The sequence below is a fragment of the Peromyscus eremicus genome, chromosome 22 (assembly GCF_949786415.1).
Source record: "Peromyscus eremicus chromosome 22, PerEre_H2_v1, whole genome shotgun sequence".
Classification (NCBI taxonomy): domain Eukaryota; kingdom Metazoa; phylum Chordata; class Mammalia; order Rodentia; family Cricetidae; genus Peromyscus; species Peromyscus eremicus.
In genome coordinates, this window is record NC_081437.1 from 22,812,335 (window position 1) to 23,068,874 (window position 256,540).

Consider the following 256,540-nt stretch of genomic DNA (forward strand, 5'->3'; position numbering starts at 1 on the left):
AGTTCAATTCCCAGCAACCACATGGTGGCTCACAACCATCTGTAATTCAATCTGGTGCCCTCTTCTGACATTTAGGCAGAACACTGAATATATAATAAATAAATAAATTAAAAAAAAATATCTAGTTTCTTGAGTTTTTTATATATTTTGGATATTAGTTCTCTAGGATGTGAGTTGGTAAAAAAAAAATCCTTTTCCATTCTGTAGGCTGCCTCTTTGTCCAATTGATGGCGTCCTTTGCCTCCTAGAAGCTTCCATGAGGTCCCGTTTGTTAATTGTTGATCTTAGAGCCTGTGCTAATGGTGTTCTGTTCAGGAAGTCTTCTCCTGTGCCAATTAGTTCAAGGCTACTCCCCATTTTCTCTTCCATCAGGTTCAGTGTATCTGGTTTTATATTAAGGTCTTTGATCCACTTGGACTTGAGGTTTTGTTTTGGTTGTTTTTTTGTTTTGTTTTGTTTTGTTTTGTTTGTTTGGTTGGCTGGTTGGTTGGTTTTTTTGAGACAGGGTTTCTCTGTGTAGCTTTGTGCCTTTCCTGGATCTCACTCTGTAAACCAGGCTGGCCTCGAACTCACAGAGATCCGCCTTCCTCTGCCTCCCAAGTGCTGGGATTAAAGGCGTGCGCCACCACCGCCCGGCTGGACTTGAGTTTTGTGCAGGGTGATAAGTATGGATCTATTTGCATTCTTCTACATGCTGACATACAGTTGGACCAGCACCATTTGTTGAAGATGCAATCTTTTTTCCAGTGTGTTATTTCTGGCTTCTTAATCAAAAATCAGGCGTTCATATGTGTGTGGATTTATGTCAGAGTCTTCAGTTCGATTCCATTGATCAGTGTGTCTGTTTTTATGACAATACCATGAGGTTTTTATTACTATAGCCCTGTACTACAACTTGCAATCAGGGATGGCGAGACCTCCTGAAGTTCTTTAATATTCAGGATTCTATTAGCTATCCTGTTTTATGTGGGGTTTTTTTGTTTGTTTTGGTTTTTGTTGTTGTTTCATATGAAGTTGAGAATTGTCTGTCAAGGTCTGTAAAGAATTGTGCTGGGATTTCTTCTCTTAACATTTATTCTTACCTCTGAGGACCCAAGTTTGACCTCCAGAACCCCATGTAAAACAAACAAACAGGCCGGGCGGTGGTGGCGCACGCCTTTAATCCCAGCACTCGGGAGGCAGAGCCAGGCGGATCTCTGTGAGTTCAAGGCCAGCCTGGGCTACCAAGTGAGTTCCAGGAAAGGCGCAAAGCTACACAGAGAAACCCTGTCTCGAAAAACCAAAAAACAAACAAACAAAAAAAAAAACAAAAAAAAAAAACGAACAAACAAACAAACAAATGAAAGCCAAGTGTGATGGCACAGTGCTGGTGAGACAGAGACTAACATATAATCAGTGAGCCCTGGGTCTCAGTGAGAGATCCTGCCTCAAAAAAACCAGGTGGACAGCTCCTAACTTCCAGCCTACACAGACAGACAGACAGACAGACAGACACACACACACACACACACACATATGCACACATTCACACACACACACACATACGCACACATACACACACACACACACACACATACACAACACACACACATATACACACACACACACACACACACACACACAGGAGAGTAATAGTGCCACAAGCTGGAGATTAAGTGGTCAAAATATAAGCCTGGCCGAGTGGTGGTGGTGGCGGCGGCGGCGGCGGCGCACGCCTTTAATGCCAGCACTCAGGAAGCAGAGACAGGTGGGTCTCTGTGAGTTCGAGGCCAGCCTGGTCTACATTGTAAGTTCCAGGACAGGCTCCAAAGCTACACAGAGAAATCCTGTCTTGGAAAAAAAAAGCCTGTGGAAAAGACTTCATTTTCCAACTATGACATATTTTCAGTTTTGAACAGTGATCTTTCCCCGGGAAAGAAATAGATTGCATGATACTCAGGATGCTGAGTGTCACTCGTGAGCCATCTCTCCTACAGAGACACGTAATCACTGGACAGGCCACTGGTACCCCGCCACACACATCTGCGATGCTTGGTAGGTTAAGTGTATTAACTGCATTTTTCAGGACAGCAAAATGGCTCAGTGGGTAAAGGCACTTGCCATCAAGTCTGACAACCTGAGCTCATTCCTCAGGCCCCAAATGGTAAAAAAAGGGACCACAGTCCACAAGTTGTCCTCTGATTTCCACACACCTACCGTGGCACATGTGTGAATGCATGTGTGGGTGTGCACACCCCCCCCAACACACACACACCAGAATAAATAAATAAAATGTAAAGAAAAAGAGGTGGGACTATGAGGGACCTTTAAGAGGTGACTAGGGGGCTGGGGATATAACCCAGCAGAGTACTTTCCCAGCATACACAAAGCCCTAGGTTCAATCCCTAGCAGCACATAAACCAGGCATGTGGGTGCACTCATGTAAACCAGCATGTGAGAAATGGAAACAGGAGGGTCAGAAGTTCAAGCTCATCCTTGGCTACATAGCAAGTGCTGGGCTAGCCTAAGATACAGGAGCCTCTGGCTCAAAACACCAACTTGCCCCACCCATGCCAACAAAAGAAATCAATTAGAAGGTATGAACGAAGATGTAAAATTCAAAACAAGTGTAAGTGGGGGCTAGAGAGCTGACTTGGTAGTTGAGAGTATATTACCGCTCTCACCACATCAGATGACTCACAGCCACCTATAACTTCAGCTCCAGAGGGATCTGACACCTCTGGCCTCCATGGGTCCCTGCACTCTTCTACACATACCTCATACACAGATACACATACATACATGCTGTGGAGTAATCCTTCTGTTCACTGTGAAAATGTGTTGCTCTCACTGTTAGTAAAAAGCTGGTTGGCCAATAGCTAGGCAGGATTTTCAGGGCAGAGAGAATGCTGGGAAGAAGAAGGGCGGAGTCTGAAGAGTCTCGAGCCAGACTCGGAAGAAGCAACATGGGAAGTTCATAGATGAGGCAAACGAGCCTCTGGGCAGCACGTATTTGAATAGAAATGGATTAATTTAAGTTGTAAGAGCTGGCTGGAGACAAGTCTAAGCTATTGGCCAAACATTTATAATTAATAAGTCTCTGTGTGGTTATTTAGGAGTGACTGCCAGGACACAGAAAAACTCTGCCTACACATACACATAGTTATTCTTTTTTAAAAAAAGAGTGGCTTTTTTAAAATTATGAATATAGAGGCTGATAAACTACATTAGCAAATATAGATCATAAACATGGGAAAAACAAGTTCTTTTTTGTTTTGAGACAGTGTCTCATTATTTAACCCTGACTGGCCTTGAATTCACAGAAATCTGCCTGACTCAGCCTCCTGAATGCTGGGATTAAAGGCATGGACCACCATGCCTGACTTGAAAGCAAGTTCTTACAAAAATTAAACACAGGGTTAATATATGATCTAGGTATTTCTACTCTAGTATACACCTCAAACAACTTGAAAGCAGGAACTCAAACTGTACACCACTAGCATTATTCATAATGGTCCAAAGTATAAATATCCCAAATGACCATTGAAAGGTGAGTAGGTAGGGCTAAGAAGATGGCCCATGAGTAAAGCATTTGCACACAAGTGTGAGAACCACAGTTCAGATCCCAAGACTCTATGTGAATGCTGGCAGGTGTAGTGATCCATCTGCCATCCCAGAGCTCTGGAGATGGAGACAGGAGCTCTCCAAAGCAAGCTGGCTAGCTAGACTAGCCAAACAGGTGAGCTCTAGGCCCACGTGAGAGACCCTGCCTCAAAATACAGGTGGAGAGTGATTGAGGAAGACTCCCTACATCAACCTCTCACCTTCACGTGTACACACACATGCACATACATCTACACATACAAGTGTACCCATACACATGCAAACACACATGCATGCACACTATACATGTGCAAAATTCTTTTTAAATGACTAGACAGACGAAATGTGGTATTAATGGATAAAGAGAGCCAAGCATGATAGTTCATACCTGTAATTATAGCACTTTGGAGGCTGAGGCAGAAATATCATTACAAAAGAGAAGCCATATAGTGAACTGAAGGCCATCCTGGGCCACATCGCAAGACTCTCAAAACTAAACAAAACAAAAAAGATAAAATATGTGTAAGTAGATGTGTGAACACATGACAAGGGAGGAAGGAAGGAAGGAAGGGGGTGGAGAGGGAGAGAGAGAGCTCACATTAGAATGTTATTCAGCCTAGCCTGGTGGTGGTGGTGGTGGTGGTGGTGGTGGTGGTGGTGGTGGTGCACACCTTTAATCCCAGCCAGCCTGGTCTACAGAATGAGTTTCAGGATAGCCAGGGCTATTACACAGAGAAACCTTGTTTTGAAAAACAAACAGGGGCTAGAGAGATGGCTCAGAGGTTAAGAGCACTGGCTGTTCTTCCAGAGGTCCTGAGTTCAATTCCAGTAACCACATGGTGGCTCACAACCATCTATAATGAGATCTGGTGCCCTCTTCTGGAGTGCAGGCAGACATGCAGGCAGAATGCTGTATATATAATAAATAAATACATCTTTCAGAAAAGAAAAACAAACAAATAAATGAAATAAAAAATTTCAACCTTAAAAAAACGAATGAAATTCTCCTGGAGGTATATGTTAAGTGAGATTAGGCAGACACAGAAGGATAAAAAAATTTTTAAAGAATAAGTTGAGCCGGGCGGTGGTGGCGCACGCCTTTAATCCCAGCACTCGGGAGGCAGAGCCAGGCGGATCTCTGTGAGTTCGAGGCCAGCCTGGGCTACCAAGTGAGTTCCAGGAAAGGCGCAAAGCTACACAGAGAAACCCTGTCTCGAAAAACCAAAAAAAAAAAAAAAAAAAAAAAAAAAAAAAGAATAAGTTGAAACTGCAACTGTAGATAATCATAACATTGGAGGTGCTCTCTAGGTAGTTAGAACTTGCTTCTATCTTTCTAAAAATGAGGTTAGAAATGCTAAATAACCCTAGAGTTTATTATTTTTGGTGTGTGCACACCTGTACCGAAGCCAAGAAAGATGTCAGGGGTCCTCCTCTATTGCTCCCTGCCTCATTCCTTTGAGACGGGGTCTCCCCCTGAAGCAGGAGCTCACTATTTTCCAGCTAGACTAGCAGCCAGGAAGCACTAATGATCCTCCCGTCTCTGCCTAGCCCCGGTGCTGGGGATACAGGTCCATGTGACCTCACATGGCTTTTTTTAGGTGGATTCTGGGAATCGGAACTCAAGCCTTTCTCACAGAGCCATCTCCCCAGCCCCCTTTCTGTTTTGAGGCTCATGTACCCCAAGCTGGCTTGAAACTTAGGTGTTTGGCTGAGGGTGACCTTGAACTTCCAATCCTCTTGCTTCCAGCTCCCGAGTGCTAGGATCGCAAACATTTACCAACCACCATGTGGTGCTGAAGATCAAACCCTGGGCTTGAGCATGCTAGGCAAGCACTCCATCAATCCCCAGCCCTTTCTGTTTGTTTGTTGAGAAAGAATCTCATTCTACAGCTTGTGATGGTCTATAATTCACTATATAGCCCAGGCTGGCCTCAAACTCACGATGATCCCCCTGCCTCAGCCTCCCTAGTGCTGGGATTACAGGTGTGAGTTACCATGCCCAGTTTTAGATTTTATGATATTTAGAGTAGGTTTAAATGTCAAGACATTAAGGACAATGACGACCATACAGAAACCCAAAGCTCCAACTGGCAAAGGAAATCGAATGGGGAATTTAGGAAACATCGATCTGCTCCAACAGAAGGCAAGAAATGAGAAGGGAGGAAAAGCAAAAATAAAAACTGTAAGGAGAAAAAACCAGTAAGACGGCAGGAATGGGCTGGAATAGGCCAGTACTCAACACGAACATTAAAACACCCATTTCGCTTCGTAAAAGAAAGAAATTTTCAGTTTGGATTTTCTAAAAGTCCAGTTGCACTCGGATAAAATAACTTCTAAAATATGATTCAGTCTGGTGGTACACACATATAGTCTTAGTCCTCGGCAGGAGGGTCATGAGTTGAGAATCAGCATGGTTCCCGAAACAAACAAATAAAACTGTAGTAATTAAAAATAGGATCCAGTTAAGTTAAAAATACAGCAGCGGCAAGCCAGCCAGGAGACGGGCATCCGCAGCGGTGGTGAGAAAGCCATCTTGGCAGATGGCACAGGATTCCAGCTGACAGCTTTCCTATCACTGCTGTTATTACTTCATACTGAAATAGAGCCAGAGCTGGCACGGTGTCTCAGTGGCGATGAGCACTTTTACCATAAGCCTAGGACCTGAATTCATCCCCTGGAACCCATACCAAAAGCCGGGTACAATCCCAGCACTCCTGTGATGAAATGGAAAGTGGAGACTGGAGGATTGCCTGGAAGGTCAAGACCCTGCCTCATCAAGGTGGCAGAAAGAACAAACCCCTGAAAGTGCTCCCTCACACTAATAATAATACATTAAGTTAAATAAATGTGTAAACCGTAGGGCCATGCTATTGGTTTGTGAGGTCATTTGTTACTGTGACCATGAGCCTCCATTTTAAGATATTTTGTCCTAGTGGTAAGCACAAATAGCAACAGGACTTTTCTAAGAAACACACCATGGACCTGGTCCTCTTGGGTCAGTTCATCAGACTCAGTAAAAGAGTTCTCCATTCTCAGTAGTGAGCGTGGCAAAGGAGTGCTCTTACTAGGGATTTTCATGGGTTCTCCTAAAGAGTGGTAACTGTATCCCCTCTGGATGTTGCGTCTATTCTTGCTCTAGACTACTGCTCTGTCCTGGGCCTTCACATCCCTTCTTCCAAGCTCTTCACATGCCTCATCCCAATGGACATACATTTCTTTCTTTTGTGGGTGGGGTACGAGAGATTGAATTGGGGGGTTGCATATGTTAATCACACACACTCCACCACGGAGCTCCCACCTTCTTACTCTCAAGGATACAACCTTTGTCCCAGCTTCTTCAGTTTAACAAGACACAGCAGCCACTAGAAGTGGCCTCTTGGAGCCGAGCAGTGGTGGCGCACGCCTTTAATCCCAGCACTCGGGAGGCAGAGGCAGGCGGATCTCTGTGAGTTCAAGGCCAGCCTGGTCTACAGAGCGAGATCCAGGAAAGGCACAAAGCTACACAGAGAAACCCTGTCTCGAAAAAACAAAACAAAACAAAACAAAACAAAACAAACAAACAAACAAACAAAAAAGTGGCCTCTTGGATTCCTAATATTGCAGGCTCTCCTCTCCCGACCCCAGCAATCTTCAAACTGTGCCCTACCTTAAAATCCTAATGTCGCCGGGCGGTGGTGGCGCACGCCTTTAATCCCAGCACTCGGGAGGCAGAGCCAGGCGGATCTCTGTGAGTTCAAGGCCAGCCTGGGCTACCAAGCGAGTTCCAGGAAAGGCGCAAAGCTACACAGAGAAACCCTGTCTCGAAAAACCAAAAAAAAAAAAAAAACCTAATGTCAACGGCAGGCAAAGGTATTGAAAGATCTTTCCCTTTTTCTGCTTATTTCCACTCAGGAATGTCTCCAGAAGTGTACTTTTCCTTGGGGGGAAAGAAACCCTCACCTCCCGAAATGCCATATCAGGAGTCTCCATCAATATCCAGAATTTGGAGGATCTGCTTTTAAATGGTACAACCTGTGAGATAGTGGGGGTTCAGGCCTTTCTGGCTTCCTAAATGAAGCATGAGAACGAGGTCCATACCCTCTCAGTGTGGTCCCAGTTTTGTGCTCTCCTATGAGCAAACCCTTGGACAAAACATCCATAGATCACCTAAGAAAAAAATAAGGATTTTACACGATACTTCCATGTCTATTCTTATTTGAGAGGGAGAAAATTATCTTTTCTTCTTTCAGGGGTACAGTCTTGCTACAGTCATCTTTTCTACTATGAATCAATAGAAAAGCCTCAGCATTTCAAGGTAACACATTTGAATTTTGATAAGTGGTCGTTTTATGTTTTCTTTAGGAAAAATGTACCTCCTGCATGAATGTGCAGAGGACCCATTTTAGCAGTGATTGCATTGAGTAAAATCAGACCACATCAAGATGGATGGCTCACCTTCTAGAAACATAAAAATACAACTTTAAATAAAATACCTCTCTGGCTTGAAAGTTTCATGTTGGGAAACTGAGTTTGGTGGCACGTGCTTGTACTTCTTGCACTTGTGAGGCTGAGGCAGGAGGATTCAGAGTTTGAAGCCAGGCTGGGTTACATGACAAGACTATGTCTCAAAAACCAAAACAGGCCAGGGATGGCGGCTTACATTTTTAATCCCAGCCCTTGGGAGATAGGGGCAGGTGTATCTCTGTGAATTTGAAGCTAGCCTGATCTCCATAGTGAGTTCCAGGCTAGCCAGGGCTGCATAGAGACCCTGTCTCAAAAATAAAAAAAGAAACACACACACACACACACACACACACACACACACACACACACAAATGAAAACAAACAAATAGTTTCGCTTTGGGGTATCTGTCCTGTGTTTTTAGGTTGGTAAGCCAGGGGCCCCCATAAGAGACCAGGATGCCCCCATAAGAGACCAGGATGAACGAGGCATGAGCAAACGAAGTCTATACTAAAGGTGGTGTTGCATACTTGTAACCATAGCACTCGGGAGGTACAGGAAGGAGGACCAGGCTTTAAAGGCCAGTCTAAGCTATGTGGTAAGTCCTACAGCAAGGGCTAGATGAGACCTGTAATCAACAACAACAACAAAGAAAAAGAAAGAAAAAATCAGACCATCTTGTACTCACAGGTTCTGGAGAGCGGTCCTTCTTGCCTTGCAGTCTCATGGGGCAAGGAAGTACCCGTTTGGGTCAGGTGAGAGCACTGTCGCAACACAAAGTATAGACCTAAGGCTTTATTGGAGTTCCAGGGGAAAGTCAAGGCAGGCAGGGTTGGTAGGATACACTCTAGCTTCGGGGTGGTCCCTTGGTGCTGGGATGACAATGGAGAAGGACCATTGCCTCCCACCCTGTCAGGAACTGATAGAGGAGGTTCAGCTCCAGATGGGTCAGTCTGTATATGAAAGGGCATGCTCTTGGCTGGGTCCTTTGCTATCTCTAACGACTGGCTAGTCCTGGGTGGGGCTGCCTATCTCAACAGCTTTTGAAGCTGCAGAAACACCATAATATGTGGAAATTTGAAATATATATATATAAACTTATGAGTACAAAGAGGAAGAGAGACCTAGCTCAGAGCCTCAGACACAGACTCTTGCCTTGCTCTTCTAGTAACGTCAAAATTTTGCATTTCTTAGCTCTAAATCTGTCTCTCTGTCTCTGGTCTCTGGCTTTCAGTCTCTCTGTCTCTCTGTCTCTTTGTCTCTCTCTGTCTCTGTCTTTCTCTCTCTGTCTCTCTGTCTCTCTGTCTCTCTGTCTCTCTGTCTCTCTCTCTGTGTGTGTGTGTGTGTGTGTGTGTGTGTGTGTGTGTGTGTGTGTGTGTGTGTTTATGCATGTGGAGGTCAAGGACAACCTCACATGTCATTCTTCAGACACCGAGTAGGCTAGGCCAGCTAGTCAACGAGCCTCCAGGGAATCCGCTCTCTCCACCTCCCTTCCCACCATGGCTGGGATCAGACACTCTCACCACTGTGTCTGGTTTTTATTTATATAGATTCTGTGTATCTGTACTTAGGGCCTGATGCTTGTGAGGCAAGCGCTTTCCTGACTGTTCCCCTCAGGCCCAAATCCTTTTCTGAGACAGGACGGCATGTATTTCAGACTAGACTTGTTGTAGGTAGCTGAGGCGGACCTTAAAGTTCTGGTCACCCCGTTTCCAGCTTCCTAGTGCTGGGGTGGCTGGCCTTCACCACCATGCCCAGGTTTGCTTGCCAAGGCTTCGTACATCTTATGGAGACACACTACTGATAGCTTGTCACTGAGGAGTTCCTCCCTGGATCAGTCTTTCCATTCTATTCACTCTAGGAAGGATCATACTGTCAAAATTGCTATTCTCTCGAGAAGCAGGTATTTTTTTTTTTTTAACTGATCATGTTTAACATGAACAGTGACAGATCATGTGCTTTGCATGTAGAGCCGTCAGTTCAATCCCCAACACTGGAAACATCGTTGCTAGGTTTCCATAGGAACACTTTATGGTACTGTTATGTCTTCAGCCATGAAATACACAAAAAGGGTCAAAAACTAAAATTCTTTGGAGCCCCAAGAGAAGCCTGAAAGATGAAGGGCTGAGAAGACCTGCTTGCCCACGCTCACCGTTTTCCTACTCTGCATTCCCTTAACGTCTTTCCTATTCAAATTATTTTCTCAATCTGTAGTCTGTTGCCTTTTGAAGCTCTTGGATTTCTAAGGCACCTTTAGAATTTTTATGGTTTTGTTTTGTTTTGTTTTGTTTTGTTTTTCTTTCCAAAACAGGGTTTCTCTGTAGCTTTAGAGCCTGTCCTGGAACTCACGCTGTAGACTGCTGGGCTCTGGGTTGTTTTTTTTTTTATATATATATAATATAAAGATTATAGCTAGGCGGTGGTGGCGCACGCCTTTAATCCCAGCACTAGGGAGGCAGAGCCAGGTGGAGCTCTGTGAGTTCGAGGCCAGCCAGGTCTACAGAGTGAGATCCAGGACAGGCACTAAAGCTACATAGGGAAACCCTGTCTTGAAAAACAAAACAAATAACAAACAAACAAACAAAAATTTGGAAAAAAAAAAGGATTAGTTTTCCTTAGTATTCGACCAATCTGGAAAAAAAAAATGCCACAAGTAAATCTAAGCAACCTATTATTATAGGAACTGCCCAGTGCTTCCCCACAGTTATTTTTTCTTTTTCTTTTTTTTTAAATTATATTTATTTGTTTATTTATCTTATGTATATGTGTGTGGGCACAGGTGTGGTGGAGGTGTGAGGAGAGAGCCATTCTCTCCTTTCACAGTGTGAATTCTGGGGTGGAGCATAGTTAGGCTTGACAGCAAGAGCTCTTACACACTGAGCCATGGGGCCAGAGAGAGGGGAAAAACGTGTGGTTTGGATGAGAATGGCCCTCATCGGCTCATATATTTGAATACTTAGTTCCCAGTTGGTGGAACTGTTTGGGAAGCATTAGGAGGGGTGACCTTGTTGGAGGAAGTGTGTCATAGGGGGTGGGCTTTGAGGTTTCAAAAGCCCATGCAATTCCCAATTAGTTCTCTCGGCCTCAAGCTTATGGATCAAGATGTGAATTCTCAACCAGTGCTCTACCCCCATGCCTGCCTGCTGCTATGCTCCCTACCATGATGGTCATGGACTCTAACCCTCTAAAACCAAACTGTAGGCCCTAAATTAACTTTTATAAATTGCCTTGGTCATAGTATCTTATCATAGCAATAAAAAAGTATAAGACAATTATAAATAAGACAATACATTTTGTAGTCCCACAGTTATTTTCTCTTCACAACCACCAAATCCCATGTCTTTATTCTTTGCTGCTCCCCATGTTTTCTTAATCTTTTGCTATTGAACATTTATGCTGTATGCTATCGAGACTACTTTTTTAGGCCAGCCCCTCAAGTCCGCACACTTGAACTGGTTCTATCACTATGTTTGATAAGCCAGGCTTTTGCAGTTTACACTTTAAAAAGCGTGAAAGACGGGGTTGGTGATTCAAGTCAGTGAAACCAGCACTTGGGAAACACAGAAAGAAGGATCAGAAATTCAAGGTCATCCCTGTTCCACAGAGCATTCAAGGACAGCCCAGGAGACGAGAGGCTCTCAAAGCAAAATAGAAATAAAAAACAGTAGGAGTCAAAAGAGAGACTATGAATGTGTAAGCCTAATGTGTTAGTCCTTAGGAGTGTATTATTCTGGTTAGGGAGGAATGGGAATTAGTGATAGGGAACAGATAATATCCTTATTGTCCCCCAGTTTATGAGTGCCCCTTTAGTGTCTCTATATCCTCTCTGTGACTTATTGTCTTCCTGGTGCCTCATTTTTCCTCCCATCATTATTTTATTAGCCACTTTTGTTTTGTCTTTCTCCCATTTTGTTTCAGGCTATCCAATTTTTGTGGGCATAATGCATAATTTAATGGGATTTTTTATTTCATACTTAGCATTTATAGGGATACTTAATAGATGCAGGGGTTTTTTGTTGTTATTGTTAATATTTGTGCAGAGAAGTTGATACATTACTTTTAGGGTTTGGTTTTGGTTTTGAGACAATCTTACTGTGTAGCTCAGGCTTGGTCTGGAACTCTGGAAGTCCTATGTAAGTAACCCAGGCTGGTCTTGCAACCTTTCTACCTCCAATTCTGGGTATATTCAACTTTTCTTATTTTAAAATCATTCTTGAAGATTAAATGTCATGTCTTTCTTACAGCTGAAGAAATCAACCTGAAGAAATAACTTGCAAACAAAATCATAGTACACGACAAAACCATGCTCCTTTGACATGTCTTTGATCTTTTTGTTTTGTGTTTCATTTTTATTATTTTCATACAAGGTCTCATGTAGCCCTGACAAGACTGGAACTTGCTATGTAGCCAAGGATGACCTTGAACTCCTGACCCTCCTGTCTGTCTGTACCTTCCAAGAGCTAGGTATAAGCCACACTGCTCTCTTTACAGTGTGACATTTTAGGGAACAAAACAAAACCTAAGAACAAACAGTAACAGTAACAGCAGAGTAATTTCATTGTTCCCAGTATCCACTTTTCAGAGATCTGAGGGTCATGACAACCTGAAAGCCTCATTCAGAGCTCATGGCCAGAATCTTCACTATTTTTATAAGGAGCTACCACCTTAAATGGAACAGTTTCTCCCCAACTAGTGCACATATCCAAACTGCACCATCTTCTACTGATGCACCTGAGGTCAAAGCTTTGGTGCTAGGTATGAATTCAACAAACACTGAAATTTTTGATTTTTTTCAGACAGGGTTTCTCTGTGCAGCCTTGGTTGTCCTGGAACTCACTCTGGAGACCAGGCTGGCCTAGAACTCACAGAGGTCCGCCTGCCTCTGCCTCCCTGCTGGGATTAAAGGCGTGCGCCACCACTGCCAGGCTACATTGAAATATTATTGAGTATACAGTGTGCTAGGGACAATGGGAACACTGGAAGGATAAATGGGGATCCAAACTAATGCGAGGGATATTAGAGAACCTGAAGAAGTATGCTCTGGCCATGCAGGGTGGGTGGAAAGGTGTATTTTGCGGGTGAAAACACGGGAGGAGAAAGCATGGCTTTGGAGGCCCAAGAAGGCTAAATGCTGAACCACTGAGTTATCGGGGAAATGAAGGCAAGGAGAAACATTCTAGAACGCATTCATGAAAAGAGTTGTGGAGGGGACCAATTCTAGTGACTTCTTTTTTTTTTTTTTTTTTTTTTTTTTTTTTTTTTTAAAGATTTATTTATTTATTAATGTATACAGTGTAATGTCTGTCTGTAAGTCTGCAGGCCAGAAGAGGGCACCAGATCTCATTACAGATGGTTATGGGCCACTATGTGGTTGCTGGGAATTGAACTCAGGACCTCTGGAAGAGCAGCCAGTGCTCTTAACCTCTGAGCCATCTCTCCAGCCCTCTAGTGACTTCTTATGATTAAGGAATTTGGACTGGAGAGCCATAACTAATTCTGGGATTTGCTTATTGAGAGTCTCACTCTGTAGCCCAGGCTGGCCTGAAACCTGGAATTTGTGATCTTTTTGCCGAAGCCGAAGCCTCTCAAGTACTGGGATTACTGGTATGAGCCATCATGCTGGGCTTTTTGTTTTTAATTTAAAATGAATATGTATGTTTTGCCTGAATGTACGTCTGTGCACCACTTACAGGCCGAGTGCCAGAAGAGGGCGTCTGATTCTCTGGAACTGAACCTGGCTAATATGGAAGAACAGCCAGTGCTCTTAACCTCTGAGCCGTCTCTTCAGGCCCCAGTTCTGTGTTTTCAATGAGTTGATTTTTTCCTATGCGTTGGGGGAATTTCTCCTTTCCCTGACCTCCTATCTACCTCCCAGATCTGGATTGTCTTTGCGCCTCTATTCCCACTGCCCGTGCGTGGCCAGCATCCCAGTCCCAGCCCATCACGTTCGGGTTAAGGGCCTTCTAACCAGTCACAGGACCCAGACTCTCCCTGGAGTGTACACTGCACACAGGACCAGACGAACCATGGCAAAAACAGGGTGCACCAGTACAATGACGCCCGCATCACCCCTCTTGACGTCTGTGGCCATGGCTAGATCTGTTCCTATCTTTCTCCCGAGGCCGACCAGCTTCCTCAATTAAGCCTCCCCAGTGTAGCTTACACCGTCCTCAGCCCTCCAGGCTTGTAACCGTTAATTCCCTTCTCCGCGGCTCTACGTCTACCATGGGCGAGCAGCGGCTCCTTCCCGCCTCTTTGCTCGCGTCTCACCCAGCCGACTGCACCAAGCGTTTCCACCCTGTATCAACTCATTTTTTTTTTTTTTGGTCTTTCCCACAGACCGACGTCTCCGTTCTCCTTTGTCAGGACAGGCCCCGCAGAGCCTTGGCCCCATACCGCGGAAGCGCGCCGCACAAACGCTCGTCAACTTTAATTGAACCGAATCCGGCGGGGTTTGTCGGACTCTTGAGGGCGTGTGGAGGGAAGAGAGGGAGGGACGGGGCTGACAACACCGCAGGACACGCACGGAAGCTCCGGGTCCCACACAAAAGAGACTTCGGGGGGGGAAAAAAGAAATGCCGGGGACAGAGGCGCGGAGCTGGGCAGGGTCAGCCAGGAGATGGCCGCGCGTTCCCGCCGCTCCCTCGGGCCGCGGCCGTTGGGGGGCGTGGCGATGAGTCTCGCGGGAGCGGCGGTTGGGCGGGCCGTTGTCCCCGGGGGCGGGGCGAGTTGCTAAGGAAATGACCGCCCGCAGCGGCTCACCGCGCCAGCGGGGCGGGGTCTGGAGCCGCGCGTTTCCGCTTCCGCTCTCTTCCCCGCTCCCGTCCCGTTACCGCCTCCTGGCCGGCCTCGCGCCTTTCGCCGGCACCTTGCGTCGGCTGCGCAGCCGGGCCCGCTCCCTGCCACGCGCGCCCCCGGGGCCCCCGGCTCCGGCGCCGGCAAGGGTCGCGTCCCGCTCGCCTGCCCCACAGGCCGCCGGCCGGCCAGCCAGCCGCCGCCATGGGTGCCTACCTCTCCCAGCCCAACACGGTGAAGTGCTCCGGGGACGGGGTTGGCGCCCCGCGCCTCCCGCTGCCCTACGGCTTCTCCGCCATGCAAGGCTGGCGCGTCTCCATGGAGGTGAGGCGACAGGGCCCCAGAGGCTGGCCGCTGCACGGCCGCAAGAGCCTGACAAGAGAAAGGGAGCGGGGGAGGGGACGGGGTGCTCCCCGGGCAAGGGTCCCTGGCGAGAGCCTGCGGCCGCGGTGCGGGAGGCGGCGGCGAGCGCGGGATCCGGGCGGAGAGGCAGCTGCTTGAGCTCGGGGACCGCGGCGCGATGGCCGGTGGCGCCGAGAGCCCTGCCATGTGGGGAGAGGCACCTTCCGCCCACTGTCCGCGGTCTCTCGGTGCCTTCGCGCCATCCTCGGGTGCCGGCCCAGCCCTCCAGGCTTGCAGGCGGCATGGGGTGTAGTTGTCAGAGCGGAGAGGCAAGATTGGCTGTCTGCTCGCTTCTTGGCGGAATAGATGTGAATGGCTGGTTCGCTTTTTATTCTTCAAATGTGTGATGTGGCAGGCCTCTTGGGGCTGGAAACTTGATGGGAAAAAAGGAGCCCGGGCGAGTAATGTGTTTCCCATGCTTAACCCTTCGTTGCTTTAGCCTTAGACACCTGGTGTTCATTTCAGAGGCTCTGCTTGACCTTCGAGAATTGTTTGTATTCCTTCCGAAACCTTTTACGACCTTTAGGGAAAGAATTGTCTGTCTCTAGGCTTGCTTTAAAAAAATGATGCTTGCAATTTTTTTCCTCACTCGATTTCTTTAAAACTTACTAAGTTGTCATTCTCCTGTGCTTATAATTTAGTCTACTTGATTTTCAGTCATTGCAGCAATTTTTTTTTCGTCACAATCTACGGGTAACTTTTTTTTAAAAAAAGACAAATCCCCTTTGGATGGAAGGGAAAACAACCATGTGGATTAACAGCGTTGAGCAAATGGATGTGAGACGACAATGAACAGGAAAAACTGGGTGGTAGGATGGAAATGGGAAAGGTGGACAATAAATGTCTTTGAGAAATTTTGCGAGCTCTAGGTAGAGGGACTAGGTAAATGCTCTAATTATGTCTGGAATTGAGGGTTTATCCACTTGGTAGGTGGGCTTCAGGTAGCAGCCAAATACTGTCTCCCTTGGGGATTTTTCTCAAATCCCTCGCTCCTCCCTGTGGTTAGCTCTGGAATGACAGTGTGAACTTAAATGATTTGTTCTCAGACTCAAAATTTATTCTCTCAGCAGCCTTTGATAATGGTTCTAGCATTATCTATAGCATCTAGATAAACAGTTTGAGCAAGGAGAGGGTCCTATTCATCCGTCTCATCTGGCTTAGTGCCCATATTTGACAGCTTGGAAATTGAGGCCTAAAAGGTTAGCACACTTGTATCTAGATACAAAGAATCGGTGTGTATTAAGTTGTTGGAGACAGGAGGTACTGTTCTTCTAGGCGTCAGACTGAAGCACAGCTTTCATACTTCTCAGTGGTACTATACAACGAACTGGCTGTAGTTAGAGACACCTGGATAGTTTCCTTTCCTTCAGAAGGAAAGCCTGAGGGATGCCTCAGTGGCTACTGTTCTTGCAGGAGACCAGAGTTTGATTCTCAGCACCCATGTCAAGCAGCTCACAACCACCTGTATCTTCCAGCTCCACAGACCCAGTGTCCTCTTCTGGCCTCTGCTGATAGATACCCCATTCTCTTATTCATTCATTCTCTCAAAATGGGGGGTGGCATTGTGTTAGTCTGGCTGGTGTTTGGGTTAGGCTATCATGTTTTCTTTTAGTGACTGTTTATCTCAGACTTTTCAAGTTTCTCATTCCTTGATTTCCATTGCTGTGGAATGAAATAGTTTTTCCACTTTATGGGGAACTCTTTCTAGATTTTTGTGAATTGAGTTGCTTGAGTGTTTTCAAATCCAGGAATTCTGTGTTTTTACTTACCTGCTAAGCATTTCCCCCCCCCCCTTTTTTTTTTTTTTTGGTTTCTCCATTAGTGATTAGAGAACTACTTCATTTCTAGTTTAGGGTGGTTTTGTGTGAAAATTTTGCTTGACTGTTCTTGGGATCCTAATCTTCATTTTCAGATGCAATCTACTTGAGCATTAAAGCCTTCCTGCAGTGCTATTCCTGAATTTCCTCTTGTTTGAGTTACTTATGCCTTATCTTCTTGGAGTACTAGTTCAGATTTTTTTTTTTTTTTTTCCTGAGACAGGGTTCTCTGTGTAGTTTTGGATCTCACTCTGTAGACCAGGCTGGCCTCGAACTCACAGAGATCCGCCTGGCTCTGCTTCCCGAGTGCTGGGACTAAAAACGTGTGCCATCACTGCCCAGCTAGTTCAGATTCTTTTCTGCTTCATAGATATTTTTCTTTCTAGGTTTGTTTCCTCCCTCCAGGTATTACATAGTGTCTTTGCTATTGTAAGAAAAGAACTAAGATACTATGGTTTCTAGTCTCTTAAATGAATCTTTTCAGAAAATAAGCTCTTGACCTAGGAGTATATATAGCTCAATGGTCCAGAAAGATGGGGAAGGGTTATGGTATATCTTTGTCCCTCTTTTCCTAAGGAACAGGCTTGATTCCACCTTTTAATGAAGCCCGTTTACATTGTTGGCTTGGTTCTAATGACTGAGTTCCAGGTAAGGTTAATTGTCTACCTTATAGGGGTTGCTAAAATTCTGACACATAGATTTTAGCCTTAGAATTGTTTTACTCCCTCTCTTGAAGCAAGGGTGGATGGTGGTCATCAGAAGCTGACATTTTATACTTACTGCCTCTTTCCAACCCTCTTGGTGGGGAACTAGAATTTTCTTTTTTGTGTGGGGGTGGGGAACACCTGCGTCAAAGTACCACAGCAATGTTCCTTTCTTCTTCATGTTTGGAGGGATCCTCGAGCTGGCTGAGCTGTGTGCTGTGGGGTTAAGAGTAGAAGAGGCTCTGAGAAACAGAAAACATTGTGAGGTTTTGGTTGCTGATGAGAAGTCCAGTCCAAAGGCAATGTACTGCTAAAAAGGAGCAGGAATTTTGAGGCTCCTCTGAAAGAAGCAGAACAGTTTTCTGTGGAGAGTTAGGATTTTACAAAATTCAGTAAATATTTTCCCCTTTTTAAAAAGCTGTGTCAATGTCTTAATTTGTTTTACATTTATTTTTTGTGTGGATGTATGCATGTGCCATAACACACATGTGAAGTTCAAAGGACATTTCATCTCTGCTTCTACCTGTAGGTCCTAGGGATTGAGCTCAGGTTGCCAGACTTGGTGGCAAGTGCCTTTACCTACTGTCACCTCTGCAACCTTTTTGGGGAGCTGAGGGGAGAAGACAGGGTCTTTCTATATAGCCCTTTCTGTTCTGGAATTTGCTGGTATCCTCCTGTCTCTGTCTCCTGAATGCTAGGATTACAGGTATGCATTGCCATGTCCTATTTGGTATTGATATGTTTTGAGTCTAATTTTGAGTAGTAGTCATAAAAGATTATCAAAGATCTGAAGAGATTGATAGCTTAGCAGATAAGAGCACTTGATGCTTGTCCAGAGGACCCTGGTTTTGTTCCAAGTACCCATGTGGCGGCCTACAGCTACCTGTAACTCCAGATCCAGAAGATCTAACACCTTCTCCAGGCATCCTGGGGCACCAGGTACACATGTGATGTACAGATAAACATTCAGGCAAAATGCCCATGCACATAAAGTTTTATATATATATATATATATATATATATATATATATATATATATATATAAATAAAGTGATCGGATGTTTTTCTCCCACCTGCCAATTCTCAAGTAACCACTCAGAGGCTTACTATTACTTATAAATGTCCTGCTTGCTTGGTGGCTGACTGGCATCTGACTCTGCCCTTCCTCCTCCCAGAGTCCTTTGTGTCTGCATGTCCCTCCTAAACTTCTTGTCTGGCTGCTGGCCTGTCAGCTTTTTATTAACCAATGAGCTCCAAGTTCTCTTAGGTTTTATGTGGATGTAGTTGTGCCATGTTGGAACACCATATGTAGGCGAAGTTTTCCCATCCTGGGAACCGCTTCCAAGCTACCACACAGAGGCTTATATTAATTGTAAATGTTCAGTTGATAGCTCAGGCTCGTTTCTAGCTAACTCTTACACTTAAATTAACCCATATTTCTATTTATGCTTTGCCACATGGCTTATGCCTTGTTACCTCATGTTTTACATGTCCTGCTTGCTCAGCTCTGGCTGGCATCTTTTAGTTCTGCCCTTCCTTCCTCCTCCCAGAGTCCTCTGTGTCTGCATGTTCCACCTATACTTCCTGTCTGGCTACTGGCCTGTCAGGTTTTTTTGTTTTTTTTTTTTTAAAGATTGATTTATTTTATTATGTATACAGTGTTCTATCTGCATGTATGCCTGCAGGCCAGAAGAGGACGCCAGATCTCATTACAGATGGTTGTGAGCCATGATATGGTTGCTGAGAATTGAACCCAGGACCTCTAGAAAAGTAGTCAGTGCTCTTAACCTCTGAGCTGTCTCTCCAGCCTGGCCTGTCAGCTTTTTTTTAACCAATGAGAGTAATACATATTCACAATGTACAGAAGGATTATTCCACAGCAATATATCTTAAACATTTTTTTTTAGAGAACATCTAGAATTGAATGTAATGCTGAATAGAAAAATCTTAAGAGGCTTGCATGACTGTTTGTTTTAGGATGGCCTCATGTAGGCTCAAACTTTCTGTGTAGCTGAAGATGACCTTGAACCCCTCACAGGTGCTGAGATGATAGTCAAGTGCAACTGTGTAAAGCTTCAGTCTTCTTAATGGGGAAGATATTATAAGATGGGATATCGGATATCACAAGCATGCCATGGGGTTCTGTTTCAGAGAGGGAATCTCCAATTAAGAAGCATTTATTACCTGATCTTCACACGTATTTTAGAGCACGTTCCATTTACTGAACCAGATCAAAATTTCTTTGTCTAAGGCAGTGGTTCTCAACCCTCCTAATGCTACCACAACCATAAAATTGTTTTCATTGCTACTTCATAACTGTAAATTTTGCTAATGTTATGAATTGTAATATTTTTGGAGATAGAAGTTTCTCAAAGGAGTAACGACTCTCAGGTTGTCTAGGACCTAGTCAGACTTTTTTTTTTTTTTTTTTTTTTTGCTTTTTGAGACAGTTTCTTTTTTTTTTTTTTTTTTTTTAATTTATTTATTTATTATGTATACAATGTTCTGCCTGCATGTATATCTGCAGGCCAGAAGAGGGCACCAGATCTCATTACAGATGGTTGTGAGCCACCATGTGGTTGCTGGGAATTGAACTCAGGACCTCTGGAAGAGCAGTCAGTGCTCTTAACCTCTGAGCCATCTCTCCAGCCCCCTTGAGACAGTTTCTTTGTGTAGCCCTGACTGTACTGTAATTTACTCTGTATACCAGGCTGACCATGAACTCAGATCCACTTACCTCTAACTCCCAAATGCTGGGATTGAAGTTGTGCACCACCACTGCCTGAGTTCACCTTATCTTACATTAATTTATATTGTTTCTGTTGGTTTGCCTCTTCTGAACATTTTATGTGAATTGAGTTGACCTTTTTTCTTTGAGTTAATCAGTTTTTATTTTATGTGTATAAGTTTTTTGCTCAAATGCATGTTTGTATACTGTGTATATGCCTGGTGCCCATGGACATCAGAAGAGGGTATCAGATCTTCTGGAACTGGAGTTCCAGATGGTTGTGAGCTACCATGTGAGTGCTGGGTATCATACTGGGGTCCTCTGTAAGAGCAGCAAATGCTTTTAGTCACTGAGCCATCTTTCCAGCCCTGTGAGTTTATCAGTTTTATTTGAAAACGGGACAACTAAGCCCTGTCATCCTAGAATACTGGTGGTGTTGGTCTCTGGCTCAGGGGAATCTGCAAAAGAAGAAAATGCCATTTACCAAGGGAAACAGAGGACTGTGAGTTGGTGGCCAATATGTTACCTTTAGCATCAGGCTGCTTTTACTAAGTGTAACTTTCATGTTTTTTATTACATCTCTTTAATCATGTACATATGTGTCTGCATGCCTGTGCCACAATGCCCGTCTGGACATCAGAGGACATTTGCAGGAAGTGACTCTGTCTTTCCATGATGTTGATCCCAGGGATCAAATTCGGATCGTCAGGCTTGGCCCTAAATGTAATTTTTAAAAAAGATTTCTAAAATTTTTATTTTTATGTGTATGAGTGTTTTGCATATGTATTTGTATGTGCACCATGTGTCTTATCTGGTTCCCATAGAAGTCAGAAGAGGGTGTTGGATATTCTGGAACTGGAGTTACAGTTATGAGCCACCATGTTGGTGCTGGAACCCAAATCTAAGTCTTCTGAACGAACAACAAATGCTCCTAACCAACACCCCCACCCCCGTGTGTGTGTGTGTGTGTGTGTGTGTGTGTGTGTGTGTGTGTGTATGTATTTAAACGATTTATTTCTTATGTACACAGTGTTCTGTCAGCATGTATACCTACAGGCCAGAAGAGGGCACCAGATCTCATTACAGATGGTTGTGAGCCACCATGTGGTTGCTGGGAATTGAACTCAGGACCTCTGGAAGAACAGCCAGTGTTCTTAGCCACTGATCCAGCTCTCCAGCCCCCTAGTCCTTTATTTTTAATAGCTCAATGATATTTCCCTGTAATTTTGTTTCTTTATTGCTGATAGATGTTTAGATTTGCACATTTGCCTATTGTGAATAATGATGCATGTACAACTTTTTGTGTGGAAATATATCTTGGTATATCTAAAAATGGAATTGCTGTGAGTGATATTAGGAAATGTATATTTGCCCTTTGTATCTAGTCATATTAAAATCCTTGGACTCATCAAAGTAGTGTCTTGTATGCTAATGATCTGGGTGACAGCTGATAGCCCCTATGTATCTTTAGGAATGAGGGATTGTCACAAGAAAAACTGAGGTATAGCAGATAGTTGGGGCTTTCAGCACACATCCTTAACTAGAGGGGCTGATAGGTTAATGACCAGTGGCCAATGATTTGATTAATCAGTGCCTGTGTAACACCAAAGGAGTCCAGGGAATTTAAAGTAGCTGAATGTGTGGAGATCACTAGAGGGCATGAAAGCTGAGCCCCTCACTCAGTCTGTTGAGATGGTTCAGCAATGCCCAGTCCTGCACTCACTAAATGTTTCCCAGGATTCTGTGATTTGCACTAGCAAACTAATTGAACCTAGGGAAGGAGTTTTGGAATGTCTCCTGCTTTAGGATTATTTATTTGGTATGTGAGGAAAAACCTTGAGGTCACAGAAGTGTATTGTGAGAATACTACCACTGAGCTCTGTCCCCATCCCTTATAGATAAGCTCTTACTAGGGTAAGGAGGTTTCTTCCTTTCTAATTTGTTTGAGGTTTTTTGTCATGAATGGGCTTTTAAGTTTTGTCAAATAATGTCTTTGTTTGTTTATGTCAGTATGTATGCTGTGTGTGAGCGTGCAGGTGCTCACAAATTCCAGGAGGGGGTGTAAAATTGCTTGGAGGGGGTCTGGAGGGTTCAGTTAAGAACACTGGCTGTTCTTCCAGAGACCCAGGTTCAATTCCCAGCACCCACATAGCAGTTTACAACTGACTGTAGCTCCAGTTCCAGGGGATCTGACACCTTCACACCAGTGCACATAAAATAAAACATTAAATAAATTATTAAAAAAGAAAGAATCACATAGAGGTAAAGTTTCAGGTATTTGTGAACTGCCTAATGTGGGTTCTAGGATTTGAACTCTGGTCCCAATAGGGCAGTAAGTGCTCTTAATGGCTGAGTCATCTCTCCATCCCTATCAACTGCTCAACTGCTTTTTGGGGGGAAGGAGGTGAGACAGGGTTTCTTTGTGTAGCCCTGGCTATCTTGGAACTCACTCTGTAGATCAGGCTAGATTTGAACTCAGAGGTCCTGACTGCTTCTGCCTCCCAAGTGCTGGAATTAAAAGTGTGTGCCGCCATGCCGGGCGGTGGTGGCGCACGCCTTTAATCCCAGCACTCGGGAGGCAGAGCCAGGCGGATCTCTGTGAGTTCGAGGCCAGCTTGGGCTACCAAGTGAGTCCCAGGAAAGGCGCAAAGCTACACAGAGAAACCCTGTCTCGAAAAACCAAAAAAAAAAAAAAAAAAAAAAAAAAAAAAAAAAAAAAAAAGTGTGTGCCGCCACCACCACCACTATCCCCGGCCTATACCAATATTTCTGTTTGGTAGAATTCACCAATGAAGCCATCTTAGGTTGGACTTTTGGTGTAAGAAGTTGTGTTGTTTGTTTGTTTTCAGATCCTTTTGAGACTGTACTCACTGGTTAGCCCAAGTTGGCCTCTACCTCACAGCAGTCCTCATCCCTTCCATATACTGGGATTAAAATAGGTGTATGCCATCACTTCTAGCTAAGTGTTTTCATGTTGTTGTTGTTTTGTTTGTTTTTAGTTTTTAGTTTTTTGAGACAAGGTTTCTCTGTGTAGCCCTGGCAGTCCTGGAACTCACTCCGTAGACCAGACTGGCCTCGAACTCAGTGATCCACCTGCCTCTGCCTCCCAAGTGCTGGGATTAAAGGCACAAGACACCACCACCAGGCTCTGACTAAGTGTTTTAATTGTGTAAAATACACAAGGACATTTACATGTTAACCACTCATGTGTACAATTTAAAGCTAAATGTGATACTGTATGTCTGTAATTCCAGCACTTGAGAAGTCGGGGTAGGAATTCAAGGATTGTCTATGCTACACAAAACCCTATTTCAACAAGAAAAGGAGAATGCATTTTGCAGTATTCAATATATTCACATTGTGTAACTAATTTGCAGAACTCTTTATTTTGGAAAACTGGAACTCTGACTCAGAAGATAATTCCTCAGTCCCTAGAAACCACTATTTTATACTCTGTATGTGTATGACTTTTTTTTTTTTTAAACGGTAGGGAAATTGAGGCATTGTCTCATTATGTAGCCCTGGGTGGCCTCAAATTATCTACTTGTATCAGATTCTTGTACTTGCCATAGTCTTTGTGCCTCTGCCTCCCAAGTGTTAGGATTACAGGTATGTACCACCATGCCTGGTTTAATTTTTATTTTTATCAAATACATGCAGTGTGTGTGTGTGTGTGTGTGTGTGTGTGTGTGTGTGTGTGTGTAATATCTCTCTATTCAATGTGGTTGTGCGCATGGGTGCATGTGTTTGAGTAGCAGCCAGAAATTGGCATCAGATGGTTTCCTGTGTCTCCTTGAATCGCCTTGCCATCTTATTTTTTGAGACGTTGCTCACTGAACCCTGAGATCATCCATTTGACTAGACTGTCGGGCAGGCCCATGAGCTCCAGGGATCTACCTATCTGCCTCCCATCCCCATACACCCAGGGCTGGGGTCACAGACGAGTGTTGCTGCCCAGCTGCTTTATTTTCTGAGACAGGTTCTCACTATGTAGCCCTGTGCTGTCTGGCTTTTATGTGGGTGATGGGAATCAGAACTCAGTTGCATGGTAGCATTTTACCAACTGAGCCATCTTTCCAGGCTGAACACACCTAATTTTTAAAGTTATATGTTATTATGTTATCTTTTAGGGCTGTTTGTTTATTATTAGATTTATTTCGTATTTCTTAATGTGTGTATATGGAGAGCCATGCACATTCCACAGTGTACATGTGAAGGTCCGAGGATAACTTGTGGATGTTAGTTCTCTCCTTCCTCTATATGGGACCCATGAACCGAATATCAGGTCATCCGGCTTGGTGGCAAGCACCTTTTTACCTGCTGAGCCCTCTCAGTGACCTTTTTATTTGAGACAGGATCTGGTATAGTATAGACTGGTCTCAAATTCTTGATCCTCCAGCTTTTACCTCCCATGTGCTGGAATTATAGGCATATACCACCATAACTGGCTCTTAAAATTAGAAGATAATTCCCTTCCTAACTGCCATTGAATCTTTTATCTTGACTTACAAGGATTTAGATAAATGTGTGTGTGTGTGTGTGTGTGTGTGTGTGTGTGTGTGTGTATCTCAGTGGTTATTTAGAGACAGGATAGCTATCAGGAGATTGGAACCAGTGAAGAGAATTAACTAACCCTTTATTAAATGGATGCATACATTGCTTAGAAGGTCAAAAGGGCTGTGGAATATATGACTTAGGAAGACCAAGGCCTAATAGCCTTACTCTCTGGTGACTCACGTTGTGTGTATTCTGAATCATCTCTTCTAGACATCACAATAATACATTTCTGGGTTTCATGTTGCGAGTGAGAGAGAAGATCCGTCCCATCCTACCCTCCCGCCCCCTGCAGGGTTTCTTTGTGTAGCCCTGGCTATTCTGGAACTCATTCTGTAGACTAGGCTGGCCTCCAACTCAGAGATCCAGCTGCTTCTGCCTCCTGAGTAACGGGTGGATGCACCACCAATGCCCATTGAAGCTGTATCCTTTGTAAAGAAAAATTTTAGTTCACAGTTTGGAGGTTCAAACACGGTGCTAGAATCTGTTCCACCCTGGTGAGAACTGTGTGGCAGATGTTAGGAGAACCTGTCGAAGAGATCCTTTGTTGTTAAGACTTAGGAAGCAAGAGACCTGGGATGATTCAGGCTCTCTTCATGGTAAGCAGTCTTGTGGGAGTAATACACTCTACCAGACTTAAATCATTCCTGCAAGCCAACATTACTCTTCCATAAGGCTGGAGCCTCTACCTGATTCTAGGTACCATTACTACCTCAACACTACCACACTGGGGGCCTGGCCTCTATAGAGCATATACATCTCTAGACAGCAAACCATATCTAAACCATAGCACCATCCTATAAGCAGACTTGAAGGATCTGCATTAGACCCCAGAGCAGTAAAGAAATTTAAAACAGGCTTTGCTTTTGCATACTGGTTTAAAATCTGGCTTTGGACATAGGACTCCTTTCTCTCGTGGAACATTGGATGACAGTGTGAGGTAGTGTCTATTCAGTGCCCGATTATTGGTAAAGGCAAGAAATACTGCAAGTTTCTAGCATTGGTATAGTTGGGAAAGGCGTCTTAGAGTCATTGAGATGTGGAGTCTAACAGACAGAGGAATGAGTAAGGGAGGTAGTGTTAGGAAGAAGGCTAGGAGAAAAGACTGAGTACATATGTGCTTTGCTGGGTAGTGGAAGAGTATCTGTGTTAAAAGTGGAGTCGTTGGAGAATGGCATTAGAATTAGGAGATTCAGTTATACACATGGGTAGGGGTGACTGCCTTAAATTAAGCAAGGCAGAAACAATGTGATGAAAGCTACCAAGAATAACTCAGCAGTCCTCTAATAGATGACTAACAGCTAGGAATTTAAGGATGGACCACTATTGGGTGTTGGCTGGGGAAGTAAAAATTCCACAGAAAGAAATAAAACCAAAGAAATAATCTTAGTGATTAAGGGCACTTGTTGCTCTGGCAAAAGACTTGAGTTCGATTCCCAATACCCACATGATTTGCAACCGTCTGTGACTCTCGTTCAGGGGATTAATTCTGACCTCTGAACATCAAGCATACACATGGTGCACATATAAACATGAACACAAAATGCTCACACAAAAAGTAAACTGAGTAAACCTAATAAATACAATATTAAAAAAGATGGAAGACAATTCAATCTTCCTCCCTCCCTCCCTCCCTCCCTTCCTCCCTCGATACAGAGTTTCTCTCTATAACAGCTCTGGCTGTCCTGGAACTTGCTTTGTAGGTCAAGCTGGTCTTAAACTCATAGAGATCTGCCTGCCTCTGCCTCCTGAGTACTAGAGTAAAGGCGTGCGCCACCACCCAGCTTATTATTTTTTAATGGAGACGTCTGTGTTCCTATTGTAAGAGTATTGAAGTGGAACGGACAGCCTCTAAGAACAATCAGTTGAAGGTACAGAAGTATAGCTCTTCACTAAATTCAAGAAACCCTGAAACAGTGACATGGTTTGTACAAGTTAATTCTTCAAAGTACCTGAGAATGAAGCCTGCAAAAAAAAAGTTGTTTGGATTGCTCTCATATTTTTGCTGTAAATAAGATGTTGATAGAGAAGGATTTGAGATTATGACTTAAAGAAGATGTTAGTCTAGGAAGAGAAGAACCAGAGGTAAAGGAAAGTTTAGATAAAGGTAGGGAGAAACAGCAGAGAAAGAGAATAGCACTGAACTTGAACAGTGTGGGAAAGACTTGACTAGCTGTGTACACAGAGTACACACACAAAAACGTTGAATGAAAGTAGTGGCCGCAGTCAGCATGATCTCATACATTTTGTGACCAACAGTACTTAGTGTTTCTGATTTAGGACTGACTAAAGAAAGCAGTTGGCAGTTATACAAGGTTGGATGAGTTTTTCTAGATTGTAAGAGATGATGTTGAAATACTTGGCTGTGGCTCAGAAAAGAACAAAAACTCCAAAGGTAAAGGTTCTGAGTAAAGATGTAAGTGAAATTAAAGCTCTTAGAGAAGGTGGAACGATTCCAGATAATATCGTAGGTCTATAATCTCACCAAAAAGTGGAAGAGTAATGTGGGATCGTTCTAGGAACTGAGACCTGGATGTGAGATGAATCTATTGTGGGCATTTCTCTTTAAGAAGGATAGACGAGAAAAGTGTGAACCAAGTGCCAGATTTCAGAGCAGAATATCTATGTAGCAAATGGCAGTTTACAGTTTTGTGTCGTCCTGGTGACTGTCCTCTGATAAAATGGTTAAACTATTGTTATTCCATATTATAAAAGAGGGTAAAATTGACACAAGGTTGTGGCCAGAAGATCATTTAGTGCAGTCCACCCTTTCCTCTATATCAGCTAATCCTGCCAACTGCATATCAGAAATATTTGGAAAAGGCTAACTATAGTGACTCATCCTATTATCCAGCACTTTCAGGGATGAGACAGGAGAATCATGAGTTTGAGGATAGTTGTAGTGGAACTCTGTCTCAAAAACAGAACAAAGCTGGCCTTTAATCCCACCACTTGGGTAGCAGAGGCAAGTTGTTGAGTTTGAAGACAGCCAGGGCTATATGGAAAGACAGTGTCTTGAAAAACCAACCAACCAACTACGAAAACAAAACAAAAACCAGAGCAAAACAAAAAACCTGGGGGAAAACATGGCTATGTTGAACATGTATTAACCCTCACCCAATTGAACCCAATATACTTAATTCTTTTTTTTGGGGGGGGGGGGTTTCGAGACAGGGTTTCTCTGTGTAGCTTTGCGCCTTTCCTGGATCTCGCTCTGTAGACCAGGCTGGCCTCGAACTCACAAAGATCCACCTGCCTCTGCCTCCCGAGCGCTGGGATTAAAGGCGTGCGCCACCACCGCCCAGCCTTATACTTACTTCTTGGTGTTATTCTTTAAAGAATACAGCATAGAATTAGAGAAAAACCAAACAAGACAACAAAAAAGTGGGGGGGAAAAGAATGCATATTTTTATAGCATTTACATTGAATTAAATAATGTGAGTAATCTAGAAGTGATTTAAAGTATACAGATAGGACTGGGCATGGTGGTGGCCATATTCTGTAGAAAATTCTGTAGAAATTTAAGTAGATGTTGAAAAACAGAAAAAAAAAACCTCCCCCCCCACACACTTTCAAGTTTAATATATTATCTTCCAGGCGCTAAATACACCTTTAACATTTTTCTTTTTATTCATTTAATATATTGTGAACCCATTTCTTTAACACATATTCATCATTTTTGTGTACACAAACATACCTTTAATATTATTTTATTTACTTTGATCGAGAGAAGGTTTTACTGTGTAGCCCAAGCTAGTCTCAAAGTAATGATCCTCCTGCCTCAGTCTCCTTAGTGCTGCAGTTACAGTTGTAAGCCAAAATGCCTGACTTGGTACTTAGCAATTCTAATTGCTATTTATATTCTATTGGAGAAGTTCCATTTGCAATCATTAGTAGAAGTTTAGGTGGTTGATAGTTAGTTGTTTTTATTTTTTAGGCAGGGTATCACTGTGTAGACTAGGCAGGCCTTCCATGATCTGCCTGCCTCTACCTCCTGAGTGCTGGAATCAAAGGTGTATGCCACCAAACGCAGCTTAAAATTGCTTTTGTTACTCAATAATGCTATAATAAGTTGTTGTGTTTTCTCTTGTGAACTTCTTGCTATGTATCCCTGACTGGCCTCAAGTTCATGGCAAGCCTACCACTTTAGCCTCCCAAGTGCTAGGATTCTAGGCATATACCACCATGCTCAGCATTTAAATATCCTTATACTCATACTTTCTGTATCCTTGTCTAATTACTGTCGTAAAACAAACAATAGTAGGCTGGGCGGTGGTGGCGCATGCATTCGTGAGGCAGAGCCAGGCAGATCTCTGTGAGTTCGAGGCCAGCTTGGTGTACAGAGCGAGATCCAAGACAGGCACCAAAACTACACAGAAACCCTATCTTGAAAAACAAAACAAACAAGCAAACAAAAAGTTGTCAAATTCATAGATCACTTTAGAAAAATGTTTAAAGATTTGTATGTATGTGTGAGTATGTGCATGTGTGTGAATGTACCTATGGAGGCCAGAAATAGGCATTGGATCCCCTGGAGTTGGAGTCACAGGTAATTTTGGATCTTACTTAGCGTGTACTAGGAAGTGAACTCTGGTACTGTGTAAGAGCAGCAAGTGTGCTTTAACTCAGGATCTTTCCAGCCCTCAACTTACAAACTTTGATATATGGTAGCCAGTTGTTCTCCAGGAAACCTAATTTATAACCTGGTGGTTTGGGCTACAAGAATGTGTTTCTGCTTCACTCTTACTGCTACTGTATATTACTACTTTCTAGTTCTAAGTTTGTACAAAAAGAATGTCTCTGCATTAGTGTTTAGACTGACTCCAGTGTCATTAAACTGATTTTAATGTTATTTAAATGTGGACAGACATACCTGGGCATGGTGAGGCACGGCCTTATCCCAGCACTTGGGAGGCAGGGCAAGCAGATCTCTGAGTTAGACGCCAGCTTGGCCTCCAGAGGGAGTTCCAGGATAGCCAGGGCTACACAGAGAAACCCTGTCTCGAAAATAAACAAAACAAATGTGTGTAAACAAATTTTATGGTAACAAAACTACAAATAAAATTAGCAGGATTATAAAGGCAACATTAAAATGATACAATTGTTCTGGTCAAAATTGGACGCTCCTCAGGAATTAGTGGTGACTGCTGAGGTAGAAGCTCTTAGGGGTTAGCATGCATACACTTACCCTGTGTTTATCCCATGTCAGTTCAGTTCTTCTGCTTTTCTATAAGCCAAGCTAATTCTCCTTTGGGGTGTAGAGGATGTGGGACAGGGTCTCACTCTAGTCCAGACTGGTCTTGAACTTACTGCAGTCCTTTTCAGCCTCCCCAAGTGCTGGGTTCCAATACAAGCCATCTTAAGAGGCTATTCCCCCATTTCAATAGTGCTTCCTATGTATTATGTCTCTCACTGGAAAATTTTCATGAATCACTTGACCTAGTCTCCCTTTTGTTTGTTGATTTAGCCCAAGCATATAGAACACACTGACACATAATAGAGTCTCAAATATTTGATTAGTGAATGCATTCTTAGGAACATTGACGTTTGAGATGATGCCGAGCAATAGGCAGTCATAAGTACAAATGAGAATGTTCTTGTGTGGTGGTAAGAGGAGAGGAGAGTAGGTCTAAGAAGAAAAACACTGGCTTAGATGGAAGGAAGGCTAGCTAGTGTGGTCCACAGTGGAGTCGTGGGAGAGGGAGAATGGGACCTTTGGTCTGTGGTACTTAACTCGGGCCTGAAGATGAGACAAAAAAGGCACTGCAGTTGATGATGACCACAGGTATGCTGCCTGTTTTGGGGACACTTTGTATTGGTGACATTGGGGGGGGGTGTCCTTTTTTGATGTCTTTCTTCCCTGCCTTATGTTTCATTTTCTTAGCTAAGAACAATGCCATAGTCTTAGTTCAGCTCCAATAAGAGAATTACTACATTCATATTTTTTCAATATTGATATAAATTTTAAAATGCTGATGCCTTAAAGAGGATGGAGAATTATGATTGAAATTAACTCACCTGCCTGGCAGTGGTGGTGCACACCTTTAATCTCAGCACTCAGAAGGCAGAGGTAGGGGGATCTCTCAGTTCAAGGCCAGCCTCGTCTACAGAGTGAGTTCCAAGGCAGCCAGGGCTACTCAGAGAAACTCTGTCTTGAACACGCCCCCACCAAAAAAAAAAAAAGAAAAAGAAAAAGAAATTAACTCACCCAAGGTAAGTACTGTGCTAATTAGCATTTATCCCTTCTGTCTGAAGAGAGTAGCTGAAGGAAGTTTTGGTTGTTTTCAGGGTATTGTACAATAAGCTGCAACACACTTTTACCACAGACTGACTGACAGCCTTGCTTGAACTTTGCCCTGCCTGGAACATAAGTTTGAGGCAGTAGAAACTTGTTAGAAGAATTTGATCAAGCTTGTCCTTTTAATGAAGAAATGGTAGTGTGGCCAGGGCCTTTTCCAGCTCCACTTCAGATTCAATTCATGAATGGAGTGGTATTTCAATTCCACCTGGGGGTAGGAGATAGGAGCCTGGTGGAGCTGTAAATTCTAATTAGCAAGTACTATACACAGTGTTTTTTAATAACTTAATTTGTTGTAAAGATAATTCCTTTGTAAATCCTTTAAGCTGAGGACAACTTCTTGAGTTAAGCTTTGGGAAGAATTTGTTAAGATACTACAATGCTTCTTTTTTAAAAAGTATGTTAGCACAGTATTATCTGGTGCTGTTACAGTCTTGTGTAGAGTCCCCTGGTTTTCAGGTATGTAAGGTCCTATGGTCTTCTTGCTATTTATTCTCTTCAACATTTTCTTCCTTGAATTTCACTGGTTATTCAGAATGGCTCCACAGGTAACTGTATTTTTAAATCTCACGTATTGTTTAGTTTGGAGGGAGGGTGTTCCTGTGCCATGATAACATGTGTGGTCAGAGGACAACTCCTGGGAATGTGTTCTTTCCTTCCACCATGCATGTGGGTCCTGGTGATCAAACTGAAGTAGACAGGCTTGGCAGCAAGCACCTTTACGATCTGAGCCATCACGTGGGCCCAAAAGTAACTTTAAAGTGCCTGTATTCTGATTCTATAGCTTGGAAGGGTCAGGTCTGATTTACTGAACAGCTAATAACCAAATATTCTTCTCTGGTGGACCAGGATCTCCTAGAGAGGAGGATGCTATATTAGAGAGGTGGAGGTCTGTGTCTGCTCTTCTTACTCCTTTGTGACACCTTCTTTGCCTTCCTCTCCTGTATTCTTTTATCAACTACCTTCCTTTCTCATTTCTAGTCCATGTTTGGCCAGCCAGAGGATGGTGCTATGAAGATATGAAAGTACCTTGTGACCTAAAATACAGGAGAAGTAATGTTTGAACTTGAGACATGCTGATTATGTTCTTTCGTCTTCTAGGATGCTCACAACTGTATTCCTGAGCTGGACAACGAGACAGCCATGTTTTCTGTCTACGATGGACATGGAGGTAACTTTAGCAGATCATATTGGTAACAGTCTGAGACTCCAACTCCAGACTTTAACGGGCAAGTGAAGGGATCCTTTGTTCTTTTACTTTCCAGGGTTGAACTAAGTATAATAGGTAAGAAAAACTCAAGGGATATGTTTCCTCAGAGAAGTGATATTGAAATGTGTTTTCAGAGTCAGACTTTCCCGTTGTTCTACAGCTAGGTCTCAGGTTTGCTAAAGTGTTTATCACCTGTGTCTTTGCATGTGGGAAGCGGTTTTGTTAATAAAACCTTTCTTCTAGGGGAGGAAGTTGCCTTGTATTGTGCCAAATATCTTCCTGATATTATCAAAGATCAGAAGGCCTACAAGGAAGGCAAGCTACAGAAGGTCTGTCTTCCTGCACTGTTATTTCTCCACATTAATTCTTGGAGGGTTCTCCCTCATTTTCCAACCTTTGGCTTCTCTTTGCTCTCTACCTATTGTTTGTCTATGACATTTTTTCTTAAAGAGTCCTATGCCCAAAACAAGCTTCTTCCCATATTCTCAGGGTGCTAAACCATTTTATCTATTTGTTTGTCTTAGTGTGACTCCTGAATCTGCATCCCAACTGTGTGCCTACGATTGTGTATATTAGGCAGTTCATTTGTACCCAGGTGGTCATCTTATACTACTTTGCTTATATTCAGGCTTTAGAAGATGCCTTCTTGGCTATTGATGCCAAGTTGACCACAGAGGAAGTCATTAAGGAACTGGCACAGATTGCAGGGAGACCCACTGAAGATGAGGATGATAAAGAAAAAGTAGCAGATGAAGATGATGGTGAGTGTGGCATCCTATATTAGAAAGAAATGAGCAGTTTGTTGTTATCAGTTCCAAGAAATGATGTCTTCCTAAGGACGTGGGGAATTTTCACATTAAGAACCCTGTATAGTGTTCTACATTATATGTGATTATAACAAAGAGAATTAACTTTTGTCTAGTACAGAGCTCTAAGCATTTTTGCATATATTATGTTTTGATATTTTGATGTGGTTTTCCTGGTACACACACACATATATGTTATATATGTGGTGACTTTTTTTTTTTTCTCCAAGACTGGGGCAGTTATTAGCCTTGATAGTTGGATATTACAACTTAGCCCTTCCTTTAAGCTAGTATTCGGGCTTTGTGGGTCCTCAGTCAGAGTTAAGGTTTCAACTTAATACAAATGAGAGGTACACTGGGGAAGTATAACTGGTGTTCCTTGGACCAAGAAAGACCAGCATGCTATTGAGAACTCGAGGGACTGTTTGTCTGAGAGTTGATTAGTGAGTGGAGCCTTAGACTCGGGAGGTAATGGGGAAGTGCATCCTGAGGTGACAAGAAGTGTTGACTAGTCCTCATAGGGACTGTCCTGTGAGGAGTGGGATGGGGCTCTGATCTGGTCTCTTCCCTGCAGTGGACAATGAGGAGGCTGCACTGCTGCATGAGGAGGCTACCATGACTATTGAAGAGCTGCTGACACGATACGGGCAGAACTGTCAGAAGGGCCCTCCCCACACTAGATCTGGAACTGGGACAGGTGATGAACCAGGGCCTCAGGGCCTCAATGGGGAGGCTGGACCCGAGGACCCAGCTAGGGAAACTCCTTCCCAGGAAAATGGCCCCACAGCCAAAGGCCACACAGGCCTTTCCTCCAACTCGGAACATGGGACTGAGGCAGGCCAAACTGGGGAGCCTGGCACTGCTACTGGTGAGGCTGGACCTTCCTGCTCTTCAGCCTCTGACAAGCTGCCTCGAGTTGCTAAGTCCAAGTTCTTTGAGGACAGTGAGGATGAATCGGATGAGGCGGAGGAGGAAGAGGACGACAGTGAGGTAAGGCTTTGTGAGGCAGGCGGGTACTGAAGTTGCAGTGAGGGCCTGTTTGGGGCCGTCCTGGCTTCCAGCTCTCTTTGAAAGTTTCTATTGTATTTTGTGTGTGTGTGTTTCCATAGCTTGTTTGTTGAGGTCAGAGTGTCTATAACATGCATGAGTCAGTTCTCTACTTCTGTCATGTAAGGCCTGGGGGATAATGTTGATGTTGGTAACAGTTTCAGGTGATCAGGCTTGCCAGCAAGCGCCTAATTTACCCTCTGGGTCTTCTGACCCCTCCCCCAAGACTCACTGCATTCTAAGCTGCCTTTGAGTGCATTGTCTCGTACCTTTAACCCCTTACCGTTTCTTTGTTGATTTTACATCCAGAAGAATAAATTTTAAGATTTAAAAATAAAGCATTTATTTAATTTTGTGTTGTGTACATGTGTGTACCGAGTGCGAGCATATGCTTGTGGAGGTTAGAGAACAACTTGAGAAGGTTGGCCTTCTCCTTCCACCCTGGGAGTTCTGAGCAGTGAACCTAGGTCACCAGGCTTTACCCAGAGCCAGCTCTCTGGTACAGTAGAGTGGTTTAGTTCTGACCTTTCAGGATCTGTCTCTCTCTCTCTTTTTTTTTTTTTTTAACTTATTATGTATACAGCGTTCTGTTTGCATGTATCCCTGCAGGACAGAAGAGGGCGCCAGATCTCGTTACAGATGGTTGTGAGCCACCATATGGGTGCTGGGAATTGAACTCAGGGCCTCTGGAAGAACAGCCAGTGTTCTTAACCTCTGAGCCATCTCTCCAGCCCGGGATCTGTCTCTTAGAGAGAGAACAAGAAGGCAGTTTTTATTACTTTGGGTATTCGGGTGTCTCCTTTTTCCAATAATTTATTCTCTAGAAGGTGTTTGACTGGCTGCTTTGACCCTCCCCAGGGCTTCTTTTGCTGATGACATCTGTGCCCAGTTCAGAATGTCAGCTTGTCATGCTCATCCTAGCTTCTCCCCTGCCCCAGATTTCCATGACCTATTGGTTATATCTTTGACTGTTGTCCGGGTTTGTATCTTGAGTCTGTGCTGAAGAAGGTGGGCAAAGGGTGTCCCAGTGCCCCAGTCTCAACGGCTTGGACTCCTCTGGTAGGAATGCAGTGAAGAAGAGGATGGCTACAGCAGTGAGGAGGCAGAGAACGAGGAGGAGGAGGAGGAGGAGGAGGAGGAGGAGGACGACACCGAGGAGGCCGAAGAGGATGATGAAGAAGAAGAAGAAGAAGAGATGATGGTACCTGGAATGGAAGGCAAGGAAGAGGTATGTGGAGAAGGAAATGAGGGATTTTAGAAGGAACAAGAAACAAGTGTAAATCTCCTGATTTTAAGAAATATATCCCTTGATTTTTCAGTCTCTAGTTCATGATCAGGAGTATTAATTCTGCAGTGGGAACTGCCAGGGCAATCTGGCAAGGGAGCATGCCGCCGTCCCCGGACGGCCCCTCCCATCTGTTACGGTTCTCTAGCACAGACGGCGGGCGGGAGTGGTGCCCCGTGCCTGGACGCTCCCGCCAGGCTGGCCCCCTTTGCTCCTCTTCAGCCCGGCTCCGACAGCGGCACAACCGCGGTGGTGGCCCTGATCCGGGGGAAGCAGCTGATCGTGGCCAATGCGGGGGACTCGCGCTGTGTGGTGTCGGAAGCCGGCAAAGCTTTAGACATGTCCTATGACCACAAACCAGAGGACGAGGTAGAGCTGGCGCGCATCAAGAACGCCGGCGGCAAGGTCACCATGGACGGGCGAGTCAACGGAGGCCTCAACCTCTCCAGGGCCATTGGTGAGGACTAAGAAGCTGTAGGGAAGGAAGCCTTGCAGTCTTGTCCTCTGATTATCCCAGATTACCTAGGAGCAAAGGTTAATAGTCTAAGCCCTGTGGCTTTCAGAATAATGTTAAACATCTTTGTGAAATAGTGAAGTTATAGTTCTCACTGTGTCCTGGTTATTAAAAAAAAAAGGCAGATGAACCCTTTGTTCTGATAGCAGATCTGAAACTACAAAAGCTAGAGTTTAGTTCTTCATTCCACTAAGTCATGGGCCTGCCTCTGATAGAGATCTGGGAAGCATTCAAACTGCTGGCCACTCTTACCTTTCAGGAGACCACTTCTACAAGAGGAACAAAAACTTGCCACCCGAGGAACAGATGATTTCTGCCCTTCCTGACATCAAGGTGCTGACTCTCACTGACGACCATGAATTCATGGTCATTGCTTGCGATGGCATCTGGTGAGCACTGGTGAATACCCTGAAATGCCCTTCTGCAACCTTACTTCTGTAAGGCCTGCAGCTACGGTAGGAGTAGCTTCAAGGTTGGCTTCTCGGTGAATTAAAGCCCAAGGCAGAGAGCTGAGGAGCCTTTCTTCAGGAGTTGACATTGGCCTGCATCAATACTGCTGCCTACATGACTCTGCTCTGCCTTGGTGGGACTAAGGATTCTGACTATCATTTTTTGACCCCAGGAATGTGATGAGCAGCCAGGAAGTTGTAGACTTTATTCAATCAAAAATCAGCCAACGTGATGAAAATGGGGAGCTTCGGTTACTGTCGTCCATTGTGGAAGAGGTGAGTCTGAAGCTGGAGGAGGGTACCTAGTCTACACAGCCGCAACCTTCTTCTCTCCACTGGAGCTGAGGCCTGAGGCTGGGAGTAGTATTAGTCACCCCCAGACACACTGGAAGACCCCATTACAGAGTTGCGTCTTTCCTCATGTCCCTGATGTAGCCTTAGGCATCAAAAGTTCCCAAGCGTGGGTTTTGTGATGCCTGCTGCCCATTCCTTCCCTTCTGCAACCCTGTGATAGTTAGCAAGGCCAAGCCTTCTTGTGGAACTCTAGGTTCCCAGGAAGGCGGTCAAACCCCGTGGCTAAACTGCCTCAACCTTTTTGTAGCTGCTGGATCAGTGCCTGGCGCCAGACACTTCTGGGGACGGTACAGGGTGTGACAACATGACGTGCATCATCATTTGCTTCAAGCCCCGAAACACAGTAGCGCTGCAGCCCGAGAGCGGCAAGAGGAAACTCGAGGAGGGGGCGGCGCTCTCGGCCGAGGGGGCTGAGGAGAACGGCGGCGGCGGCGGCAGTGAGCAGAAGAAGGCCAAGCGGGACTAGCAGTCGTCCTGGCCCTGCCCACCTGGACTGTGCTCTGAGCCCTTGGACCCGAGACTGAATTTTGTCTTTTTTCTTTTAGCCTTAGCAGTGGGTGTGAGGTGTGCAGGGGGAGCTGGGTGGCTTTCCTCAGCCCATTCCAAAGAGGACTCTCCCCACGCGGCAGGCAGGCGGGCGGCCTGGGAGCCTCTGCCCCTCTCCGTCTGCTCTTCCTCGGGCTCGTCGACGGGCTCTGTGCCTGTGCTCTGTTGTGTTGGAGGGAAGGACTGGCAGTTCTGATTTTTACTCTGTGAACACTTTATTTAAGGACATTCTTTTTTATTGGCGGCTCTGTGACCCCAGCCGCTTGCACCTGCTCTCTGTTGTACACTTTCGAGCAACACTTTTTCAGACTAAAGGCCAAACAAAACCTAATCGTGCCCACGGTGTCCTTTCTTACTCTCCTACCTTGGCCCCACACGGCCCTACGGGAGCACGTCGGGAGCTGTCTGTCGGGGTGTCCTGCCAGTCAGTCCCGCGCCTTCGGGGGGAGCTAGCAGTGAACTGAGCGGGCCGCCGGTTGGAGGCCATCCTGGCGCCTCTCACTCGGCACGGCTTCCTAGTTCGTAGGCGGAGGGGGCAGGGCGCCTTCCGCCTGGCTGGCCGGCCGCTTTCCTCCGGCAGCCTCCGATTGGTCGGCCAGCCGAGCGGCCCAATCACTTCCCGGTCACGCTGCGGCCGCGCTCCCGTTGTGCGGCCCACAAACTACGCGTCCCGTGCGGCTGTGCGGCGGCGGAAGCGGAAGCGGGTACGGAGGTACCAGCTGGTCTCCGGAGGGGGATAGGGGGCTCCATGAATGGAAGCGGCGGCGGCGACGGGAGCGACCTGAGCTGGGCTCCGGGGCCAGGGCCGGGGGCTGCCCAGGGCCCGCAGCGCTGTATGGGGGCGGCGCGAGGACCCTGAGAGCCAGGGCCGGCGGCGGGGCCGGACTGGGAGGGGCGGGGCCGGGCGGCCTCGGGCCGGAGGCGCGTCGGGCTGGAGCCGGTCACGATGCCCCGGAGGAAGCAAAGCCACCCGCAGCCCGTGAAATGCGAGGGGGTCAAAGGTCAGGGGTCAGGGGCCTTGAGCCGGGAGGAACAGGGGTGGGGTCAGTCCAGTGGGCTCAGGTCAGGGTGGAGGGGTACTCCTGAGGTTTGGGGGCGGGTGATCTGGGCTCTTAGCTACCTACCAAAGTATTAAGGGAACCCGAGAGGGTCATCGAGTACGGGAAGCGCAGTTAGTTCACAATGGCCCGCTCCCTGGTTCGGATTATGGGCACGGCCAGGGAGGGAGATTCCACAAGCACCCTCCTCTCTCTAGTGGATACTGAAGATTCCTTCGACGAAGGACCTGGGGCCCTGGTGTTGGAGAGCGATTTGCTACTAGGCCAAGATCTGGAGTTTGAGGAGGAAGAGGAGGAGGAGGAGGAAGGTGACGGCCACAACGACCAGCTCATGGGTTTTGAGAGAGACTCCGAAGGTGTGTTTAGGGGTCGTGGTTAAGGATCAGTGGCTATTGGTGGTGATTGAGCCTTGTAGAAGTCAGTGCCAGTGACCAAAACACCACTTCCTGCTACAACCTAGGACTGGCTTGGCTTCACACTTGATCACTTGGTTTGCTTAGGGGTCCCTCAGCAGCATCCCTTGGCTGGGGTGGCATGGATACAAAGGTGGGTTGACCGTTTAGTACCCTTGCCCCTAGCCCATTCCTTGTATGTGCACCTCAAGAGGTTCGTGGAAGGGACTTGTGTGAGTAAGTTACCCTCAACTCTCTGACCTGTAGCAGCAGACCCTTTGTGCTGAGAGGTTTCAAGTCTCTTTCTTCCTTGAATATTTGTAAGTCAGGGAGTGAAGCTGAACCCCTTTGCCCCCATGTAAAAGAATCTGCCCTTTCTGTGTTTAGTTGCATTACATTGTTTCCACTTTCTCCAAACTGTGCTTCTTGAGATGGGTTTCATTTTATAATCAGCCTTATACAAAAACTAGTGCTTACTAAAAAGATCTCGGGGTCTTTTGTACTTTTACTTTCCTTATCAAGAATTAACGTTTCACATCAGTCTACACCCCTCTTCAAGCCCTTGATCTTTTCCATTCAGCGGAAATGGTGTAGGTCCGCCCATGTCAGTCATTAGGCGCAGAGAGGTGGACAGAAAGTTCTGAAGTCACTGTAGGGAGACCTAGATTCCTGGGAGAGATCTAAAAGGTTTGGTTTTGTTTTTCAAATGAAGGGTGGGGCTGGTAAGTGGACCAGAAATGAGAATTTGGAACTTGGTCTTGAACCATGGTTTTTTTTCCCCCCTTATTTCTGTCTCACCAGGAGACTCTCAGGGGGCCAGACCTGGACTTCCCTATGGGCTGAGTGACGACGAGTCTGGGGGCGGCCGGGCACTAAGTGCGGAGAGCGAAGTTGAGGAGCCAGCCAGGGGTCCAGGGGAGGCCAGGGGTGAGAGGCCAGGCCCAGCCTGTCAGCTGTGTGGGGGGCCGACAGGTGAGGGGCCGTGTTGTGGGGCAGGAGGGCCGGGTGGGGGGCCCCCGCTGCCCCCACGGCTACTGTACTCGTGCCGCCTCTGCGCCTTCGTGTCCCACTACTCGAGCCACCTGAAGCGGCACATGCAGACACACAGCGGGGAGAAGCCGTTCCGCTGTGGCCGCTGCCCCTACGCCTCGGCCCAGCTCGTCAACCTGACGCGACACACCCGCACCCATACTGGCGAGAAGCCCTACCGCTGTCCCCACTGCCCCTTTGCCTGCAGCAGCCTGGGCAACCTGAGGCGGCATCAGCGCACCCACACAGGGCCTCCCACGCCTCCCTGCCCGACCTGTGGCTTCCGATGCTGTGCTCCACGACCAGCCCGGCCCCCCAGTCCCGCAGAGCAGGAGGGGACGATGCCCCGGCGATCGGAAGGTAAAAGGCAGACCGCCGGGGATCCCGGGACGTGGGTGGGGAGTGAGATACTTGGATTAATAGCCCACGTCTCATTGTTCCCACAGATGCTCTGCTCCTTCCAGACCTGAGCCTCCATGTGCCACCCGGTGGTGCCAGTTTCCTGCCCGACTGTGGGCAGCTGCGGGGTGAAGGGGAGGGTTTGTGTGGAACTGGATCAGAACCACTGCCGGAGCTGCTGTTCCCTTGGACCTGCCGGGGTTGTGGTCAAGAACTGGAGGAGGGTGAGGGTAGCCGGTTGGGAACGGCCATGTGTGGGCGCTGCATGCGAGGAGAGGCTGGAGGGGGTGCCAGCGGGGGACCCCAGGGCCCCAGTGACAAAGGCTTCGCCTGCAGCCTCTGCCCCTTTGCCACTCACTATCCCAACCACCTGGCTCGGCACATGAAGACTCACAGTGGTGAGAAACCCTTCCGCTGTGCCCGCTGTCCGTATGCCTCTGCTCATCTGGATAACCTGAAACGGCACCAGCGTGTCCACACAGGAGAAAAGCCCTACAAGTGCCCCCTCTGTCCGTACGCCTGTGGCAACCTGGCCAACCTCAAGCGTCATGGCCGCATCCACTCTGGTGACAAACCTTTCCGGTGTAGCCTTTGCAACTACAGCTGCAACCAGAGTATGAACCTCAAACGTCATATGCTGCGACACACGGGCGAGAAGCCCTTCCGCTGTGCCACCTGCGCCTACACCACAGGCCACTGGGACAACTACAAGCGCCATCAGAAGGTGCATGGCCACGGGGGCGCAGGAGGGCCTGGTCTCTCTGCCCCCGAGGGCTGGGCCCCACCTCATAGCCCACCCTCGGTTCTGAGCACTCGGGGTCCGGCAGCCCTAGGTGCTACTGGTAGCAGGGCCCTCCATACAGACTCACCTTGAACTAGGTTCTTTTACCTGGGGCCCTAGGAATTAGCCCCGCCTCTCCTGCATTTTATACAGATGGACTAGAAATCACCTTCCCCTTTCTCCCCCGCTGGCCAGGGGCTCCACACAGACTAACCTAGGCACTATATGGACCAGCCTGAATCCCATGGGCAGGGGGCCATATGGACCAGGGGGCTTGGTCTTGGCTCATGTTCTCAATGAGCTCAGTGATCAGGCCCTTGGATTCACCGCCACTGCTCCCGGGGGCCATGGATGAACTGGCTGGGGGACCGCCCAGCCTCTCACCTGTTTAACTTATTTCAGTGCTTTATAATAAAGGAAACACTAACAAAGCCATGTCTGCGCTGGATTGGCAATGGCAACAAGCCTCACCCTGAGCACGGCCCTTGCTGAGATAGGGGCAGTGAGAGGGAACCAGAGGTAGGCAGCAGTCAGGCCGAGTTTAATGATGGGGAGCTGGTCAGACCATCCACAGACCTCTGCCCACCCTTTGCCCATGACCTGGCCCTAAGAGGCCAGAAGCAGCCCATGGGGAGCAACAGTTCCTCCCCAAGGCAGGTAGCCATGGTCCCTTGGACTTTGTGCAAAATACTAAATGCTAATTTGGCATCAAGGACCAGCTCTTGAGAAAGAGACAGTGATCTTTTGTGTAGCCAGCCCAGGAAGGGGAAGGTAGGTTAGGAGGCCCCTGGCCAAGAGGACAAAAAAAAAGGAGAAGTGGGAAGGGACTAGGAAAAGACTCCCCTTAACTTGGGAGCATAGGCACAGGGCGAGTCTGTGTACATCTCCTCTGGGGCAGAGGGCAGACATCCAGGCAGCTGACATTACAGATCCTCATCTCCAATGCCCTCGAAGGCGAAATTGCCGTGGACGGCACTGGCGTCCGTGCTGGGACTGCCGATTCCTCGCAAGCTCACAGCACTCAGCTTACTCTGTAACAGAGGTGGGAGGGGGGTCAGAGAGCGGCATCCTGTGAGCCCCCTGCAGTCAAACCTCACAACCCGGAACTCACGGAGAGTTTGACCATGGACTCCCGGCTGGCATCTGGTGACTCCTGGGAAAAAGGAGGTAGAGCAGTTAGATTTAGGAGCGGAGGGAAGGCAAGGCAGGGCTGGGAGCCAAGGCGCTGCCTGACATGCACTTACGAGCAATGGTGGGGACTTCACTGCTTGCTGGCTGTCTGAACGTCTCAGGGTACCCCCGACTCGCCGCCGCAGCATCTGAGGACAGACCCAAAGTGCTGATAAAGGCTGGAACGCTCTCCTCAGAGCCCAGCCACTTCCCTCCCTCCCGAGAGAAACCTTACTCCCTGAACACAACAGGAGAGCAGAAAACCATGCAGCTGCCTGGTCTCTGGTGCCGTTTACCTTCCTGATACTGCCCCCAGACTTCTTCACCATCAACTCATCCACCATGGACTGTAAGCAGATGCTCATCATAATAGCCTGAGGGGAAGAAGAGAGCTCGCTCAGTCTGATTGGAGACCTCATCCCTAGCCAGATCTCCTGACACAAGGACTCCCACTCACATGGAGTCCTGGCAGCCTAGACCTGGGGACCTACGGGTTCACACCTGTGGGCTGGTGATGGTGACCCACTGTAGACGGTCCTTGCTCATGAGGTATTCAAAAGCCAGTTCCAGGCGCACCTCACCCCGGCCCCGGCTTGGACTGCTCGTGCCTCCACTGGGAAGCGGCACCTGAAAGAGGAACAGGGCTCAAGCTGAGTTCATTTTGGCCAAGTTGTGGATCTCTGCAGCCTGGAATCTCAAGGCTTGCCAGGTCCCATCTCAGAATGTCTCCCCCTCTCATCCCAACTCACAGAAGAAAGCCACGTGTACTCATCCAAGCCCTTGGAAAGCTGAGGCAGGAGGATCATGGATACCTTAGCTACATAGTTCCAGGTCAGTAATAGGAACATGACTAGAAGTTGTCTCAAAAGACTAGAGAACAACTCACAGAGGAGGTGACCCGCCAGCATCGCATGCGGGTGACCCGGAAAGAGCCTTCACGGAGCTGCTGGCCAGGCAGCCGCAGCTGGAGACTGAGCTCACTGTTGCCTGCGCTGACCACCACGGGGCAGTCCTTCTCCGGAAAGTCAGCCACGCAGGCATCAAAGCGCAGGTAGCCATAGTGCCGCAGAGTTTGGGCCAGCCGCAAGAACTGAAAAATGGTCACCAAGTGTGGTCAGTTACAGAGCGGGGAGCTCAGACTCACCCTTGCAGGGAGACAAGGCCAAAAGCTCACCTCCTTCTTGGAGACTTTCTCTTGCAGAGACTTGAGCTGCCGGTGCTGCTCTTTGGTGACCAGGATCCAGCCATGCTCGATATCTGACAGGGTCTACATACAGCGGAGACAGTGAATGGGAGGTCGGGGCTCCCAGTCATCAGTTCAACGATGTGACCACAGTGAGCTCTGTCAGCCTGACCACACTGGGAGGGCCCTCTGCAGTGAGACCTTGACCTCATCAGATTAGCGAGGCCAAGTTGTGCCAGGAGCTCTGATAGAGAGTATTATTCTAGAAACCTCCCCATGAACTGGGAACCAGAGACATGGAAGGAGTTTTCTTGGTTAAGTGGAGTATCACAGTCATTTCAGGGCAAGGGTTCAGAGGCAGCTCCAAGCTCACCTGAGCATAAAGCAGGTTCAGGCCAACCCGGTTCTCCATGACATCGTCATCATAGGCAGAGTCCCAATAACTGTGAGGCCAAGGGACAGAAATGAGTAATGGGGCTAACCTGGGCTAAGGCAAAGGTAGGATGGAAAATGGACAAGCAGAAGCAATTCCAACTATGGGCTAATCAATAGTGGATTAACGGCAGAAGGGTGGGAGCTGTGGGGAAAACATCCAGCATTCCTCCCTTGGCCAGATGAAGCTACCTCAGTGTGTGGCCCAGCAATCCAACCCAGGCCCTCTCCCACTTAGGCCCAGCCCTGACCTCTTTCTGAGCACAATCTTATACTCGTGACTCCGAAGACTAGTGACAGATACGTAAGGCAGCTCAAACTCCTGCAGTTTCCGTACAACTATGGACGAAAGAAGAAAAGTGTGGTCAGACTAAAGAGGAAGGGAAACCAATGGAAGTGCTTGCAGGAAATGTCCCGTCTAGCAAGAGGCAGACGGAACTCATTGGCGGAAGCAGTAAAGGCCAGAGGCACTCACAAGAAAAGGCTCCATCCTCTTTTTCTCGAACAAGGAAGAGACTAAAATACCCGATCAAGTCATCTGGAAGATCCAGCTTTGCAGCCACAGCCTGGGAACAGGAAGTACAGCTTATCCAACCAGCTAGTTCTAGTGCAGGACTTAGTGTCCACTGGGCAGAGGGGCTGTGCCCAACATGCACCTCACCTCCAGGACATCTTCGGTCTGATCGGAAGTCAGCACATTGACCAGAACTTTCTGTCCATTGCTGAGCAGCACTTCCAAGGAAACCTCCTCTGTGGGGACTTGCTGCGTCTCCTGTATGGACAAATAAGGACGGGAGGCACCACCCTGTTATGTAGGTCTAGGGTCCAGCTCAGATGCACCATAACTTCCTAACCCCCTCTGGTATCATTCTGAAGTTCAGGCTGGGCTTCCCTTAACTTCAGTGGTGCAACAGAAGCTTTGTTCCATTAAAAAAACATGCCAGGTAATAACTGTGTAATTAAAATGACACGGTCCCCCATCAGGTCTTTCTCTTAAATATGGGTTACCTGTTGGGCCCGACGTAGAAAACTATTAAAGGTCTCACTACTCCCAAGCAATGGGTCTTGCCGAACTGTGGGATCAAGAGAATGATATTCAAGTAACTTGGGGACTCACTCTTGGCTTCCCGAGTCCTCCTCTTCGCGGGTCCCCCAACCCCATTTCCTGGGCTGATGATGGCCTGCCACAGCCCCCAGCTGGCCTCACCTCACACACTGTTTGCACAAATTCTGCACCTGCCCCACCCTTGGCTGCCATCTAAGTTGAGTCCAGTCTACAGAACTAGGGAAATAACCATGATGTTAAGCTAAAGCATGTCAGATACAGAGTTCTCCCCGCCAATCTAAAGTACTCTTACAACTAGTGTTACCCTAGTATTTCCAGGTTGCTTTACTAGTCTGGAGTTTCAAATCCGTGCTGGCTATTCACTCTGCTAATTAGGTAACATTAGACAGAAGGCTTCCAAACGCTGTTATTACGGGGCATATGACAGAGTCATCTGACTTTCTCTGTCCCCGGGGGTCCTCAAAACAGCCTCGAGTTCATCCATCCACTCACCAGCTTGCATGTATTTCTCTAACTGCTCTCGCCTCTGTTCTACCTCTGCAGGCGTCAGAGAAAAAAGCTTCTTTGGGGGGAATGCAGGAAGCACGTTGGCCCCATACTCCTTCCGAAGCTACGTGGAGAGAGAGAGAGAAAATTCTTCCCGTAAACACAGACACTGAGAGGTGGCAATTGAGACTCACCACATCCTCCTGGGTTCCCTTAACTACTCTAAGTGGTCATCTGAGAAAAAGATGACTTGGGCAGAGTCAGGATCTCATGGATCTTGAGTATAAATTTTATGTATTAATGTGCATAAACACCTTCACATTGTAGGGTGGGTTTTCATAGGGTTCAGGAGCCCTTTGATTTATCTAGCAAGACTGTTCACTGAACCCTCACAGGAAGTAGAGAACATTTATAGGGAACACTCATATGCACAAAAAAAGTCACAATATGCTTAGACAGTGTGTTGAAGGGACTTTGCTGATTAAACAATCTATTTTTCATTTGGAGAAACTGAGACCTGTAGAAATGAGGTAACTTGCTCAGGATCGACAACTAGTTGTCAGTAGAATCAGGGCTCTCTACAAAGTTAAATACAGAGCTCACCATCTGGTGAGGAAGGGAAACACTGTATCACAGATATGTGACTACTGGAGCAGTTCTACACCGAAAGGAGCCAAGAACAAACGAGGAAATCAGTGAATCGTTTGTATGAAGGAGGGAAACGAATTTCTAGGTTGTAGCTTAGGTGACGGAAGGAATGTGCTTGTGGGTTAGCGTTTTTCCATGCAGGGGCAAAGGATGAAAAAGCAGTTAGCTCAGGAAAGAAGGGAAGGTGGACGTGATTATAGGGAGGAGCAGGTACTGTGAGAGACAAGCTGCTGGGGGAGATCCCGAAACGTCACGATAACAAGGCACACCTTCCACTGTGGCAGTGATTAAAGGGGAACGCAATGAAAGGGGATTAATGTCCATGGGTATGGGGGGGTGGGGGGTGAAGCTGCATCTGGAGAGGGGCTTTCCTCCCACCTGCTCGTGCAGCCCCAGGAGCTGGCTGTAGCGCACCCGACAGTGCAGGACTCCATTCACGTGAATGTTATAGGCCTGAGGACACAAAAGCAGGCAAACATCTCAGGGTCCAAGTCCGAACCACCTCTTGCCCCCCAAGAAACCTGGCCGGAAGTTGCTAGACAGATCCGTCCGTGGAACGTGCCGAGACTTCCCGGGATTTCGCCTGTCCCCCCCCCCCCCGCCCGCACACGCCCCCCAGGGCCAAGTTCCAAGCAGAAGGCCCAGTTCAGGGGAAAACTCGGACGCTTGTGCGGCAGTCTCCCTCCCGGAGATGACAGTCACGTCCACCACCGGTCGCGGCCTGGCCGGGGGCAGCCATCGCCCGAAGAACCTATTGGAGCTCGGGATGACTTCTGTACGAAGCTGAGACAGGAGACGGCTTCCAGGGAGGTTCGAAGGGCTGGAGGCCGCTCCGAGGGCTCCGGCCCGTTATCCCCGCCCCGGCCCAGCTCTATCAGCTCCTCACCACGTAGGCGGAGCCGCCGCTGTCCCCGCTGCGGGACTCGGTTTCAGGAATGGAAAAGTGCATGTTCCCCCTAAGGCAGAGCTCCGGCACTACCAGGGCCGTAGCGGCTCTGTTCGCTCGACTCCGCCACTCAGCGCGTCTCCGCAGCCCAGCTCGCCATTTTGGGGGGGGGGGGCCCGGACTCCGAGGTGGGAAGGCTGTAGGACGTCGGCTCGGCGAGCAGCCACCTCGGCATGCCGGGAGCTGTAGTCGAGGGCCAGAGACTCTCCTCATTGGCAACCCAAGGTCCCGTGGTCCTCACCACGATCCGTAGTCCGGGGCGGGCCCCGGTGCACGCCGGAAGTTGTAGTCCGCTGGGGGCTAACTCCGCGGGAGGCGGCAGGGGAACCCTACAGCCCAGGTGGCGCTGCAGTCTGAGTGACCTCGGCGGGAGGAGCCTAGGACCGACAGTCATGGCTGCGGTGGCGGTGGCCGTTCGCGAAGGTGAGTGAAAGGCTGGATGCACCAACTGGTAGAGGAGCAGATGAGCTTCGGTCGCTGGTGCGGAGCCCCGAGCGCCTCTGGGCCTTGCCTCCCGGTTTCTGCGCGTCGCCGGGCTCTGGTTTCCACGATCTAGGGCGCAGCTCGGTGCTGCTTGCCGGGCTGTTCCCAGAAGGGTGACTGACCCTTTTCCTCCCCCCCCCCCCCCCCGCCTCCGCCTGTCCTTTGATCCTGCCGCGCAGTGCGTCCCCACGCGGATCCCGGAGCGCCTCGCGCCCGGTCGCCGAGCTGTGGTCATGCCAACCCAGCAGCCTGCTGCGCGGACGAGTCTCCCCAAGCCCTCCCGGAGCCTCTCTGGTTCACTCTGTGCCCTGTTTTCTGATGCAGAGTCGAGATCCGAGATGAAGGCAGAACTTTCTCCTCGGCCAGGGGTAAGTGAGGGAGACCTCTCAAGTCGCCTGTCAAGCGCTGCGCAGAAAGTTGTGTCACCTTCATTCGGCCCCATCTCCCATCCCCTTTCAGTTCGTTTCTCAGTAGAGCCGGGATTTTTACAGAGCTTAACAGTATGTGACTATGGCTCTCGAAGAAGTTTCTCTCCTTATGAGATGTAGACTTGTAACAGAAGTCAGAGAGGATCAGGGACTTAACCCCGCGGGAACCTAGTACGCATCCAGTAGTGTTGATACGCCTTTCGAATTGCCTGGGGAAGAGCAGTTACGGTGTCTGTGTCCCAGGCAGCGGGGCGGGAGATGACCCAAGAAGAAAAGCTTCAGCTCCGGAAAGAAAAGAAACAGCAGAAGAAGAAACGGAAGGAGGAAAGGGGGGCAGACCAAGACGTTGGCTCTTCTGTATCTGCAGCTCAGTGTCAAGGTGCGCGGAGGTTTTAAAGGACTGGAGTAGGACGCTGGTTGAGGGCTTTCGTGGGGAAGACAGAATAAAGTTGATTTGAACAAGTACAGAAGAGGTTACTTGGGAGACAGAGGCAGAGGCAAACCGGGCCAGCCTGGTCTACACAGTGAATTCCAGGCCAGCCAACTGATACATAGAGACAAAAAATAGTTTAGATAAACTAAAAGGGAAACTTTGGTTGGAACAGAGAGATCACCCTCCTCGGGCCTGGGCACTTCTTCCCTCTGTCTTTAGTAGACCCAACCAGAGAACTCCCAGGACCTGGTAGTCAGTTGGGAGGTCCTGCCGGGGAGAAAGTTCCAGCTGGCCGGAGCAAGGCCGAACTTCGCGCCGAAAGGAGAGCCAAGCAGGAGGCAGAGCGGGCCCTGAAACAGGCGAAAAAGGGGGAACAAGGAGGACCGCCTCCTCAGGCCTGCCCCAGCACAGCTGGAGAAGCCACCGCAGGTATCTTCTCTTCGTGTTAAAACTTCACTTGCTCCAAATTCTTGTACCCACATGGCTTCCCATTCTTTTTTTGTTTTGTTTTTGTTTTGTTTTGTTTTGTTTTTCAAGACAAGGTTTCTCTGTGTAGTTTTGGTGCCTGTCCTGGATCTTGCTCTGTAGACCAGGCTGGCCTCGAATTCATAGAGATTTGCCTGGCTCTGTCTCCCAAGTGCTGGGATTAAAGGCGTGCGCCACCACCGCCTGGCTCCCATTCTTAACCTTGGTAGACAAGAGTTTAAAATTTTCCTGTGGACTCCCACTGCTCCATCTTCCCAACTTCCTAATTTCCTGCTGTCCCCATAATGCACTAAAAACACATGTCGAGACATAGAGCGTCTTGAAAACATCTCATTAACTTTCAGGAGTGAAGCGTCTCCCTGAGCACACCCAGGTCGATGACCCCACACTTCTGAGGAGGCTTATTAGAAAACCAGAGCGACAACAGGTAGGAAGTGGGTTTGGTACTCGGAGAATTGCCCTGGGCCAAGAAAGGTCTAGAACCCCACTGACTAGTGGGGTCAAAGAAGTGAGTTAGTTTGCTTTCTTTCCAGCTTTGTCCCGTTCAAAACTTTCCGTAAGTTTTGAACTCTGAATTATTGATCACATTCCTTTGCTTTGTTAAGGTTCCTACACGAAAGGATTATGGATCCAAAGTCAGTCTCTTCTCCCACCTACCCCAGTACAGCAGACAAAACTCCTTGACCCAGTACATGAGGTAGGATCTTGGGGAAATTGTTCTAACTTCTAAGTCTTGGAGAGTGAGGAACTCAGTGTTAAAAGTGGCTGGAAATTTCAGATGAGATGTGGCGGGTGGGAGGGGAGTAAACTAAAGGCAAAACTGCAGGATGGGGCGGGGGAAGGTCTGTACTAGTGAAAGAAGTTCCTTTTTTTTTTAAAGATTTATTTATTTATTATGTATACAGAAGAGGGTGCCAGATCTTATTACAGATGGTTGTGAGCCACCATGTGGTTGCTGGGAATTGAACTCAGGACCTCTGGAAGAGCAGTCAGTGCTCTTAACCTCTGAGCCATCTCTCCAGCCCAAGAGGTTCCTTTTTATCAGGGGCACGGGGCAAGAGGTACTCAAGTTCCCTTAAAAAGTAATGACACCACAATCCCATCAGCGTCCCATCCTCTGTGATCCACCCAGCCATGGTACGACTCGGTCTGCAGTATTCCCAGGGCCTCATCAGTGGCTCCAATGCCCGGTGTATCGCACTGCTCCGTGCCTTGCAGCAGGTATGTCCTGTATTCTCTGCGACTCTACCCCATTCCGCAAGACTATCCCAGCATGCCTCCCCGCAGAGGCCTCTGGGACGAGGGAGGAATGACTCTCCCACTCCAAACACTTCGCTAATGAAGCTTGCCTCTGTCCCATTTCAGAGACCTTATCTAGGGAGCGTTTTGCTGATCTGATTGTGTATTCCATAGGTGATTCAGGATTACACAACACCTCCCAATGAGGAACTCTCCAGGGATCTTGTAAATAAACTAAAACCCTACATCAGGTGAGCACGGCCCTGCAGGTCCCTTTGCACCTTACTCGGTCCTTTCCTAGGCCCTTCACTCTTTTCCTCCTGCTGCTCTCTCTTTAAGTCCGAACGAGGCGTTGCATCAACACGAGGTATTGTTGTTGCAGCTTCCTGACCCAGTGCCGGCCCCTGTCGGCAAGCATGTGCAACGCCATCAAGTTCCTCAACAAGGAGATCACCGGCATGAGCAGCTCCAAGCGGGAGGAGGAGGTGATGAAGGATTCTGGGAATGGGAAAGGCACCTGCCTGTGGTTAAGATAAGCAGCGCATTCTGAACTCCCGGAAGACATGTGTTGACATGCCTCTCCGGCGTCACTAGTCCCTGCTTGGGGAAGTGACTTGTGCTCTTGGCATTTGGGGCCCTATCCAGGCCCATTGTTATATACTTATTCAAGCATACGGCATGATTTTTTGGGTTTTATTTTATTAATTTATTTATTTTCGAGACAGGGTTTCTCTTTGTAGTTGTGGTGCCTGTCCTGCACTCTGTAGACCAGATCCTGTAGACCAGATCCGCCTGGCTCTGCCTCCCGAGTGCTAGGATTAAAGGCGTGCGCCACCGCTGCCTGGCTGATTTTTTTTTTTTTTTTTTTTGGTTTTTCGAGACAGGGTTTCTCTGTGTAGCTTTACACCTTTCCTGGATCTCACTCTGTAGACCAGGCTAGCCTCGAACTCACTGAGATCCGCCTGCCTCTGCTTCCCAAGTGCTAAGATTAAAGGCGTGCGCCACCACCGCTCGGCCTTTTTTTTTTTTTCTTAACATTTATTTTTCAGTGTTCTGTCTGCATATTTTGCCTGTACGCCAGAAGAGGGCATCAGATGTCATTATAGATGGTTGAGAGCCCCATGTGGTTGCTGGGAATTGAACTCAGGACCTCTGGAAGAGTAGCCAGTGCTCTTAACCACTGAGCCATCTCTCCAGCACAGCTGATGATTTTTGTTTTGAGACAGACTGTGTAGTCTTGATTGTCCTGGAGCTTGCTAGATAGACCAAGTTGGCTCAGACTCAGATCCTCCTGCTTCCTGGGTGCTGGTATCAATGGTGTGCACCACCCTGCCTGGCACATATAGCATGACAACCAGAGTGTGACTTCTATCCATGTTCTCTCAACATTTAGGCCAAGTCAGAACTTAGAGAAGCCATTGATCGGTATGTGCAAGAGAAGATTGTGCTCGCAGCTCAGGCAATCTCACGATTTGCCTCTAAGAAGATCAGTGATGGAGATGTGATCCTGGTGTATGGATGGTATGGTCAACACCTGACTTGAGAAAACTGGGGAGGGGGACGGTCAGGAGAAAAGTCTGCCCTTGCCTTTGCAAACCGGCTGCCAGCAGTTAGTCTCTCTTCTAACATCTCCTCTCCATCCATATCTAGCTCCTCTCTGGTGTCACGGATTCTCCGGGAAGCTTGGGCCGAGGGCAGGCTCTTTCGGGTGGTGGTGGTGGACAGTCGGCCCCGACTGGAGGGAAGGCACATGCTCCGTTCTCTGGTCCGTGCTGGGGTCCCCACCTCCTACCTTCTGATTCCTGCAGCCTCCTATGTGCTCCCAGAGGTGAGGGTGCTCACAAGAAAAAGGGGAAGGGGAAGGGTCTAGTCACACAGGTATAATCTTACCTGCTATTCTGTTGGTTGTGTTACATTTATTTATTCACTGTGGCAGGTGTAGGGGAGTGAGCAGTGTGAGGGGTAGTTGAAGGCAGTGTGCCCTGGCTCCCATGTGGAGTCAGAGAACGCCTTTTGGAAGAGTCAGTTCTTTCTTTCCACGTTTACATCCTGAGGGTGGAACTGATTGTCGAGCTTGGCGGTGATTTCACCCACTGAGTCACCTCAATGGCCCTTTCCTTTTTTTTTTTTTTTTTTTTTTTTAAGATTTATTTATTTATTATGTATACAGTGTTCTGTCTGCATGTACACCTGCAGGCCAGAAGAGGGCACCAGATCTCATTACAGATGGTTGTGAGCCACCATGTGGTTGCTGGGAATTGAACTCAGGACCTTTGGAAGAACAAGCAGTGCTCTTAACCTCTGAGCCATCTCTCCAGCCCCCTTTCCTTTTTTTAATAATAATGATATGTTACTATATTCTTTATAATAATAATAATGATATATTAGTATATTATTAAGAAAAAAATTTTTTTGAGGCAGGGTTTCTCTGTGTAGCCTATTTTTTTATTTTTATTTTTGGGAGAAAGGGTCTCATGTATTCCTGGCTGGCCCGGACTCACAGAGATCTGCTTGCCTTTGCCTCCCCTTTTATCCTGGATAGAAAAAAAGCAACTAGTTTCCCATTAACTTGGCAATCCCAGCACTGAGGAGGCAGAGGCAGGCAGTTCTGTGTTCCAGTCCAGCCTAGTCTACAGAGCGAGTTCCAGGACAGCCAGAACTACACGGTGAAACCATGTCTGGAAAAACAAAAAAACGCCGGGCAGTGGTGGGGCACGCCTTTAATCCCAGCACTCGGGAGGCAGAGCCAGGCGGATCTCTGTGAGTTCGAGGCCAGCCTGGGATACCAAGTGAGTTCCAGGAAAGGCGCAAAGCTACACAGAGAAACCCTGTCTCGAAAAACAAAACAAGGGGGCTGGAGAGATGGCTCAGAGGTTAAGAGCACTGCTTGTTCTTCCAAAGGTCCTGAATTCAATTCCCAGCAACCACATGGTGGCTCACAGCCAGGTGTAATGAGATCTGGTGCCCTCTTCTGGCTTACAGGGATATGTGCAGGCAGAACACGGTATACGTAATAAATAAATGAATCTTAAAAAAAAAAAAAAAAGGTATTTGGAACCAACAGAATTTATTTCAGGAACCCTTCCCCTGTAAAAAAAAAAAAAAAAAAAAAGAAAGAAAGAAAGAAAGAAAAGCAACTGCTACATGTAGTAGCACAGTTTAGTCATTACAAGAAGATTATATTAAAGTATCAGCCACTAAAAGGAACAGGGCAGTTTCCCTGTTCTGAGATGATACAAGATGGCGAGGTGTTTTCTAAGAGCAGTCAACGTGGTGTGTTGCTGAGTGTTGCTGTTCTGGACAGAAGCAGGGGACCTTGTTATCTACTGATAGAACATGACATTTTTTTTTTCTTCCCTTTCCACATTGTCTAAACAAATAGGTTTCTAAGGTGCTGTTGGGAGCCCATGCACTCCTGGCCAACGGATCTGTGATGTCACGGGTAGGAACAGCACAGTTGGCCCTCGTAGCTCGAGCACATAATGTTCCAGTACTGGTCTGCTGTGAAACATACAAGTTCTGCGAACGTGTGCAGACTGATGCCTTTGTCTCTAACGAGCTGGGTAAGCAGAGCAGAACTGAGGCTTCGGGGACCTGGGAAGACTTGACGGGGAAGGGTAATGAAACCACGACTTCTTTTCTAAAAGGATGTCACCGGGCCCACTTGTCATTGCAGATGACCCCGACGATCTGCAGTGTAAGCGGGGAGAGCAGGTGGCCCTGGCTAACTGGCAGGACCACACGTCACTCAGGTTGCTGAATCTGGTCTATGATGTGACTCCCCCTGAACTCGTGGATCTGGTGATCACAGAACTGGGCATGATCCCTTGTAGCTCCGTGCCTGTTGTCCTTCGAGTCAAGAGCAGTGACCAGTGAAAGGGAGCGAGAGGGTCAATAAAAACTTACTCCCTACCCCACAACTCTGCTGCCTTCGTATCTCTTAGAGCATCTCTGCCTCCTCGGTCAGGAACCCACACTCGGCAACCCCCTCATCCCCCACTGTGGAAACCCTTCTTGGGTGGTTAGCTCCAGGCCAGGACTTGGGGGTAAGATGTTTTGTGTAAGCATCAAAGATATTCATAGGCCAGGCGTGGTGGCACTCCCAGAGCTCTCCTTTAATCCCAGCTAGGGTAGCCAGTCTCTGTAAGATTAAAGGCCAGCCTGGGCTACAAGTGAGAGCTAGTGTCAGAAACAACTACTGGGGCAGGAGAGGTAGCTCATTGGCCAATTCCCAGGGCACTTGTGTTCAATTCCCAACACCCATATGTTGGCTCACACCCATCTATAACTCTAATTCCAGAATATTCGTTGCCCTCTTCTGACCTCAGGCACCAGGCACGCATGTGGTGCACATACACACAGACACAATGAACATACACATAAAATAATAGCTGGACATGGTGGCACACACCTGTAATCCCAGCATTCAGGAGGCAGAGACAAGAAGATCTCTGAGTTTGAGACCAGCCTGGTCTACACTGCAAGTTCCAGGGCTACATAGTAGAGAAACCCTGTCTCAAAACTAAATATACTTTTTAAATAATTAAAAAAAAAACTTTTTAAACAATTAAAAAGCTATTCATGTCTTGAGTCAGCACTAATTTTGTGTAGTACCTGAGCTAGGAATGAGGAGGGATATGAATATGTCATAACTAGATATGGTGGGCCCAGGCCTCTAACCCCACTGCTCAGATGAAGAAGCAGAAAGACCAAGTCAAAAAGCCAAGGGCTAGAGAGAGCTATGTAGTCGTAGAACACATGCTTTCCTTGAACAAAGCCTCGGGTCCATCCTCAGCACAAGTCCTAGCCTTAGTAATAAGCTGGCACTTAGTATTTATTTATTTGGATTTTCGAAATGGGTTCTCTCTGTAACAGCCCTGGCTGTCCTTGAACTCAATTCATAAAACAGGCTGGCCTTGAACTCACAGAGATCTGCCTGCCTCTAACTCTGGAGTGATGGATTAAAGGTGTGCACCACCATGCCTGGTCAATTTATTTTCATCTATTTAAGTTTTGGTTTTTTTTTTTTTTAAAGATTTATTTATTTATTATGTACACAGTATTCTGTCTGCAGGCCAGAAGAGGGCACCAGATCTCATTACAAATGGTTGTGAGCCATCATGTGGTTGCTGGGAATTGAACTCAGTACCTCTGGAAGAACAGTCAGTGCTCTTAACCTCTGAGCCATCTCTCCAGCCCCTATTTAAGTTTTGAGACAGGGTCTTCCTATGTACTTAGCCCTGGCTCTCCTGGAACACACTATGTAGACCAGGCTAGCCTGGAATTCACAGAGATCCACTGGTCTTTGCCTCCCAAGTGCTGGGATTAAAGGTGTGACCAACACTCCCAGCTCTAAATTGGCATATTTTGAGTACTTTCTATCTGTCAGAAACAGATCAGCCCTTTATACTGTTAATAGGCCAGTTGTGGTGGTGACCGCTGGTAGGATTTGCTGCAGGAGGTGGAGCTAGAATCATGAGTTCAAGGCCAGCCTGGGCTATACATTTACCTAGCACTGGAGAGGCAGAGGCAGGCTGATCTCTATGAGTTCAAGGCCAGTCTGGTCTACAGAGTAAGTTCCAGGACAGCCAAGGCTATGCAGAGAAACCCTGTCTCTAAAAACAAAACAAAACAAAAGGTTAATACATCTTTATGAACCTTATAGATGAGGAAATGGAGTCATAGAGGGGTTAAGTTACTTAGCCAAGGTGACACAGCTGAGACATGAAGTCATTTACTTAAGATAACACAGTTCGGGGCTGGAGAGGTGGCTCAGAGGTTAAGAGCACTGCTTGCTCTTCCAAAGGTCCCGAGTTCAATTCCCAGCAACCACATGGTGGCTCACAACCATCTGTAATGAGATCTGGTTCCCTCTTCTGGCCTCCAGAGATACGTGCAGACAGAACACTGTATACATAATAAATAAATAAATCTTTAAAAAAAAAAAAAAAAGATAACACAGTTCAGCCAGATGGTGGTGGTGCATGCCTTTAATCCCAGCACTTGAGAGGCAGAAGCAGGCAGATCTCAGTGAGTTCGAGGCCACCCTGGTGGACAAATCCAAGTTCCAGGACAACCAGGACTGTCACACAGAAACCCTGTCTCAAAAAACAAACAAACAAACAAAAAAAAAACAAAACACAGAGTTCATCATGGAGCAGTCTGAACTCAAATCCTTTTAAGATTTTGGCTTTTTAGGCAGGGTTTTATGTAACCTAGGGCTGTGGACAAGGATGACCTTGATTCTGAAGTGACACCTTTAATCCCTTCAATCAGGAAACAGAGGTAGAGCTCTGTGAGTCTGAGGCCAGCCTGGGCTACATAGTCCCCCTGGCTTCACCTTCCCAAGGACTGGGGTTACAGATGTGTACAAACACCAGTTTATGAGGTACTGTGGACTGTCCCAGAGCTTCATGAATGCCAGACAAGCATTCTCCCGACTCAGCCATGTTCCTAGCCTACTGGGGGTTTTTGTTTTCTTTTGAATCGTTGTTGGCCATGATGCTGGGAATGGCGGCTCACAACTATCTACTTCCAGTCTCAGGGGATCTGATGCCCTTGGACCCCCACAGGCACCTGCACACATGTGGGAAAAACAAACTCACTCAAGTATACATACATACACATAGAAGTAATTTTTTTTAAAAAATTGTTGGTTGATTTTTACTCTTTTGGTTTTCTGGGGGGCTTGCCACCAAGCTCCCAAATAAATACACATGGAGTCTTATTATTACTTATAAATGCCTGGCTTTAGCTTGGCTTGTTTCTAGCCAGCTTTTCTTAAATTATCCCGTCTACCTTTCGCTTCTGGGCTTTTTGTAGTATTCTGAACTGCCCCTTGGGGACCCCGCTCAAGGTCCTGAGGTCATCTTATGTAAAGTTCCCTTTAAGAAAAAACTCCTTCCCCTTCAAACTATCCCCCCCCCCTTAATAATAAACTTTCCACTTGGACATGTATTTGAAAGGTGTAACTTTCCACAGCTCCATGTCTCAGCCTGCCAACTCGACTGCATGGCCTGTCTCCCTCACCCACCAGGGCACTTTGGCCCAACCTGCCAAGGCCTCCTGCTCGTCATTTCTTAACACTTTTACCTTTCTCAATTTTTCTTTTTCTTTTTTAAATGTACTTATTTTTATGTGCATTGGTGTTTTGCCTGCATGTATGTCTGTGTGAGGGTGTCAGATCTTGGAGTTACAGACAGTTGTGAGCTGCTATGTGGGTGCTGAGAATTGAACCCAGGTCCTCTGGAAGAGCAGCCAGTGTTCTTAACTGCTGCGCCATCTCTCCAGCCCCTCCTTTCTCTATTTCTGTATTTCTTTTCTTTCCTTCTCATTCCATGTCTGGCTGTGTGGCTGTGTGGCTGTGTGACTGGGCGACTGGCCCCTGGCGTCCTCCTCTCCTTGTTCTCTTCCTCCTTTGTCCTCCTCCTCCTCCCAGATTTCTCTTCCTGTTTTATTCTCTCTGCATGCCAGCCCCGCCTATCCTTTCTCTTACCTCACTATTGGCCACTCAGCTCTTTATTAACCAATCAGGTGTTTTGACAGGCAAAGTAACACAGCTTCACAGAGTTACACAAATGCAGCATAAAAGAATGAAACACATCTTTGCAGCATTAAACATCTTCACATGATTAAACAAATGTTCCATAACATAAACAAATGTAACACGTCTTAATATTCCACAACAAAAAGTGTTGACTTATGCCTCCCAAGTGCTGGGGACTGGCAGGCATGACCCACAATGCCTGCTCTGTCTTTATGGCCTTTGGGTTAATGCGCAGTTTAGAAAGATACACAAACTATCTTCATTGTGAGCTAAAGGCAACACAAACAGGATCCTTGGATGATGTGACTGGGTCTAGCTAGCGTGGTTGTCTTCACTGGGTAACACCTGATGGAGTCCTTGGAAAAGGACTCAGTAAAAGAATCAGGAGGCAGATCAGCAGAGGAAATAGCTTAATGTGAAAAAATGGTTCTTGGGCTGGAGAGATGGCTCAGAGGTTGAGTACTGACTGCTCTTCCAGAGGTCTGGAGTTCAGTTCCCAGCAACCACATGGTGGCTCACAACCATCTATAATGGGATCTGGTGCCCTCTTCTGGCGTGCAGGCATACATGCAGGCAGAATACTGTATATATAATAAATAAATAAGTCTTGATTGAGAGTCAAGCTACCATAAGCTTTGGAATGGAAATCATCTATGTTGTCTGTAAAGGTGTTTGTTTGTTTGTTTGTTTTTGAGACAAGGGTCTCACTATGTAGCTCTGGCTGTCCTGGAATTCACTATGTAGACCAGGCTGGCCTCAAACTCACAGAGATCCACCTGCCTCTGCCTCCCAGAGTTGTGGGACTAATAGTGTGTGTGCCACCATTGCCCAATTGTTTTTTTGTTGTTGTTTTAATTTCCAGATAAACAAAGGAAGAGTGAACCATGTGAGAATACTCATCATTAGATGTAACAGTTATCAAAACTTGCCACTTTTTGTATCCTTCAACACAAGGGCTCACAGCCTTGAACTGTGTAGCTGGTGCTGGCCTTGAACTTCGGCTCCTCCCACTGCCACTTCCCAAGTGCTGAAATATGCCACACTTTTGATTTTATTACGTTTAATTGGGGGGGAGCACACAAGGGTGGCAGTCAGATGAATCTCTCCAGCCCTTCTTACTTTTTCCCTTGCTGAAGTTACTGTGCGGCAAATCCCAGACATTAATCATTTTCATTCTTGCAGATTTCAAGGTGTCTCTTAAAAATACAGAAGTTCAGCCAGGGGTTGGTAGCGAAAGCCTTTAGTACCAGCACTCGGGAGGCAGAGCCAGGTGGACCTCTGTGAGTTTGAGGCTAGCCTGGGCTACAGAGCGAGATCCAGGACAGGCATATTGGAAAAAAAAAATGTTTCTTTCAGAATGACCTCTTTTTTTTTAAAGTAGTGTCACTTCACCCATTTCTCGAAGCCCTGCAATTCCCTATTCACCCTTTTGGCAGCAATACCTAAATGGGTCGGGGTGCTTCACATTGCTTTCTATCAGGAAGCAAACAACGACCTGTAAGTTCCTTTTTAGTGGTGAGTGTGGCCTGACATTTTTAAGGTTCCCTTGAACCTTTCATTTAGTGGTTTTATCCAATTAATGGTTGTGTGAATTTCGCTGGAATATAAAAGTACTTTTCTAACTCTCACTCCTTCCATATTTATTATTTAGTAATGACAATCGTTTTAAAGGGTGTGATGGCGCGGCCTGTAATCCAGCCCAGGGAAGGCTGAGGTCATGAAGTTGTGGACAGCATAGACTACTACATAGGAAGAGAGCCAGAGCATACTCAAAACAGAGAGGGGTTGGGAGTAAGAACCTCACAGCAGTTTCTTTGTCTAAACTCACACTGGAAAGGCTGTTCCCTTGTGCTTTCTCATCTTGGTTTTTCACACAGGGTCTTGTCACATAACCCAGGCTATCCTTAAACCTATCTTGGCCTTCTCAGTGCTAGGACTCCAGGCTTTGGACTACGATACTTGGTGGTGTCTTCTTATTTTTAGGTCATTATGAGCTTGTGGGCTTTTTAGATCGAATGTACCACTCAGTCATTAAATTTAAGCAAATCAACAGGGTCAGCCTCATGCCTAGAAAGGTAACTGTTAAGAAATCAGAGAGGAGGGCCGGGCAGTGGTGGCGCACGCTTTTAATCCCAGCACTCGGGAGGCAGAGCCAGGCGGATCTCTGTGAGTTTGAGGCCAGCCTGGGCTACCGAGTGAGTTCCAGGAAAGGCGCAAAGCTACACAGAGAAACCCTATCTCGAAAAACAAACAAACAAACAAACAAACAAACAAAAGACAAACTGGGCATGGAGGTTTGTGCTTGTAATGAGAGCACTTAGGAGGCTGAAGTAGGTCAGTGATTAGCTCCTAGGGCAAGGGATTGATTGAGAAAGAAAGGAATTTGAGCATAAATACATCAAATGTATTGTATCAACATTGAGAAATGAATTAATTGCCCACGGGGTTAGTGAAGTTTGAAAATAGTCTTCCCTTGATGTCCTTTGTGTTTTGGAATATTATTTCAAGATCTATTACATTTGTTTATGCTGTGGAGCATTCGTTTTAATGATGCAAAGGTGTGCTGCATTCTTTTATGCTGCATTTGTTTCACTCTGTGAAGCTGTGTTACTTTGCCTGCCTAAAACACCTGACTGGTCTAAAAAAAGAGCTGAATGGCTAATAGCAAGGCAGGAGAAAGGATAGGCAGGACTGGCAGGTTGAGAGAATAAATAAGGGGAGAAATCTGGGAGGAGAAGAAGGAGCAAGAAAACAAGGAGAGGAGGAAATCAGGGGCCAGCCACCCATGGAGTAAGGTTGAAAGTAAGATATACAGAAGAGCCGGGCGGTGGTGGCACACGCCTTTAATCCCAGCACTCAGGAGGCAGAGGCAGGCGGATCTCTGTGAGTTCGAGGCCAGCCTGGTCTCCAAAGTGAGTTCCAGGAAAGGCGCAAAGCTACACGGAGAAACCCTGTCTCGAAAAACCAAAAAAAAAAAAAAAAAAAAAAAAAAAAAAAAAAAAAAAAGATATACAGAAGAGAAAGGTAAAAGCCCAGGAGCAAAAGGTAAATAGGATAACTTAAAAGAAAAGCTGGCTAGCAACAAGCCAAGCTAAGGCCAGGCATTCATAAGAAAGACTAGGCCTCCGTGTGTGACTTATTTGGGAGCTAGGTGGTAGGCACCAAAAAAACCCAAACAACCAACTACACGTTCTATCTTGAACTTTGGGCTACAGGGAATCTTTTTCAAAAATAAAGCCATTAATTTTATGATAAAAATCAAAGGGAACTTAATCAGGGACAGGAAGACTTTAAGATATTTTGTTCATTACAGAAGTAAATCTGTGACTCCCTATACAATGTTGAGGAGCCAATACCTAGGAGGAAGGCATCCATTCAAAATGCTGTCTTTGGACATAAGGGATATGACATAAGAGAACTGGTTTTCCCCTTCCTTTCCTCCCATAGGTTTTGACTAAATCTCATACTTTTTTTCTTTTTTAAAGAGTCTGGGTTACCCAAGTAGGGCCTTAAGTCCTGGACTCAAGAGATCTTCCTGCTTCAGCCTTGAGTACTTAAGGACTACTGGAGGGAGCGACACACCCCGCTTTCCCCTTATTTGTTTCTCATTTTTTTCTCAGACGTCTCATATAGTCCAGGCTGCTTCCAACTTCCAAGTAGTCCGGGTTGACCTTGAACTGCTGATCCTCTTACTTCCACTTCCCAAATACTGGGATTTTGAGTGTGCACCTTTATGCCCGACTTCTACACTTTCCCTAAATGTTTAACCAACGGAATTAATGGACAAGACTATTTGGAAAAGGAAAGGCTGGCTTGTTCTACCCTTTCCTGTCCATTTTTTATTCACCCTCCTCCTGGGTATGGGCAGCCCTGTAAAATATATATACGGTTTGAAATGGCTCAGGAAAACTTGCTGCACTTGTTTGCTCCATCACAGGCCACCTCCCTGAGACGGGGTGGCGCGAGGCCTGGCAGTAGGGCTGACGATCTCTCTAGAAGCGCAGCGTACCCACCCAGGCGAGCCTAACCCGCCCCCGCCCCCGCCCCCCCCCCGGTTCTTCCTTCCCTTGGCCTCTTTCCAAGCCCTCCTGGTTATTTTCTTCCCGTCTTTTGCTCATTCAGTAGATCCTCTTGGCGGTGGGCGGCGAGGGTTTGTCTCCTAGCCCGTCGAAGCTCGGGGTTGCAGTTAGGAATCAGTGTGGCCTGGCTCTGATCGCCGCAGCCTGGGTGGCACGGCAGGCCGGAACGTTCGGCGACAAGCAGAGCGCGACAACTGCATCCTCCAAGCTTTAAAGCCAGGCCGCTGGGGAAGCCACGGTGCCGCGCAGGCGCCGACCTCCCCTTCCGGTTGCTGAAATTCCCAGCAGGCCCTGCAGCGTCCTAGGGCCGCGGAAGCCGAGCTCCAGCTCGCGGGCGTCGGAGGGCTCCGCGCCGATCCGCGCCGCGCCGCGCCGCGCTGCATTATGGAACACGGAGTTTAGTAGAAAACTCGGCGGGGAACGCACTCCCGACCAAGCTGGCGTGTACCTTGTGCCGGGGGCGGGGCGAGGAAGAGCCGCTCGAGGTGTCGTCATAAAACCGCGACCCGACAGGCGGCGCCATCTTCGAACTTGGACTTCCGGAAGGACTTTGGCGCGGGTGAGTGTACCGCAACGGGGTGTGCGGGGGACCCAGAATTACTCCTCCCCTTCTTTCGCCGTGGCGCTAAGGCCCTGGGAACCGACTCCCGATTCCGCCCTTACCCCCGCGCAAGGCAGCGCGCCTCCCAGCCTTGGCGCGTCTCCAGAAAGCCGTCGCGCTCTCGCCTCAGTCCCCACTGTGGCCACTGAGCATCCCCCATCTCTGCCAGCCTGTCTTACCCTCTTCCCCCACGCGGTGCGTGTAACGCGGGAGCCGGGGGCCAGGCTTCCGCGCTGTTTGCGTGGCTCCCCGTGGCCTCGGTAACCTGCTGTTGTCCTCAGGCTTAGGGAGATCAGGGCTCGCCTGCCGCACCGGCTAGTGGAGAAAGCTGCCCCCACGGCCAGGATTGGGGAATGGCAGGTGGTGATGTCTAGACTGATCGCGGTCTGTCCTCCTCGTTGTGCTCAGTCCCCTCTTATTGTGTGTCCCAGCCTTTTCCTCCAAGTGGCTCTAACCCCGGGGGTTGTGCCCCGCGCGCTGCAACCCCATTGGCGCAGCCAAGGGCCAGTTATGTTTCCTTGTCTGGTCTTTTTATTCCGCGGCAAGTTGGCCGTCGGCTGGGCACGACAGAGATGGCGACTTCACCCCCCACAGGAGGTAATTCACTTTACTGGAGAGGTTGAGGATATAATCAGATATGTTTGCCCTTGGGGGCATGTTGTTACATAAATTAATCTTTCGCTCACGTTACCTTTTACCGTTATCAACTGTAGTGCCATTTTCTTAATAGTTTTAAGTTCTACTCTTCAAGTTTACACTCCTTCGTCTCTAGCAGTATAAACTGAAAATGTGAGTTGCAGGCTTCTGTGTAAGTTAAAATAAAAATACAGCCAAATGAAAATGTTCATTTTGTACCAGTAAAATTATCTGATACGTCACCAGTTGCATGATAGGAATACTTTCGGGAACAGTGTTAAACCAGTGTGTGTGAAGTAAGCCCATAATTATGATATAGTGTTATCTAATTGTTTTTTTCTTTTGCCCAAGTAGTCAGGTTAGCAGCCTGAAGCAGCAAGGGAATCAAACAGTTTGAGATGTAAAACTCTAATTAGAATTTACTGAACATTTCTTCCTTTACTATCTGTCCAAAATTTGTATCGTAAACTCCTAAGTAGGAATGACACCACTCAGCTGGCATTGGTGGCGCACGCCTTTAGTTCCAGCACTCTGGAGACAAAGGCAGGTGGATATCTGTGAGTTCAAGACCAGCCTGGTCAATAGAGCTAGTTCCAGACAGTCAGGGCCTCACAGAGAAACCCTGTCTGGAAAAACAAAAACAAACAAAAAAGAAATTAAACCACTCACTGCCACTGCCTTTCACTAGAAGTGAATCTTCAAAAGGATTGTGTGTGTGTGTGTGTGTGTGTGTGTGTGTGTGTGTGTGTTGAGTCACTCAGTGAAAAAAGTTATGAGCTAATTGATATATTTACCATGAATCAAATTTGAATACTGTAGTAAGCCAGATAGGCAGGATCTTACAAAGAAGATAGATTTTTGTCTTCACTACAGTCAGAATATTGTTTTGTTGTTGTTTATTTTGCAAGGCCCTTATTTTAGACAGTTTTTTATTCTGGGTTGGCTTTGAACTCCAGATCCTTTAGCTTCAACTCCCAAGGGCTGAGATTACAAGTATTCACCATCGTGGCCAACTGAAACCTTTAAAATTTGAAATTAGAAAGCCAGGTGGCAGTAGCATGCACCTTTAATCCCAGCACTCAGGAGGCAGAGGCAGACAGATCTCTGTGAGTTCGAGGCCAGCCTGGTCTACAGAGCGAGATCCAGGCACTAAAACTACACAGAGAAACCCTGTCTCGAAAAAAACTAGAAAAAAAAAAATCTTTATTTTTCTTTTCCAAATAAGCCATTTATTTATTTATTTATTTATTTATTTATTTATTTATTTATTTATTTTATGTATATGGGTGTTTTGCCTGCATGTATGTCTGTGCACCACTGTAGTTCTGGTTGATTATGAGCCACCATGTGGGTGCTGGGAACCAAATCCAGGTCCTCTGCAGGAGCGGCAAGGCTCCTAACTGCTGAGCCATCTCTCCAGCGATGCCCCCCCAAGCCTTCTTGATCTGTAAATTGAGGTCTTCCTTATTTCAATATTTGGAGGGGGGAGAGTGTGAGAGGAGACAGGGTCTTCCTGTATCCCTGCTGGTCTGGAAATCTCCATCCTCTTGCCTCTGCTACCTTCTACTGCTGGGATTACAGGCACCAACCACCACTCCTCCCTCTCTTCTATTACATTGTTTTGTTTTGTTTAAAACAGGGTCTTAACTATGTTCTAGGCCAGCTGATGTAGACCAAGCTGGCCTTGAACTCACAGAGATTAAAGGCATGTGCCAACACCCCCAAACCTCTTCTACTAAGTTTTTGAAGTTTTGTTTTTTTCTATTCTCATTTCTTCATTATTTGTGAGACAAGATCTCTCATGTTTCGCAGGCTAGTCTTGAACTCCTGATCTCTTCACATCACCTCCCTGGGATTACAAGTGTGTACCACCACACTTGCCTTCTTTTTTAAACCATAAAGTACTTTAACCAGGATGGTGGAGCACACTTTTAATTCCAGCAGAGGCGGGCACATTTCTGCCAGGTCACAGCCAGCCTGGGCAGCGCAGTGAAACCCTGTCTCTAAACAGCAGCAGAGCCCGAGTTGTTAGCCCGCAGCTCCACTTCTCCATCTGTCATTGTTGTCACCAGCTCTTCTCCTCCTTGCAGTCTGTGGCTTCTCCAAACCTGCCCCTTCATCTCACTTTTTAGCAGCGTAGTTTGACTTTGCTGGTTTTCTTCCTGCAGGTTGAATTTCTAAGAATTTATGTTTTTACTTAGTTCCTTTCCCTGTGGCTGCCAGCTTACTCAAACCGCCTTGCCATTGTTTTCTCTTGTTTCCTAGATCCTGTAGTTTTTGTGTTTGCTGAAAATTTTCTTCTGTTTTCTGGAGTAGTTCTTTTGAAAGGTACTTTTCAACTTTTTTTTTCTTCCTGTCTTGTCTGAGCATAGGTCCCACATTGGATCCTTTTTTGCTTGTTACTGCTTTTGAATGGGATACAGGTCCTCTCTTTACCAAAGAGCAGTGGTACCATACACAGTGTCTTTAGCATATGGGGTTGCATTTAGCCTCACCACTTAGTGGGGTAGAGGTTTACTGCTGCCATTTTAATAGAACTAGAGCTACTTACAGGAAGAGAGGTGTATTTCTTTTAGAATTTATATGAGCACACTTTTCCATTGAGCCTGGTGAATTCCTTATCTTTTAGTTAGGTCTCAACCTATGGAGGGTTCCCTCCTGGGAGTTGAACTATTTCTGCCCCTTGTCAAAGGCAAACAGGTTGTCCTGACCAAAATCTGGACCCTTACAGAGTTGTATTTGCTCAAATTTTTGGTTTGTGGTCAGTGTTTTATTTCTGCCAGTGCCCTTCGTCGTGGTTATAGATCTGATTTTTCTGGGTTCATAATGATGTGGGATACTTTAGTCCATTTTTGATATGAGAAAGTTCTCTTAATGTGATAGGATGGTCTTTAATTGTATTGTAGCCAATAGGCACCCCTCTCCCCAATTCAAATGTAACATTGATGGCTAGGTTCTAGAAAACTCTTACTCTTGTTTCAATCCTCCCTCCTTCCCTCCCTCCCTCCCTCCCTCCCTCCCTCCCTCCCTCCCTCCCTCCCTCCCTCCCTTCTTTCTTTTCTTCCCTCTTCTTCCTCCCTCCCTCCCTCCTTTCCTCCCTCCCTCCCTCCCTCCCTTCCTTCCTCCCTCCTTCCCTCCCTCCCTTCTTCTTTCTTTTCTTTCCTCTTCTCCCTCCCTCCCTCCCTCCCTCCCTCCCTCCCTCCCTCCCTCCCTTCCTGATCTCATGTAGTCCAGGCTAGCTTTGAACTCCTGTCTCCACCTCCCAAGTGCTAAGATTTCAAAATGTGCTATCCTACTTAGTTCAGTGCAGCTCTTATTCTTTAGGGAATCTGCTCCTTTACCAACACACACAGAACTGGATGTTGCCTCTGGGTATCCTACTTTAGCTTGGCCTAAGTTTTATAGTATCCGGCAACTCTGTAAATTTAATAGTAAGAGTCTTGCTGTTTTATACCCCAAGCTGGCCCCAAATTCCTGGGCTCAAATTATCCTTTTGCTGCTTCTGTTTCCATAGTAACTAGGACTTTGCCACGGCGCCATCACACCTGCTTGGCAGCTGTCTGGTTTTTAGGAAGTTACAATTCTTCCCCAGAGGTGCACAGTTTTGTCTCCGTTTCCCTTGTGGTGGGGTATCTGAATATGAATCGGCTTACTGTTTTTTAGTAAGAATTAAGTTAATTGCATATTCACGTCCATATCCTTATGATGATATATAAGGTTTAAGTAATATTCATAAAGCATTTAGTGTTATGTTTGGTAGGTAGTAAGCAGTTACTAAACAGTAGCTTATTGTCTGTTTACTTATTTACTGTGCTACATGAGAATGTAAATCTCAAGAAGGTAGCATCTTGCCTGTCTTTTTTTGTTGTTTTTGTTTTCTTTTCTGAAACAGGGGCTTGTGTGTAGCCCAGGCTAGTCTCAAAATCACAGCATCTCTCCTGCCTCAGCTTCCCGGGAGCTGGGATTACAGGTGTGCACTACTATGTCCTGCTCCTTGTTTGTCTTATCATTTACTAGTTCTTGACAGAATAGCGTGTTGTGGGGCGGCGGGGTACAATTTGTAGAAGTTGGTTTTCTCCTTACAGCATGCTATGTGGATCGGGGGATTGAACTCAAGTCACCAGACTTGGCAGCAAGCATCTTAACCTACTAAGCCACGCTACCACCCCAGTAGTTACTTGAATGAATGGTCGATCAGGATGCTTGGGTTTCCGGTTGTGGGATGAAAGGGAAAAGAGAACTCTGAGCCTCTACAAATGGCTTCTGTGTTCCACTCATTGCTGTATCTCTGTATGCAGGGCAGCCATTTTGGGGGGTGCTGATGGATACCTGCGGGGTCGGCTATGTTGCCCTGGGGGAGGCCGACCCCGTGGGGAACATGATTGTGGTAGACTCTCCTGGACAAGAAGAACTGAGCCAGCTGGATGTCAAGGGCTCCTCAGAAAGCTGCAGTGTGGAGGCCCCCATCGAGATGTCGCTGCCTACCCCTTTGCCTGACAAGAGGAGGCTTCCTCCAGAGCAGGAAAGCCTCACCAGGTTGGAGCAGCAAGGTGTGTGCTTTGCCCTCACTCTTCTTGTCTCTCCATGCTTAGCTTGAGATAAAAGAGAGAGCATGTTGAGCTCATGGGTTCTTACAAACTTGGGTACCGTATACTGTACCCCGAAGAACCTTGAGCTCTGATCCCATCTCATAGACCATATTCTTCTCTACAGATCTTTCTTCAGAGATGTCCAAGATCTCAAACCCTAGGGCCTCAAAGCCTCCCGGGAAGAGAGGTGGTAGGACACCAAGAGGCCCTAAAAGGCCTCAGCAACGTAACCCTCCGTCCACCCCTCTGGTTCCTGGTCTCTTAGATCAGGCCAACCCTCTGTCCACCCCTATGCCTAAGAAACGAAGTCAAAAGTCCAAGGGAGACCTGCTACTTCTGAAGTTGTCCAAAGGCCTAGATCAGCCAGAGTCTCCACATCCAAAGAGGCCCCCTGAGGACTTTGAGACCCCTTCTGGGGAACGACCCCGCCGAAGGGCTGCGCAAGTGTAAGGATTGTGGGGCACAGCCTGGTGGAGGGGTGGTGGTAGAGGGGGGAAGGTGGGGCAGATGTTGGAGAGATGGGAAGACTGGTGAGGTATCAGGTAAGTAGGGGTGGTGCCTGGGTGCTGGGTGGGGCAACCCTTTAGCTCTTAAAGCCACTTTTGTGGGTATGTGTTGCTAACTTTTGTATCTAAGTGATTTCTTTCTGTACCTCATACTCCATCACATTTTTTGTTTGTTTTGTTTTTGTTTTGAGACAGGGTGTCGCTGCCTAACCCAGGTTGGCCTCGAACTTGCGATCCTCCCACCTCAGCCTCCCGAGTGCTGGGATTGCAGGCGTGCGCCACCACACCTGGCTCTCCATCACATTTTTCACAGACTTCCCCCAGGTCTTCATTGCTTTTACCACTCAATATATTTCAGTGTTTCTGTGCTTCCCCTTCTCCCCCTGCCCTTGATGTTCTGTGTGCTAGAGTAAGAGTGCATTGGCCTAGAGATAGAAAGCCGGGACTCAGATCCTTGGTAGCTGCCTTGCCTATGCCAGATCACTTAATTCTCCTGGACTTCTGTTTCTGTATCTATTGGAGGGAAGGGGAAACTGGCATCTGCTTCACAGCATTGCTGAGATAGTAAAATAAAAAGTCTGGAAATGTGGGCTCCGTTCAGTGCTTGCGAGCATGGCTCTAACTCCACCCTGTCCTACAGGGCACTTCTGTACCTCCAGGAGCTGGCTGAAGAGCTCTCCACAGCCCTGCCTGCTCCGTTGTCCGGCCCTAAGAGTCCCAAGGTGAGCAGCCCCACCAAGCCGAAGAAGACGCGGCAAGCAGCCTCTCAGGGTGACGAAGATGGGAGCGCTCGGGATGAAGACTTTGTTCTTCAGGTCGAGGGTGAAGATGAGGAGGAAAGTGAGGCCCCGAGTGAGAACTCCTCTGACCCTGAGCCTGTTGCACCCCGAAGCACCCCGCGAGGACCCGCTGCAGGGGTAACTTGAGTTGACGAGAAAGGGTGGGAAGATGGGAATTTTAGGAAGCACCCGAGTACCGAGAAGGATGACTTTGACCTCTCATAGCCAAAACTAGTACCAAAAAAAGGGAAAACTTCAGAAATGTGATGTATTGGGGAGGTTATAGGGGAGGAACACCGTGAATAAAATGGCTCACTCCAGAGTGTTTTCTACTAGAAAACACACGTCTGGACAGAGATCCTGCCTCCACTGAGTGCTACAAAATGACTTCTTCGATTGGTGGAGGGGACTAACTGCTCACATTTTACAGAGGGGTGGCTCCTGAGCTGGGCCTTGAAGGGCAGGTGCAGGTGTCCAGGGTGCTGTGTCCCCAGAGGGTGACTGCAGCGGAGAACAGGGTCTGGGGAGTAGTGTCCATAGGAGGTCAGTAGAGGATGAGAGGACTTACACTGGTCGGCGCTAACACGTGCTGGTTTGTTTGGTTTGTCGTGAATACACATAACACAAGCTTACTGTTTAAAAATGTGCAATTCTGTGGCTTTACTACACCAAAAAAAGGAATCTATACTATTGTGCAGCATTACCATTCATGTCTGGACCTTTTTTCCTTTCTTGTGGTACTGAGGATTAAACCTGAGTCCTCGTGCATGTTAGGAAGTGCTCTTGCTGACCTACATACCCAGCTCTTTTTTTTTTTTTTTTTACATCTTTCACTTTTCTATTTTAAAGTTTGAGACACGGTTTCACAAAGTTTCTAGGATGGCCCTAACCTCACTCTGTAGCCAGGCGGGCCTTGAGCTCACAATCCTTCTGCCTCAGCCTCGTGAGCAGTTAGGATTATCACTGGGCCCCCAGGCCTGACTGTTTTTAACATTCCAGCTAAACCTGCAGAATCTTTTTAAGTCAAAAAAGAACGTGGGTAGGAAGTAGGGCAAGCTTCAGTTGACACTCAGGAGTCAGCTTTCATTTATGCAGATGACAGGTTGAGAGTCCAGTCAGCCGATGAGGAAAGCAGAGGTGAGAGCCCGCCAGGGAGAGCCAGCTGGGGGCATCCTGCCAGTAGGTGTCAGGGACTTCTGATTGGTGGAGTGGGAGGTGCCTGTGGCCATGAACCCACAGTCTAGTTATCTGGTCTCCAGTGTGTGCCTTGAGTGTGCAGTTACGGGAGCACTGAGACCCTCAGTAATCAAGTGATTCTTTGAGATCAGTTTTAGTTTTTGAAAGTAAAAATGCAACAAATCCAAAATATTAAAAAGTGTATATATGTCTGTGTGTATATAATATATCTATTAAGACTGATCCAAATAGTGTCTGGGTACTTGAGTGCTGGAGTGAGTATGGAGGTCAGTAGACAACTCGGGAGTCCGTTCTTCCCACCATTGTGTGGCCCAGGGATCCAGCTGAGGTCGTCAGACTTGGCAACAAGCTCAGCCTGCTCAGCCATCTTGCCAGCCCTAAAACTTTGAATGTTTTTGGACATGTTCTTACTATGCTTCAGGCTGTACTTTAACTCTGAGTAGTTCAGGCTGGTCTCAGACCTGACCCTCCCGCCACAGTTGTGTTAGCACTAGCTTTTCAGGTGTGCACCGCCACAGCCAGCATAGACAGGAGCTTTGTTGGGTAGGTACATGTGTGTGTGTGTGTGTGTGTATGCATGTGTACTTACCCATATGTGTATGTACATGCGTGTGGCGACGTGTACCATGGTGTGGAGGTTAGAGGTAGACCTTGAGTGTCTCCCTCTGTCATTCTCCACTGTATTTTTTTTTTAGATTGGGTCTCTTTCCTCCCCTAAATGCTGGGGTTAGAGGCGTGAGCCACCATACTTTTCTTTCTTTCTTCTTTTTTTATAATGTACTTATTTTTATTTCATGTGCTTTCATTTTTTTGTCTCTGTGAAGGTGTCAGATCCCCTGAAACTGGAGTTACAGGCAGTTATGAGTTCCATGTGGTTGCTGGGAAATGAACCTGGTTCCTCTAGAAGAGCAGCCAATGCTTTTAACTGCTGAGCCATCTCTCTAGCCCCTATTTATTTCTTAATTTAATTGAGTTCTGATTTTTCTTTTTGTCTTAGTCCTTAATATGGCTCTGTAGACCTACAGCTTGTAGAAAAGTTGTGACTGAGCCAAGTTTATAGTGATGTAAGCTTTCGAATTGGGCTTGAAGGTGATAGTCATCCCTGGAATATGAGTGAGATTCCAGGACTGTGTATCTAAAGAATGCCCTCCTTGACCTGTGTGTGTGTGTGTGGGGGGGGGGGGGGGGGGGGCGGCATGTCACTAAAGGAGTGCTGGATGTGTCTGTCCCCCAGGGCAAGAGTTTCAGGAAGTGTATGACAGTCCTCTGAACCAAATATCGTGGAGACTGGAGAAAGACGAACAGAATGCTTTGATAGATAGAGTCATTGTACCACAAGTCTGTTGAGATGCTGATAGGGCAGTTGGGAGGATATGTAAAAACCAAGGAAAGTTAAAAACTGAGAAAGAAAGCTATCTTCTGGGACTTTCTCCAACCTAGATGTTTATATTTTCTTCACTTTGATCCTCAGAAGCAGAAACCTCACTGCCGGGGCATGGCTCCCAATGGCTTACCCAATTACATCATGGCTCCTGTTTGGAAGTGCCTGCACCTCACCAAGGACCTGTGAGTAAGGGCTGAGGGCAGGCGGGGGAGGAGGAGTCTAAGGACCATCCAGAGAGGGGACCCTTGCTTATGTGTGGAGTGCAGTGGTGATGCTCATTAGCTCATTACTGAGGGGCGCTGTTAAGGGCAAGATCTCTCTGCAATTCTTGACCACATTTCAAGTGCTGGTCACTCCCACCCTCACAGAAAATGGGCTTAGACAATGCTGTTATAGAGTTCTCTCCTTTCCATCGATGCTCTTCTGTCTCTAGCCGAGAACAGCAGCATTCATTCTGGGAGTTTGCTGAATGGATTCCAGTAGCCTGGAAGTGGCAGTTGTTATCCGAACTGTAAGTGGAACTGACGTCTCTGAAGCTGATTTACTTTTCTATTGCTGTGATGGAATACTCTGGCAAAAGCAACTTAAAGGAGAGAGCATTTATTTTGGCTCACAGTCGAAGGCGCCAGTGCGTCTTGGTGGGAAGTCCTGGCAGAACCCTGAGGCAACTGGTTGCTCTTTACCTGCAGTTGGGGAGGCGAGATCAGTGGGTGCTGGTGCTCAGCCGGCTTCTATTTTATGTAGTCCGGGACCCAAGCCCATGGGCATCTAGGGTGAATTGTCCCATTTCAATTAACCGAATAAAGAAAGTCGCTCGCCTGGCGGCGGCGGTGCTAATGGTGGTGGCGCACGCCTTTAATCCCAGCACTCAGGAGGCAGAGACAGGTAGATCTCTGTGAGTTCGAGGATAGCCTGGTCTACAGAGCGAGTTCCAGGACAGGCTCCAAAGCTACACAGAGAAACCCTGTCTTGAAAAACCAAAAAAACAAAACAAAATTTGCTCACAAACTTACCCAGAGGCCAACCTATCTAGGTAACCCTTCAGAGTGTGCCCACAAGCTTGCCTAATGGGTGATTCTAGGTCCTGTCAAGTTGACAATGTTAACTACCAAAGAAGCCTTGAAGGAGAGGATAGACAAGTGACAAAGAATTAAGTGTACAGTGGGAATTGTGTGTGGCGAAGCTCTTCCGGGGTCAAGCTGATGTTTTTGCTTCCCACAGTGAAGCAGCTCCCTACCTGCCCCAGGAGGAGAAGTCTCCCCTGTTCTCGGTACACCGTGAAGGGATTCCCGAGGATGGCACGATCTACAGGATAAACAGGTGAAGGAGCCACTCGGCCCTCTTCTCTGATTGTCAAAGAGAGAACTAGGAAGAACGATGGTTGCAGGGGTTAGCGGATTGGCCTGCCCTCCCCTGAGTGCCGGTCTTGGTTGGTTCTGAGGAGAGAGTCTGCTGTAGCAGGCTAGTCCTCTCTAATGGACAGTGTCCAGCTTTCTCTACAAGCCCGGCTAAGAGAAGTTTGGGAGACTTGGGCAGACCAGTCCACAAGATGACATGCATTGAGCATGAACAAACAGCCTCTCATCCTTGAAGATGAGCTGGAGTTCATTTCTGAGAGGGAAGGGAGGGAGATGTGAGTCGTGCCAGAGGCCTGCGTCAGCCATAGACCGATTTTCATACCTGTTCCAGTGAGACCCTCCATCTTGTCCTTACGTTTCCTAATATCTCTGTTGCTCTCTGACCTTTCTCTAGATTTAGCTCGATCACAGCACATCCAGAGCGCTGGGATGTGTCCTTCTTCACAGGAGGACCGCTCTGGGCTCTGGACTGGTGCCCAGTGCCCGAAGGGTCAGCGGCCTCACAGTATGTGGCCCTTTTCTCCAGCCCAGACATGAATGAGACACACCCACTGAGCCAGCTTCATTCAGGCCCTGGGCTGCTGCAGCTCTGGGGCCTTGGGACATTGCAGCAAGAAAGCTGGTGAGGTGGGGCTGGGACACTGCCACAGGCAGGTGGGTGAGGGAGAGACAGGCTGGGCAAGGGCTTGCATTGGGCTGAGACAAGACAGGGAAGTGATGGAGCTCGTTAGTCCTGGGCTCTTCCTACCTACTGTCTCCCATGTTTCTCTCTCCAGTCCTGGCAACAGGGCCCACTTTGTCTATGGGATTGCTTGTGACAGTGGCTGTATCTGGGACCTCAAGTTCTGCCCCAGTGGGGCATGGGAACATCCAGAAACTCCTCGGAAGGTACTTCTAGTGGACTGTGGGCTAGCTCTGGGCCTTCTTAGGGTCGGAGGAAGGAAGGGTAGAGTGTGGTGGGTGGGGTTTCCCAGCATCCCATGCCTCAGGAGTTCTGAGAGGCACCGGAAAGCAGCAGACCTCAGCGCAGATCTGCTCTCACCCTCCAGGCTCCTCTCCTGCCTCGCCTGGGTCTCTTGGCCCTGGCCTGCTCCGATGGGAAGGTGCTGCTGTTCAGTCTGCCGCATCCTGAGGCCCTCCTGGCTCAGCAGCCTCCAGGCAAGTGGTACAGACGCAGTGGTGGGGAGCTCTGAGGCCTGCCTGCCTCCCAGGACCTAGATACAGTCTCGAGCATAAAAGCATAATCAGGCAGGCTTTCGTGACAATGCTGTGACTTCAGTTGTTCATTCTTGAGCTTAAACTCTTTCCAGACTAACTGCCCCCTCCGCATTTTACCATTAACCCCCCCTCTTCATATTCTGTGCCCTCATAAATTGATGGTGTAAAGAGTTGCCAAGGGTTGAGGCTGACAAGTGGGACTCACCTTCTCTAGCCTCCATCTTTCCCTGGTGCTTGTCTCATCCCCTCCCCCTCACCTACGTTTAGACAGGATCTTAGGAAGAGTCAGAAAGGCAGAGCTTGTTTTCCCCCAATGGTATTGAGTATTTCAGGGAATCTGGGGGTAAGCCCTAGGATGTTCTGTGTTTGGTAGTCTGGTAGAGGAGTAGGTTGAGGTGGAAATAAGGAATCAGACATTTAATATTGTGGAACGATGTCATCTACAGAGTTCATTTCCACAGCTGAATTGCCAAGAAATGGAAAGTCTGGTAATGTGTTAAGTAGACTTACAATTTTGTATTGAGCCACATTTTTAGCTATTCTTAGCTGCATGAAGCTTAAAGATTGGTCAAGCCTCACAGATAATTTCTTTAGAAACTTTGGAGATAGATAACTGGGATCTTGGGAGGCAGGCAGGTGGATCTCTGTGAGTTCGAGGCCAGCCTGGTCTAAAGAGTGAGTTCTAGGACAGGTAGGGCTCTATAGAGAGACCTGTCTGAAAAAACATGAAAAAACTAAAAGATTTGGATATAGCCAGGCGGTGGTGGCGCACGCCTTTAATCCCAGCACTGAGAGTCAGAGGCAGGTGGATCTCTGTGAGTTCGAGGCCAGCCTGGGCTACCAAGTGAGTTCCAGGAAAGGCACCAAAGCTACACAGAGAAACCTTGTCTCGAAAAACAAAAACAAACAAACAAAAAGATTTGGATATAAAGGGAGGCAAATAAATGAGGGTGGTGGCTGGTGACCGTGGGCCAAAGGGAGGTTTTGTGTGGTTCTTTTAGTTTGTTTTCGGAAGCAGCGTCTCTCTCTCTCTTGTGGCCCAGGCTGGCCTTGAACTTACCGTGTAGCTGAGGATAATTGAACCTCTCTTCCTCCTCCTTCCACTTACACTTCTGGGATTACAGGTCTACACTACTACACCTGACTTCCCGTGTTAATTAACCCTTCTAGAGGAGACAGTAGAGCACGTTTACATAGAAATGGAGGAACAAGTCAGTAAGGAGAGAGCAAGTGGATAGTGACAAGTCCCAAGCACATGAGCAGAGATCTAGAGACAGAAAGGAGAGGAGACCATGTGGAGGAGTTAGCGGTTCTCAGAGAGGAAAGCTAATGTTGGAGAAGACGGTGGGGCAGGTGGAGAGGTCAGACATTGATGGTGAGAAAGATGAAGGAAGGCATTGCCCAGGCAAGAGCTCCAGCTCACACAGCAAGGCCTGAGGAGGAGCTCAGTCCTGGGGGTCCAGAGCATCAGCTGTTTGTCTTTCTTCTCACACAGATGCTATGAAGCCTGCCATCTACAAGGTGAGTGAGGAACCTGTTCTCTTAGTGGAGGCTTCATCTGCCTAGAGCCTTACTTTACAGATTCCACAGTGAGTCTTTCACTTCTGAAAAGCATCCCTTGTCTGGATTAAGAACTGATCTGGCTGGGCGGTGGTGGCACACACCTTTAATCCTAGCACTCCGGAGGTAGAGGCAGGTGGATCTCTGGGAGTTTGAGATGAGCCTGGTCTACAGAGTGAGTTCCAGGACAGCCAGGGCTACACAGAGAAACCCTGTCTCAAAAAACAAAACAAAAAATAAAATAAAAAGAACTGATTTAGGGAGCTGGAGACAATTTCTCCTCTTGCAGAGGACCTAGGTTTGAATCCTAGCACCTACATGACTAGCACCTACATGGTGGCTCACAACCATCCAAAACTCCGGTTCCATGAGATCTGACCCCGAATCTTCTGAATTCCATGGGACCTGACAGTTATGTGGTACACATGCTTCTACACACACACACACACACACACACCACTTAGACACATAAATCTTAAAATTAAAACTGATTATAGAGTTTTATTTCACACAGTAAGAACACCTAATCCTAATCTTATCTCTTCTGTCCTTACAGGTTCAGTGTTTGGCAACCCTTCAGGTGGGGTCTGTGCAAGCTTCAGACCCCTCTGAGTGTGGTCAGTGCCTTAGCCTGGCTTGGATGCCTACCAGGCCCCACCACCACCTGGCTGCAGGATACTATAATGGTAAAAATCAAGACCTGTTGTTGCTCTTGAAGCTTTTTATATGTGCTTGGGTTTGGATTGTATCCTCCTTTGGTTAAGCATAATACTATAGTTGAAGATATTCAAGCAGAGCTGGAGAGCTGGCTCAGCAGTTACATGCATTTGCTGCTCTTGCAGAGAGAGGACCTGGGTTTGGTTTCTAGCACCCACCTGACAGCTCTCAACTATCTGTAACTCCAGTTCCAGGGGATCCAAAGCCCTCCTCTGGTCTCTGGGCACTAGACACGCACATGGTGCACAGACAAACACGCAAGCAAAGTACTCACATGCATAAAATAAAACAAATCTTAGCCGGGCGGTGGTGGTGCACACCTTTAATCCCAGCACTCGGGAGGCAGAGGCAGGCGGATCTCTGAGGCCAGCCTGGACTACAGAGTGAGTTCCAGGAAAGGCTCAAAGCTACACAGAGAAACCCTGTCTCGGGGGGGGAGGAAGATAACACATCTTCATAAAAATTCAAACATTGTAAAAAAGAATACACAAAGAAGAAATGTCACTATAATTTTTCCACTAAAAAAATTATTAAGAGTGGGGGGATGGGATGCATTTCAGTTGGTAGAATGCTTACTCTGTGTGTCCTAACCCCTTGAGTTCAGTCCCCAGCACTATGTGCCTGTAATCTTAACACTTGGAGGTGGAGGCAGGATGATCGGAAGTTCAGGGTTGGGGGAGCATTTGACTGCAGAAGTTTGAGGTCAGTCTTGAAAATAACTATTTGAGCCAGGCGATGGTGACCCATACCTTTAATCCCAGAACTTGGACAGATGCAGACAGATCTCTGTGAGTTTGAGGCCAGCCTGGTCTACAGAGCAAGTTCCAGGACAGCCAGGGCTACGCAGAGAGACCCTGTCTCAAAACAAACAAACGAAAAAAACTATTTGAGGCCAGCCTGGGCTATTTTGGCCTCATCTCAAAGAAAAGAAAGGAAAGATGTGAACATAATTTAATGTAGTCCTCTATAACTGTTAAAATAATGTCAATTCAGAGTTAAGTGGAGGTGCTGGCTAGTTGGCTCGTCACTGAAGATGCCTGCCCTCAAGCCTGGTGACCTGAGTTTGATCCCTGAGACCCACACGTGGAAGGAGAGAGGCAGTTCCCAGTGGTTGTTCTGACCTCCACACCACATAAAATAAGCAAATACAATGGTTTTTAAATTAATAAAACAAATGAGGGGGTCTGGAGAGATGGCTCCGTTGTTAAGAGGACTTGCTACTCTCCAGAGGACCCATCTTCAGTTCCCAGCACCAAGCAGCTCATCTGTAACTCCAGCTCCAGGATAGCATCAGACATCTTCTGACCTATCAAGGAACACATGACACACATATTTAAAAAAGGTTTTTTAATTACAAGATTTTTAAAAAGAGCTGAACAGCTGAATCAATAGTCCAGAATGTCAAGGTGCTTGCTGCCAAGCCTGACAGCCTGAGTTCGATCCCCAGGACCCACACAGTCAGAGAACTGACTCCTGCAAGATGTCCTTCCACACACATGCTGTGGTACACACATAAAAAAGGAATTAATGTAATTAAAAGAAATCAGGTGGATGAACAAAACTGATATATACATATAATAAACTACTTAGCAATTAAAAAAAATGTTGTCTTCTGTCATATAACATGGATACAGCTCAGAATAACTACCCACAATGCCTGCTGATCACTAGTATGATATGTAGATAGTCACTTTTCTCACTCAAAAGACATACAAAGAGTCATAAGGAATTTTGACATTGATGGAAATATTTGGGTTCTTGTCACTGGTGCTAGTAACTGTTAAACTCATGGAATTGTGTGCTGGAAATGAATGTACTTCACATAAATGTTTCCACTATAAAGTAGAAAAGAGAAAAATTCTCTGATGATACAGGAGTTTATCAAGGGAGTTTAAGAAAGACAACTTTATTGAAATAAGATCACACTATATAAGCTGTTTAATTTAAAGGTGTAGGGGCTGGCTCAGTTAAGAACACTGACTACTCTTCCAGAGGACCTGAGTTCGATTCCCATCATCCACAGGCAGCTCATAGCTGACTTAATTCCAGTGCAAGGGTACCCAGTGTTTGGTGGGCCTGGTGGTACAGGGCTATAATCAGCTACTTCAGAGCCTGAGGTAGGAGGATCAAGTTCAAGTACTGCCCAGGCATTTTAGACCCTATCTCAAAATTAAAAATAGAAAGATTAGCAAGTGCTTGCCTAATATTCATTAGGTCCTGGGTATAATCCCTCAGTTCTTCCAATAAGTGCAATTTAAAGGTTTTTAATTACATAGTTTTTACATTTATTCATTAATTTGAGGTTAGAGGCCACCTTATGGAAGTTGGTTCTCTTTTTCAGCCATGTAGGTAGGTCCCAGAATCAAACTCAGGTTATGGGGTTTGGCAGCAGGTGACCTTACTGCTGAGCCATCTCTCCAGCCCTGTTCTATTTATTGTTTTAAAGTAATACAGGTCAGTAGATTTTCTGTCAGGAAGATAAGGAAGTTAGTGCTTTTTTTAACTTCCTACCTACATCACACTTGTGTCTGTTTTTCTTGGGTGGTATTTTCTTTCTTTTTTAAAAAAATTTATTGATTATGTATACAGTATCCTGCCTACATGTGTCCCTGCAGGCCAGAAGAGGGCACCAGACCTCATTACAGATGGTTGTGAGCCACCATGTGGTTGCTGGGAATTGAACTCGGGACCTTTGGAAGAGCAGTCTGTGCTCTTAACCACTGAGCCATCTCTCCAGCCCTCTTGGGTGATGTTTTCATTGTCAGGATCCGTGTCTCCTGCTTTACTACTGTTGTTACCCCTCGCCCGCCCAGGGCCTGTGATTGAAGTCAGTCCTTGCGTGTGTGAGACAAGTTGCTGTAGCTGGAGTGACCATTGACGGTCTCCCAGGTCTCAGCCCAGGCTCCTGCCTCCTTCGCTGGGTTGTTTTCATTGCTTACCCTCAAATCACCGTATTTGTTTTGTTCTTTGAAAACGGTTCATAAGTGCTGCACTCCCTAAGTTATGTATATAAGGGTTTTAATGCTCTTTATCTTTTATTTTTATCTGAGTTACATTTTTGAGTATCTCCCCTTTGCCAGCCTTGTCTTAAGTCAAGTTGTTTTCTGAATGTACATTTGTTGTCTTTTCCTCTGCATTTTGTAGAGCAGAACTAGAAATTTTTTGTAATGAACCAAACAGTAGTGATTTTAGGTTTTATGAGCTAATTTGCCATTGTTGGTGCTAAATTCTGCTTTTTGGGTATGTAATCAACTCTAGACATTGCATAAATGAATAGGTGTGACGGTGTTTCAGTATAACGTACCAAACAGGCAGCCTAAGCCAAGCACTGTGGCTGATAACTACTGTCCCAACCCATTGGAGACAGAGACAGAAGGATGCTGGGAGTTTGGGGCCAACCTAGGCGGCATGCTATGGAGTGACAGTGGGGTAGAACTCCAGTCCCATGAGGTCCAGCACCTGCCTGGCATGCATGAGAAAAGTTCAGTCCCAAGTACCAAACACAAAAGGCAACGCTGTCTGTCAGGTTGTTGGTTGTCGTTTGCCGCCTGCTCTTTAAAGGGCTTTTAGTTTGGTGAGACCGGCTTTCATGGTGTGTCCTGGGCAGATCATCCTGCCTCAGCCCGAATGTGGAGGTTATGAGCACGTGCTGGCAGCAGATACGCACTATTTTAAAACTTACTTTGAGTCCCAGAAGATGGCTCAGCAGTTAAGAGCAAGTCTTGCAGAGGACTTGAATTCATTTCTTGCACCCACATCACAGCCACCTGTAAATCCTGCTCTAGGAGATCCAAAGCTTTCTTCTGGCATCCATACACTCACACCGGCACATACCCACACACAGACAAATACACATATGCATAATTTAAAAAAAAAACCTTTTATTTAGCAGCCATCAGATACACTCAAACTGAAACTTGAGGTGCAGGCCCAGGACTAAGCTGTCACATTTAGTTGATGTCATGTTGGGTTGAGCTTGGGAGGGAGAACTCTTCTGGTCACATCATCCCTACTCTCTCACTGTAGTTTAGATTTGAGAGGAGGAGACAAAGTCTGGGGTCCCAGAGAAAGAAATGAGAACCCAGAACCAAAAGCCTTCCCGATGCCGCAGCCCTTGAACAGCTCCTCGTGTCATGCTGACCCCAGCCGTACTTACTTTATTGCTACTTCATAGCTGTCATCTTTCTGTAGTTGTGAATCCTAATGCAAATATTTTTGGAGATAGAGGTTTGTCACAGGGGTCAAAACCCATAGGTTGAGAACCACTGCTTCAATGCCTACATATTCTGTCTCTACCTTAGGCATGGTGGTTTTCTGGAATCTTCCCACTAATTCACCCCTCCAACGGATACGTCTCTCTGATGGCTCCTTAAAGCTATACCCCTTCCAGTGTTTCCTAGCCCATGACCAGGCTGTTCGTACAATTCAGTGGTGCAAAGCTAACAGGTACAGAATAAGAGGGCTAGGGACCCATGCTAGGCTGCCTGCATGTGGGTGACAGTTGTGTACCTTGGTCTGTTTGTGAGGCCCCTATCAGTGTGACCAGGATCTGTCCCTGGTATATGAGCTGGCTTTTTGGAACCTATTCCCTATGGTAGGATGCCTGGCTCACCCTTGATGCAGGGTGGGAGGGGGGGGCTTGATATGCCATGCTTTGTTGATTCCCATGGGAGGCCTTACCCTTCTGAGGAGTGGATGGGGGGAGGGTCCAGGAGGAGAGGAGGGAGGGGAAACTGGTTGGTATGTAAAGTAAACGTAAACAAATTTAATTTAAAAAGCGTCTGTGGAGGGAAGACTGCAGCAGGCTGACTCTTCCACACTGGCTCTGATTTGATCTCCCATCTTTGCAGTCATTTCCTGGTTTCTGCGGGGAGTGACCGGAAAATCAAATTCTGGGATCTTCGACGACCTTATGAGCCAATAAACTGCATCAAGCGCTTCTTGAGTACAGAGCTTTCCTGGCTGCTTCCCTACAATGGTGTCACGGTGGCTCAGGACAACTGCTATGCCTCGTACGGCAAGATGAAGATCTGAGTTGTGGGGACAGGCCCTAAGGGTTGGGGCACACGCTGGGGAGGGAGGGTTGGGTTTGTTCTGGGTTATTTTGAATTCTGTAGAAAAAGAACTTAGTCTCAGAAGAAGGATGGTTTATTTTCTCTCTCTCTCTCTCTCTCTTGTAGTTACGGGCTCTGTGGAATTCATTACATCGATGCTGGTTACCTTGGTTTTAAGGCCTACTTTACTGCTCCACGGAAAGGCACCGTCTGGGTGAGCCTCTCCTTCCCTGAGCTTCAGTATGCAGGAGATGCCCGTGTGCTCACTGTGGTAGTCAGGGGCAGACAGCGATTCAGGGCAGAAGGAGGAACAGTGTTTGATAACTATTGTTAGAGACATGAGTTGTTTCTTTGCGTCTCTCCTCGACCTCAGACTGTAAGTCACCATCACAGGAGGGAATGGGTGGATGGATGGGTGAAATGAACAGGCCTCTTCCTATTAGAGTCTTTCAGGGTCAGACTGGCTGGGGACAGTAGCTGCAGGGGACATATCTGGGGAGCTCATCGCAGCCATCCTACCTGACATGGCGTCAAACCCCATCAATGTCAAGAAACCTGCAGAGAGGAGATTTGTAAGTATGGGGACATCCATCCACTAGGTCACACTCTGCTTGCCTTGTCTACTCTTGGTAGGATGCAAACTAGTGCTTGGTCTCCAAGCTCTGATACTGTCCTTGCTGTGGCAAGGAGTTAGGTATAATCTTCTCTACCCTATTGGAAGGAACATGTTTTTTTAAGAATTATTACTATCAGCCGGGCGGTGGTGGCGCACGCCTTTAATCCCAGCACTCGGGAGGCAGAGCCAGGCGGATCTCTGTGAGTTCGAGGCCAGCCTGGGCTACCAAGTGAGTCCCAGGAAAGGCGCAAAGCTACACAGAGAAACCCTGTCTCGAAAAATCCCCCCCCCAAAAAAAAAAAAAAAAAGAATTATTACTATCATTATATTTATTTTGTGTGTGTGTGGGGGGGAGGTGGTGTGCTTGCCACGGTTCATGTGTGGCCAGGGAGCAACTGTTGAGAGTCAGTTCTCTCTCTCTCTCTTCAAACTCAAGGTACCAGGGTTAGCAGCCAGAGCCTTTACCCACAGCCACTGTGCTAGCCCAGGGGTTTTGCTTTGTTTTTTTCTTTTGTTTTTTCAAGAGAGGATTTCTCTGTGACAGCCCTAGCCTGGAACTCACTTTCTAGACCAGGCTGGCCTCAAATTCACAGAGATCCACCTGCCTCTGCCTCTTGAGTGCTGGGGTTAAAGGCATGCGCCACCATGGGCTGACCCCAAGTGTATTTTTAGTCTTACTACTTTTGAGACTTTGTCATAGTAAGCCAGTTTACTTTCTGCTTTTGTGTTCAGCATTTTAAAATCTAATTGCAGGTGGTGGTGCACGCCTTTAATCTTACCACTCAGAAGGCAGGGGCCAGCCTGGTCTGGTCTACAAAGCTAGTTCAAGGACAGCCAGGGCTACACAGAGAAACTCTGCCTTGAAAAACAAAATAAATCTAATCTCAGACTAGAGAGATGGCTCAGTGTATACTCACACACACACACACACACACACACACACACACACACACACACACACACACACACGCTGCTAAGCCTGTGTCCAGAGTTCAGTCCCTGGGACCACTGGATAGAAGAGAAAATGGACTCCCAAGAGTTGTTCTTTGACCTCCCTGTATACCCCCACAGCATGTGTGAATGCTGCAGTTGTAGATAAAAAATAAAAATGTAAGATGCTAAGCTTGTGGTCTTCTCTTAGCCTATATATAAAGCAGATCTGATAGCATACCAGGACAGCCCCGAAGACCAAGACTCCTCGACCTCCCCTGAGACCCCCAATCCTCCCAAAGCGAGAACTTACACTGAGACCATCAATCACCACTACTTGCTCTTTCAAGATACAGATCTGGTAAGTTGTGGTTACAAATCAGTGTGTTATTAGAAAAGAGAACCCTTAGACAGCAGAAGTCCTAAGGAATTCCACTTCTGTTCCCCAGAGTTCCTTCCACAACCTGCTCCGCAGAGAACCCATGCTGCGCATGCAGGAAGGAGAGGGACATTCTCAGCTTTGCCTGGACAGGCTGCAACTTGAAGCTATTCACAAGGTGAGAGCCTTGTCTTGCAGCTTTCCCACCCTCCATCAGCCTGTGACCAGTGGAATGAGCGACTAAGAGTCCGCAGAGATGGCTGGAGGAGAAGCAGCCTTGACAAGCTCTCCTGGGTCCTGGGTCGCAGAGCTCATCCATTGACAGGCTCTCATGCTCCAGTCCTTCTGATAGTGACTTGTTTTTATCTATTTGGTTGGTTGGTTTTTGGGTGTTTTTGAGACAGGGTCTCTCTATGTAGCCCTGGCTATCCTGGAGCTCACTTTGTAGATCAAGTTGGCCTCAAACTCACAGAGATATAGGTATATATCTGCCTCTGCCTTCTGGGTACTGGGGTGTGGTGACCTGTTTTTAAAGCTCACACAGTAGGGGTTATCCTAAGACATAGCCTCTGAGGCTCTTTTTGGTTTCCTGTTCTCTTCACAGGTACGTTTCAGCCCAAACCTGGACTCCTATGGATGGCTGGTATCTGGGGGGCAGTCAGGGCTGGTTCGGATCCATTTTGTCCGTGGCCTCACCTCCCCACTGGCTCACCGTGTGCAGCTGGAAAGCCGAGCCCACTTCGATGCTATGTTCCAAACACCCTTTTCAGTGGAAGGGCCTGGTTTCTCTCCAACCAGCCGTTGCCTTCCCCCCAACCCCTAGTCTGGTCCACACAGACTCTTGGGTGAAGTCTGCCAAGATCAAATTGCTCCCATGCACAGAGCATAGGACCTGGGCCCTTCCTGGACAGTGATGGTGCCAGGCCTAGATCTTTAGGCCTACCTGCCCAGAACTCCTTAAATCCCTCTCCTTCCACAGACTTCTATGGTCACAGCTCCCTGCAGGTAGGGGGGCTCCCCCTCCATAACAATTCCTATGCCTAAAACCGTGGCTCACAAGAAACACTCAGGCCTGACCTAGGCTTGGGAGTCAAATTGCTCATATTGAGCATATTGTGAAGGAGGTAAAAGCTAAGTAAAGGTACTGGGTGTTTTTGAGACCACTTGTGAGTGGGTGTTTGGAGAGTCGGAAAGGATATCTTCATGAAGGCTCCTGTGGATTTCCAGGATTTGATGTTATTGCCTTCCAATCTTCCTCTTTAGAATAACCAACACACAGACCCAATGGGGGGACAGTAATTTATTGGACTGAAGCTGCTCGTAATACTTTAACTGAGGAACACCTTAAACTCCCTACCAGGAGGACAGCGGCCAGCTCTTACTCGCTCCTGCTTATGAAATATTCCCAATCACTGGTCATTTGACACTACTCGAACACTCCTGGATAGTAGTGTTTTTAAAATTTTTGAAGCTGGGTATAATGGTGCACACCTGTAATCCCAGCACTTGGGAGGCCGAGGCAGGAGGTTCACAATTTTGCATTCAGTCTGGGCTATCTCATAAAACCAAAAAGTAAGAAAAAAAAAATCTTCCTTTATATCAAGTCAAGAGTATACCTCTATTAATTTACTAATGGGTGTTAGGAGATCTAGTCATTCTTCCCTGTGAGTGCCCTTTTCAGTACTTAACAGTAGCTATCATGTGTTTCCCAAGTCATTTTTTTCTCTAGATTAAATATCTTTAGTTATTTCAATCATTCTTTTACAAGTCATGATTTTTGATCTTCATGATATGGTCACATTGTTGACGTATTAAACATGTTTAAACTCTGTATAGAAAGTATTTAGAACCCAATAATGTATTGTCATCTGGATAGAGTCCTCTTGTGGATAGCTGCACCTCACGTGACTGATCCTGCCTCCAAAGCACCGGCAGCCTCAGTGATGTGAGATCGCCAGATCACAGCCATGGGACACACAGTACAGGCTGAGGTTTGGGAGGAAGTAGTTAGACCATCTTAGGAAATAGGAAACAAACAGGTCATTGCTTCCTCTTGGAAGGGATGCAGTCTACATTAGTATTGCCTGAAACAAAAATCTAGACTTTAGAGCACTCAAGACTGGTCTGTCATGTCTGGGAACAGCTTTCTGTCTGAGTAGTATAGAAGATTTGTCAAATGCCAGAAAGTCTCTCAGAAGAGCATCAAGTAGTTCAGTCCCCTTCCTGTACAGAAGAGGAAGCAGGCCTGTAGGAAACTCAGGTCCTTAAGCAGCAGCAGGACCACAGCCCGCGTTGGTGGGAAGGAACCAAGTGTTGTACCACTCTGTTGTGATCCAGCTCAGGCTGTCAGGCTTGCTTTTTGAACTAATAAAGAAGTGCCTTCCATTGCAGAGAAGCCTGGCTCATCCTGCAGAGCAACCCCTTGACACAGCACATCCGTGTTTCCTACTTGAGTGGCAGAGAAGGTGGGGCGTGGGCACTAAAGGCTGAGGTGTAGGCTGGTGCTGGGAGCCCTGCTCCGGTGTTAGTCAGCCCTCATCTTGAACTCGGAAGGAAATGTGGACCATGTTTCCTGGCCTGTCCTTTTCTTTCCCGTGAAGTTTTTCTCATTTTCCTTCCTTCCTTCCTTCCCGGTTATCCCACTTTATACCCCTTGTTCCTGCTCTTTCTTCCCTGTGTCTTACTTAGTTTGATGTCTTCTCCAGTTGTCTTTTCCCAGCATCCCTTAAACCCTGTTCATCCTTCACGGTCCCATCTCAGGAGTGGGATTAGAGCTTAGTGGAACAGCGTGCGCTTAGCATGTACAAGTCCCTTGGTTCAGGTCCCACCCCCTTACCCTCTCCCCTCCAAACAAAAAAACAAAAACAGGTCAATTTTCACCAGGGAACTTTTTGCATTTCTCCAATCAGTGTGGGGGGTGGACAAGGACGGGACTCCATGTGCTTCAGAGGAGAAGGCTGGATGGATACATTTGCTCTGTTTTGGGTGCTTTGCATACATACAAACATACATACATAGTCTATGGGGTATAGACTTTTATGTAATCATTAGATTCTGAAAGATTAAGCAGTCTGAATAAGGTCACATAACTACCAAAACTGGCACAGAGATTTGAATCCATACGTTCTTGCTTAAAAACACTTCCAATCTTGCACATTTGGTCTCTTATTACATCTACTGCTGTAAATTCCTTTAGTATGTTCTGTACACAGGAATCTGAATTCCACTCAGTCCTTATTCTCTAGTAGTTAATAGGATCCACCCTCCAGGAATCGTACAGGAAGGAATTGAGTAAATGAGCTGGGAGTAGGCACATAGAGAACAGAAAGGTTGAGCTTTCTCAAGACTTCAGAATAGATACATTCTTAAGGTGTTACAGTTGGAAGGAGACTTAGATTTCCTAAACTGGTTTTCAAACAGTTGTATGCCTCTTTGCTTAAAATAACTCTAGAAACACATTTAAAACAAAAAAACTCCATTGAGTCCCCTCTTGCACATCTCTAGAACTTGGGGGTCCTGAGAGGCACACTTAAGCCCATCATTTTACAAACTCATGACAAAGGCCGTGCAGCCTGTTACATTTGGGCTCTCAAATTCTGCTATGCCGGTGGTTCTTGTGGAAGCCGCCTGCAAGTTAAAAAAGGTATTTCGGACAAAACGTTTTGGTATGGAGCACAAAAATAGACCAAGTCTGAATCCACCATTCAAGTTTCCAAACAGAAGGGAGTCCAGACCTGGCTAGCTCGGGGAGACTGGGCAGTGCAGACCTCTGGCTGACAGCCTGGGAGTCGGGGACCAGACGAGGTGTAGGGAAGCACGGACCAGGTCCCACACGGTCTTTGGTGCAGTCTACGAAAAGGAGGCTGCCCGCTAGGTGGCCGGCTGAGCCACCTTCCACCGGATATCAAGGGTCCCAGTCACATTCCTCCTGGACTACAAGTGTCCAAACGACAGCAGCATGCGGACGGAAGGGGCGGGGCTCGGTACGGAAGTCTCTCGGCCAACTCCTGTCACGTGGGAGAAGGTTCTACGCATTGCTAGCATTCAGGTGAGTGGAGGATTTTGGTCGTCAGTAGTGTGAAGCGCTGAGGGCCATGAGCTCCTGCAGGTCATGTGACCTTCCAGCCCCAGATCGTGGTGTATTTCCGGTGTGGAGTTGCACTCAGAATGCAGTTTAGTTCCAACTGAGTCTGGATTCGGAGACCTATCGTGTTTGCTTGGGGTGAGGGGAGGACCTAGACTGGATGGAAGCTAGAGTAAACCTGACCTCGTGAGTGTCTGGATCGGGTCTGGAGGCCCCAGGCAGCCTTGCTTCAGGACCGGGTTTGGGGTGGCAGAGGCAGCCTCCAGGAATTCTAAGGTTACCTGACTGCCCCTTCTCCAGTTGTCTAAAGAGATCGGGAGGCAGGACGCCGCCCAGTAAGCAGCCTTCCCGAGGCCTCTCACTTGCAGGTTTTGAAAGTGGAGAGAGTTAGCATAGGAAACGGCGGGCGTGTTCTTTACCGTAAGGAGGGGCAGTGGGAGTGACGTGTCCTCTTGTTTGACAGGAGGCATGGCACTCTGGCGGGCATACCAGAGGGCCCTGGCTGCACATCCGTGGAAAGTCCAGGTTCTGACAGCTGGTGAGTCTCTCTGGGATTTGAGGAGGAAGAGGCCCACATTACGGCACTCACTTCCTCCTGGAGGGGTTGACTTCCTCTCACCTCAAATTATTCTGTTTTGGAGGGCGAGGTCCCAAAGCTATTCCTAAAATATATACACTAGGGCGCTAGAGAGATGGCTCAGAAGTTAACAGCACCTCCTGCTCTTGAGGAGGACCCAACTCCCATGTCAGGTGGCTCAGGGCCACCTGGAACTCCAGCTCCAGGGAGATCGGTCACCTCCAGCCACTTGGGGCGCCTACACTCACTTGCACCCACTCCACACACACATAATTTCAAATAATTTGAAAGTGAAAAGAGACACATGGTTCTGTCCAGTAATACTTAAAGTCCTCACAAACCTAAGTAGTCTTGTTTGTTTGTTTGTTTGGTTTGGTTTGGTTTTTCAATACAGGGTTTCTCTGAATAACCCTGGCTGTCCTGGACCTCTGTAGATCAGGCTGGCCTTCAACTTAGAGATCCACTTGCCTCTCCCTCCCAAATATTGGGATTAAAGGGGTGTGCTACCGCTGCCTGGCATAAATAGTCCATTCTTAAAAGCATTGCCCCCAGGAGACTACCCACCTCGAGAAGCTAAATGTTGTCCTCCTGCATTTCATAGTGTGCCCAGCACATTCATACACGTACACTGTGTCATAGGGGCCTCCAAAGGTCTGTTAGTTAGATTACTTGAGTCCACATTAGTCGATCACACACCTAAGTGCTGAAGTAACTTACTCCAGTTTATTTTTCCTTAGTATTTTTTTTATTATGAAATGTGCAAAGCAGTCGTGTATCTGAAGTTTAAATAATAAAACAGTGCTTCTGAGTCAGTACTCAGCTTTAGGACTCTTGGAGTCTCCTCAGTTTATATATTTCACTTCTTTGTTTCATTTTTATTTCAAGACAAGAGTCACACCCTAGCCCAGGCTGACCTGGAATTCACTATGTAGCCAGGCTGGCCTTGAACTTGCAGCAGTCCCGTCTCGGCCTCCTGGATGCTGAAATTCCAAGCATGAGCCACCACAGCTGGCTACATGACCGCTGTGCTGAGCTTGGCCCACGTCATTGTTTCGCTTTTCTTACATGCCTGTCATCAGACAGTGTGCTAACCAGGGCCTTCTTACTCCACACCAGTGATGAAGCAGCCGCGGTTCCCACCTTCACTTTGCTGGTTAGCCAGGACAAGGGGACAGGACAGGGAAGCATCATCAATCCTGACCATCAGAGATCGGGTCACAAACATGCCTTGCCTGTGTTTAGAGAAAGACCCCTGTATTCTAAGGAGGGCTGTGGGCTTCTGTGAGGAAAGGGCGAGGCTAAAGGCCAGCGGAGAGCGGCGGTCTTGTTAGCAGAAGAGCCCTACGTGAGCGTTAGAACCTACACTCACGACATGACTGGCCGGGAGGTGGACCCCTGTGCTCCTCCCGAGCCCCTCGATAGCATCCTGTGCCCATCCACCTCTTGTCCTCAGAGCGTCCGGCCCGCATGACTCACCTGGATGAGTGTGTGGTGACTCATACTGGACCGTGTGGCTGTGATGGGAACTGACACGCTGGGCCCTTTGCCCAGCCTCAGATTCCCTCGGGGCCCCTGGCTGCCAGATAGAAAGGTCCCCCCTTTCGGCCATCAAGAGCGGAGAGGGCAGGACAGTCATGTTTCCCTACCTAGGTGATCCGTAGCCAACAAAGACAGGAACTAGCGTTAGCTTCAAGGGTGCAGGTGCAGAAATGGGGTTAACTGGGCTGCCTGGTGTGTCTGTGGCACGCTCTTTACATGGTCTCATATGTCTGTTTCTCCTGACACCGCCGCATCCTTGTTTGGTCCTGAAGCAACCTGTAGCCTCCTAACATTTCTCCCAGACTTCCTTCCTTGCTGCTCAGGCTCTTGGACCAACCAACAAATAAAGGGTGGGGTGGGCTTAGCTCGCCTTACCATTTTGGACTGTTTTCTGAGCACAGTGGCTCCAGAGGTCCCCTGGGATAGCTCACACCGGGAAACACAACAGAGATTTCAGACTTGGAACTGGAAGGCCAAGATCTGAATCTCAGAGCATAGCACTTAGTAGCTGCCTAATTAGTCCACATCAATAAACCTCTGGGCCTCAGTTTCCTCAATTAGAACTTGAAAGGTCAGTTAGGGGAATTATCTCCGAGAAGCAGCTAAGAAAGTGTCATTTATTTATTTACTCACAGTACTAAAGATGGAAGCTACAGCCTCACACATGCTAGCAAGGACGCTCTCTCTGGACGATATGCCTATCCTCCTGTGCCTTTTATTGTTTTTTTATATTATTTATAGTATGTGTGTTAGAGCACATGGGTTACGTGCATGAAATCAGTTCTCTCCTGGAACGGACTGGAACTTTGTTTGTTTGTTTGTTTTGAGACAGGTTTTCTCTGTAGTTTTGGTGCCTGTCCTGGAACCCACTCTGTAGCCCAGGCTGGCCTCGAACTCACAGAGATCCTCCTGCCCCTGCCTCCCGAGTGCTGGGATTAAAGGTGTATGCCACCGCCCCACCCCCCCCCCCGGCTTGGAACTTTTTTTTTAAAGATTTATTTATTTATTATATATACAGAAGAGGGCACCAGATCTCATTACAGATGGTTGTGAACCACCACGTGGGTGCTGGGAATTGAACTCAGGACCTCTGGAAGAGCAGTCGGTGCTCTTAACCTCTGAGCCATCTCTCCAGCCCGCTTGGAACTTTTTTAATGTACAATAAACTTGAAGGTCAAGGACTTGGCCCTTCCTATGATTATTGGCAACTCGTGTATAGCAGACTCCTCTTTTTATAGAGGGGTTTGAGCTGGGTTTGTTCCATTTCCCCCAAATCTAAACATGGAAAAGTATCTTTTAATTATTTCCCATTTATTTATTTGTTTGTTTGTTTATTTTGAGGCAGGGTCTCACTGTGTAGCCCTGGTTGTCCTGGAACTTACTGTGTAGACCAGGCTGGTCTGGGACTCACAGAGATCCACCTGTCTCTGCCTCCCGAGTGCTGGGATTAAAGGTGTGTACCACTATGCCAGGGCTGGTTATTCATTCATTCATTCATTCATTCATTCATTCATTATACATACATGTATGCCTGCATGTCAGAAGAGGGCACCAGATCTCATTATAGATGGTTGTGAGCCACCATGTGGTTGCTGGGAATTGAACTTATGATCTCCGGAAGAGCTGGGCCATCTCTCCAACCCAAGGCTGGTTATTTTCAATCAGAATCTCACTGTGCAGCTCAGTCTTGCTTTAGACTTACTGTGTTGCTAAGGCTAGCCTTGAACTCATCAGTCCTCCTACTTCAGCCTTTCAAGTGCCAAGATCATAGACGTGCACTATGCCCAGCTTATGGATAATTATCTTAGCCTTGGTCTTCCGAGCAGCAGAGCCTGAAGCTTATGTACAGGTTAGAATGTAATCCCTCCCGAGGGCAAGAGGGAGAGCGGTATGAAGGGTGCATTATTAAATCAGCCGCCCTTCAGGGCTTCTTGGGCTCCATACCTTGGAACTGACTAAAAAGCAAATTGAAATGCCTTATCAGATGAATAGTTATTTCTGGAGAAGAGGCCTTAATTCACTGGCTTCCTTCCCACACTGGCCAGCATTTCACCCCAGGGAACAATCAATTCCTCTACTACCTTTTCACACATGTGTGGTCCCCAAAGGCATTAATGGTGAGACCCTGGGTATGACGGGCTTGAAGGAAGCCGTCTGTTTTAACTGCAGTTGTGGCTAGAGCAGGAGGCAGGGGAATCAAGATCTGCAGTGGTTCAGCGGAAGTGGCCAATACATCACTTTTGGGCCAAGCCAGAGTCACGACCAGGGCAGCCTGGGGGAAAGGTTGACTGTGTGTTCTGCAGTCTGAGTCAGCTTCATCCCTTCCTTTCTGGAGGGCTCTTCCAGTCTCCAGTGGGCCCAGAGCCCAGGGCCCAGTTCCATCCATTGCAGGCCACCCGAGCCGCTAAACTGTAGGCAGATTTCCTTGGGACCTGAATTAAGCCAGAATGTGAGTCTCAGGGACCTTGGTGCTGCAGAAAGGGAAACAGAGGCATAAGCAGGGTATGACGTGTGCTTAGATGTCATACGCACAGTTCTAGACCTGGCATTAGAATCTGGGCACCACTACCTGTCCTTGAACCACTGGGGCCTCAGGACACTGAGTGTCCACCCAGCTGGGTTTAACCGTGAGAAGCCGCAGGACTGGGCATTTTGTCTCATTTTCTTCAACAGGATGCTTGTGGACAGGAGTGAGCTGAGCACTTAGACCCATGCCAGGGAATATGTTTCCCTTCTCAATGGAGCTTCGGCTGCCCCAGGCTCTGGCTCAGGTCAAGCTCCTGCAGCAGCCAGGAGGCCCCTTAGTCAGCAGCACTTCTGGCTCAGTGCCAGGAATAGCTTTCCCCGCAGACCCCACCTCCTATATTTAAAGGGATGCTTCCTCTCCTTTCAGGAAGGCACTTCCTGCCCATCTGCATCTCATCTTCCGTCAACACTTTATTTTCTTGCACATAGGACTCTTTCCAAAAGCAAGTGTAGGAATAAAGGGGAAAGCAGGACTCATGCCTTGGAAGGGGGTGGGCAGGCTGGGGCTTTTCCATTGATGGGCAGGGATGGTCTCAAGTAGATCAGTGTCCAGAGCCAAACATCCCCCGCCCTCCCCCTCCCCCAGTGGGGAGTGACGAATGAGAACTGGCATCTGCCCAGAGGCATGATGTCATACTCAGAACCAGTATCTACTCACTAGGCTCTGTGCCCAGCTTGGCTTTGGGGCACTACTGCCCAGCAACCTCTCACCCTGGCCCACCAGGGCTCTGGACATGATGTGTTTTGAGACTTCCCACTCCCGACTCTCAAGTCCAAGGAGAGAGGAACCAGATCACTAGGCCGTCCTGGTTAACCAGATACCGGAGTGGTTTGGGTGTTTGGGTTCTGGGCTGGAGACAACAGGAAAGGGTTTGGATGTTTGAGTCCTTCCTGAGGAAGGCTCGCTTGGGCCAGGAATGCAGGCCTTGCTCTTGGCGTGGACCAAAGTCTTCGGCCATCCTGGAGTTGTTGCAGGAGTTGTTGGTCCAGTGGCCATAATCTCCTATGAACAGGAGACAAGCTTCAGGATACTGTTATGTCAGAAATGAACAGACCTGGGTGGGCCTACAGAGTCCCTCCTCAGGTCATTGCTCTGAAGATGGCATGTCACCTGGTTCTGCCTCAGACTTGATGGGTGCAGTCTGGGACCCAGACTCAAAGGTTCGGGCTAGGGGATACTCAGACAGTGCTCACCCACGCCAACTTTGCTCCCTACTCTTACTGTGAAAGAAAAAACAGGCACCATACTACGACTGTCTGAGAATCTGTACAGGTCACTTTCACCTCCCCAAAGGAAGTTTATCCAAGTACCCTAAGCAATCAGGAGCTGCAGTCTTCATGCATCATATAATGGACACACTTTAACTAAAGGGTGAGTCCTTCCCCATTCCCCTGCCACCCAGGAATCAGATGGTCTAAGTACAAACACATATGGGCTACTCATCATCAATATGCCAGGGACTCACCCCTCCAAACAAACAACCTATGAGAGGGGACTTCCACTTACTCTCGTGGACACCAAGACACCACAGGTAGTCCTTTTTCAATGGCTGAAGGCTTCCAGGCCCATGGCATCGGTAAACTGGTTTTCATTACAGTTCTGCCTTTACTTTGTATAACTATTGATAAGTCATGAAGAGAGGAAATACGCACATATCAATTTTCTGAGAATATTGCTGCCTGTCTTCCCTATGGATAACGAGGAACAGAGGGGATAGTCTCGGGGTAATACAGCAGTGCATGAGTACATAGTAAGCTTTTTAGTGTTCTTAAGTGTGTATGCACCTACATGAATGTGTGTGCATCACAACTGTGTCTAATGTCCCTAGAGACCAGAAGAGACCAATAGATCACCTGAAACTGGACTTAGAAATGGTCGTGAGCTGCCATGTGGGTGCTGGGAACCAAACCCAGGTCCTCTGCAAGAGCAACAAATGCTAATAACTAACTACTGAGCCGTCTCTCCAGCCCCTGATTTGTTTTTCTATTTTTTATTTGGTTTTGCTTGAGACAAGGTCTCAACACATAGCCCTGTCGGGCCTAGAACTCACCATGTAGATCATGCTCTCTTTGAGCCTGAAACAATCCTCGTGCCTCTGCCTCCCAAGAGCTGAGATTACAGGCATGTGCCACTGTGCCTGCCCAGGGCACTTCTTCCCTATGTGGATCTTTTAGACATTACTTGGATAGGGTAGCCCGTGGTCTCTGAGCCTGCTTCTGCCTATGCTCTGGCCTTGCGCCCCTGGCCTGAGTTGATCCAAACTCTACTCCTTACTAGGTCACTCCATCTTTCAAAGACTCCTTAGTTAGATGGACCTGTGGCTGCCTACTTCCCAGACCTTCTGTGAGGACTAATTGAGTCCTTTGTGAACTGTCACTATCTTATCAAAGTGGACTGTTGTCCCCTCATTTCCCAAGTGCCTTCAGCCTTCCTAGGGTCATTTTTTCCCCTTTATGCATAGTCCAGGAGAGAGTCCTGAAGAGAGCCCCGAGCACACAGCTGATGGCCACACACTGGGAGGCAGTGGGGCTGAGGGAAGTGTAACTGACAGGGAGCACACTCTGGGTTCCCTGACACCCTAACACTCGGTGCCTGACACAATTCTTCAGGTTGAGCTTAGAGTTCTTTGTGCCTTTCCCCCAAGCAATCTGGTTGTTTGGGACTGTAGGTTTTGGTCTGACTATTTTCTGAGCACCTATCAGGGGCTTGGTTATGTGTGGGGACGACAACAAACATGTCTAGGAGTCTACTCTGGCCACCCACCCCCAACCTCCAGGAATTCTGACCTTGCCCTTGGGGAGACCAGGCCTGACTGTTTGGGGGAGATTGGTGGGGGCGGGAAAGGCAGCACGGACTTGATGGGATGCTAAGATGAAGAACTGCCTGATGGCCAGCCACCCGGGTCACCTAGGGTTGCCTATCACCGGCTCTAGCTCCTAGCTTTCCCCAGCTGCCTCTGACTAGGTTGGTCTGAGGAAGTGCTGTAGGAGAGGCTGTGGGGGGAGAACAGAGCTGTATGTGCAGTCAGCATGGACGTCAGAGCCAGCTCCAGACCAAGGAATGGGGTTGAAGGATGTGTTTGCCCAGTGCTAATTGAGGGCATGGGGACAGTGGTGGCTCCGGGGCTAGAGGGGACTCTCATTACTCAGTGAGATGGATGGGCGCGCTGGAGATCATGCGGTCACTCCCAAGCGGACCTGTGACTGTTTGTGAGAAACCATCACGCCATCATGACAAGCTGGAGGCTTTAAATAGTGATGATTCCTATTCTGTCTTGGTTTCTAGGAGTGGGCGTCTATGCAGTTAGGGGAGGGGAAGCAGGGGCAGAGGTCTGAGGGGAAATGGCTCTAAGTCCAATAGCCAACTCAAGGGTGTGAAAGGAGAGTCTGGGCTTGTCTTCCTGTGTGTGTCCTCGGTGGCCAGGACTCTTCCTTGGGGAGGAGGCTCTTATTATCAAAACAAGTCAACATCTTCTCTGGCACTGTTTGAGCACATTTTAGAAAGAGTTATCCATACTGTTATCTATCAATAAAGACTCCTAAGACCAAAGCAAAAGACATTGGCCAGGTCTAGCTTTGAGCTTGCAGGAAGTAGAGACTATTTTTTTATTCTCCTGCACAGAGTCTGTTAGTCTTTGGGGGTCCTCAAAAGAATAGTGTCTAGGAGTCAAGCTACCTGGTTCTCTATTACCAGCTCTATGAAGTCATGGACCTTCATTCCCACACCTAGAATAAGATATATATCTATATATCTATATCTATATCTATATATATATATATCTATATATATATATATATATATATATATATATATATATAAAATAGAATAGATGGAATGCTCTGGGAGGCCCTTTCAATCCTGGTCTCTGCAGTTCTTAGCCATAGACTTTAGATTTCCTTTCTTCTATCTGGGTTTCAGCCCTGGTCCCCTTACAACTTACTGTATGTTCACAGATCCTGGCCTGCTCACCTCCTGTGTTTTTCTGCCCCCACCCCCTTCCTTCATGGTTTGTTTTAAGATGTGGTCTCACTGTGTACCCCTGACTGGCCTGGGACTCCCTGTGTAGCCCAGGCTGGCCTCAAACTCATAACAATCCTACCTCTGCCTCCAAAGTGCTGGGATGCCAGACATGCCCTGCCAGTTTTTGATAGGACACATGAGAGATCTCCTATCCTTGAGCAGAGGGCTTCAAGGCAGCAAGAAAGGACTGGTCATTTGTCAGAACGAAGTCCCAGGTCTCAGAGTGCCGAGCCTCATTTGGTCAACAGACTTACCTTTTGGGAGATGTCCTGATAACACCTGTGTACCCTGCACAGGGTCACTGATGGGCCTAGGTGACATTATCTCACAGCAACTGGTGGAGAGGCGGGGTCTCCAGGAACACCAGACAGGCCGGACCCTGACCATGGTGTGCATGGGCTGTGGCTTTGTGGTAAGTTCTCTTACAGTGGGACTGCAGGGCCTTGGGCAGTGGAAATCATTCTCTGCCACCCTGTAGTGCCCATCGGCCGCTCACACCGAGGCCAGGCTGTGCCCTCTTTTCCTCTTAGAGTCTACCTTCCTCAGGATTTGGTTTCTGCTGTCTTGGGAGGAGCTTTGGTGACAGAGAAACCAAGGGTCCCTCACTGTGCCCTGCTGCCCTGTTTTTTGCTCCTAGGGCCCTGTAGTCGGAGGCTGGTATAGGGTTTTGGACCGCCTTATCCCCGGCACCACCAAGGTGGACGTACTGAAGAAGATGTTGTTAGATCAGGTGAGCTAAGGAAAAGGGAGTCGGGGAGGAGAGCCTGGTTGGGGCTGTGGGCACTCAGCTTTCACTTGATTCCTCTTCCCTAGGGGGCCTTTGCCCCGTGTTTTCTAGGCTGTTTCCTCCCCCTGGTAGGGGTACTCAACGGAATGTCAGCCCAGGACAATTGGGCCAAACTAAAGCGGGTAAGTGGCTCTCTAGCTAGCAGGCTAGCTGCCCCAAGGGAGGAGGCTGGCATAAGTGATGTTAAGGGGAGGCTCAGACTCGGGCGGAAAGGAGCCGAGGGGCATTGGGGCAGGACTGTCTTCTGGGAACGGCGTCTGTGTGTGTGATTTTCATGCAGGGCTGTGGCAGCTACTTCGATATGTGAGTGTTAACTGTTCCCTTCTTTTCAGGACTACCCTGACGCTCTCATCACCAACTACTACGTAAGAGTTGACCCCTCACTAGCTGTTCGGCCTCCTTTAGTCCAGAAGTGCCCTGAGGTTGGGGCCCTCATAGCATAGGAATTCCTCTATTAGGATCACTCTCTCCTTCTCCACATGGGTACCTTGACCAGGGAAACACCCACCTTCAGCCTTTTCTTGTGTGGAGTGGGGCCAGGCTGGACAGGGAGTCTGGGTGTCAGGGAGTGGGCACCCACTGACCTTCATATTTTCTCCTTATAGCTCTGGCCTGCTGTGCAGTTAGCCAACTTCTACCTGGTCCCCCTGCATTACAGGTATGACAGATTCCCTACCCCACCCTTGAAGGGAGATCTCCATTTCCCAGTTGGAGACACAATGATAATCATCTCAATCTTGGCCTACTTCAGGACTGCATCCAGCTCACTGTGTCCTGGTCGGACCTCCTCAGGGTCTCCAGCATTTCATTTAAAACCTTTGATCCTTTACAGAGACCATCTTAGAGTGCCCCTGGCTGACCTGTCAGCTCCCCTGGAAGGCTTTGGTTCCCACAAACCTTTTTCCATCCCACCTGAGGTTCCATGTTTGGTGGCTCGTATGCAGGGACAGTGCCTGGCTGTGGGACACGGAGGCCTGAGTTAGACAGAAAGGTAGAGTCCAAGGCTAAGTAGGAGCCTTATCTGGTTAGTTTGCCTTGGAGATTATTTTGTCCTAGTAATAAAGCTTGTTGCTAAAATGCAATTAAAAAAAAGCCAGATGGTGGTGGTGCACACCTTTAAGGCCAGCGTGGTCTACAGAGCAAGTTCCAGGACAGCCAAGGTTACATAGTGAAACCCTGTCTCAAAGAACCAAAATAATAATGATGATGATGATTATGATGATAATAATAATAGTAATAATAAAAAGAAGTTCTGGAGGGATGTTTCAGTGATTAAGAGAACTTGCTGCTTGTGTTTGTTTTTCGAGACAGGGTTTCTTTGTGTAGTTTTGGTGCCTGCCCTGGATCTTGCTCTGTAGACCATGCTGGTCTCGAACTCACAGAGATCCGCCTGCCTCTGCCTCCCAAGTGCTGGGATTAAAGGCGTGCACCACCATTGCCTGGTGAACTTGTTGCTCTTTCAGAGGACCCAGGTTCAATTCCCAGCACCCACGTGGTGGCTCACAACTGTATGTAACTCTAGTTCCAGAGGACTCTACACCATATTACGGCCTCCATGGCACTGCACACACATACATGTGGATAAAATACCTATAAACATAACATAAAAATAAGTAAATCTAAAATTAAAAAAAATTAAGAGTGGTATTCAAAGGGGGCTGGAAGAATGAGGGGGTCTTCAGAACACAGGAAAATATGAAACTGTTCAGAGGTAATGTGGTTAACAGTTACACAAATAGCTTAACTGAAAAGAATACAGACTTGTGAGCTAAATCCTAAACATCAGTCCTTGGTAGCACTAAAGCAAGGTCATCCGGGTGCACGCCTTTAATCCCAGCACTCTGGAGGCAGAGCCAGGTGGATCTCTGTGAGTTCGAAGGCCAGCCTGGGCTACAGAGTGAGATCCAGGAAAGGCACAAAGCTACTGAGAAACCCCTGTCTTGAAAAACCAAAACAAACAAACAAAAAAACTAAAGCAAGGGTTTTTTTTAAAGTAGATAAAAGAGCCTAGATTTATTCTTATTCATTCCTAGTAAGTTCAGAATTAGTACAAACTGGGTCTATTTATTGCATGAATGAATTAGACTTAATATCTGAGCAAAGATACAGTATAGCACAATTAGGTATATCTACCCTGCTATTTATTTTTATAATGCCTACAAAGTTAACGAATTTTTTTGATGCAAGGTCTCAATAGCCAGGCTAAGCTCAAATGTACAGTCCCACCTCAGTCACCTGAATGATGGTATTACAGACATATCGCCACACTTGAGCAAGGTTATTTTAAAGTAGGCCTATCTAGGCCAGTCATAGTAACTCAGTCAAGTACCTCAGCACTTAGGAAGTAGAAGCAGGAATATTAGGAGTTCAGGACCCTCCTGAGACACACTAGGTCCTGTCTCAAAAAAGTTTTACTTATTTGTATATGAATATCTTGCCTGCATAAGTATATGTGTACCCCATGTACGCCTGGTGCCCAGGAAGGTCAGAAGAGGGCGTCAGATACCCTGGAACTGGATTCACAGACCATTGTGAGCCACCATGTGTGTGCCAAGAACTAAACCCAGGTCCTCTGAAAGAGCGGTAAGTCTCTTGATCAATGAGCCATCTCCCCAGCCCCTCAAAAAACATTTTAAAAACAAAATATATAAATATTTAAATAGATAAAATAGCATAAATTAAAAATAAGTACAATTTTTTTGTTTGTTTGTTTGTTGAGACAAGTTTTCTTTGTTTAGTTTTGGTACCTGTCCTGGATCTCGCTCTGTAGACCAGGCTGGCCTCGAACTGACAGAGATCCGCCTGGCTCTGCCTCTCGAGTGCTGAGATTAAAGGCATGTGCCACCGCCCGGCATAAGTACAAATTTTAAATTTTTTATTTATTTTTTATTTTTTTAAGATTAAAAAAAAAAATTGGGACTGGTCCTGAGTTCAATTTCCAGCACCCACATGGTGGCTCCTAACCATCTACAATGAGATCTGGTTCCCTCTTCCAGTGTGCAGGTATACATGCAAGCAGAACACTGTATACATAATAAATAAATAAATCTTTTAAAAAAAAAGATTAAAAAAAATTTTGCTGGGTGGCACATGCCTTTAGTTCCAGCACTCAGAGGTAAAGACAGTTGGCTTTCTATGAATTCAAGGCCAACCTGATCTGTATAATGAGTTTCCAGGCTAACCAAGGCTACACAGTGAGACCCTGCCTCAAACAAACAAACAAACAAACAAAAAACTACTTTGTTTAATGTGTGTGGCTGCTATATGCATGTGTGTGCAGATTGTACAGACACCAGAAGACAACACTGGACTCCCTGGAGCTGGAGATACAGACCATTGTGAGGTGTCAAGTGTGGGTGTTCAGAACCAGGCTTGAGTCTTCTGTAAAAGGCCAGGCATGGGGCTGGAGAGATGGCTCAGTGGTTATAAGAGTACCAACTGTTCTTCCAGAGGACCCGGGTTCAATTCCCAGCACCCACATGGTAGCTCACAACTGTCTGTAACTCCAAGTTCTGACACTCTCACACAGACATATGCAGACAAAACACCAATGCACATAATTTTTTTTTTAAAAAAGGCCAGGCATGAGGGTGCATACTTATTACCAGAACACTAAAGAGCCAGAGGCGGAAGGATCAGGAGTTCAAGACTGTCTTTGGTTCAAGACTACAAGAGTTCAAGACTAGCCTGGACTATATGAGAGCCTGAGAGTGAATAAATAAATCATATATATATGAATGAATGTGGCTACTTTGTATGACAGGTAGTGCATTATTTTTGGAAGTGAAATCTTGGCTGGTAGAAGGTGTACAGATATATTTGGAAAGGTCTAGCTAGAGCACGGATGACGAGTCATTTGTGGAAGGAGAGTAAGGAGAGTTCTGGTGGGCCGGTGAGATGACTCAGTGGGTAAGAGCCCTTCCCGCCAACCTGATGACCTGAGCTCCTTCCTTGGAACCACATGGTGGAAAGAGAAAACCACCTCCCAAAGTTGTCCTCTGAATCCCATGTGCATGCGTAGACACACATACAGAACTAATAAGTAAAGGGGTGAGCTGGGGGGGGGGGGTATTTAAGCTTTGAGGCCTTCGTCTGAGAGGCAGAGCTCTGAGGTAGAGCAGGACTGGTTGTCCCCTGGTCCAAACCATACAGTCCCTCCTCCATGGGGCTCAAAGGAAGGAGGCCCGAACCTGCAACTTCTAAGTCCTTTTCCATTACTCTTCCTATCCTGCCCCTTCTCCTCTTCATGGTAGTGTCCTGTTCCCTAGGTTGGCCGTTGTCCAGTGTGTGGCTATTGTCTGGAACTCCTACCTATCCTGGAAGGCACATCAGCTCTAAGCCTGCCTGGTTTCATGGCTTGCATCTTGCACTGATGCACCTTCACCCTGGAATGCTTGGACAGTATCCTCAAAGAGAGATCAGGACTGGAGAGGTGGCTCACCTGTTCAGAAGCACGGACTGCTCTGCAGAGGAGCCACACTGGGTGGCTCACAACCACCTGTGACCCAAGCCCCAGGAGATCTGATGTCTTCTTCTGGCCTCTGAAGCATCTGCACTCACACGCACATACACACCAATTACTTACTCACAACTAAGCATAAAATAAAGTCTTTCTTAAAAAAAAAAGTCTATCTCTTTCCATGGTATGGAGTTGCTGATCAGGATAGAATTACCACTCTGAAATGGCACATTTCACTCTAAAAATGTAACTGCTTTTGAAATCACTAAGACCTTTAAAACATTGTCTCTCTCACCATGCAGAGGGCCTAGTCCAGTCCCATGTAGGCTCCACAGCCATTGACCCAACTTTAATGAGTTCCCTCTAGATTGGTTTGGTCGTCCCTGCACGTTTCCCCATCATGATCCTCATGCACTTGCTCATAGAAGCCCTCTTCTCTGTCTTTGAGGGAGGCCCCCTGGTGGTAGGATCAGAATCCATCCCTGGTGTGTGAGCAGGCTTTGTGGGCTATGATGGGACACCTCTTGCAGCCTCGAGGCAAGGGGAAGGGCTTGGACTTGCCTCTACTGAATGTGCCTCCACATGGGAGGCCCTTGCCTTCTTGTGGGAGGGAGTGGGGGATGCGTTGGGGGGTCTGGAGGAGGGAAGAGGGGGATCTTTGGTGTGTAAAATGAATGAAAAAATTTTAATAAAAAACAAAACTAAAAACAAAAAAACATTGTTTCTCACTCTGGCACTTACTGATGGGGACACACTGTGATAATTGTGTCCTTTAGCAATGTTGTCCTTGTGTACACATCATAGAACATACTTAGACAGCAACAGTCAGATGCTTAACATGGCCTCTGAATGCAGTGAGATGCAGAAAATGAGATGTATCTTCCTGCTGCCACTGTAACATGGTATACTGTTCAACAGGGAGCTTTTTTTTTTTTTTTTCATATGTAGAACGTTCTAAAGTAATGATAGATCTGGCAAATTCATACACCAGCAACATTTCATTTATCATTCGGTTGCACCCACTGTACACAATGGCACAAGCTATCCTTCCATGTTCCTGCCAGCATAGACTGTCTCCACCAGCATCATCACAAATACATGAATAATGAACTAAAACGCCATGACGGCTACTGTTGCTAGGTGGTAGGAATGTTTCAGCTCTGTTGTAATCATGTGACACCACCATCGTATGTATAAGTTGTCATCATCATACAGCATGACTATGGGTATTCCTACCACATGGCATATATTCCACAAATACTTGTACGTCCTTGCCAGCTTTACGCCCATAGCCCAACAATGAGCACTCAGCCCCACTTTGTTGTTTGTTTTTCGAAACAGCATTTCTCTATGTAGCCCTGGCTGTCCTGGAACTTCTTCTGTAGACCAAGCTGGCCTCTAAGTCACAGAGATCCACCTGCCTCTGCCTCCAGAGTGCTGGGGTTAAAGGTGTTCTCCACCACTGCCTGGCTCATCCCCACTTACTATAGATACAATTTTCTATCCAATGTTCAGGACTGAACTCAGCCTTCTGCATGCTAGTCAAGTACTCTAACACTGAGCTACATCCCTAGCCTAGAACGTCTGTCATTCTAACTTTTCTGGGTCCTAGTGCCCTTTGAGACCCTCTCAGTGTCTTTTTTTTTTTTTTTTCTCTTTCTTTTTGGGTTTTTCGAGACAGAGTTTCTCTGTGTAGCTTTGTGCCTTTCCTGGAACTCACTCTGTAGACCAGGCTGGCCTCAAACTCACAAAGATCTGCCTGCCTCTGCCTCTCGAGTGCTGGGATTAAAGGTGTGCGCCACCACTGCCCGGTTCCTCTCAGTGTCTTTACAGGCACAGAAATAAATACATTATTATCTGGAGTCTGGAGAGGTCATGGATAAAACCCTTCGGAAGACTACAGACATGTCTATAACTGGAAAGAAGCGGAGTCTGATCAAGCCTGGCCTTCATCTACAAATAGACACCAGCGTCTCCAGAAGGGAGGAACCCGATCACACCATGAGTTGATGGCAAAGCAGGAATTTGGTTCCAAATCTTCTCACTTCCTACCAGTGATCTTAACTGGAAGGTAAAAAAGGTATAATAGCACTATTTCTGTGGCTCCCAGGAAAAAAGCTAACTTTGTCAAACTCAGGATAGATCAGTGCGTGAAGTTCTAACAGCCAAACACCCTTTTCTGTCATACACAATCTGACACCTGTAGATTTTAGATTCTGCCTCTGTAAGATGGTCAAGAATCCTGACAGACCAATTGGGGCAGCGGGCCTTTGGGTGGCACTGTGTTGGTCGAATGCTGGCAGAGCATTCCTGTTCTCAGTTTGGGGACCCGGTAGCCGGCCTGGGGACTGCGTCTAAGCAGCACAGGACTCTCCCCAGAGCTTCTGGCCAGATTCTTGGCTGCGGATAAATTCAGGACCACGGACAGCTCCACGGTCCTGCCCACTTCTGGGTCCTGGAGAAGAGAAAACCCGGGACTAGCCTGGTCTGGAGACACACTCTGTCTATTCTGTGTGGGGGAAGAACTCTGCATCCGGAAAGAGCAATCTAAATTTATGCCTCAGCCGGCTTCTCCCTCCCCTACGCCAGGGTGCTTCCAAAACTAGCTCCAGGGACACGAAACCTATTGTCAGGATGCGCGCCCCTCTGGGGGCTCGAAGCTGCTGGACTCGAAGCTGCCGCTGTCATTGCTTCTACAATCAGTTCATGTTCTTCGCTGACGTCAGTCGGAGCTGTCCTGGTGCTATATAAGGCTGGCGGCGGTCCCGGGACAGACCCCGTGCTCCCCAAGGCGTCTTCAAGCCCGTCCCGGGGGACAGAGACTGGAGCTCCATCTTACCCCGGGCAGACACTCGGACAACCTGTGAGTGGCTCGGAGCAACGATCCAGACTCCCTTAGCACCAAGACTCTGCACTCAGCCCACCCACTGCTACCCGCCGGGAGGGAAGGAGGGAGAGAGGGGTGGAACTGGACTGGTGCAGCGGCTGGGGCTGGTGGGCAGGCTGTGGACACCAGGCAACAGCTGGAGGGTCCCAGCGGGGGGCACTGGGCGTGCGCGAGAAGGGGCTCGTGTCACCTGCGGCTGCTCCAAGCGCACCTCACCCTATGCTGCCCCTGTGTGTCCAGGGCAGGTGTCACCATGAGGCAGAGGGGACGCGCTGCCCTCCTAGTGGCTCTGCTGCTCCTGGCACAGCTGCGCCCCGGGAGCAGCCAGTGGAGCCCGGCGACTGCGGCGGCGGCGGCGGCGGCGACCGGGGTCCAGGATCCGAGTCTCCGATGGAGTCCCGGGGCGCGGAATCAGGGCGGCGGCGCCCGCGCGCTCCTCTTGCTGTTAGCCGAGCGCTTCCCGCGCCGCGCCGGAGGATCGGGGACCGCAGGCGAGCGGCAGCGACGGGGCGACCCTCCGCTGTCCATTGACCTCACCTTCCACCTGCTGAGGACCCTGCTGGAGCTGGCCCGGACACAGAGTCAGCGCGAGCGCGCAGAGCAGAACCGCATCATACTCGACTCGGTGGGCAAGTGATCCGCCCGGTGTGGGGGCCCCCCGAAAGGCTTGACCCTTTCCCCTGCCTACCGCGGGGCTGGAGCGCGAGCGACCGAGGCTGGCTCAGTCCCACGGTGCAGCGCCGCCCAGAGTCACCCTGAGCACTCTGCGTGGCTATTTTTTTAAATAAAACTGCCCAAGAGCTTAGCCTCTATCTTTTGTCGTGGGGGTGGAGGGGCGCACCGGAAACTACAGAAGGGTGGGAAATTTGGGGGGAGTGGGGCTCCCCAGACCAGTAGGAGACACAAGCATGCTAAGTGGGGTGGGAGGGGAAGGCTGTCAGTTAAGTCCCTGGGGGCTCATCGCCCCTCCCCAAGCACGTCCAAATCCCGGAACTCAGAGGTCCTGAGATCCCACCCCGGACACCTTTCGGAGGTCTCGGGCTCAGGGGTCCACCTCTGATGTAAAGGAGTTGCCCACGAGGGGGTTATTATTTCACCTCCTCCCCTTCAAACGATCTCGGGTTGCGAAAGCGCAGGATGGTGGCGAGGTTGATTCTACAGCCGAGACTAGGAGGGGGCCGCGAAAGGAGCCGAGGGACGTGGGACGCAAGAGTCCTTTATTGAGACCCTTCCCGGGGGCGGGACGCCGAGCTGGGTGGCGCGGTGGTCGCCGAGCAGATCCTCAGCTCCCTTGCCTCCCGCTGCAGGCGCGCGCTCTGGATCAGGCTCTGGTCAGTGCAGGCCTGTTCCCGGGAAAGACAGCTCGGTGGGCGGGTGCTCCAGAAGAACAAGCCCCCCAGTCCCCGACGGCCAGCTTTACCCAGGCAGCTGGGGACCCACCGTAGTCCCCAAAGCCCGTGCGGAACCGACCGTGGGAAGAGAGTGCGCTTCTCCGCGCGCGCTAGGGGGCGCGCTTTGGGGCTGAGTGACACTTGGGGAGTGGGGGCTACCAGCAAGTCCTGGGGCCGCCGGGAAAGGCAATCTGCCCAAGACCGGCCAACCATCCTCACTTCTAGTCCTACTCTCACCTTCTGGCCCGTCCAGCCGCTCCTCTTCCAGCCCTGCATTGCTCTCGTCCCCGTCCAAAGCCACCTCGTCATCCTCTTCATCCCCTGCGGCGCCTAGGGGGAAGGCAGGCCTGGTGATGTGGAGCCCTTGCTCCTCTGGCTGGAGCACCCCCCTCATACCCTTTCCGCGGGTCTGAACAGCCCCTCCCTCGGCTCCCTCACCCGGCTGGAAGTCGATGGTCCGCAGCATCTCGGCCACGTGCTCCACGCTCACGGAGAATTGCTCCATGCTCTCATAGCCTGGCTCCGGCCGTCCAGCCAGCTCCACCTTCGACATCGCCCCGACCCTGTGACGGCCACGGGGCTCAGCGGGGGGACTCCTCCGCTCCCCCAAGCCCATCCCCAGATCAGAAGGAAAGAATCCACGGGGTCCCTTCCTTTCCCACCGCGCAGACCACTCACTTGTTGATCAGCTCCTTGGCCTGCTGCAGGGGAGAAAAGGGGGGCGGAGGTGAGCGCTGGGCCAGCCCCGGCAAAGCCCCGTTTCTGATTCTCACCAGTCCTGCGGGGTAGGTGGGGGCGTATATCCCAATTCGTTAAGGAGAGAGAGAGAGCGCGCGCCGGGGTAGAAGGGTGACTTTTCCCAGGTCGTGGTGACAAGAAATGACCGCAGGTAAGACTTGACTCCCCGGGCCCTGATTCCCGCCACCCTGGGCCCCTGCCGCCCTCCCTCTCCGCCCACCTGGAGGTAGAGAGCCATCTGCGGCTCCTCCATGGACTGGATGGCGGACTCCACCAGCTTAGAGGAAACCTCCAGGTGGTCTCCGTACTGACGGATGAGGCCCCGCACACGCTGCAGCTTCTCCTCCTGCTCCCGGGCCAGCGCTTGCAGCAGCTCGCCCTTGCGCTCCTCCAGCACCGCGCACAGGGTCTCGAACCTCTGGTTTAACAGTTGCTTCTGCCTGCGGCTGTTGTCCTGAAAGGTCAGAGCAAGTCTGAAGGAGGTCGTGGCTGAGCATCCCCAGGGCTCCCTCTCCCCCTTTAAACAGAACTCAAGGGGAGCCAAGAAGGTAAGTATAACGAGGGTCACACCTTGAGTTAGGGGCACAGATTTCAGCTCAGATCTTTTCAATTAACAATGGTAACAACATATTTCGAAGTTGCTTCTTTCTGGGAGCTATGTATGTTGCTGGTCCTGGCTTGGCTTGGCTTTACATTATTTGAGTTTTATATTTTTAATTTTTTTCTCTGATATGAAATTAACCCTTATTTCAAAATATAGACCTTGGTTAGAGAGCTGGAGAGCTTGCTCCCTTGCTAGTGTGTCCTGTCCTTGAAGAGGTCCTGGTTTCTGTTCCTGTATTCACCCCTGTAACCCCAAGGGATCCAGCAAGCTCCTCTGGCCTCCGTGGGCACTAGCATTCACGTGCACATGCCCACGCACAGACACACACAAATACACATAATTGAAAATAAAACCATAAATCTAAACTTCTAAAATTAATTGACTGGAAATAGTCTCAATATCCAAATATATTTAGTTTACTATATAATTAGGGCACATAATTATTTATCACATAATTTTTAATTAAATGTATTCATTGACAATTTCATATATATATATATATATATATATATATATATATATATATATATAATGTTGTCTGATTACTCTCACCTCCCAGCCTATTTTATCTCTTAATTTTTAAATTTTGCTTATTTATTTCCACAATTTTGTTTGTTTTTGAGACAGGGTTTATCTGTGTAGTTTTTTGGTGCCTGTCCTGGATATCGCTCTGTACATCAGGCTGGCCTCGAACTCACAGAGATCTGCCTGGCTCTGCCTCTTGAGTGCTGGGATTAAAGGCATGCGCCAACACCGCCTGGCTATTTCCACAATTTTATTTGTATTATTTTCCATTAGGTATATGTACTTGGTGTGTGGGTGCCCATGGAGGTCGGAGAAAGTGAATTCCTCAGGAGCTGGAGTTACAGGCAGTTTGAGCCAGGCAGTGTGGGTGCTGGGAACTGTACTCTGGTCCTCCGAAATAGCAGTACCTTCTCTTAACCTCTGGGCCATCTCTCCAGCCCCACTCATTTATTTTTGAGATGGGTCAAATGGGCCTTAAATGAGAAATCCTCCTGCCTCAGCCTCCAGAGTGCTGGCATGATTGTCTCTGCTTGCTTATTTATTTATTTAGTTTATTTAGAGATGGGCTCTCCATAAATTGCCTAGGCTGGCCTGGAGCTTGGATTATCCTACCTCCACCCCTCTGCTCATCACTGTTTTATATAGTCAAAAAACAAACAAAACCAAAGCAGAGAAGATTCAAGCAGCTTGACCAACATTGCAGAGCTGGTGAGTGCCGGGAGCAACCTGGCTAAAAACAACCCACCATGATCTAGAGTCCAGAAACTTTCTGGGCAGTCTGACCAGAGGTCAAAGAGAAACAGTTCTCTTTGGAAATCAGAGTCTCCAGACAGACTATTGACTATTCTGTCCCTTTGTCCTCCCAGCCCACGCTCACCTCAATGGTCTGGCACACCTCCTCCATCTGCGTGATCACAGCTTGCACACGGTCATTGCCTGCCACCAGCATGGCGATGCCATCGCTCAGCTCGCTCTGTCACACACAGGGGCTAGCTGTTAGAGCTGGAAGCCCCAGACTGCAGCCGATTCCCTCTTATCCCACCGGGACTGTCCCCGCCTCACCCATTCAGGGACATCTACAAAGATCTAGAAGGCTTGGGATAATTCAAAAAGTATGGGAACACATCCTGTAGATTCTGGGAGTCCCCCACCCCCAAATGTGAAGGGAAATGATGTTCTCTAATCACCCACTATGCACCAGACTCGGCATGGGTGATTTATCAGTAGTATAGTCTTCCGTGGATTCTGGAAAATCCTTAGGGCTACCCATTCAGACAGCATTGCTTCCTTCTATTGTGATTCTGGGAGTCAAGCAGGACTTATGTTAGACCTTCCCAGCCTCAACCTCCCTCTCCCCGGTGCATTCTGGGTCTGTTGGCTGTCGGCACTCTTCTGTGTAATTGTTTCTTCTGAGAAATCCATCACTTGACGGTTTTTTCAACAGTTATTAATTTCTAAAAGCTCTGCTTGGTTCTTTGTCGAATCTGTTTCTCAGTCTGGTTTTGGTTTGGTTTTTCTTGGATTGGGCCTTTCTGTATTGTCTAAACTGGCTTTGAACTTGTTACCCTCCAGCCCCAGACTCCCTAGCAGCTGAGATGACAGTGTACACCACCACAGCAGACTGTTGCATGGCCATTTTTCATGTTTTCAGTCCTGAGAATCTACCCAGGGTCTTGTGCTAGGCAAGTGTACTATATCTCCAATCCTACTTTTATTGTTTTATTTCATCTCTGTTTTTCTTTAAAACAGGGTCTCCTTATGTAGCCTAGGCTGGCTTGGAACTCCTTATGTAGCCTAGGCTGGCCTCATACTAGAGATCCTCCTGCCTCAGGAGCCTGCGTGCTAGAAACTGAAGAGTGCTCAGCCATGCCTAGCATCACCCCATCTTCTAAAAACATTTTGTACACAGTGAGCCTCTATCCTTCAATAATTCCAACATCTGAATTCCCCAAGGATCTAAACGGTAATTGTTCCTGCTAACTGCACCCATGGAGTACATGTCTCTGTACATCTTCAGCTGTGGATGACTGTTCCGTTGATATTAATCAAAGGTCAGCCTAAGGGACTACATTGAAGGGATTTTCCTCCGGCTTAGAATTTGAGTTTGTTTCTGTCAAAAGTCAGGTGACACCATTGCCTGCTTTAATATCCTGGGATTCCAACATGAGCCGAGGTTTGGGAGTCTTAGACGCACCCCTACCCACACACCTTCCGCAGGTTTTGTGGTATAGCCGCCCCCTCTAGCCAGCTGCCACTGGTCGTCAGAGAAATGGTATCTAATCTGTTTGCAGAGGCTCTCTGACCCTGTCCTCCTCACCCCTCCCAGGATCCCCCCTTTCTTCTCACGTCCCAACCAATCTAATCTTAAAATGGCAGCGTATGGAGAAGCTATCTGTGTGACTGAAGACCCTCGAGGGTACCCAGCCGTCTGTAGTGAAGCTGCTGCCGCCATGCCTTGTCTGTTACTATGGTGACAGCAGCCACCATCCTCACCTTGTCCGACAGGTGAGGAGAGTCCGGGACAGAGAGGTCAGGTAACTTCCCCAAGGTTGTGTGCGGAGTCAAGAAGGACCCGGGGCTTTGGCCCTGATCTGCTACACCTTACCTAAGTTGAGTGAGAACTGCCTACCCTCAATCCCCTTCCCGAATCCCTCCCCGGCGAGATACCTTCTGGCGTTTGTAAATGGTGGGCAGAGGGGCCACCTCACAGTCCTTGTGGGCACCGAAGACCTTGCAGAGAGAGCAGGTGGGCACCTCGCAGCTCAGGCAGTAGATGTTGATCTTCTCATCCTCGTGTTCCTCACACATGAGGTGCTGTTCGGCCTTGGAGTGCAGTGGCCTGAGGACCATGGACAAGGTAGCAGCAGTCAAGGAGCCAGGCTGTGACTAGTGGTGAGCAACTTACACCGTGTTCTCACTTTCGGGAAGAAGGGATGCTCCAGGGAAGACGGGACCACTCCACGGGGCAAAGCTGTCCCACAGGACTGGAAGTTGGGAGCTGATGAGGTCAAGGACACTGGGGTGGACTTTGGTCGCAGACCAGGAGGAAGGAATAAGAATGAACACTGGCTTCAGAAGCAAAGCCAGGCCTCCCTGGGGAGGAGGCCAATCCCCTCCTCCCTGGGTCCACTCCTTTCCCCATTGTGTGCCCCCCCCCCCCCATAATGGATAATTTTATGTCAACCTGATCTGAGCTAAAGTCATCTGCAAGGAGGGAACCTCACGTTTCCCTGCGTAACAGCTGGGTAAGGTAGTCCAGCGGAGCTTGGTCCTACCTAAATTCGATGTCTGTCCATGCTTTGTTCAAGCATGGATGCCTGCCCCTTCCTGAATGGAGCCGGAGGAGGAGTGGATGGGGAAGGGGGATAGATGAGAGTCAGAGATGGGGAGTAAATGGGGGGTGGGAGAGGGAACAGGAGGAGAGGAGGGAGGGGAAACTGTGGTTAGTATGTAAAACAAATAAAAATGTTAATTAAATAAGATTTAAAAAAAATTTTTTTTAAATAAAATGTTTTCATAAAATGGGGCTGTACGCAAGCCTGTAGGGCATTTTCTTAATTAGTGATTGATAGGGGAGGGCCCAGCCCATGGTGGGTGGTGCCACCCCTGAACTGGTGGTCCTGGGTTCTATAAGAAGGCAGGCTGAGCAAGCCATGTGGAGCAAGCCAGTAAGCAGCTCGCCTCCATGGCCTCTGCATCAGCTCCTGCCTCCAGGTTCCTGCCCTGTGTGAGTTCCTGCCCTGACTTCCTTCAGTAAGAGACTATGATGTGGAAGCGCAAGCCTAATAAACCTTGTTTCTGGTCACGGTGTTTCATCACAGCAACGGTATCCCTGATTAAGACGACCCCTCTAGCCCTGATGGTGCAGGCTCTTCCCTCCAGAGAGGCCGGCAGCCGGGCATCTCACCGGGAGGACTCCTGCTTGTAGATGTCAATAATGTTCTCCACTAGCAGGTTTCTCTGCAGGCCGTAGACCCCATGCCGGTCCAGGACAACCTCATGCCTGCAAGACGGGCAGCGGAAGCGACCTCCCGACGACACGGTTGTGGAGCCCCGGGATTGCCACAGGGGGTTAGAGGCCTGCGCGGACAGGTAACAAGACAACAGAAATTTTTTTTTTCTTTTTTTTGGCGGGGGCGTGGGGATTTTTTTTTTTTAAGATTTATTTATTTATTATGTATACAGTGTTCTGTTTGCATGTATCCCTACAGGCCAGAAGAGGGCGCCAGATCTCATTACAGATGGTTGTGAGCCACCATGTGGGTGGGTGCTGGGAACTGAACTCAGGAGCTCTGGAAGAGCAGCCAGTGTTTTTAACCTCTGCGCCATCTCTCCTGCCCGGAAAACAGAATAGGGAGGCATCAGGGAAGGCAAGTGGTGGACTGGCCACCAGAGTGGTAAGGAGGGGACGCTCGCTCTTCTCTGCATCTGGTGTCCCCAGACAGCAGCCTGACGAATGACTAAGATGGTCCCCTGCCTCATCCCCGACCCAGCTCCCTGAGTGTGCCGCATGCAGAGTCTCACTTTGGCCAAAGCCTGATCAGTATTGGTCCTCGGCGGGGTCCAGCATGGAGCTTTGGCAGGAACGCTGGCACAGGCCGGGGACTGGCGGTATAGCCAGTGTCCTCCAGCGCGGACCCTTATGCGCCACATGTAAGATGGTTTTTTGTGGGTTTGTTGTTGTCGTTGTTGTGTGTTTGTGCCTGTGTGTGCATACGTGTTTGGCAAGATCATGTAAGTTTGTCTCACACTCCACGTGTAATGGAGGATGACCTTGAATTTCTGATCCTCCTGCCTCAACCTCCCAAGTGCTGGGATTATAGGTGTACTTCCCCCATTGCCGTCTTCTCTCTCTCTCTCTCTCTCTCTCTCTCTCTCTCTCTCTCTCTCTCTCTCTCTCTCCAGGGTCCAGACTGGTCTCAAATACTCTGCAAGGACAAAACTGGCCTTGAACATCTATCTACCTGCCTCTGCCTCTCAAATGCTGGGAGAATATACTGGGCCTAGTCCCGGGCAGAGGCACACACACCAAGCGCTGAACAGTGGGACAGAGAAATCACAACCAGGGGATGGGGTGTGGCTCAGTTGGTTGGGCTGGTCTAGGTTTGATCCCCAACACCACACAAACAGGGCAGAGTGGCACACTTGGGAGGTAGAGGCAGGGGGATCTGATCCATCGGAAGCTTGAGCCATGCTCAGCTACACAGGGAGTTTGAAGCCAGCCCGGGATACATGAGGCCTTGTCTAAAAAAGAAAAGAAAAGAAGGGGAAAGGGCCAGGCAGTGGTGGTGACACACGCCTTTAATCCCAGCACTCGGGAGGCAGAGGCAGGTGGATTTCTGTGAGTTCAAGGCCAGCCTGGTCTACCAAGCGAGTTCCAGAAAAGGCACAAAGCTACACAGAGAAACCCTGTCTCGAAAAACCAAAACCAAACAAACAAAAACAATGGGGACAGTAGTCACCAGTGACTGCATATTTGTGAGTCTTTCCTACAGGTGAGCTCCAAGGGATTCTCCTATGCCAACTGGAAGATGGGATTGGAGGGACCCTTGGGGGTAAAGGTAATAGTCCATCACATTCAGAGCACACAAATCCGAGTCGCATTTTTTCCTCTGGTGGCCAGGCAGGAAGCATGGCCCTACTGAGACCAACAGCTTGGCTGGTGGGAGTAGGCAGAGCATTGTCGTAAAGACAGTTTTTCTTGGGATTTCTTGAGAATCACAAAACTGGAATGGCTGGGCTTGAAGTCTGTTCTCCCTAGACTTCCTCTCAGGGTTTTCTGAACACTGTCAGGTTTCGGGAAAGTGTACAAGGTGTGATTGAATGCAGACATGATCTGAAGTTGGGGGGGTGGCGAGAGCCACAACTGTTAAAGAATCTACAAGGCTGATTAACAGGCTGTGAACTTCCATGACTGTGGAGAGCTGGGATGCTGCAATGCTGCAGGTCTGCCCCCGAATTATCTTGGCTGGTTTTAGTTCTCTTGATAGCTGTGCATTATTCACCTGTGTGTTTAGCCTAGCATCCATCCCTTGGCTCCTAGGCAAGTCCCTTCTGAATTGTCCAGACATACCACCAGCTTCCACTACCTCCCCAAATTAAAAATGTCATCTGAAGATACCCGAAGCCTGTGACAGAGATTTCACAGCTTGACTGTAACCACCTTACCTGATGTTTCCACTAAGATTTCTTTTTATTAAAAAAAAAAATTTTTTTTTGAAACATTATCTAACTATGTAGCTCTGTCTGTCCTGGAACTCACTGTGTAGCCCAGGCTGGCCTCCAACTCACAGAGATCCACCTCCCTCTGCCTCCTGAGTGCTGGGACTAAAGCACCGCCCGGCCTCCGCTAAGGTATTTTAATAAGTGCTTTTGATGTATGACTTCCTTTGCTCTGCTACTGTAAGCACTTCATGTGGACCAGAGAGACGGCTCGCACGATGACCGGAGTTCTAGCTGCTAGACCAATATGATGGGAGGAAAACCAGCTCCTACAAGTTCGACCTCTGACCACCACACTGAGCATGCACACACACACTAAATAAGAATATCATCAAATCTTTTTTTTTTTTTGGTTTTTCGAGACAGGTTTCTCTGTGTAGCTTTGCGCCTGTCCTGGAACTCACTTGGTAGCCCAGGCTGGCCTCGAACTCACAGAGATGCACCTGGCTCTGCCTCCCGAGTGCTGGGATTAAAGGCGTGTGCCACCACCGCCCGGCTCAAATCATTTTTTTTTTTAAATAATGAAAGCCTTCTGGAAACTCCTACCATGTTGGAACATATTGGGATGACCTGCATCTGTGTTCCCAAGCATCATCACTCATATTTGGTTCCAGAATAAACTGTCTCATATTCCCTTTTAGGTGAGAGTTGTTTTCTCCCCCCTGCTCAACAACCTACTAATATTTAGGCTAGGAGGTAGTGAGAGAGTTCTAAGCCTGTGCATTCTGGAGGGTGTTAACTCGCTTGACTAAAGCTGGCAATCATGACACGTGGGGTGGTTTGAATGTAACTGGCCCCCAAAAGCTCATAGGGAGTGGCACTATTAGGAGGTGTGGCCTTATTGAAGTGGGTGTGGCCATGTTGAAGTGGGTGTGGCCTTGTTGGAGGAAGTGCATCACTGTGTGGGCGGGCTTTGAGGTCTCCTATGCCTAGTTCAGTTCACTTCCTGTTGCCTATGGATCAAGAACTCTCAGCTACCTCTCCAGCACCATGTCTGCCTGCATGCCACGGTGTCCCATCATGATGATAATGGACTGAACCTCTGAACTGTAAGCCACACAATTAAAGGTTTTCCTTTGTAAGAGTTGCTGTGGTCATGGTGTCTCTTCATAGCAAGAAAAAACCCTAACTAAGACAAAAACATGTTCAGTAAATGCTTGAAGTGGGGAGAGGGGCCTCCCAGCTCACAGCAAAGACAAATGGTAGCCTTTGTCCCTCCTGGTGACTGTGCAAGCCTCAGTGGCCATTGAAGGCCCAGGACTGCAGGGGTCATGCAAAAAAGTTGAGGCGTGGCCCCATGAAGAGAGCCTATGAGAGGCTATTGGTGAAGTGTAGCTCAGCTGCAGGAAGGGACCCCAGCATTTTGGAGATGCTAGTACAGGGGATGACCACCAAGAACAGCAGCAGCAGTGGAGTGGAGCCCTGCCCGTGTCATCTAGGTGCCTAGAAGACAAGCTGTGTGTGCTGCAGAGGGCAGAGCTGGAGAAGCGACCCAAGCCCCTTGGAGGAGCCCAGAAGATCATGAGTGAATCCCAGACATTGGACGGTTGGAATTTTGTTTTGCTTTGATTCCTCTTGGGCCCTAATTTCTCTCCCTCTTAAAGTAAGAAAGTATTTTACTGGAGCCCACAGTGGAGAACCTTGAATTTTAAAAGACTTTGGATTTTTAAAGAGATTGACTTTAAAGGAACTGAAATTTTAATGTGTTTGAATGTGTAATGGCTGTGGGACTTCTAAAGTTTTTTTTAAGATCTTGGGGATGAATAAGAAAGGAAGGGTCGTGGCTTCATAGTGATGTGTTTGTGTGTCAAGTTGACAAGGGGTCAGTTGTGCTGGCTGGTTTTGTGTGTCAACTTGACACAAGCTAGAGCCATCAGAGGAAGGAGCCTCAGCTGAGGAAATGCCTCCTTGAGATCCAGCTGTCAGGCATTTTCTCATTTAGTGATCAATGGGGGAGGGCCCAGCCCATGGTGGGTGGTGCCAACCTGGGCTGCTGGTCCTGGGTTCTATAAGAAAGCAGGCTGAGTAAGCCATGAGGAACAAGCCAGTAAGCAGCACCCTCCATGGCCTCTGCACCAGCTCCTGCCTTCAGGTTCCTGCCCTGCTTGAGTTCCTGTCCCAGCTTCCTTCAGTGATGAACAGTGAGTAATAGGGAATTGTGAGCCAAATAAACCCTTTCCTCCCCAACTTGCTTTTTGGTCATGGTGTTTTGTTGCAGCAATAGAAACCCTAACTAAGACAAGTTGGTACCAGCACAGTGGGGTATTGCTGTGACAGACCTGACCATGTTTTGGGGAGGATTATGGAAGGACTTTGAAACTTTGGACTAAAAGAACCTTTGAGTGTTAAGAGCTCAGTGGGATGTTCTGAGGGAACTTGGAAGATGAGAATGTTGAGAGCAGGGCCGAGGATGGAGGCCTGGCTTGTGAAGTTTCAGAGGGAAGTTTAAAGACTTTACCGGGGCCTTTTGTTATTTTGAATTACGATCCTGTGGTTCTGGTGAACTGGGGCTGAAGAATCAGCTGTGATTAACAAGATACCAGAACTACTAAAGTAAAACTTGTTTTGCTGGGGTACTCGATGCTGGTCAGCTGGAGCTAAGAAATTAGCGATGATTAGGAAGAGACTGGCATCACTGAAGGAAAACCTTCTAGGAAGTGTCTCCTGAGAGCACAGAGCAGCTGTGGTCCAGAGGCAGCCAACAAAAAAGTTTGCTACGACCCCCCTCCCCCAGTGCTCTTCCTCTTCTTGACACTCAAACACAGGAGACTCACTGTTGGCATTCTACCTAGGTTTTGAGGGCCTGTTGTGGTCAAGTACAGGCACTATAGGCTTCCCAGATGTTGAATCTAATCTAATCCTCAAGAGCTTTTTGTAAAGACAGGAGAGAAACCTGGGCGTGTTGCCGCACACCTGACTTGTGAGGCAGGAGGATCAGGAGTTCAAGGTCAGCCTGGACTATAAGAGACCTAAAAAAGGGGTGTATGTGCATGCTCTGAGATAATCCAGTTGGTAAAATGCTTGTCTCACAAGCATGAGGACCTGAGTTTAAAACCCACAAGCTTGTAATCCCAGCAGCGTTCCCCAGGCAACATCAATGCAATCTGGGTGACAGCACTTCCTGCCTTTTTCTCTCCCCCGCCCTCTGTCTCTTCCCTCTCTCTCTCTCTCCCTCCCTCCCCCTTCCTTCCTTCTTTCCCTTCCTCCCTCTGTCTCTATGCCCCCCCCCCCCAGACAGGGTTTCTCTGTGTAGCCCTGGCTGTCCTGGAACTCACTCCGTAGACCAGGCTGGCCTCGAACTCACAGAGATCCACCTGCCTCTGCTTCCAGAGTGCTGGGATGAAAGATGTGCGCCACCACCACTGCCTGCTCGTCTTTTTCTTTCTTTTTTCTCTGAGGTTAAAAGTGTGTGCCACAGCAACTAGTTTTCCTTTTTCTTTTTTCTTTTTTTTTTTTTAAAGACTGAGTAACCCAGACTGGCCTCAAACTCCAGTGTGTAGCTGAAGATGACCCTGAACTCTGATCCTCCTGCCTCCAGCTCCCACGTGCTGGGATTACTGGTGTGCACCACCACGCTCAACTTCTTTATAATAATTTCCGAAGTTCTTACAAGAACTCCGGAGTTTGGAAAAATGGATGGAATGGAACAAAAGGGGGCGCTAGAGTGCCATGATAAAGAAAACCAAGAAAAGGTTTGGGAGGCCAGTAGAGAACTGTCGGTTTACAGGGCCTGATACTGAAGCTGCCACTTGAGAAGGACTGGGAGTCAGGGTAGAGGGAGCCAGGAAGGATTGCTTCTGGGGATGGGAGAGACTGCGGCAGCTTATTTAAAATTGGGAGGCGGCGGCGGCGGGGGCGGCGGCGGCGGGGGCGGGGGCGGCGGCGGGGGCGGGGGCGGGGGCGGGGGCGGGGGCGGGGAGAAGCTGGAAAGGCGGGTCTCATCCTAGAAGGCTTTTGAATCTGAGGATCTAAACTCGATTTTGTAGGCTGGGTTTCTAAACCGGGAGTAGACAGGGGAGTAGATTTGAACTTACAGCGTTAACATGGACGGACAGACAGATGGAAGGGAGAGGCTAAAAGCATAAGTGCCACAATCAATGCCAGGTCACGGGATGCTGGTGGCCACAATTCTGAAAACAGTCATGACCGAGAGGTGGGATTTGGACTGACCAGTGTCTCGGGCATGGGGAGAGGAGAAAGGTGGGGAGATTCTGGGGCTGCAGGCTTGGGTGCCTGGGAAGATGCCGTGTCTCCGGCACAGGAGGACTGACCCGAGGGCCACAGACCCAGCAAGAGCCATGAGGAGAGTTCAGGGAGTCTGAACTCAGATGGGACATGATGGCAGCTTTCCTTTCACTAACCTCTAGCAGAACTGAACGTCTCCCCTAACAATGAAGGCATGCCACAAACCACAGCAGTTTACACAGCACCTGTGGCTTCACCCAAAGCAATCAGCTGTTTTCATATTCACATTACACTTGGGATCACTTCTCATCATGTTATTAAACCCTCTGCTGATCTCATGATTTGTTTGTTTTGGTGATTTTGAGATGGGGTGTCTCTATGTAACCTAGGCTGTCCTGAGACTCACTCTGTAGACCAGGCTGGCCTCAAGCTCACAGATCCACCTGTCTCTGCCACCCCTGTGCTGGGGATCAAAAGTGTAGACCACCTCACCTGACAGAACATTGATTTTAGATGGAACCATAGCTAGTGTGGTGGTGCATGCCTTTAAATCCCAGCATTCAGGAGGCAGAGCCAGGTGGATCTCTGAGTTCAAGGCCAGCCTGGTCTACAAAGCCAGATCTAGGACAGGCACCAAAACTACACAGAGAAACCCTGTCTCGAAAAACCAAAAACAAAAAACAACAAAAAAACCCAAACAGTAAATCCCAGCACTTTGGAGTCAGAGGCAGGAGGATCTCTGTGAGTCTGAGGCCAACCTGGTCTACATAGTGAATTCCAAGCCAAGCAAGGGTACATGATGAGACTCTCTCAAAAACAAACAAAAAATGAAAGCAAAAAACATGAATTGCTTCTTGATCTTTTGTCCAAGATCAAGGACAGAAGGGTTCATGGGCTTTATAGTTGGAACCATAGGACAAAAAAGAAATTACTCTGCCCTGAGTGTAGGCCCCTAAATTTTCTCCTCACAAATAGGAATTTTTAGATTCTAGATATTGGTGGAAACCTTAAGAAGTCTTCAAAACGATGGCAATGTCTATTCTGGGCTAAAGACTTCTTCACCTAATTAATATTCAGTTAGCCAGATGTACTCTTCTGTTTCCCCTGTTACTTCAGGAAGCTGATGGGCTCTGTCATATACCATGACTGTCTTTTTCTTCCCTTAAATGTCGTGCCTGGAGACAGACCCATAAAGCACTACTTTATGTGCCAAGCATGCGACGTGTGGAGGAAATTCCATCGCTCTAGGAAACACCTCGGTGGATGTCCCTGTCCTGTCTCTTGTGTGACTGTGACCTGTACTCAGTGTTCTTCTCTGTATGATAACCACGACACCACTCTACGGAACCATGTTTGTGAAGATGCCAATCCATTATAAAGTTCTACATGAACATGATGGAGACACTTGCGATCTTAATCTGTATGGTAAAGCAAATGACAACATAGAGCCGTGGGGCATGAAGTAACTGTTCTGTTTATACTGTGAAGGTGGAAATGAACAGAGTTGGAGGGGCAGCTCCGAGGTAGACTGGTGATGCTTAGCAAGCTCCGTCCTCAGCACCACAGACAACAAAAAGAATGGAGCACATGGCCTGGGGTGGGGCTCAGTATGGTGATATTTTATTTGTATTAAAATGTTATTTGTATGTTAATAAATAAAGTTGCCCGGGGGTCAGAGCTATTAGCAAGCCATAGGAAAGCAGGGCAGTGGTGGTGTACACTTGTAATCCCAGCACTTGGTAGGCAGAGCTGGGTAAGTCTCTGTGTGTTCAGGGATACAGCCAGTATTGGATACACATGCCTTTAATTTCAATACCAATCATAGAAAACCTGGAGGCCTATACAGACAGGCCGTGGCGAGGCGGTCATGTGGTTGGGTTTACAACCAATGAGAAGGCAGAATAGGAACTTTATCATAGGGGTAGCTCTGGTTTGGAGAGGTAGGACCACCGCAGGAGGAAGGGTAAGGTTTTAGCTCTTAGCTCTGACCTCTTAGCTTTCTTCTTTGCATTGGTTCTGTGTTTCTTATTTAATAAGAAGGTTGGTTACATCTACAGCTCAGTTGCCAGTGTCTGCCTAGCATGCGCAAGGCCCTGGGTTTGGTCTCCAGCATCGTGTGAACTGGGTGTGGTGGTGTGGTGGCAGGTGGGTGCCTGTACCAGCCCTTGGGAGATGGAGGCAAGAGGATGAGATGTTCAAGGTCATCCTCCGCTATATATGGTGTTCAAGGCCATCCAGGAACACAGGAGACCCCGCGTCAGACAAAGAATGGAACAAGTGAAGGGAGTTCAAGTCTAGGCTTTAAGACTTGGTGCAGCTATGCTCAGAACTTGGTCTCAGAACCTCTCTCTAGAGGGCTGCACGATGCCTTCTAGTCCCTCTGTGATCTATCTAGAGAGGCTCTGTAAATGAGGTCACTCTGGCACGTGTGTACGTATCTCAGTGTTTGTCCTCTGCCCTGGCTATCCAGGGAACGTTAATATGGGACATAGGCCCTGGGTGCGAGGCACATCATTGGAGGCTACCACCCCTGACCCGATGGCCTTGGGTTTTGTGAGCCAGACCCTAAGTCACACTGGAGGAAGTACAGGAACACAGTGGGCAGAAGACATCTGATGAAAAGTGGCTCAGCTACGGAAGAATCCAGGTTTTACTGCAAGCTAAAATGCTGGCTGGGAGAGCCTGGGGACCGCTGGGAAACAAGCCCCTCTGTTGAAGCAGGGACGGAGAGGCAGAGAGGAATGGGTCGAGTGAGGACTCTGGTAGTAGAATAGGAAGGCCTTAAAAGTGGTCATCCACACCAAGCATGGTGACTCATACTTGTAATCCAAATTTGGGAGATGAAGGAAGAGTTCAAAGCCAGACTCAGCTACATAGCAAGTTTGAGGCTAGCCTGGGGTACATGAGTGTGTGTGTGTGTGTGTGTGTGTGTGTGTGTGTGAGAGAGAGAGAGAGAGAGAGAGAGAGAGAGAGAGAGAGAGAGAGAGAGGATCATCCATAGTCATTTTAAAAAACATTTGGTGGGGAGTTCAAAACAGAGTTTCTCTTTGTATATCCTCTGCTGTCCTAGAACTTACTCTGTAGACCAGGCTGGCCTTGAACTCAGAGATCCTACCTGGCTCTCCCTCTTGAATGCTGGAATTAAATGTGTGGGCTACCACTGCCCAGCTTATTTTTTTTTTTTTTGAATTTTTGAAAGCAGATTATTAAAATGACAAGTGATGTTCATATTAGTTTAAACAGCCCTTGGGACTAAGGAGCTAAGTCCCCAGATAAATAGCTTGCCGCTCAAGTGCGAGGACATGAGTTCAGATCCTCGGCACCCATGTAAAAGATAGCCATGGTACTGGATATGTAACCCCAGTGCTGGAGAGCCACAGACGGAAGACATCTGATGTCAACCTCTGTGCTCTGTATGAGCATGCATGGGCACACACCAGCCATGCGTGCACGCACACAAACACACACTTTTAATCTAAAGATGTGAGAAAATAGTGAAATGGTGGGAGGCCTCAGGGGTGGGGGGTTCTGTTCCCTGGGGAGTTAAAATCCCAAACCCAAGCAAGTCACTGCAACTCAGCATTTTAACAGATCAGGTTCTCAAAAGGAGACTTGGTCAAGGTGGGCTGGAAAAGCCCTGGTGTCCAGCCGGGGGTTGAGGCACAGCACTTAGGAGGCTGAGGCAGGAGGATTGCAGTGAGTTCTAGACCAGCCTCAGCTATATAGAACATAGCAGGCAAGCCCAGCCAGAAATACAAAGCAAAACACTGCCTCAAAAAACCAAAAATACAGCAGGCTGCTGGGACTTTCAGTGGAGGCCTGTGCTAAACCCGTCTTTCCCAGACTCCTTTTCATTAGAGAAGTCTGTCTGTCTCCTCCTCCCCCTCTCTCCCTCCCTCTTTTCCTCCCTCCCTCTCCCTCTCTCTCCCTCTCTCTCTCTCCCTCTCCCTCTCTCTCCCCCTCTCTCTTTCCCTCTCTCTCTCCTTCCCTCTGTCTCTGAGACACACACACACACAGACTGACATAGCCCAGGCTGGCCTTGAACTCACTTTGTCGAGCTAAGGGTGACTTGTGACATTTCTCATCCCCCTGCCTCCACCTCTCAAGTGCTGGGATTGCAGACACAAACCACCCACCACCATGCCTGGTTTCTGCAATGCGCAGCAGGCGAGCGCTCTCCATCACAGTCCAGAAGGCCTTGCAAGTTTGACAGTTCCTCTGTAAGGCCCTCCCTGGCTGGACTTCCTCCAAGAAGATGGCTCATCCAGCAACCTCCTTCCAGTACCTTCTGGTTTTCTACTAAATGACAACAGGTTGCTTCTCCGAAACAAGTGCCCACAGCAAAGCGGAGGCAGATACAAAAATACACTAAAGGCTTTAAAGTAGCTTGGACGTGAATAGAGTTTACAAATACAGAAAGAAACACATGGGAAGATGTTTATGTCAGATTCCCACACCAACAGCTTTGCTCTCCTCCAAATTTTTGGTAGCTGCGTGGGTGCAAGTGTGGGGAGGGGGGGGATTAGAGGGGCCTAATGTCATATTTTGAAGTTTTCTGTTTCATATCAGAGAAAAAGGATTAGAGCTTTAAATAGAATTATAACAGCAACTAAGTGAAATAATAGGGAGACAAGGGCTTGAAAGTAATCAAGTAACCTGTCAGCATAAACTGGGCATCATGTAAACACCTGTAATCTCAATATGGGGAAACTGAGGCAGAAAAAGTGTCATGAGTTCAAGACCAGCTTCATCTACATAGTGAGTACCAGGCTAGCTAATGCTACTGTAAGATTCTAACACAACAACGATAAATCAGGCAGAAATGATAACTGTTGGGGGAGTCAGGATTAGATTATAGTTTTCTCCAATCCTTAATCTTGATCAATCGTTTCCTTTGAAACAAAACAGAAGTGTCTCATGTAGCCCAGGCTGTCATCCAAACCACTGTGTGGCTGAAAATGACCTTGAACTTCTGACTCTCCTGTGTGTTGGGATTATGGATGTCTACCACCACAGGTGTTTCATGTGGTGTTGGGGATTAAACCTGGGGCTTTGTGTGTGCCAAGTGAGCACTTTATCACCTGAACTGTGGCCCCAGCCTAACAGCACAACCACAGTCCCCCAGCAGACACTGGACAACTGCTGGACGCAGATAAACATTTTAGCAGGTGGATTAAATAAACTGCAGCCTGGTCATAACAATGGACGCCATGATGGTATTTGAAACAGAAAACGCAGCTGGGTATGGTGACTCACACCTGTGATTAGGCACTTGGGAGTCTAAGTTAGGAGGATCTTGAATTCAAGGTCAGCCTGGGCTACAGAGTAAGACCTTGTCTCAAAATGAAACCAGCAGGACCAGAGGGAAAAGACGTTTGCTTCATAACCCTTGCAGCTCTAGTTTGAAGCCCAGAACCTGAGTAAAGGTAGGAGAGAACTGACAATATAAAGAAGTCTTGTCCTCTGACTTCTACACACGTGCTCCACCCAAAATAATACATAACACAAGCTAAAATAACAGCAATAACAAAACAGAAGATATACTGTATCTTCTGTGTGTGAATAAGAAACAAATTAAAAAAAAAAAAAAAAGCTGGGCAGTGGTGGCGCATGCCTTTAATCCCAGCACTAGGGAGGCAGAGGCAGGTGGATCCCTCTGAGTTCGAGACCAGCCTGGTCTGCAGAGCTAGTTCCTGGATAGCCAGTGCTGCACAGAGAAACCCTGTCTCAAAAAAACAAAAAATTGAACAAAGGTGATTGGTCTATTGTAAGTGTAAGTGTGTCTATCCGTGCAAACATGTACCTAAGCATGGAAATTTCTAGAAAGATTCTCAGGGAAGCTGGCAATCGTTTGTATTTGTTAAAGGGAATTAGAAATCTGAAGTTAGTGGCAGATTCATTTTTTCATGCTATAAACTTCTAAGGTGTTTGGAAAAAATGTACACATAGAAATTTAAATGTGGTACACTGTTGTCGTGTTCATAACTGTTAACTTTCTAGGCAATGTTCTGAAGGTTTTCTTCCTTAGTGATTTGAAGATGGAGGAACTAAAAGTCCTATTCTCGTCGCCATACTTAGAAAACAGACACTGTGATTATGCCTGGAGTTGTCAAAATGTGGAGGCAGTGTGTGAAAAGCGAAGTATGCTCATCTTTCAGACGGAGGAGCTGTGATGTATAGACACGGGTGCAGCTGGGTAACTGGGTCAGCCTCCCCCAGGCCTTCCCAAATAAAGCATCGAGGACTGAGTTGTCCACTCTGGTCCCTGAGGAGAGCGGAGGGATATGCACCAGACCTACAGAACCATCTCAGAGCCCTGCCGGTCAGTCATGTTACCTCTCAAGTAATCTACACAGACCTGGGTCTTGTTTGTTTTTGAGACAAGGTCGCTTGTAGCCCAGGCTAGCCTCAAACTGACGATGCCTCCACCTCCTGAGTATGGGATTACAGGTGTGAGAGTCAACTCTGTGAATACCAGGAAGCACTGAGAACATCCCCCACTTCTCACTTTTTAAGACAAGATCTCGGCAGTCTAGCCTGGGCTAGTCTCAAAACTCCTGGGCTCAAGTGGCCCACTCATCTCAGCCTCCTGAGCTGCACCCACAGGTGTGTGCCGCTGAATCTGCTTTTGCACAGGGTTTGTCCCCAAACCTTCCTAGGTCTCTCTGGGCTGAGGTGTATATTCTTGAGTTTCAAGAATTCTGCCTTGAAGAAGGAAGGTCACACACTCACTGTATAGTCTCTCCATATGGCTATTCCGGGTCTCTGTGCTACATACCTTATTGTTTACAAATCAACATTCTCCCATTTGTTTGTCTTTTAGACAGGGCCTCACTATATAGCCTTGGCTGGCCTGGAGCTCACTGTATAGACTAGGCTGGCCTCAAACTCAGGAGAGATCCACCTGACTCCGACTTTTGAGTGTAGGGGTTAAAGGTATGTGCCACCACACTCGGCCCCTGGGCTACTTTTTACCAAATGCTTTCCTTAGCATTCCAAACATTTCTTTGACTTTTTGAGTTCTAATAATGGGATGCCTCAGGGCCAGAGATGGCTCAGTGGGTAAAGTTGCCTGTCAAGCCTGACGTTCAGGTAGTGGACGGAGAAAATCTACTCCACATATGTGCCATGGCATGTGCAGAGAGAGGGAGGGGGGAGGAAGGGACACACACACACACACACACACACACACACACACACACACACACACACAAGAAAGCAGTAGATGTTTCTGTATAAACACATGGGAAAGCTGTCCTTTCTGGATATTTCAGCCTAAAAGGTGTCAGTCTTTCAGAACAGAGGAAAAGCCAAGATGGTGGGAAGGCAGAGTCACTCACACAGAACTATCTGTGTAGCCCAGGCTGGCCTCAAACTCATGACAATCCTGCTGCTTCCAGGATTACAGGAGTGTACCACCACATCTGACAAGAATTTTTGGTTTTATTTGTTGGTTTGAGACTGGATCAGGACAACATGCAGTCTAGGCCCCTAGACAGGGAAATCCGGGTCTCTACAGCCAAATAATGGCAGGTTTGGACACCCAGAATAAAAGGAAATCTGAAGAGGACTCAAGGGGACAATGGCAGCAGAGATTTTGGGGTGCTGGCTATTCAGTGGAGGGAGCAGAAGACAGGGAACGTAGACGTGCTATGATGGCCTAATTTAGCCCATTCATTGCCTTCAAACAGCTGTCTCAAGGTGTTGTGGAAAATTACTTTATGTAAAGATGTATTGCATTTGTTTATGCTACATTTGTTTAACTATGTAAGAGGTGTTGTTTCACCTTGCCTGCCTAAGGCACCTGATTGGTCTAATAAAAAGCTGAACAGAGTCGGGCGGTGGTGGCACACGCCTTTAATCCCAGCACTCGGGAGGCAGAGCCAGGCGGATCTCTGTGAGTTCGAGGCCAGCCTGGGCTACCAAGTGAGTCCCAGGAAAGGCACAAAGCTACACAGAGAAACCCTGTCTCGAAAAATCCAAAAAAAAAAAAAAAAAAAGCTGAACGGCCAATAGCTAGACAGTAGAGGGATAGGTGGGGCTGGTGGGCAGAGAGAATAAGTAGGAGGAATCTAGGCTCCAGAGAGAACGAGGGAGATGCCCGGGGCTAGCCGGCTAGGCAGCTGCCAGCCAGCCAGACATAGAAGCAGCAGGAAAAGTAGGACATACAGAAGGAAAGAAGGTAAGAAGCCCCAAGGCGAAATGTAGATGAAGAGGAACAGGTTAAATTAAGTTATAAGAGCTGGTGGGGCAAGCCTAAGATAAGGCCAGGCATTTATAATTAATAAATATCTGTGTCATGATTTGGGGCAGGCGGTCTGAGAAAGCCTGCTACACTGAGGAGCCTAAAAGCCCATTCTCAATGAAGCTAAAACTGGCTTGTGTCAAGGCTGCAGAGACAGCCCAGCCCTTTCGAACATATGCTCTTTCAGAGCAGCACAGTTTGGTCCTCAGCTCCCACCTCACAAACACTGCAGCTCCAGCTCCAGGGGATCTGACACCCTCTTCTGGCTTCTGTGGGCACCTGTATGCACACACGTGTGCTCACACACACACATTAATAAACAAATATTTTAAAAAATGGCTCGTGTTGGGGCTTTGTGGTGTAGATCAATGGTAGGATGCATGTTTAACACACAATGCCGTGGATTAACCACAGCATCAAGAGCCACGGGGGAAAAGGGGATGTGGAAAATCTCTGCTCATTTCCTTGTAGGCTGTGAAAAATAGAAATAATTCTTTTAATTTTTTAAAGATTTATTTTATGTGCATGTATTTTGCCTGCATGCATGCATGGTGTCCATGCAGGGAGGGTTCAGAAGGAAGCACCAGATCTCCTGGAACTAGAGTTACAGACGGGCGTGAGCTGCCTTGTGGATGCTGGAACTGAACCCGAGTTGTTTGGGAGAGTAACAAGTGCTCTTAGCCACTGAGCCATCTCTCCAGCCTTGGACACTTCTTGTTTTTTTGTTTTTTTGTTTTTTTTTTCTTTTTGAGACAGGGTCTTGCTATATATAGCCCCTGGCTATATTGGTATATTTGTTCCATAGACCAGGCTAGCCTCTAATTTGTGGTTCCATAGACCAGGCTAGCCTCTAGTTTGTGGTTCCATAGACCAGGCTAGCCTCTAGTTTGTGGTGCTCCTCCCAGGTGCTGCAACCACAGACCTGTCGTAGAGCCTGGCTCCTGGTCAGAATCTTATTCCTGATGCTCCTGTCACGGATTTATACACTAAGCCAGCCAGCTCTGATGTATTCAGTTTTACTTCATCTGCGAGGTCTCGTGTGTCCTGTCTCTTCACTCACCCTGACCTCTGATCCAGTACTATAGCCTACTTGAACTTCTATGAATGATACAGCAAGAAAGCGAGCCTATGAATATATAAAGACTTCTGGGACATGCTTTATTTAGTTGGTTAGACAGGGTCTCATATCACCCAAGCCAGCCTTAAACGCTAAACTCATTCTCCTGCTACCACGTCCCAAGGGCTGGGACAGCAGCCATGCATCATGCCCAGCTCTTTTGTTTTTATTTTTGAAATGTGTCGACAGAATAGTATCAGTGACTTCATTTAGCTGCACTCGGCTCATGAGCACAGATACACAGGCGTTTTTGGGAAGCACAATTTTGCTTCAGCTTTCTGTCAGTCTCCTGAATATCAGGCCATGGGCCTCTTTACCAGGTCCGGAAGGCTCACAGCTGTGAAACGGGAGAATTCCTGCTTCCCTGGCCCGTTGTGTCCAACCAGCTCCCTCATGGACAGAGGAGCTCTGTCTCACATAGCTCTGTTGGCATCATAGGCCTTCTCACGGGTTTATCATCAATTTTTTGTTGTTTTTTTCGAGACAGGGTTTCTCTGTGTAGTTTTGGTGCCTGTCCTGGATCTCGCTCTGTAGACCAGGCTGGCCTCGAACTCACAGAGATCCGCCTGGCTCTGCCTCCCGAGTGCTGGAATTAAAGGTGTGCGCCACACCGCCCAGCATCAGTTTTTAATTTTAGATGTTTTTCTTGTTTTCTGTTTGAGAAAGAGTCTTGTTATGTAGCCCAAGTTGGTGCAGAATTCACTCTGTAAACCATTTAGCCTAAAAATGATGACAATTGATCGCCAAGCACAGTAGTGATGTCTCTCTAATCCCAGCACTCAGGAGGCAGAGGCAGGAGGATCTCTGTGAATTCGAGGACAGCCTGGTCTACATAGTGAGCTCCAGGACAGGCAGGACTACATAGACAGACACTGTCTCAAAAACAAAACAAAATAATGACAGTTCTCCCAAGTGCTGGAATTACAGGTGCATACCACCATACCCAGTTATTATTTTAAAGGGGGTGTGTGTGTAAGTGGAGGCTAGAGGTAAACTTTCAGGAGTCCCCTATTTCACCATGTTATGTTTTGGGGATCAAATTTAGGTTGTCAGGTTTGGTAGCAAGTGCCTTCACTAACTGTCTTGCTGGTCCTATCCTTTTCCAGTTCCTCAATATTTCATTGATCTCTTCTAAAAAAAAAAAAATCAAAGCCTCCAAGTCAACAAAACCTAGTACAAGCTCCCACGAGCCCAGGCAAGAGCACTCTTCCATGCCAGCTTCCGCCGGTCCCCCTTGGATCACACTTCCTAGCTGCTGTGGACACGGGCTGTGCTCGCCAGCCTCAGGGCGACTGCTGACTCACGCTTACTCTGGGATCCTCCGACCCCAGCTCTCCGGCCACTCCAGTCACCTCCCACCGTGGGCTCCCCCACAGCGGCCCACTCCTCGACCTAACCCACCGGTCCCCGAGCCCACCCACCTGGAAGACGTCGTTGGCGCACTTGCGGCACAGGTTGTGCTGGCAGGGCAGGATCACCACGGGCTTGGAGAACATCTCCAGGCAGATGGGGCAGATGAGCTGCTTCTCCAGATTGTCCATGTTGTGTGCATCCCCTAGCAGCGGCTTGAAACCCACGGTGAAGTTCATCCCTCGGCGCTCTGGTGCCGGCCTTGGCTGTGGCCCTGTTCCTGGCCTTCTCTCGCTGCCCCCTGCACCCTTCCTTCCTCGTGAACTTCAGGCTGTCTGTGGAGTCTTAGGATCCCTGCTATGGCTCTCTTGAAGGAGTGATGCTTCCTGTCGGTTCCTCTCGCTGCTCCTCTCACCCCTGGCTCTTTCCAGACTCGTCTGTCTGCACTCCTTGCTCAGAACCCTCTCCAGACACTTGAGCTCCCCCTGTGAAATTCTCTCGTTCCCCCAAACCACCCTCTTGTCCACTCGGGCAGTACTGTTTGTCCCTTCCTCCCTGGAGAGATTAATATTACTGTGGGGGTGGGGAGACAAGGGGCATCTGTGTGACATTCCAGTTCCCGATTTAGCTCATGTAAGGCGAGCCACAGCTGTCCCGGACTGAGTGACCCTGACTCACTCAGGAACTGGTGGCTTTCTTGAGCAAGAAGAGCAGGGGGTCACTGCTTTCAGGGGAAGGTGGGTCAGCGAAGGTGTGGGGCTCACTTGTCACTAGGAAGGTCCCTGCGAACCCTGCTCTTCGTGTTCTGGCTTGAGACCTTCTTCCAGATAGTGATACAGTCTCTAAACTAGCGTGTGGGAGAGACACCACACACACGTGGCTCAGGGTGGGAGGGGAGGTCTGGACAGATCTACAGACAGTGTCGTCTCTCCCTCTGTGGCTTAGCAGTGACCCTGGCCCTCCTCCTAGAGACGCAGGATTCAGAAGTGGAACACCAGACCCTAGAGAGAGAACTTCTGGTCCTTTATGTCTGGCCCATATTTGTTCTTGCTCAGCCTTAAAAAAACATTGACTTTAGCAGGGGGTGGATATGATATGGGGCACATGTGGAGGTCACAGGTCAACTGAGAGGTCTTTTTCTCCAGTGTGTGGGTTCCAGAAATCGAACTCAGGTCATTAGACTTGGTCAATGCCTGTACCTACTGAGAAATCTAGCCACACACCTCCCTCTCCCTTGTTAAGGACAGGCCCTCATGTACACTAGGCTAGCCTCAAATTCACTGTCATCAACGGTGACCTTGAACTCCTCTGATGCTCTTGCCTGTACATCCAACGTGCTGGGATTAGGGGAGAACACCACCATTCCAAGTTTATGAGGTGCTGGGGGGTCAACTCAGGGTCTCGTGTGTGCTAAGCTCTGTACTAACTGAACTATGTCACCCTTGGATAGCCCATTATGTCATCCTAGGAGGGCAGCTGAAGAGGCAAGAGGCAAGAGGCGGCTGCTGTGCCGGGCCCAGGCCTGCCTTAGGATTAGGACACGAGAGTGTGTGATTCTGGTCCACGACTACCTTAGTGAAGCCATTTCAAGGATGCTATATTTGGTTAGAAACTGAGACAGGCGTGGACTGGAGAAATCCCAGTGGTGGGACTGGAGTTCAGATCCCAACACTCACAACCATCTGTCAGCCCAACTCCAAGGGAATCAGTGCCCTCTTCCGGCCTCCACAGGCACACATGTGCAGAACATTTACACAGACACATGCATGCAGATGCACACACAAACACAAATAAATAAAAAAGGGAAAAAGTTGTGAGAAACAGATGCGCCTAAAAAGAATCCACATGCCGCAGTAATTTGGAACACCAGCGAACCAGTCTGCAGAGAAATCTTAGGGTAACCGACAAAGTCACCACCACTGGGCATCTTTGACCCCCAACTCCACATGTCAGCCTCACCCCGGATGTGAGCAATAGTAATTGGTCTTTTTCTCTATCCCACACACAACTTGTCTTTTTGGGGTCCAACATACACTGGAATTGGACGGATCTTTTTTATTGATATTCTTTAGCCCTCCTTCCAATGAGGGCTGAAAGGTTTGAGTGTTCCTAGGCCCTGATCCCACATGAGTACAAAAGAAATGGTAGAGAGGATACAGAGAGGATGCCAAGCCCACGACACACCGTGGCTGGAGTCTTCCAAGTACAGTCTGTCCCCAGCACATTTCATGGCCCTGTGTTAAGAACAAATACACGGGGATCGGCCTACGTGAGGTGTCATGAAGAATGGAGGCAGCAGGCACTGGTGGCTGGGCCGCAGCCAGTCCACAGGACCGCGGCTGAGAATGGCCGTGGGGACGGGGCTGAAGTCCCAGGGGAGCCACAAACCTCAAATGCACTCCCACCTTTCCCAAGCTGTCTTATGGATAGGGTGTCAATGCCAATGCCCGAGGTACCAGAAGACGGTGTGACCAGCCTCCCAGAGGTGTACTGCTAAGAAATGAGGCTGGTGCCAGAGGTCCCTGGAACACAAAGTTGCAACAAAGGAGGACTAACTGGTCCACCAGCTCTCGGGACAGGAGCCACCTTGCTTAGTGATCGGGGTCTCGGTAAAGTCAATCAGCAAGGGCTCAGGGACCTCCTTTGGCAAGTACCCAGGCACGCACTGGAAAAAGATTTTAGGAAACGCCTGCCGCCACAGCCTGAGGTCTCATGTGGATAAGAGATGGGAAGGGAGCTAGAGCCAGATAGAACAGTGGAAGGTTCTGTGTGGACAGGCTCAGTTGCATACCCAGGGCAGAGATGCTGCCCTTTCTAGGATGGATGTTGTCATATCGCTTCTGAAGCAGGGATTGTTTTTAAGAACAGGAGTCAAGTCAGGATCAGAGTCAGGACAGGGCTACTTGCTTCTCTCTTCAACATGTCCGGTGGGCTGCGTGGCAGGTGACGGTCACTGTGCTAGCACCTGGTGGTACAAACAGTGGCAGTTGGAACCTTATTAGGAATAACCACCGGTAATTGAAAGCACGCTGCCTCTATGTAAGAGTGTAAGTAGCGTGGTTGATGCTATGAGGAGACTTCCCAATAATGACCCATCTGAAGTACCGTATATGCCTTAAATATATATATATATAACACATGTATATATGTGTGTATGTTATATAATACATATATAACATATCACACATATGCACGTGTGTATATGAGGGTAGGCTCTTGCGCCACGGCATGTGTGCAGAGATCAGAGGACACTCTGTAGGAGTCAGGTCTTTACTTTGCACCACGTGGGTCCCAGAGGTGAAACTCAGGCTTGGTGGCCATCGTCTTTACCGGCTGAGCCATCTCTCCGGCTTCTCTGATCCTGCAACCACTGCTGTTTCTCCATTTACATACCTCACTCGCCTTTACGGGTCCTTACTAATCCTCACTGTCTTCATCTTCCATCTCAATTTTCTGGGGTGCTCCTGGGGTGGAATTATAACACGCTTGCATGTCTATAGCAACAACTGTCTCCATTTCTTTAGTGTACAGATGAGAAAAGTAACCTCGCAGTTCCTCGTTGGCAATCACCAGGTGGCAAGGTGTGAACTTCGGCCAACGTACCATTTTAGACTTTTAACTCTCTGGGGTGGGAACCATCTCAAACAATGTATTCCCCCCCAACCCCCAAGGCTGGAGATGGAATCCAGGGCCTTCCACGTGCTAGGCAAGTGCTCTATCCCTAGCTCATCCTTCTAGTTGCAATAAAACCACATCTGCGAACTTGTCTTCAGCTGTTTCCTTTCCAAGGCCTGTTTCCCCCAGTCCCTGGATCGGAAAAGGCCGGGGCAACACCACAACAGTCAGTCTGTAGTGTCAGGGACACCGGCTGCCTTCTCAGTCTCTCTTGACCCCAATGTGAGACTTGAAACGTTCACATTTCAGGGCTAACCGCCCGCCCGTCTCACGGGCCTTTCTCGCCGGTCCCGCACTCTGCCACACCTTACCCCAATCCCTGCCCCTGCTCCCCACCTGATCTCTTTGGCTGCGAACAGACGTTCGGTTGCTGACAATAGACATTCTGCTGCTGCTTCTTGGTGACTTCCTCGGGGGGTGGACTGAGTGCTCCGCAGCAAAAGCAGCAGCAGCAGCAGCAGCAGCAGCACGTCAGAAGGCAGCAGAGGATGACGAGTGTCTGCAAGACAGGAGAGAGGCCATGGTCTCCCTGTTCCTTTTGTTGTTCCGTGCAGGTCCCCCTCCATCCTCACACCCAGAAAGTGACAACAGAAGCATGTGTCTTGAGAAGAAGGCAGCCCTCCCTTCCTTCCTGTATTGACACAGACAGGATCTTACTGTGTAGCCCAGGCTACCCAGTGCCTCCCAAGGGCTGGGCTCGGAGGTGTGTGCTACCACAGCTGGCTTGTTCTTATTTTATGTGTGGGTGTTCTGTCTTTGTGTATGTCTGTGCATGCCTGGTGCCCGCAGAAGCCAGACAATGGCTCTGGATCCTCTGGGACAGGAGTTATGGAATGTGAGCTACCACATGAGTGCTGAGAATCAAACCCAGGTCCTCTAAAAGAGCATAAAATGCTTCCCACTGTGTTGTGGAATATTATTTTAAGGTGTGCTATATTTGTTTATGCTGTGGAACATTCATTTAGTGATGCAAAGGTGTGTTGCATTCTTTTATGTTGCATTGGCTTAACTCTGTGAAGCTGTCTTTGCCTGTCTAAAACACCTGATTGGTCTAATAAAGAGCTAAATGGCCAATAGCGAGGCAGGAGAAAGGATAGGCAGGGTTGACAGGCAGAGAGAATAAAGAGGACGGAAATGTGGAAGAAGGGATCAAGGAACAAGAAGAGAAGAGAAGGACATCAGGGTCCAGCCACCCAGCCACTCAGCTACAGCCAGCAACAGAGTAAGAAAGTAAGATATACAGAAATAGAAAAAGGTAAAAGGCAGAGGCAAAAGATAGATGGGATAATTTAAGAAAAGCTGGCAAGAAACAAGCCAAGCTAAGGCCGGGCATTTATAAGAAAGAATAAGCCTCCATGTATTTATTTTGAGAGCTGGGTGACGGGCCTCCCAAAAGAGTAAAGAGTAAAAACAACCAAAACACAACTGTGAGCCCTCTCTCTAGCCCCCTCCAACTCCTTCCTTCCTTCCTTCCTTTTTGAGGGAATAGGAAGAATGGTGTACCTTGAACCAACAACTGTTTGCTATAAAATAGTATCTGACGCCTTCTTCACCAAAATGATCAAGCAGGTATATTCCTAGTGAGCCATGCTGGTCGTAGATCTTCTTCTTGGTAGGGTCACTGAGCACAGCATGGGCTGTGTTGATCTCTTTGAAGAACTCTCCTGCTTGAGTGTCCCCTGGATTCTTGTCTGGATGATATTTCAAGGCCAGTTTCCTATCCAGGTAACACCCAAAGGACAGTGGGGAGGGCAGGAGGTGACTGGGGTAAGAGGGTTAGGATGGACGGCAGAGCTAGGTCTTTAGATGACGCAAGGGCTACAGGAGATGAGCTACAAAGGATGGAGGCAAGGTCTACATGTCTTCCAGTGTCAGTGAAGAAGGGGTGGCCTTTTTTGGCCCAAGAAAAGCTTCTTAGGATTTAAAAAAAAAAAAAAAAAAAAAAAAAAAAGAGGGTCCAATAATGGTCAAGGGGCTGGGGGGAAATACCAGGGTTGAATGAAGGTGAGAGTCTGAACCTGTAGGCTCTTTTGATCTCTTCAGGCTGGGCACCTTTCTTCAGCTCTAGCACTGCATAGAGGCTGGTTCCAGTCTGGGATAGCCGCCGGGCTGTGTCATCTGCGTGAGGCATGCTCTGCGCCAAGAGGACAAAGTTACAAAGGCAGTAGTCAGTGGCTCCCGTGACTTGAATCGGAAGAACGCAAACGCGAAGGAGGATACACCTTCCCCTCACATTTCCCGGTGTCCTCCGTGGACCTCACAGTCTAGAGAGGTAGGTCTAAGATAACAAAAAGGCTGATTTTGTCCAAAGCTCCTTTACCTGAAGTAAACAGCCCTGACACCTGCCCAAGCTTGGTGCCTGGGTTTGAAAGACCAGGGTAACCCAGCCAGAACAAAGCCCACCTGTGGGGGTGAGGTGGGTGGGGGGGGTGGGAGAGTGGTCAGGTTCAGGTTCAGGACCCCAGCAGGGCCCGAGGCCAAAGACTTGCTTTCCCCTCAGCCTCCAACCATCTCACCTCTACCCCTCAGAGCCCACACTGGTGAGGACAGGAGGACTCCCTGGACAGAGGGAAGCCTACAAGGAGCTGCTGCAGGGGGTACACTCTGAGTGATCAGGTCCCAAAGGATGGGGCTGAGGCCTGGGGGCCCCAGGAGGAACCAGGGCAACCACATGTGTTGAGACAACCTAGCCTTGTGTCGACTCCTCCACCTGGCTCTTTACGTCAGAATTGGTCTATTAAGCCAGGTAGACCTCACACACGTTTCCTTCGTCCTGGGGGGTGCGAAGCTCCATTTTGCCGCTGGTTCCGTGGCCCAACTGCGCGTGCGCACTTTGTAGGTGCAGGGAGTCGTTTTTTTTTTTTTTTTTTTTGGCACTGCCCAGCAGAACCCTGGGGGGAGAGCTCGGTACCGGGCCTGGGACTTATTTGGCACCAGAAGCCTGACCCTCGGGCCCCGGGCTGGGCAGTTACTTCCAGCCCCCAGGGCAGAGGCACAGCCCTTCCACATCATCCCTTTTCTCCAGGGAGAGTCCATGATCATCCCGATCACCGTCATGGCTCTTCAACTCACTCAGGAAAAAACGGTGGGCTTGGTGACCCGGCGGATGAGAGGTACGGGCAGGGATCGTCCTCACGAGTCGTCACTCGGTCCGTTTTTATTTTCCCCTGACCTCTCGAAGCTTGTCTACAAACGTTGAGACTCACCTCACATGTCAGATGTTGGGGAAAGTCAGTCCTCCGCCCCTCGGGAGGGTCTCATCGAGGCACTTACCCCGGCCAACTGTAACAGATCGTTGGCACCCTCCCTTAAAAAAGACGTTTTTGGGTCCTTTCCGAAAGCGCCTTCGCTACCGTGCTTCCGTAATAAGGAGATAACCACAATGTAATGATATAATCTAGATTGCGTGTGGAGTTGTTACTTGATGGAATATTCACCCTTTTCAGGAAAATGCTCACAGACGGCCTGGAACAGATTTCTGATTTTTTTGTCTAAGGATGGAGTAGTGGAAATGGAGCTATCGAGTCCAACGGAAAGGAAAAAATTTAAACGTTTATGTGGTGTGTGTGTGTGTGTGTGTGTGTGAGAGAGAGAGAGACAGAGAGACAGAGAGACAGAGAGAGACACACACAGAGAGAAAGAGAAACAGAGAGAGAGACAAAGACAGAGAGAGAGACACAGAGAGAGAGAGACACAGAGAGAGACAGAGAGAGAGACAGAGAGACACAGAGAGAGAGACAGAGAGACACAGAGACAGAGAGAGACACAGAGAGACACAGAGAGAGACAGAAAGAGAGAGACAGAGAGAGAGACAGAGAGAGAGAAAGAGAGGCAGAGAGAGAGACAGAGAGAGAGACAGAGAGAGACAGAGAGAGAGACAGAGAGAGAGAGACAGAGACACAGAGAGAGAGAGAGACAGAGACACAGAGAGAGAGAGACAGAGAGAGAGAGGCTTGTGGAGGTCAGAGGACAACTTGTGAGATCAGTTCCCCCCTTCTGTTAGGCAGGTCCCAGGGATTGAACTCAGGTGACCATGCTTGGTGACAGGCACCTTCACCCAGTGAACCATCTAACTGACCCTGAATATACATATTTTTCCACTCCCCTTTTTTTTTTTTTAAAGATTTATTTATTTTGTGTGTATGGGTGCTTTGCCTGCACGTATGTCTGTGTACCTTTACATAGGTTCCAGGATTAAACTCAGCTCATCGGGCTTTTTTTGTAGTAAGTGTTTTGTTTTGTTTTTTAGATTTTTTTTTTTTTTTTGAGACATGGAACTCTCTCTGTAGACCAGGCTGGCCTCGAACCCACAGAGATCCACCTACCTCCGCTTGGATTAAAGGTGTGTGTAACCACTGCCTGGCTGTGGCAAGTGTTCGATCCACTGTGTTATCTTGCTGGCCCCAAACTGACTAATTTTTAGAAGCTCTTAGTCCATATCATTAGCTTTCTTATCTGAGGGGTTCCGAAGGTACCATTTTACACCCCCTCCCCCCCTACAGACATGGGAAGGGACGCTTGTGTCTACCTGGCGGGACTTCTTGTCATCCCTCACAGGAGGCAGTATTTGTGGTGTTGGCTTCGTTTGCTGAGGAGAGAGCTCTCAGTGCCTCCCGGACCATGTCATTGGATGAGCTTTCTTCAATAACCCCTGTCCATCACTCCTTCTACAGCTTTTAGTCTTTAGTATAGCAGTTGCTGCAGTTCACTGTCTCTCCTAGGGTCTAAGCCCTAAGCCAATACTCACCCCTGAAATGTCGGTCACCTAGGCAAACTGAGTCTATATGTAAAAAACCTACTCACCAAGCCCGTGGGATTGGGCCAGAGGAGTTTTGAGGTTACCCAACTCAATGGGAAAGGCTGAAGCTGACCACGTTAGTGTGTGTGTGTTTTTGGTGTGTGTGTGTGTGTGTGTGTGTGTGTGTGTGTGTGTGTGTGTGTGGCGGGGGAGAGGGGGACGACCAGGCACTAGAAGCAGAGTGAACTTACAATGGATTTCTTACCTCAATTTCCCAGGCCAGTCTGGCTCTACCCCTGCCTCTTCCTCCGGTCTCATTGGGAACCATGGTCCTGCTTGCTCTGGGATTTGTTCCCCTTCTTTTCTGTCTCTTCTTTGTGAAGACGCTGTGTTTCCTCTGTCTGGAGGGTTCCCATGCCTGACATCTCATCCTCCAAAGGTCTCAGGTGCACGCTTCCTCAGACAGGCTGTTAAACTGGGTTCTCCTTCTCCCTCCTTACGTCATAACCTTCACCGTAATCAGTGTATTGTCTTAGGGTTTCTATCGCTACAACAAAACACCATGACCAAAAGGCAAGTTGAGGAGGAAAGGCTTTATTAAGGCTTACATGTCAGCATTGCTGTTCATCACTGAAGGAAGGCAGGACAGGAGCTCAAACAGGGCAGGATCCCAGAGGCAGGAGCTGATGCAGAGGCCGGAGCTGATGCAGAGGCCATGGAGGATGCTGCTTACTGGCTTGCTCCTCATGGCTTGCTCAGCCTGCTTTCTTATAGAACCCAGGACCACCAGCCCAGCGATGGAACCACCCACCATGGGCTGGACCCTCCCCCATGGATCACTAATTGAGAGAATGCCTTACAGCTGGATCTCAAGGAGGCATCTCCTCAGCTGAGGTTCCTTCCTCTGATGACTCTAGCTTGTGTCAAGCTGACACACAAAACCAGCCAGGTCATGTATATGTATCATTATTTTCATATTCATTTCCTTAATGTCTGACTTTCTCGGGTGACAGTGCCCACAGGGCAGGAACCTTGTTGGTTTGTATCGCCAGTACCTACAGCTACGCCTGGCTCATAGCTCACAGAGACCCGCCTGGCTCTGCCTCCCGAGTGCTGGGATTAAAGGCGTGCGCCGCCACTACCGCCAGGCTCATTATTTCTGTCTTAGTATTCCTCAGCTCTTAATACAGTTCCTGGGATACTGGACCTGTTCAATGAGTGCCGGCTGGTCAAATGAAAGAGCACTCTGACCTTGGCCACGCCCCTTAGAGATGGCATGATCACATCCCTGCTTTACAGAGGTGAGCCCTGGGAAGGACATCTTGCCAGAGGATCCAGAGTGTTACTTTTTTTTTTTTTTTTTTTTTTTTTTTTTTTTTTTTTTTTTGGAGACAGGGTTTCTCTATGTTGTTTTGGTGCCTGTCCTGGATCTCGCTCTGTAGACCAGGCTGACCTCAAACTTACAGAGCTCTGCCTGGCTCTGCCTCCTGAGTGAGTGCTGGGATTAAAGGCGTGTGCCACCACCGCCCGGCACAGAATACTACTTCTTATCCATCATGCCCTCTGACATTCGAGTTCATCTCCGTTGCCCTTGAAAGAGCCTTTCATTCCTGTGAAGCCCTGCTCTGAATGAGAAGATGCTGCAGATAGGCAGCTGCAGAGCCTTGGGATAGAGCAGGCCAGAGGGCCTGGCATGCTGTGACCTGAGGCTTCTAGGCTCTGCTTTCCAGAAAACACAGCTCTTTTGATGGTTTCTCACGAGCAGGTTTTTTTTTCTCACCCATCACTCTAGTAGGCTGAGCATGCAAGTCAGCCTTTAGATCTCAGAATCTCCATTCTGGCTCTGATTTTAACAAGCTGTGTGAACAGATCCCTTTGCCTCTAAATTTCTTCTTATGCTGCTGTAAAAACCTGAGCTATCCCACAGGACTGATTCCAAAACTTTAATTAAATCTAGTTGCAAAAAAAAAAAAAAAAAAAGAAGAAGAAGAAGAAGAATCCCAGCACCTCGGAGGCAGAGGCAGGCAGATCTCTGAGGCCAGCCTGGTCTACAGAGCAAGTTCCAGAACAGAAACTCTGTCTTGAAATACCTAAATATTAATGATAATAATAATAATAATAATAATAATAATAATAATAGGAAAAGAAACAACAAAATAACCTTGTCAATGAATGATTACAGGTTAAAATTTCTTGAGTTCTTTGTCTTCCCATAATGCCTTGAGTCAATGAGCTCACTGTATCCCCACAGCCATTTGGTCCTTTCTGAAGAAACCGTGAAGCATCCCTTGTTTATCCACAAACAAAAAAACACTAGTCATAGAACTGGAATACACACATACACAAGACAGCAAACACTGACATATTTATACCTAAAATACCATGCTCTGGAACATATGTAATTGCAGACAGAGAGAGATCATAATTTGTCACATCTAACAAGCAGGTTCTAGAATTACAGTTTTAGAGCTGGAAAGGACTATGGAGATTTAACCCCAACCTGTTCATCTCATTTCCTAACTGAAGCAGTTATTTCTGGAAGAGAAGGACTGAGCTGCTGAGGGTCACCCAGTGGTGTCCAAACTCAGTCTCCTGACCCCAAGTTAGGGTCTATGCAATGGCTGCCCGTTATGGTTTCTGCCCTGTGTTAGTCAGGATGCTTTCTCTAGAGGAGTGTGGTGGTGGTGGTGGTGGTAGTGCATGTCTTTAATCCCAGCACTCGGGAGGCAGAGGCAGGTGGATCTCTGTGAGTTTGAGGCCAGCCTGGTCTACAGAGTGAGTTCGAAGCCAGCCAGGGCTGTTATACAGAAACTCTGTCTTGAAAAACAAACAAACAAAGATATTGAAATCTTTGATACCCAGTGCAGTTTGTACTCTCATTTTATACTCCAAAACCACAGGTGGGGTGGCCAAGCAAGCAGGATTTTACAGAGTGGCAGTGATTGGGTTGCTAAGGGCAACGACCCATTCCCATTGTTTCAGCTGTTCCTCCAGGTCATTCTGTTTCAGGTACAGTGAAGCCAGGCTTGATAAATAATAGGTAGTACAAGCAGTGCTGTGAGGGAACCACTGATAAATCAGTATCCAATGATTGGTCTTTTCTACTTTATTCTACTTCACGACGATCCTAACATTGGCTGTCTCGGGATGCAAAGTCTAAGAATCCAGTTGAGTCCACGAGGCTGGATGTCTCAGCTGGTCTTCAGTATACACCAGAATCCCAAAAAAGTAGGTTCTACTGCCAGTGAAGGAATGGACTTGCCAGAGAGAGAGAGGGCAAGCAGATAAAGAGCAAGAGCTTCCTTCTTCCACGTCATTTTATAGCTGCCACTAGAAGGTTTGGTCCAGGGTTAAGAGGATCTTCCCATCTCAAGAGATCCAGATTTAGGGTGGGTCTTTCTCACTTCAAATGATTCAGTCAAGGAAAATTCCTCCTCTGGAAGAAAGTTAAAAATAAGTAAATAAAAACCAAGAAAGAAAAAAAAGAAAAAGAAAAATTCCTCACAGGTGTGCTACCCAGCAGCTTGGGTTTTAGTGAATTCTAAATGTAGTCAAGTTGACAATCGAGAGTAGCCACCACATATCCAATTAAAAACTCTACATCTAGCGGCTAGAGAGACGGCTCAGTGGTTAAGAGTGCTTGCTGCTCTGGGGTTGGAGATTTAGCTCAGTGGTAGAGCGCTTGCCTAGCAAGCGCAAGGCCCTGGGTTCGGTCCTCAGCTCCAGGAGGGGAAAAAAAGAGTGCTTGCTGCTCTTCCAGAGTCCCGAGTTTGGTTCTCGGCAGTTCTGTTGGGAAATTCATGACCCCTTGTAAGTCCAGCTCCACAGAATCTGACGCCCTCTTCTGGCCTCCGTGGCCACCTGCATACATGTGGCGAATACACACATACACATAAATAAAATCTACCTCTAGAGACAGACCAAAGCTGTGGATATTCATGTTCTCTCGTGGGTGATGATGTCTGTCTTCCCCTTCCGACTCCCAGAAGGCATGTGCACTCCAGGGGACAGGAAATCCCATCAGCCCAGCTTTGTCCCTCTGTCCTCCCAAAGCCAGACAGCTCAGGCTAGGAGGCCGAGGGTTTCCAGTCAGAGTGACCGCTTCAAGTCTCTGCGCTCTGTGACCCCAGCCATGGTATATCTGAGGCAAGGGTAACAGCGTGCCTGCTTCATCCAAGGGGACGACAGCTTCTACCTCTTTGGGTTGTTGTTTTGACTGAATTCTTTTTTTTTTTTTTTTCTCCAAGACAGAGTTTCTCTGTGTAGTTTTTGGTGCCTGTCCTGGATCTCGCTCTGTAGATCAGGCTGGCCTCGAACCCACAAGAGATCTGCCTGGCTCTGCCTCCCGAGTGCTGGGACTACAGGCGTGTGCCCCCACTGCCTGGCTTATTTTTATTATTATTGTTGTTACTATCATTGTAATGATTCTGTCCTGTCTCCTTCGGACTTCAAAAACAAAGAAGTTGCTTTCCATCTTAAAGAAAGAAAGAAAGAAAGAAAGAAAGAAAGAAAGAAAGAAAGAAAGAAAGGAAGGAAGGAAGGAAGGAAGAAAGGAAGAAAGAAAGGAAGGAAGGAAGGAAGGAAGGAAGGAAGGAAGGAAGGAAGGAAGGAAGAAAAAAATCAAAGACTCTTCTCTGAGATTTGCTTATTGTCCCTGGTGTCTTTCTACCCCCTTTATGTGTCCTTCTCCCAGGTCCTTAGAACAGAGTGTTTCAGGCTGGCAATGAATTCTGCACCTCAAGACCAGCTTACTCTCTCCAAACTCAGTGTCTTCCATCGCCTTAACATAGTCCCCCAGTCATCTAACAAGTCTCTACCACATTCCAGCTGTTCCTCAGCTGTTTTCTGCTCTTGTTCCATGAATCTCATGAAATCCCTACTTAATTAATTATCATCAATTAGATCCCCAGGAACTGGAGTTAGAGATGGTTGTGAACCGTTACGTGGTGCTGGGAATCAAACCCGGGTCCTCTGCAGGAGTAACAAGTGTTCTTAACCACCGAACCATTCCTCCAGTCCTCCAAATCCTTCTTAATAGATGTTTTTACACGTGTATGGATGCCTGAGGATGCCACAGAGGGCATTGGACCCCTGGAGCTGGAGTTACAGGCAGCTGTGAGCTGCCTGATGTGGGTGCTGGGAACCAAACTCTGGCCTTCTGTAAGAGCTGTAGATGTTCTCAGCAGGGACCATCTCTCCAGTCCCCAAAGTCCTTGTCTCATTGACCAGTCTCAGCCTCGAGAGACACCCATTAGCTCCTGTAACACGTGTTTATTGAGTGCTATTATGTCTGGCTGGTCTAGATGCCAGGGATAAAGACAAAACTCTTAGGGCCCCTCGGGGCGGCTCAGTGGGTTAAGGTGCCTGTTGCCAAGCCCGATGACCTGAGTACAGTTCTGGGCGCCCACACGGAGGAAGGATAGAGCTGACTCCTATACCAACTCTACCCTCGACCTGTGCACAGTGGCACACGTGTGTCCAAATACATACACACAATAAATATACACATTTAACATATGTGTGTATACACATATGCGCTCCAAAGCTCATGTTCTTTTTTGGAGCATTTTGTTTAATTTTTTAAGATTTACTTTTAATCTTTATTCATGTGTATGTGTGTATGCATCTGTGTGGGTATGTGCACATGAGTGAACACAGGTGTCCCAAGAGACCAGAAGAAGGCACCAGACCCACTGGAAATAGAGTTCCAGAAGCTGTGAGCTGTCTGATGTGGGTGCTGGACTGAACTCAGGTCCTCTGGAAGAGCAGCAAGCACTCTTAACCACGGAGCCATCTCCTCTTCATCCCAGCCCCCATTTTTTTTTTTTTTTTGAAACAAGGTCTCACTGTGTAGCCCTAGGCTGGTTTTGAACTTGTAGAGATCCATCTGAGTACTGGGATTAAAGGCAAAAAAGCTTTGGGTTTTTTTTGTTGTTGTTGTTTTGTTTTGTTTTTTAGTTTTAGTTTTGGGGACAGGATCTCACTATATAACCCTGGCTATCCTGGAACTCACTATATAGGCCAGGCTGGTCTCAAACTCACAGAGATCTACTTGTCTCTGCCTCCAGAGTGCTGGTATCAAAGGTGTGTGCCACTGTATCTAGCTAAAAAAAAAAAAAAAACAAAAAAAAACAAACTTCTTTTCTTTTGTTTTGGTTTCTTGAGCTAAAAGCCATTTTTTATGTTTATTTGTTTTGTGTGCATGTGTTTACATGTGTGCGTGTGTTCACATGTGTGCATGCACCTCTGTGTTGGTGTGGAGGTGAGGGGACAACTGGTAGCATTTGGTTTTCTCCTTTGGTCATGTGGGTCAGGGATTGGATTCATGGTGTCAAGTTTGGCGGCAAGTACTTTTAGCAGCTGAGCCAATATTCTGGTCCTGTTTTGTTTTACTTTTAAACGAGACAGGATTGCTATCTGCAGCCCAGTGTGGCCTTGAACACTGTGTAACCCAGGCTGTCCTAAAATTCTTAATTCTCCTGCCTCAGCCTCCTGAGTGCTAAGATTACAAGCAAATGCCACCACATCTAGCTTGGAGCTTACCTTCTGATGGGCAAAAATGGGAAAAAAATAAGTAAAAGGGTGTAGGCTAGTTAGCCGGTCTTGTAGCTCCATAGTGATGGTAGAGTACTTTCCACGCATGCACAGGCCCTGGGTTTAGTCCCTATGGCTGCAATAAAAAGGGATGAGGAAATAGGTCATTGGCCCATCTGACAGAGTCCACTACGGTTAGAGATATGGACAAGTGCAAATGTCCTGTGGCAGGGGTGTGCCTGGCATATTGTAGCCTTGTGGGACTCACATGAGGCCAGAGTTGGGGAAGTGGAGCAGGGGAGTGGTACATGAGGCTGGTGTCGGGCTTGTAGGCCAGCACAAGGATTTCAACCTGTACTTGATCTAAGAGAGAAAATGACTAGTCAGGTGGTGGTGGTGGTGGTGGCGGCGGCGGCGGCGGCGGCGGCGGCGGCGGCGGCGGCGCACGCCTTTAATCCCAGCACTCGGGAGGCAGAGGCAGGTGGATCTCTGTGGGTTCGAGGACAACCTGGTCTACAGAGTGAGTTCAGGACAGCCAGGACTACATGGAGAAACCCTGGGGGTAAAAAAGATTGGGAAGACGAGGAGGAGGCAACAAGAAGAGAGAAGACAGGCAGTCAGCAAAGTAGGAGAGAAAAGAGAATGATGTCCCGGGAGCCAGGTGAAGAATCAGTAGTCCTTTGACAATTACAGTTGGGGGGGGGGGTAGGCAATAAGGAAGAAAAAGTAGCATGCCAGGAGAGTGTTGAGTGTGTGACCTGACCTAGTTAAGAGCCCCGGGAAGACTCCCTGGGGCAGAGGAGACATTTCAGCTTCAGGCTCTCCTGTTCTCTTTATTACCCACTAAAAGCCCGCCTCCTCTGCCCCGCTGCTGTTTGGAATGGCTTAACTGAGAGCCATGTGGCAGCCGCTAGTGGGATGCTGGGGCGCAGCATGCTTAGATTGCAAATTTTGCCTGTGCCCAGCTTTAATCCTGACTTCATTGCCTCCTCTCCCAATGGGAGCTGCTCCAGGGTGGATTTTTAACCTGGATACCCCTGCAGCTTCTTCCAGGCTGTTCTAACAGAAGCCCTCTGAAATCTGGCCCTGAATTGTCCTCCTGGGGACAAGACTTTGGGACTAAGAGGTGACCAGTGAGTCCGTCACCTTAGGGAAGATTGCTAGAGGCAGAGCACGGCCAGGTAGTAGGACATGTGGATGAGTCGATATCGCACTGATTTTGCAAAGGACCATAGAAAAGAACTCTAGAAATCATTAGGAGAGGAGCCTTGTCTATCTCCTTCAGCGCCAATCCCTAGCAAGGGCGGCCGTGGAGAGGGTGGTAGGAGGTGCTGTGTTGAGTAAACTTGACAGTTCCATGAGGGACACCAGCTTAAGACTGGCCTTCCCACATCCTCTCCGGGTGCAGCATGATTCCCCCAGGTCTGTCGTTCATAAGGACCCTGTGCAAAATTGTGGTAGGGCCTCTTGGTGACTCCCGGAGAAGCAGGCACAAACACGGGTTTTACTGGCAACCTTTCCTTACGTAGGTTCCCAAGCGGAGGCAACTGTTGGTCTTCCCACTGCCGGCACTCCGGGCTTCTGGAGGCGGCGCGTTCGGCAGCCAGACACTCAGAGAGGCTGTCATCCATCCTCTCCGACGTTCCTTTCACTTCCAGGCCTGCCGGCTTCCCACCCGGTGGCGGGTCGGGCACGTGCCAATATCCGCGCCCCCTCCTGGGCAGTCGGGGATGCTCTGCACGCTGCGGGCTGCCCAGGAAGGGAAATCCCAGAGGAAGCCATTGTTGTCACGTCCCCTGCTGTCGTCATCGGCCTAGGCGTGCCTAGGAGCCGGTTCCCCCTTCTGGAGCTCGCCCTGGCCACTGGGGGCGACCCCGGTCTCTGGAGTGCAGGATGGCTCTTTGCCCGCCCCCCAGCACCAGCGCAATTGGAATCAGGGGAACCCCAGGGCAGGCAGAGAGTTTAGAAAACCGACGGCCCCGGGTGGCTTAGCTGAACAGGGACATGATTTCCACCCTGGCTCTGACGTGGGCCAGCGAGGTGACCTTGGCCCGGGGCTTCCCCTCGGTTTGTCCTGAGACAAGAACTGAGGCCCTCAAGACTGTAGGGGAGATTGGGAGGCGAGAGCCCCCTTTGGCCCAGGCACGGGTGCAGAGGAAAGTGGCCTCGGGCGCGCGTGGGCGGAGGCCCGCACCAAAGGCATGCAGACCCTTTTCTGCTCCGCTTCGCCACTCACTACCATCCCTTCGCGCATGCCACCCCGCAAACCTGGCGCCAGCCTAGCCGCACTCTCCCCCGCCGGAACAGCCAGCCCGCTGCCCTGCCGGTTTTGCCTAATCCGTTTTAAGCCTCACCTCCTCCGCGAAGCTCTCCCGGGTTAACCCCATCACTTCCAGACACTGGCGTGCTCACGCTTTCTTTGATTTTTCATTTTTGTTTGGTTTGGTTTGCTTTTTTGGAAGTGCACACGCGATCTCATTGTTTGGAACAAGCCTGTTGAGGGCAGGTGTCGATCCCCGGGACCTTGAATTCAGAAGGCTCGCTGTGTTCCAAAGGACGCGGTTGGTGGGTTTACTGCCCGGGCTAAGCACCCCACAGCTGAGAATGCACAACCCAATTCCTCCCCTTTTCATCCCACAGTGGCGGCAGGTGTGTGGAGTAGAGAGCACTGAACGTCTGAGGTTTCGACTCGAGCTTTGGCCGCCGACGGCTGTAAGTCACTCCTTTCTCTGGGCTTAGTCTTCCCCCAAATGAGCACACCAGGCGGTGTTACAGTACGTGGGCAAGCAAGGAGTCACGTGCTGGCAGGCTGACCAAGCAGCCTCCCTCAGTAAACAGTGGCTGGTGACCCTGAGAGGTGACAGTGCACCTCCGGCTGCCCCAGCCTCTGTGAGGGATCGGAACCCACTCTCTTCAGCTGCCAGCCCGGCGGCGGCGTGGTAATCTGATCCCGATGGGAAAAGGATGGGGCATTTGTTCCAGGTCACATGACCTTGCGTGGGTCTAGGACTTAGTTTACGTATCTGGGAAGTGGGGATAATATATGGGTTGAAGGACAGCAGAAAGGTTTTTGTTACCCGAAGTCGCCGTATAAAAATAAATGGTAATTAGCGGTACAGTGCTTGGGAGCAGATTTTGCTCATGAATTCCTATTCCAGAGCCTCCACAGTGGGATTTCTGGCTGGAGTCCTTGGAGTTGTTTGGGAATGTGTCACCGCTCACCCCAGATTCTCTCTGTTTCTCTCCAGATCGATTTGGCACCTGTTTCTGCCTCCGCGTGGGGGCCAGAGCCACAAAGTGATTGGGTGGTGGGACGACGCCCCTAAGCCCTCATGCATAGGGTAGTGTCCCTTCCAAAAGTTTGGTGCCAGAGGGGTCCCTGGGTGAGAAGAGCCAGGCCAGGAACCTGGTGGGCGGGACTCGGGCAAGGGCGGGGCTGGGGAGATGGAGCGCGGGCTAGAACCCCAGTGTCAGGGCACCGTGGTGGTTCCCCCACCCCACCCCACGATTTGGCGCGCGGGGGGGGGGGGGGGGACCCGGTGGATGGGTCTCTGGATTTAGGGGCGGGTCCTGGAGGCGGCGGGTCTTAAGTGTGGGAGAGAGAAAGAGGGAGAGACTCCGGAGCCTGGAGGCGGGGTTTGGGGAGCTCGCCCCACGTGGGGCGGGGCTCCCGCTGCCGCGGGCTCTGCAGTTCGGACTCCGAGCGCCACAGTCGCCGCAGTTCCCTCCACTCTGGTGGCCCCACGGCCCTGCGGGGAGTCCGGGTGGTCCTCGGGCCGCTCGGATTTGGCACAAGGCCGGCCCCGCCTCTCCCCCTCGGTGCGGCCTAGACGGCCGGGGCAGCGGGGACATGGAGCCGTCTCCGGCCACCGGAGGCTCGGAGACCACCCGCCTCGTGAGTGCGGGAGACCGTAGCAGCGCCGGCGGCGGCGGCGGCGGCGGCGGCCTGCGATTGAAGAGGTAGGACAGACTTGGGCTGGCTCCCGGCCCGGGGCCACCGGACTCGTGCCATCGGTCCATTTCGTTGTCTCCCTCAGCGCCGGCCCGGCCCGCCTCCCCAGCGCCCCGGGGTCCCCAGACTTCGCGAGCCGATCGGCCGGCCGCAGCCCGCCCCCGCCCCCGTCCCGCCTCTGTCCGACACCCCATTTTCTCGAGGCCAGGTGCAGCAAGTCCCCTGCCGCGGCGCCCCAAGCCGCCCGACCCCTGCGCCGCCTCCGCCGCGGCCGGCGGGGGCTACGAGCGAGCGAGCGGCCGCCGCTCCGTCGGACCGAGCGGGCCAGCTACGGCGATGTCCGCATTGCCCCTTGAGCCTCGCCTCCCGGCCTCGGAACCCCGGCTTTAGGCCTCGGGCTCGGGGCCCCCCATCCAGCGGCGGCCAGTGGTGGGCACCGGCTCCGGGGATCGGCTCGGGCTCAGCGGGCGGCCGCGAGGAAGCGAGGGGGCGGCGAGGAAGGAGCAGGTGCGGGCTGGGCGGCGGGGGGTATTCCCGGCTCCGCACAGACGGGGCCGGGGGCGGCGAGGTGTGAAATGAGGCGCCGAGCGGCCGGGACAGCGGGCCGGGGGCGGCGGCAGAACCTCCCCCGCACCCTGCGGGCCTCCCGCGCCCGCCGCCCGCCGCCGCCGGCTCCGTCTGCCCTGCCATCTCGGAGCGGCCACGGCGACAGGCCCTCCCTGGCCACCTCCGCTGGCCATTTTGTCTGGCCGTCCGTTTGTCTCTGGAATTTGACAGGGTCTCTGGCTTTCTGTTCTTCCATCTCCCTCCATCTATTTCTCTCCCAGCCCTCTCCTTTTGTCTCCGTTGTGATCTTCTGTGTGTTTCCAGTTCTTTCCTTGGGAGGGGGGCCTTGAACCTGAGTGGGTGGGGGAATGGGGTCAGAACGAAGGAAGGATTCTTTCCGCAGGGGACTGCAGTGGTGGGCAGCTGTGGGGCTCCAGCTGGGGCCCTGGCATCGCTCCCGATACCCTTTGGCTTTGCATCAGCCCCTCTTACTTGCCTAAGGAATACCCCAGGCCTCACTGTTTGCCCCCACGTTATATCGTTTTGTTGTTTGTTGGGGGATTTCAGAAGGCCAGGGAGAGAAACAGCCTCCAGCCCTGGACAAAATGCAGCCACCCTCCGCACCCCAGCAGAGGCCCCTTTAGTGCCCACTTGATACGAAACAAAAGGGCAGCCTGTTGATGGGTGGCTGCAGCCGTGGCTGGTCGTGTTGCGTCTTACAAGCTTGAGGAAGGCGGCTGGCTACAGACTCCGAACTGCCCAGCATCTGTTTCCTCTTCAGATTGCCTCTTCATCCCCTGGACCATTTTCATCCTCATATGACCATTAGTCACCAGATCCTGCGGGATTTTCCGAGGCCCTGCCTGTTTACCTGACCCTCCTCTGATGCTGTGCCTGGCAGAGCATCCGGGCAGACCCATTCTAGACTCTTCTATGCCCTCTTTCCCGCACTCCACCATCAAGGTCATTTCAACCTGAAGATATGTGCACGGTCCACCAGTGGACCCTTCCCTCGAGCGCCTTTCCTCCGCCCTTCTAACACCGCACTTACACTCCAAGCTGCATACCTTGTCATTGTAATTCCACCTGTCAGGAGCATCTTCTAAGGCGTGTGTCTTCCTCTGATGCCCTCTACATCCCCATTAAAGTCAGTCACTCCCTCCCCTGGGCCCCAAAGTGATTTGTTTAGAACCCCCCCCAGCCTCTCCCTGGTAGAAGCCATGTTATGCATTTGTCTCCCACCAGACTGGGGTCCCTTGTGTTGGCTACCGCTTGCCATTCCTCGTGGAACAAACAGGGAGGGTCTCTAAAGCCACCGTCATCGCCCTGCCTGTCTCTTGTGGGGACACCAGAATTATGCACACTCATTCTCAGGCTAGGAAGGGGCTTTTCATTTAAGAAATACACCTGCCTTTCCACTCCTGAGCTTTCCCCATAACCGCTGGATACCCCCAACCTCGGCTCACCCCTTCAGCACTGGTCTCCGCAGTCAGGTGGCTGCCAGTGCCCCTTCCCGTCTCCTGCTGGGATCATTTTCCCACAGGGATAATGTTACTCCTGTATTTCAGGACTGTCTTCTGGGTTGAGGTCCTTTAATCTGTCCTTAACTTGCTGGGGTACCGGAAAGACAGTGGGGGCCGTGAGGATTGGGCTAGAGCAGATCCTAAACACAGTCAGTTGGAGTCCTGCCTGTGGCATCCCTGGGTAAGGCTCCATCCCTATTGTCAAGGGATGTGTGAGCATCCTGGGCTTCAGGTAACATGGGCTGGACTCCAAATCCATTGCTGTCACTACCACCCCAGATGTAGCTGGCAGGAAACCCCCCTCCTGTGACAACCCTGCTTGTTCCCCTGGTCTGTGTTCAGGGCTAACCTTCAACTCTCGATCCTCCTGCCTCAACTTCCCATGTGCTGGGACTGCAGACATGCGTCATCACGCCAGTTTCCACTCCCCTTTCAAAGCACCTCACCTATATCTCCTGGCTTGAGAGGAAAGGATGATAGATAGGATTTGGGGACCGAGGCACTGGGGCAAAGCTAAGAGAGATGCATGAAGTCGGTTTGTGGATACCATGCTCTCATACCAACTTGCTTTCGTGTTCCTCTGGTGCTTTGACTGTCTCTGTCACCCCCCCCCCATTTTCAAGGCCTTTCTCATGTGGTTTCTGTGATCTCCTCACTAGAGCTCATTTGAGAGTGCCAGAATTGCTCCAGCAGCAACATCCGCCTTCTGCTGTGTGCCATCGTGTCTAGTCCGCATTTGTTCCATTCACCAAGAACTCACGTCATTCAGGAAGAGTGGCCGCTGGTTTTCCGTTCCTGGGGTGCCTCTCGTAGTGTAGGATTTGGTCAGTATCTAGTCCCACCTGCTGGCTGTGCGGCTCCCACCGGGGCTCTCCCTTCGGAGCCTTGCATTTCACGTCCATCCGTTAAAACATTAAACTTTACTTTGCAGCTATGGGAGTCTGTGGCCCTGTGTGTGGAAGGAGAGAGAGCCCGGGTTTGAGTGTTCATTTGAGCCCCCACATGCCCGCAAAGCTCCGGGCGTGATTGGGTCTAGCAAAGGGGCAGAGATGGGCCCATCTGCTCAGGCAGGCACCGGGTCTGTCAGCCAGGGATTGACCAGGTCAGTTCTGCGGTCGAGCTCGAGGGTGAACCTGTCTCCCGCCTCAGTCTTTTCACAGAGCCCTCAGAGCCCCTTCCTGAGGAGCCCAAGCTTGAGGGGATGGCCCACCGCCATTGCCATAAGAACGCCCAGGCGCTGTCAGGCCTCTCTCCCGAGAAGCAGCAGGCCCGGAGGCAACTGTATGCTGCCTCTGCTGTGTGCTTAATCTTCATGGCCGGGGAGGTGGTTGGTAAGTGGGGGGACGCCCCTCCAGTCCATATTCTGTACTTCCTAGGCCAGGCAAGCTGGGAGGGGCATGGGGAGGGGCACGGGGGCGGGGAGGGGGGGGGATTCAGGATGAACCAGCATGGCGTTTGTGGACCAGGCTCTGTGTGAACTGGCATTTTAAGAACCCTATTCTCTTGTTATGAAAATCAAATATATTACTATGGAAAGACTAGAAAAAAATTACCTGTAATCAGATGGGTGGTGGCGCACGCCTTTAATCCCAGCACTTGGGAGGCAGAGACAGGTGGATCTCTGTGAGTTCCAGGACAGCCAGGGCTACACCAAGAAACCCTGTCTTGAAAAACTGAAAAACTGAAAAATAAAATAAATCCTTGTAATCTTATCACCCGAGAAAACCCCGGTCTCCTTTTGGTGTGTCCCCACCCCACCCCCCACCCCCCACCCCCCACTTTCTTTTCCACACCTCACATACTGCACATTTCCTAGGTGGGTATTTGGCACACAGCTTGGCCATTATGACCGATGCCGCTCACTTGCTGGCAGATGTAGGCAGCATGGTAGCCAGCCTCTTCTCCCTCTGGCTCTCCTCTCGGCCAGCCACCCGAACCATGACCTTTGGCTGGCACCGCTCCGGTAAAGCCCTGCATGACTCAGTGCCCACCCCGACCCCCCAGCCCTGCCCGTGCCTCAGGGCCCTGACCCGTCTTCCCCCGCAGAGACTCTGGGGGCTTTGGCCTCTGTGATCTCCCTCTGGATGGTCACTGGCGTCCTGCTGTACCTGGCCTTCAACCGCCTGCTGCATAGTGACTACCATATCGAGGCGGGCGCCATGCTGCTGACCGCGAGCATCGCTGTCTGCGCCAATATGCTGTATGTCCCAGTGTGGAGTGGGCACCAAGTGGGGTCTAGAGTGAGAGCAAGGGCCTTCTTCCAGGATAGTAGAGCTTCTCTGGGGGTACCTGGGAGAGAGACAGTCAGCCGGGAGACACTTGCTGAGGGCTTACTGGATACTAGCCCTATTTTTATCAGTGTGGTCTTATCTGAGTCTATCAATCCATAAACACTAGTTTACTTCCCAGTATCCTGTAAGAGATATGCCAGGGGACCAACTGACTATTCACATAGCAGGGCCAGGGCCCGAATCCCCACCTCTGGCCCCATGTCCAGTATCTTTTGCCCCTAATAGCATAACTTCTCTCTGTGAGGTAGTGCTAGCTTTCTGGGATGGGAAATGGGTGGAGGTGGGTGCCGGAGGGGAGGCCAAGAACAGGCCATCATCCGGCTGAACCTCTCTCCTTCTCCTTCAGAATGGCCTTTGTGCTGCACCAGACTGGGCCTTCCCACAACCATGGATCTAGGGGTAGAGGGTATGCACCACTGGAGGAGGGGCAAGAACAGGCCAACATCCGGCTGAACCTCTCTCCTTCTCCTTCAGAATGGCCTTTGTGCTGCACCAGACTGGGCCTTCCCACAGCCATGGATCTAGGGGTAGAGGGTATGCACCACTGGAGGAGGGGCAAGGATACCCCCTGTCCCTGGGAAATACCAGCGTCCGGGCTGCCTTTGTGCATGTACTGGGAGATCTCCTTCAGAGCCTGGGGGTCCTGGTTGCCTCCATCCTCATCTACTTCAAGGTACTGTATGGAGGCTACTCAGTCTCCCCTCCCTATTCTGCATCCCACCTCCCTTTTCCTGGTACCCTCTGACTTATTCACTTCAGCTTCTAGCTTCGCAGAGCCTCTCCCAACTCTGGGTCATGTCTCCTTCCCCCTCCGCGAGAGTCTCAGGATCCCTTCAGGTTGTTTGCCAAGACGGCCCTAGAGCCTTCTCTAAGATGTGTTGCTCTCTCTACAGCCTCAGTACAAGGCGGCTGACCCAATCAGTACTTTCTTCTTCTCTATCTGTGCCCTTGGATCCACAGCCCCTACCCTTCGAGACGTGCTCCGCATCCTCATGGAAGGTGAATTCAACATTGATGCTCCCGCCCCGGGGCTCCCTTGGCATCCACCCCCTTCTCCAAAACTGGGAGAAAGCTGGTTCAGGAGGGCTATTGGGAGAAAGAGGCCTGGGGTCAACAGGGTGGGGGAGAATGGGACTGGGAGAGTGGAGTCTGGGGGGGGGGGGGCTGCTCCTGGACGGGCCCTGGCGGCAACACGGTGGCATTGGTTGCAGGTGCCCCTCCCAGCGTGGGGTTTGAACCTGTAAGGGACACACTGCTGTCAGTGCCGGGAGTCCGAGCGACCCATGATCTCCACCTGTGGGCCCTGACGCTTACTTATCATGTCGCCTCTGCACACCTGGCTATTGGTGAGTCAAGGCTAACCCAGCCCCTCTGCTTCCACCTGTGGCGATAGCCGGGCGTGGCGAGGCATTGTTTGTTCGAGACCAAGTCTCACTATGTAGCCCAGGCTGTCCCTAAGATCCTCCTGCCTCAGCCTCCTGAGTGCTGGGATCTCACGTATGAAATACTCTGCCTGTTTTGGTTTTCTTGATCTCTCTCTGTCTCTCTGACACACATTCGTGTGCATATACTCATGCACACACATACTCTGGAGACAAGGAGGCCTGGGCACTGCAATACCGTTTCTGAAGCCGCATGGGGACCTGGTACCTTTAAAATGTTACCAGTACCTGCAGGACGTAGTTTGGTGATTGTGGCAGGCTCCACACAGCAGGGTATCACATTGCTATTTAAAGTGGTGATTATGAAGCCTGTATGGCAACTAGGGAAAATGTTTGTGGTATAATGCTTGAGGGAAAAAAAGCTGAATATAAATTATATCTACATTATGATTCAACTATTAAAATATATATACAGTGACTCATGAGCTGACAAAGGGTTTTTGAGTCTCTCCCAGATGTGAGAAGCAATCAGAGGCATGCAATTTGGATGCCAAAAATATCATAACTTGTGGGATGTTGGATGGTAACTCGAGAGGGACAGTGGGGCAGAATACTTAACATCTGGCTTGTCCTGGAAAGACGGTGGTGTGGCTGCTGAACTATCAAGCCGCATATTGATGCTCAAAGGCAGAAAGGACTGGGTAACTGGGCACAGTCTGATGTTAGCGCGGCCCATTGGAGTGAGTCTCCCTCACGTTTTCTTTACAATTTTACGCTGTTCATATAATGCAGTGATGCAGGAGGAAAATGAAAAGCCCTATTCAGTCCTTTGGGGTTGTCCTGTGCTCGGGCCCCTTCACTCCTTATCACAGCCCTCGGCTGTGCCCGGCTCCCCAGAGACTGAGCCGCGCCTCTTATCACCCTCCCACAGACTCCACCGCTGACCCTGAAGCTGTCCTGGCGGAAGCCTCATCGCGGCTCTATTCCCGGTTTGGATTCTCCAGCTGCACCCTGCAGGTGGAGCAATACCAGCCTGAGATGGCCCGGTGTTCGCACTGCCGGGAACCCACCCAAGCCTGAGCCTCAGCCCCGCCCTGGCCCCACTGCCAGACCCAGACTCAGCCACCATGGACCCTCAGCACCTGCCTCCCCATCACAGAAGGGACCATCTTCTCTCCACCTTCCACCTGCCAACTGCCCCAGCCCCAGCCCCTGTGGTCAAGACCAAAGTGTGTGTGTATGAGAGGAAGTCGGGGGAGGGGGGGATCAGACTGAATAGTTGTAAACAGTTTAGGGGTGTGGGGTGTGGGAGCCCCACCATCCGCGCTCCACATGGCCTTGGAGAGTCATGCTTTCTGTGAAATTCATGTGTCCTTGTGGCAGGCTGGCTGGCTAGCTGGGGACATCTGCCTGTCTGTGTGCTGTTCGTGTGCCTATGCCTGGGGAGGTCATCGGGGCCCCTCCCCACGTGATCCTTGCTCTGTCTATGCAGGGGCCCCAAAGCCTGCACTTTGTTCCTGTGTCCTACCCTGTGGTTTTGTCTGTTGTGTATGTGTGTTCTTTGGTGCTGTGGCCTTGTGTGTCTTTGTACCTGTGTGGCTGTGCTGGTCTCTGAGTCTGCTCTACCTGTGTATCCATTAAGGGGTCTGTCTGTCCATCCCTCTGTTGGTGCTGTATCCTTGGCTTCCCCCTAGTGGGGGGGAGGACCCCACTGCAGCTCCACCAATAAACTTGTATCTAACTGCATGTCTGGGCTCTGACTCCTCGGAGGTGGGATCCGGAGTGACCGCCCGCAGCCCTCCCGGCCCCTCGAAGCCCCTCAGCTTCTGTCCCTGTCCTCGGATAGAGTCGGATGGAGGCCATCAGCCTCTCCCAGCTTTTCAGCCCCGGCTTTTGACTTGGAAGAGTCCCTTTGTGAGCAGGGCAGGGCTGCAGGAGGCGATCCTGGAGAACATTCACACTTAAGAGCAGGCCAGGTTACTCTCCTGTTAGTTACAGGGCCCGTGTGGGCTTGGCCTTGTGCTGTGTCTGCAGGGCTGGGAAAGACAGCAAGTCCTGTGTCCGGGTGTGGGTGTTTATGAATACCAGGGCTTTTCTTCACTCTTACTCTCCTGTCTTAAAAACCATACATTTCAAAGACTCTTACAAATCTCTCTCTCTTCTCTGTCTCTCTCTTTTTGTTTTTCAAGACAGGGTTTCTCTGTGCAGCCCTGGCTGTCCTGGAACTCATTCTGTAGACCAGGCTGGCCTTGAACTCAGAGATCCACCTGCCTCTGCCTCTTGAGTGCTGGGATTAAAGGCATGGGCTACCTGTCTCATTTTTTAAAACAGTCTCATGTAGTCCAGGCTGGCCTTGAACTCGCTGTGTAGCCAGGTGTAACCTTAAACATGTCTCCACCTCCTGAGCACTAAGATTGCAAGCATGGGCTACTACAAGTTTTGTGAGGTGCTTGCTAGGAGTTAAAACCAGGGCTTCATGTGTGTGAGGCAAGAATTCTATTAACTGAGACAGACAGACAGACAGACACACAGACACACACATACACACACACAACACACACACACACACACACACACACACACACACACACACGCGCGCGCGCGCGCGGCGGGGGGGGGGGTGCGGGTCTCAACTTGAACTCTTAATCCTGTCTCTGCCTCCCAAGTGCTAGGATTATAGTCTTGAGCCACCATATCCTGCTAACTCTTAAAAAAGCAAACTCTCTACACTTTGGTTTTAGAACTGTGCTTTGTAGCAGCAGGAGTTAGCTGGCCCTTCTTCCCTGGGTTGACATAGTTTCAGCCCAAATCCCAGTCCCTGGTCATTTTCTTTCTTTCTTCTTTTTTTTTTTTTTTTTTTTTTTTTTTGGTTTTTCAAGACAGGGTTTCTCTGTGTAGCTTTGCGCCTTTCCTGGAACTCACTTGGTAGTCCAGGCTGGCCTCGAACTCACAGAGATCCGTCTGCCTCTGCCTCCCGAGTGCTAGGATTAAAAGCGTGCGCCACCACCGCCCAGCATCCCTGGTCATTTTCATTGGTCCATTCATGTTTCTGTGAGCCCATAAGGGAAATACTTTATCCTAAAGTTATTTTTTACTGGGGTTCAACTCAGGGGAAGTGTTTTCTGTACTTACTCCCAGGAGTAACTGTTACCTAGCAGTTACCCTTGTGTGCAGACCAATATCTACATAATAACATAAATGGGATCCTTTATAGGCACCATGGTGTCAGCTGCTTTGACATGTGTCCTGGACACATTTTCCTGCAGCAACACACACGGGTTTCATGACATTTTTCAAGATGAGGTTTATGGACATGTTGACAGTAGGCCTCCTCACTGACATCCAGCTGGGAGCCTGGCCCGGCTGGGCACTTAGCGGATGGCACCAATGACTGGTTTGGAATTAGAGCTGGGGGTGGAGGGCTGGGGGTCCACCCACTCAGGCATGCTGCAGGGACTGCCCCAGCTGCTCTCCATGCTTTGCTAGCTCCTGACACTTTCTCATTTTCCGTCTCATTGATTACAGGCCCCAAGTGACAGGGTGGGGGTGGGGAGAATAGGGAAGAGGTCCTAATGATCACCCCGTGAACAGCTTTAATCTGCTGTCGCCTGAGATGCCGGGTACAGGAGAGGGAGCCGAATGCTCAGGACATGAAGAGACCGTGTATCCAGACTGGCTACCAGTTGAGGGTCTGAAAGGACTCACTGAAGTCTTCTGCCTGTGACCTGGGTGATGGTGGGACAGGAACACAGCCCAGCCTCCTGTCCCACCCCAGACTCTTAAAGCGCTGGCCTGTGCTCCAGCCACCTGCTGCCCCTAGACCCTGGGCTCTGGGTCCGCTTCTGCTATCACCTTCTGCAAATCCTGGTCACCTCCCTGCATTTCAGCTTCCCCAGTGGTAACAAGGAGTCCGTGACACTGTGGGTTTAGACATGCCTGGTATGTGAAGGAGGGTATGCACAAAAGGTTAATAGCTTTGGGGTAAAACCCAGGCAGCAGGAATAAGGTGACCTGGCTCCCTGGCAGAGACAGGAACCAGCTGTATTGATTTTGTGCTCTGTGCAGAAGGCTGAAGTAAGTAGTAGTATTTGCATGTTACAGACAGGGAAACTGAGGCTGGTCTCACAACTCAGTGGCCGTCAGAGTTGAGCTTTAAACTTTGCTTTGGCTGCCCGGAGCCGGGGGCCCTATTTCCTCTGCCTCTCTATTCTCCTTCAGTCAACAGCTGGGCCGTGAATAGGGAAGCCAGTCTCCAGACATTCTCAGCTGGGCGGTGTGGCACACACCTTTAATCCCAGTGTGTGTGTGTGGGGGGGGGGGGGGGTTTACCCACCAACCCCACAGTTCCCCAGAGTTTTCTTGAGTGTGAGCAGGAAATATTAGAAGGATTTAGAATAGAAAATACAGGATAGCCTCAAGAGGGCCGGCTACCTATTGCAACGGCCCGACTATCTCTGCCCCAGGGTATTTATAGAGACACCAAGGGGTGGAGCAAAAGACACCCCCCCCCCCCCAGCACAGCCAAGTGAAGACCATCTCAGACACCTGCACTCAAGCTCGTGGTCCTAATCATCCTCTATGCAGACCTGCTGGGTAAAGCCATGAGGAACCCGAGAACGAGCTCCCACATCCCAGCACTCGGGAGGCAGAGGCAGGCAGAGTCCTGTGAGTTTGAGGCCAGCCTGGTCTACAGAGTGAGCTCCAGGGCAGCCAGGGCTACACGGAGGAACCTTGTCTCAAATGGAAGAAAGGAAACCCCCCCAGAGCATTATTTCTCAGTCATCCATTGGCACTCCCTCCCCAGGGAGCCCGGGAAACCCTTATCTGCAGAGCTGCAATTGCCTCTTTTTATTGTTCCAGCCTACTTGCTTATCTGGAAGCCCCTTCCTCTAGGTACCGTCTCTGCTGATAAACTACCCGACGGCTGATGAAAAGGTGAGGTGAGGGGGTGGGTGGGAGAGGCTAGTAAGAACACAGGCTGGAGGAGGGCCTGCCCGTCCATCAGAATCCGGGCGTCCCTGGGCAGCTGAGTGACGGAGGAAGACCTGCCAGCCAGGGAGGGGCGAGGAGAGCTGAAGCCTAGCAGGGGTGAGGGGGACAGGCAGGGAGCCGGGCTTGTCTTGTGACAGTGCGGCTGAAGTCTTCAAAAGAAAGGCTGGAGATGCAGGGCGGGAGGCTGTGGGGTCTGAAAGGCTCGTGTCTCAGGTTGGAGCAGCGCCCCCCTGCGGCTGGTGCTATGGCAGCAGCCGGGTCGCCGGGGTAGAAGGGACTCTCAGGACCAAGTGGGATGGATTGATGGGAGGAGAACCCAAAACGCTGCTGCCCCAGTTCCCAGCAGGTCCGCTTACCTCTCCCGCCTCCGGTGTCACTTCTTAGGAGAGTGACCCTTCGTTCTCAGCTCTCCAGCCTCCCTGTCCCCGCCCGAGCCCCCAGTCCGCCCCATCACCCCGCTTTCCAAAGGGTACTGAGAAAATGCAGGCGGGGCTGGGGCCAAGCCTGGGCTACAGATGTCTTTGTGGTCGCCCAGGATCCCACAGACAAATGGATCCTGTTGACGAGAGGAAGTGTGTGGGGAAGTTACGGGAAGGGAGGGACTTGGGGTACAGCTGAGGGCGCCCGTGCCTCTCCGGTAGACAAACAGCGGTCTGGCTGGGGAATTTCTCTGAGGACCTTCCCAAACAGCCCTAACACTTAGTCCCATTCTGTTTCCTTAAGCCCAACAATTAGGCACCAAATTTAAAAGGGCAGTGGCGCACGCCTTTAATCCCAGCCCTCCTCCCTCAGGAGGAAGAGACAGGCGGATCTCTGAGTTCGAGGCCAGCCTGGTCTACACAGTGAGATCCAGGACAGGCACCAAAACTACATGGAGAAACCCTGTCTCGAAACACCTCCCCCCCAAAAAAAAGAGAAGAAAAAAGAGGGGGGGGGTCGCTGTGGCCCAAAACAGGGAGAAACATACGGGACCAAACCCAGGCAAGAAAGTGCAGCGAAGCTCCCTGAGCAAGCAGCTTTAAAACCCACAGCAGCAAATTGACGTTTCCCTGACAATACAGTGCTGGAGATCGCCCTGCTTCCTCCTCCTCCCCCTACTTCCTGGACCAGGTCTGGACCACTCAAGACTACCGGGAGGTGATGGTGGGGAGGCTGCCCTGTGTGGCACTGCCCTTGAAGGAAGCTCCCAGTCTGGCTCCTAGCAAATACTCAGCAGGACGGCTGGTGAAGGAACGGACAGAAGGAGCCTTTGGCCCATCTCCAGCGGTCAGGATACCCAGCCAATCAGCGTCCCCTTCATCCCCATCTCCCACCGCTGAGCCAATAAGCCACTTTCTTGCATGCTGACCACACCCACACCACTCTCTAGGAGGCAGTCATTTACCTAAGACCCTCCATAGTGGGTGACATGCTTTTCCTTAGGCCTATCCTGGACCCTGCTTCCCCTTGACAGTGGTCTAGTGACTAATAAATCTTGGGTTTACTGCCGTTCTCCCAGCCTTTCTGAGACAATGTGAGGCTGCTGAGGTTCCTATACTTCTTTTATCTTGGTCTAATTAATGTCAGCTTCTAAACCAGGCCCTCAGCAACCAGGTGAGGCTCGGTACCCACCTTCCCACCACAAAACCTGAACTGGCGACAAACAGTTCAGCCCTCACTCCTGGCCTATACCGGGATCTGATGCCATACCGGGATCTGATGCCATACCGGGATCTGATGCCACTTCTTCCCCAGCCACACTGGGGGCCACCTCTTGCAAGGCTTTCTTCTCAGGTATTTTCCCACTCTTTAAGATTCAGACTTTAGCCAGGTGGTGGTGGTGGTGGTGGTGGTGGTGGTGGTGGTGGTGCATGCCTTTAATCCCAGCACTTGGGAGGCAGAGGCAGGAGGATCTCTGTGAGTTCCAGGACAGCCAACGCTACACAGAGAAACCCTGTCTCAAAAAACAAAACCAACAGACTACATGAACTGGGGATTGAACTTGGGTCCTCGTGTTTCAAGACAAGCACTTTTCTGTCTGAGGTATCTTCCCAGCCCCATCCATGCCATTTCTTTAAAAAAAAAATTATTTTTAAGTATGTGTGTGGGGTGTGTGTGTGTGTGTGTGTGTGTGTGTGTGTCTGAATGTGTGGGGGACCCTGGACAATCCCCTGGGGCTGGAATTACAGGCAGTTGTGAACTGCCTTAGATGGGTACTGGGAATCAAACTCTGGTCCTCTGGAAGAGTAATGTATACTCTTAACCACCGAACAATGACCAGCTCCACATGTTTTATTTTAAATTGTGCATATGCATCTGTGCACATAAGTGCAGAATGCCCACAGAGGCCAAAGGCATTGGCTCCACCTGGAGCTGGTGTTACCAGCAGTTGTGAGCCACCCAGCATAAATGCTGGGAACCAAACTGAGGAATCACTGTAAGAGCAGTGGTCTTAACCACTGAGCCACCCCTCCAATGCCACCTGGCCATATCTTTTTTAAACGTTTTTTATTATGCCAGGTATGGTAGCGTACACCTTTAATCACAGCAGTAGGAGGCAGAGGCAGGCGTATCTCTGTAAGTTCTAGGCCAGCTAGAGCTACCATGAGTCCCTGTTGAAAAAAAAAAAAAAATTTTATTTATGTGTACACGGATTTTGCCTGCATGTATGGCTGTGCATCATATGCCTGCAGTGCCTGTGGAGGCCACACACACACACACACACACACACACACACACACACACGCGCGCACACGCACACGCACACACACGCACACGCACGCACACGAGTTAAGAACAGTTGGCTGCCACGATCGAACCCTTTGCAAGGCCACCAGTATTTGTAAGCCGTCTTTCCCAGCCCCTGGTTGTTGTTGTTTTTTTTATTGAGACAGGGTCTCACTATGTAGCCCTGGCTGGCCTGGAACTCCTTATGTAGACCAGGCTGACCTCAGAGAGATCCACTTGCCTGTCTCCCAAGTGCTGGGATTGGAGGTGTGACCATTATACCTGGGGACTTTAGGTGGAACCAAAGGCCTTGAACTCATGATCCTCCTGCCTTCGCTGCTTAGCTAACAGACCAGCCTGTACCACAGCCAGCACCTGCCCAGTTTCTTAACCCAGACCACCTTCGCTTCCCATCTAAGCTTCCTGCAAGCTCCTGACTGATCTCCCTGCCAGTGGGGCCCTGTCTCCATCTCTTCCGGGAGCTGTCACCAGGCTACCCACAAAGCTCAGCTCCTTTGCCTTCACTGTGTCCCCTCCCACCAGCCAATGCCCCTGCCATTTCTGGGACAACGGTACAGGGTCAGATTCCTGCCAGTTCTGTGGGAAACCTCCAACTGCTCTTCACAGCTCTCCGGCACCGACAATGCCTAGTGGTCCGCTGGGGGTGGGATGCAGAGCACCACAGGGCTACTTTCAGGCCATTTTCTGAACTAAAAATTGTGAGGAGTTGGAACTGACAGGTGTCGTCTAAGGGGATGGGTAGATTTGAAGGATTCATCCAAAATACCTAAAGAAACAGCGTCTGCAAAATGCTTAAGTCAGCACCTGATGCAGAAGAGCTGTTACCTGAAGATACAGGTCAAATGCCTTCAGTATTGAGGTCAGGAAATTGACTTCTGGCAGTTGATGAGAACCACGTGGCACACTCAAGGTGGCTTCTCCGTGGATGGAGAAAAGGCCCAGTCAGACATGGCGGGTTTTATTAAAACATTGTCTTCGCTAATAGCTGCTTTCATTTTGTTTCCCAGTATAATAAGAGCTAACTTCTGGCTGTAGGGGAGTTTATTCAATTTAGAGCTGTGTTATGATTAGGAGAGCCAAAGCAAGCAGGGCAGGAACACCTCCCACCACTTAGCAACTGAGGAGAATGTGCATGCCACTTGGCAGCGAGCACTGCTTCCACGCAGGGACGACTCCAAGTTCTGCAAGAATCCGTGGCGGTGTGATGGGTCTCCAGTCTTACACTTGAGCACAGCGAGGTACTGCAGAGGAAAGCTACCCATGCTTTCACTTTGCACCCATCCAGCCCACCCCCAGTTCCAGGGGGGTGGGTTTTTTTTTATTTTTTTATTTTTGTTTTTTTGTTTTTCACAGAGATCCACCTGCCTCTGCCTCGCGAGTGCTGGGATTAAAGGCGTGCACCACCACCGCCCGGTTTAGACCCATTTCTTTCAGAACTGATAGACAAATCTCACAGCATGCTGTGGTATTTCAACTACCACCAGGCAGCAACCCTTTGCCAAGCCTGGCTCACCTCTTCATGGCAGATCGTTTTTTCACAGCTCTGCCAGGCTGTAGCCTACCTAAAGACTTTCACCCAGCTCCAGGCCTGCCCACCAGGCCTTTGTGAGTCTTGATCTCTGCAAACTGGTTCCATCTACTTGATTTATGTGGCCTGTCTCTCCCGGCTTTGGATGTCCTTAATGCCAGAAGTGACCTGCTCCTTTCTAATGGAAAGAGGCATTTGAAATCAAGCAGGCTGTGATCAGTCTCCCCAACTACCCACCAACTTCTCTGAGCCAGTTTGCACATTGGAAAACGTGGCTGCAAGGCTGTTAAGATGAAAGGAAAATATGCATAAAGTTTCTGTTTGCACCACTTTCAAGAGGGTGATTCTTCTCACGTTGCTGCAAAGTGCTAACCACTCTGAGTGAAGACGTTTTCTTGAATGGTGCCTGGGCAGTTTGGACCATTGGGTACTGATGTATGGAAGGTTAACCTATAGAAACCACTGGATGTCTTTTTTCTTTCTTTTTTTTGGCTTTTCGAGACAGGGTTTCTCAGTGTAGCTTTGGTGCCTTTCCTGGATCTCGCTCTGTAGCCCAGGCTGGCCTCGAACTCAGAGATCTGCCTGGCTCTGCCTCCCGAGTGCTGGGATTCAAGGCGTGCGCCACCACCGCCCGGCTCTGGATGTCTTTCTATAACCGAACCTGACACTCTAGGGAAGGCCAGATGTGATGGTATGGGCTTACAGACTGGGGGAGCTGGAGGAGGCAGGCTGCAAACCAGAGGAAAGCTATAAAGCAATCCCAGACATGCCTGGGAGACACAGCAAGGCTTTGGTTCAAAAACGGAGAGCAAATAAATAAGCAGGGCGAGTGATTATCTTCTTCTGTATTCCCAGTGCACACGGCGCTTTGTGTCCAGGGTGTGCCAAGTCTGTTGTTCAAGTTCATGGACCAGAACGGCTGCTCTCAGCCCTCACCTGCACACACAATTGCTATGCCCCCCCCCTTCGCGCCTATTATAGGGGCTCCACGCCAAAGGCTGCTCAGCTCTCCACGGCATTAGGCAGTGGCCCCCATGGAGAGTAAGAGAGGTTCCCCATACTGCTGGCAGCTGGAGAACCCCAGGGCAAGGTACTGGGGATGTGATGGTAACCTGGGCCACTGAAGGACAGCAAAGAGTTAATGCCCGGAGGACACTGAATCTCAGCAGCTCCAACCCGGTGCACAGCCTCCCTTCACCAGGACCTGGGTGTTCTCCCAGAAGGCCAAGCCCCACTGCTCAGGACTTGGACTGCGATTTAGCACAGAGTAGGCTGGACACAAGCCAGAGTCTCTAAGAGAGCTTCGCTGTCAGGGAAACACAATTTGAGAACCGAGTGTCAGCCTGAGCCTTACAGAGCCCATCAGGGGTCTGTGATCCTACCACAGCACTCATGAGGAACCAGGAACTGTTTGGCTATTTATTAGTCAGTAGAAAAGTAACTGTACAGATTTGAGTGTTAAGAACGGAGATGAGGCAGAGGGGCCCCCAGTATCAAAGACTGCACCCCCAAGCCTAAGTACTCTAGTCTGGAGCCTAAAGCACGGTCTCAGTCTGTACATATATATGCTTGGGCTATCTGGATGCCCTGGATGTCGGCTAAGTGAGCTGCCCCCGTGGGGGGCACTGGGATTCCTTGCCCAGCAGCTGGGCCTGAAGAGAGACAAAAGGGAAGGCTGGGCCCTAGAAACGGCCTAGCACGGTGGCAAGCAGGGCCATTCGGATGTACATGCCATTCTCAGCTTGGCGGAAATAGGCTGCCCGGGGGTCGGAGTCCACCTCCACGCTGCAAGAGAAGGAAAACTGTTTGTTACCACACAGCTCCCAAGAGCCTGTCAGACGAAGGTCTCTCTCCACAACCAGCCCAAGGGGAGCCTAGAACAGCGAGCCACATCACCTGATCTCATTGACGCGGGGCATCGGATGCATCACCACCATCTTCTTCTTGGCCCGGGTCATGATGTGGGGAGTGAGGATGAACTGACCAAAACACTGTAAGGTAGGTAGAGGAAGGGTCCCCATTTGACTCAGGACAGAGGTGGCCACAGAGGACACACAATCGGGGCTCCCCACACTCTCACACAGCTGGGGCAGCCAAGGGACCTGGAACTTAATGGTGCAGCTCCAGCCTGATCCCAGCCTCCCCACCCTTTCATACGGATGCCCGACAGCCCAGCCCCGGGCTTCCGCCCTAAGGCGCGGACTCACAGCTTCGTATTCCTGAGCAGAGCCAAATCGTTCTTTCTGGATGCGCGTCATATAGAGCACATCGGTGTCGGGCAGCGCCTCCTCAATGCTCTCAAACTCCTCCTGGAGAGGGGACCCCAGTGAATGCAGTGCTGAGCTCTGGCCGCCCAACCCTTGGCCCCCTGGTACGGGTTGAGCCACCAGGATCTCACCTGTTTGGTGCCTCGGGAAGCCACGAAGTCCCGGACACTGGGTGGCATGCGCAGGCTGGGAGGTGCCACATAGCGTAGGCTCACGCGGTACTGGGTGAGCAGGCAGGCCAGGGAGTGCACCGTGCGCCCATGTTTCAGGTCACCTACCATGGTGATCTAAGGGAGGCAGCAAGTCACCAGACAGATTCACAGTAGGCACCCCTCCTGCTGTCTCAAAAGCTGGGGCCCCGGGACTGGAGACACCACTTCTGAACCGCCTTCCCCTCCGGACCTTCAGTCCCTGGCCCCTCACCGTCATGCCGTTGACGGTCCCCAGCTCTTCTCGGATGGTGAAGATGTCTAGCAGGGCCTGAGTAGGGTGTTCGCCAACTCCATCCCCGGCATTGATCACTGGTCTGCGACAATGCTTGGCCGCCAGCTGTAAAGACAGGAGGCGCTGTGGAGACTCCTGCCTTCTGCAGTTTGGAAAGCTCCCCCTGCCTGCACTCTCCATTTCCTGGGTCCCTTCAACCATCTGGCCCTCTCCATTTCCTGGTCCCTTCAACCATCTGGCCCAACCTAAGCCTCGTGATCACAGGAAATGTGGGCAGGAAGGGACATTATGTTCCTCGGTCCAGCCTTAGCCACCCCATCTCACTGTGCAGGCTGGCCTCACCTCCACGGCTCCAGGCTGAGGGTGCCGGAGGACTACAACATCAGCGTAGCAACTCATGGTCTGCACCGAGTCGGCCAGGGATTCGCCCTTCTGGACGGAGGATGTGGCTTCTGAGAAGCTGAGAACGGCGCCCCCCAGCCGGGCCATGGCTGCTGCGAAGGAGCTACTGGTGCGGGTGCTCACCTCGTAGAACATGGAGGCCATGACCTTCCCCTGGGGAGAGGACAAAGTGGAAGGGGTGTGTGTGTGTGTGTGTGTGTGTGTGTGTGTGTGTGTGTGTGTGTGTGTGTGAGCGCGCCTTGGGAATGCGCACAGGTCAGCGTTCACCTCCCCACTCACACCAGTGTGTGCTGGGAAACCTCCCCTGGGACCTGCCACAGCTTAACATTTCCACACTAGCGTGACTCAGAACTAGAGTCACGCCTGTGTGTATGACCCCGAAGAGAAACTATCACAGGCGTTTCCTGTGACTACCCTCATGCAGACCAGATGACCCCATGCGCAGGGTCAATCGCTGCTGATCAGAAGGACCTTTCAGAGCAGAGTTGGGCTGCAGATGGTACAGTCTGTGTGCACACACAAAGGGACCGGGTAGACCACACGGCCCTCCTGACCTTTAGGATGTCGAGGCTCCGTTCTTTCTGCACCATCATCCGGAGTGTGTGCGCCACGTTGAACAGATGGGACATCTACAAAAGACCGAGTCAGCCCCACGGGTCCTGCCACCCACTCCCCAAGTCCTCAAGCTCTGGGTGTCGCTGCCCTCTCCCCCGCAGGCACCTGATCCTTAGTGAACTGCTTGACGGACAGGATGTGTTGGCCCACTAGCGAGTGCAGCAGGGGTGAAGTTTGGGGGTGCAGCAGGCCAGAAGACCCCAGGTTCTGAGGTGACGCCTGTCTAGGTACTGGTGGTGCAGGGTGGCAGGAGCCTTCAGGGGTTCCCATCAGTTCTACAGTGAGGGGCAGTGCAGAAGACAGGGTCAGAAGGCTCCCCTACTTAGACCAGACTCCAGACGCCCCCAGGTGAGGCCCCCCAGGTGAATGTGCATCGGGGAGGGCTCACCTATCTCCACTATCTTCCTGGGTGGCTTCTCTTTGGGTTCCTCAGCTGCAAATGGCAACAGGACAGAGGTCACCTGGGGGCTGTGCTGTGCTAGGCCCCAATCACAAGGCCCTCTGCTCGCAATGCTTGTGTTAAAGCCACCTCAAATCACAGGCGCTACAGCAGGGTTAGGGGAGAGCAGCTATGGGGAGGGACCCGGGACTCCCTGAGGGGACGTGCTGTATGGGCCAAGTGGTGCCCTCCCAGGGCCTTCCCGGCTGGCATCAGGGATCTGAGGCAGAGGAATGGCCAAGTTCACACCAACCAGCAAGCGGGATTTACCCCATGCTCGGCTGCCCCATGAGATCCCAGCTCCTGGGCGGAGGTGCATAGCTGCCCACAACGAGAAAAGGCCTGTGAGGAAACGCTAGGGCACGCCTGTTTCAAGCTGTAGTAACTACTTTGGTCAGAGCAGGGCACAGCGGCTCAGACCAGGAGCGAGGGAGGGAGAGAGAGGCAGGCGGGGTAGGAACAAAGGAGCCCCGAGAGGAAGAGCCTGAGCCAGTTCCTGGGCGGTTGAGCCCCCAACCCTGGCCCATTACGGATGCTGTGAGGAACAGCATCCATCCCCATACAGGTCAGCAGGCATGAGCCTTCGTCCTGTGCCACGGGAACCCCTCTTACCTGGCAAACCTGGGTCAGAGGCTCGGTGGATTCGGGGTGGCAAGTGGAAGCGGCCATCGGGAAGGCCTGGGATGACTCGTCGAGGTCTCTCGGGTGTCTGCAATGGAGATGGGCCAGCATGTTGGAAGAGTGCCTGACCCCCACTGGCCTACACACAATCCCTTAGAGGCCGGTGGCCCCCTGTGCGCAGAGTCCACCCCACGGCACCTCTGCACCGCTCCAACCGTCTCCCAACATGTTGCCAACAGCTGGCAGACACAGCTGGCCTGTTTGAGGTCTGTGCCAATTTAGCAATGGCCTGGGCAGACACGTTAACTTGTGATTCTCAGCGCTGGCTTCCTGCGCTGAAAGCTAAGTCCGCTCTGCCGTGGACAGGGAGGCAGGTATGTGATTTCATCTATCAAATGTAACACTTTCCACCAATGAAACTGCTGTGTGCCCAGCCCCAGGGCACACCCTTCCGGCCGAGGGCCAGATCCAGCCTCGGGGGCCAGAGTGGTTACCGTGGTTATTTCTGTAGAGGCAGGAGCTGCAGGAGGGGGTTGGGGAACAGCGCCCTGAGGCCACTTCCGTACATCCTGTCCATAGCCTGGAGGTACCAACACCTGCACACAGAAGGCAAGGAACATGAGGGAACGGCAATGTACACAGCGGCTCTTAGAGAAGCGGACACCAGTGAGAACAGGGCACCCGGGACACAGGGCGGTGGGTCCGTAGTGGGCAGGGAACGGAAGAAAAATGCTGCTCAGGAGGTCACTACTGAGACCAGCTGGGGGCCACATACGTACCTGTCCATCGATGTAAGCGACCTCCCCTCGCAAGACCACACGGCGGATGGTCCCCTTGACCTTCTGCCCTTCAAACGGGGTCCAGCGGGCCTTGGAGAAGGGCATGTGGCTAGGGATGGTCCACTCGTGCTCCAGATCCACCTGCCCGGAAGGTCAAGAGTCACCCAAGGGTAAGGTCACACACGGGGCACAGCTTTGAGGGCGGCCATCCCCCCCCCAACTCCAGGTCCTTGTCCCCACACCTCCACATAGGTGTCCTCCTGCGGGGGCAGGTGGAAGATCCGCCTGGGGTTGTGGTGTAAGCGCTGCAGGAGGTCATCCAGACTGAGCCGGCCCTCACTCACAGCCGTCAGCAGCAGTGGCAACATGGTCTCCAGCCCGGGGAAGCCAGGTGGGGGCTTGGGCCCACACTTCTCCTCCAAGGTGTGGGGGGCTGTAAGAAAACAGCTGTCACCTCGTTCCAAGACTTCTAGAGATGGCACTGTCCTTCCTACTAACCCCAGTGGTCAGGTTTTCCCTGTGGCCCTGCCCCGGGGCTCGACCCCTGCACACACATCTCCACTCATGTTCATTCTTTCAGCCCAGTACTTGTCAAGTACCTATCACAGAGCAAGGACTGAGTCCCCGAACTTAGGGAGCCCGGAGTCACGCTGGGGCCCTCTCACCGTGGTCTGAGGCAAAGCAGTCGATGACCGCCATATTCTCCCATAGAGCCTCCATATCCTCTCTGGAACCAAGCTCTGGCCGGACCTCTCCCTTCCCAGGTCCCAGGCGCTCCAAGTCTTCCCGGTTTAGGAAGAGGTGGTGGGGTGCAACCTCACAGGTCACCGGCAGGCCTTGTGCCTTTGCGGTTTTAATCAGCAGGATCTAGAGAGAGAGCAGGGTAATCCACAGAGGCCCCCATCATGCCCTGCCCTACAAGGTCTCTAGGCCTGGCATTCCTTCTCAGAGCACCGAGGGCCAAATGTGTCAAGGGCAGTAGGCTCCCCGACTCCCTTCTGCCTCCAGGGACTTGGGGTGACCTTTGGTCTCACTGGGAAAGTGACAGGCACCAAGACCTTTGCTACACTCTCACCTCTTCCTTCCGAGCCACGTGACAGATGTGCACTGGGCGCTGGCTCAGCTGAGCCACCATGAGAACCGCGGCAACACTCTGCCGCTCCGCATGGGCCACAATGGGCAGGTGGGAAGGCCAGGTTTCAAAATGCTGGGGGCAGAAAGAATTGATAAGAGGAGACGATACGCTTGTTTTTTGTTTTTCGAGACAGGGTTTCTCTGTGTAGCTTTGCGCCTTTCCTGGAACTCACTTGGTAGCCCAGGCTGGCCTCGAACTCACAAAGATCTGCCTGCCTCTGCCTCCCGAGTGCTGGGATTAAAGGCATGCGCCACCACCGCCCGGGGATGATACGCTTTTTTGATTCCCTGTGCTCATCAAGCCCAGCGCCCCGGAAGAACCCGAATCCTCTCTGCTACCAGCCCATGGAGACAAGGCCTCAAGCCGGGAGTTAGCATGTGGTGATATATTCCCTACCTCCATCCATTGGGCCACACTGTCCAGCCGTAGCTCAGAAAAGGTTTCATTGAGGTAGAGCTTCAGCCCTGCTGCAGACCCAGCCACAGCACCCAGAGTCCCTGCGTTCTCAGATGAGGCCCCAAGGAACAGGGCAAAGTCACAGCGGGCACCAGCCTCTGCCAGCTAGGGAAGACACACGTGAGGTAAGGTTCCCTGGCATCCATGCCCACCCATGTCCACAAGGTACCCCTGGTCAGGGTCCCAGGAAGGACGGAGGGAGAGAGGTTCTTAGGGGGTACAGTGGCTCACCTTCTGGGCCAGGGCCAGAGCAGGGGCATCAATGATGGGGGGCCGGGTGTTAGGCATGGCACAGACCATGGTGACACCCCCAGCCAAGGCAGCGGCTGTGCCCGAGGCGAAGTCCTCTTTGTGTGTGCCCCCCGGTTCCCGAAGGTGCACGTGGACGTCGATCAATCCTGGAGAATGTGAGGGGCAAGGTCAGAGCTGGCAGTGGCAGAAAATTCACAGCCACTGACACGAGTTCCTCCGAACAGAGAGATCCCAGGAGGGCCTTCAGCGCCTGTAGAGTCGGAAGCACCCGAGAGACACACTTACCAGGCAAGCGCACCAGCTTCTGGGAGGTCATGCAGTCCACGTGCACTTTCAGAGGAGGGGCTGGACCAATCTGACCTAGGGCCTGCGAGTGGAAGGCACAGGCAGGACAGGTTTATGGGCAGGGTGGCCCTGGGAGGTGAGGCAGAGACCGACTTCCTCTCTCACCTCTCTCCATCCCGCCTCACCGCCTCTGGAGCCACGAAGCTTCACCACCACCCCCTGACCCCCGGAACATGCTCATCACGTCCCCTCCCCCAGTACCCACTCCCCCACCCCCCAGCTCCCGGGGCTGTATCACCTCCACGAAGAGTTTGGTGCACTTGATGTCGATGATGAGAGGCACGGAGAAATCAGCAGCCAGGCGCCGGGTGCGGTAGCCCTTGGTGACGAAGGAGGAGAGCCGACGACCCCCAGCCCCGCGCATCGACAGGTTAATCACCAGCTCGAAGTGATTCTCAGCCAGCTGATCCAAGATGCTCCGCTGGGGTGGGCACTCACCATCCACAGCCTCTTCAAAGTGCCAGTCCACAGCCGTTACCTGCCAGTCCAGAATTGAAGTCAAGACCAACCTAACTGTGTGTCAGGAAGGCCCAGGAGTCCGTGATGGGGAGACTGAGAATCCACAGGCTGGGCACGAGGGACTGACTGCCTGTTTGCTACTTGTATAATTCTCAACAGAAAAAGTATTTATTTCTACTGTGTGCAAGAAGCCAGGTCACCAAGGACAGAATGAGCTCACACACATGTGCACAGGCACAAGACTTGGGAAGTGGAGACACAAGAATGTCAACAGTGCAGGAGAGCCTTCGAGAAACTGCTTTGCTTTCTTCCATACCCTACTTGTTCTACGTTGGGGTAGGGGGGGAAGGAGAGTCCTCTGGGGCCAGAGGGGGAGGGTGGGAGCCACTGCATACCTTGACCCCGTGCTCAGTGTAGAAGTCAGCTGTCCCCAGGCTGGCGTAGAGGCTGTAGCCCAGGCTCTCCAGCAACCGCACAGTCGGGAGCAGCTCACTTTTGTTCTAAAAAACCAAGCAGAGGCAAGTGAGCCCCGGGCCCGGAACGCCGAGGCTGCGTGACTTCCCACCTCCCTGGCTGGCCCTGGTACCTTGTAGCTGCCAATGGTCAACAGGATGTTCTTCTTTGGGATCTTAAAGCCAGTGCTGAGCATAGCTTTGAGGTAGGCCTCACATCGGCTCTCTCCAAAGCCAGCCACCTCTCCGGTACTGGTCATCTCCACGCCCAGCACCACGTCGGCGCCAGCCAAGCGGGAGAAGGAGAACTGAGGCACCTGGGGGAGAAGAGAAGGCACAAAAGGGGCCCTGTCCCCACTGCAGCAGCACAGCAGGGCTGCCCTTCCCTTCCCTCAGCCCTGCAGCTCCCACACTGCCTCCACTCTGGCCGTGTCTTGGCCCCGGACACAGTGCCAAGGAGCCCTGCAAATCCAACAGCCTTACCGTTCTTGGGACTCGCCTCCTACAGTACCACCCCTTCTCCCAAGCTTGCCCAGAGCACTGATTTGGAAAGCATTGCCCGTCTCTAAACTCCTTGTACATTTGGTTTATAACTCAGTTATGTAGGTGTGTACCACAGACTGTTCCATAACAGGCTATTTCGGGACCAAACTTCTTTTGCCTCCTACAGGGTAAGCTCTTAAGGGATGATGACCATCTTATTACCCCATGGTTGGGCAATGAATACCTTGCGTGGGGGAAGAGTTTATCTGCTCATTGAGCTCTCTCCCTTAGCTCAGTGGCAGAGCACTTGTCTCGCATGCCTGAGGCCCTGGGTTCAAGTCTCTGGTACCACCAAAAATATGGATAAATGAAACAAAGCAGCCACGTGTTCCACAGTTTACAGAACCATCCAGTTTTTAACCTGAGCTGTTTGTAACCATTAGGGGACTTGTACACTAGGCTCAAGGGCCCTTGTCCCCCCCTTACCTTTACTCCCACGACTCCAGAGCCCGTCATGAGCCCCACGGGTTCGACCTTCTCTCCCATGATGATCCTGGTGGCCAAGGCCACTAGGTCAACACCTAGTGTCTTCGACACGAAGGGGAAGGAGCGAGAGACGCGCACATTGCATTCAATGACTTTCAGCTGGTCGTCCTGGGGGAAAGACCACCGGATCAGGCCCCGTGAAGCCCAGGCATGAGAACACCGTTCCAGTGAGGGACCAACTGGACGACCGTGACCAGCCCTGACACTAGAAACAGCTTTGCTGCCCGCATGGGTGAGGGTAAGACACAGTGCCCAGCGCCCGGGCAGTGGAGCCAGCAGAGAACATGGAGGAGCCGTAGGCTTTTGTCCCTTCCTGTCGACTTATTACCTTGGCAATGAGCTGCAGATTGAAGGGCCCTGTAACCTGTAGCTCCTGGCCCACAGCATGCACAATGGCTTTGATCCGCTCCAGAGTTTTGGGGGTGATGTCTTGTGGGGGGGTCACCAGCGTGGCATCCCCTGAATGCACACCTGCATTCTCCACATGCTCAGAGATGGCAATGGCTGACACGATGCCGTCACAGGCCACGGCGTCCACATCGATCTCCTGGGGGTAGACACGGGCAGAGGGAGGTAGGACAGGGCCATTCCCTCCTCCTGCTGCCCTCCCCAAGAAGCTCCACTGGTGAAACAGCACCATGCAACCTATCCTTCAAGCCCACTGTGCCTATAACTCAGCAACAACGCAGCCTTCTCTGGGGCTGGGGGGCGGGGGGTGCCTCTCACCTTTGCTTCCTGAATGAATTTGGAGATGACCACAGGGTGCTCCTTGGAGACAGCTGCTGCACTGCTCAGGAAGCGCTCGAGGTCCCCATCAGTGTAGGCAACGTTCATAGCAGCGCCGCTGAGCACGTAGGAGGGGCGCACCACGCAGGGGTACCCCACAGTCTGGCAGAACTGGCGAGCGGACTGTGGGAACAGGGAGCTCAGCAGAGCTGGTCACACTCACCCACAGACAACACCCAGCCCCCAGGCTTCCTGCCAGGCCTACCTCGAGGTCACTGAGCTCACGCCACTGAGGCTGGCTGATGCCGATGGTATCTAGGAGCCGGGAGAACTTGAACCGGTTCTCGGCTGAATCAATGGCTTCAGGGGAGGTGCCCAGGACTCGGCACTGCTGCCGATGCAAGGCCATGGCCATGTTGTTGGGCAGCTGCCCACCCATGGACAGGATCACACCTTCAGGGTTCTCCAGCTCGTAGATGTCCATCACGACCTGCAGTACAGGAAGGGGCCCAAAGGCAACAGAATGGCTCAAGTGGCCGAGCCTTCTCGCTCGCCGCTTCCCTCAGCCTCGGGAGGTACCAAAGAACCCTGGGCGGCCCAGCCTGTCCCATTCATTCCCTGGGGCCCCTCCTCCCTCTCACCTCAAAAGAGATCTCGTCAAAGTAGAGCCGGTCACACATGTCATAGTCAGTGCTGACGGTCTCCGGGTTGTAATTCACCATGATGGTCTTATAACCCATCTGCCGGAGGGAGGGAGGGAGCGAGCGGGGTGTTAGTGATTAAGAGGGAGCACATAGAGAAACCGAGCCACAGGCCCTGCTGCAGCCCGCCAGCCCGCCTGCTTTCCGTGAAACGGCTACACATGGGTACAAGCAGGCAAGATGTGGGGGAGGAGCTTCAGGCAGTGAGAGGCGATGAGATAGCTTAAGGAAGGCCCCCCCAGCCCCAAACCTACGACAGAAGGTGTAGGAATGAAGAGGAAGACCAGGGTCTCGTGGGAGGACAGGCAACCAGCGCCCAGGGAGCAGGAATATGAGGAGCAAAGGACTCGGACCTTGCGCAGCTGCTGGATGCAGCCCACAGCACACCAGTCAAACTCGACACTGGAGCCGATGCGGTAGACGCCGGAGCCCAGCACCAGGACGTGAGGCGTTCGGAAGTCGAGGTCATGGGTGTTGCCCCAGTATGTCAGGTACAGGTAATTGGTCTGCGCTGGCCACTCAGCCGCAACTGTGTCGATCTGTTTCACCGCTGGGCAGATGCCCAGTTCCTGACGTAGCTTCCGAACAGCCAGCTCTGTACTAAAGATAGAAACACAGGCCTTGAGAAGAGAGCACAGACTGACTGACAAGCAAGTGCTAGGGCGGGGCTAGAAAGGAAAACATCCTATGGACAGATGAAGGTGATGGACAGACGAGACCCGCCACGGTGCCCCACCAATGGCCCCCCTGACCCAAGAGCTCCCTCCCCGCACTTCTTGGCCTGAGGCCCTCACCACCATCTCTGACCTCAGGACTGCAAGGGCAATTTGTTTGTCTGAGAAGCCAAGGCACTTGGCCTGGTGCAGCAGGTCTTGGGGCAAAGGCTGTCCACGGTGTTGTTCCAGCAGCTGGGCGTGGGTCACGATGCGCTTCATCCGGTGCAGGAACCAGCAGTCGATGCGCGTGAGCTCGTACAGACGTTCCACAGAGTAGCCGGCCCACAGAGCAGCAGCCACCACAAAGATCCGCTTATCGGTTGGTGTCTCCAACTCCTGTTGGGGAGGAGCACAGACGGACGGACGGATGCAGGACAGTGCAGGGGTGGGACAGCATGTCCGGAGAAGTGAGAAATAGCAAATCACTACGTGACTGCCGCCGTTACTGTCAACAAGCAAGCTCCGGCTGCGGGGCAGAGTAGATGGAGCAGGGCCCACATCAGGGTACTTTTAGAAAAGAGAGCTGCTTACCACATCACTGACTGGCTTCACTGTATGGTCAAAGCCCACACAGTTCTCATCCACCATGCGCAGGGCCTTTTGGAAGGCCTCTTCAAATGAGCGTCCAATGCCCATGACTTCACCTGAAGGATGGAGAGTGGGGTGGGTGGATACGTGTGGCGATGCCCAACATGTTCATGGGCTTTACTTCAATCTTGGCCATGGTGCTGCATCGTTAAGAAACCTAAAAGCTCTCTCTTTTTTCCTACCATTTCCACAGACAAGCACAGACTGTACTAAGTCAATATGGAATTGGTGTGCTAAAAATGGACCTGTGGATCCTGGAACTTGTTAGCTAACAGCAGCAGACCAAACTACTGATGGCTGTCCAGTGATTTGGCTTGATTTAGTCACACCATGATGGCACCATCTGGAACGCTTCATCCTCTAGAACATTAAAAGGTCTGGATAACGGGAAGATGATCCCACTACTACTTGAATCCATCCTCAGCCAATTGCATTTTTCAAAAATGTTTAGGCCGGGCGGTGGTGGTGCACGCCTTTAATCCCAGCACTCGGGAGGCAGAGCCAGGCGGATCTCTGTGAGTTTGAGGCCAACCTGGTCTACAGAGCAAGTTCTAGGACAGGCTCCAAAGCTACAGAGAAACTCTGTCTTGAAAAACCAAACCTAAACAAACAAACAAACAAAACCCACACAAAAGATAGGTGCAGCTTTATAGTCTTAGAACTGGAGATGGAGACAGGCAGCTTCCTGGGGACCACTGGCTGGCCAGCCAGCCTGGCTAGCCAATCGAGAGGAAGGGGGGCGGGGTGACAGCACCTGAGATTGCCCTCTGGCTCCCTTACATACCTGCTCAAACCCACAGCCAGACAAGAGTAAGCTTTTCTTCCAGGACTTTCCCCCTATATATGTTTTATAGCCAATTACAGCATACAGCCTCGGAAATTTCACTTCCTCCTCATCATAAGCGCTTCCCCACACGGCTGCACAGCCCCATAAGCACCACTTCAACTCCTGTATGGCTTCCCATAATTTAACTGCTGCATTAATAAAGGATATTGAGCTTTTAAGTGTTGATGGTTATGAGGCCATGATGCTTTTGTGTTTCAGGTGACTACTTACAAAAAGCTTTCCAGAAGTGCAAGGGCACTAGGCAAGAGTAACTATATAGCCCTTGTTAAGTACCAATTGCATCTCAGAAGTTCCTGTCCTACAATACAAAGTATAAAGTATAGCCAACTCCCTAAGGAGTGAGAATGATCATTTGAGGTGATTTTTGCTAGTCACCTAGCAAAACTACTCAGTATCTCGAAGGCTGAGTGTGGTAGCTCACGCCTGTAATTTCTGCATGTGTGAGGCAGATGCTGGAGGACCACTGTAAGTTGGAGGTCAGACTGTTCCAAGCTAGCTATGGATACAGTGAGACCTTGTCTGGGGGGGGAAAAAAAATCAAGAGACCGAAGCAGGAGGATTGCCAAGAATTTGGGGACAGTGTCTGGGCTGCACAGTGACTATGGGGCCAGCCTCATCTACAGAGTAAACATCTGCATGGCTAGACTCTGTCTCAAAAAGACAAAAACAAAAACACAAAGGAAGTTCTAAGAAGTCAGCGGAAGATGGTGTTTCAAGAAGGTAAGACATTTCAAAGTCTCAGCTGGGAATCAATCTTTGATTGTCCTAGTTCCAATCCACTTATTTTAGCCATAATTTGATTATGGCTCCAGTCCCATGTTTATTATAATTTTCATATAACAGAAATTCATCTCCAGAAGGAACATCTTGGCAGTCTTGTGGGATTTCTAAAAATTCTGAAATAATATCTGAGCTCAGACATACTTGTTTAAAGGCCACTCCACTCATGGAGACTTGGAGCTCGGTGACACGCTTATCCATATCAGGTGGCATCTGAACTAGTGCATGTGCACGCTTATCTGAGACGAGGCAGCCACGGGGACACTACAGAGCACACCCATTGGATTCCAGCCTGTTCTCCCACTGTGTGGGAGGGTCCGTCCCACAATGCTCTAAGACAGTCAGATGGTTTTGGTTTTGGTTTTGCGACAGGGTCGCACCCTTACAGGTCAGACTGGCCCAGAACTTCTATGTAGCCCAGACTGGTCTTGAACTTACAATACTCCTGTGTAATCCTCCTAAGCGCTAAAGCTCTTTGTTAGGTAACTATTGCTGTCTTGGTCTGATCTTAACCCTGTGTTAAAACCAAACCAAACTTCACTGTAGATGCTGGGACTTGCTGCTGCAGTTTATGGCGACACCTTGAATCTCTCTCTGACGGTTGCCCAGTCATTTGGTTTGCTTTATTCATACCATGATGGCACTATTCTGGAATATTTCATCCTTTAGAATAGTAAAAAGTTTGGATAACAGGGAGATGATCCTACTAGCCTTTGAATCCATCCACAGCCAATTACCTTTTTAAAAAGTCGTACAAAGTGCCAGAGGAGGAGATAGGCTAGCACCGCGCTGACTTCGATTTAGAAGGATTCACTAAAAGGAGTTTGCGACCCAGGCCTGGCAACCAGAGTGCAATTCCCGGAACTCACACGAGGGTGGAAGAGAAGAACTGACTCTAAAAATCGTCCTGACTCACACATGCGCACTGTGGCAGCACACTCCACCCTCACAGGTATCGAGCACACAAGCACAGTGATATCAAATTTAAAAAATTACGTAGGATTGGGGCTGGAGAGATGGCTCAGTAGTTAAGAGCATAGTTAAGAGCATTTGTTGCTTTTCCAGAGGACCCGAGTTCAGCTCCCAGCACACACATGGCTCACAGCCATCTTGTTCCAGGGGATCTAATACTTTCTGGTGTTCACACAAATATGCAGGAAAAAGTCATATATAGATAAAATAAAGTAAATACCTAAAAGGACTCAGAGCAAAGCAATAGTAATTCTCTCCTGAATAAATATTTAAACAGTGAATAAAATGTCCCTGGCATTTATCAACTTAATGATGAGGCTGGGAAGACGATGCCATGAGGCTGAAGTGTTGCATTTACGGGAACTGGTCTCAAGGACAGCGGGCTCACAGGATCTGGTTTCTGGTTTGACCCACGGCTCCTCTGTGAGCCTTCAACCAGGTCACTCTCCTCCTGGGGCCCCTCCATTCACTCATTTGTTAAGTAAGAGAGCAGATAACCTGACCCCAGGGACTATATTCCAACACAGGCTTCCAGATGCGTTTGCCCCCTGCTCCTGATGAGGAGGACCATCTAACTTGAAATGTAACCATCAGCTCTGAGACCATTATTTCTAAACTACTATTAATAAGGGAGCAGGGGAAATTCAGGCCACACTGAGTCTAGACCAATGTTTCTCAACCTGTGGGTCATGACCCCTTTGGAGTCATATATCAGACATCCTGCATATCAGATACTTATCTTACAATTTGTAACAGTGGCAGTTACAGTTATAAAGTAGCAATGAAATAATTGTAGGGTTGGGGGTCACCACCACATGAGGAACTGTGTTAAAGGGTCGCAGTATTAGGAAGGTCAAGAGCCATCGGTCTAGCACGTACAATGATGTAATGTCCAGCATCTTGGTTCCAGCTGGACCCGTGAGAGTCCGACACTCACCAACACTCTTCATACAGCTCCCAATCTTCGTACTGACGCGCAGGAACTTGCTGAGGTCCCATCGTGGGATCTTTACCACACAGTAGTCCAGGCTGGGCTCGAAGGCTGCTGTTCCCCCGGTGACAGAGTTCCTGAGCATCAGGAAGTTGGGGCACCAAAAGAGAGAGAGGAACATGCAGGGTGAGCTTCTAGTCCCTCTCACAGTCCCTGCCTTGTGAATGCTTTCAACCGCCCCCTCTCCTTAACACCAGGACTCCCCCCACCTCATACCTGAGTTCTGGCAGGGGAATGCCCAACGCTAGCTTGGCTGCCACATAGGCTAGAGGATACCCTGTGGCCTTACTGGCCAGGGCAGAGCTGCGGGAGAGCCTGGCATTTACTTCAATGATGTAATACTGCAAACGGGGAGAGCAGAGAATACGTCACTGGTACCTGGCCTAGAAAAGCGCTCAAAAATGAGCATAAAGATGACTGTATCCCCAATAGGCCCTCCCCAAGCTCCAACCCTAACCAAGACAATCCTGGCTTCAGTCCAGGATGGGCAGGGCCAAGACACCTCTCAACCTCGAGGCCCAAACACCAAGGTATAAAGGTGCCGTATCAACCTCCCAGGATCACCTGCTCAGACTCCGGGTTCAAGGCATACTGCACGTTGCACTCCCCAACAATCCCCAGGTGCTGGGTGACCTTGATGGCTGTCCGCCGCAGAAGTTGGTATTCTCGGTCGTTCAGGGTCTGGCTGGGAGCCACCACTATGGACTCACCGGTGTGGATGCCCAGTGGGTCTAAGTTCTCCATGTTACATACCTAAGAAGGGGGGGTCGTGGAGGTCACCAACAAGGGAAGTCAAAGAGCCAGGAGGCTACGTCCCCGGGTCCTGCTATGTCTGGGGCTCTACTACGCTAGATCCGAAGGACAGAGAACCTGCAGAGATCTCTGCCCTTCGATCGGATCGACCGTGCTCTCCCAAAAGTTCCGAATGCCCGGGTCACCCTGTGCCCATCACTCACCGTTACACAGTTGCCGTACGCGTCTCTTACTACCTCATATTCAATCTCCTTCCAGCCCTTCAGAGACTTGTCTATCAGCACCTGGCTGGTGTGGGCGAAAGCTGGGGCCACAAGAGCCGAGAGTTCCTCTTTGGTGGAAGCGAAGCCAGAACCAAGACCCCCCAGGGCAAAGGCTGCACGCACCAGCACAGGGTAGCCCAGTCGCTCAGCAGCTGCCTGAGCCTGCAGTGGGCAGAAGACGTGGACCAACAAACCATTGGCTACTGCTCAGAGGCCTCTTGGACCCAGAGGAAATAAGACACGGAGGAAACGACCTCATTCTTCTACCCAGCCACCCCACAAACCTGTTCGAGAGAATTTGCCGCTTCACTGGGGGCTACGTGCTCGCCAATCTCAGCCATCATGGCAGCAAAGGCTCGTCGGTCCTCAGTCAGTTCGATGGTCTCCACAGGTGTCCCCAAGACCCGGACCCCATACCGAGCGAGCACCCCAGCTTTGGTCAGCTCCACACCGCAGTTCAGGGCTGTTTGGCCCCCAAAAGTCAGTAACACACCATCCGGGCGTTCATTACGAATCACCTGAGGCAGGAGGTAGGCAGGCATCCAAAGCATTAAGGGGAGAGTAGAGACAAGCTTAGGACCCCACAGCAACCAGTAAAACCCCCTGGCCCATCAGGAGTCCCCTCCTCCAGCCACCCTGATGTGAGTCATACCTGAGTTACGTAGTGAGGTGTTATGGGAAGGAAATAGACCTTGTCTGCCAGCCCCTGAGAGGTCTGCACTGTGGCAATGTTGGGGTTGATCAGCAACGTCTGGATGTTCTCCTCCTTCAGGGCTTTAATTGCCTAACAGGACAAAAATGGCCCATCAGCCTCTTCTACAGAGGACCGAAGCCTTGGGCCGCCATTTCTCCTCCCGTTCCCTCCTTGTACTTTCAGTCTTTAGTAAGTGACTTCTATCCTTCACTACCTCATCCGCCTGTATGCTCGCAGACCCCCTCCCGCCATCTGTTTCCTCCCTGCCGACAATGCCTGTGCCTTAGTCCCTCTCCTTACGACTCCACAGGTCACACATCCGCATGGGAGGCAATAGCCACGCCTTACCTGGGAACCCGAGTAGTCAAATTCACCAGCTTGGCCAATGGAGAGGCCCCCGGAGCCTAGGATCAGAACCTTCCGCGGTGGTGGAAGCCCAGAACCAGGAATGAGAAGCCCAGGCGGGCAGAGGCGCTGTGCCAACCGCTCTCTGACTGTGGATGCAAATCAAAGTCATGGCATGTCAGAGCGAGGGCGCCTCCGGAAGCCGTCAGCTCGGACCTCTCACTTCCAGAAAAAAAGGACAGAGCGGCTGAGAGAGGACGAAAGGAAGCCCACGACCACTAACTCTGGAGTTCCTTTGGACAGAGCCGCACAAAGGGCTGTGGCTCCTCCTCCCTCCCAAACATAGCTCTTAGAACAAGTCCAACTCAGGCTTGTCCTGGAACCAGTCCTGTTCTTAAGTCTACATCCTGGTTCTACAAAGGGGCTTACCTGTCTGGCCCCCGGGGTTCCCAGCTACGGCCTCTCTCACGGTTTCCAGAAATATATCAAAGAGCAGTTCCATATCTGAAGGGCCAGCTCGGTGCTCTGGGTGGAACTGGACACTGTCGAAGAGATTGAATGACAAAACCCTTTGAGATCACTGCTGCGGCTGCGGCAGCCTCAGAGAGGACCGAGAGCCACGGCTGCGCTTTCTTTTCCCGTCCTCGTGGCTCCTGGTCACCCCACTGCACCCCCGGGCTCACCTGAAAAAGGGCAGGCTGTCGTGCACAATGCCTTCGTTGGAACAGTCATTGGCGTTGGTGAAGAGAGGAACCCAGCCTGCCGGCAGCGAGTCTGCATCCACGGCAAAGCCGTGATTCTGGGACGTCAGAAAACAGCGCCCGGTGCCCACCAGCAAACAGGGCTGGTTGTGGCCACGGTTTCCGTATCTAGAGAATGGAACACTGAGTCACGAGCGTTCACACCATCCCCTTCGAGTATATGAAACCCAGCGATCATTGCTCCCAACAGCTCGATGCCAGTTGCCACGCCAATAATTCCCAACTCCCAAGACAACGCATTCCTCCATGATGTCCCAAGTGTGGGCTCCTTCTGTTCCCCCAAGCCCCACCTCATTTTGTAGGTTTTGGCCCCAATGGCTAAAGCCAACAGCTGGTGTCCGAGGCAGATTCCGAACACAGGTCGGGGATTAGGCTCAGACAAGACGCGACTCAGTGTGGCGACCACACCAGGGTAAGAGGCGGGATCACCAGGTCCGTTACTTAGGAAGAGACCGTCGTATTCTGGAATGGACAGAAGAGGTTGACATAAACAGGATTTCAAAGACACCCAAGGGCTGATGAGATGGCTCAGCAGGTAAAAATACCAACCATGCAAAGTCTGATGTTCAATCCCCGGAACCCACAGGAGACCCTGACTTCCTAAAGTTCTTGTGCCATGGGACACACTCACACCCCCACTACAATAATTAATATAGTATACACACACACACACACACACACACACACACACACACACACACCCCTGACCACAATGGAATCCCTGGTCTCCACCTTCCTTCCTACAACGCATACTGATTATCATCACTTGTTCTGAGGAATAGCTCTCTTCTGCTCAAACCCAGGCTGCTGGTCTGGACTGGCCCCAGATACTCACTCTGACTGTCTAATTCGTGGTCCCAGGGTACCACAGTCACCTCAGCCCCAAGCTGGCAGAGACATCGGATCTGATTATACTTGAGGCCACAGTCCAGAGCGAAGATCCGAGGGGCGCCCCCTGCATTGAACACCCGCGGAGTCTGGGGAACGGGGAGCAAGCGTTGACGGCTGTGATCGGCAAATGTATGCCATGCCCACACCAAAGCCCACCTCTGAAGCCCCTGAGTTCACCCCAAGTCGGGCGCCTCCTCTGTACCTTAATGGAGACCTCTGGTGCCAGGGGCCTGGCATTGGGGTCCACGAAGGGCAGGGTTGAAGGATCTGTGCCACTCTGGACCAGCTTCCCCAAAAGAGACCCTTGTTCCCGCAGCTTCTTGGTCAGCTCCCGAGTGTCCACTCCTATCAAAACAGCGCAGCCTCAGACGACAGTCCCCTAACCCAGTCATCAGTGAGGGCAGACGTCCAGCAACACCCGTACCCCACAGCCCTGAGCCAACACGACTGCTCCGTGAGGACCAGACAAGGCTCATGGAAGCAGGTAAACTTGCCCAAAATATCACATCCAAACTGAACCATGGTCTAGATCCATCTAATTATGGAAAATAACTCCTAGAAGAAAAACGAAGGCGCTCAATGGCACCACAGGAATGAGAACATACGCTGGGCAGAGTGCTGCCGGCCTATAATGGTGGGCACTTGGGAAGGGGCGGGAGGATCAGGCGTTGTTCAAGGTCATCTTGGTCACACAGTGAGTTTTGAGGCAAGCCTGGGCTACATGGTAACCTGTCTCAAAAAGCCCCAAACCAACACTCTTTGGGACAACAAAAAAAGAAACTACACAATTAATTCTCTTAAGGAAAAACCGTCTGCTCTCATGAAATAGTTACAAGACCTGCAGACTGCATTTTATACACATGGTAACAGATACCCATGGACAGAGGATATAGCGGGAGCCTGGCTGCCTTTCAGATACCATTACCCAAATACAATGTAACCACGTAAAAATCCGCTCAGAGTCAGACTTCAATGGGCAAACCAGGGCTGGGTTTGCTTTCTTTAGAATTTTCCCTTCCAAGCAAGAGTTCGGATGCTTCTTTAAACTTGGCACATTTTGCATTTCGACTTTAGACTCGGGAACTAACAGGTTTCGGAAACCTCTCTCTGTGTCTCCCCGTCTGGACGCTGTACTTCCCCAGGCATGGCAGAGCCTGCCGCCGTACCGTACCTTGCAGGCCGGGGATGCCACGCTGTTGCAGCCATTCGTGCAGGGTACAGGTGGCACTCCAGTGGCTGGGCGTGGGGCAGCATTCTCCCACCACCAGTCCCGCCACGTGGATCTCCGAGGATTCGAACCACTACAGATGGAAAGAGGAGACGGTGAAGAAGAGTTGGGGGGGGGGGGAGAGCTATCTCTCTACGGCATGTCTGCCATCGTCTGGCCATTGACCCTCTGCTCAGCCCTGCACCAGTCTCTCGTTCCTAAATACCAAGTCCTCCCGGCTTTCACAGGGAGTCCTCTTTCACTAACTCTGCACCGTCCCAGAAGGAACACTGAACATGGCCGGGTGGTGGCGGCGGCTCACGCCTTTAATCCCAGCGCTTGGGAGGATCTCTGTGAGTTCGAGGCCAGCCTGGTCTACAAAGCGAGTTCCAGGAAAGGCGCAAAGCTACACAGAGAAACCCTGTCTCGAAAAACCAAATAAAAAAGAAAAGAAAAGAAAAGAAACACTGAACATGGGCCCAGGGCGCCTCAGAGAACAGAAAATGGCACTTTCCCTTGTCCAAAAGCGAGCTTACAAGTCTTCTCTGTGAACACCCAACTCCTACATATCCACTGTAAGTTAGTTTCCTTCGAAGACGGAACCTTTTTTCCACATCTTCCTTCTATGTCCAATGTGTCAGGAATATGTACTTTGCATTTGACAGAGACTAAGTCCTCAAGCATCTACTGAGTGCTCACTGGGGCAGGCTTTGTAACAGAGAAAAAGGAGGCAGTGGGCCAGAAAAGGCAAGGTGCCTGTGTTCACAGTGTGAATTTTCAACTCAGGGAGCCAGAAACTAACAAGATAATACACATAAACACAATATTAATTGTATGGTGTGATTAAAAACAAAGTAATAAGATATTCCGCACAGAACATTACGATAGAACAAAGCTTTAAAAAATAATAATAATGCTTTGCCAGGCATGGTGGTGCACGCCTTTAATTGGATCACTGAGTTGGAGGCCAGCCTAGTCTACAGAGTGAGCTCCAGGCCAGCCCTGGGCTACACTGAAAAACCCCGTCTCAAAAGAAAAAAAAAAAAAAAGAAAAAAAAAAAGTTACAAGGTACAATACCAGATAGACATGATTATATCGTTTTTCCCATTTCATCTTAGATGATCATTTAAAAAGAACAAATTTATTACTCAAAGGAAGTACATTGTAGTAAATTAAAAAAGGACACTTTTGTTTGTTTAGAGACAAGCTCTCACCATGTAGCACTGGCTGGCCTGGGCTATGTGGACCAAGCCTGCCCGAGTAAATGCCATCCCTGACTTGGAGTTTTTGTGGCAGGGATTAAATTACATTCATGCCAAGCTGGTGGCATGTGTCTACAATCTCAGGACTGGGCAGGGGGAGGGCCCGAGGCAAAAAATGGCTGATAGTTTGAGGTCAGTATGGCTTAACATAGTTGAGTGCCAGGCTAGGCAGGGAAACACACTGTCTCAAAAAGAAGAGAGAGGGAGACAGGGATGGGCTGGAATGAACAAGCTCTCATAAACTAAGTTATAGTTAAAGGCAGAATATCAACATTTGCAATCCCAGCACTTGCTGAAACAAACATCTGCAAGCTTGAGGCCAGTGTGGGTTACACAGAGAAACCCTGGCTTTAAATAATAATAATAATAATAATAATAATAATAATGTATTCACTGCGCCAGGCAGTGGTGGCCCACGCCTTTAATCCCAGCACTCAGGAGGCAGAGGCGGGCAGATCTCTGTGAGTTCGAGACCAGCCTGGGCTACCAAGTGAGTTCCAGGAAAGGCTCCAAAGCTACACAGAGAAACCTTGTCTCAAAAAGCCCCCCCCAAAAAAGAGGTACTCACTGCACCTGTAATCTCAGCACTGGGGGAAAGCTGAGGCGGGAGAGTCCTGAGTTGGAAGGTCTACCTGAGCTGCAGCCTCCCCAGGCCAGGTGGAGTGATCCACGCACGCAGCTTCAGGCAAAGCAAATGTCTTAGGCTGTAGATCTCAGGGGTCTAAATTTCTGACAACTCACATGTTAACCAAATTCATAAGATATCTGTGTTGTAAACTAAAAAGCAGGTACTCCAGGATTATGATGAGAAATTTCCAGGAATAACAATTAGTGTGCCCTTATTTAGGGCAGGCTTGAAAAATCAGAATTAACCAGTCAGTGATGGTGCCTATCTTTTTTTGTTTGTTTTTTTTTTTTTTTGTTTTTAATTTTCTAGACATGGTTTTTCTGTGTAGATTTGCACCTTTCCTGGAACTCACTCTGTAGCCCAGGCTGGCCTCAAAGTCATGGAGATCCGCCCGCCTCTGCCTTTAATCTGGGATTAAAGGCGTGCTCCACCACCACACTGCGGATGGTGCCTATCTTTAATACCAGCACTCAGGAGGCAGAGGCAGAAGGATCTCTGAGTTAGAAGTCAGCCTGGTATAAAGAATCATGTCTCGCCGGGCGGTGGTGGCGCACGCCTTTAATCCCAGCACTCGGGAGGCAGAGCCAGGCGGATCTCTGTGAGTTCGAGGCCAGCCTGGGCTACCAAGTGAGTTCCAGGAAAGGCGCAAAGCTACGCAGAGAAACCCTGTCTCGAAAAACCAAAAAAAAAAAAAAAAAAAAAAAAGAATCATGTCTCAAAACACCAATAAACAAATATGTAATAAGGGGGGAGGATTAAAGGCTTGGGTATAGTATCAAATGTCACAACATGGGAGGCAGAGACAAGTAGCTCTCTGGGAGTTCCAGGCTTGCCAGGGTTCCACAGGGAGACCTCTCTAAGACTGGAATCAGAGCTTGAGCAAGTTTTGTGAAATACTGCATCTAGTCTACAGTGACTTCTATTACTATCTTTTTTTTTTTTTTCTTCGAGACAGGGTTTTTCTGTGTAGCTTTGCGCCTTTCCTGGAACTCGCTTTGGAGACCAGGCTGGCCTCGAACTCACAGAGATCCTCCTGCCTCTGCCTCCCGAATGCTGGGATTAAAGGCGTGCGCTACCACTGCCCGGCCTTCTATTACTATCTTAATAGTTGTGTTAGTTAATATTTGAACTTGACTCTCAGCGGCACCTTAGTTTCCAGACTTCACAGAATGAATGGGGGGAGGGGTGGGTGGGAACCTCACTGTATGAGGAAATTTCAGTTTTCTATCTGGAGGTAAACACTATTGAGAAGCTCAAGATCAAACAATACCAAGGAGGGTGATCAATGTCACTGGTATGTAGACAAACCGGCAACCATTGGTACTAGAAAGGGGTACAATCCTTGTTCCCAGTTTCTCGACAATGTACATGACCCTAAAGCAGTGGTTCTCAACCTGGGGGGTCACGACCCCCAGGCCCGCATGACCTTTTTGCGGGGGTCGCCTGTGACCATTGGAAATACCAGATATTTACACTGGGATTCATAACAGTAGCAAAGTTACAGTTGTGAAGTAGCAACAAAAATAATTTTATGGTTGGGCGGGGTCACCACAACATAAAGAACTGTATTACAGGGTAGAAGCATTAGGAAGGCTGAGAACCTAAAGGATTTTGTTTGTTCCTATGACTCTGCTACTTAAAAAAAAAAAAAAAAGAAGAAGAAGCTGGGCGGTGGTGATGCACACCTTTAATCCCAGCACTCGGAGGCAGAGCCAGGCGGATCTCAGTGAGTTCAAGGCCAGCCTGGTCTACAGAGCGAGATCCAGGACAGGCACCAAAACTACAAGGAGAAACCCTGTCTCAAAAAGCCCCCCAATAAATAAATAAATAAATAAAAAGAAAAAAAAAACCCTTTGCTGGTCCTTACAAAATTGGTAGAAATCGCACGCCTTGCAGTTTTGATAACTACTCCCACAAGCCCTATGCCATTTCCTCTGGACCAATGCCTTTACCTCACACAAGGCTCTCAAAGGGTACCAGCTCCTGTGTGGTCTCCAGCTCTCTGCCTTTGAAGGCACCTAAAAGCCCTGTAACCCCGGTCGCCTTAGAACTGTAGACTGTTTCCTCTGGGATGCCCAGCAGAGTGTCAGTGAGCCACTTCACCGTTAACTTCTGATCTGGGAAGGGATGCAGAGAGACTGGGTGTGCCTACCTTGCTCAGGCCGAACTCGTCCTCTTCATCGGAGGGAACGCCGTAGTTGCCGATGAGGGGGTAGGTGAGCACTAAGATCTGAGCTTTGTAGGAAGGGTCAGTCAGGGCCTCTGGGTAGCCGACCATGCCGGTCTGAAACACTGAAAAAAGAGGTTGAGTTCTGGCAAGGGTTGCAGCCTTCGGAACGCTGCCCCAGCGCAGCAAATCCCGGAGGAGATGACTGCTTCGGTCGCGAGTGGCGGAAGGCAGCTGGGGCTGGGGACACCGGATCGGGGAGAGGAGTGTGCAGGAGGGGTGGACAGGTTAAGCAGAGTGGGATCGGGTCGGCAGCCCGCCCGGGCTTGCTTACCCACTTCCCCAGCAGTCGACACAGCGGCCCCAAAGGGCCGGCCCTGCAGCACCGACCCGTCCTCCAACACCAGGGCCGCCATGGGGTCGGAACTGAGTCTGGGCGAGCACCGAGACGCGGGAGGCGCGGCTAGCCTCACTGGAAGCAAGAACACCGCGCGCCGAAGTTGGTCCACGTGGCTCGCTGCGCGGGGCGCTGGAGAGCAGGCGGGCGCGGCAAGCGGGAGCCCTGATCGTACTGAGCTGAAGCACGACTGCGACGGCGCAAGCAGCCGGCAGCGTGAGGGGCGGGGCCGGCCACGTAAGGGGCGGGACCACGGGGTGGGTCCGCAGCATCACACCGAGCAAAACCCTGGAGACGTGGGAGACCCGCCCGTGCCAAACCCAGCCCCTCAAGCAAGAAACACGCAAAGGTAGGGCACTATCCCTAAAACAATGGGGAAAAAAGTGTTTATTGTAGTCAGTAATACAAACAAGTACTCGTCCATTCCTGAACCGAGTGTCTATCACCCCGAGGTGGTGCAATTTGACACCTTCCTTCATTATCAATGGCCGCCTCAGGCTTGAACAGGATCCGCTCGCTGGCCAGTAAAGCTTGTCACGATCAGGGTGATCTCAGGTGAGCAGGAAGCCCTGTGTGGTTCATGAAGCCTTGGCCTTTCGGCGCTGGGTTCCCCAAAGTAGAATGGAGATGGCTAGCGTGGTGGATCCCAGAATCCCGAAGAACATGAGCAGTGGAAAGGAGCCCTGTGATTAGCAAACAAACAAGTCACAGCAGTGTACACAGGGTCACGTTCTGACACCTCATGGGGCACTTCCCTTATAGCCGCCTTCCAGCCACTGGCATCAGTTCCTTGTATCTCTTTCTGAGAGGTTCTTGCCAAATGCATCCCTTTCTATCTAAAAGGTCCAGCGCCTTACCTGCCTCATGCATTTGTATCCGTGGAAACCATCAGCACAAACGCACTGCAAAAGACCAGGACCTTCAGGTGCACAAGATCCATTCTCAGGACACATTTCTGGGAGCCAGAGGAAAAACAAGTCACTGGAGTCTAAGGCTATATGACCTGAAGAGCCAATCGCTGGTCTAAGAAGCTAAACAGGGGCCTGACTGGTACTTGGATGGGAGGATATCACTGCACTCATTAGGTATTTTCCTCAAATATCTGCTTAGAGTCTCTTAATTATTTCTAGGTCAAAAGTAGAGGGAGCCGGGTGGTGGTGTCGCATGCCTTTAATCCCAGCACTCGGGAGGCAGAGCCAGGTGGATCTCTGTGAGTTCGAGGCCAGCCTGGGCTACCAAGTGAGTCCCAGGAAAGGTGCAAAGCTACACAGAAAAACCCTGTCTCGAAAAAAAAAAAAAAAAAAAAAAAAGTAGAGGGAAAAGCTGGTCATGGTGGTGCACACCTAAATCCCAGCATTTGGGAGGCAGGGGCAGGCAGATCTCTGTGAGCTGAAGGCCAGCCTGTTGTACAAAACACGTTCCAGATCAGCTAGGAATACATGAAGAGATTCTGCTTCAGAAAATAAAAACAAAAAATAGAAGAAAGATCATAAATAATTAGGATGCAATACTACTACTACTAATTAAAACCTTGGGCTGTAGAGATGGCTCAGTGGCTAAGAGCACTGGCTGCTCTTCCAGAGGTCCTGAATTCAATCCCTAGCAACCACATGGTGGCTCACAACCATCTGTAATGGGATCTGGTGCCCTCTTCTGGCCTGCAGGCATACATGCAGGCAGAACACTGTATACATGATAAATAACTAAATCTTAAAAAAAAAAAACAAAAAAAACCAAAAACAATTAAAACCTTTTCAGGGGAACAGAGAACACTGGACAAATAGGCACTTTAGCACCTTTATCTGTCTAAAGTGGGGAATGACTTCACTTTAGACAGAAGGAAAGGACTCCCGGGTGAGATGACCGTCCTACAGCATACCTGGGCTTCCCGTGCTATTACAGAGGTCCTTTTGTCCTTGGCAAATCTGCTTGTCTATGAACGAGGTACTACTTTCCCAGGCACTAATACCTCCAGGACAGGTGACATCTTGTGGTAGTATCCTGAAGACAACACATGATCATAAATACACAGCCAAAGAGGTTAGGTTGTAGCTCGGTAGTAGAACAAACTTACATCAACACATAAGGCCATGGGTTCATGGGTACCCACCACACATGCAGACATGTGCACATGTGCATACAAACTCACTCAGGCGTATATGCATGCATGCATGCATGCATGCGTGCGCGCGCACCACACACACACAATACACACACACCACAGCAATAGCAGCTCTGATATTGCTGAGCACTTAACAATTAACATCTATGACTCTATCTTCCCCTCTCTATTACTCACAGAGTCTGGAGCTGGGTAAAACCACGGAAGGCATTGGTCAAACCATCCTTGAGAGGATTTGCTTGAAGGTCTCTGCAAAGTACACACTGTTAGTACCCTGTTGAGAAAGCATGCTATTAACCTCTATGCATGCTTTCCTGGGCTGTTAATCCAATCCGTGTCCTCAGTTGTACAGGTTTAGACACTAATATTAATCTGCCTTTTTAAGAATTATCTCCAAAGACTTTCCCATCACCATCTTTACCTTTTGGGCAGAAAAGTACCTAGCCACTTACATGATAACAGCAGTAGAAGCCTGAAAAAAGTTTGGACCAGGATCCTTCAGGGAACAGTTCTGGAGATCTAGCCTGAAGAAACAAAGCGATTAGTGTAACTAGGTCTCTTTTCCATCCCCGGCAAGGTTAGTATGTGTGCACACACCCCACCTGAGCTAATATTGATGGAACATCACTATGTTCAGAACTATAGAAGTGCTAGGATAGTGGACACTGTAATCATGTACTGTCCAATCTAATTACCCTAGTTACAAGTAGACGTTTGTTTTTTTAAAAAACTGGAGCTGAGGACCGAACCCAGAGCGCTAGGCAAGCGCTCTACCACTGAGCTAAATCCCCAACCCCTTTTGTTTTGTTTTGTTTTTTGAGACAGGGTTTCTCTGTGTAGCTTTGCGCCTTTCCTGGAACTCACTCTGTAGACCAGGCTGGCCTCGAACTCACAGAGATCCACCTGGCTCTGCCTCCCGAGTGCTGGGATTAAAGGCGTGCGCCACCACTGCCCAGCTTTACAAGTAGACATTTTAATTTACCTAAAATTCAAGTGCATTCTCACAAGTAAGACTTCAGACATGTACGAAATCATGGCTCCTATGCTGATCAGTACTGATATGGAACTTTTTTTTTTTTTTTTTTTTTTTTTTGGTTTTTTCGAGACAGGGTTTCTCTGTGTAGCTTTGCGCCTTTCCTGGGACTCACTTGGTAGCCCAGGCTGGCCTCGAACTCACAGAGATCCGCCTGGCTCTGCCTCCCGAGTGCTGGGATTAAAGGCGTGCGCCACCACCGCCCGGCGATATGGAACATTTTGATCATCAACAGAAATTAATATTGGGTCACACAGTTCTAACTGGTATAGATCTGCACTATGCAAATATTAGAAGAAACTTTGTGTTATTTTTTCCAGGACTAGTAGATCTCATCCTGTGATTCTCAGACCCAGAAGTTTTTGTTGTTGCTGCTGGGAATTAAAACTCAGGACCTTGGGAGTTTGAGCCAAGCACTCTATCACCAAGCCACAGCCACAGCCACAGCCACAGCCTCAGCCACAGCCACCACTCTACAGAGATTTTATTTTGTTTTGAGACAGGGTCTCACTCTGCAACCCAGGCTGGTATCAACCTGTGACAGTCCTCCTGCCTCAGCTTCTCAAATGCTGGGGTTAGAGACAAGAACCACAATGCTCAGCATCCCCACCGAGATGATTTCTTTTCGAGACAAGGTCTCCATGTAACCCAAGCTAGTCCCAAATTCACTAAGTAGCTAAGGGTGACCTTGGATTTCTCTGTGTAGCCCTAGCTGTCCTGGAATTCGCTCTGTAGACCATGCTCACCTCAAACTCACAGAGATCTGCCTGCCTCTGCCTCCCAAGTGCTAAAATTACAAAATATACCAACCAGCCCCAACAACAGAGGTTTTAAATGAAAGAAAAAAAACAACAACAAAAGCATAAGTTTTTCCCAAGTAAATTTCCTATCAGAAACAATTGTAAACTTCTATATATTAAGGATTTTAAGCAGGGTAGGTGGTGGCGGTGCACGCCTTTAGTCCCAGCACTCGAAGCAGAGGCAGGCAAATCTAAATTCAAGGCCAGCCTGGTCTGCAGAGTGAGTTCCAGGACAGCCAGGACTACACAGAGAAACCCTGTATCCAAAAACCAACCAACCAAACAAACAAACAAAGGACTTCCAACACATTATTTTCATTTACTGAGTTCCTATGAACTACAAAAATCATAACATTATAAAATAAATAACTTAGTATCTGGCCTGGTAGTGCAAGCTACCCCTAATCCCTGCTACTCAGGAAGCTGAGGCAGGAGGATCACAAGTTCAAGGTTGGTGTGGGCAATTCATTGAGATCACGTGTCAAAATGGTACATGCTGAAAGGAGCCAAGTGTGATGGCTCACTCCTGTAGTTCCAGTACTTGGGAGGCTGAAGCAGAGTTATTCAAGTTTTTGAGGTCATGCTGTGCTACATAGTAAGTACCAGGATAGCCAGGGCTATATCGTAAGACCCTATCTCAAAGAAAACAAAAGGAAAAGCTAAACCAAAAAAAGGTAGCTTGACTAGCATGCACAAAGTCCTAGGCTCATTCCCTAGTACCCAGAATAACAATAACAAAAAGAAAAAAAAAATTAAGGACTGGAGAGATGGCTTAGCTGTTAAGAGTGAGTGCCGATTCTGCAGAGGACCCGAATTCAGTTCCCAGCACCCACACTGGGCATCTCACAACTGCCTATCACTCCAGCTCCAGGGGATCCAAAGCCTCTGGACTCTTCCAGCACCTGCACTCAAGTGCATGTACCCAGACAGACAGACACACACACACACACACACTAAAAAATAAAATTAAGAAAACTGTAAATGTATTTTAGTAAAAAATAATCTAAAGACTTACAATAAAACTATTTTTAGGGCTGGAGAGATGGCTCAGAGGTTAAGAGCACTGACTGCTCTTCCAGAGGTCCTGAGTTCAATTCCCAGCAACCACATGGCGGCTCACAACCACCTGTAATGAGATCTGGTGCCCTCTTCTGGCCTGCAGTCATATATACTGTATACATAATAAATAAATAAATCTTTTAAAAAATAACTATTTTTAAATTGGGCAGTGGTGGCACATGCCTTTGATCCCAGCACTTGGGAGGCAGAGGCAGGCAGATATCTGTGAGTTCGAGGCCAGCCTGGTCTGCAATGAATTCCAGGACAGCCACAGCTACACAGAAAAACCCTGCCTCAAAAACAAACAAACAAACAAATGAAAACAAAAACAATCTATTTTTAAATGATGCCACAAAAGTCTACAAAATGGCAAAAACTATCACTTATCATCCAGAAAAAAAAATCAAAAGATCGTTTACCAATCAAATAATACTACATCAAATTTAAACGTTTTAGAATCAAGCATTAGATGCCTCCAGTTAGGTGCCAATATTTATCCACAATGCCATTTAGGGCAAGCCTGTAGACTGGGAGCTTTTTTGAGTATCCAAGGATGTCTTCTCCTCCCTCACCCCAAGATGGTGCCCTTCTGATTCAGGCAGCATCGGGCTTGCATTAACTCCGATGTTTCCTCACAGTAAACAGCTACTCTGGACGTATTTTGCACACCTCCCGGACACTGGGTGCATATCTGCAGAAGAGAAAGAAATCTTATTAAGATTCCAGAGAGAAAAAAAAAAAGAAGAATAAACAAGAATCAAGAGTTAGCTGTCAGCACTCTCTCCAGAATTCCTATAATACAGAGCAGAAAGCTGCCTTTTATAAATAGAACCTATTTCTTCCCTTACAACCGGCACCAAATCAGCGCACTCTCCAAGTCCTTCCTGAGGGAAGGTCCTCATCTATGAGAATCATTACTTGACTATATTATGTCCTCTCCAGAGACTTCTCCACCTGACAGACATGGTTTGGCAAGCGTTAAAGGGCCGCATGCAGGTACACAAAGTACTCAAGCATCACAAGATAGTTAGCTGTGCCATTGCACAACACCACGCACAGTATTCGGGCAAGGACAGCTGGCGGAAGAGCCAGGGGACTCTGGAGTGGAAAGAACAATATAAAGTTATTCAAAAGCAAAGAGATCAGATTTCAAAGGTCTCTGAATGTGGGCAGGGCGAAGGTGCCAGTGGCCGGCACTACGTGAGTACTAGGGAGCACGATCCCCGCGGGGACAGGGCTAGGGGAATCTCCAGGGAGAAATCTGAGCTCCGGGCTGGGACAGCCACCGGCGGGCAAGCTCGACACAAGGCTGACGATCAGCAACCTTCTGCAGCCAGATCTCAAACATTCTTCTGTACCTCAGGTAGAGCCAGGGCCCTTTCCATGCCCACAGCCAGGAGCAGGGCAGCAGCCCAAGATATCGGGCTCACAGAACTGCCCGGCTCCCGGGACGCCATTTTCCACTCCTTTCAACCTTGACAGCTCGCGAGAGCTCAGCACGAGGCCCCGCCCCCATCGCGTCACGCCCCCCCCGCCTTGAGGCGGGGCCTAAGCTCCCGAGGCCTGTCACTCGGGGGCGTGGCCTAACCCGTCCTCCACCGGCGCCGCGGGGCGGGGCCTAAGTTTGCCCGAGCGCGTCTGCGGCTCGCGGGCTTCTGGGCTCATGTCTGCGCTCCACTGTGTCTGTTCCTGGTGGGCAGGCCCACCCTCCCTCCTTTCTTCCTGTAGCGCGCGGGCCTCCCCAGGCGACGCTTAGGTTGCTTGGAGCCTACTGCATGCTTCCTCAGCCCGGTGCGGACCACTGGGCCGCTCCATCCGCCCTCAGTAAACATGGCGGCGCGGCGATCAGGGCGGGCGGGGGGCGGGGTCCCGCTGTCACCAAGCCGAGCACTGCTCCGGCCCGGCTGGCCGGCGGGCCAGCTACCCCACGTGTGGAGATCTTGCAGGTGGGCCGGGCCGGGCCGGGCCGGGGTGGGGTGGGGCGGGGATTGGGCAGGGGCAGATAGGTTGAGTTCTGCCGCCTCCGGGCAGGAGAGGCGGAGCTGGGAGGGGCGGGCCGGGGCGAGCTTCTCAGCGTGGGCTTTGGGGACGGTCTTAAATACTCGCGCAAAGTGCCCGGGTTCGCCACACGTGAGGAGAAGGGGGAAACTGAGTCGGAAAGAGGGTAAGGGATGGTGGAGGAGCGGAGATCGGAGGGCGAAGGGCAAACGCGGGCCGGAGGACACGAGTCTGGGAACCCTTCACCTTAATGTTGCGTAGTGTTCGGGAGCCCCGGCAAGGTGATGAAGCGGCAGAGACGCTTTCCAAACTCAGGTTCTTTGCCTTCCCAGGAAAAGAACAATGCTGGTTTCGGGAAGATCGGAGCAACTTTGGTAGTCCTGGGCGAACCACCGACGCCAGGCAAGGTAAGCGCCTCCGCAGAGTGCCAGGAGACCTGTCTGGAAGGGCGCTGGGAGAGAGACCCGTCACAGCTATTGCTTTTGGTGAGGACACCCCAAAAGGTCACCAGAGACTATTAGAGTTCAAGTAACCTACCTGTGCTGGGTTTTTTGTTTTTTTTGTTTTTTTTTCCCCCCCACGTGCTCCAGGTACCTGCCTGGAAATCCCGAATTTACGTTTATTAAGACCTTTAGTGCCGGGCGGTGGTGGCGCACGCCTTTAATCTCAGCAGATCTCTGTGAGTTCGAGGCCAGCCTGGTCTCCAAAGCGAGTTCCAGGAAAGGCGCAAAGCTACACAGAGAAACCCTGTCTCGAAAAACCAAAAAAAAAAAAAGACCTTTAGCTGTAGGAATATTTAGCTTTCGGGAGCCACTGTTCAGACCTTGAGGAGTTTTAAACCCAAGACAGATTGGCAGTTGGCCCTGCAGGTGTTCCTTTACATTTCAAAGGAGGAAGAGGGTGAGGATTTAGCCCTGTGGCCTAGTGGTTTCTAGCTTGTTCGGTCCCCAGTACTCCAAGAAACAAACCCACAAGGCCTTAATACCTCTCACTGCAGTTAAAGTCATCTAGTGAGTATGTGTTGACAGAAGTTTTAAAGGGGGACCCTACTTAGTAAAATACCTTGGCTCTCTTTTGTCTCCTACTCTGAGATAGACATGTCCATTGGTGTGAATCAGTGAGGTTTTTAGAAAGCCATTGTTCTTTTCCTAGAATTGGATTGTGTGAGATGAAGACTGTGTTACTGGATTGATTGGCACTTTCCTTCCTGCTTGGCTCTTTCTTCCTCCATCCTGGAGGATTCTTGGTACTTAATGCAGATAATTTGTCAGGAAACTCCAGAAGTAGAGAGACCCAGTCAGTACTGGGACCTACCATGTAGCTCTGGTTGGCCTGGAACTCATAGAGATCCACCTGCCTCTGCCTCCCTTGTAGTCTTGACTGTCCTGGAACTCGCTTTTTAGGCCAGCCTTACCTCCAATTCAGAGCTACCTGCCTCTCTCCCAAGTGTTGGAATTAAAGATGTGGGTCACCACCACCCTGCTAGCTTGTTTTCATCTTATAGTAGTCACTGGTTGCCAAAGAGTGAGAAATCTTAAGGTTGTGCAATTAACGAAGGCCCAGGGCATCTTTAGGTTAAACCAGGGTGCCCTGTTGGGATTGTTGATCTAGAGAGTAGCAGTTGAACATGTGACCGAAGCTCAGACTCTTAGTCTGTGGGAACTGCACCTTGTCAGCCAGGCAGTATCTGCCCAGGTATTCATACAGTATGGGAGACAATGCCCTGATCTCCCGGTGGGTAGGATGTATTAATCTGTCACCAGGTTAGTTGAAATCTACACTGTTCCATGAATGAATGACTATAGTTAGCACTCTGCTCCTTTCCTAGTCTTGGGAATAGTGAGGTTGGACCACTGTGAAAGATTTCTTTTTTTTCTTGTTTTGTGCTCTGTGTGTGTGTGTGTGTCTGTCGGTGTGAGGAGGTCTGAAGGGACAGAGCTGGAGTTAGAGATGATTTCAAGCTGATGATATGCTTGGGACCAAACTTGTCCTCCACAAAGGAGCCAGAACTGAGCCATCTCTCCAGCCCCTGTAATAGAGATTAAAGATTGATTCTTTACAGGTTTTGTAGAGAGATGCTCTGAGCATATTTCAGGTAAAATATCCTGCTGCTCACCATTGGAGGTTGGGATGGAAACAGCAACTAATACACAAAACAAAGGAAACTGTTTGTTGTTGTAGAACTTAGAGGGGAGGGGGCTTGAGTTTAGAAGGGTGGGGTCACAAAGTTTAATGTCACATGCTAGATAGAATGTAGAGCTACAATTTATTTAGAAGAGTCTGTATGTATTACCACCCTGCCTTAGGCTGTTCTAAGCTAGGAATTTAGTACCTAGAGAAGGTACTAGATAGGATCTAAGGTGTGGCTGATTCCTCTGATGGGACAAAAATTTGTGAACTAGTGACAGTGACTTTACTTACTGCTGGCTCACATGGCAGGTATTCAGAGAACGTTAACTGTCATCATGTAAGGCTGTCTGAATATGTAGCATTCTCTAGTATCCCCTCCACACCAAGGAGTACTTCTAGGGGGATTGCTTTTTATTTGTTTGTATTTTTATTGTTTGTTTCAAAACAGGGTTTCACTGTAGCCCTGGCTATCCTGGAACTTGCTCTGTCGACCAGGCTGGCCTTGAGCTCACAGAGCTCCACCTCTGTGTATCTGCCTCCCCAGTGTTGGGATTAAAGGCATGTGCCGCCACCGCCCTGCTTGGGGATTGCTTTTCAAGACAAGACATATATACACTTGTTAGCGTAGGATGGATGAGGTATATCCCAAGGCCTTCTTTCTATTGTGGCCTCTGACAGTTACTTAGTTGTGTTTTTAGAAGAGTTGCTTGAGAGGCCCAGGAGGTAGCGCAGGGCTTGCCACCTAAGTATGAAGACCAAAGCACGGCAGTTGCCTATAGATCTCTGTAAACAAACCCTGTCCGGAAAGTGACCAAGGAAGACACCGGCAGCTTCCACATGCTCACGAATCTGCTCACCTGCACACATGCATCCGTAAACAGAAAAAGCAGAGAAGGTTATCTGAATGTCTGGACTTGGGAAGTGAGGATACTGGAAGAATGACTTACTGAATAGTGTGATCCCATCTTTGTTCCTTTGAAGATTGTGTCATATTATTAGAATGACGATTTGTGTGTGTGTGTGTGTGTGTGTGTGTATTAGAAAAGTAACTTTCCCGTCTTCTCTAGGCAACACCTTAACTCTGTCTAGCATACAGAGTGCCAAGAGATTTAGGCTGAGGGCCTAATCCGTCTAAGAATGCTGTTGAATGTGAGCTCTCTGCTCTCCGGTCTGGAACTTCTAGATTTGAGTCGGGACATAGGGTGATACTGGCCATTTTGGGGCACGGTGCTTGGTTTCCTGATGAGCCCAGAACAAATAGCATCTAAGCTTTTTCTCTCACCCCAACTCTTGTTCTCTCAGCTACTTACAGAATCAGAGCCTCCCCCTCTGTCCTGCTCCAGGTAGCTCTGCCTCAGAACAGAGATTGCTTCTCTAGGTAAGTGTCTGATCCCAGCATCATGCATTTGGGTGTTTTGTGTGTCTGTCTGTGCACCACATGTGTGTCTGGTGCCCACAGAGGCTATAAGAGGGCATCAGATCCCCTGGAACTGGAGTTATGGATGGTTGTGAGCTGCCATGTGCATGCTGGGAATAGAACTCCTGCAAGAGCAAGTACTCCTAACCACTGAACACCCCTCTGACCCCGGTGTATCTCACTTTTGAATCCTGCCCCTCTGACCAGATCCACCCTTGACTGGTACGTCTAGCAGGAGCTAAGATAGGGTGGTAGGGTTTCTCTAGGGATATTGGGGGTATTCATAAAGGGGTATAGCTGGGCAGTGGTGGTGGCACATGCCTTCAATCCCAACAGAAAGAGGTGTACAGAGTTCAGAGTGGGGCTTGAGGCCTCAGGGAGGTGAGCTCACTGGTCTGTGCTGGTGCTGTTAGGAGGACGACACCTGGGTCATGGGAGGTGGAACTGAGGCCAAGAAGAATAGAGGAAACCTGCTGTCATTGGTCTCCCATTTCTTCCCTGCTGGACTGTGGCGCCAGGCTGGGCTCTGCTGGCTCCGTCCATTGTAGTGCCTGGGTCTGTGCCCGCAAATGGAGGCAGGGATTATATGAAGAAAGTGAGGCTCGAGTTGATTTTTGTTTTACTACTCGGGTGGAGACCCGAGGAAGGTCTTGAGTTTCCTAACTGCACACCCAAAGGTCCTGGCCAAGTTACTAAGTTACTGTCTCCTGTCTGTCTCCCCCTGCTGCTCCCTCTCTCCCTCCCTAACCTGGAACAAACGCAGCCCGTACCTTGCAGGCATTCACCACCGTGCTGGCCAGCTAGTCTGAGTCTGGCCATGGCGTGTCCCAAGCCTACGGGTGGGCAGCCATGAGGGCAGGATAGGCTTGACTGAGAGATTAATCCTGAGAGAGTTAATCCTTACAGCTCCAACCATGTCACTGGGAGGAAGAGGACTGCCGTGAGCCTGAGCCAGGAACCAGCTCGGAGCCGTTTGCCTGTACCTGCCCAGTCAAGTGACGGCTCAGAGCCCGGGAGTGCTGAGTCCTGAAAAACGGGCACGGTGAAGATGACTATGGGGGAGAGCACCTCAGCTCCCCTCCACACAACCTCGGGCACCAGCGGGGCTGTCTCCAGCTTTTCCGTCGTGGACTACGTGGTGTTTGGCCTGCTGCTGCTTCTCTCCCTCGTCATTGGGCTCTATCATGCTTGCCGTGGGTGGGGCCGTCATACCGTGGGCGAGCTGCTGCTGGCCGACCGCAAGATGGGCTGCCTTCCTGTAGCACTGTCCCTGCTGGCCACCTTCCAGTCAGCGGTAGCCATCCTAGGGGCACCGGCCGAGATCTACCAATTCGGAACCCAGTACTGGTTCCTGGGCTGCTCCTACTTCCTGGGGCTTCTGATCCCTGCTCACGTCTTCATCCCGGTCTTCTACCGCCTGCGTCTGACCAGCACCTATGAGGTAAACAGGGGAGGATGGAGGAGGGGATAGGTACCTAAGAGAGGGCTGTGACTCTAGGCTTCCACCCAAGGGATGGCTGCCCCAAGTATCTCTCCATCCTGGAGGAGTTAAGCTGGGGGAGGGGTGGGAGAGCCCCATGCCTGAGGGGTCTAGAGTAGATGTCTGCATATTCCCTTGTATTATTAGGCCTCATGAGGAAAGGTTGTGTATGGTGAGGCTTGGAGTCGGGAAATAAATACCATAATGCCTCGAAAGGTATATAAATTCTTTGTACTTCTGTCTAGTACCTGGAGCTCCGCTTTAATAAAGCCGTGAGGATCCTCGGGACTGTGACCTTCATCTTTCAGATGGTAGGTGGAAAGGTGTGGAAGCTGGGGCCTGGGCATGGGAGGGAAAGCTGAACGCAGGCCTTCAGAGTTGGGGTGCATGGAGCTTTCTGGATTCTCCAACTGACGGGATTAAAATTTCTGTGAGTGACTATGGTCAAGTCCCTGGTGGCATCCCATCCACTGCCACTCTGTGGTAGGTTTGTTGAGAGGGAAGTTGAGGTAAAGCCCTAGGGATACTTTTTCCACCTGCATCTCCCTCCCCTTCACGCCCTTTCCCATCCTGCAGGTGATCTACATGGGAGTTGCTCTCTATGCACCATCCTTGGCCCTCAATGCAGGTGAGGAGTCACAGTCCCTGACTTCTGGCCTTGACAGACTAGAAAAATGCCTTTAGGAGGGGCAGAGAGGGTAGTGTGCTACAAAGAATCTGACCTTGAGAGAACTGATTCATCGACGGGGCTCTTGGTCTGCAGAGGTACAAGTAGACATCGTTCACCTCAGCGAAAGCTGATCAAACATTACCATGCCACACCTGAACTGGTTAATCAGCATTTCGGTGGAGCTCTGAAAATTTTTTCCTCGTGTTGAGGAATGATTGAATGACAGTTACTTCTTTTTTTTTTTTTTTTTTTTTTTTTGGTTTTTCGAGACAAGGTTTCTCTGTGTAGCTTTGCGCCTTTCCTGGAACTCACTTGGTAGCCCAGGCTGGCCTCGAACTCACAGAGATCCGCCTGGCTCTGCCTCCCGAGTGCTGGGATTAAAGGCGTGCGCCACCACCGCCCGGCTACTTCATTTTTATGATGGGGTTTTTGTGTGTTTTTTGAGCAAGGTCTCTTATGTAGCCCTGGCTGTCCTAGCAGTGTGCTGGATAGACCAGGCTGGCCTCCCAGAGATCCCGTCTCTGCCTCCCGGGAGGCTGGGATTAAAGGCGTGCACCACCACAGCTGGCGCATCTGTATGATCTGAGTAGCCGTCCTCACCAGGGCTTCTCTGGAAAGCCTTCCAGAGATAGGATTGTGACGTTTATCTGTTTACAGTGACTGGATTTGATCTATGGCTGTCAGTACTGGCCTTAGGAATTGTCTGCAACATCTACACTGCACTGGTAATTGCAATTATTCCTGAGGTAACGGCAGGAAGACGGGAGAAGGGAAGGAAGAGCTAGCATGAAGAGAGACCAGAAATGGGATGGAGTTCCAGGGTGAGGCAGGGTGGGAGGAGATTGAGTGTGGGCTACGAAAGGGGAAGGTGACTGTCCACCCTCTGTTTGACGGGGCATTTGTGACAGATGTGATGTTTTTTCCTTGCAGGGTGGGCTGAAGGCAGTCATCTGGACAGATGTGTTCCAAACGCTGGTCATGTTCCTAGGGCAGCTGGTGGTTATCATTGTAGGCTCGGCCAGAGTGGGCGGCTTGGGACGTGTGTGGGAAGTGGCTTCCGAGGAACACCTCATCTCTGGGATTGAGTAAGTCTGCTTCCTTGACTGGTACCTGTAGCGCCTAGGGGCTAAGTCCGTTTCAGAGCCTGGTCTCGGTCCTTTAGAAAGCAGAGAGAAAGCTGGCAACACCAAATAGGCAGAAAGTCCACACTGCAGAGGGAGAGGGTGATCGTGGGTACCTGCAGAAGGCCTGGACGTTGTGTGGATACATACCTGAGATGAGGTGGCCGTGGCAGTGACCAGACATTATTTGTTGCAGGCTGGATCCCGACCCCTTTGTGCGTCATACTTTCTGGACTTTGGCCTTTGGGGGTGTCTTCATGATGCTGTCCTTGTATGGAGTGAATCAGGCTCAGGTGCAGCGCTACCTCAGTTCCCGCTCAGAGAGGGCTGCTGTGCTGTGAGTGCAGGGATGGGACATATTGGAGCAAGAGCTTGGGAAGGGTTCCCTGGAAGTAGTGGTGCGGGGTGGGGCAGGATTCAGGGTGCCCTCCCGCCTTGTGGGGCTCTCTGGAGGTCCAGGAGGACATGTCCAACGGTGTCTGCTGATGTCATCTCTGTCATTCGGCACTGGTCCTCTGCAGCTCCTGCTATGCGGTGTTCCCCTGCCAGCAAGTGGCCCTCTGCATGAGCTCCCTCATCGGCCTGGTCATGTTTGCTTATTATAAGGAATACACTAAGAGCCCCCAGCAAGAGCAAGCAGCACCCGACCAGGTGAGATGGCCTCTCTGCCTCCGTCCTGTGCACGTGAGAAGCCAGTCTAGGTCCCCAAGCAGAGCACCTATGTGGCTAAAGTGGAAAAGAAACAGACTAGTAGCTTTTTTGCAGTCCTGAGGTTCCAGTTCTCTAGCATGTCAGACTCCAGTCCTCAGCAAATGTGATCAGTGCTCACCCCACTTGATGGGTGGAGAACTGACTGATACCAACTCCCTCTGTTGGAAACGGTTGCCCATCTGCAGTCATCTAAGCTCCCAGCAGCCACGGTTTATAGAAGATGTTGGGAGGTGGAGATGACGGAGGGAGGCGGCAGCGTGCTGCCGTCACACTGCTCATCAGAGGAGGGGCTGGATGGGCTGTGTAGTTCCCTCTTCAGGGCCCTTCTCTCCCTGCTTCATTTCTGGCTCCCCTTCCTGATGCCCCCAGGCTCTGGCTGGCAAGGGCGTGTCCAGAGGGGCTTCTGCAGACAGCAGGCAGGAGGTGGCATCTCTGTGCTCTGTTCTTCTTGCAGCTGGTCCTCTATTTTGTCATGGACCTCCTGAAGGACATGCCGGGGCTGCCTGGGCTCTTCGTTGCTTGCCTCTTCAGTGGATCCCTCAGGTACTGTCTTCCACAGTTTGCCCTAGATGTGGTGTACCCGCCCCGCTGGGACAGCCTGCCCATCTGTTTCAGATGGCAGGACGCAGCACAGCCTCTCCCAAAGCATGCTTTCGTCTGACACTGACAGTCCTCTCTCTGCATGAACAAATCTCTGCTCCATCAGAAGAGTCTTGCTTTCCGAAACGCCTTTGAAGTCGCCTGGGCTGGCGTAGACGGGTAGTTTCTTACCTTCCTCTGACCCTCTGCAGAGTCCTTAGTTGTGCCTTCTTTGGCTCCCTTCCCCCTTGCAGCACCATATCGTCTGCGTTCAATTCCCTGGCAACTGTCACTATGGAAGACCTAATTCAACCCTGGTTCCCTGAGCTGACCGAAACCCGGGCCACCATGCTTTCCCGATGCCTCGGTACGACTCCTCCTCCGTGTTTCTCAAGTCTTGTTCAGTCTGAGACCCCTGGCCACTGACGTCAGTCTCCTGACGTCTTACCTGTCTGTCCTGGGCCCAGCACATGCCTCGTGCAGCACGGCATGTAGTGCTCTCAGGGGAGAGCAGGAGGACACAGACAGGGTCTGGGTCCCGCAGTGAGGACAGAGCGGTGGGCCCTGGGGCTGGGCTGTGAGGCGATAGACCTGTCTCTCTGGGGGCACAGAAGTGGTTTGGCTGGAGTGTTCCACCCCCCAGCCCCCTTCGTGTTTACTGACATCCTTTTTCTCCCCAGCCTTTGCCTATGGGCTAGTTTGCCTGGGAATGGCCTATGTTTCCTCTCACCTGGGATCAGTGCTGCAGGTAATGCTCAAAGAGAAAGAAGCTCTTGGTGGGGACATGTTTGAAACAGGAAATGAAGAGAGCTGTTTTGAGAGCTGCGCCTTTAAAAAAATTATTGCATTTAAGCTGGGCACGGTGGTGTACACTTCTAATCCCAGCCTGGGAGGCAGAGGCAGGCAGACAGACCTGAGTTCAAGGCCAACCTGGTCTACAGAACAAGTTCCAGGACAGCTAAGGCTACACAGAGAAACCCCGTCAAAAACCAAAACAAACAACAAAAAATTACATTTGTTCATTTATTGTATGTTGATACTTGCATGCCAGTGCTCAAGTGGAGGTCAGAGGACAACTTTTGGGAGTTGGTTCTCTCCTTGCACTATGTGGGTTCTGGACATTGAACTCAGGTGTCAGCCTTGGCAGCAAGCACCTTTATCCCCTGAGTTGTCTCACCGGCCCTGTCAACTCTCCTTGGATAGAGGCGTTTAACTGTGACTAGACTCTCCAGTGAGCAAAAGCACCAGCATCGTCATTTCTAGGATGTTGTTAGCCCAGAGAGCATCACCACAGCCATTGCTGCCCTAGAGAGACCAACCACCGATGATTGACAGGACATTGAGGCTGAAGTCTCTGAGCCTGTCTGTTCTCTTTTCCTCAACTCCAGGCGGCACTCAGCATCTTCGGCATGGTTGGAGGACCACTGCTGGGACTCTTCTGTCTGGGGATGTTCTTCCCATGTGCCAACCCTCTAGTGAGTGACCGTGTGCCTCCCCAGATATGCATGTGTGGATGGAACTGGGCTGTGGGGGCATTCATGCAGCTGTTCTGGGGACTGGTAGGAAGGTTTGTGGTAGGCCTTGTGACGAGAGTTGACTGTGTCTCTGGGCAGGGTGCCATCGTAGGCCTGTTGACTGGGCTCACCATGGCCTTCTGGATCGGCATTGGGAGCATAGTGAGCAGGATGAGTTCTGCTGTGGCATCCCCTCCGGTTAATGGGTCCAGCTCCTTCCTGCCCAGCAACCTGACCATCGCCACTGTGACCACCCTGATGCCTCCCACCACCACTCTGCCACCCAAGTGAGGCGGGGCTCACTCTCTTTCTCCTCGGGTGTCAAGCTCAGTTTTGAGGGATTTCATGGGGACCTTGCTAAGAGATGGGTTACCATAAGCCGTAGGCAGGGGTAGGTTGGGTTCTGAGACCTTGTAGTAGGTGGGCGGCTCGAAGTGCCTCAAGAACACCCTGCCAGATGCCTGTCCTCCCTCCCCAGGCCCACGGGACTGCAGCGCTTCTACTCCCTGTCCTATTTATGGTACAGTGCACACAACTCCACCACAGTCATTGTCGTGGGCCTGATTGTCAGTCTGCTCACCGGTGAGGGCCCGGGATTGCCACCAGCCGAAATGAGGGGCTGAGGGGGACTTTTCAGTCTGGGGGAGGTGGGGCCTTGCCCTTGGGACACTGACTGCCAGTAACAGCCAGTCTCCCCTGCTGACATCAGAGAGTGGGCTGGAGGACTGGGACCCTGGTGGGGAGAGCAGAGTTCTCCGAAGGACTCTGACAAGCACCTTTGCCTTCAGGGGGGATGCGGGGCCGGACCCTGAACCCCGGCACCATTTATCCTGTGTTGCCAAAGTTCCTCTCGCTCCTGCCCTTATCCTGCCAGAAGCGGCTTCGCTGGAGAAGCCACAGCCAGGTGAGACTCCTTGTCACATGCTGCCATTCCACTAGTCTCCTTGTGCCTGCCGCGCTCACCCCTTCACCCCCTGCTTTCTTGGGGCTGAAGTGGGCCCCCTCCCCTCTGCTCCGTCTGCCCTTGTCCACCCTCACCTCCACCCCTGCTCTCCGTGTTCCCCAGGACGTCCCCGTGGTCCCCAACCTGTTTCCGGAGAAGATGAGGAATGGCGTGCTGCAGGACAGCACAGACAAGGAGAGGATGGCTGAGGATGGCCTTGTCCACCAGCCATGCAGTCCCACGTACGTTGTCCAGGAGACCTCCCTGTGACCTGCGCTGGGGACCCAAGCGGAACAGACAGCAGCCCCGGGCCACCCTGGAGTGCGGTGATGCGTTCTACTTGTGTTCTGCAGGGACAGATGGGTGGGTGGCCTAAACCCCCACAAAGGACCTGGATCGTTGATGTTTTCACCTCCACGGAAGCTGTTGCATGCAGGGATGAGACAGGGTTCTTCCTCATCCCTTGCCAATCTTCTCTTAGGGTCAGGTGTGAGAGGTACGGAGTTATGTCACAAGTGGGGAAATAAATGAGTACACGAGGAAAGGATGGCCTCTGATTAAGAGTGACCAGAGTCCTTGGAGTGAGTAGGAACATTTCTTATAAACTGCCCTGGGGCCTGATTTGGCAAGACTGACCAGTTCTACCATCAAACACGAAGTCCTGGGCTGTTGATTCCTCCCTCTCAGGTCAGTTTGGGTTCTCTCAGCCATTTGTCGGCACTTGGAAGTGATTTCAGGTTCTCTGTAACACTCAAGCCCTCTCTCATTCTTACCGACCTACCTCGATCCTCGAGAGGGAGGCTTTGGTGTCCTGGGTCTCAGAGTAGACAGTTATGGAACATTTGTAGAGGGGGCAAGTTTTCTACATCACAGACCTCACCCCTCCTCCTCAGGTGGTACTTAAGAGACAGGGTCCTCACCAGGTTCTTTACACAGTGTGCTGTTCTGAACTCCTAAGCCAGGCCACCCTGGGTCATTCTGTCATCCATGCGCCTGTTTCCTGTGGAGTTTCCTTCTCACATTTTGTTCCTAGGGAATAAAATTAGCTGTTAGACCTAGTGTCTGGCCTGTGTTCGTTCCTTCAAGTAATCTCCTGTCCCCTGGAGAAGATAAGATCTCTGTGTGTAGGTGTCTTGCTCTACTAAGGCGGAGGACTTGTTTGTGGCCTCTAGTCTCTGCAGGTGGCTGCTGGGGGAGGGGAAGGGGCAGAGTTAGGCTCATTGCTGCTTGAAGTAACTCATCCCATCCATCCATCACCTGCCACCTCAGTTGTTCCTCACGAGAGCTGTCTTGATGTTTGCTGTTGAGGCAAGAGAAAGAATACTATTAACTTGAGAAATAATACTGGCTTGTATAGTGAATATTAATACTGCCCATGCCTCCCCTGCTTGGCCCCATCCTGCTGTGCACGAGTTCTCAGGTCTCAATAGAAACACAGGGCTAGGCAAATCTGAGTGTCCAACCATAGCCCAACTGCTCTCTCATATCCCATGCAGCTCAGGCTACGCAGTGTGTGTCTCAGTGTCCACCCCACCTTTTGTTTAAGGAAGTACAGTCTTAGGCCAGTGAGATGGCTGTGAAGCCTGTGAGTTCGATCCCTGGGACACGCATGATTTAGAAAACTGACTCCTGAAAGTTGTCCTATGACCCCCAACATATCCCATAGCACATGCACACACACATGAGATTTTAAAAAACAAACTTGTAAGTGGAGCACATCTGTGATGTCAGAAGGTGGGGAGAAATGAAAGTCACAAGTTAGACCATATCTCAAGACAAGAACCGGGTCTTGTTGCCTAGGCTGGCCGTCAACTCCTGGGATGACGTGGTCCTCTTGCCTCAGCATCTCGTGTGACTTTGTGAGTAACCCTTCACTCCTTTATCCTGTCCTGGCCAGCATTGTGGAAGAACAAGGATTATGCCCAAACAGACCCCAGTCACTTCCTGCCTTCAAAGGGCAGATGTTGCTCAGTGGGTAATAAATAACTCTTGCATTCTTGCAGAGAACCTGGATTCAGCTCCCAACACCCACGCGATGGCTCACAACCCTCTGTAACGTCAGTTCCGGGGGGATCTTATGATCCCGCCTTCTGACCTCTGGGTACCGGCTTTGAATGTGTTACACATACATACATGCAGGAAAAACACTCATCATACACATAAATAAAACTAAGGATTTAAAAAGGAAATAAAGGCATGCATTTGAGTAAGGGTCAGCAACAGAGGTCTGTAAGAAAATGTAGAAAGTGGGCTTCAGAGAAAGAATGTCCAGGTTAACAGGACAAGTATGCTTAGGATTTTGGCTGATATCCAAGAAAAATGAGAAAATGAAAATGTAACTTTTTGAGTTAGAATTCAGAGCAGCAAGTAGGCTCAGTGAAGATCTGTAAGGGCTTCCGAGGTCTAGAAGTGTATTATCTCATTGAGGGGATAATCTTCATCTTAACCTGTCTTCAGGTAAAACAGCTCTTCTTTGGTTTTTTGAGACAGGGTTTCTCTGTGTAGCTTTGGAGCCTTTCCTGGAACTCACTCTGTAGCCCAGGCTGGCCTCGAACTCAGAGATCTGCCTGCCTCTGCCTCCCGAGTGCTGGGACTAAAGGCGTGTGCCACCTAAGAGAGGGGACGATAGTATATAGCATTGTAACAAGGCAAATTGGAATGCTGTGTCTATTTAAGACCAGGTTCTTTTTAACTTTACTTTTGTTTTATGTGTATGAGTGTGCTGCATGCATACCTGGTGCCCGCCAAGGTCAGAAGAGAGCATCGGATCTGGAATTGGAGTTACAGATGATCTGTGAGGGTGTTCGAAACTCAACCTTGCAAGGAGCAAGTACTCTTAACTACTGAGCCATCTCGGCCCCAATTTTATTCCTTTTGACCAGGAAGAAGTACTTTCCTTTAGTGGATCTCAGTCTAAGCCCTGACATTTCCACATTCCTCTCGTATAGCATTTTTTAAATAATTTATTTTTATCTTATGTGCATTGGTGTTTTACCTGCATGCTTGTCTGAAGGTGTCAGATCTTGGAGTTTCAGACAGTTGTGAGCTGCCATGTGGGTGCTGGGAACTGACCCCGGGTCCTCTGGAAGAGCAGCCAGTGCTCTTAACTGCTGAGCCGTCTCTCCGGCCCTCATAAAGCATTTTAAATCTTAAGGAGGGGCGGTGCCAATTATGAAGGCAATGCCCACTGTCAGAGACCTACAAATCTTCTAATTCCTGCCTAGCTACTTAACATTCCTCTTCTGGGGAGTTAGAAAACAGGCATCAAGTCAGTCTGGCTGCTTCCTGCCAAAGTGGAACAGAGGAAGGTTAACTTTCAGGCCTTGGAGGATGATCAGAGAGACTCACAGACGGAGCTAGGTTACCAGGGTACCGACCAAGGGAGGATCTGTGCAATGATATCACTTAGATCTTACTTTAACCTCTGGGCTCCCAGGGCCTGGGTTTTCTTGTTGTTTTTGAGGCTGGTTCTCACTATGTAGCTCTGGCTGTCCTGAAACTCACTCTATAGACCAGGCTGGCCTCGAACTCACCGAGATCGACAGCCTCTGCCTCTCCAGTGCTGGGAAGCCCCGTCTCAAACAAAAACATACAAGCTTGTTTTATGGGAGTTTCAATGGGGATTTTTAAGTCACCAGGGGTATGCCTTTAAAGGATATTATGGGACCCTGGCTCATGCGCTGTCTTTGGTTCCTGGCCTCTGAGGTGAGCAGTTTGCTCCCATGCAAGCTCTGTGCCTTGCAGTTTCCTTGCCATAGCCAAAGCAATAGCCCTTCCTCTTATAAAATAATTATTTAAAGTGATTTATTGCTTCAGTGCACAAGACAAACGCCGCTGGAGCAGAGGCTGTGGATGACTCAGATTTCCATCTGGGTGGAAGAACTCAACACGGTTAGTCTCATAATAACAAGCCCGTCAGTGGACTCGGCTCTATCAGAATCAGATGGAATTTAACATTCTCCTTTTCTGTTCCTCTCAAGACGCTGTGGACAGTGACTGCTTTCTTCTTTAAACTGTACTGATCCTCAGGGAGATCCAGGGCAAGGCCTTTGGACTTAGAGATTCTCAAGATTTTATTGCCAGTCCCAAAACGGATTTGTGCCGGGCCATACGAGTCCCTTGGGATCCCGATGATTCAGGAGGGGTTGGCCTTTCTTGGCCGGTTTGTAAATAGCAACTTCATGTCATTAGACATCATCTTCGGCCAGGAGGGATGCTACAAGGGTTGGACAGAGGTGACTGGAACAGGGCCTTACTGGGAGGGTACAGGGCACACACACCCCATGATGGCTGCTGTCCCCATTTCCTCTTTTTAAGTTGGTTATCTCAGATATTTTTGTCACAGTGATGAAAGCTGAAAACTTACATTGTACACACGCTACTATAACCAGAATTTCCACCGGATACTGTAGCACATGCCTGTAATCCCAACATGGCGGAGCCTGGGCTATATAGCAAGAACCTGTCTCAAAAGTTTTAAAATAAATAAATAAATAATTGAACCAGAATTTCACGGGGAAAAGTACTCAGGGGTGGAGTTAGTACACTTTGTATATAAAAGAGCGTTTGGATACAGAGTCTCTGTGTAACCCAGGCTGTCCTCAAACTTGAGATCCCCCTGCCTCAGCCTCCCTGGAATGCACCACCATGACAGGTTGCAGTTACTATTTATGGAGTTCCCTCCACCCTTCCTAGTTTCTAAATAATTTAACATGAAAGCCATTGTGTGGAGCAGAGCAAAGATCCTCTGTCCTGTGGCAGTGTGGTGTGGGATAAGGCAGCTCAGGTGAAGGGATGGAGGTCACAGTCTGGGAAGGCATCCTCATGGAGAAGCAGCTGGAAGGGATGAAGAGGACAGGTACACAAAGGAGCAGCTAGAGCCCGAGTGTAGTGAGGAGGGCGTCATGGGAGGAAGAAGAGGTAGTAAGAGCCAGTGAGGTAGGTCATCCACCATGGAGGTGGCTTGGAGCACCTGTCAGAGCCCACGGTGAAAAGGATGTATACATAGGGTCATCCGAAGCAGTTTCAAGGCCTGGGCAGGGCACAGGTACAAAATACCCAAGATACTGTGATGGAGGATTGGCTACAAAGATGTGAATCCGCCAGGCGGCGATGGTGCACGCCTTTGGATCTCTGTGAGTTCAAGGCCAGCCTGGTCTAAAGAGCAAGATCCAGGACAGCCACCAAAACTACAGAGAAACCCTGTCTCAAAAAGCCAAAAAAGCCGGGCGGTGGTGGCGCACGCCTTTAATCCCAGCACTCGGGAGGCAGAGCCAGGCGGATCTCTGTGAGTTCGAGGCCAGCCTGGTCTCCAAAGCGAGTTCCAGGAAAGGCGCAAAACTACACAGAGAAACCCTGTCTCGAAAAACCAAAAAAAAAAAAAAAAAAAAAAAAAAAGCCAAAAAAAAAAAAAAAAAAAGACGTGAATCCAAGACAAGCACAGACCATCCCCCCCCCCCCCCCCATTGGAGAACATTGCTGGATAAACAGAAAAGCAGAAAAGCAAGGGTGGAACCCAGGGCCTGGGGATGTGGCTTGGTTGGTAGAATGCTCACCTAGTAGGCGCAGGCTACAGGTTTGATCCAGCACCACGGTAAGTCTTGCACTCGAGAATTGGAGGCAGGAGGATTAGGAGAGGGTCGAGATCATCAGTTACAGGGCTGGAGACAAGCACTTGTTGCTCTTGCAGAAGTCGATTTGATTCCCAGCACTGATAACCATCTGTAACTCCAGTCCCATGGGATTCAGTGCTTTCTTCTGGTCTCTTCCAGCATCAGGCAAAATACTCATATACAATAATAATAAAATTAATTAAATAAATAAAATACATAACCTTAAAAATAATCATCAGCTGTACGATGAGTTTGAGGCCAGTCTGGGCTATAGGAGACTTTACCTCAAAAAAAAAAAAAGTGACACAGTGAACTGGTGAATTGGGACAGGATATTGGCATGTGCTGTATCGACATACATTTAGAAACGAACAGAGGGTGAAAATAACTCATTCCAAAAGGGCCTTGGCACAGTAGTACTCCAATAACAATAAGCACTTTATGCCTAGATTTTTCAGTCTCTCAATACCATTGAGCACTAAAAAACAAACCAGGGCCAGGCGGTGGTGGCACACGCCTTTAATCCCAGCACTCGGGAGGCAGAGCCAGGTGGATCTCTGTGAGTTTGAGGCCAGCCTGGTCTACAGAGCGAGATCCAGGACAGGCACCAAAACTACACAGAGAAACCTAGTCTTGAAAACAAACAACAAAAAAAAACTGGGCATGTTGGTGTATGCCTTTAATCCCAGCGCTAGGCAGGCAGAGGCAGGCAGATCTCTGAGTTCAAGGCCAGCCTGTTTTACAGAGTGAGTTCCAGGACAACCAGGGCTGTTACACAGAGAGACTCTGTCTCAAAGATTTGAAAAATATCGAAAGTAAAATAAAGGCTACAGCTTCTTGGAGAAATAGTTAGGGCTGGAGGGGAAGTACAAGCTGTGCCAGGAATATCTTACACAAGAGAGCCAAATATTTCTCAATGGAGGATAAGATCATGTCAAAAGGACATAAAGCCAACTGGCAACATCTGGGGCCATCTAAGCCTTAGGATGATCGGACTTGGGGCTGGGAACTGGAGTTAGGTGTTTGTGAGCCACCATGTGGGTGCTGGAAATTGAACCCTGGTCCTCAGTAAGAGCAGCCTGTACTGGTAAGGTCTGAGCCATCTCCCCAGCCCAAGATGACTTACTTTTTAAAAGTAGATTATTTTAGTCTTTATTTTATGTGTACACACACATGTCTACTAGTCTGTGAATAAAGAAAGAAAAAGACAGAACCTGACTCCGTGGTGGAGGAGAAAGCTTATTACAGAGATGTGGGAGAGCATAGCCAGAGGCAGGGACAAGTCTCAGAAAGTCCAGCGTGAACATGATCAGACTGAGCCGAGCCATGTGGGTAGAGGGGGAGGGGAAGGAGGGGAACCGAGAGGTGACCAAGGAGCAGCAGCCAGGAGGCCAAAGGCACAAAAAGGTCTGGATTATACAGCCTAACCCCCTGAGCTGGAGAGTTCAGGTGGGGTATGCCAGCCATACCCTGTAACTGGTAAGCCCTGAGGGATGCTGGGAGATCCTGGCAGGCCAGGTCTGCTTTGATACGTTAAACAAGCACCTCAGCCCTTATTTGTCCCTGGGGTTCGAAACTTAACTGTCTGTACGCACATCACATGCATGTACATGCCCACAGAGGCCAGAAGAGGTCATCTGATCCCCTGATGTGGATTTTGGAAACTCAAACCAGGTCCTCTACAAGAGCACTGAGTGAATGGGTGAGCCATCTCTCCACCCCCAGGCTACACTGCTCAACCAATATAATCCAGAGCTCTAGTAGTTAAAGGCCCGGACTGTCTAAGCCAGACATCCTTTTATCATGTCTTCTTAATTTCATTAGGTGGCCACTCGGGCTATGTGGGCTCCTAACTGTGGTCCTTTGCTCCTCTCTCTCTCCTGTTTGCCTCTCCAATTCCTGCATCTTTCCTTTTCCCTTGAACCACAAGGACCACCCTTCTCCTTGCGCTCCATGAAACCATCACCCGCTGACCCGTCCTGGGGTAAGTATTGAGATTCATTTCTCTCAGGAGACTCTTCCTTTCTGATCCTCTGCCAGACTGACTTCCCAGAAACCCCAGTGCTGCCTGGAGAGTCTGATGACCGAAATGTTGGAGGATATGTCGTGGGTTGTTTTACTCTTTAGTGGGGCCCACTACCCAGCTCCCAAATAAATACACACAGAGACTTATTCTTACTTATGAATGCCTGGCCTTAGTTTGGCTTGTTTCTAGACAGCTTTTCTTATCTTAAATTATCCCATCTACCTTTTGCCTCTGGGCTTTTACCTTTCACTATTTCTGTATGTCTTTTCTTTCCTTCTTATTCCTTGTCTGGCTGGGTGGCTGGGTGGCTGGCCCCTGAAGTCCTCCTCCTTCCTCTCTTGTTCCTTGATTTCTTTTCTCTCTTTTTCTTTATTCTCTCTGCCTGCCAGCCCCGCCTGTCCTTTCTCCTGCCTCACTATTGGCCATTCATCTCTTTATTAGACCAATCAGGTGTGTTAGACAGACACAGTAACACAGCTTCACCGAGTTAAACAAATGCAACAAATAAAGAATACAACACATCTTTGTATCATTAAACAAGTGTTCCATAGCAAGAACAAATGTAACACATTTTAGCTGGGCGGTGGTGGCGCACACCTTTAATGCCAGCACTCGGGAGGCAGAGGCAGGCGAATCTCTGTGAGTTCGAGGCCAGCCTGGTCTCCAAAGTGAGTTCCAGGAAAGGCGCAAAGCTACACAGAGAAACACTGTCTCGAAAAACCAAAAATAATATTCCACATCAGGGACACCTCCTCCTTTTGTAACAAGGCCCTAGAACTTAGTCGTCGCCCAGACCTTAGCACAACTGACTCCATGATGGAAGTCCCATTCAGGCCGTAAAACTCAGCATGTAGGCAACATCACCTGCCAAAACAAAAACAAAGACCTAATCCATCCAAGTCCATGACTTTGGCAAAGTCTCTAAATGTACTAACCTTGCTTTTTAGCTTCTGTAGTTCCATTTCTGGCTAACTGTTCTTGTTTCCTGAAGTGTGTCAACCCAGAATATGGTTTTTGTGCTTAAAACCTCACCCTGAGAAAGGCTCGGGGCTACACTGGGATCCTGAACACCCAGTGTAGTCACTGGCTGACTAATAAAGACTTTCTATTGACTTAAATCCGTGTCCATGTAGTCCTCTCTGGTGGATACCCCACAACACTTTTGGTCTGTTTTCTTTTGGAAAGAATCTTTCTTCCCCTCCTCAAAGCTATGGGCCAGCAATCCTGTAGCTACCTACAGACTTTGTGCTTTAGACAGTCTGGCTACAGTATCTCTCAACAATGGCAACCTATCTCTCCTGCCTTGCTACTGGCCTTTCAGTTCTTTATTAGACCATCAGGTGTTTTAGACAGGCACAGTAACACAGCTTCACAGAGTTAAACAAATGCAAAATAAACAACATAACACACCTTAAAATAATATTCTACCACAAATACCAATTTAAAATTTTTTAAAAATTTTTATTTTATGTCCATTGGTGTTTTGCTGCACGTATGTCTGTGTGAGGATGTCAGATCTTGGAGTCTCAGACAGTTGTGAGCTGCCAAATGGGTGCTGGGAATCGAACCCAGGTCCATTTGGAAGAACAGCCAGTGCTCTTAACCACTGAGCCATCTCTCTAGCCCTGAATCCAATTTTTCAAAATAGTTAATACTAGTTTAAAACCTCAGAAGCCTTGTGTAATACGTTCACCAGGTTAGAAAATCAGCAAGTCATCAGCCAGATGGCATCATCTACAGCTGCATGAGACTTTGTACCAAGAGACTTCCTTCGTCCCCTCCACCAGTTCAGGTCCAAGGTCTCCCAGGTTCTCCGAGGGAAGTGGGTGAAAGGGGAAAGAAGGGAGAATCCCATGCCCAGAGAGGGAGAAGACAGAAAGTTAAACTTAGCTGGGCCTCGTGGGAAAGAAGGAAATGTAGTTCAACACAACTCTGTTAGCCGGTGCTGGCTCCAGCTTCTAGAGTCTGACCCGGGCAGTTTATTTTAGACAGTACAATTTTGGGGGGAAAAAAAGTTTCCTGCTAACAACTATCTCCATTCCATGTGCACAATAAAGCTAAGGTGTGACTACATCAAAATACTCTACCGTGACGATGGTTTCTATAGCTTAAGGGTGGCGTAGGATCTGGTGTGGTCTTGGTCATGTAAATGGCATAGAGGTCTCCAGGCTATAAAGTACGTGTGACAGCTTCCCCCTAGACTGAGGAGCAAAGCTCAAGATGAAGGTCTAGAGAGGGAGAGTAGCAATGGAAAAGGAATAAAGATGATGGTCTGGGGGATTTGGGTGTGGCTTGACCCTACAGAGAGCATAGATCACCAGGCTATTAACTACACCGACTCCCAGCCTTCTGGAAGGCATACATTTCCCTTGAAGAGACAAGTCTGCACACTTAAGATTCCTGGTTTCCCTAGTGCTTATCTGTGCACGCAAGGACCTTGTGCCCTCCACACTTTGCCGGATGCCAGAGATGCCCAAAGTGTCTGGGGAACTCTGACCTTTGACCTAGTTTCTAAATGACTTCAGGGTTTCCTCTTTAGGGAGGCAGAATGAAAACATAGCAATAAAATCCTGTTAAGAGAAAATAGTGAGTTTGAAGAAAAGAATGCTTAAAAATAAGGAGGGATTTGTACAAAATATTAAATATGAGCCTTTCCCAATCAAATACTATGAAAACTTGTGTGTTCCACCCTGAAAGATTTTTGTGCAAATGCTTCAATCCTCACCACCCAGTAAATTCTCACCACCTCCACCTTGTTTACACAAAGACCCTCTGTTACACTCCAGGAATTTGATGGCCTGAGCTCTTTCCCCTTTCTCCTTTTCTTGTGCACCAATTACCTTAAGACTGGCCAATCAGCCTGGCGGTGGTGGCGCACACCTTTAATCCCAGCACTCGGGAGGCAGAGGCAGGTGGATCTCTGTGAGTTCCAGGCCAGCCAGGGCTACACAGGGAAACCTTGTCTCGAAAAAACAGAAATAAACAAACAAACAAAAAGACTAGCCAATCAAATAAGACTGTGGAGTCAGATGCCAGCCAATGAGGAAAAGACAGTCACCACCTCCTGTCCCTGTGTATTCTCTCTTCTAACACAGCCCAGCCTCCTAATCGAGAGGAATGGCTTCTTTGTCCAGACACTTCAGTTGGGGTAGTGCTCCCTCTCTTTACTACCCCAAACTCATTTTTTAAAAGATTTATTTATTTACTATGTATACAGTGTTCTGTCTGCATGTTGTTGTAACCAGAGTCCCTCAAAGACTACTAGGAGACCAAACCCATGCAAAAGCAAAGAGTCTTTTTATTGTTGCAAGTTAACTCCGGCCTCTCTGGCCGTCTGATGCAGCAGCAGAGCAGGAGAGACCCCAGGAGCAATGGGGTAGGGCTTTTATAGGGAGTAAAGCAAAGGGGGATGTCTTGGGGTCTACAGACTACATAGGAACAGACTCAGGATTGGCTTATGTGAGTGGCAATCATGTCAGTAACTTTTAATTGGCTAGGGTTAGTTGGGGGTTACAGTTAGTCATTTTTGGGCAGGCCTGGACAAGTCCCAGGCTCTGTCCTTGAGCTGCTGTGGAGGTTGGTTAACCTAGCATGTACTGACTGTGGAGGCTGATTCAGTGGCCAGGCTTGGTGCTGTTATGCCCAGATCTCAGAGATCCCCAAAAGACCATCACAGAGATCGAATCCCGTATGTAAAAGCAAAGAGCCTTTATTTTCAAGCTCGGAGCTTGGGCTCTCTGTCTGATGAAGCTGAGAGAGCAGAGATCCCAGAGCCCAGGTAGGGTGGGGTTTTAATCATAGCAGAGGTTGGGGTGAGGGGATTTCTGGGGTTCAGGACCCTGATTAGCTGACTTTTGTCTAGGGGTATGGGGAATGTTTAGAATGTTAGATGTTTCCTCTTAGATGCAGGCCCTACTGGGTGGAGTCAGCTTATGGCTTTTCCTGGGTCCAGGTGTTACCAGAAGCTGTGTCTGGGCCTCTAGGCCTGTCATGGCAGCTGTGTGGTCAAGCTGGTCCGTCCCCTACCCCCCACACCCCAGTGCATCCTATCTCCCTGTCCCTGCTGGCAGGGGCATCAGTGATTAACTGTCATTCATTCACGGCCCTCCCAGAAACTGCTTGGTTTCTTGAGGGCTTGAGACTTCACGGTCTCAGGAAACTGAAATCGAGGCCTGATCTCTGAGAGAAGACTGAGCAGCCTGTTATGGCGGCTGCCTGGTCCTTTCACTTGGATCCCTGCAGGCCAGAAGAGGGCACCAGATCTCATTACAGATGGTGGTGAGCCACCATGAAGTTGTTGGGAACTAAACTCAGGACCTCTGGAAGAGCAGGGCTCTCAACCCCTGAGCCACCTCTCCAGCCCCCTGAAACTCATTTCTAACACTCGGACCCGATCCCCCTCCTACCTGTTCACTCATGTTCATTTTCACACCACGTACACTCCCTTCTCTGTCCGCTGTATACGACTTTCTAAAACCTGCCCCTAAAGACTGCTCCAGAAAAGCCTCTTCCCTGTAAAGGAGGGGCGGCGGCTGTCTTGCATGGCTTTCCTTCCTTCTAGCAAACTCAGACAACGACAGAGTTCTTTGTTCTCGGAGTCCTCCAGCCCTGACACCTGTGCCCGCTTATGGCCGCTACCCATCTCCCCTCTGAATGCTTCGAGGCTAGAACTTGCCACCTAATGCTGGAGGGGCCATTGCCCTTCTTAGGAACTTGGACCTGCATCCACAGCATCCCACCAGACCTCCACCTGGATTCCTCCAGCCAGACTTCTAGCTCAAAGCAAGTGCCAAGTTCTCAGCCTCCAATCACTAGTAAGTTGATCTTCACGGTGAGTACCCTGAGAATCACCACCCTTGTTACTGACTGAGTTATATTTGTGGTTGCTGTTTTCTGAGACAGGGTGTTGTTAGGGTCCTTGAGAAGACCCAGTAAAATACCACCAGACACGATGTAATCAGCAAGAGTGTTTACTATCTCAAGAATGAAGGTGCTGTGGGGGGGGCCCCAAAACAGCTTGACCACACAGCAGCCATGACAGGCTTAGGGGCCTAGACACAGCTTCTGTGACAGGCTTACTGACAGGCAACAACCAGACCCAGGAAAAGCCATAAGCTGACACCACCCAGGGATTCACCTAGGGATGGGGGAAGTACGTGACATCCCAAACATTCCAACCATTAGACAAGGTGGCCGGATGTCCTTGAGCCTAGCACATGCCTGTTTTTGTTTTACAAATACCCCTAGATAATTGTCAGCCAGTCAGGGTCCTAAACCCTGGAAATACCCTTACCCCAGCCTCTGCTATGATAAAAACTCTCCCCCGCCTGGGCTCAGGGCTCCCTGCTCTCACTGCTGTGTCGGACAGAGAGCAAGCTTGGAGCTTGAAGAGAATGAAGGCTCTTTGCTTTTACACTCAAGATTCAGTCTTCGTGGTGGTCTTTTGGGGGTCCCCTCGACCTGGGAATACCAGCATGCTGAGGCGAGGCATGTAACACAAAGGCAAAAATGGCGACCCCCACCCCAGAAAAGCTTACAGGCTCTTCCATACACAGCTAAAGGAATTTCAAAAGCAGTGAGATCATTCTCCCTAGGACGTGGCAATTATATTAGTAGATTTCTAATTGGTTAGGGCTAACGGGGGTGGGCTAAGGTTATAGCTTTTCCATTCTTGGGCAAGTCTGGACAAGTCCCAGGCTATGTCCTTATTTAGTTATTACCTGTGGAGGGGAGGGGGGAGGTTGACACAGGCTACGTGCAGTTCCCCTCATTTCAAGAGGCAGGAACTGAGGCCTAGTTCCTAACTGAGTTATTAGGAGCCTGTCATGGTATTTGCTTGGTCTTCTCTGGTTTCTCTGTGTAGCCTTGGCTATCCCTGGACTTGTTATGTAGACCAGGCTGGCCTCAAACTCACTGAGATCTGCCTGCCTCTGCTTCCTGGGTGCTGGGCTCCAACGGGCCCAGTCTGTGTTTACTAAGCAGACTTCTAAAGCTTTCAGAGATGCCTTCTGCCTACACATCTCGTTCTGACCCCATCCAGGCTCCCTCCACTGTCCTGTAACACAGTTGTCCACCAAACTGCTCTTCTGGGGGCCAGAGTTACAGGGTGACCCAAGTAATTCCCAATTCACTTCCCTTATGCAGTGAAACACTTCCAAAGGGCCCACAGTCAGCTCAGAGATAAAGTCACACTACCCTTTGCCCCTTGATAGCCAAATGTGATCTTTACATTAATGTGTTGTTTTGTTTAATTGTGCTTGTAGCTGTGTATTAAAAGGTAAGCAAGTTGTCTTTTTGTTTCATAAGACCTCTGACCACTGTTAAGATTATAGAACATTTTATACCTGATGTGTGCATGTGTACGGATATATATAGGGTGATTATATTTGTTTTATTTATTTATTTAAAATTTTAAATTAATTAGTCAGTTAATTTTTTCCCAGCCTGCTCAGTTTCCCCTCCCTCCTCTCTTCCCAGTCCCTCTTCCCCAGCTCTCCTCTCCCCCCACGTTTTGTGCATTTTAATTACATGTATACTTGTGTGTCTGTGCATGGGTAAGTGCATGTGAGTGCAGGCCTCTGCCAACGACAGAGGCATTTGATTTCCCGGCAGTCGCAGTTCCATGCAGTTCTGAGGCACCTGATGTGGGTGCTAGGAATTGAACTTGGGTCCTCTGTAAGAGCAGTCTATGCCATCTCCGCAGACTCATGATTGAATTGAAAAAAAAAAAAAATTTACTGAACATTCCCTCCCCAACAAGCACTGCTCAGTCGTGCCCATCCAAGGATCCCCCCCTCCCCCGAGGCTGTCTTGTTTTACTCTCATATGCTGTGTTCTGGGGGTCTCCACTGTCATGTCATAAGAACAATATGTATTTCCTATATCAACTGAGGAGGTAATAAATATCAGACCTCCACTACTGATTACAATACCCTTAGAGTTGATTCTTTGGGATTTTTTAAATTTTTGTTTTGTTTTGTTTGTTTGTTTGGTTTTTCGAGACAGGGTTTCTCTGTGTTGTTTTGGTGCCTGTCCTGGAACTCACTCTGTAGACCAGGCTGGCCTCGAACTCACAGAGATCCGTCTGGCTCTGCCTTCCGAGTGCTAGGATTAAAGGCATGTGCCACCACCAGCCGGCATGTTTGTTTGTTTTGAGACAAGGTTTATCTGTGTAGCCTTGGCTATCTTGGAACTTACTCTGTAGACCAGGCTAACCTTGAACTCACAGAGATCCACCTGCCTCTGCCTCCCGAGTGCTGGGATTAAAGGCGTGCGCCACCACTGCCTGGCTGATTCTTTGGTATTTGAGGCGGTCATTTCACATAGTCTATCTACTGGGTTCTAAAGTTTCCCCAGCCGTATGCAGCCTACTCAGGTGGGAGAAGGGGGTGCTGACTCCACTGGGCTTAGTGCCTGCTCTGAGAGAACCTTCCCAAGCTTGCCTACTCTCTGGCCAGAAAAAAATGTGTCTCCCACTTTGAGACTCCTTGTTCCGGACTTTTTTTTTCCCTTTGGGCTTCATTTGCTAAATGTTCTGGGTCAGTCACTGGACTTAACAGTCTCCTGTCCACTGCACACCACTGATGTCCTCTTTCTTCTCTGGTCCAAGCTATACCGGGAAAGAAATGCCTCTTGTGTATGTATTATACTGGTAAATGGTCATGTGCTGTTTAAGCTTTTTGAGAAGCTGACGCAGGGGCCTCTCACTTCAGACCCAAGTGTCACAGTGTACCCCAAAATCGCCCAGTCCTGGGTTAGACCAAATGACTCTGTAACAAGAATAAGAGGCTAAGAGAACAGCCCAAAGTAAAAACAAGCCTGGTCTACAGAGTGAGTTCCAGGCCAGCCAGAGCTGTTACACAGAGAAACCCTGTCTCAGGAAAACAAACAAACAAAACAATAACAACAACAACAACAAAAAACCAGCCGGGCGGTGGTGGCGCACGCCTTTAATCCCAGCACTTGGGAGGCAGAGCCAGGCGGATCTCTGTGAGTTCAAGGCCAGCCTGGGCTACCAAGTGAGTCCCAGGAAAGGCGCAAAGCTACACAGAGAAACCCTGTCTCGAAAAACCAAAAAAAAAAAAAAACAAAAAAAAAAAACCAACTCCCCCCACTCAAAAAAAAAAAAAAAACAGCTAAAAGGTAAACTATTTCTTTTTTTAATAGTCAGGGTCTCTGTATGTAGCCCTGTCTGGCCTGGAACTCACTGTGTAGACCAGGCTGGCCTCAAACTCTTAAGATCCCTGCCTCTGCTCCCAATTGCTGGGATTAAATGTATGTGTGGTCAGGCTGCCTGAAATATCTTTAGTGGGAATGGCTAACAGGAAGCTTATCCATGGACAGGACTCTGCCTAAGACTCCTCAATCATTAACTCTTGCGTTACAGTTTTAAAAAGGCTTCCTTAGTTAAGCCCACTAGGGGTGGTAAACCTCAATTTGATAATGTTTTGCACTCATTTAAAACGAAGAGCATGGATATGTGGTGTCATTTTGGGACCTTGCAAAACACAAAAAGATTTTTGAGAGGTAGAAGACAAGACTTGGATATGCTAATCCAGATGTATTTAAAATTTTCCTTAGACTTTCTCTAAATATTACTCAGTAGTTAAAAATACTAGACTGGTGTACTAACCTGGGTATTCAATAACCATGTTTAGGGGACTCTCCTAATATAGACAGAAGAATTAAAAGGGACAATATTGTCCTTTGTCCTCCAAGGTCAACTAGGTCCCAGAGGACTGTGGGCATCTCTCAGAATGTTCTATAGTCCTGGTGAGTCACCTGACCTTTTTGTTCAGGAAGGTAATGGACACCCTACTGTGTGGGCTCTGAGCAGGGGCAATTCTACAAAGAGGAAGTTCAACACAGAATTTTCCTCCGTGTTTCCAGATAAAGCCACAGTCAAGCAGGGCCTTTGACTCATCCTCTTGTAGATGGAACTGGAAAGGAAGGTGAGAGGAGTGGGGGGCTCCTCCCAATCCCAAATGACCCTTAACTGGTCCTGAGAATAAAAACCAAAAATATTCCATCTTCTCCTCCAGGGTCCAGCCTGGTAAGTGGAGTTCTCAATCCTCATCCAGGAAGTTTCTCTTCGCAACTGATGGAGATCACTGCAGAAAACCACAACCAGTCAAAATGCAGAGTTGTGGCGCCTAGTCCTCGTGGATATATTTATAAAACACTCCTGTACCCAAGGCTCGAGGAACATTTTGGAAGAGGGTGTGGAAAGAGTGTAAAAGTCAGGGGATCAGGGAGTTTGCTGTGAGATTGTGCCTCCTAGTAACGTCAGAAGCTCCACCCCGAGTCTCACCAACATGGCTGCCCAAACAGGAACAAGGACAATAGACATGCCAAAGGGGAGGGGAGTTGGGGCAGCGGATGATGAGCCCTTGAGGTCTCAACCCCACACAAAGAAGGGTAGGAAACTGGAAGGCTGAGTGTGAGCTCCCTTTCCTGGCCGCTGCTGTGTTTCAGTGAGTGCCTGAGAGTTGAACCCAGGTCCTCATGCTGGTGAAGCGGTTCTCTTACCCATAGATCCCTGTGCTCGGACTTCACAGTGTCAGGTTTTGTTTTTTTTTTTTTTTTTTTTAAAAAGATTTATTTATTTATTAGGTATGCAGTGTTCTGCCTGCATGTACGCCTGCAGGCCAGAAGAGGGCACCAGATCTCATTACAGATGGTTGTGAGCCACCATGTGGTTGCTGGGAATTGAACTCAGGACCTCTAGGAAGAGCAGCCAGTGCTCTTAACCTCTGAGCCATCCCTCCAGCCCCCACAGTGTCAGTTTTAAATGGAAATGTAGCCCAGGGGATGGTTGGTATGGGTAGACAAATAGGAGACTTTTTTTTTTCCTCTTTGTCTACAAAGCTGGGATCCAAGAAGGTGATACCAAAATGGCGGTGGCGCACAACTTTAAAGCCAGCACTCAGGAGGCAGAGGCAGTCAGGTGTCTGAGTTCAAGGCCAGCCTGGTCTACAGAGTGAGTTTCAGGACAGCCAGGACTACACAGAGAAACCCTATCTTCAAAAACCAAAAACCAACAGCAGCAGCAACAACAACAAAAAGAATTGCAGGAAGACTTCTTTTAGAGCCAAGGGTGCAGTGAGAAAAAAAAAAAATCCCTGGAAAATCACACACACACACACACACACACACACACACACACACACACACTCCATGTTCTCCTTAGTCAACAAGACGAAAATGGAAAACAGTGCTTTGAAAAGAATAGTGAAATTCATCAGCTCTGGCAAAAAAATAAAATAAAATAAAAGCACAAATATTTAATTCTAGAAATAAAAAGACACACACACTCACAGACTTGACACCAAAGCATTAATAAAATAGGAACAGCTTTTGCCAATTAATTCTGGAGCTTTAGATAAAATAGAGTAAGTACTAGAAAAACATCGCTTGCTGAAATAAAGTGTAAGAAAGAATAAAGTATCTGAACTCAAAGGTCAGACGGTAAGGCAGACGTGGACCATGACCTAAGATAGTGCGGGTATTTATTCTGGAAAAGAACATCCAGGGCCTGCTGTCCACTTACAAGCAGGATTAGTCGTTATAGGGCAGAAGTGGGAGTTGGGGAAGGAGATTGAAAAACTTCGCTTCCCTTTTTTGGCCTGAGATTGGCCATTGCGAAGAGTAACTAGAATAGTGAGTTAAAGAATGTCAGGTGACCAGTGTCTCTGTGGCCTGCAGTTAAGGTTTGCAGGCAGGCGGTGTGGCAGGAATCTAGGCTTCGGTTCTGGAATGCTAATTACTCTGGTTTCTGAAACTGTCGCCACTTAACCAAAATGCAAGAACTTTTCAAAAATGCCCTGTTCGTGGCTGACGTGAATAGTTCTAGTTCCACTAAAGAAATAGAAACAGTAGAAGATAATCTTACCCTGAAGAAAATCCCAGCCTTTCGGCCATGGCAGCCATCTTCCAGGAACTTACCCAAATGACAAACAGAAAGGGATAGAGGAGGGATGCCTGCGACATGCTCTCCAGGCCTTTTAGGAAACACGGAGTTGTTTCTTTGACCACGTAACTCGAATCTACAAGAAGGGTGATATTGCAGGCACCAAGGGAATGGGCACTGTTCAAAATGGAATGCCCCATAAGTGTTACCGTGGCAAAACCGGACGAGTCTAGTACATCACCCAGCATGCTGTGGGCATCACTGGACACAAGTAAGTTAAGGCAAGATTCTTGCCAAGAGAATTCATGTGCGGATTGAATACACCAAGTACTCTAAGAGCCGAGGCAGCTTCTTGAAGCAGATGAAGGAGAAGGAGCAGAGGAAAAAGGAAGCCAAGGAGAAGGGCACCTGGGTTCAGCTGAAGCACCAGCCTGCCCCACCCAGAGAAGCACACTTTGTAAGGCCTGAGGGAAGGAGGCTGAGCTGCTGGAGCCCATTCCATATGAATTCATGGCCTAATGTACATGGGTTAAGGGTTTTTCTTAAGTTGAAGTGTGGGGTCTCCATCCTGAAAGAAAATAGTGAAGCAAATTGAAAGAAAGAAAGAAAGAAAGGAAGGAAGGAAGGAAGGAAGGAAGGAAGGAAGGAAGGAACCCCCAGGTTTCATGATGTCATTGTTGAAACATTCTTCAAGGAATAATTAATTCTAGATTTACATATATGACATAAGAGTGATCACAGAAGAAGACCCTTCCTAAATGTACTCCATAAATACCTGTAACATGAGCAGGGCACAGTGATGCACACCTGTAATTCCAGTACTTCAGAGGCAGGAGCATAAGGATCAGGAATTCAAAGTTATCCTCAGCTACAAGGTGAATCTGAGGTCAGCCAGGGCTATGCGAGACCCATAGCAAAAACCCAACCAATCAAACAAAACTAGCAATAAACATTTAAATTAAGGAAATTAAAAAAAAAGTTTTTGTAAGAGCATCAACCTAAGACCAGAGAGTATAAGTGAGGAAAAGATCAGCTGGTCTTGGTGTCACTTCTTTATAACCCCAGTATTCAGGAGACTGGGACAAGATGATTATGAATTTGAGGCCAGTCTAGGCTAGCCAGTGAATTTCAAGCTAACCTGGGCTACATAATCAAAACTCTCAAAAAGGCCGGGTGGTGGTGGCGCACGCCTTTAATCCCAGCACTCGGGAGGCAGAGCCAGGCGGATCTCTGTGAGTTCGAGGCCAGCCTGGGCTACCAAGTGAGTTCCAGGAAAGGCGCAAAGCTACACAGAGAAACCCTGTCTCGAAAAACCTCTCAAAAAGAACCAGAAAGAAAAGTATAGGCTAATCTAACTCAGGAACATAGATGTAAACATTATACTTTTTTTTTTTTTTTTTTTTTTGTTTTTTCGAGACAGGGTTTCTCTGTGTAGCTTTGCGCCTTTCCTGGAACTCGCTTTGGAGACCAGGCTGGCCTCGAACTCACAGAGATCCGCCTGCCTCTGCCTCCCGAGTGCTGGGATTAAAGGTGTGTGCCACCACCGCCCGGCACGTTATACTTTTTTTGAGACAGTGCTGGAAGCAGACATTTCCTGTCCTGTCTGCCCATTCCCAAATAACTGCTCAGAGACTTAAGATTAATTATAAATGCTTGGTCGATAGCTCAGGCTTATTAGTAACTAGCCCTTACATTTAAATTAACCCATTTCTAATAATCTACATTCTGCCACATGGCTCATGGCTTGTTACATCATTTTCTACATGTCTTGCTTGCTCATCGGCTGGCTGTCATTTCTGGAGACTACCATCACTCTGCCCTTCTCTCCTAGCATTCTCTCCATGTCAGGCTGTCTTGCCCAATCTCTTTCTGTCCTGCTATTGGCCAATCAGCTTTATTATTAACAATAAGCATAATCCACAGCACAGTGCCTCACTCTTTGTAGCCCAGGCTTGCTTGGGACTTAGTATGTAACTCAGTCCAGCCTCCTAGCTACATGGTAATCCTCTTAAGTATGGGGATTACAGGCATAAACCACAGTGCTTGGATCAAAGTCACAAAACATTAAGACAGAATATAGCACTGTAAAAAAAAAAAAAAAAGAATATAGCACTGTATAGGAAAATAAATTTACAATGATGATATATTAATTAGTTGTATTATTACTTGATAACATCATAATCAGAAATGAAAAACTGCTTTAACAATAAACATTCAAATAATACATTACTGTCTAGAGCTCTTGGGCTGGTGTCTTAGTTACGTTCTACTGCTGTTTCCAAGGCAATTTATAGAAAAAAGAATTTAATTGGGGGCTTTCTGACAATTGGAGAGGGTTAGTTGATTGTCATCATGGTGAGGAGCGTGGCAGCAGGCAGGCAGGCATAGTGCTGAAGAAGCAGCTGAGAGCTCACATCTGACCCAAAAGTTGCAGGCAAAGAGAGATTGGGCCTGGCGTGGGCTTTTGAAACCTGAAAGCCCGCCCCCAATAACACACCTCTTCCAACAAGGCCACACCCTCTAATCCTTCCCAAACAGTTCCACTAACTGGGGGCCAAGCATCCAAATAGAAGAGCCTCTGGGGGGCCATTCTCATCCAAACCACCAGAGTTGGGTTTCTTTTCTCTGCTGATTAAAGAGTTAAAAGGCAGGAAATAAATTACAATCACAGCAAGCAAACAAGTTTTATTAAAAGCAAAAGTACCCCTACAGACTCCCTATAAATGAGGAAGAGATTTGGACAAAAATCTTTTCCTCTGGAAGACTGAGAGTTCCACATGCTGTTTGTTTGTTTGTTTGTTTGTTTTGTAGTCTAGAACAGGTGTCCTTCCCCTCGTTTTGAATTGGTTTACCTAAACAAAGGAGTGGGCTGATTGGCTCGCAGGAGGTCCAGGGTCTGCCTAGGATATGCCCAGGCATGTCAGTGGAAGTGTGTGTGTGTGTGGGGGGGGGGGACCATGGTGGAGAAAAACCACACCAAGTCTTTGGAGAGAAGCTGCAAGCATGTCATCCTCTTGTCCTATCTGTATACCTGACAGGGGCCATCGGACATTTTTATTTCCTCAATGCTCTTCCTCGGAGGTCACATTAACTGCTGCTGCGGGGACTTGGGGACGACGAAGATCGCTCTGGCTACTTCCTGCTGACAACAGGGGCGATGTGGGGCGGGACAGCAGTAAGATGGTCTCCGGAGTGGATGGAACTGAGCGGCCACGGTAGGTCTTGGCTGGTGGTGGATCTCCAGCGTGAAGGACAACCGTTTGACAGCGTACCTCCTTGGGGTGTGCCATGAGGGCAAGATGGCACCTGTAACACAGGTAAACTGAGACTATTAGTGCAGCTATAAATCCTACTGAGAGAATAGTTAAGAAGAAAACGGGAGCAATGTTGCCCTTATTAGAGGAGGACCATAGACAAGAATACCACCCGAAGAGCCCTTTGCAAGATTTGTTATCAGCGTCTCCGAGGCTGATCATGTGGTTTCCTCTGCTGTCCACCACAAGGTATGCACTGTAAAGGCCACTGGTTTGATTCAGGAGCTCAAGGAGCCTCCCATCAGCCAGTTTAAGTTCAGAAGTTGGCCACCGCGTCTCTTCCCACACAACCTCCTCACGAGGAACGCCGGGAGGTAAAGTGAATGAAAATTCTTCTACATCGCGGTGCACGTAAGTCGTGTTTAAGAGAGTGAAATGCACCTGTGCAGTCGGCTTGACTGTGCACCAGGGTCCCGCAGAAGGGAGGGAATATTTGGAAACCTCACACGAGAAGTCAGTGAGAGCAATGGTTTCGTTAGCCATGGCCTCCCAACAAAATATACCCCTCCCCATATACCAGATGGAATTCTTGGTGGGGGTGGGTACCAAAGGCCATGCCTGTGTGAAATCCGAGGCCCATGTTTGTCGAGGGCAGAGCCAGATACCGTTTTTCAACTGACAATCTGATAGGGACGTGTAATCCCATTGTTTTTTGTTCCATAGTATTGCCCAGCGATGTCCCATGGGCACAATACGGGTGTTTCGGATAATTTCTCCTAACCCTGTGAGTTGGACAACAGGGTATCTGATCGCCTCATTCAGTCGGGGAACATGGGCGATTAGGGCACAGGACGTCTCGTTACAGCTATGAGAGACCATTTTCCAGAGATGATGCATACCGTAGGTGGCAAAAATACTGTGAGATTTGGCCTCAGCATTTAGGAGTGTGGGCCATTGCCCCCTAGTCAGGTTAGATCCCATTTGAATTAGGCTGTCCAGCAGACCTTGTTGAACATGGGTGCAAGCTCTGTCCCAGGTCGTGAGAGAGGCATATTCCTGGAGGATCCGCCCTGTGGAAGCTATCCATTCCTTTAGTCCCGCATCTTCCCTAGTGTAGGGATTCCAGCCCCTCCCTTCCTCCTGGACGAGTAAACCAACTTTGTATTCTATCTTCGGTACAGAGACCTTTTCTAACGAACGCCTCTCCTCCAAAATGGCCCATTCTACATTCCTTGCATCCCCTAGGCCTGTACCAGTTTCCCCAAAGAGGACCTTTCTATGGCGAGGGAGGGCCACAATTGTGGGGGACCCTTGACTTGTAGTTTCTTTAGGCCAAGTTTGGGACAGCCACCAGAGGAACTGGGTTTGTTGGATGGCCGTGGCCTGAGTACAGTTAGGATAGATGTGATGGATCCAGAGTCTGGAAATATCCCACTGAAGGATGAGAGTCGTTGGAACTATTCCCATGTAAGCAAAAGTCTGGGTGTGCCAGAGAGGTTCCCAGGTCCGTCCAGCCCGCAAGTTGGGGTTGCTTCTAGGGGACTTGTGGAGCCATCTAGTAACACCTGGTGTGGCCTGCAAGGCGGAGTTGGTCTTTTGAGGCCTGTGGGCCCACCAAGTCACCCCTAGCAGCTGAGGTCGTTTATGAGGGAACTCCATGAGTATCCCGCAAGTGCAGGGCAGAGAGGTCTGGGGACAGTGGTCTACGCTGCAGTGCACCTTACATAGTTGATCAGGCTTATGGACCTTACACACGGATGATGACCCTGTCTGGGGGTGAACTTTACAGTCAGTTAACCATTCCTGGCCAGGCGCACCCATCATATTAACAGTCACACACACCGGGGTCCGGCAGTTTTGGTCCTTCAAACAGGTATCCGCCAGGAAGGGGTTGAGTGGGGTGGCCTTGAGCGGGTCTGGGCCAAGATAGGAGAGGATTCCCGAGAAGGACTCCCCTTTGTAAAGGTCTAGAGTGGTCCCGTTCCACGTCAGAACAGCAGGCCCCCCTGAAGAGTGAGGAGTGAAGCGGCGAACCTGGATGTGCCCCTCACCAGGTGTTGGCCCTGGGACACATGTCCCGGGAGCGCCAGACTCCGGGAGGTTACAGTGAACATCATTTTCATCAGCCCATTGCCTAGAATCCGGCTCAAAGAAATCTGGATTCCGGGGAGGGCACTGGGCTATGGAGAGTTGTATCAGAACTGCCAGACAGATCGTTACCGAGAGACATGACACCAGAGAGTCTGTCATACCGCACACGACAGTGAAGGACACTAGCCCTGACAGAGGCAGTGGAGATGGAATGCCTCAACAGAACAACTCAACCAGGTAGACTTATCTGAGTCTGGCCCTTGAAGAGCAGCCGAGGTCTTCCAGTGGCTCACGGAGGGTAGCTGGAGTCTGGAGTTTCTGGGGAGTCTGTTGTAGATTCAGAGGAGCCAGGAGCAGTCCAGCGCTTGATACCCGTAGGGTACAGCCTCAGAGGAGCCAGGAGCAGTCCAGTGTGGTGGATCCATGTATCTAATCCTGCAACTTGAACTGGGTGTGGATAGGGTGACAAGGTATGAGGCCTCCCACAAGTGGGTGGGCAAGGCCTTTATGACAAGCAGAATGTCCCCAGGACAGAAAAAGGCAGGTCCCTTTTGTTCCCTGGGAAGTCCTGTCTGGAGCTTTTATGAAATCTTTGGAATTTGGCTGATTGTTTCAGGGTCATTAGTGAGGGAAGGCCTGCAGATACAGAGCTCAGAAGGCAGGAGAACTTTTTATTTTTTGTTTTGTTTTGGGTTTTTCTTTTTGGTTTGTTTTTGTTTTTTGTTTGTTTTGTTTTTTTGTTTTTTGTTTTTTTTGAGATAGGGTTTCTCTGTGTCCTAGCTGTCCTGGTACTCAATTTGTAGACCAGGCTGGCCTCAGACTCATAGAGATCTGCCTGCTTCTGCCTCCCAAGTGTTGGGATTAAAGGGATTAAGATGTGTGCCACTACCACCTGGCTTTTTTTTTTTTTTAAGATTTTTTTATTTTAATAATGATAATTTATTTTTATCTTGCTTGCATTGGGGTTTTGCCTGCATGCATGTCTGTGTGAGGGTGTCAGATCTTGGAATTACAGACAGCTGTTAGCTGCCATGTGGGTGCTCGGAATTGAACCGGGGTCCTCTGGAAGAGCAGTCATTGCTCTTAACTGCCGAGCACTGAAGCCCCTCTTGTAAGCTTTTGAGGAAAAGAGTGGGGTCTCCTTCTCTTCCTGAAGCATAAGGGGCAGCGGTGGTAGCCAAGGGGATTGTCTTCCCGAAACCCCCTTTGACACAGTAAACACAGTGTGTCCTCCCTTCTTCCTAGGCATCTGGATTTGCATCTCAGTGAGGATTTGGGGAAGAGGGACCAATGGCCTCACCCTCCATGGGGAAGCCATTGTCCTCCGTACTCTGTGGGCAGTGAAGGAAGTGTTGCCCACTTTGGACAGCTGGGTCCACCACTCTCCTCTTGTCTAAAGGGGTTAGGGTTTGTTCCAAAGACCACTGCATTGCCCACGTTAATTCATGCGTCTGAGCGTGGTACATTATCCCAGTTCATCCATGTGTCTGAGCATGGCACATCACCCCAGTTCATCCCCAATGTCATTCAGTTCTGCCAGGGAAAGGGACCTGTGGACATTAGGGACTCTGTTTTCTTCCAGCGTTTCTTTATGAGAAACATCCCTCCCAGGGAAGGCGAGGAGGGAGGCACGTCCTTCATTTCTCCTTAGGATTAGGGGGACAAGGATATTCAGAGCACAGGGATTCTGGACCTTCCAGAGGTTGGGGTACATCCCCGGATGGAATGGGGGGTTATTTACTGATGGGATTTTCTCAGATGAGAGTTTTTCCTCTACCCTTTGTCCATATCATTCCTTTCTGGATCGGAGCACACTATGGTTAAAGTTTTGAAAGTTTTGGTAAACTCTGGGTGGTCTTATAGAGGGAAAAAGATTTGAACATGGAGTACTTCAGAGGATTGTCCTTCCTGCTACAATATAAGTGTAACTGGAAGATGGTGTTAAAATTGAGAGTTCCCTTCCTGGTCATTTGAGTCACCCTCCAGAGGGTGTGCAGGCCACGCATGGGTTGAGAAAAAGACCAGGGCTTTCTTTCTGGGCACCTGGGGGTTTAGTTTGCCCCAGATGCTCAGGAGCCAAGCCGGTGGGGAGCCTGGAAGAATCTTGGAGGTCTCTATCCCCACCTGCAAGTTGAAAACAAGAAAGAGAGAGAGAGGCTTACCTACTCCTCCTGAGATCTCTCAGCCCCAAGTCTGGAGAGGTGGCTCTGGCCTCTGATGGGGGCGATTGGGATGCCCTGATCAGATAGGGGTCCCCTGATTTGACCTTAGGTCCCATGAAGAGTTTTCTCTGATTTTTTTTCCCCTCTCGAGTCACACCAAGTTTAGGCCAGTAGGGGGAGCAAGTTAGTCTCTATTCACAAATGGGACGGTGACTAGATTATCAAGTGGTTTCATTTATTTTAAAGAATTCCTGGATATTTTTAAGTGATCTGTTAATGGCCCCTTCCGTTTTGGTTTAGAGAGGTGAGCCAGGCATAAAAGCGGGAAGATAAGATGTCGACAGAATCCTACTGCTGGTTAAAGAAGCCCACCAGGAACAGAATGAATGAAAAATCCAGTCTCGTCACGGGGTAAAGGTCACGAAACCTCCCTGGAGCCAGCTGTCAGTAATTAACTCCACGAGCTCCTTGATTTCAGCCTCTGGGGTGGGAGGGGATTGTGGGGCAGCACTGTCTGAAAATATTATCCTGCTCTTTGAAACATAAGCATGAGGACTAAAAGCCTTCCCAAGGGGCCCTCCTTTTCAGAGAAAATGATCAAAATTACCAGCCTAAAGTTCACAGTGCTAAGCTTGGTTGGGGGGTGTCCCCATCTTGGGATGGAAGAGAAGCCCACATAAATTCAGCAGCCACCTTCTCCCCGCATGCCACCATGTTCTCCCCTCATTTCAGGGTTTAGTCTGGTTATATTGACCTTAGTTAGTCAGTGATTCTTAGAAGAAATCTCGGATGATCACCCCCAAATGTCACCATCTACAGGTCTTGGGTTGGGGTAGTTTGCTCTGCTGATTAAAGAAGTCAAACCAAAAGCTGGGCATGGTGGTGCACACCTTTAATCCCAGCACTCAGGGGGACGGGGACAGGTGGATCTCTGAGTTCAAGGGCAGCCTGGTCTACAGAGCAAGTGCCAGGACATGCAGGACTACACAGAGAAACCCTGTCTCTGAAAAAAACAAAACCAGACACAGTGGCTTACACCTTTAGTCTGAGCAGTCGGGAGGCAGAGGCGGGTAGAGACTAGCCAGGGCTACCGAGTGAGACTCTGTCTAAAAATTAAAAAAATAAAAAATAAAAATCAAGCTCTAGTATTTATGAAGATATACAAAGTGGTGAAAACCTTTTTCTTTCTTTCTTTTTTTAAACAAAGAAGTGATTAACCACAAAGTCAGGAAGACATGGCTCTTCATTGGAGAGAGTAAACGATTTTAAAATGCCTCCTAGTTCTTGCTTGGTGAGGGCATTCTAGAGGGTCACTTAAACGTGACAGCTACAATTGTTTTTGGTTTTGCAGCAGCAGGGATTGGATTGACCCTTGGATAGAACACATAGGCTAGGCAAGAGCTTTACCACTGAACTATATCCTGAGTCCTTTTAAATCTTTTTTGACTTTGAGGTAGGGCCTTGGTAACTTTCTCAGTCTGATCTGATCCCTCAATTTCTTTCTTTCTTTTTAAAAATTTTTGAAGTTTTAAATTTTATTTTTATTTTATGCATATGGATGTTTTGCCTGCATGCTGTGTACCATGTGTGTGCACTACCCATGGACGCCAGGAGAGGGTGCTGGTTTCCTTGGGTTTGGAGTTAATAGCCAGTTGTGAGCCGTCATGTAGGTGCTCGGAATTGAACAAGGTTCGTTGCAAGATGTTCCATCACACTGTGAATCCTGAGATTTCGTTATTTCCTGGAAAAACCTGTTTCTAGTTGTGTGGCTCAGCCCTGGCACACACCTTTAGTCCAAGAGCTTTCAACTTGAATATTGTAAGCAGGATTGAATAAAGTCAACCATAGGTCAAGAGGTGGAGCAAGCAACCAGTTGACAGGAAGTGAACACAGGATTATTAAGAAAAAAACAAAAACAAAACAGAGAGAGTAAGAGGGAGTCAGGAGGACGGATAGAGAGACGCACAGGAAGTGGAAGGGAGGGACATGGAGTTTGAGGAGTTTTTGGTTTGAGACTGTGGGGGGAAGGTCTTTTGGGGGATGACCGTGGAGAAGGAAGATTAGCTGGATGTTTTCTCTGCCTCTCTGAGCTAGCAGGCTTTCACCCCAGAATCTGGCTTCCAAGTCTTTATTGGTAAAAATCAATGACTGAGATTTTGATAGAAAACAATGAAGGGTCATGTGGAAGATGAGCCAGGGCTCTTGGCCACTGAGTCATCTCTCCAGCCCCACCCGCTCAGTTTCTGGATTACAGGCCTTTGCTACCAGGCCCAGCTGAAGTACATACCATACGATACTGTAAATCTACTAATATCATGAAGACCATTTATATAGGCCTCATTTCAATATTTTATTAAAAAAAAGTAAGCTGGGTCTGGTAGTTTAGACGTGTAGTCCTATCTAGGCGAGAGGATCACAGATTCAAGGTCTGCCTGGGCATTAATTAACTAAGTAATTAATGAGATCAAATCTCAAAAATAAAACGAAAATATAAAAGTAAAAATACACACTGTGGTATATATCTGTAGTCCTGGCACCTGAGAGGCAGAAACAAGAAATTCAAGGTTATCCTTGGCTACCTAGTGTGTTTAAGGCCATAAGGCCAGCCTGGGCTACATGAGGAAACAATATGAAGTTTAGAGAGAGAGAGAGAGAGAGAGAGAGAGAGAGAGAGAGATCTCATGCCAGTACTCTGGAAGCTGAGGCAGGAGAGTTTAAAAAAATTAGAGGCCAGGCTTGGCTACATAGTAAGTACCAGGCCAGTCAGACTACCTCAGAAGAACAACAAAACAGGGCTGGGGTGTGTAGTTCAGTTAGTATAGTGGTTACCTCACATGCATGAAGGCCTGAATTTGATCCCCAGAACCCCTGGCAAATAAATAAATATATGAAAATTAAAATGTAAAAAGAGCTCTGTGACCTAAAAGTTTCTTCTCTACTGGTGGTCTCTTTTTACAGTGCCGGAGGTACTGTGTGTAGGCTACCAGGGGAGAAAAGTCATCAGTGATATGACCAAATGGTGAATGCTAAAAACTGACTTCCCAGGCAAGATGTGCCCACTGGTGTGGTAGCGGCGTGACCGTTAGGGGGTAACCAACTGCTTCCTGCTTGGAGTTGAGGCCTCCTTCACAGGAGAGCACTCACCGTTGGGTTCGTAAATCTAGTCAAAAGCCTGAGGCTCAGGAGATCACAGGCCCTACGGGGAACCTAGTGTTATTCTTTCTCTAAATGGCATGGTGTCAGACAGCCTTCTAAATAAGTTCATACCGTAGACTAGCGCCGCTCATTGGCCAGAGAAGCTTGTCTTTGCAGTGAGCGGCAGTTAATGCCTTGAGTTACAACGGATAGCGGTGCTGAGAATCCGTGGCCGTTGAGTGCTCAGCCCTAGGTGGAACCTCTGAACTACCCAGGAAAGTAATGCCTTCCCTCTAATGGAGCTGTCGTTTCCGTCAGTCATGTCCACACTGCTTTAGAAAGTTCCCGAATGGTGACACACTCCCAGAATCACAGTCATCAACATTCCAGGGCTCAGATGACTCCTTTGCCTAGATTCCCGCCGCTGCCCCCTGCAGACCTCTGATGACAGCCTTTTGCTCACTGCTTGCCATACTTCTGTCATTCCTAGCAAGGCCAACCCAGGCCAAAAAGGAATTTTACTTCCATGGTTCTGTGTGTGCCTAAGTGAGCTTATGTGAGTCATGTGTGTGCAGATGCCCGAGGAGGCCGAGGGCCTGCAGACTCCCTGGAACTGACCTGGGTAGATGTGAGCTCCCTGGTATGAGTGCTGGGAACCGAACCCAGGTCCTCTGAAGGAGCAGTAAACTCTCCTAGCTACTGATCCATCTTTTTTTTTTTTTTTTTTTTTTTGAGATGGTATTTATCTGTGTAGCCCTGGCTGTCCTGGAACTTGCTCTGTAGACTAGGCTGGCCTCGAACTCAGAGATCCGTCTCCCCTACCTCCCAAATACTGGGATGAAAGATGGGTACCACCACCACCCGGCTAAGCCAGCATTGTCTTAAGTCATTCTTTCCTTTGTCTGTTTTTTCTTCTCCTTGACCTTCTCGTTTTCTTAGGGCTAGCACCTGCTAAATATCCAGCTTGAACTAGAAACATTTAATTTTTTGTAATACTGGACATGGCGGTGCATACCTGTGAAGTGGAGGCAGGAGGATCAAGGTCGAATTCATTCATCCTTAACTACGTAGAAAGTTGGAGGCCAACCTAGTATACAGGAGACCTTGTTTAAAAAAACAAACCCCCACCTCTCAGTCTCCACCTCTCAGTAAGAGTGTTGAAATCATAGGTGCGTTCTAGCTTTATGTGACTTCTGGAATTTTAACTCAGGTTCTCACATTCTCACAGCAAGAGATTTGTTCACTGAACTGTCTCTCAAGACCTAAGTCCACATCTCAGAGATTTCACCATCGCTGTGATCTAGGCACAGTTCCAGTAGGTCCTCTAGGGGTTTATGTCCTTGAAGTTTCCCACAGTACCTGCCTCTCGGATGTAGTCACAAATGTGGATTTTGTTTTTTTTATACACACACACACACACACACATCTTTTTAAAATCTTGTAAGGATTTGGTTAAGAGTGCATTATGTTTATAAATCAGTTTTACTGTCCTGAATAATGGCAATTATTCAGAGTAGGACAGAAACTATCTGTACACACACACACACACACACACACACACACATCTTTTTAAAATCTTGTAAGGATTTGGTTAAGAGTGCATTACGTTTATAAATCAATTTTACTGTAATGACAATTATTCAGGGTAGGACAGAAACTATCTGTACACACACACACACACACACACACACACACACACACACACACACACGAAAGAACTAGTAACTGCTTTTCCTAGGTGACCCAGGTGGCTTTCCTTCTTGTCCCCTGTGTGAACTTTGCTGTTGAGTTCTGACAGGCTGTCTCTAAGGGCCCTTGCTCTGCCTGAATCGTCCACCAGGGGTCCCCAATACCAAAGCACGGATGGCACTTACCATGGAATTCTTTGTACTGTAGCTAGGAACTTCCAAGAGGCAAGCAGGCTCAGATTCGGAACATTTGTTTAACTTGCAATTATTATTATTATAAAATTTGCTTTTATTTCCCTGTATGTGCATGTCTGTGTGAGTGTACGGGTACCCACAGAGGCCAGAAGAGGGCGCTGGATCCTCTGGGGCTGGAGTTACAGGTGGTTGTGAGCTGCACCACGTGACGGCTGAACTCAGGTCCTCTGAAGGAGACGCAAGCTGACTTGTCCCGGCACTCTGGACTTTCCCACCTCCCTGTAGCTGCTCCTTGACCACCATCGCTGATCCTAACTCAAAAGGCCTGGCTTTCTCTCTTCCTTTTCTCCATCTTGCTCCTTCCAGCCCCAGCAGCACAGGGCTCAAAGGGAAAACACAGAGTCCGCCTGTACTAGTCTTTTCTATTTTTTTTTTTTTTTCAGAGCTGAGGACCGAACCCAGGGCCTTGCACTTGCTAGGCAAACGCTCTACCACTGAGCTAAATCCCCAACCCCTGTACTAGTCTTATCTATCAGAGGGGATTAGGGAAAGAGACACACACTCTCTTGATGGTTTCCTTCAAACCTTTTCTTTATTCTTCTTTTGCATTCGCTATCCCTTCTCTCATTCCTGATGTTTTCCTTCTAGCCCATTTTAACTCTCTCTAACTCTGTAGTCTTTCCCTTACAGCTTATATACCCCAGCAAAATCTTTCAGGCAATATAACAATTACAATGTGGTTACATTCTGTTTTTCAATTGAATGATTACAATGAATACAAGTAAAAACCAGCATGTTCTCCATATCCCTTACATGATTAAACATTTTGCATATTACAGGTGAGAAACAAATTACCCCAAGAACCCACATACATTCATACCCAAGCAACGTGTTAATAAATTAGCTGTGTGGGCAAGCAAGCCATTCTTCTCAGTCAGGTCTTTTACTGGCAGGCTGCGTTTTGCAGTTACAAAGAAAGGGCCAATTACTTTATTACTTATCTTGAGAAGTAATTTTATAAGGAATCTGAAAGGAATCACAAACCTAAACTTTTATATATGAAAAACAACCAGTCAGCTCTATTTTAAATCTTTGGGGTGCATACCCACCCATCAATAGTTTCTTGTATCAGGAGATTGAAGGCAGAAAGAGGTACAAGGAATTAATTGCCACCTTTGATCACCAACCAATCCTAGCAAGAAAGGCAGGTCAGCTAATGATAATTGGGCTGCTTTGGTCTTCCCCTCTTACCTTAACGAGTTCCTCACTCAACTATGTGCCTTTCTAAAACTTTAGATTGTCTTCTGGGTTTTTCACCTCAAAGCTATTTAACAAAATATCTTAGTCTAACTTTACGTTATTTGCAAAGTTTTGTTTCAGCTGTGATGCACACCTCCCCACCCCCACCTCCCCACCCCCACCCCCACAAGACAGGGTTTCTTTGTGTAGCTTTGGAGCCTGTCCTGGAACTCCCTCTGTAGACCAGGCTAGCCTTGAACTCACAGAGATCCGCCTGAGTCTACCTCCCGAGTGCTGGGATTAAAGGCGTGTGCCACCATTGTCCAGCTCAATTGTTTTTCTTAATCATTAACCTAAGCAACAGTCTATAACAGCTCCTCAGTACAAAATCATGTGTTCTAGCTGTGTGACACTTCCTTGTTCTATTTCTATTCATCAAAACTCTGTATAAACTAACATTATTATTATCATCATTTAGACAGTACAGCTTAAGGAGGAATCATCTTCATAATAATCCACTGGTAAAAATGCCCAGTAGAAAGGGCATGTTTCTATGGGATAAACACACTACATTACAGGCAGTGGGCATCTCCCCACACCCATTCACACCGTGCCAGATACCAGAGAAAGATGGCAGCGGCAAACATGGGAAGGCACAGCAGAAGCAAGAGACACTCTGGAGTCTGTGGAATCGGGGCCTTGCCTATCCGAGATTCATCCATCAGGGATTTCCCTCCTGGTGGGCTGACACCTGAACTTCAATTGCCACCTTCTGCCCCTGTGATAAGGCCACTGGCACCCAGCAGCTATTTTGAACCTCTAGAATGGGTGCCGGGAACAGAACTCAGGTTCATAGTCCCTCAGCCATCTCTCCAGCCCCAGTATCCTAGCATTTTACGACATAGATTTACGCGCAGAGGCACAGAGGTATATATGCAAGGATAGTCATTCTTGGAAGCTTTCCCCCTTACAAAAATAAATTAGAGGGAAAAGAAAATGCCTGCCTCAGACAGGGTTCTTAGTTGCAAGCAGCAGGTTGAGGAGTTAAAAATTGTTTATTATCGAGATAATTGTTGGGAGGACAGGAAAGCAGGCCCAGTACTAACTCTCATAAATAAAGCCATAAACCACGTTCAGAAATAGCCTGATGAATAAAACATCTAGAACACTGCCCTGGGCCCAAGAACTTCATGCCACCATAAGCACAGATACCGGGAACTTGGCTACAACTCTTATTATTATTATTTTTTCCTCTCATTGAGACCTGCAGACTGAGCTGGCCTTGAATTCACGGAACCAGGGACAGCCTTGAACTGCTTTCTAATCCTTCTGCCTCCACTTTCTGAGTGCTAGGGTTACAACTATGTGCCACCATACCTGGCTTGTGTGGTCCGGGGGCTCAAACCCAGGCCTTCCCGCATGCTAGGCGAACACTCTGCCAACTGAGCCACATCCTGGCCCTTGGCTGCAACTCTTATTTAATGGTGCAAGTCCTAGTCAGGTCTCTTGTGTTGGAGGAACTCACTGTGGTCCTTACTCCTCCCCAAACCATAAGCCCTGCGCCACCTTCACCGGCAAAGTGGAAGCCTTGCACGGAGCCTCCTTCCCCTGGGTTCTGCTTCTGATTCCGAGAAGGACTCTGGGTGCAACTGGTCCGTGGAACCTCAGTGGGAGTGAGCAATAGAAGTCCCAAATGACACACGCCTTTAATCCCAGTATGCAGGAGGTAGAAGCAGGCAGATCTCTGTGAGTTCAAGGTCATCCTGGTCTGCATAGTGAGTTCCAGGACAGCCAGGGCTATGTAGAGAGACCCCATCTCAAGGCACTCTTTACTCCGCCCCCCCCAGAAACACAACACAACACAACAAAAACACTTGAAGTGTTCAAAACGAGCTGGCCAGTCTGAAAACATAGTTTATATTCCCTAGACTGTCAATAGGAATTGGCTAATAGGCTTTTTTAAAAAATATATTTTTTAAAATTTTTATTTATCATGTACACAGTGTTCTGCCTGCATGTATGCCTGCATAATAGAAGAGGACACCAGATCTCATTACAGATGCTTGTGAGCCACCATGTGGTTGCTGGGAATTGAACTCAGGTCCTCTGGAAGAGCAGCTAGTGCCCTTAACCTCTGAGCCATCTCTCCAGCCCCTAAAAAAAAAAAAAAAAATACTGATTTCTACTTATTTGTATGTGTGTTTATCTGTGTTAGTTATGTGCAGTACATGTATGCAGGAGCCCATGGGGGCCAGAAGAAGGCTCCAGTTCTCTTGGGACTAGAGTTTTAGGTGGTTGTGAGCCACCCAACACGGGTGTTGGGAGCCAAACTGAAGTCCTCTAGAAGAACAGCAAGAGCTTTTAGTCACTGAACCATCTCTCCAGCCCTGACCTACAGACTTCGACACATCCGTTCAGTAATAGACAGTGTATCTCAGGCTGGGCAGACAGGAGACCTTTCAGCACGAAAGGGCGATTGCCAAGATGCCGGATAATCTGAGTTCAGTTACTGGAACCTACTTGATGGAAGGGGAAAACCGACTTCCACAAGTTGTCCTCTGACCTCCACACATGCTCTGTGGCCTCTGTACCCACCTGCATACACAAACACACTAACTAACTAACTAACTAACTAACTAACTAAATAAATAAATAAATAAATACTTTTTAAAGAATACTGTGCATCCCTTTTATACATCCATTTCCACTCACTCACTCCAGAAAAAGAAAAAGTAGAATTATAGGGCTAGGAATATAATTATTCACTTGTCTAGTATGTATCAGGCCCTGGGCTTCATCTCCAGCACTTAGAACGGAATAAACAACACCATTTAAAAGGAGCAGTGCACACGTACCCGCTTTTCCAAGGCCTACAAAACCCTGGAGGCGTACACAGAAACTGATAACCTGTGGCTGCCTCAGAGAACCGATCCAAAGATGGAGTTACCAATGGGAGTTCTACACCTGCGCATGTCCCCACGGCAAACACGGTAAAGTAGAAACACTAGACGTGCGTCAAAATCACTTTACTAAACACCTGATCACATCTATCTATGTTTAGAATATTTGGGAGGAAAACCATCAAGCCGTGGGTACTGTCCACACTGTGATCAAAAGTGATGGCACACTGATGCCGCAGATGCTAACACTCGCTCAGGGCCACCATCCCCGACTTTTAGGCTAAAGGTCCCACTTTGTGTACACATTTGTTAAAGAGCATCCACTTGTCCCATCACACTGGTCTGCCTTACTAGCACTTCCTAGCACAGTCAGCTCTGCCCTCTAAAGCTTTCTGTGACCTTGGGGACCCAGAGAACTGTTAACAAAAGTAGCTAACCCATCTGAGGAAGTGTCTCTCTCTCCCTCACAGTCTGGGGAGAGTTTCTGTCTTTCCTAAAGTGTGAGGAGTAGAGAAAGAACCACACAACAGCCATGGCCCAGTAGATCTCACAATGAAATAGTGCTGTGCACGTGGCTAGGGAAAGGTTCTTTGGCAGGGTTCAGAGCCTCCTCACCACAGCCATCTAACGCCGGCTGACAGAGTTTCCATTTCCTGTCAGCTGAATCACTTAGGATGCCGCCAGCCAGCGTGTGAACAGAACACCCAACAGGATGTGATTCCCACAGTGAGGACGCTCATTATGTCACAGAACAAACTGTCTGGGGAAGACTTTCAGAACTGCTGAGTCCAGTTCTACGACAGACAGACAGACACCTGGCTTACTCTTGCTGACTTGATCAGGATTATCTCTTCCTGAGACCTGAGACCACATCTTCACATGAGGTCACTGAAGGTGGGAAGCCTCAGTGCTTCCCACAATGCACTTGTCCTCTTCCATTCTGGCTAATCAGGAGAAAAATCTTTCCCAGAAGCCCCCCCGTGAATGTCTCCTCAGCTCCGGCTAGCTAGATCTGTGTTACATGCCCACACCTTAGATCCATCCCTGACAAGATTGGTGAGATGTGGTTGATATATTGTGCACCCCAATAAAATTTATCTGAGCATCAGGGGAAAAAGCCAGCCACTATATATAGTAAGCATAGAAGTCAGGCAATGATAGCGCGCACCTTTAACCCTATCACTTGGGAGGCAGAGATCTGTCTGGATCTCTGTGCATCATCTGCAGTGAGAAGTCTCATGTTTGCCTTGTTCATAGTTCATTCTTAGTGTCTAAGGAATAGGGTCCCCTCCTCTCCCGACCCCTCCCTCCCCTCTTCCCTCCCCTCCTCTCCCCTCCCCTCCTCTCCCCTTCTTCTCTCCTCTCCTCTTCTCTCCCTCTGTCTGACTGTTTTGCTGTTTCATAGGCTGATATCAAACCCTTGTTGCTCCTGCCTCTGCCTCCTAAGTGCTAGGATTACAGATGTGCATCATCATGCCCGGCTTGCCTATTTCTTTTTTGTCTGAAATTCAGTTTTAACTGGATATTCTGTAATTTTTTTCCTCCTTCATGGTGCATTGGGGATCAAACCTAAGGTCTTGTTCATGCTAAGCAAGCCCCCCACAAGTGAGCTATATCCCCACTCTTGTATCCTATATTTTAACTGCTAAATCTGGCAACCCCACCAGGAGACATGTCCAGGTGTTCTGAACCCACACTCGACGATCAGAGTTCTGTTAGCAAGAAGGTTGTAATCCCAGATAGCAATTGATATGGTCTGCCTTATTGCTTCACAAGACTTTCTAAATCATCAGTGAAGAGAGCTCTGGTTGGGGATGACCATATGGCTTGGTGGGTAAAACCACTGTCCGCCAAAACTGACCACCTGAGTTTGATCCCCAGGATCCACAGGTGGAAGTAGAGAACTGATTCCTGTGAGCTGACCTCTGACCTCCACACATATGCCATGGCAAGTACACACACACACACACACACACACACACACACACACACACACACATACACAGTGAACACATAAATGTAATTTTAAAAAGGGAAGCTCTGGCCTACAGAGAAAGTCCAGAGTTTTCATGAGCATAGAGGTGACCAGAAGAAAGAGAGAGAGAGAGAGAGAGAGAGAGAGAGAGAGCGCTAGGCATTGAGGAGAGATCCAAAATCACATTTTTTTAATGGGAGGGTCTCACTCTGGAGCCCAGGCTAGCCTGGGATTCACTATGTAGACCAGGTTAGCTTCAAACCTTCAGCAGTCTCTTCTTACCCCAGTCTCCCAAGTGCTGGGATCCCACGCATGAGCTGTGACATTTAGCCAAGATCACAGTTTTATATCACAGGAGAAAGCCACATTCTCAGAGCCAGCTGGTGATGCTGCACAGTGGCAGAGTTTTTAAAAATCAGCCGAGGGCAGGGCACAGTGCATCGCAGTTTTCCCTGTGTGATCTGAAGCCTTGAAAACCATCACTCCGTGTCCTTCCGCTCTGCCACAGCCGCAGGGAGCGAGGCACACAGCCACCTCTGGAGACGCCGCGAACCTCTCTCTGTAACTGGGAATTCTGGTCTCTCCCAAGCCCACTCAGGATGGAAGATGCCAAAGAAATGATGGGGAGGGAGCGGGGATGTTTTCTGTGGGAGCTGGTGCCGTTTCAACACCGTTTTTATGCCTTTTTTTTTTTTTTTTAAATAAGGAGATAATTAGCAGGCAGGCTGTGATTACAGACCGTGAACCCTGAATACTGGGGTGCCACGCACGGACAGATGGGAGCCACACTCTGTGGTCAAGCTGTGATCTTTCCACCGTTAGTGAGCAGCCCATACACCTGCAGCCTTGGGAGGGGAAAAACCACTTGTTTGTCAGACCCCATGAACTCTGGCTCACAGCCCACGTAACACTGGGAATTCTGGCTGCCAGATGGGAAACCACGTGACAACCCTACTTGAAACGTGTCACCCTGGGGACAGAGGAAAAGCGAATGGTAAACATCTTTATTTTCTGAGATGGGCCCAAGGACCTGGCCCCACAGGTAACCTTCTTCTATGTACTTGTGAGAAAATAGCATCTGTTTCCTAAACTCTTGTCTGTGACGTGGGCTGAAGGAGAGCTTGTGTGAGAAAAGTGAAGTGGTACATGCCTGCTGACTCAGGATTCAGAGGACAGCGGCAGGAAGGATCAGAAGTTCAAGGCCAGCCAGAGCTAAAACAAAACAAAAAATCTGGGGCATCACAAATTGGACTTCAATGCGTTAGTTTAAAAAAAAAAAAGACAGGAAGTTGAGAGGTGGTGAGGAGGTGGGGTGGATCTAGGAGTACAGTGGGATAAATATGATCAAAACACATTGTATTATGAAATTATGAAAGAATTAATAACAAGATTATGCTTTTTAAAATCAGAAATGACATGTGTTCTGGTAGCATAATATACACATGTTGTGGGTGTCCACCAGAGAAGACTGCTCGGATGCGGGTCTAAGCCAATAGAAAGTCTTTATTAGCCAGCCAGCAACCACACTGGGTACTCAGGATCCCAGTGTAGCCCTGAGCCTTCCTCAGGATGAGCGTTTAAGCACAAAAACCAAATTATAGTTTGATGTACTTCAGTTAACAAGAACAGTTAGCCAGAATTGGAACTACAGAAGCCAAAAAAACAAGGTCAGTACATTTAGAGACTTTCTTTTTTCTTTTTTTGTTTTTTTGAGACAGGGTTTCTCTGTAGCTTTGGAGCCTGTCCTGGACTAGCTCTGTAGACCAGGCTGGCCTCGAAGTCACAGAGATCCACCTGCCTCTGCCTTCCGAGTGCTGGGATTACAGGTGTGGGTCACCACCACCCGGCCATTTAGAGACTTTCTAAGATCAAAGTGGATTTTGATTGATTAGGTCTTTGTTTTAATTTTGGCTGGTGGTGCTGTCTACATGCTGAGTTGGGTTTTTTTTTGTTGTTGTTGATGATGTTTATTTCTTTGTGTGTTTGTTTTTGTTTTTGTTTTTTAAGACAGTTTTCTTTGTGTAGCCCTGGTTCACCTGGAACTTGCTCTGTAGACCAGACTGGCCTCGAACTCACAGATCTGACTGCCTCTGCCTCCCGAGTGCTGGGATTAAAGATGGTGTGCCACCACTGCCCGGCCTATGCGCTGAGTTTTGGTACTCCCATCATGGAGTCAGTTGTGCTAAGGTCTGGGGGCCTACAAAGGTCTGGAGCCCTATTACACACACTATTTTGTGCTTCTTCTTCTTCTTTTTCTTCTTCTTCTTCTTCTTCTTCTTCTTCTTCTTCTTCTTCTTCTTCTTCTTCTTCTTTGATTGTTTTTTGAGACAGGGTTTCTCTGTGTAGCCTTGGCTGTCCTGGATCTCACTGTGTAGATCAGGCTGGCCTCGAACTCACAGAGATCTGCCTGCCTCTGCCTCTTGAGTGCTGGGATTAAAGGCGTGGGCCACCACTGCCCAACTTCAGTTTGCTTTCTTATACAGGCCACCCCGCTTCCAAGAGGGCTAGACCCTTCTACATTAATCATCAATCAGGAAAATGCCCCACAGGCTTGCTTACAGGCCAGTCTGACGGGGGCATTTTCTCAGCTGTGGCTCCCTCTTCTCACGTTACTCCAGCTGTATCAAATCGAGAAAACAAAACAAAAACCCCTAACCAACATATACCCCTTCCCTGACGTCTGTCTGTCTGTATTCTTTCTTCATTTTGCCTTTGGGTCATTTGTATTAGAACACTGGTCTTTTTCTTACGGGCTTACTAGAAGCTTTTAAAATATTGGGGAACCATCCCTGTGCCCCACGGCAGACCTGCAGATACTGTGGCACGGTTATCAGCTGTCCACAGACTTTGGTTATAGCAGTTTGTTTGAGACAGGCTCTCAGTATGTAGTCCTGGCTGGCCTGGAATTCACTGCGTAGACCAGGTTGGCCTTGAACTCACAGTATCCTTCTGCCTCTGCCTCCCAAATACTAAGACTACAGATATGAGCCATCATGCCTGGTTCACTCCCCCCTCCCACATAATATATTTATTAATTATTTTGGAATTTCATACAATGCACTCACTGGAGCATGATCAAACTCCCACGGCCAGACTCTTAAAGAAAACTGAGTTGTCACATGGTCGCCCCCACCCCCTCCACCAGACTATCAACTGTGTAGAACATCTTCTGCTCTTTTTTTTTTTATTTATAAAGTATACTTTTTAAAGGTTTTATTTATTTATCATGTATACAGTGAGTGTTCAGCCTGCAGGCCAGAAGAGGGCATCAGATCTCATTACAAGATGGTTGTGAGCTACTATGTGGTTGCTGGGAACTGAACTCAGGACCTCTGGAAGAACAGCCAGTGCTCTTAACCTCTGAGCCATCTCTCCAGCCCCTCTTTGTGACAATTATAAAGGACTCTTCTCAGTAGCCTCCTGTCTGGACTGTTTCTTTTTGGGGTGGGGATCGGGGGAGGTTGTCACAGACGCTTTCAATGTCTCTCATTCTCAGTTAGGAATCTGCAGTCACCCATCCCACTGCAAAAGACGCTTCCTCGCCCAGAACAGCCAGCTCCGCAGCCGTCATGCGGTTTCCGGCGGCCGCACAGAATTGGGACCTGGGCATGGCCCCTGGTGACGGCACGGACCACGGAGGGCTTTCAGGAGGCTTCGTGCAGAAAACGAACCGTCCTTCACCTCGGATGTCTTCTTGTTGCTCAGAGTCAGGCCGACCGTGCGGTGCACTGTGGGGCAGGACCCGTGTGAGCTCCAGGCTGCTGTACGCCACCAACCCTGCCCTCAGCATGGGCTGCCCGGCCAGTATCCCAGGCACGACCACCATCCTGTTTGTAGTCCTTGGGCAGTGCGGTGTCCCCACGCTCTCCTCCCCGCAAGCAGGACAACAGCAGCAGCTTCAGTGCCTGGTTATTTATTGATTTATTGGTTTTTCAAGACAGGGTTTCTCTATGTAACAGCCTTGGCTGTTCTACAACTCACTTTGTAGACCAGGCTGGCCTCGAACTCACAGAGATCATTTTTTTTTATTTTTATACTTAATGAATTTTTTTCGTAGATAGAGCCTCACTATGTACCCCTGGATGGCCAGGAACTCATTATTAAACCAGACTGGCCTTAAACTCAGAGAGATTTGCCTGCCTCGGCCTCCTGAGTCCTGGGAATAAAGGCGTGTGTCAATATACATGGCTCTATTGATTTTTTTGAGACAGGGTCTCATGTAAAGGCTGGTCTTAGACTCACTCTATAGTTGAGGCTGGCTTTGAACTCGTTGTCCTCTTGTTTCTGCCTCCGGAGTGCTAGGACTAGAGGCATGTACCACCATACCCTGGCCATCCTCTGTTGTATATGTGTGTGGTTTATGGGTTTTTTGTTTTTGTTTTTGTTTTTTGGTTTTTCAAGACAGGGTTTCTCTGTGTAGCGTTTGGTGCCTGTCCTGGAACTCACTCTGTAGTCCAGGCTGGCCTCGAACTCACAGAGATCTGCCTGGCTCTGCCTCCCAAGTGCTGGGACTGAAGGCATGCACCACCACCGCCCAGCTATGGTTTATGTATTTCTTTTAGTGGATATGTACATATGTATTAGGGATGGGGCATCATATCCTGGCCATGTTCTTGTGTGTGTATGTGTGTGTGAGTGATGTAGTATGTGTCTATGTTTGTATGGGCTTGTGAATGCATGTACATGCAGGTTCTTGTGTATGGATGTACATGTGCAAGCAGAGGCCGGAAATCAGCTTTGGGTGATTTTCCAGCAACTCCCTCCACCTTATATGTTTGAAACGTAGGAAAAAGAAATATCAAATAACTGTGAAAAGGTGGTAAGCCTTCCTTGAGATTTTTAGATTGAGAATTTCACGGGAGTCCAATGAACACAGTTGAGGATTCAGGAAAGGTGTAGAGAGAAAGGATGTACATGTGGGGAGTTTGTGGCGCAACGGTGGGAGAGACATAAGGGATAAGCCCAAGGAGCAACCGCAATACCAAACGTGGACTCTGCGATGGATGCACCGCAGGAAATAATGGACAGCAAAGTGCTCGCCTAAGCGAGATGGGAGGCTGAGAGACAGGGGTCAGCATGACAAGTCACGATGCTAGAAACAGACATTTTGAAGATGGTGCAGCTATTGGCCATTATAAAGGAGAAGGGAAGCTAAAAAGTGGCGGCGGCGGTGGGGGGGGGGGGGGATAGGAAATTTCATTTCACGGGGGCAGAAGCTGAGAATTAGGGCGTTGGATAAATCAACATTCAGATGTTAAAACAAACCAAATGGAGACAAAAATAAGGAGAGACGGGGCAGGGGGAAAGGGCTCAGTGGGGAAAGGCGATTGCTGCCCAGCCTGACAATCTGAGTTCGATCCCTGGCTCCCACATGGTGGAAGAGGAGAACAGATTCCATCAGGTTGTCCTCTGACTGCCACATGTTCACTGTGGTATACATGTGTCTACACACACACACACACACACACACACACACACACACACACAATGAAAGAATGTGGGGTGCTGGGTGGGAAGAGCTGAGTGGGAAAGTCTTCAATGAGAGACATGGAGTGGCTGTGGACTGCCGACATGGCGATCTCATAAACACTCCCAGGCAGGGCCTGACCCGGTCAGCACTACCATACTACTGTCATTGACTTCCCACCTGCCTGAAGTTGTTATTTACAAACCGGCCAAGAAAGGCCAGCCCCCTCCTGAATCATCGGGATCCCAAGGGACTCATCTGACCCAGCACAAATCTGTTTTGGGACTGGCAATAAAATCTTGAGAATCTCTAAGTCCAAAGGCCTTGCCCTGGATCTCCCTGAGGATCGGTACTGTTTAAAGAAGAAAGCAGGGCTGGAGAGATGGCTCAGAGGTTAAGAGCACCGACTGCTCTTCCAGAGGTCCTGAGTTCAATTCCCAGCACCCACATGGTGGCTCACAACCATCTGTAATGAGATCTGGTGCCCTCTTCTGTATACATAATAAATAAATAAATCTTTAAAAAAAAATAAAGAAGAAAGCAGTCACTGTCCACAGCGTCTTGAGAGGAACAGAAAAAGGAGAATGTTAAATTCCATCTGATTCTGATAGAGCCGAGTCCACTGACGGGCTTGTTATTATGAGACTAACCGTGTTGGGTCCTTCCACCCAGATGGAAATCTGAGTCATCCACAGCCTCTGCTCCAGCAGCGTTTGTCTTGTGCACTGAAGCAATAAATCACTTTAAATAAAAGGGGGTGGGGATGATTCATGTGCTAGACTAATATAAACCTCTAACACCAGAGGCTGCCGGAGGCCAAATCAGAACAGCACAAACTTTAAAACTCTCCAGAAAAAAGAAAAGTAGCAAATGGGGCAGAGGACATCTGCTCACACCACACCCATCGAAGCCCAGGCTAGCCCCTTTCAAACCACAGAGACTCGGGGCAAGAGGATGATGATGCATTACTAGGAGAAGTGAGTGCTGGCGAGGAAAGTCTTTTTAATGTGTTAATTATCTGCACGGTTTTTGTTTTGTTTTGTTTGAGACGAGGTTGCTCAGTCCTCCTGCCTCTACCTCTCAAGTACAATGGCACCACCATGCCTAGGGGGAGTTTTTAATTATTGTAGAAATTTATTTTTCACTCCTTTTAGCTCTGTCTCTTCAGAAACCACTTCCATGAATTGTTCAGCTTATTTTTCCCCTTCAGAGTTAGGTTTTGTTGTTGTTTGTTTGTTTTGAGACAGGGTCTCTCTATGTAGTCCTGGCTGTTCTGGAACTCACTCTGTACGTAGACCAGGTTGGTCTTGAACTCAGAAATCTGCCTGCCTCTGTCTCCAGAGTGCTGGGACTAAAAACGCTTGTGCCACCACACTTGGTCTTGAGTCATTCAAAACAGGCTTCTGGGGTTCCTTAGAGGCCAAGAAAACATACCGGAAAAGAGAAGATAGTCGTATTTCACTGTAGATGGACGCTGAAAAAGTTGTGAGCCCTGGCTGGTTGGGAAAGGACAGGGAAGGAGGCCGCCCAGGGCAGGAGAATGCAAGACTGAAGAGCCTGCCAGGGTAATTCCTCTCCATGTTTTTTTTGTTTTTTATTTTTGTTTGTTTGGTTTGGTTTTGTTGTTTTGTTTTGCTGGCCTGGTACTTACTATGCCCCCCAAGCTGGTCTTGATTAAAGGCATGTACCACCATGCCTAGCTTCTCCATGGCTTTGGTGCTGTGATGTAACAGAGCATAACAATTATTGGGGGGTTTTCTGTTCCATCTTCAAGAGGATCCAAGGGGATTGGCCAAGTGCATCTTTCCTGAGTTTATACTCTTTGTCCAAGCTTCCAGGAAAGGAAGAGTTATCTCTGCCACAATCCTCTGCCAACCCAGAGCCATAAAGAACAAAGCCCAACAATCGTCTTAATTTGGGGGATCAGTCTCCAGTGTGAATGGGGTTTCTGGGGGCCTTTAAGAACTTTGATGGATTCCACAATTGACATTTATTTTTAATTGAATTTTGTTTGTTTTTTCAAGACAGGGTTTCTTTGTGTAGCTCTGGTTGTCCTGGAACTCACTCTGTAGACCAGGGTGGCTTCAAACTCACAGAGATCCACTTGACGCTGCCTCCTGAGTGCTGGGATTAAAGGTGTGCACCACCACTGCCCAGATAATTCAAAAATTTTTAATTTTTATTTTATGTGGATGGATGTTTTGCCTGTATATCTTTCTATGTTCCGGTGCCCCGGGAGGCCAGAAGAAGAGGCGTCAGGTTCCCTGGAACCAGAGTTACAGACAGCTGTGAGCTGCCATGTGAGTGCTGAGAATCGAACCAGGGTCCTCTGGAAAAGCAACGTGTACCCTTAACCACTGAGCCCTCTTTCCAGCGCCCTACATTTTTAAAAATCAAGACTGGCTCGTGGAATACAACTGGAGTAATAAAGAGCATGCTGTCTGAAGTGAGATGAAGAAGCATCTATCCATTTTTGCCCTGACTAGTGTCTCTAGCAGAACCCAAAGGCTGGCCCAGCCAAGGCTTTGTTTATACCTTAGGCGAAGCTTGAGAAAACAGTTTGACTCTGAGTGTGGATAAAAATAGATTTTAAAATAAGCAGCTTGTCTTCTGCTTTATTTGGACACAGATTATAATGATGGCGAGTTTGGAGAGATGTACTTAACTGGGTGAGGAAGACGATGTGCCATCCACTATGAAGGCAAGTCCATCCTCTCTCTTATCTTCTAAAACAACCTTTCATGGTATTTGATTTTCCCTGAAAATTGCATAACTTTCTGGTAAGTTGGCTGGGACAATCTCCACACACATGATCACATCCTGATTAAAGAAGCAGCTCTTACAAGGATGTTTCTTTGTAGCCCTGGCTATCCTGGAACTCCCTGTGTAGACCAGGCTGGCCTCAAGCTAAGAGATCCACTTGCGTCTGCCACTCGAGTGCTGGGATTAAAGGCGTGTGCCACCACTGCCTGGCTGCCATTTTGTTCGTGTGTCTTCGTCTCGGCAAGAGGGGAGCTGTTCCGCAGAGAGTGTGCATACAGACAGGTACCTCTAGTTATCTCCATGCCAGAGGTCAGATCCATGATGCTCTGCTCTCAGAGGCCCGAGTTTGTTTCTGGAATCATGCCAACACCAAGTGAACAGTCAACTAGCCAGAGCTGTGTGGATCTGCATGTTCATTACGGCACTACATTTTCCCCTGGTTCTGGTTTTGGTTTTAACAGGGCCTCACTTTGTAGCCCTGACTGTCTGGAGCTCGCTTTATAAACCAAGATGTCTTTGAACTCACAGAGATCCTCCTGCCTCTACCTCCTGAGTGCTGAGGTTAAAGGCGTGTGCCACCACACTCAGCCAGTTTTCCTATTTAAAAGGACAGTACTAACAAATTAAAAAAAGAAGAAGAAAAGATGCTATTCCATATATTATTGGTTAGGAGGCAGGTCAGATGCCCATAGAATGTCACTTTGGCTGTCTTATCACTCAGGAGTCCAGTTGGGGGCATAAAAACGTAACTACTTTTTAATCAATGTATATATTTACTTTGTGTGTGTGTGTGTGTGTGTGTGTGTGTGTGTGTGTGATGTGTACATGATGGCAGTGTACTCAAGCCATAACAGACATGTGGCGGTCGGAGGACAACTTTGTGAGGTTGATTCTCTCATCCATCTTTACGTGAAAGGAGGGGCTCCAGCCTTTCCCTGCACGTGCCTTTATCTGCTGAGCCATCTCATTGGCCTTATTTTTTTATCTATTTTTGAGGCGAGGTTTCACATAGCCTACATGGCCTTGAACTCACCGTACAGCCAAAGAGGACCTTCTGATCCCCCTGCCTCTACCTCCTGGGTACTGGTGTTGTAGGTTTGCGCTGCTATACCTGGTGTATGTGGTGTTGGGGAATTGAACCCAGAGCTTTACTTACAGCAGGCAAGCGTTTACCAACTGAGCTACAACCCAAACCCTGTTCGTGTATTTATTTTGAGACAGGCAGACCCTGAATTCACCAGGCTTCCGCCTCAGGTTCCCAGGTGCTGTAATTACAGGGTGTACTATCACACTCAGGGTGCTAGCATCTGGAAGGGGTGCAATAGAAGTTGACTCTGAGAGTGAGAAAAAGCCGGAAACTTGAGTCACGCGCAGCTGACAGGGGATAAACACCTGTCAACACCACGGCGGTTTGGCAGACTGCCCTTCTCCTCTGGTCCGTGGCTTCCTGTCGCGCCCTCTACTGGTAATGCCTAACAAATTGCTCACTGTTAAATCTGATTTGCAGAATCCCACAACAGCTTCTTCCAGTTTGGGGCTTCTGTCAGTCTTATTTCTGTGGTCATATAGAGCACTAATTCTAGAAAAAGGCTTAATCTAGCTTCCTGCACATGATTTTTGGGCTTGAGTCTCTATCAGGTAACTAGGAATTAAGTTTGTGTACCCTGGATGCACTTAACAAATTGTGGTCCTTTAACTTCTCTGAGATCGGCTGCATATGACATTTAAAATATTTAAGTTTTATGCCGTGAACCGTGACCATTCCTGACAGTGACCTTTGAGGTCTCCGAAAGGATGATGGGGCCCCACAAGAACGATTCCACTTGGATTGTCGTAACACCGCTAAGCTGACAAACACCGCTCAAAGATCAGCCTTGGACTACAAACTGCTCAGGACAGTTTCAAGGCAGCTAGCTGATGGTCCAACCTCATGTACTACTCCAGCCAGGACTTCAGATAAGCCCCGCACTTTCCCGTTCCTCAGAGACTGGACACAAAAGATAGGACTAGCTCCCCTAGGACTCGGACCATTATTTCAATTTGATCAGGGTCCCCTAGAGATGTCGTTGCCCCCAGACAGCAGGAAGCAATCTAGAGAACACCACACCCACATTCCCGAGAGGTGGGGTGGACAGTTTTGGGTCATTCAGTGGGATATGCTTAGGTAAAGAGTCCAGAGCACTCTGCCGAGTTAAGGCTGACCTGTGCTATTTAGGGACGACCCGTCTCAACAACAGCAGGAAAGAGGGCTGGTGGGCTGGCTCAGTGGTGGCGGGGGGGGGGGGCCTCTTGCCACCACACTCACCCGAGTTCAACCCCTGGAGTTCATTTGGTGGGAAGAGAACCAACTCTTCATGCGTTGTCCTCTGACTCCATGTGTGCGCCATGGCATGCGCAAACACAAATGTAAATAATACAAATAACGAAAGGGAGAGAAGAGGACCGGAAAGAAGAGAGGGATGAGGCCTGTAGCATCTTGTATTCTTTTTCTTTAATGCTAATTTATTTCTCCTTTAGTTTTCTTCTTTTGTTTGTTTTTTATTTTATTTTATTTTATTTTTTATGTTTTTTTGAGGCAGGGTTTCTCTGTGTAGTTTTGGTGCCTGTCCTAGATCTCACTCTGTATGTAGACTAGGCTAGCCATGGACTCACAGAGATCCACTTGGCTCTGCCTCCCATGTGCTGGGATTAAAGGCGTGAGCCACCACTGCCCGGCTAGAGATGTTTATTTTAAAATTTTATTCATTTTTAAAAATTATTACGCATATGGGCGTCTTGCCTAGAGTATGTCTGTGCACATGTACACGCGGTGCCCATAGAGACCAGAAAATGGTGTCAGATCCCCTGAAACTGCAATTACAGATGCTTGTGAGCCACCATGTAGGTGCTGGGATCAAACTTGGGTCCTCTGGAAGAACAGCCAGTGCATCTTGGATATTATGTAATATATGTATGTACATTATGAAAATAGTCTTGGTCATTTAGACTACCCAGGATTCCCAGAAATGCTCGGAATACCCATGATGCTTTTGAATTATGAGCAGAGCAAGGGTCAAAAATGTTCTATCTAGGGTTGGAGAGATGGTTCAGAGGTTAAGAGCACCCACTGATCTTCCAGAGGACCAGGGTTCAATGCCCAACACCCACATGGCATCTCACGACTGTCTGTAACTCCTGTTCTAGGGGATCTGGTACCCTCACACAGACCTACATGTAGGCAAAACACCAATGCACATAAAATAGTAAAAAGTTATTTAAAAAAGAAAGAAAAAAAAAAGAAATGTTCTATCTAGTCTAGACAGCAAATGTTCTGGGATTTTCAGTGACTATCTCAGCTCTTTAACTTGGTATGAGAAAAGCAACCATAATAATGTTAGCAAGTATGTAGGGCTGTCCCAGTAAAACTTTATTTAAACAAACATGTAGAAGCTGGGTTTGGCCCACTGGCTCTGGTTTGCCCAGCCCTGATCTAGACTAGAATATGCTTCCAGGGCTTGTACTAGGAAAGGGAGAAGCTAGTGTGATCTAATTCATCCTCGCCAGGCTCTTCCTAGAAGAAGGAAGAGGACTATTTCGTAGAAAACACCTAGACCTTACTCTCCACTAGTGTTCACGTTGCTGTGACCAAATTCCAGAGAGAGACAACATAAAGTAGGAAAGGTTTATTTGGGTCCAAAGTTTCGGAGAGTTCAATCCATGGCTTCTTGGCCTCGTGGAGTGTGGAAGGGGAGGCTCTTTCTCTCACGGTAGACAGAGGCAGGAGTGTAGAAGGGACTGGGAGAGGCCAGGCACGACATCTATCCCCAGGCACACAGCCCCAGTGACCTACATCCTCCAGCCTGTCCACAATTCCGCCACCACCCAACAGTCTTAATTTTTGTTTTGTTTCTGTTTTTCAAGATAAGGTTTCTCTGTGTAGCCCTGGCCATCCTGGAACTCGCTCTGTAGACCAGGCTGGTCTTGAACTCAGAGATCCTCCTGTCTCTGCCTCCCGAGTGTTGGGATTAAAGATGTACACCACCACCGACACCTGGCTCAATAGTCTAATTTTGTTTTTTAAGACAGGGTCTCACTGGTTGGCCTGACTGGTCTCCATCTCACAGAGATCCTTGTGTCTCTGCCTCCCAAGTGCTAGGATTAAGGGCGTACACCACCATGCCAGGCTTATCCATAGTCTACTTTGAATCCATCAATGGACTAAGCCATTCAGTAGGTAAAAGTCGTCACAGACAAACCCAGAGGACACGTTACTGACCCCCAGTCACCTCTCCATCCGATCAGGTTGGAAGTCAAGAGTAAGCCATCACTCATTCCCAGTTTGGTGAGCTCCAAGGCCACCACAACCCTCAGCTGGGCCTGACAAGCTCTGCCTTTCCACAACTCCATCTGAGCCTCTGTCGTGATCTCTCACAGCACATGCAGCTGGGTGGAGGGAGGCAACAGCGAAGTCTTCCTTACCAGAGGGACTGGAAGAAAACTGAATGGACTAGATCCACCGGGCCAATTCATCCCACTGACGCCTGGACAAGGGCACGCTCACACTGCTTGTGCTCCTTACACACTCACACTGCTTGTGCTCCTTACACACTCACACCGCTTGTGCACCTTACACACTCACACCGCTTGTGCTCCTTACACACTCACACCGCTTGTCACCCGTGCTCCTTAACTTGTGTATATTCTCCGGCACACGCTTGTGCCCAGGGAACAGCTCTTGCCGGGGATGGACTCCAGCTCCTTCTACAACCTCTAACTGCTCTTATCCGCCATGTCCCCAGCACTGGTGAGCGGAGGTCTCCCAGCCAGCCGGTGCTTTTCTTCTTCCGCTGTGGGAACAAAGGGTTCATTCCTGCTTCTGCTTGGCTTACAGACTCCAGTCCCCAGAGTGATGTTTCCCAAGGGCAGCATTGTGCTTGTTAGAGAGGGTGAGGTCCTAGTCATGCCCTGGTTCTTCCCTAGGCTCCCCTCCCCACTGCAGCTCCTCTGGCTCCCAAGGGTGACTGTGCCCGGTGACTGTCCTGGTCACTAAGAAAACCGTATTCCACAGGGCGGTGGTAGTGAATGCCTTTAATCCCAGCACTCGAGAGGCAGAGGCAGGCGGATTTCTGTGAGTTCGAGGCCAGCCTGGTCTACAAAGTGAGTTCCAGGAAAAGGCGCAAAGCTACACAGAGAAACCATGTCTCAAAAAAAAAAAAAAAAGAGAGAGAGAGAAAAAAAAGAAAAGAAAACCACATTCCTTGAAAGCAACCTTAGAAACATGTCCTAGTTGGGCAGGAAGATACAGGCCTGTAAGTCTATTTTCCTTGCTGTGGCAGAAGGATTTCAAGCTCAAAGCCAGCCTGGGCTACACGGTGAACCATGTCAAAAACAACAACAACAACAACAAAAAACAACTCCTCCTGGTGGACTTGTTCTTCTTAACCCAATCCTCTACCAACTTCATCCTCTTTTGTCTTCTCCACTAGGGTGGTGGTATGTGGTCAGCCCTGAGTGGTTTGTCAAAATGAGACAAAAGCTTGAGTCTGGACAGGGTGAATCCTGCAAGCTCTAAATCAAACTCTACCCAATCATCGGGAGATGCTCTGGGCTGGGAGGAGACTCCCAGCACGTACCCAAAGCCAGACCCCTGCCGGTCCAGAGACCAATCATATGGCACTGACTGGGAGGAAATCATGCAC

General features: G+C 49.0%; 13 protein-coding genes, 2 long non-coding RNA genes and 1 pseudogene across 36 annotated transcripts; 11 read left to right on the forward strand and 5 right to left on the reverse strand.

The window, feature by feature from the left end:
• The first annotated feature begins 14,922 nt into the window (after positions 1-14,922).
• On the forward strand, positions 14,923-37,621 carry Ppm1g (protein phosphatase, Mg2+/Mn2+ dependent 1G). Its single transcript, XM_059248306.1, has 10 exons — positions 14,923-15,142; positions 32,423-32,492; positions 32,775-32,860; positions 33,160-33,292; positions 33,912-34,327; positions 35,448-35,612; positions 35,892-36,126; positions 36,443-36,572; positions 36,806-36,908; positions 37,234-37,621. The coding sequence occupies exons 1-10, from the start codon at positions 15,023-15,025 to the stop codon at positions 37,450-37,452; spliced, it is 1,677 nt and encodes a 558-aa protein (XP_059104289.1). The 5' UTR covers positions 14,923-15,022; the 3' UTR covers positions 37,453-37,621.
• A 615-nt stretch (positions 37,622-38,236) lies between these two features.
• Positions 38,237-41,622, forward strand: Znf513 (zinc finger protein 513). 2 transcript variants are annotated; one of them, XM_059248716.1, is made up of 4 exons: positions 38,237-38,533; positions 38,788-38,946; positions 39,784-40,371; positions 40,458-41,622. In XM_059248716.1, exons 1-4 carry the CDS (start codon positions 38,479-38,481, stop codon positions 41,282-41,284), a joined length of 1,629 nt encoding a protein of 542 aa, XP_059104699.1. In that variant the 5' UTR covers positions 38,237-38,478; the 3' UTR covers positions 41,285-41,622. The 2 variants fall into 2 exon arrangements, with proteins under 2 accessions (XP_059104699.1, XP_059104698.1); XM_059248715.1 differs by lacking the exon at positions 38,237-38,533 and having other exon boundaries at positions 38,569-38,946.
• An 89-nt stretch (positions 41,623-41,711) lies between these two features.
• Snx17 (sorting nexin 17) lies at positions 41,712-47,406 on the reverse strand. The gene is made up of 15 exons (XM_059248717.1): positions 47,063-47,406; positions 46,555-46,629; positions 45,535-45,652; positions 44,985-45,049; positions 44,638-44,748; positions 44,452-44,542; positions 44,228-44,315; positions 43,918-43,987; positions 43,536-43,628; positions 43,248-43,451; positions 42,863-42,988; positions 42,658-42,735; positions 42,436-42,510; positions 42,303-42,344; positions 41,712-42,222 (listed from the first exon to the last, which is right to left on the reverse strand). Exons 1-15 carry the CDS (start codon positions 47,333-47,335, stop codon positions 42,115-42,117), a joined length of 1,617 nt encoding a protein of 538 aa, XP_059104700.1. The 5' UTR covers positions 47,336-47,406; the 3' UTR covers positions 41,712-42,114.
• A 14-nt stretch (positions 47,407-47,420) lies between these two features.
• Eif2b4 (eukaryotic translation initiation factor 2B subunit delta) lies at positions 47,421-54,111 on the forward strand. 6 transcript variants are annotated; one of them, XM_059248709.1, is made up of 13 exons: positions 47,421-47,545; positions 47,930-47,973; positions 48,277-48,412; positions 48,686-48,895; positions 49,297-49,379; positions 49,558-49,649; positions 50,059-50,173; positions 50,366-50,442; positions 50,574-50,676; positions 51,585-51,712; positions 51,842-52,019; positions 53,574-53,754; positions 53,868-54,111. In XM_059248709.1, exons 1-13 carry the CDS (start codon positions 47,515-47,517, stop codon positions 54,065-54,067), a joined length of 1,578 nt encoding a protein of 525 aa, XP_059104692.1. In that variant the 5' UTR covers positions 47,421-47,514; the 3' UTR covers positions 54,068-54,111. The 6 variants fall into 6 exon arrangements, with proteins under 6 accessions (XP_059104692.1, XP_059104693.1, XP_059104694.1 ...); XM_059248710.1 differs by having other exon boundaries at positions 47,422-47,545; positions 48,689-48,895; XM_059248711.1 differs by lacking the exon at positions 47,421-47,545 and having other exon boundaries at positions 47,796-47,973.
• Positions 54,112-62,105: 7,994 nt separating this feature from the next.
• Gtf3c2 (general transcription factor IIIC subunit 2) lies at positions 62,106-85,093 on the forward strand. 4 transcript variants are annotated; one of them, XM_059248651.1, is made up of 21 exons: positions 62,106-62,375; positions 65,319-65,381; positions 67,352-67,603; positions 67,767-68,088; positions 68,344-68,472; positions 68,789-69,065; positions 71,596-71,690; positions 71,942-72,019; positions 72,730-72,828; positions 73,261-73,488; positions 73,643-73,754; positions 73,916-74,024; positions 75,580-75,605; positions 76,201-76,330; positions 80,663-80,807; positions 81,212-81,373; positions 81,542-81,629; positions 81,859-81,987; positions 83,173-83,322; positions 83,411-83,518; positions 83,945-85,093. In XM_059248651.1, the coding sequence occupies exons 3-21, from the start codon at positions 67,375-67,377 to the stop codon at positions 84,161-84,163; spliced, it is 2,835 nt and encodes a 944-aa protein (XP_059104634.1). In that variant the 5' UTR covers positions 62,106-62,375; positions 65,319-65,381; positions 67,352-67,374; the 3' UTR covers positions 84,164-85,093. The 4 variants fall into 4 exon arrangements, with proteins under 4 accessions (XP_059104634.1, XP_059104633.1, XP_059104631.1 ...); XM_059248650.1 differs by lacking the exon at positions 65,319-65,381; XM_059248648.1 differs by lacking the exons at positions 62,106-62,375; positions 65,319-65,381 and adding an exon at positions 62,643-63,014.
• A 2,799-nt stretch (positions 85,094-87,892) lies between these two features.
• Positions 87,893-101,913, forward strand: Mpv17 (mitochondrial inner membrane protein MPV17). Of its 2 annotated transcripts, XM_059248654.1 has the most exons (7): positions 87,893-87,962; positions 96,384-96,499; positions 96,725-96,817; positions 96,901-96,996; positions 97,207-97,239; positions 97,480-97,532; positions 101,143-101,913. In XM_059248654.1, exons 1-7 carry the CDS (start codon positions 87,893-87,895, stop codon positions 101,210-101,212), a joined length of 531 nt encoding a protein of 176 aa, XP_059104637.1. In that variant the 3' UTR covers positions 101,213-101,913. The 2 variants fall into 2 exon arrangements, with proteins under 2 accessions (XP_059104637.1, XP_059104636.1); XM_059248653.1 differs by lacking the exon at positions 87,893-87,962 and having other exon boundaries at positions 95,899-96,499; positions 101,143-101,912.
• Positions 101,914-104,473: 2,560 nt separating this feature from the next.
• Positions 104,474-104,857, forward strand: Ucn (urocortin). Its single transcript, XM_059248384.1, has one exon. It carries the CDS (start codon positions 104,474-104,476, stop codon positions 104,855-104,857), a length of 384 nt encoding a protein of 127 aa, XP_059104367.1.
• A 580-nt stretch (positions 104,858-105,437) lies between these two features.
• Trim54 (tripartite motif containing 54) lies at positions 105,438-128,910 on the reverse strand. The gene is made up of 9 exons (XM_059248181.1): positions 128,669-128,910; positions 111,386-111,558; positions 110,146-110,317; positions 108,356-108,451; positions 106,570-106,803; positions 106,290-106,312; positions 106,050-106,174; positions 105,849-105,941; positions 105,438-105,802 (listed from the first exon to the last, which is right to left on the reverse strand). The coding sequence occupies exons 1-9, from the start codon at positions 128,834-128,836 to the stop codon at positions 105,438-105,440; spliced, it is 1,449 nt and encodes a 482-aa protein (XP_059104164.1). The 5' UTR covers positions 128,837-128,910.
• A 1,727-nt stretch (positions 128,911-130,637) lies between these two features.
• Dnajc5g (DnaJ heat shock protein family (Hsp40) member C5 gamma) lies at positions 130,638-135,125 on the reverse strand. 3 transcript variants are annotated; one of them, XM_059248666.1, is made up of 6 exons: positions 134,995-135,125; positions 134,262-134,406; positions 133,776-133,963; positions 132,609-132,771; positions 131,991-132,061; positions 131,451-131,562 (listed from the first exon to the last, which is right to left on the reverse strand). In XM_059248666.1, exons 2-5 carry the CDS (start codon positions 134,401-134,403, stop codon positions 132,015-132,017), a joined length of 540 nt encoding a protein of 179 aa, XP_059104649.1. In that variant the 5' UTR covers positions 134,404-134,406; positions 134,995-135,125; the 3' UTR covers positions 131,451-131,562; positions 131,991-132,014. The 3 variants fall into 3 exon arrangements, with proteins under 3 accessions (XP_059104648.1, XP_059104647.1, XP_059104649.1); XM_059248665.1 differs by lacking the exon at positions 131,991-132,061 and having other exon boundaries at positions 130,638-131,562; positions 133,776-133,989; positions 134,291-134,406; XM_059248664.1 differs by lacking the exon at positions 131,991-132,061 and having other exon boundaries at positions 130,638-131,562.
• A 36-nt stretch (positions 135,126-135,161) lies between these two features.
• On the forward strand, positions 135,162-154,984 carry Slc30a3 (solute carrier family 30 member 3). 6 transcript variants are annotated; one of them, XM_059248670.1, is made up of 12 exons: positions 135,163-135,385; positions 146,185-146,256; positions 146,793-146,885; positions 150,225-150,389; positions 150,715-150,896; positions 151,382-151,528; positions 151,612-151,765; positions 152,203-152,262; positions 152,331-152,529; positions 152,750-152,855; positions 153,068-153,202; positions 154,170-154,984. In XM_059248670.1, the coding sequence occupies exons 5-12, from the start codon at positions 150,767-150,769 to the stop codon at positions 154,316-154,318; spliced, it is 1,080 nt and encodes a 359-aa protein (XP_059104653.1). In that variant the 5' UTR covers positions 135,163-135,385; positions 146,185-146,256; positions 146,793-146,885; positions 150,225-150,389; positions 150,715-150,766; the 3' UTR covers positions 154,319-154,984. The 6 variants fall into 6 exon arrangements, with proteins under 6 accessions (XP_059104655.1, XP_059104654.1, XP_059104653.1 ...); XM_059248669.1 differs by lacking the exon at positions 146,793-146,885 and adding an exon at positions 149,611-149,746; XM_059248667.1 differs by lacking the exon at positions 146,793-146,885.
• Positions 154,985-163,890: 8,906 nt separating this feature from the next.
• Cad (carbamoyl-phosphate synthetase 2, aspartate transcarbamylase, and dihydroorotase) lies at positions 163,891-188,044 on the reverse strand. Of its 2 annotated transcripts, XM_059248399.1 has the most exons (45): positions 187,808-188,044; positions 187,459-187,598; positions 183,380-183,509; positions 182,411-182,553; positions 182,153-182,294; positions 181,608-181,779; positions 181,240-181,425; positions 180,986-181,098; positions 180,560-180,705; positions 180,170-180,301; positions 179,802-180,035; positions 179,458-179,679; positions 179,066-179,254; positions 178,718-178,842; positions 178,448-178,578; positions 174,855-174,967; positions 174,415-174,659; positions 173,961-174,207; positions 173,548-173,646; positions 173,172-173,396; positions 172,907-173,089; positions 172,509-172,727; positions 172,121-172,288; positions 171,286-171,468; positions 171,095-171,199; positions 170,479-170,718; positions 170,181-170,262; positions 169,875-170,041; positions 169,584-169,748; positions 169,128-169,259; positions 168,718-168,919; positions 168,295-168,485; positions 168,053-168,193; positions 167,768-167,869; positions 167,265-167,361; positions 166,923-166,973; positions 166,602-166,646; positions 166,319-166,488; positions 166,153-166,227; positions 165,539-165,751; positions 165,176-165,301; positions 164,884-165,039; positions 164,693-164,794; positions 164,382-164,476; positions 163,891-164,270 (listed from the first exon to the last, which is right to left on the reverse strand). In XM_059248399.1, exons 1-45 carry the CDS (start codon positions 187,887-187,889, stop codon positions 164,168-164,170), a joined length of 6,729 nt encoding a protein of 2,242 aa, XP_059104382.1. In that variant the 5' UTR covers positions 187,890-188,044; the 3' UTR covers positions 163,891-164,167. The 2 variants fall into 2 exon arrangements, with proteins under 2 accessions (XP_059104382.1, XP_059104383.1); XM_059248400.1 differs by lacking the exon at positions 166,923-166,973 and having other exon boundaries at positions 187,808-188,042.
• Positions 188,045-188,234: 190 nt separating this feature from the next.
• On the reverse strand, positions 188,235-194,378 carry Atraid (all-trans retinoic acid induced differentiation factor). Its single transcript, XM_059248351.1, has 7 exons — positions 194,243-194,378; positions 193,457-193,575; positions 190,445-190,516; positions 190,170-190,241; positions 189,750-189,871; positions 188,728-188,825; positions 188,235-188,553 (listed from the first exon to the last, which is right to left on the reverse strand). Exons 1-7 carry the CDS (start codon positions 194,339-194,341, stop codon positions 188,449-188,451), a joined length of 687 nt encoding a protein of 228 aa, XP_059104334.1. The 5' UTR covers positions 194,342-194,378; the 3' UTR covers positions 188,235-188,448.
• Positions 194,379-194,467: 89 nt separating this feature from the next.
• Positions 194,468-206,506, forward strand: Slc5a6 (solute carrier family 5 member 6). Of its 3 annotated transcripts, none has more exons than XM_059248451.1 (18): positions 194,468-194,830; positions 195,215-195,289; positions 198,315-198,390; positions 199,336-199,870; positions 200,155-200,220; positions 200,486-200,537; positions 201,237-201,304; positions 201,510-201,664; positions 201,897-202,037; positions 202,222-202,351; positions 202,866-202,954; positions 203,245-203,357; positions 203,671-203,738; positions 204,379-204,465; positions 204,604-204,791; positions 204,983-205,086; positions 205,293-205,408; positions 205,571-206,506. In XM_059248451.1, exons 4-18 carry the CDS (start codon positions 199,478-199,480, stop codon positions 205,715-205,717), a joined length of 1,917 nt encoding a protein of 638 aa, XP_059104434.1. In that variant the 5' UTR covers positions 194,468-194,830; positions 195,215-195,289; positions 198,315-198,390; positions 199,336-199,477; the 3' UTR covers positions 205,718-206,506. The 3 variants fall into 3 exon arrangements, with proteins under 3 accessions (XP_059104434.1, XP_059104435.1, XP_059104432.1); XM_059248452.1 differs by lacking the exon at positions 194,468-194,830 and adding an exon at positions 194,930-195,048 and having other exon boundaries at positions 195,215-195,367; XM_059248449.1 differs by lacking the exon at positions 194,468-194,830 and adding an exon at positions 194,930-195,048.
• Positions 206,507-224,032: 17,526 nt separating this feature from the next.
• LOC131897686 (large ribosomal subunit protein eL21-like) lies at positions 224,033-224,512 on the forward strand (annotated as a pseudogene).
• An 18,843-nt stretch (positions 224,513-243,355) lies between these two features.
• LOC131897379 (uncharacterized) lies at positions 243,356-246,351 on the forward strand. The gene is made up of 3 exons (XR_009375666.1): positions 243,356-243,449; positions 243,563-243,674; positions 246,129-246,351. It is a non-coding gene; the product is annotated as an uncharacterized LOC131897379 (long non-coding RNA).
• Positions 246,352-248,895: 2,544 nt separating this feature from the next.
• LOC131897378 (uncharacterized) lies at positions 248,896-252,599 on the forward strand. Of its 2 annotated transcripts, XR_009375665.1 has the most exons (4): positions 248,896-249,076; positions 250,729-250,879; positions 250,961-251,144; positions 252,159-252,599. It is a non-coding gene; the product is annotated as an uncharacterized LOC131897378 (long non-coding RNA). The 2 variants fall into 2 exon arrangements; XR_009375664.1 differs by having other exon boundaries at positions 250,729-251,144.
• Positions 252,600-256,540: the final 3,941 nt, after the last annotated feature.

What these genes read in the sequence shown, in the direction of transcription:
- Cad (XM_059248399.1), bottom strand. Translation starts at nt 187,889, where the DNA reads ATGGCGGCCCTGGTGTTGGAGGACGGGTCGGTGCTGCAGGGCCGGCCC. An exon ending in CTGCTTTGCCTCAGACCACG is followed by an intron (nt 168,486 to 168,717) that starts GTGAGAGGGCCC and finishes GTTTTCTTACAG; the next exon opens with CCCCCCACACCTTGGAGGAG. An exon ending in GGACCGTCAACGGCATGACG is followed by an intron (nt 165,040 to 165,175) that starts GTGAGGGGCCAG and finishes TGCCTCCCTTAG; the next exon opens with ATCACCATGGTAGGTGACCT.
- Dnajc5g (XM_059248664.1), bottom strand. Translation starts at nt 134,403, where the DNA reads ATGCCTCACGCAGATGACACAGCCCGGCGGCTATCCCAGACTGGAACC. An exon ending in CTCACCTTCATTCAACCCTG is followed by an intron (nt 133,964 to 134,261) that starts GTATTTCCCCCC and finishes AATATCATCCAG; the next exon opens with ACAAGAATCCAGGGGACACT. An exon ending in TTCGCAGCCAAAGAGATCAG is followed by an intron (nt 131,563 to 132,608) that starts GTGGGGAGCAGG and finishes TTGTACCACCAG; the next exon opens with GTGCTAGCACAGTGACCGTC.
- Znf513 (XM_059248715.1), top strand. Translation starts at nt 38,715, where the DNA reads ATGGCCCGCTCCCTGGTTCGGATTATGGGCACGGCCAGGGAGGGAGAT. An exon ending in TTTTGAGAGAGACTCCGAAG is followed by an intron (nt 38,947 to 39,783) that starts GTGTGTTTAGGG and finishes CTGTCTCACCAG; the next exon opens with GAGACTCTCAGGGGGCCAGA. An exon ending in GATGCCCCGGCGATCGGAAG is followed by an intron (nt 40,372 to 40,457) that starts GTAAAAGGCAGA and finishes TTGTTCCCACAG; the next exon opens with ATGCTCTGCTCCTTCCAGAC.
- Gtf3c2 (XM_059248648.1), top strand. Translation starts at nt 62,990, where the DNA reads ATGGCGACTTCACCCCCCACAGGAG. An exon ending in GACTTCACCCCCCACAGGAG is followed by an intron (nt 63,015 to 67,351) that starts GTAATTCACTTT and finishes CTCTGTATGCAG; the next exon opens with GGCAGCCATTTTGGGGGGTG. An exon ending in CGCGAGGACCCGCTGCAGGG is followed by an intron (nt 69,066 to 71,595) that starts GTAACTTGAGTT and finishes TTTGATCCTCAG; the next exon opens with AAGCAGAAACCTCACTGCCG.
- Ppm1g (XM_059248306.1), top strand. Translation starts at nt 15,023, where the DNA reads ATGGGTGCCTACCTCTCCCAGCCCAACACGGTGAAGTGCTCCGGGGAC. An exon ending in AGGAAGGCAAGCTACAGAAG is followed by an intron (nt 32,861 to 33,159) that starts GTCTGTCTTCCT and finishes GCTTATATTCAG; the next exon opens with GCTTTAGAAGATGCCTTCTT. An exon ending in CAACCTCTCCAGGGCCATTG is followed by an intron (nt 36,127 to 36,442) that starts GTGAGGACTAAG and finishes CTTACCTTTCAG; the next exon opens with GAGACCACTTCTACAAGAGG.
- Atraid (XM_059248351.1), bottom strand. Translation starts at nt 194,341, where the DNA reads ATGGCGTCCCGGGAGCCGGGCAGTTCTGTGAGCCCGATATCTTGGGCT. An exon ending in GGGCCCTGGCTCTACCTGAG is followed by an intron (nt 193,576 to 194,242) that starts GTACAGAAGAAT and finishes TCTCTTCTGCAG; the next exon opens with ATATGCACCCAGTGTCCGGG. An exon ending in CAGAAGGGCACCATCTTGGG is followed by an intron (nt 190,517 to 193,456) that starts GTGAGGGAGGAG and finishes TTGTTTCTTCAG; the next exon opens with GCTAGATCTCCAGAACTGTT.
- Mpv17 (XM_059248653.1), top strand. Translation starts at nt 96,188, where the DNA reads ATGCCAGACATGCCCTGCCAGTTTTTGATAGGACACATGAGAGATCTC. An exon ending in GCATGGGCTGTGGCTTTGTG is followed by an intron (nt 96,500 to 96,724) that starts GTAAGTTCTCTT and finishes TTTTGCTCCTAG; the next exon opens with GGCCCTGTAGTCGGAGGCTG. An exon ending in CTCTCATCACCAACTACTAC is followed by an intron (nt 97,240 to 97,479) that starts GTAAGAGTTGAC and finishes TTCTCCTTATAG; the next exon opens with CTCTGGCCTGCTGTGCAGTT.
- Trim54 (XM_059248181.1), bottom strand. Translation starts at nt 128,836, where the DNA reads ATGAACTTCACCGTGGGTTTCAAGCCGCTGCTAGGGGATGCACACAAC. An exon ending in TACAAGCAGGAGTCCTCCCG is followed by an intron (nt 110,318 to 111,385) that starts GTGAGATGCCCG and finishes CATGGTCCTCAG; the next exon opens with GCCACTGCACTCCAAGGCCG. An exon ending in GCGGCTGGACGGGCCAGAAG is followed by an intron (nt 105,803 to 105,848) that starts GTGAGAGTAGGA and finishes GGTCTTGGGCAG; the next exon opens with ATTGCCTTTCCCGGCGGCCC.
- Slc30a3 (XM_059248673.1), top strand. Translation starts at nt 147,395, where the DNA reads ATGGAGCCGTCTCCGGCCACCGGAGGCTCGGAGACCACCCGCCTCGTG. An exon ending in GGCGGCCTGCGATTGAAGAG is followed by an intron (nt 147,505 to 150,714) that starts GTAGGACAGACT and finishes CTCCCGCCTCAG; the next exon opens with TCTTTTCACAGAGCCCTCAG. An exon ending in GCTCCGCATCCTCATGGAAG is followed by an intron (nt 152,856 to 153,067) that starts GTGAATTCAACA and finishes CATTGGTTGCAG; the next exon opens with GTGCCCCTCCCAGCGTGGGG.
- Snx17 (XM_059248717.1), bottom strand. Translation starts at nt 47,335, where the DNA reads ATGAGGAGAGTCTCTGGCCCTCGACTACAGCTCCCGGCATGCCGAGGT. An exon ending in AGAGAAATACATGCAAGCTG is followed by an intron (nt 45,050 to 45,534) that starts GTGAGTGGATGG and finishes TTGATCCCACAG; the next exon opens with TTCGGCAAGACCCATTGCTT. An exon ending in GCTGGCGGGTCACCTCCTCT is followed by an intron (nt 42,989 to 43,247) that starts GTGAGTTGTTCT and finishes TTCCTCTTTCAG; the next exon opens with GTGCCGCTTCCCAGTGGAGG.
- Eif2b4 (XM_059248711.1), top strand. Translation starts at nt 47,839, where the DNA reads ATGCCAACCCAGCAGCCTGCTGCGCGGACGAGTCTCCCCAAGCCCTCC. An exon ending in AGCTGGAGAAGCCACCGCAG is followed by an intron (nt 48,896 to 49,296) that starts GTATCTTCTCTT and finishes ATTAACTTTCAG; the next exon opens with GAGTGAAGCGTCTCCCTGAG. An exon ending in TCCTTGACCCAGTACATGAG is followed by an intron (nt 49,650 to 50,058) that starts GTAGGATCTTGG and finishes CAATCCCATCAG; the next exon opens with CGTCCCATCCTCTGTGATCC.
- Slc5a6 (XM_059248451.1), top strand. Translation starts at nt 199,478, where the DNA reads ATGACTATGGGGGAGAGCACCTCAGCTCCCCTCCACACAACCTCGGGC. An exon ending in CACCTCATCTCTGGGATTGA is followed by an intron (nt 201,665 to 201,896) that starts GTAAGTCTGCTT and finishes TATTTGTTGCAG; the next exon opens with GCTGGATCCCGACCCCTTTG. An exon ending in ACCACCACTCTGCCACCCAA is followed by an intron (nt 204,792 to 204,982) that starts GTGAGGCGGGGC and finishes CTCCCTCCCCAG; the next exon opens with GCCCACGGGACTGCAGCGCT.
- Ucn (XM_059248384.1), top strand. Translation starts at nt 104,474, where the DNA reads ATGAGGCAGAGGGGACGCGCTGCCCTCCTAGTGGCTCTGCTGCTCCTG.